The following is a 288,358-nucleotide window of genomic DNA, read 5'->3' on the forward strand; positions in this document are numbered from 1 at the left end:
AAGAATGCTTTCTTTAGTATTCCTGTACACAAGGACAGTAGATACTTGTTCGCGTTCACCTTAGGGGGCCGCTCCTTCACATTTACCCGTGCACCGCAGGGTTACACGGAAGGTCCTAGCATCTACAGTAGGGCTTTGAAAGAACAACTCGATAACCCTGAGTTGCCCTCTACTTGTACACTGCTTCAATATGTTGATGACTTGCTTTTAGCTGCTGACTCAGAGAGCGCTTGTAAGGAGGGCACTGTGTTGGTGCTTATTCACCTGGCTAAACATGGACACAAAGCTTTGCTTAAGAAATGTCAATATTGTTGTCAGGAGGAAGAAGGAGGGAAGAAGGTTGACGCCTGAACGGATAAAACTCATTTCTATCATGTCTGTCCCAAATACACAGAAAGAAGTTAGAGCCTTGATAAGAATGGCTTCTTACTGTAGGCAGTGGAGCCCCAACTTTTCAATAGCGATTAAGCCAATGTTGGCTCTGACGAAGAAGGGCATTTCTTCGCCATTGCCGTGGAACATGGAGCACCAGCGTGCATTTGATTTGCTCAAGACTGCTTTGTGCTCGGCACCGGTTTTGGGCACACCAAATTATGAAAAGGCCTTTGTGTTGTTTGTGCATGAATGTGATGGATGTCCTTTGGCTGTATTAACGCAGCAGCATGGAGGGAGGAATAGGCTGTGCGGTTACTTTTCTTCCGCCCTTGATCCTGTAGCATGCGCTTTGCCAAGATGTTTGCGAGCTGTCGCTGCTGCTTCTGTAAAACAGAGTGAGGGAATGGTCCTAGGCCATGCTTTAACCCTGATGGTGTCTCACTCTGTAGATGTTCTATTGAACAGAACTCAAACACAACACCTCACTTCTGCATGGTTGACGAGATATGAATTGATCTTGTTTGCACCACACATACAAATTAAGAGGTGTTGTGTTCTTAATCCAGCTGGACTCTTACCTTTTCCGCAAGGTACTGTTTGCAGTGACGAAGAGTCACATGATTGCCTTTACACTACCGAACAAGAGACAAAGGGTAGAATCGATCTGAAAGATACTCCTTTGAACAATCCACAAGGGGAGCTGTTTTGTGATGGTTCCTGTTTCAAATTTCCGGATGGTACATCCACAGCTGCTTATGCAATCACTACATTGAGCACGGTCGTGGAAACCAGGAGAATCATGCATAACTCTGCGCAGGTCGCAGAGATTATAGCATTGACCCAAGCTTGTGAACTTTCTGAAGGGCTTACCGTGAATATATACACTGACAGTCAGTATGCTTTTGGGCTGGTTCACAACTTTGGGAGACTTTAGTCAGAAAGAGGGTTCTTGACTTCACATGGTACAAAAATCCAGCATGGCTCCTTGATAGTACGGCTACTCTCAGCACTTGCACTCCCTACTCAGCTGGCTATCGTAAATGTAGGAAAAGAGAACGCTTTTGCTGATCAGATAGCCAAACGGACTGCCACTGATCTCTCTTCAGATATGTACACTTCAAGGGAGTCCACAAATGCCTGTACTATGGATGAGGGTATTGATTCCGTAAGGGATGTCCAAGCCTGTGCCTCGTTAGAAGAGTCCAAGAAATGGGCTGAGGGCCTGGGGGGACTTGATGATGATGGGTGTTGGGTGGACAGAGTTGAAGGGAAATGGTTACTGCCTGATGCATACATTATGATGATGGTTGTTATGGCTCATGGTCCCACACATATATGTGCTCGTAAAATCACAAAAATGTTGGAAAAAGTATGGGTAAATGACAAAAACTCTAAGGTAGCTGAACGCTTTGCTCAGGAATGTATGATCTGTTTAAGCATAATGTGGGAAAGGGCACTTCAACTCCTAGGGGAAGTTTTGGTCCACCTGATAGCTATCTGTTGCTTTGTCCTTTGAAACTGTTGAGTTGTAGAATAAGATCTGCGTATCTTGTGAACCCGAGTTTGGTGTATTTCCTTTTGGGGTACTCAGCCTCGATATCTTCTTTTTGCTTTCACACCCCTTCAAAAGATGGACCAGGGGTCTTGTGACCTCTGCGTAATCCTCAGTGAACTTTCTACTGTAGTTAGTCAGGCCAAAGAGGCTTCTTAGCTCACATAGAGTTGTGGGGTCTTTCATTTTTAGTAGTGCTTCCACTTTCTTCGCCTGGCGACAGAGACCCTTAGGGGTGATTTCATGTCCCAAGAAGTTGACACGGATCCTGCACCACTGTGCCTTCTGGAAGGACAGTTTTGCTCCGGCAAACCCTCAACTGGGTCAGAGCATAGCGGATTTCCGCTATGTGTACGTCCACAGTTGAGCTTTTAATCAAGACCTCATCCACATAGGCCAGGTTACTCCTTTCACCCAAGTCAGGCATGGCCTTGTGTAGGAAGATGTTGAATTTGTTGCCAGAGTTTATGTATCCAAAGGGTGCCCGGGTCCATGTGTACGGGCACGGTCGAGTATCCATTGGTCAGGTCAGTGGTGGTGTACACCTTTGACCCCTGGATCTTGGACAGCACCTGGTCAATGTAGGGAAGAGGCCATCGGGACATGTGGACCCATTTGTTCAGCTCCCTAAGGTCTGCGCAAAGTCTCCATTGGTCATTTGGTTTTAAAATCCTTAGAACCAGATTATTAAAGGTGCTGTGGACTGGAACAATTATCCCACGGGACTCTAGGTTTTTCATCATTTCTGTCAAGGACTCCATAGATGCGAGAGGCAAGCGAAATTGGTTCACAAACACAGGAGTCATTCCAGGGTCAGTGGGAATTGAGGTAGTATGTATCTCTGTTAGGTGGAATCCTGTGCAGTGCCCTTAGGGACCACTACACACAATTAAGACTACAGGTGGTGATACAAGTTTTTCCTTTGGTACAAGCCTGTACTACTATGTCAGAGTGGTATCAGTGGCGGAGCAGCCAGGCTTATCTCAAGAGTATATGAGCAGTAGCAGAGATTACACAAAGGGACCACAATTACTGTGACTCAAGCAAACACTGACTCAAGGTTTCAGGTTATAAACACAACACTTCTATTAAACTTCAATAAATACCACATGTTAAATATACTACAACTAACCAATTCACTTTGTACAGTAAGTCTCAAGGTAAGTACCCTGTGTTGGAATGAACCAGTGTTAGGCACAAAAACACGTTACCGCGGATACATTTGCGATCACTTTTTGACAGTTTGTTCTACTAAACAAATGCGAATCCGTGACATGAAATGCTACCGGGGCAAAAACACACTTAGCACCTGAGATACCCAGAGGGAGTTGGAGGCCAAAATCACAGGCAATATTTTGGTTAGGCAGGCAGAATCAAGAAACACTCAGAGACAGGAGTTCAAAAGTCAAAGGGCCAGAGCCAGGGTCGAAAGACACCGGGGCCAGTTGCCGAAGATCACACAGTCCGACAGTTCACGATTCAACGAAGCCAAAAGTAGTTTGATATTGTCAATGTTCGGAAGAAAAAGTTATAAGAGGGAGGGAAGACAAGGGCAAGCCTTGGAAATGAAGAAGAATGGGATTTACCCAGTTTCCTCAACAGAACACAGTACCTTGTTCCAGTGGTGCATCTGGTGCCCTGGCAGTTGTTCGTGTTGGTTTCCCGGAGACCCACGATTCCTGGAGCTTCATCGAGAAGGACGATGTCTGAAGGGGGTCTGCACCACACAGGGATGAGGCGGGCAGCAGCGACACAGAATAAAAGGTGCGCTCCTTCAAAACAGGAGAGGCTCTTTAGGTGGCTATCCGGACCACTACAGCAGTGTGCAGCGATTTCGACCATGGAAGTGGATCCTCTGGCTGTAGAAGATGAGCTGGTTATCCCCACTAAGCTCAAGGAAAGAAGACTCCGGACTGGATCTTCTCTGAGTCATTGAAGGGCAGATAGCTCAGGACTGCAGCAGGGCTTCACCGGGACGGGGTAGTTGCAGCAGCCATCATTCTCTCTGCTTCTCTTCGGTTCCTTGTAGTTCCAGTGGCAACTCTCTGACTTCTAGCCCAAGAGACCTGCCTTTTATGCGAAAAACCCCCATTCATGCAGCCTGGCTGTCAATCACCCAGCATGGGGGGTTGTCCAGCCCGGACAGCTACCCTGGCCAATCATGAAAAAGTGCGACTTGGGTTTCCTAGGATACCCTGTGCAGGGGGTGACTATACCACTCCCTCACATTCAGCCCACCTAGACACCCAGGCGCCTTGAGGGGGGCTTCTGGGCAGAAGCCTGTCAAAAGACAATGAACAAAGAAGGCGAACCTAGTTTGTCGCGCAAAGTAAAACACAAGAAGGACTTTAACAAAAGGAAATGGCGAATAAACCCAACTGGAGCCAAGAGAAAGACGATTTGGTCAAGCAGGTTTATGTTTGAGGCTAATATAATAGCCAAGAACAGTACCACGTTTATCTAATTTAATCGCGGTAGAAAGGTTAGGGTAGATACCACTGCCACCAGCCAAGTCTAAATGTTAAAAGAGTGAAACAATGCTCTAGGAGCAACAGATAAAAAGGGATACGAGTTAACCCTTTCCAGTACTCCATGGAAGATGGCGTGTACTGGATCTGTGGTAGATTGACTAAGTAAAGTTAATGGTAACTTTACCCTTTTCTGGGGGACAGTAGTCACCTAGAAATGGAGTCCAGGGAAGTCTCAAAGACAACCCTGTGCCACGGCACTGAAGGTGCTGTGTGACACACAAAAAGAAGGGGGCTACTGAAGTGGTGTACTTCAGAGTACACAATCACAAAAACAGGTAGAAATACATAGCCAATCCCAGGTAAGAGTGGGGGAAAATCTCTCACTCTTACCAAGTGGAAAAAAAATAAACTCCAGAAGTCCAGCAAAGCTGCTGGGGGACTCACTAGGTGAGGGAAATTAGCCATAAATGAGAATTCTCTCTAACAATCTCGGTGAGCCCACAGTCGTATGAGTCCACAGCAAAGATATCTTGGAAATCTAAAAACACCTGACTTCGGGTTTAGCAACCTCAGCGGCCTCCTCTAGTTGTGTGGAGAGGACTCTGGGTAAAGTATTGACCTGGACAGAGGGTTTCAGGTAGGAGAGGCAGGAGAGGCAGTCATTGTGGACCTAGAAAATCACCTCATCCTCCCTGATGTCACAGGTCACCTCTTCCTTCCTGTAAGGGCAGGAAGAGTACACCAGGAAATTCCCCCCTTGCTGGGTGAAGATCCTATCTGGTGGTAGGTCATTGTCATTGTCATAGCAGTCACAGGGGATTGGACCTATCAGTTCATTTCCTAGTTCCATGGAAAAATGTTGGTCATCCACCACCATTCCAATAATGGTGCCTTCGCCCAGAGTGATACTCCTAAGGTCGCTGTTATCCATCACTATTGGAATGGTGTTGGGTTCCACATTGATTAATGGTATTGGGTTTAACCCCAACGCCTGCTGTTGAAGATGGGCATTGAGGTGTACATATGCGTCTGGATTTTGTAGTTTCTGTCCTCTTTAAATTTTTAGGTCAAGTGGAAATTGTCGGGTACGTCCTGGGATGGTGACCTCCTCTCCAATTTGAACTCGAACTGCATATGGCAGCAACTGAGCTGACCGAAATGCCGGTTCAGACTTATCAAAGCCCATGCGATTGCCCCCCAGTCGGGACCAGGCCTTGTAATTTATAAGGTCCAAATTAAATGCAAACCGATTGAGAATGTCACTGCCTAAAATGAATGCAGAAGGGACATCTTGCACGACCCAACAATTATGCACTATGCTTTTATCACCTATGGACATTTTGAGCATACACCTGCTAGGCAGGAGATGTTTGGAATTGGGAGTTTCCAGGTTCGTTTCCCACTTATCAATCAATTTATGTGTGGGAATGGTTAGATCTTTTGGGAGTTTCCAGAACATGACTTTGCTGATGAAGCTCTTTCCGTTGTGCAAGCACACTCTGGCGAGAATGGGCTCCTTCCCCTCATTTAAATGAATAGGGAAGAACAGCTGTTCTCTTATTTTCTGAATGTCCGCTAAACTTTGAGATGGTTTTTCATCACTTTTGACTATAGAATTTGGATTTTCAGATTGTGAATTGGTATAAAATTTCAAAGAAGGTTGATTTTCAGGAATGGAGAGGAGTTCCCATCACCAGTTTGGTGTCCTACAGCAATTACTGTAATGTCAGGAATTTCATTATTTTGGAAATGAAACTCAATTTGATTAGATTTTTGTTCAACCATGTGGCATGTGCCATTTAAACTAACATAGCTGACACTTTGTTTCAATTCTATTGACCGGTTAGTCTGAGTCGAGAGGACCTTATTTATACAATCTATCAGGGGAGACAACCTGCACAAGATGCCATTCCCTAATAGACATGGGGTCCCTCTGGACTCACGACTATGACCGGGTGTGTCACCTTATGTCGCCCAATTTTAATTTCCAGGTCCACAGTCCCCTCGATGGCAATGAAGTTCTGGAGTCATCCAGGAAGAGGGGTGAGAGGGATCTGGCGTCTCTCCCCCCTTCGTGAATTTAGCTGCTGAAATCACCTTTTTGACAGAAGAGTGGCTTGGGATCCAGTGTCCGCCAGTGCTAAAAATGCACATTGCCCTTGCACTCGGACGGAGGCATAGAATCTACCTTCTTTCTCCTCCGAGGGGCAAAGGTAATGGGCATTTTGGGCAAGCTGGTTGGTCAATTTCTTTATTTTGGACTCTGACACAGTGAGGTTTTGGACAGTTTTCTGTGCCGTAGTACAGGAATCAGTAACAAATATTTGGCATCCTGAAATAGGTGGGATTTTGGAATCCCCTTTTTCCCTTAGCTCTGCGCTACCCCCACTTACCTGGTGGCAGTCACTAGAGACAGTTTGTGGGGAGGATCCTTCCATCAATATTTTGTTTTCTGGATGACAATTCTGGGGTTCGGGGATGGGCGATTCTGCATCAGTCTCCACACCTACCCAGTCTAAATTCTTGTATTTTTGGGACCCATTTTTCTTTGGGAGGAATTTCCCCGTCCCTGAAGGAGAAGATTTTCTTCCCAGAATCCTCCAAGGATTCTTACCCTTCAAACTGGAGGACAATGATTTCCACCACAAAATGTGTCTTTTTGATTTCTTTGTTTTCCTACCCACCCTCTGTTCCCTGGGTTGCAGATTTTCGGGGGCAAGAGATTTTAGTTCCAGTTCCAGGGTGTCCAGGGGCTTTTCACGGGTGAGGAAGGATGCTTCCTCAAGGATTTTGCACAACCCTTCCTATCGTGCCTTCTCCTCTGGAACCTGTGGGTTGTCGGGGTTCTCCCCGCATCATTGTTCCGGGGTGCCAGACCCTTGATTTGAGGGGTTCTGAGCGTCATGTTCTCTGAGTGTTCTGCTGAGCCCTCAACATGCGATTCAGATCCTGAGTTAGGTTCTGGACTTGGTGTTTCAGTTGGGACACCCACTCAGGCTGGTACAGGGGTTTTTGCTCAAACCTTGGTTGTTCTTGGGAAGGGTAACTATCGCTTCTCCCAGAGTACCCTGGGTACTTGGGATTACCTTGAAAACCCTACACCCTTGGCCTCCCCTTTCCCCGATTCATGGCCTGGAATCCTGAAAGCGTGGAGAGAAAGGAAGGTTGTCCTGTAGGTTGGAGTTTGGAAGGTACCGGGGGAAGATACTTAACCCAGGATTTGGGGGATTACCGCCCTCCTGAGGGAATTTAAGAGGGAAGTTTCCTGGGGCAGTACTCACCTGGTTGGACCACCCACCCCCCTTGGGCTGGGGGCATCCAGATGTACCCCAAGATAGGTTGATTGCCTTTATAACTGGGACTGATATAATTTGCATAGCAAGAGGTCACATTAGTGGGATTACCTACATGACTACCACCGGCTGCGGATCGATCAGAAGGCCTTCTTTGCCGCTAATTTGGCTGGTTTTGGGCAGGTGCCTTTTTAGGCCCCCCCATTTCTAGGTCTAAAATGGGGGCAACCTTCACCTCCGCCACCTTAGAAGCAGCCGGAGTATTGGTCGGTTTGGGGTTTTTTGTTTGATTTTTGCTTTCTGCAGGTTTTTGGACCTCATAGATCTGGGTAGCCTGCTCTATTACCCAGTCCAAGGTCCTGTTGTCGTGAAAATCCCTTACCAGCTGTGTCATTATATATTTCGGCAGTGCATGAAAATATGTGGTTATAAATTCTCTACTATTTGTGTGCACCTTCCTGGTAGTTTGCACAAAGGCGCGTTTGAGCTCCTGCACAAATTTTCTTGGGGCCTAATCCTCTCTGCACTGCAGATTGTCGGCCACTTTATGAGCCTCCTGGGGGTTTCTGTGGGCGGAAAAGTGCTTCAAGATGGCCGCCTTATAGGTGGACCTCCTTGAATGGTTTTGGTCTTCCAGTCCAGCAAAGAAGCTGGAATACTCATGAGAGAACGTCCATTTGGCATAGTCTGTGCAATTCGGGCTATTTTTTATGTTAAAAGAGTCCATCATTTGTTCATATAGCACCAGATGCTCCCAGACATTTCCAGATATTTTGCATTTTTGTGATATAGGGTCATGAAAATCCGAAAGCCTTAATCTGCCTAATGGGGTCTGTCACCAGAACTCTCTTTTGTTGATTGGCCTTCTTTTTCCGCTTCTCCTGAGTCCATTCACCCTCAGGCTCAGAGCTGCTACTGCTTGAGGTCCCCTCATTATCTTCTAGGTGCTCCCTGATTCTTTGAGCTCGTGAGTGGCTCGCAGAATGGTGGGGCCTAGTTTCTTCTCCCCTATTGTCTTTCTTCTCCCCTATTGTCTATTGTACATTGGGGTCTCTGGGTCCCTCCCCTTGGACTCCCTCTTTTGCACGGGAGAGTGGTGTTATGACTCCTCTCTGCTTCCCTGGTTAGTGGAGAATCCCCACCACTTCCCTGATTGGATTGAGGTTTTTAGAATGCTCTTTTAGGGCCTCAATTCACGCTCGTTTTGTTCTGCAAAGCAAACCAAATGGTCCCTTTGTAGATGATGCTTCTGCAGGTCTAGCTCCCTGAGTTTCTCCTCATAGGAGTCTTCCTGATCAGATGTATCAGCCAAAATATTTTTGAATCTGTACAGGGATGCCTGTCCATCAATCTCTGATGGGCAGTGGCCTGACTGTTCAATCATGCTGGACCTACTACAGTCTGGCTGCCCCATGATTCCCGGTTCGAGCGATCCGGTGAACATGATGTTAGCAGTACCTGTTGTATGCAAGGCAGTAAATGGCTTGGAGGCCCCTAGTACAGAGGGCATCCAACTGTGATCAGGGGTAGCCCTGTCCCTCTGTACTTATTCAGGGTCCCTCAAGTTATGATTTTGCCTAGCACAATTTTTTTTTCTAACAGCTATAGTTTTTCCCTTTCAGCCCCTATTTCCTGATGTTAGGCTAAGGCCTGAGCCTTTTGCTCTGCTATCAGGGCTTGACTTACCTCTATGACTTTCTCTTGGGCTGTTACCTGGCTCTGGAGTCCCCTGTTCTCATCAAAGAGGGCCTCATTGTCTTTTTGTGCTGCCTGTATGTCCTGGGAACATTGAGACAGTTTTTGTTGCAGGAGATCCATCTCCTGATTTTGCACGTTTTTAGCTTGGGTGTTCTCTTCTAGAGCACCTTCTAATTGTCGGGTGTGCCCCAATACATTTTCATATTCTATTTTTAGTTCATTTCATTTCTGGAGGTCTAACTCTCTTTTCTGTAGGTCTGTTTTTATGTTGCACACTTCCTGACATAGGGCATCCTTTTCTTGATACAGGGTGCCCCTCTGTTCAGCCAGGTCATCCCACTGTTGTTTGATGGTATTTAATGTCTGGCGTTCCTGGGAAGTGGAGTTCTTCTATGATTAATTTATTATTCTCCTCTTCCAACTTTTAGATCTGATTTTGTATTATAGTTATTTGTTCTGAGCAGGTTCTCTTATATTTTAGTTGTTGATTCAGTTTCTGGAACCTTTTCCTGACACTCCATTTTTAATGCATCTAATTGGGCCTCTTGATCTGAATTATTTTGTTGTTATAGAGCCAAGTCCTCTTTTACAATTCTACCTCAGAATCTTTGCTCTTTTGCAATTTCTCTCCTACTAGTAGTAGTTCAGTCTGGATTTGGGTTAAGAGCTCAGACTGGTTTTGCGCAAGGGTTCTATTTTCTTCATATTTTTCCTCCATAACTCCCATGTGGAAATATATGTAGGCTGTGATTCTGACCATTTTAATCTGCTCCTCTTTAATTTTCGTAGTCATAAACAACTCGCTCAAGGCTTGATGTAATAGGCTTGCCACACATCCATGTTCATGGCGGTGACCTGTTGCATCATTTCTCCTAGCCAGGCCTCCTCATCTTGCTGTGCCCATTCCCCTCTGACAAATAATGTGTGCAGAAGATGCTGCCTAGCCATGTTTATCTCTACTGTGGTCATTATTGAAAAGTGTTCTTCCTTTATTAAATTATTTATATAAGGGTAAACCAGAATTCTGTTGCTTTTTGTCTAGTTCAAGGTTGATTTTACTTTTTTTCTTACACACAGACCTGCTACTTAGGGTCTACGTTTTGGGATGGCGCTTCAACAGTGTAACACAGCTTTCAAACACAAAAAAGTATTACTACCTTTACAGTTAGCCTGCTGTGTTAAGCTGTCATGGGTGGAAACACTATCTCAGTCCCGGCAAACAAGCCCCCACTGTGTTCAGGATTTTAAAGAGGCGTCACACAGACGTTGCGCACAATAAAAATGCTTTAAAATGTATGAATTTGGATTCAGCTTTGAGAAGGCAGCCAACACCCCCCTTAACATACACCCCGTGGCGCAATGGACCATGAACCGGACCGTTGTGTAATAATAGAATATTTATTTATTTTTAATTATGAATAAAATCAAACACATTCAATATAGGGCAGCAATCACCAGTGTGGTGATAATGACACAATAAAATGATAGGATATGCTTAGTTTAACCTTCTAACATAAGAGACACCATGTGCAATTGAAAGAAAGCAAGATTCCATTTGGGTAGTGCTTTTAAATGGCACCACAGTTAAACATTCCCCCTGCAACACCCCCTCAAACCCCTGTTAACAAAAATGTTTGTGGGTGAAGAGGAGGAGCAAGGAGTCAGGTATACTGTCTATACTATCGGACTGAAAAGCCAACCTACCACCCCTTAATGGGAGGCAAAAATCGGGTTGAGCTCCCTTGAAAAATTGGCAAAATGGCACTCAGAATTACTGAATGGTGATTTTCATGTGCGGTTGAATGAATAAGGCAAGAATGTGTATGGATATATCAAATAAGCATGAAAACTGACAAGCTACAAGGCAATGTACTAAACAATGGGCATACAGTCTAGAAAATGGACTTTGGAAGGAAAAACAGTGCAGCAAAATCACACGTAGCTGGACTGCAATTTCTTAACTTTTACGGGTTTAAAATAGCAAAACGACTTGGAAAATGAACTAAACAGACAAAATCGGAATGCGGTTTTAATGCTAAGGTACAAAGGCACATAAAAGGTATGATATGAAAGTGAAAGGGTGACTTTTGGATGGGTTACAGTATGGGATTCTTTAAAGGAAAGGAAAACTCGGATTTCCTAAGGAAAGCAGATACACAGGCAGAATCGGTCCTAAGAGGAAAATTACAAGTTTTACTGAGACTATATTTTAGTGGCTAGAAAAGAGGAATGCTGCCTGCGAAAAAGGTTAATTTGCAATTTTAACCCCTTCTCACCGTGTGTCTCTTTATATGGGAATTGATCAATTTATTCCGAATAGTACTAAGGACTTATAGAATGGACTGAACTGATTTGGAAAGAATGGTGCTAACACATGGAGATTAGTACAGATTTTCCTAAGGGCAGGATACACAGAGGATTTTAACAATTTTTAAGAAGTTACTAGGACACGTATAGGATTACTTATAGGGTTGGACAAATGGCAAGGTAACAGAGTAAAGGATGAAGGATTTTGATATTGGGGAGGGGTAATGCTTACAAAAAGCACTTGAATGGGGCAGTTTGGACAACCAGCCAGGCCTCAGGACACAGTACAAAATTCTGGTCACTTGGGCAACAGATGGGCTCTCCTCTATGGACACGGCGGTGCAACCGGGGTCTGGTCACAGTATACAGTGGGGTGCACCAGCTGGGCTGTCCCTGCCTTATTGGGATTTTTGTAGGATTTACATTCTGGATCCGTGGTTCTGCCTGGGTAAGAGGTTCTGCCTGGATTTGCTATCAGCTACCCCTGGCCTGGCACTGGAATCAGGAATCTTGCAGGGTGAATGTGGAATGTCTGGATCTCTGGATGTTGATTTATAAATGCTGGATTTTCTTGAATCCTGGATGTTTTTGAATGTCTTGACTGTCTGTATGTCTCCACCTTATATAGACTTGATTACTATGTGGGCAGAACTAAGTTAGACATACCTCTAAATCAGATAGGTCAGCCTGTAACTGTTGCCGCCTCTCTGTAAGCAGATTGGACTGAAGGAATTTACTCATTTTAGTGTGTATGTTTTTATGAGGTGCATTGTTATGCCATAGTTACTTTTACCAAAATCAGTTATGGCACAAAACCCCTATATTTACAATTGTTATCCTCCTGAAAATTAGATAGGCAGACTCCATATTTTACAAGGAATATGTTCCAAATCCCAAGTCGGTGCAGAGCTCTTTAGTCATTCTAGCAATCTTTCGCCATGTCCATGGAAAACATTTCACCTAAAATTCTACAATTGTCTACATATGTACATATTATCACTTGGCATATTCTCATGAAGTTTCAAAACTGTACCATGTACGCTTTCCACAGAAATGTCATTTTACTGGCGTTTGCCTCCACCACATGTCAGAAACCTCTACAATGTCTTATTTTAATGGTGCAAAAATGACATTTAAAGCGGTCATAATTTCACATTGCTGTTTCTTTAGATTACTGAAATAAATGTCCTGATCTGAATAGTCTTTGAAATCAAATCTGCTTGCTTTGTTTCCAAATGTAGGCAGTCCTTTCCAACCCCCAGCCACATGTCATGCTCTGGTCAGGTCTGCCCTGGGTTGCTATGGATTCGCCTTTAGTCCTAGGCAGCTGACGCTGAGGAGAGGTGTCAGAGGAATTCACACTTCAGTTGCAGGGCTGTCCATTACCCTATGCTAGGGGAAATGCCATTCCATCTGATGAGGTTGCGAATTCTCACACCTTGGTCCTTTCATTAGGAAAGGGGCTTCCTTTGAAGTGTTCTCCTTTTGCCAAACTGGTTCTGCTGGTCTCAAACAGCTTTCAAACATTGTTTTTTGTCTTTCTTTCACAAAAGCCAGTCTTTTTGTAAATAAATATATTATAAATTTAAACCAAACCCCATCCCCACCTAAAATACTATATCTGTGCGAGTATTTGGGATGATTTCACATTTTAACTTTCAAAGTGTTATTTCACTGCTGTTGCAAAAACAAATTTACCCGTGTTTATTTTACATGGGGATTTCACCAGATGCAATTTCTTTAACATACATTTTCAGAACAGCCTCAACAGATCAGATCAGTTTCATGGCAGGAAAAGGTGCTAGAAATAGTTTTCTTTTGTAATTGATGCATAGCCGGGGAGAAAATCTTTATTTTTGAAGTCCTCTGCACGGGTTAATTTGTTGCAAAAGTAAACGCAGGTCATACGGTCCAAAACAAATTTCTCTGCTCTTCCTAGATTTTGCTTGACACACAATGCCTTTCAGGGAGGAATGCCCTCCTTTGCTGGTGTACAACCTGAAGATAGATGGGCATGAATGTGTCTTATCAGCAACCAAACCTTGTACTGTTGAAAAGATGGAAATAGCATCAGTGCGCAGTCATTTTAAACACAGAACATTTTCTCTTTCAGTTAGAAATCTTAAGCTATCAGCAATTCTTCTTTTTGGTGCACATGAAGAAAATAACTGCAGCAATTCTCGGGGTTTTCTAGGTTTCATCTCACCCCATATGTGCTCAACAGAGGCAGCACAGCCATTATTTTTGGTAACTGCTAAAAGTGCAGTTTTGATGCAAGGGAATAAGTGCTCAGCAGAGCCTGCGCAGCCATTTTTCTTGTAACTACTGAAAATGCAGTTTGGTGGTGCAGGGGAATTCTGCTGGGCTGGTAAATGTATCCAACAATGTAGAAACTGCCAAAGCCTCACATACAGTGTTGCAGCTGTCCAAACTGTTATATATGTCCTGCAATTTACAGTCATCTCTTTATTAGGGTGAACATTGTGACCAATCAAAACATAAGAGTACATTTTTCGCTTAAAAGGGGTTCTTACTGAATCACTATAAGACATGTTTAACATTTAAAATGATGGACATTATGTTGTTCCCATAATGCTCTTTGCTTTTATACAAAGCACCAGTATTGAATTCTATGAAGAGATACTGTGATGCGCAACCTCGCTGGAGGCCACGCCCCTTGATAATGCCCCCTCCTTCCCACAGTCCCGCCGCTCCAAAGAGGTGACTGTTCCCCCAGTACATTTTTTCCCTTTCCAGCACTGAATGAAATGTCATGTAATGTAATTTGCCATGTGTAAAGCACCTATTCCCATTGGTATGGCCTCATAGCACTGTAAATGAATGCCCCGGGGTGGACCGAAGTACACGGAATGGGAGATTTGTCCATGGAGTATAGAATGTGTGTGTGCATTTTATATGATACAAATGTAGGTAGGAGTGGCCAAGTCCTTGCTGGCAACCCACATTGAGCTGGCTTGTGGACGGGTGCTGTGAGGTTATAGGGAGAGAATGCGAGTGCAGGAGACTGATTATATGTCTAGCAAGACTGCATTTTGTTGTGGGTTTTAGCTACATTTTAATAGCAGAGGTGGTGTGCGATGTGTCTTCAAGTGGCATGTGATTGCAGATGAGAGATGAGTGCGGGTGGGTGGCTGTGCCTGCGAATATCTTCCATTCACATGGAGCGTGATATGTAGCTGGGTTTCCTTGTTGGTTTCTCATTTTGTTTGTTCCTGTCCTGAAGGTCTGCTGGTGTCCTTTATCAGTACTTTATATGAAGGTCTCATTACTGCTCCAGCCTATTTGAAATGGGGTTAAATTAGCATTTGAGGCAGAATGAGTTTGTCAGGTCGCTGGAGGAAATAGCCAGATATTGAGGGCCTTCCGGAAGACAGGGTGGTCCTCTAAGCGGTAGATACTGAGGGGAATTGCGTTACATGTTGCCGAAGCCTGGATGGAAAAGGGAGACCCCCCCCTATTCTGGTGCATTTGAAGGGGGTGACAAGGAGGAGTGTGGTGCCTGATAACTAGTGCGGTGGCTGTCATAACTATACATGACTTCTATTTTTAGATATTACTCTGCCACCAGGTGGCTGGAGTACACAGTTTTGATGTTTTGAACCAGAGTTGCAGATGCGCCAACTCTGCCTGTTGCAACTTTGTGCTCTGCCATCGTGTTCATGAATGCACAAGTGGCCTTTAAAGGTGCTCTGGTGCGGGTGCAGCGGAGCTGCTGGGGACGCCACGGGACGGATGCAGCAAGGTACATGTGTGCTTTATGCTTTTGGAATGGGGCATTATGAAAACGGGGTCTGATCAGCAGGTCCCATTTTCGGAAACAGAATTACCTGCATTCTTTTATTGTTGCATTTTGTTTAAGCTTAAGCTATCCTACCCTCACCTGAGGGCAAGTTGTCACAGCCCATCATCAGCAAGCCAGCATTGCTGGCTCTTTTAAATGCATTTGGTGGTATTTGTTATGGGCAGTACCATTGTGGCAGTAACTAGTCATTGCCTATCCCATACCGGCACAAAAGTAAAAACGGTTGACTTTGCCAATGCTTGTTTTCCCTCATATATTTCAGTACTCGGATAAAGATAAAGAAACGATTTCTGGAGAATGGGGACAGATGCTGGGATTGGTGGAAATATGGATCTAAAAGGTCACACAAACACATACACACACAGACCCAGACCCACGCGGAGCATTGGCACGAATGTGGGCAAAGAGAACGGGGAGGAGGGCGGTAGTGGGGCAGGGAGTGGAGTGGGGAGGGGGGGGGTGATGATGAAAAAGACTCCTCCATCCCTGCTCCTTAATTAAATGCATGGAAAGAGCCGAGGAGAGCACATCTGGTTTCAATCCCCAACCCCTTTGATGGCATCAAATGTTCTTTTCCCAGATCAGGGGCTGGAAGCTCTGGGCTGTCTATGGCAGCCTGGAGCCGAGACTCGAGACCTGTGCTCGCGTCACAGGAGCCGTGGGGAGGGGCAGGGGGGTCTACCCCCACCCCCCGTCGAGACTTCTGAGCCCCCCCTCCCCCTCGTGTTATAAAGTTTCCTTCAATCATAGTTTGTGGGAGCATACACCAGCAACAAACAAAAATAACACTTCAAAAAGTCATCCCCTTCGGTCATAAAACAACAATCAGCCCAGGGGGGGCGTTTGATCCTTTTTAAAACTTGCATTAACGTGTTTTTTTTCAAGTTGAGGCCGCAAAAGTTGGTTTCTTGCAGAGAGATGATTTCACTTGGGTGATAAACTCAACCTTTACTCTCCCCTTTACGGGAAGCGCTGAGGTTCATTCTAGTCCAGCGAGCGCTCTTTGCCTAGGCCCCGCCCAGGCAGGACAACAGTAGAGACCGTGTATAAGGCGCTCTGCAGCGCGTCGCGATTTGCATTATGTGTCTGTTTAAAAGTCAATTTAGGGGCCGACGCGATGGAACTCATTTTATCACCACTGACGGATGAGATGTAGAGTCACAAAAGAGAACATCAGGTCCCTGTCCCGCTAAACTACTAACGGACGTTAATGTGAGTCTGGGGGCCTTGGTGAATCAGACCCGGTGTCAATTGCACCCCCTCCGCCCTCAACGAGAAATAGCAAACAAACTGCAGATACTTGTACATTTTGGGCCCGATTCAAGGAATTTTTTTGGCAAGGTTCAAAATTACTTTGCACTGCTGACACAAGCCCTGATTCATGGAAATTGTGCAAAGTGAATTTTTCCAGTGCAAAGTCCGTGCAAAGTCATGTTGTACTGCTAAAATGACTATGCACTGACTTTGCACTGCAACAATACCCTTAGCACAGTTCCATGAATCAGGGTTTTTGTCGGTAGCGCGAAGTCACTTTGAACCGTGCAAACAATCCCGTGAATCCGTACCTAAATACACAACTCCTTCATGGTATAAGTGCGCGGATTAAACGTTGCTGCGTCTTAAATAAAGTGCATGAAACGGATCTTGTGCGTACTCCGCTCTCATCGCCTGGAGCCAAACTTGCTGGGACAGCAGGAAATTCGCGCGAAAGATGGATAGAACAGTAGAACGTTTTTTTTTCTCCACAGAAAGAGTTTTTTCTGCAGGTCTTGTCAAAACAGGCAAATGCGATATCGGTGCGGGGTGTGGGGGCGTTAAGTGGGCATCGGCCTGCGCAGGGTGGCCGGGACACCTCGCGGACGCGCGTGTCTTCGGGCGCGGTAATTAGCGCCACTTAGGAAAGCGCGGCCCGGCCAGATCAGATATTGGCGGCGGGTTTCTTAATCAGAGCGCCTTGTGATGGCGGTGCTGTGGGGAGAAGAGGGGCGGGGGGAGGGGGAAGGGGGTCTGCGAAACGTCAGGAACAGCACAAAGGCTTTGCCACGTAATTACAGGCTCCTATTAAGTCGACCCGGCCTCCCAGGGGTCTGCAGTTTTCATTTCTTCCTGAGAGCAGGCTCCCCCCTCCACGCCCCCCCTCCTCCTCCCGCCACCCCATGCCAGGCTGCGCAGCCGTTTGAAGTGCCAGAGAGCTCCACCGTCCAACTGCGAGAGGGAGCAGTCGCTGGAGGAAAAAAGTCTGCCCTCCTTAAAACGGGCTTTCCCTTCCCCAGCCTGAGCGAGGCGAGAATGCTGCCCGGGCGGACATCTGCAAGCCATCAGCCTCTGTGAAACCCTAGTCCCCCTCGAGCAGCCGCGCAGGATGTTCTGAGAAAGCGCCTTTCTGTCCCTGCTGCCGAGCGAGATTTGCCCGCCCGCCCGGGGATGACGTTTCGGGGAGAAGCTGGCATTTTCCACAGCTCTGTGCTTCCATTGACGGGCAGATGCACTCTCCAGTGAGCAGCGCTGTGCATCAGTGCCTGGGTCCATTTTGCCAGTGAATTTGCCAGCGAGCAGCAGTACTTTCGCGTGGACTTTGTGGTGCTTGCCCTGACGACCCAACAGACTCCAGTATTCTGCGGTGACTGACCGGCCGTGTTTTGCAGTGCGCAGTTGCATTCTCCATCTGAAAGTCGCACTCTGCGGTGGGCAGCTGTTTTCCAAATTGGACACCCGCCTCCTCCAGTGGCCGGTGGCACTCTCCAGTGGGCCGAGGCTCTGCAGTGGGTAGCTGTATTCTCCAGTGGATAGACAGATTGCTTTCTTAAGTGGACCCGCGCATCCTTCGGTGGACATCTGTACTCGGCAGTGGGCAGCGGCGCTCTGCAGTGCGCATTTGTATCTCTCCAGTGGTTTGACAGGTTCCACGGGGGCGCCTGTGCGGACACCCGTATCCTCTCCAGTGGGCACTTGCAGGACCCGGATTGTTCCAGAACGCGTCAGCGCGTGCCTGGAGGGAGACCAGGTCGGTCCTTTGGGAGCACCCCTGCGCACACAGGTGTGCCTCCACCCCCTCCTCGAAGCTGGAGCTCTGGACCATGAATTCCAGCTACCCGCAGGTCCTGGACCGGCCGGCCCCGCTCTCCGGGCGCCTGGAGGGCCCCATGACGGGCAGCCTGCAGGACACCCTGCAGGCCAAGAAGAACTTCTCGGTCAGTCACCTGCTGGACCTCGAGGATAGCGGGGACCTGGCCGGCGTGCAGGCGGACGAGGCGTCGGTGGAGGCCAGCCGGGGCCTGCTGGAGTCCTCGGGCCTGACCAGCGGCAGCGACACCCCGCAGCAGGACAGTAAGTGCGGGGCGAGAGGGGCGAGCACTCGTGGCTCGGCTCATGCCACTGGCCTGGTAAACTATGAGACGCAACAAGGGGGTGTTATCTGTTTGGGGTTCAGAGGCGCACACACACCTGCAGACCTTGGTAGGAAAAGACATGTGGAAGGTTTGATTACATAAATACACGATCTGAAATCTGCCCCTGGTGTCCCGCCCGCTACAAACAGGCTGCTACCCTACCCAGCCACCGTAGTTGCCCACTCGGGTTCAGCCCATATCCCGGGAGTCAAGGGTCCTGCGGGCAGGTGACCCAGAGGCGTCTCTGGCAGTCTCCAGGGCAACTCCGAGTCCGGTTTCCCGGCATGAATGTATGCTATGGAGATTAAGGGGGACAGCAGTGGCAAACGAAAGCAGGAAGAGGGGCCGGGCCGGGGTAGCTCAGCTGCTCGCACACCTGCAGTGTGAGCCGGGGTGCTGGGCGTGGCTGCTGCAGCCTCCCATGGAACTGACAGGATTAGACGCCAATTGACGCCTACCAAAGGGCCCTTGGCAGGAGGCGGCGCGCGTCCGGCTGCTGCCACCCCTGCCCACCACCACCCAACACACATCACGGATTACACTTGTCACCTCATTGCCAGGAAAGGGCTTTCCCCGCGAGCACCTCCCATCTTTCGGTGCCTTTCCTGCACCGTGGAACTGTTTTTGTTTTGTTACCATGTATAAGAGTTTGGAATCGATTCGATATACTTATTCAGCTTCTGCCACTAAAACATTAACTAACAGCATTATATAAAATATTTAACAGCCTGGGGTATTCACTAGACATAACATAGATAACGTAACGCATCAGATAACCAGGCTCGGACTGGCCTCTAGGGCAGCAGGGCAATGCCCAAACCACAAACACAAAAGGCTTCTGTGAGCCAGTCTTCTGGGTGAAAGTGGGCCACTTTTTTGGGTAATGTGGGCCAGTTTGATAAGTTACCTCGCCATGCGGCTAGTAGTTTAGACCAGTGTCAATACATATTTCTTTAAATACACAATTTGCCTCGCATGTGATCCCGAACCTCCCCCTTGGGTACTATTCAAACAGTCTGTCACAAAAGGAATGGTCTCCCATTTGCAACTTTTTAATTGCTGCCAGATGCAATTAATGTTACGCCGGGCTGGTTACGGCACAGAAACATGGCTTCCCGTGCAACACAGGACACATGCACACCGACCGTTACATGTAGCGCTGGCGGTCCGGCTGTGCGGTCGTTGCATCGCCCGCCCCGCACCACAGCCTGACGCTGTCTGCTCTCCCCGGACCCCAGGCTGCTCTGCGGGGAGGGCAGAGCGAGGTCCCCCTTCCTGCCCACACTGTCACCTGTGTTACACGGCACGCCGCCTAGAAGCAAGCCACGGGAGCGCGGGGAACGGATGGAAAGCGCCACTGTTTAGATGCCGCGGCCCGACTGACAGAGTGCGATGGCGCAGCTGTAAAGCGCTGCCATCAGCCAGGCCCAGGGTGCTAGCTCAGCCTTTCCCAAAGGTCCATAAAAAGGGCCCCATAGGTCAACTAGTCACCCCGACATTTTCCGTCACCTTGACACCATGGACATTGCTCATCTGCCCTGATTTGCAAGATGGCGTTTCAATTGGGAAACCCCATTGAAAAGCGCTTGTAAATCAGGGTCCGCGAGTTCTCGCGCGCAAGGACTTCCTGGCGCTTGGACCCCGCGTTACATGTGCCCCAGAGTTACTGCGATTCCCAACAGGGGTACCTGGCGGCCGAAGCCCGTTAGTGGGCTTCCTTTCCAGGGAACACATAATGCGGAATACACCCCAGTGCGCGCGGCCCTTCTCTGGCTCCATGGGGGTTATGGGGGTGCAGCGCCCCATCCGTGGTCACACTGACAGCCGCTGTCCCCGGGGCGCTAAACAGCCACCCCCAACTGTGGCGGATACACGGGCCCACTGCTCCGCAAGGGGCCCCTCGCAGTCCCACACGCTGACATCTTACAGCACCTTCTAGAAAAAGAGCATGCTTACACATAATAATAATACTACTAACTACTACTAATAATAATACCAGACGAAGAAGAGGAAGAAGGGGAAGAAGAAGCAGAAGAAGTGGAAATAGAAGAAGAGGAGGAAACGAAAAAGATGAAGAAGGAAAGGAAGAAAAGAAGAAGACGAGTGATATAGAAGAGGATGAGGACAAGAAGCAGAGGAATAAGAAAAAGAAGAAGAGGACGAAGAAGAAGCAGAAGAAGAAGAATAGGACGAAGAGGAAGAAGAAGCGGAAATAGAAGAAGAGAAGGAAAATAAGAAGAAGAGGAAGAAGGAAAGGAGAGAAAGAAGACGAGGAATAAGAAGATGATGAGGAGAAGAAGCAGATGAATAAGAACAAGAAGAAGAGGACGAAGAAGAAGCAGAAGAAGAAGGGGAAGAAGAAGAATAGGACGAAGAGGAAGAAGAAGCGGAAATAGAAGAAGAGAAGGAAAATAAGAAGAAGAGGAAGAAGGAAAGGAGAGAAAGAAGAAGACGAGGAATAAGAAGATGATGAGGAGAAGAAGCAGAGGAATAAGAGCAAGAGGAAGAGGACGAAGAAGAAGCAGAAGAAGAAGGGGAAGAAGAAGAATAGGACGAAGGGGAAGCGGAAATAGAAGAAGAGAAGGAAAATAATAAGAAGAGGAAGAAGGAAAGGAGAGAAAGAAGAAGACGAGGAATAAGAAGATGATGAGGAGAAGAAGCAGAGGAATAAGAGCAAGAAGAAGAGGATGAAGAAGAAGCAGAAAAAGGAAAAAGAAGAAGAATAAGAAGAGGAAGACAGACCAGGCGCCTGCGCAGGCAGGTATTTGGTGTTTCCGCATGAGTTCGCAGGAGCAAACATTTTCCAGCCAGGATAAAAAAAAAACACGGGTGAAGTTTTATCTTTATTTTATTTATTTGAATTTGTAAAGTGCGCTACAGCCCAAGGGCATTGGAGCGCTGAATTTTAACAATGTTAAAGGGGTAATAACAGTCTTCGGGTGAAACAGTTAAGCAACGGCTTCAGAATGCCTCCACCACGCAAATAAAAGAGGCTTCAGAAATGAATTGCCGGCAAACTGGGTTGGGCTACCCCAAATTTAAAATAACCAATGAAATAATACAATCAATCATGGCCCCATTGCCCTCATTAAAAGGTGGAAAGGTGCAGCCTATCCTCTGGATGGGACGTGCGCGTCCGCCTGATGAGCGCACTGTAAAGAGGCGAGGCGCCTCCACTGCGCGGCAGCCCCTGCCGAAGAGGTCGAGGGGTGCCCTTACATTGCATTCGTGCGTATGGAGCTGCACTCCGGCCAGGCTCGTGGAGAGCGCGCCCGTGTGTCTTACCCGGGGTGCAAACAGCCTAGGGTGACAGCACTGGGGGCCGCAGTGTCAAGTCTCACTCAAAGCGCGGCGGGGGGGGGGGGGGTAGCCCCCCACCGTGAAAAAAGGTTTAGCGCCAAAAGGGGTGTAGTATTGATCAATGCCGCTATACTTGCCGTAAATTCCCCCAGAATAAGCGAAGTGTGCGACATAAAACGTAAGCTTAAAAACAATACAGTTCGGTTCCTGTCCAGGTGGGCCTCTGATAAACAGGAAACGCCTCTGGGCCTGATTCACAGGCGGCATTGCAATGGCGCAATCCCATTGGGAAACGCTCTGTGCATCAGGCCCTTTGCATTTTGCGGAGGTGTGCAATAAATACACATTACAAATATTGCAAATGTACAGTAATGTATTCCGACAAACACCATGGCTCGTTCATTATAAATGTGGGTACCCGGAAAACAAGTGACGTTCTTTCCATGTAGTGGTGCGGTACTTTCATAAGCATTGTGGCTCGCTCTGGAGGCCGCTGCCCTATTGCATAGCAGAGGTCAGCATTTGAAGGTCTCTAGGTGGAGCGAGCGGGCCCTATATAGGGCACCTTACTCAGAGGGGGCAGCCGGGTCATATATAGGGTACCTTACTTATCAGGGGCAGCCGGGTCATATATAGGGTACCTTACCCTGAGGGGGCAGCCGGGTCATATATAGGGTACCTTACTTACCAGGGGCAGCCGGGTCATATATAGGGTACCTTACCCTGAGGGGGCAGCTGGGTCATATATAGGGTACCTTACTTACCGGGGGCAGCTGGGTCATATATAGGGTACCTTATTTACCGGGGGCAGCCGGGTCATATATAGGGCACCTTACTCAGAGGGGGCAGCCAGGTCACATATAGGGCACCTTACTCAGAGGGGGCAGCCAGGTCACATATAGGGCACCTTACTCAGAGGGGGCAGCCGGGTCACATATAGGGCACCTTACTCAGAGGGGGCAGCCGGCTCACATATAGGGTACCTTACTTACCGGGGGCAGCCGGGTCACATATAGGGCACCTTACTCACAGGGGGCAGCCGGGTCACATATAGGGTACATTACTTACTTGGGGCAGCTAGGTCACATATAGGGCACCTTACTCAGCGGGGGCAGCCGGGTCACATATAGGGTACCTTACCCTGAGATGGGAAAGGCTGATAAGCTTTGCTTCCTGCCGGACTGGGACGCAAGTCCTCTGGGCTCTTTGAGTATCAGAGTTCAGGTGATTCAGTTTTATAAGAGGGGGCGGCGGTAAGTGCACAATCTGGAGTTGGGCATGTGAGGTCAAAGGGCCAGGTGGTGCCACTATCAGTCTAAAGTTGTACCCATGCTCGTCCCCATTTTTTGAAGACACCCCCTTTCCTTGTTTTTGAACCTTAATGTTATTCCCCGCCCCCTTATTTCTGAAAACAAGGAGCCGGTAACGTCCCTTACACCACCCCACCACCCTTACGCGTAACGTCCCTTACGCCACCCTTACGCGTAAAAACGCTTGGCAAGTTGTGTCAGAGTGGATGCTCACGTGTCCTCCTCGCTGCAGGGATTGGAACATAGCATGCTGCATTATTTTAAGTGATCGGATCGGAACATAGTTGATAACAAGAGGCAGACTCAGAGCCCGAGCAGAGCGCTATCCAAAATCACAGCTTATCTATTTCTGTTTCTCAGAAAATGTGCCCGGACTTCTTTTCATCAGCCAGCCAGGTGGGAACCCCCCACCACAGGTTCGGGGCCGTGCACGTCTCTATTCCACACTTTTAAGAGTGAGGTTGCTGAAATGAAAGGACATGTGAACCGCAAATCACAAGGCCCAATCCCAATCTTTTTAGGCAAATGATTGCTTTAAACCTACTTGGCTACATGTTCCTCAGCTTGACCGTGTGTGCCCACATCCTTGCACCTGTGTACTTCTCTATAACTGCAGCGCCTCGGGGGCCCTGCTCTTATAGCGGGGGAGGAGGAGGGGGCTCTCGTGTACTGGCTGGAAGAGGTTACCTTTTTAGCTCTTTTGCAAGACTGTGTTGGATTTCATTCTCGTTGATCGTCTTCAGGACTAGAAGGATGACTGATTGCACCCCCCACACATCAGCACCAAAAACCCAGAGCGGGAGAAAAAAACTGCCCCCATTCCCTTGAAAACCGAGGAAGCACATCTCCTCGATTTCAAGTGGAAAAAGCACCACTTTCCTGCTTTTTTGGGGACGAGCATGCATACCATAAACGTTCGTGATTGTCACCGCAGGCCTGGGCTAGCATGCCTTTTCCTATGGGATTGCTCCATTATAAAACGCTTCTGTGGATCAGGGCCACTGTGTCCGAGCTTGCCCCACCACGTGCCGTGCGGCAGCAAGCGCTAGAAAAGAATAGGCGCTGCATGGACGGGACCCAAGCCCCATTCTACATAGTTGTTGGAATTCTTCAGACAGTGACAACAAACCCGGGCGCCAACTGTGCCACAGGACGGGCACAGCAGGGGACTGGGAAAAATTGGTCCAACTAGGGGATTTTAAAGCACACTTGTGCATACACGGGGATTACAAATTCAACATAACCATTTATCAGCCATAAACCACGTTTTTCCGAGTGGGGAACACCGTACTGGAAACTTTAGAACACATTATTTGCTTCAAAGGGTGTGGGGGATGAGGAGAGGTGCAAGGATGGGGATTGGGAAAGAGGTGCTTAAAGCCCTGGACCCACAGACCACCACTGGAAGACCCCCCCACTTCCCCCACCTGGGCCCATGCCCGCTGATCCGGCCCGAATTCATCTTCTTTTCTAACCTGAAAGGGGGGCGCGTGTTACCTATATATTGGCTGGGCTGCCACGGACTCTGCCGGCCCCGTGCGCCCCCTGGCCCCTGTCACAGCGGCCCAGGCCTCGCGTCACCCACCACACGGGGGTTCCCCCCCTTAGACCCGCCATAAATCATCATTTGGACACAATGCAAGGCGAGCCGCACTTCACGAACATCTCCATTCTGACCCCGTTCCCTGTTCGCGTTTATTTCATTAGAGTTATGCCCCCAAAAGTCTACTGGAATGTCAGCAGGTGACCCGAAGCGACCAGTCCTCCAATTAGGGGCTGACGTCGGCACTGGGAAGCCACATTCCGAGGCCTGTGGCTGCACTCGATGCGCCTCGCTTTACAGATGCGCCGAAGCAGCGGAACTCCGGGGGATGCTACGCGGACCCTGCGCGGGCGCACAGGAGGCCACGTTTCTTCCGGACTTTAGTTGCCGACATGGGGGTGGACCGCGACGGGAGAGACGCTGCCTGACCAAGCACTTTCTATAATATATCCCCGCGTTCAGAACGAGTACGTTCTCGTTGCACAGAAAAGGCGATTCCCGCCCTCGAAGCCACAAATGCGGCATTTGATAGGAATTCTAGAGCACTTGTAATGCGCATGTGGTTGGTTGTCCCGTGTGTACCGCGTGCAGCAGAATTCACATGTCACCCTAGGGCCTATGGTCACATTACGTTGCAATCACACATCCCTTCCCCGCCGAGGACCGGGGGATGCACCCGGGCCTGGTTGGTAGCGCGTTTTTCGATGGGAATTTACCATTGAAAAACACGTTGGTAAATCAGGCCCACTTGTGTTCATACCATCAAACTACCTCATATTGCAGTTTGCACACATTACGCGGACCCCACTCCCTTAACTTGTAAGCACGGTGGTAACACAAATGCAGGTTTGCCAGCACCCATTTGGTTCTTGCGCATTTATCGCTTTATATGGACGAAGAGCTGAGTCGGCTCTTCTGGGGTTTCCACCTTTCAGGGGAGCTTCCCCAGATTTCGAAACATTGTTTAACTACCCGAGCCACCCACCGAAGGTGTGGCGTATACGTTGTTGTTTGCTAGCTTTGCCCCCTTATTACGAATGCATTCAGCGCTATGAGGAGGCGCAGCAACGAGGAACCCGGCACGTGCCTCTTAGGAGAACTAATACGCGAAATCTTCCGTCGGGTTATTACGCGTTCATGTCCTTTAAACATTGACCGAATGAAACGGCGATTTCAGGCAAACCCGCGCCACGTTCTCTGCTACGGGCTTGAAGGCGCGTTGCTCCTTTAGTTCAATTGTCCGCAGTGGAACCAGACCGCATTAATTGCACGAATTGCATTCCCGGCGTCCTGCCATCACTGCACCCCGTAATGGAAAACTGTACATATTTGTAAAGCGGACCATGGCATTACGACATTATATATTTTTTCTTAGATATGTGAATGTTTTGACAGATTGTGGTGATACGTATTAACTGATACTATTCCAGAGCAGGGCATTGTTGGGAATTAAAACTGTACATATATGTAAAGCGGACACTGGCATTCCCAGAGCTACAGGATGTGTGAGTGGCTTTAATTGAACGCGGTGAATCCAGGCCCCGCGGCCTGGCCCCTGGACACACAGCCTTGCGCCGGAATGATTGACACGTGTCAGTCAGCGGCCAAGAACGGCGTGCAGCCGGTCCTTCACACCCCATCATTCTATATTAGTGGCAGCGAGCGGCGCTAATGAGCCCTGGGCGGGGAGCACGTGTGGCCATAAAGCGGAGCCGGCAGCCCCCTTCATTACGCGCTCCTGGGGCTGCGGTTTGGGGCGCCCCGTAGGGCGCCTCTCCTGTTATCCGGAACAAATGCGACCAGTGTTCGAGAAATCGATTAGTCAGGATCCGGCGCACGAAAGGTCGCGGTCGGATCCATCATTTCCTCCGAGAGGGGGGGGCGGCTGTGGGTGGGGGTAGCAGGCAGGTCCGCCTTCTACTCTGAACAGCCAACACCCACCAAGTGTATGTTTTTGGACTGGATAAAAGTGTTCGCTCCCGTCTGGCTAAAACGAGTAATTCGTTCGAATAACGGCATTTGTGGGAATAATGGCAGACACGTCACAGGTATCCCAGCATTCTCTTGCGTTTTGGATGTGAAACGCATGTCTGTAGTTGCAGTAGCACGCGATCTACGCGCAGAACACAAAAACGAAACAAATATTTGTGTTCATTAAACAAAAAAAAGCAGTAGAATATTCAATGTGTACAGCACAGTCTAACAATGAAGGAACCTCCAGGCGTACCTGCCCACTGTCCACTTTTATGGGGGGTTGGTGCACAACTCTAGCCCACTGTCTATTTTTACTGGGGGTTGGCGCACTACTCTAGTCCATCATACTCCTAACACCGCGCGCCAATCTGAACCTATTGCTCCTTTCAGTCTGCCTCACTCACAGTTTTACGTATTGTGTTTTGGTTTGTCACAAACCTTTCACACATGCAAGAAAAAAATTATAACAGAATTTTTTCAAATATTTTGAGATCAAACTGTTCATCATTTCTTAACATGATTAAACACATCAGTTAAAAATGCACACGATGCTGACATTAGTGACGCTTTTCTACCATTCATTAGTTTCTCCCAGTATCTGTCTGCGTTCAACATCCTTACATTCTGCACAAGAGGAGCAAAGCGCGGCAGTCTTAACCCTCTGAGGCCTTCGCACGAGGCATAAAGATGCTTCAAGGTGTCGTCAATGTTACTCTCTCTACAAACTCCACAGGCCCTAAGGAACCTCTCTACACCGGTGGGATTCAAACCTTTTTTATACTGAGCCCCTCCTTGAGTAAAAATATTGTTTAGCCCCCCCCCTATAAACTATCACTTATTATAACTTCTATTAAAAACAGTTGTCACAATCCCTTTTTTCTCGCGCCCGACCCCCCGAACATCCTTCGGGCCCCTCTCGGGGCAGGGAGGGGGGCAACCCCACAGTTTGAAGACCCTGTCACACTCTTAGTAACTCGCTGGAAGGAAGCCGGCTAAAACGCAATTGGACACAGACTGTAAAGTAGTGTCTACTTAGTAGTCTTTTTCAATGCTCTGACACCCCAAGCGGGGCGGTGAAAGAGCTCCCACATTCCTGTGGAGTGCACTCGCCCCTTAGATATGTGTCATGACTGTTTCAGTCAAAACGCGAGGCTTCATTGTCAACATGTCAGAAATCAAGATCGTTTAACCTTAAGAGGTCAGTGCCGAATCGGTGTGTTCCATTATTACAGGCTTCCGTAAAGTGAAGCAAAGAGGAACGTTTGCCCATGTACATATATTCATACGGCATCTCTTGGACATGGTTCAGGTGCCGTAAGTCCACTGTGGTGGTCATGGATACAGTAGAAACATTCTAGGACATGCATGAAAGATCTCCGAACTGGTTCAATAGGCTGTGCCGGTAACATGCGCACTCACAGAGCCACGTGAGTGCCTGGAGACCATGCTAATGGTAACGGTGCGCGGTATAAGTCAACTTAACATAACATACCATTCTAGCCTTCTTAAAACAGCTAAGATGCATAATGATGGTAAAACATGTTTGGCCTAATCACCTGCACTGGCAAGCGTTTTGGAAGGATGGAAAGATAGGCCAAATGAACCCTTCGCATGTATCTAAGGTCTTCCTGCATGAGTACAGGTCACTACCATGAAGAAGTTTTGGTGGGACCGTCGGAAACTTTTGAAAGTATCACTGAACCCATGGAGCTGTTGCAAGGCCCCCTCCGCTCTTATCTAGGCTTGTCTGCAGTCCAATCACAGAGGATCCGTTTGAGTCCTTACGCACTGAACAATGCCTTCCTCTCTCAACCGTATGTACGGTTGACTTGGTAGATCCACTTGCCCCTACGCTATCACAACACATCCCCCTCTCGCCCTTTCTGCCCCTTCCTGCCTCTGTGTCTGCGGCATCTGCACCCTCCTTCTCCATAGTCCTTGGCCTTCCCAGACTTTACCGTCTGGATATCTCAGGCGGGGCAGAATATGCCGACTTCCGGACTTGGCGCAGTAACGTAACTTAGCCAGCACAGCACCATCTTTTCCTAGCTAGACTAACTCCCGTAACAGCACGGCTTAATTTAAACTCACTTTGTCATTTTACCAAAAGTCAATCTCCTCTCTTTAATTAAAACTTAGTATTCCTACGAACTTCATTGCTGATTGCAGATTTAGCAGTGTGTGAGTGATCGGCAGTCTGTTTCATGGGATCACTCTGTTGTTTTTCAGACCCTTCAATGTATCATTTTGTTGCCTCAGCTCATATTTTGGACTCATATTTTGAAGATTATTGCTTTTATGGTCTTCTGCTTCGCTACTATTCTACTGTTCCTTCCCATTTTTAAATCTCAGTAAAGATTATCAAACAGAGGGGAAAAAACATAGTATTCCAAGAAAGCATTTATTGAGGGTCCAATTCATGGAATTTTTTGCACGGTTCAAATTGACTGGGCACCGCTGAAAAGTGACTTTGCACTGCCGACACATACCCTAATTCATGGAACTGGGCAAAGTATATTTTTGCAGTGCAAAGTCAGTATGCAGCCATTTTTGGAGTACACAATGAATCTGCACGGACTTTGCATTGCAAAAATAAACTCGGTGCAGTTCCATGAATCAGGGTTTGTGTCGGCAGTGCAAAGTCACTTTTCAGCATGCAAAGTCACTTTGAACCGTGCAAGAAATTCCATGAATTGGGCCCTTAGAGTTTTGTAACACAGTGAGGACGATAGGACAAGTGGCACACATTAGCCGGTGGGTAACTTTCAGAGCAGGCAGTGGAGTTGCATTGCAGTCTGTTAAACCCAATCAATATTTCTTATGGGGGTCAGCATCCAAACCGGTAGGGGGGACCCATACACACAAGCAAACACACATACACACACACATAGCATGCTCACATGTGCGCACGCACACGCGCAAACACATGTTGGGCCAGATTCATGAAACCTTTAGCACGGTGGTGCAAAGTGTCTTTGCACTGCAAACAAACACCCTGATTCACAGAGCAGTGCAAAGTGTATTTTTGCAGTGTAAAGTCACTTTGCACGGACTTTGCACTGGAACAAAGTCACTTTGCACTGTAAAAGTACACCTTGCGACGCTCTGTGAATCAGAGTGTTTGTTGGCTAGAGATCCATGAATCGGGCCCTTCGTATCTTTAACTAAGTCCTCACTTCTCAGTGTAGCAATGGGCTAAATCACCCACTGGCGCCATCGGTTACGTCGAACATACAGACCTGTCTAACCAAGTGACTGCCACTTTCCCAGTGAGTAATAATGCAAAAAGCTTCTGCGGGAAAGTAAAAGGAGGGAACGCACGCTTTTGCAATGTAAAGAAGCGCTCGGTCTTCTCTGGGAATGTAACCCTTGTTTGTTTCAAGCCCTAGAACACAGGACCAAGGGGCGGATTTACACAAGTAAAGGCGCAATCCCATTGAAAAACGATTGGTAAATCAGGCCCCAAAGAGTAGAGTGGCTTACGCCTCATCGAAAACTTGGGAGAGCAGTGCAACCTCGGATGGTATGGCATACACAAATATATTTAACCAGTTCACTTTTCGACATCCAATCTAAGTGCACGCCGTGAAAATCCCCAAAATGAAAGAACACATAAAAAAGGAAACTATGTCCTCTGTGTATGAAAGCGAACACAATAGTTATATAACACGATGGGCCTGATTCACAAAGCGCTTTTCAATGGCGTTTTCTCATTGGAAAACAAGCTTTTGTATATCGGGCCCTGTGCCTCAAGCCCACATTTAAAAGGAGGGGATTGTGGGGTAGACCGCCTGCTACTCCGCATGGTGGACTAGGGCACCCACTCATCCTAAAATTGATCGCCGCACTTTCCCGGCCTGCATACACTCAAGCCACGCTCACCAGAGCCACAGGCAGCCAGCCGAGATCAACACACAACTCTCCCGGCCAATGCAGTGTGCCCAGCAACTCACGGCACGCCTCACACACAGCTCTGAAGACAGAACATACTGCTCATACGTGCACATATGCTGCGCACCCATGCCCGTCTCCCACTCCAAAGAACCTAACAATTTGCGGCCCCCAGCCATGGGAAGACACCAAAACCACCGCGCCGTTTAATGTCCTAGGACCTAGTGCCAAGGTGCTCCTCCGGTGTGTGTGTGCTCTATCCTTATTTTTAACAAAACAACTGTCAACAGCAACCCGCGTGACGTGCAGAAGCGACGCTCCTCTTACGCTGAGTACAACAGCATAACATGGCTGAAGCGATCATGCAAATACAGTGCCACTCCCCAAATGCGTACTTTCAGGGGCAGTAGAGAAACCTTTATATTTACATGTTTTAAGATGCATGCATGTAGTATTATTCAAAACGAACTATGATAAACACCTGTATTGCAAGAGATGCACGGTCGCACGTGTTGTTGCTATGGTCCTGATTCATGCAATTATTAGCGTGTAAAACGGGGATTTGCCTGCCATTCTGCCCGCAAATCTCTGTCTGACGAATGAGGATTTGCGGGCAGAATGGCACGCAAATACCTCTTTTACACGCAAATAATGCCATGAATCAGGGCCTAAAGGTAGACGCGCAAAATTTGGAAAACTATATAATGTCAAGTACCTTCAAATAAAAGGACTATTTTGTTTTGCTGCTGATTTTGAAGATGTTGGGAGTTTTTTAAAAACATATTTTAATGCAGGCCTCTTCTACAAAAATAATAATGATAATAATATTTTGAATATTAATGCAAATAATCATAAGAAGAAGAATAATGACGATGATGATACAAATAATAATACTACCTATAGTATTAATGTTTATTTTAAATAGGATTCTTCCTCACCAAAGCAGTATTATGATAGCTGCCATTATTAGCCAATGTGATGGGCTTGCATTCACTGACCTTGCAAGGATGAAGGGCTGAGTCCCATGTTCAGATATCTGTGGACACTGTTGCCAGTCAGTATCTGTGGACACTGTTGCCAGTCCGTATCTGTGGACACTTTTGCCAGTCAAAATCTGTGAACACTGTTGCCAGTCAATATCTGTGGACACTGTTGCTAGTCAGTATCTGTGGACACTGTTGCCAGTCAGTATCTGTGGACACTTTTGCCAGTCAAAATCTGTGAACACTGTTGCCAGTCAATATCTGTGGACACTGTTGCTAGTCAGTATCTGTGGACACTGTTGCCAGTCAGTATCTGTGCACACTGCTGCCAGTCAATATCGGTGGACACTATTGCCAGTCAGTATCTGTGGACACTGTTGCTAGTCAGTATCTGTGGACAATGTTGCCAGCCAGTATCTGTAGACACTGTTGCTAGTCAGTATCTGTGGACAATGTTGCCAGCCAGTATCTGTGCACACTGTTGCCAGTCAATATCGGTGGACACTATTGCCAGTCAGTATCTGTGGACATTGTTTCCAATCAGTATCTGTGGACACTGTTGCTAGTCAGTATCTGTGGACACTGTTGCCAGTCAGTATCTGTGGACATTGTTGACAGTCAGTATCTGAGGACAATGTTGCTAGTCAGTATCTGTGGACACTGTTGCCAGTCAGTAACTGTTTCTGTGCTCACAGATCCTTTAGTGCAGGACGGCTGAGCACCATGATCAGTTGGTAGGAAGGGGGCACCAGTGGGAGGCAGTATGGCCTCTAGCAGTTACCATGGCTGCAGTAGGTGAAGCACCACAGACTCGATTGACAGGGGCCTATGCCAACCACGATGGCATGGGCACATAGTGCATTGCGTACTCTGGCCCTGGTAGGCCAATGACGTCAGCAATAGCTGGTAATAAGAGCGCAGATGGAGCTGCATCAACAAACTGCACAATGCCTGGTCTGGCGGCTAAACAGCTAGCCCTGAGACTCGAGTGGTGACTTCCAATCCCACCTTCAGCTCCCATCTAGACTTCTTTGAAAGCCTACGTGTACGGTAAAGATCACGCTTGGGAGGATAGCTCCGAGGCAACGTGCTCGCCTTGGAAGCAAGAAGACACGGAGCAATACAGGTTCTCTGGGTATTAAGCGCGTTATGAATAACCTATCATGTCATATCAGGCGTACAGAGGTCAGGCTAGTATGGATATCTTAAATTCCGTGTCCCATCTTGGGTCGTGTAATCGGGCCTCGTCAAGACTGTGGACGCGCCACCCTTTCTATGTGCACCAACCCCAAGTTTGGGATGCTTCTGCTGCAAGGGACGTACCCTCCACAATGCTCCGTGGAAGCGCGGAGCGAGGCCTCCACTATCTATTCTACCTAAACGTCTCCCGCAACACGGCTTTGTCTCCTAGAAAGATCAACTGAGGCCTTATAAACCTGCCAATTATTTAGGGAAATGCAAGTGAATATAAAATAAAATCTCGAATAGTATTGACATTAGTACTAAATAGGAACATTTCACAACACGCAAAAGATTAAAAGCCTGATTAGTGGAAGTGTTTTATATAATGGCGCAATCCCATAGGAAACGTTCTGTGAAAAAGGCCCTAAGTCTTGCGGAACTTGATTGGCGGGCTCTATTATCACAGCGATCAGACCCCCTGCAATATGTTAAATGAAAAAGAACAAGAAAAGGATACAAAAAAGCAACACTTTGCAAAGAAAAGGGCAACAAAAAAAATACTGAATTCACTTGCTTTATGTCAAAGTGAGTTGTATGATAACAGCGCACTTAAAAAAGAGCCGGAGGCCAATGCGCCGCTGCCTTCTTCCCCTATAAATTCCAGCCTGGAAATAAACACCGCCTCAGCTGAGCGCTTGAGAACAGTAAACACCGTTGATTTGTGTTTGGGAAGTCAGAGCTTGTCAAGCCAAAAGGCCCCATTCAGGAAAGTATTCTCGTTGTACTCGGAGAATACACACTCACTTCCAAACAGCACGCCCCGACACAAACGCATGCAGCCGTGTGTGGAACGCAACCCCGTCAGTCAGCGCCTTGAGTCTACTCTGAAGTTCTCGAAGGAGGAGCTGCAGAGGGGTAGCCTGGTGTGGGGGAATGCACATTTCAGTGGGGGTTACCCCCTCCCCTTTTATGGACCCACATATTCATACCACAGAACTACCGGAGGGATTTCACAGAACTAAATGGGCCCAGCCTGGGTCGACTGAGCGTTGGCCCTGCGTCCAGTACATTGTTATCTGTAGCACAACCTATGCTGTTTATCACAATGTGGGCATATTTCCACTTCCCTGACACCGTCCAAATAAGGTTTAGAAATAAGGTTCGTAAACCCAGTAAACACATAGGTTTTTGGTGCATTTGATTGTTGACCATGAGAAAACGGCCCCTGAAACCTTGGGATTGGACCCAGAGACTCAGGATACGTTCTGAGAGTTCCCAGTCATGAGCCTGTCACTGTGCTGTGTGCTCTTGTGCATTTTGTATCTTGTGCCGTATATTGCACTTAAAGCTTAACGCTTTCCCACCCCCATAGCCTGCTTAATCACAATCCCCTAGCCACAGCTGGGTGGTGCCGTAGGGATGCGCCTTGCGGTCCTGAGGTTACAGGATCCCATATGTTCCAGCCCATAGCCCCTGTGTGTTGTTGAAATTGTTGCATAAGCTTTGCCTGCTCAATCTCACCTTCACGACAAAAGGAGAGCCAGAGCAGGCTGCAGAGTTGTTGCAACAATGCAAAGCAACAGCAGCGGGTTGCACGTGGCCACACACACATGTACAGAAAGGTGCACCCCCCCCTCTGCAGCACCACGTTCCAAAGAAAATAACACCAGAGAGTTGCAAATAACACCAGAGAGTTGCACGCGGCCACACATGTACAAAAAGGTGCACCCCTCTGCAGGACCACGTTCCAAAGACAATAACACCAGAGAGTTGCACGTCGCCACACATGTACAGAAAGGTGCACCCCTCTGCAGGACCACGTTCCAAAGACAATAACACCAGAGAGTTGCACGTCGCCACACATGTACAGAAAGGTGCACCCCTCTGCAGGACCACGTTCCAAAGACAATAACACCAGAGAGTTGCACGCGGCCACACATGTACAGAAAGGTGAACCCCTCTGCAGGACCACGTTCCAAAGACAATAACACCAGAGAGTTGCACGCGGCCACACATGTACAGAAAGGTGAACCCCTCTGCAGGACCACGTTCCAAAGACAATAACACCAGAGAGTTGCACGTCGCCACACAAGTGCAGAAAGGTGCACCCCTCTCAGAAAGGTGCACCCCTCTGCAGGACCACGTTCCAAAGACAATAACACCAGAGAGTTGCACGCGGCCACACATGTACAGAAAGGTGCACCCCGCTGCAGGCCCACATTCCAAAGAAAGTAGTTCAGAGTGTACATTCTCCCGCTGAGTACACAACAGGTGTGCTTTCTGGGGAAGTTACACACAACTCCTTCATGGTGTATTAAAACAAACACCCTGCTTTCCAAAACATGTTGTGGAATATTTCTTTAAAAAGTGATTTTCATGATGACACCACAGATGAAAAAACAACCTAGCGGGAAAGGGCCCCCCACAGTCTTGGTGGCTCTTCTTCAGGCATGGCCACTGTTGCAACTTGGAATATCGTTCTTTTCGGGGGAGCAAAGTTAAAATAGCTCTGCAAAATGAAGACCATGAAAACATGTGGACAAGCGACCTCGCTTTAATAGTGAATACAGAGCATCAAGCAGATCGGAGCAGAAAGAAAGCACTTCTGGCGCAGAGCGCGAGCGGGCAGCAGAGGAGGGCTGAGGGGCAGGTGGGATGCAGGGGTTACCTGCTGCCCTATAATACACCTTCATGCACGGAAACAGCTGAATGCAAATGAAGGGGTGCGCATGCAAGCGCGGATTCCCCTCGTACTATCCAACCATTAAGAAAGCAAAAACACACAATGTTAAACATGGACATATGTTTCGAGGGAATGCATTTCCTCTGTTTTTCAGGAAGGAAACAAGTGACCTTATTCATGTATTTTTACTTTCTTCATTTACATTCTCTTTGTTTTTACTGTTAACGTAATATTATATGTAAATTAGCAATTGCTATCTCTCAATTTGTACTGATTCGTTTTCATGGTTATTGTTCCTGGGATACTATAACACAGAAATCCCCCCCCCCCCACCCCCCCTATAGGAAGCCCGCTCTCCTCCACCGCCCCAGGGCTCGTGCCCTCCGCAGAGCGTATGCCACGGCCACTCGGTGTGACGTGCAAAGATGCTGCAGAAAGCATCTTATCAGGCCACACACACTCAGCCTCTCTCTCAAATACTGGCTTTCCGTACACAAACTCATCAGTCTCTTGGGCAGCAGTGCATAGAACACCACCGCGCTCTGCCCGAGAGGCCCAAGCACGACAGTGGCCTTCCCGGGATGCTCACAATATAGACCTGCACCCATTTCTACACATTCTAATGGCACTTGGACATTCTGAAATATATTTTCGGTTGGGTAGACCATTGGAGGGAAATAGGAGGCGTATGCACATTTTCGATCACCAGACAGAGGGTGAAGTGCGTGCCCCCATGCACATTTGGGGTGATGTTGTAGATTGCATCCAAGTGAAGTCTGACATACATAGAGCAAGATTCACTACCAAATAGATCACTTGAAAAGTCAACCACAGGCCCATGTTCTCTATTAAATCCTCATACATCACATTAGAAAGGCTCTAAGGATTGCACTCATTTTCTGGCCATCACCTCAGTATTTGCATGTGTTCTGGTCGATCAAAAAGACAGAGAGCGCGCAGTGCAGTCTTGCGCAATACGCGTGCTTTTCCGTTCTTGCCTAGATATATAGCGTTCTGCTGGAGCATATGTTATGCTACGCCACGTTGGTTTATACCGTGCACCGCTACAACCCAAGGGCAGTCTCCAGGCGCTCAACATGTGTTTGAATGCAGGGATGTTCAAATATATCAATAGTGTTAGGGCAAGGCTGGTCAAATTGACAACCTTCTTAGTTGTGTTTTTTCTTAGAAAATATTCATACAATTGACATGTACAAAATAGTTGACATAATTTGAGTGGTATGCAGATTTTCCATCTAAAAATGTTCCATCGAGGGGTTTTCCATCGAATTTTTTCCAATGAAAAAATGTGCATCAAATGCATATTTTTGCATATTTTTGTGGGGTAAAGGGTTCCTTTTGTTTGGGGTGTGTTTTAAGGGTTATAACAGGGGTTTCGGGGGCACCCCCCCAAAAGAAAAAAAAATGCATTTGATGCACATTTTTTCGTTGGAAAAAATGAGATGGTACTTACCTTCGATGGAAAAAACTCGATGGAAAAAATTAGATGGAAAGATATGTAACCAATTTGAGTATGTGTTAAAAATATTTCTTTTTGTGTTCATGACTTTTGTTTAGTTTGTTTTTTAAATTGAATTCTGCGAGCAGGAACAGGTCAGTCGTTTTTGACAGCTGGAGTCCACTTTCCACATGAAACTGTCCAACTATGTTATTGAAATGTTATTGAAGATCCATCATCATAAAATACCTACAACGGTTTCCTTCCCGCCCTCTCACACTGAAGACACACCAGGAAAGTGCATCAAACCACCTGGGCGTTATTGGTCTCACATGCGGAGGTAGTGCTTGCATAGAGGGGGCGGTGTAGGCATTTACAAAAGCTTGGATAAAGCACCGGCCGCGTCAAGCAGGAGCCCCTTACTCCTTCACCGCCGGTATGCACTGTGCAGCTTTCCATCCTTACACATCTTGAAACTGAAAATGAGAAATTTCAAATTTCAATTTGCACAATTCGTGTGTACACTCCATATAGAGAGTAGCAGCCAAAGCATGTTTACAAGGTTGCGCACTGCCTTCGCACCGCTTCTTTATTAGTGGGGCGAGTGATTCTGAGGGAGGTGTACATAACACAATTGTAGATGGCCTCCTAAAGTTGGGTTCAGGTCACCACATGATTCCAGGTGAGATCGTGCATACACAGGTGTCAATGAAAAGTCGTTCTGAACCCCAGAGGGGAATATATTCCCATTGTCGATTGGGTCCTATCTCCATTGCTTTAAACAGTGTGCGTGTTCAGTTGCTCCTTAACCTCTGCTTGATTTACAATACCACTGGAAACATCTGTGGAGACAATGGGGCTCATTTTTTAAACCCCCTAAATTCCTAAAGGGGATTACCTACATTTGTACTCACACACAAAATGGTCCTCTCTATGCAATTGTTATTTGAGCTGCAAAGTGCAAACTAAAGGAGAACATGCCAGTGCAATCGCAAGTATGTCCTTGTTTTTGGATTTAGCAGTGCAATTAAAGGAAATACCGCCTGCAATGTACGATGACCGACAGCATTCACAATGGATTCCTATGGAATCTGCCTGCTTTTTGCTGGTGTAAAAGGACTGGGGGGGATGTAGGGGTCTTGATAGGAATCCACAGCAATGACACCATAATGAGTATGTGATGCTGGCGTAAAGGCTGTCACATGTATATGGCGGAGGCTATGTGGGAGGTGGAAATGGCTGTTCTGTTCATGCCCACTCTCCACCATAAAAATAGAGGACAATGTGGAATAGCGGGAAATCCACGCGCAAAAGGTTTACACATGAATCCCTGCAGCACCTCAAGAACAACAGAATCAAGTCCCCCCTGCCCACAGGCACAACATAAATAGACATTGCTCTTAAATGCGAAAAGTATATGGTTATTAGTTTCATTTCATTGTCCTAATGAAGTCCTGTACGACACAAATGCAGAGTGAAACGTGATATGACTTCCCTATGTTGAAACACAGTTGTTTGGACAGGTTTCTAAGCTCCTTTGAGTGATGGTCACTCATTGCATGTGCTGGACAGAGAATGGGACAGCCATCTAGGCACTGTTAGATAATATCATTTGGCCAAACGTCACCAATTTGGTCAAGTGGGGAAGTGGAAACTACAATTAGATTCATTTGAAAAAACTGTCACCCAGTAGGCAGGTGCTACCACTGGGGACCCAGGAGATATTACACAGAGCACCACAATTCTAACTTCCACATGACTGGCCCCTTGAATCTTTTACCCATTATGTTTAACTTTGTACTAGATGTGTCCTGACCCTTCTTTATTAACATTATCAAGTACACAAAGTTAATGTCACATATTTATGTTTGTACGGCACCAGTTGGCCTGGGGAGCCAAAAGTAGCTCCTGGTAGATGTTGGTTTCAAGCTAACCAGTCTCTCCCAGGCTAGACGCAGGTGTTAAATCACTCCCCGCTCAGAGCCATTTCGAACCCTTTGTCTGCCAGTGATCCGATTTAAGATGTTAATTCAATAAAACATTTGAAAAAAGGACCATAGTACTGTTACGCGGGTGACATGAGTCACTAAATCACAAAACTCCTACGCCATGCGAAGCAGCAGCACTGTGCAGAGGTGTTTAGTACACGAGTGGCACGAAGGATATTTATCTGACCGTTTGCCTCGTTTTTTTATTGCTGTGTAGAAATGAGGAATATGCATTAAGCTCACACAGGGAGGGGGGTGAATCACCAACTCTGAAAAAGAAATGTGCTACAATGACACCATTTTTAAATTCGGCAATTGCATATTGTTATTCTTAGGAAACAAACAAAATGAAAATGTGCTGCATTGAACTCAAAATGGACGACAGTCACGTGAGCATTTTTCAGATTCTTCCACATGTATTACGAGTACGAAAACGCTGATTGGATTTGCTTAAAATATTAAAATAAAACTGAATATGAAGTGATATTCCAGAGAGATAACAGTTTCTACTTTAAGTTGGTGCTGTTTTTTGAAACAGAGAAATCAATGACTGGACACATGTCCCACAAACTAGAGGTTCAGTGAGGGATTATCATTGACAACATGGCGATTTCAGTAGAAGTATATTGGTTCTTGAAGGGATAATTCGATTTTTTATTTCCTGAAAGCCCCTCCCATATGGCAACTTCCTGCACTACATAATTAGCTAGCACGCAGGAGCATATCCTTCCTGAACCTTTTCACTCTTAACCCCCCTATACATTGAAGTCCTTTACCCCTTTGATTTAGAGCTTCTTCCCCTCTCTCTTTGTACCGCTCACGTCTTAAAACCTTCTTTCTTTCCTCTTCACTGTAGTTTAATTTATGTCACACAATTATTATTGTTTATGTTTTTTGTACCGCCAGATAAGTGTCAACACTTGGGTGGAAGCTCTTTATTAATCAATAAATACAAATACAGATACAAAAAAACGGTACGACGTCCTTTCATCGCCTGCATTTTCATCCCATTACATTTTAACGTGCATATTACAACAAATATGCTCATTGAAATTTTTAGGGGGGGTGGGAAAGGGCAGATAAGGGTTTGGGCAGGTAGGCAATAGCCAAAAATAAGTGTGGGAGGGGGTCTTGGGGTGGGGAACCCAACACCCCCCCCCCAACAAAACAAAAAAACAATGAGCATTTTCATTGGAATTTACATCTTAAAATGACAGGGGATGAAATTGTAGGCGACGAAATGACATGGAACCCAAAAAACAAATAAATATAGTAGATGAAGCAGTGCTCGTCGGTGACCAAGCATCACTCCTCAGGGGCTACAAGTAATTTGACTAATAACTCAAGATTTGCCCCTTAATTACTGATGCTCACTGACGATGCACAAACCAACTCATAGTAGCTCGGCATTGAAGCAATGTGAAAGCATAACCCGAAAACAGCTGGACCAGCTGTGGCAATCTCCAAGGAAACGAGAAATCACAAAATCCTTGAGGCCATTCACAGAAGTTTCAGCATGTAGTTGAAGCCCTTAAGGGCCCGATTTATGGAATGTTTTGCACGGTTCAAAGTGACTTTGCACTGCTGAAAAGTGCCTTTGCACTGCCGACACAAACCCTGATTTGATATGCTTCTAAGAAAACATACCTCAAGCGATTCTTTTATTTGCTTGGAAATGCCTTTGTTTGTATTCACAGATTTTACTGAGATATATGATCAAAGGTATTTTTATGTACTTTTATGTAAGCATTTTAAGGACTAAGCATATCTGCAAAACGTTGCTTAGCAAGAAAGTTTTTTGTGCAAGCCAGTTAGTACAATCTCAATTTTGCACCATGCCCCCGCATTTGCATTTTGTTGCAATGCAAATCCTCGTGATACGTTCATGAGATAAATACATGCATGGTGCCACAAGCATATTTTTGCATTTCATTACTGAAATATCTGTTTTAGGTATAAACAATTTTCATAAAAAGGGAGGGGGTAATTAGATTTGAAAGCAACTTATCTATGGCACCCGAAAATCTAAAAGCAAAGGGCGTGCAGGGTTAAATTCCACAAAGAGGCCACAAGCACTCACTTTAAGACCCCTTCTTCAAATGAGTCATAAACATGCAAGGGATGGGCAAGATGATTTAGGATGAAGGTATCAGAGGATTAGAACTTAATTCAGCATGCATTGGCAGATTTGATGCTGCATGGGGAAAACACATTTACCACAGATTTGATTTTGTTTATAGTTTTTCCATTGAGGAGCTCCTTTTCCACCGGGGTGTAACGTAAATGGAAGGTGTAAAAGCCTTGCATAACGCTTTTATGCTTTCCATGCACATTCCTGCCCCATGGAACTTAATGCCTGCACAAATGCTGTGGATTCGTATGGAGTCCACCTGCTTTTTCACTGTGGCAGGCAGAGTTTACTTCATTTGCACGTCAGAGTGCAAAGGGTGGCATCAAGTGTGTGCGCTGCCCTTTTCCAAACCCCTTTGGCAATCTGCCCTGTAAATGGGGAACATTTTGTGGTGGGGACCTGTCTTGGCTAAAGTGTAAGCGAAACAGGTCCCTGCAGCTGAATTATGGGAAGCTCAAAAATGATCCACTAGGTCACCTTGCTGCTCATTGTCTAATGAGCGGAGAGCAAAAATGAAAAGTGCAAAAGCTCTTTTTGCTGCCATACTGGTGCGCTGGAGGGCAGCAAAGCGGAGACAGTGGGCCTGATTCACGGTCTTTTTTGCACGCTGCAAAGTGACTCCTCGCTGTTGCAAAGTGACGTTGCAATGCCGATACAAAGCCTGATTCATGGAACTGTGCTAAGTGTATTTTTGCAGGGCAAAGTTCATTTTGTACTGCAAAAATGATTTTGCACTGACTTTGCCCTGAAAAAATACACTTTGCACAGTTCCATGAATCAGGGATTGTGTCGGCAGTGCAAAGTCACTTTGAACCGTGCAAACAATTCCATGAATCGGGACCTGCATGTCCACTTTGCTTTCCTCCTCTGTCTCAGGGGAGCAGTTTATTTTGCGCCTGCATGCTATTTTCAGGCAGATTCAAAACTAAGGGATTCCAATGGAATACGCCTCTCATTAGCTCCTACTAATGAAGCGGCAGTTTCCGATGGAATCCACTGTAAAACGCTGCCTGGAAGGTGTGTTTGCGGGCAGTGGTTTAGGTCCCGCAGTGTAAAACGGCACATTCACCTTAATTTACTCCTTCCAATTACCATCCGCTCTGGGAGTGTTTACAATTCCATGCTGGGGAGCAGCAAAAGGTAAGTGTAAGCGTTGCTGGGGGGCGGCATGGAATGACCCTTTAATTTAACATGACCTCCCTTTTTACCAGTCTATCATTTACCTGGCTCTCTGCCTACGTTATAGGGTTGCTCTCGTCCGCCCCGCCATATAGAAAAATCTGGCATCCCCCAAAAGACGAATAAAGAAACATCGAGGACGAAAATGGTCGAATTGTTTGATTTTATTGCTCCTTTTCAAACAATCAATAGATGGGGGTTGGGTTATGGTATAAAAAAAGGTGGGGGATTATGAAGGGTGCGGGTCCCCCCCCCCCCCCCGCCTAAAAAAATACTTTTTTTTTTTTTTTCGAAATTCAACCTAGAAAAAGTCGCTCTTTTTGTGCTCATTTTATTTTCGGTATTTTAATGTAAATCCGACCAATTTTTTAGAATAACTAATAAAAATATGAAAATAATCTCCTTTGAATATTAAAATGTGTCTAATACATGTTGATGGCTTAATTGGAAGCATTGCTGGGTTGTACTATCTGGAGGCTTGGCAAGCCCAGTTCGACCACACACCCACGCTCCGAGGCTTAAGCACTCTATTGGGTGGGTCTTGGGCGCCCCATTATAGCTTTTCAGTCAATCACGAGAGCCTTTTTCTAATGACCCCCATCTGAGCCAATTTATTTCCTGTTTAACACGTTGACGTGAAAAGGTAATGAAGGATTACGGTATTCTTTTGAACGTGGTATTATTATTTAAAATCCCTTCTTCCGGTCCTAACAATGCGATAGAACGACCCATGTTCACGAGGCATCATTTTTGGGAAATGGGAAGTTGGTATGCACGAATTGATGCTTCTGTGAGGCGGCGGCCATTCTGCGCAAGCCAATGGGGTGACTCTGGAGCGGGGTCACCAAGGGCTGCCCCCCGGAGCTGCGTGACGCACGGGCTTGCGCGCTCATGCAGAGATTTCTGTTGCCACGTGCTCAGCACATCGTCGCGAAGAAACAATGGAAACACACATGGACTCATTGAAGGCCCTTTTTTTCTCATACGCTGCACCTTTTTCCCGCCTAAATTCAATGATATGGCAAGGACATATACTGGGGCCACGTATGCTGCTATATAAATCACGAGAGAAACGTCACATCTAGTAATTTGCATGAATAATACTGGCCTCGCAAACGCGTATTCAAGGATCTCGCCGCAGACATATGGAACAAGGAGACGCTGTCAGTGTGCACTTTTGGCTCTTTTGCCAATATGTTGTGGATTTGAGGGCAAGAAAGTTGAAGCCAGCTCTTAAGGAACGTGCCATAAGGGGCTTGGAGTCCGCTGATTTATTGGGCAGGGAATCTCTGAAGCCACGTGTATTATTCGCGCCTGTGCAATATTTGGGCAGAATGCGGTGATAAAGGAGTAAAGCTTTTCAAACCCCGATGGCCAGTCCGCAAGCAGGACTTTTCCCGGCAATAGTGGAACTTTTAGTACGGTGCACAATACACTTTGCGTTGCAAAAATGGTCTTTGCACCAGTCTGTGAATCGGAGTGTTTGTTGCAAGTGAAAAGTCACTTTGCACCAGTGTTCCATGAGTTAGGCCCAGTCAGTGCCCAGATTGTCTGTTGCACCCTGCGCTATTGCGTGGCATAGGGTTTCATTATCCTTGGTGACAAGGTCGTTTTCATTGTTCTTTATGTCTAAGTGAGTCGAGTTTTAAGTTTTTATTTGTAAATTATAATATTGATTATGAACGATCGTCTGAAATATTGTTAATTATTTTAAGTGCATGATTTTATTTGTTGTGAGTAGTGATGTATATTGGGTTGGTGGTTGCTTTGGAAATCAATACATGTGCTGTCTTGGTATCACTTTTATGTATAAGAAAAATGTCATAATGAAAGAAAAACAGTGTCACTGGAATTCTGACCTTTAAAGTCACAGGCAGGTATCTCTCAAAGATGTTCTACAATCACAGCAGCACTTGATATTTTCAGTGTTGTGTGGGCTGTTCCCTTTGTGTGTGGTGGAGCTCTAAGAAGGCTTCTAATACATGTAATGCTGCGTGCGATGAACAAATGGGTACAATAGGCCACCGGCCCAATCAATAGGAACCTATTACCCAGAAGAAAATGCACCCACCCCCTGCAGGCATCTACCAATAGACTCCACCACAGACCATGGAAGTGTGCATGGCAGTTACATTGTCTGTCGTGGGATGGCACAAATATGCCTAAAGCAACTCTGCCTTTGATTTTCTGAAGTTGTACACTTCGTCTGTGGCAAAGTAGGTCAGTTCAGTGTGCCTAAGAGATTTGACGCACACGTACAGGTGCTGGAGTTGTTCTGCTTGACAACACTTATGCCACGGGCCCCTCAGGGGTCTGCAACCTTTGGCTCCCCACAGGTTTGGGACAATGACGCGAATGAACCCGGGCCATTGACTGATGCGGCTAGGGCTGATGGTTGTAGGCGAAAACATCTGGAGTGCCAGGGGTTGCACCCCCTTCCCACCGCCTTAGGTGAATGTTGAATAAAATTATGTCGGGCACCAATGAAAAAAAGTGGCTCACAGTTGCACTTGGCAAATCAGACTGTTTGAGTGGGTCCCAAGGGGGAGGTTGTTGATAAAATATGATGCAAACTTGCAGAACAAATAATATCCGAGTCCCAAATCTGGCCAGATCTCAATAAATATGGATTTCTAAATATTCCGAAATGTGCATTCCTAAAAATGACTGCCAAAATCATAAGTGCCCAGGAAAAAGGACACATCTCCATTTTAGGCAACATGTTAATGAACAATAACCACGCTGCGCTACATGTATTTTAAAAATGTGTACAACAATCTAAAAATCGGGGTTAAATAGTGTAAGTCCACCCATGAGTTTCACTAAAAATCGAGGATTGTTGTTGCACCCTGTTCTGATTTGATAATGAAAAGTTGCTTACTTTCATTTGGCACCCAAATTAACCAATCTATTTTTGTAATTAATTGTTTTATTTTGATCAGAAAGGGCCTTTAAGTTGCCCGGAAAATGATATACGTTTTATACTCCATTGCAACCCCCTTCCTGCACCTCCAACTCTGACAACAACCTTGGCTGCACAATGAGCTCTGACCTAACTCTGTCACAGCACATTAACCATGTATCCAAATCCTGCCACTTCTTCTAGGGCTTCTGAAACACATCCCAAATAGACTGGCAGCAATTATGTCCATTGTCATGTCCAGACTTGACTATGCAAACTCCTTATACCTGGGTGCACCGGCCTACCAACTAAACAGACTCCAAAGAGGGCAGAATTCTGCAGCCAGCCTCCTCCTTGCCCTTGGACAAAGGGATCACATCTCACCTGCTCTCTGCACCCTACACTGGCTCCGGATTGGGGGCGACAGACCTCTTTCAAAATCCTGTGCATTACTCACTGAGCTCTGCACGAAGCCGGCCCAAACACTTACAAGAAAAGATAACACCGTGCCTCCCAGCCCGCACTCTAAGGTCAAGCACTGTCCTCCCTGCCTCCAAATCAACAAGGATCGAAAGGTCCGCCTACTCAACCCTTGCACCAACAATCTGGAACTCACTCCCCCCTCTCATTCGACACATCCAAGACTTCATGGCACTCCAGAAAGCACTCACATTAGATAAAACAAGTTGGTACATATTGTATGGAATAAAATACCCTCTATTGCACGTAAATAGGATATTGCAGGCCACTTCGGAGTTGTGTGGTAGAACTCAGCCTTTGGCCTTGCTCCTCTGGTTTGCCACATATCTCCTCAGTTTTGACATCAACAGATCAGACAATAACATGACTGCTGAACTGCAGTAACTTATTGGAGTGGAGTTCTGCATTCATGCATGCAACCACAGCATGCTCATTTGGCCTAATTTTGAGTATGATAGTGTGGTAAAAAAAGGGATGCTAAAATAATTATTGCCATGTTTACTTTTCAAGGTGATAGAGAGTGAAATCTATCAGCACTTAGCTGGAGGTTTGTCCACCACACTGCGCGAGCATGCATGCAGAAGTTTTTCATGTGCTCTCTGCATATTCATTGAATTATTCTTGTAAAGTAACCATATACCCAAGTCTTGGACAAAACGCCCCAGATATGCCGCCACGCAAATCAAAAACAGCCTGAAACAGCCACCTTTGCGTGCTCTCTCGGCGCAAATACATGAACCCACAAAACTGTGCGTGGGGTCCCCCGCAAGCAGGGGTCTCCGTAACTGTTACCGGAACCCCGACAACCACCTTAAACCGTTCCTGCACCAGCTACACTGCATACAAGTACCCCTAAATCAGACCAGAACGCCAGCTGCATGCACGCACCCCTAAATCTGACACCTGATCTTACCTCAGTGCAAAAACTTCTATGCGCAAGTATCTGTAGGCCTGCCTTCGGGTGGCAGATAGTATGAGAGCTTTGCATGGCCATTTCCCTACCAGGAGGTTGCACAATAAGGTCCCTGAATACGTACTGTTCTGCGCAATAGTGGGTATGCGATGGGCTGCCTGCGGACTGTCCATCGTAACGCCCACTTTGTCGCAAGTTCTTCCTCATTTTTGGTGTTCTCCCCCCTTCTCCGCCCTCTGCGCAAGCCACGCCCACACTCTGAGTGGTGCATCGCACAAGGTACTTGGCCGCTAACAGGGGCATGCCGGGCCGAAGCAAAATCCATGCAAGACAAAGGAAAATCCCGCACATTCGATTCCATGGATCGACGAACGGGATTACACACGCAGTCTGGAGTCCGGTGCAGAGACCAGTCTGCCTCCAGTCTTTGCTGTGTTGTGTACGATATCGAGGAGCTGCACGACGTGTTCAAGTCCTCTTTCTTTTTCCTACTGGGCTGGGCTAACTGCTTAAAAACCTCTCCAGCGCGCGGAGCGCGGCGCGGAGTCCGGTGCAGAGTCCAGTCTGCCTCCAGTCTTTGCTGTGTTGTGTACGATATCGAGGAGCTGCACGACGTGTTCAAGTCCTCTTTCTTTTTCCTACTGGGCTGGGCTAACTGCTTAAAAACCTCTCCAGCGCGCGGAGCGCGGCGCGGAGTCCAGTCTGCCTCCAGTCCGCTTACATCGCTCACATCGCTGAAGACGCTCTGAGCTGCAATTTTAAGATTGCCAATCCACCGGTAAGAAACACCATGGTAATTGACATCCGTCCGCAGACGCGGCAAGTAACTTTGAATGCACGAAATCGTGGAGAGTTTTTTTATTCAACTGAACCCGTGCTGCCAGCTGTCGGTGCAAATGTGACCGTTCCTTCTCCTTCTTTACCCACCCCGTCCTCTCCCCTCCCCCCACTCCCTTCCATGATAACCCGCGCTTCCCTTCCACTCCCCCCCTTTCCCCTTACCCAGATCAAGCTGTGGTCGAAAGTCTTCCGCACAGTTTCACAAAATCTTACATTGACAGCTCTAGCGATCGCGCAGCTAATCCTGTAACAAGAACATCTCCTGTCTCTGTCAAGCAAACTGTAGTGTCTGCGGTCGACGTGAAAGTCATACAGACTTATATAGTCGATTCTCAGTCTACCCTCACGTCTCATGACGAGACCTCAGTTCTTGATAGTGCCACCGCAAAAACGCAGATTGAAAATACTGCGGCACCTGTTGTCGTTTCCGACTTTGAAACTCATCTGCCGCCTGCTACATACGGTGATGAAATGAATAAAATCAAACAAGTTGTGCTGGCTGACAATCCGACACATGCACTTCACTCCAACGAGTTAATGAACGTGTGCCATAACTCCTTGCTACCGCACACAGTTCTGGTCGAATCCGACCTACTCGCGGAATCTAATATGGAAATTGTGCATCATCCTCCTGAGTCAAATGGTATGATTGAAATTGATACTGTTTCCTTGCCTTCGCCGTTCGATGTAACGGATTCCGAATTATTGGCCTTGAAGATCTCAAATGGGCATGAAACTTCAACAGACTTTTCCTTCATTCCGCCCTCAAATAATGATACCTTATGTGACTCAGTAGTCAGTCGAACTTTCACTGCGTCCACGGCTCCTGTACTCACATTGGACCTACAAGGACGCGAAACCACAGTACCTCAACCCCTTTTACCTCCCCTGCTTATGTCTACTCACAAAAAAAGTCACGAAGTGGACTTAGCGGGACGAGAAGCGCGGTTGACGGAGCGCCTGACGGCGGACTATCAAGCCGTCAAAAATAAATTAATCCATAGCGTTTCGATGGCTCCACAAACTAGATCAACATCTAAAGTAAAGCCGCCAAATAACAATGAGAAAGACGCAAAGAGCGCGCAAAAGTCAAATTTCATGCTCAAATCTTTCACAAGTACACCTCAGCAAAAAGATGCACTAAGCAGCCATAACATAGGCATCCCTATGACAAAAAAATCACAACCATGTTCCTTAAAGGACCCGATGGAAAATCTGCGTTTTCACCATAGTTCCAAAGCAGCCTCTCATTCTCCAAGAAATGAACGGAGCTCTAGTAAAAACGATGAACCATCAACTTCTGAATCTGAGTCAATTCCCTGCAATAAAGAAAATCTATCGGTTGCAGCTGGGATCCAGATACATAATAATGTTCTGGCGGCTTCATCTCTAGCCTTGATTCCATTTATCAAACTTTTTGAAACATTAAACGAGTCTGTAAAAGACCAAAACGCCTTATTGCATAACCTACTAGACAAAGTCTCATCATTGGAAGAAAATAACATTCATTTAATGTCCAGAGTGGAACGTGAAGCGGAAATTTCGTTTCAATGGCAAAACCGACTAGGAGATCTCGCTATGAAGGACCACACAGATAAAAATATCCAAATGGATGCGATGCTCGAAATAATGAAGTGGTGTCGGCACTCTCGCCCCCTGAACAACATGGAACCTGAAGGTCCATTAAAAGCGAGACTTCTTCATCCTGTAGAGAGACCAAACACTAACTTAAAAAAGAATGAAAAAAAGAAAAACGAAAAACAAGGCGGTCCAACTAATATTCCTAACTCCAGTACCGCCCTAGTCAAGAGTCCTGGCACTTCACAATATAACAACGCGAATACTGACATTGTCGTGTCATTGGATTCACAAGTGGCACCTCTCTTGGCTAATCAGCCTGACTGTATTAACTTGAATAAAGTACAATCAAGTACAAATGCATTAATACCAAACTCCAACTTGTCTGTGGATGTTGTGGAAGAAGTTCAAACTATACAAAATCCTCCTGCGCCACCCCCAAAAGGACCTGTAAACACTTTTGACATCTTTACTGGAGCAGCTAAAATCATTGTTCCTTCAATACCACCTAAATTTTGTGTAAATTCCACAAAAACTGCTGCTAATAAACTAACAGTAAATAAGCGGCAAACTAAAACGAGCAATGGGCGAACTAAGACAAAACAGTTTGTGAGAAATCTGTCGACACCACAAAAGTTGGGACTCTTCTCTCGCAACTCTTCAAATGCTCAGCAAGGTGAGCGAGATGGTGTTCTTTCAAGAAATCTTGTGTCGAAAGAAATCTCTAAAATAAATGAAGTTGGATCACTGAATCCAAATAAAAGACGACGATGTGAATCTGACTCTGGTTCAAAGAAGTCTGATCTAAGTGTCACTGATCTATGTGATCTTTCGATCTATTCAGACGAATCTGCCGAATCGATGCAACCAGAACAGGCAGTTGAAATTTCTCGCCCAGCACTAATTTCTTCTCAAGGTTCGAGAAAAATTCCTCAAGCGCCGAAACCTAAAAATGGTGAAATAAGGCAGACCTCTACGCGTGCAATTGCCAACATCTCTGGTGCAGCCTTACAATTTCAAAATCAAGAACACGAAAAGGTTGTTGCACAACATCAAAAACAATTATCTACTACAAAGCTAAATCCCAGGATGACAACTGCACAATGGGAAAAGCAAAAGCAACTTCATCCAATAGTAACTGCATCTATGAAACCTGTACAGGATCAAAATCTCTGGAGACTAAGATTGGAGAATATTTTCTCAGACTCAAATGAGGTCAATTTAAACCGTAGTAATGTGATGCGACTACTACATAATTTTCCATCTTTAAGAACGATAACGTCCAATGATATAACCATTGTGGAATACATCAATGACGACTCGCTGGATATGGTCTACCTACATATCACTTCTCAGGCAGTTGAAAACGCCTTGCTTGCAGCTAAAGACGAGCTACTGTCGTATGGCTTTGATTTGACATTGGAAGCCAACTCACAAAGAAAAAGAAGAGGCAATGATGTGCCTCACGATCAAGAGCAAACTCACGAACAACGCCGTGAAGTTCTACGACAACAATTCAATGTCACACGGAGATCAGTCGGACATCAAAATGTCTCCCTCAATTGTGCCTCACAGAATCATTTGAACAGGACTTAGCTATTGCCGGACATCAAGGACGATGTGAATGTCCTTCTATCATGGAACACCAGAGGCTTTCGGCATTTGTTTGAAAACTTTGAACCATCCTTGGAAAAATGTTTTGCTATATGCCTCCAGGAAACATGGTTGAGGGAGTTGCCGCACAGAGATGGATATTCCATTGTTCTAAACCCAGCTGGGAAAAACCAGTTTGGTCGCCCATTCTCTGGGCTCCTGACCATGATAAATAACGCTTCTGGATGGGAGATCTTGCATTCCTTTTCTCCAAATCTGTTCGTCCAGGGAACAATTCTCCAAAACAGCTGTAGATCAAGCACAACATCTAAGCATCTTTTGCTCATTAACATCTATTGGAATACAGCAATGATCTCCTCACGTCATTTTATTCATACAATAACAAAACTGATTGATGATTCTATGGTATCACTGTCTGATCTACAAGTCCTAATATGTGGTGACCTGAACTTTTCGTGGTTTGATGATGCATTGAAAATGATCAAATTTAAGCAGCAATTGCAAACCTCATGTAGAGGTCATCAATTTCAGTCAGCATTGAATGCTAGGAATTGCTAGATGCTTAATGGTCGTACAAAAGGAGACTGTCCCCCAAACATTACATGGCAGCGTGATGGAAATGGAACCATCATTGACTACGTTTGGGCATCAAACACCTTGTCTCATGACATCGTCCAGTTGAAGGTCTTGAAATCACAATCGAGCGATCACTATCCGCTCGAATTAACTCTAAAGGCGTTTTCACCACGCAATGAAAAGTTTTTCACTCAGCAAATTGAGGTAAATCAAAAAGGAAATCGACTAAAAATAAACACCAAGCAATTGAAAAATTTAAATGATATCATGTCTTCTGATGAAACAGCTTTACATGACAAATTAAATTACACTGCCTTGTTGATAGACTATCGAATAAAATCTAATCATTCAAATAGATGTTCATATTCAAAAAAATATGAATTTAGTCCATTGGTATCTTTAAAAAAAAAACAGCTACAGCGTGATATGAGGAAATTAAAGAAAAACTTAGATCCCAATACTATGGTGCAAATGAAACATCTAAAGGCGAAGTACCGTAACTGGTTGAAATGTTTCAAAACAATGAGAGATCAAGAACGAGGAGAACGAATTCTAAAGATCATCATTTGTCATCAGACAAAAGACCTATGGAACATCATAAACCACAAAGCAATATTCCACCAAGCAAAGATGCATCATGGTATTTCCAAGGCTAGTTGGGAAACATATTTTGCAAAGGTCTTCGGATCTGTGGTAAATCAGCCAATAGATGAAATGTGTGACGTGGTCCAGCGCTGGAATGTAATTGAAACAAAAGAAGACATATCATCTGCTATCAGAAGATTGAAAAACTCTCGAGCGGCTGGCCCGGATGGTCTTTCTAATGTCACTCTAAAAGCCAACAATGAGCATTGGACAACCTTTATTTACCATCTATTCCAGGCGATAGCTATTACAAAGCAAATCCCTGAAACTTGGAACTCGGCCATCATAGTTCCTATTTTTAAAAAGGGTTGTCGAGAAGATCCGGCGAACTATCGCCCAATTGCTCTCTTAGACATCTTGGGTAAGATTTTCGCGTCTTTCTTACAACAGAAACTGGCAAAGTGGGCTATCAGCTCAGGACACTCTGACATAAGACAGTCAGGTTTTACAAAAGGCGTGGGAACTGAGGTAAATCTAACCATACTGAACCTATTGAAATTAAAAGCACTTCAAGAAGGTAAAAACCTGTATATTGCATTCATTGACATGAAACAAGCGTTTGATTCTCTTGACCGCACGAAATTGTGGAAAAAACTGATCTCCTGGTCATGTCCGCTTGATTTATTGTACCCCATTATGGCACTCCATAATGAAACCTCAATTCGAGTGCGAATCAACGAGGCTGGTGAACTCACTGAGAGAATAAGTACGAATAAGGGAGTAAAACAGGGGTGCCCCCTAGCTGCCTTATTATTCAAACTATTTATAGCCGATATATCTGAAGCGTTCTCTCAGTTACGATGCTTCCCCCCAAATATCGACAGTAACAGTATCAGTTGGACAATTTACGCCGATGATATTGTCCTAATGGACGCAACCCCAATTGGTCTTCAGAGACTCCTATCAGCCCTAGAACAATACTTGAGTGACAACTCGCTACAAATTAATGTGGAGAAAACCAAGATCATGGCGATTGGAAATTCATCCAAAAGACTAATTAAGAACTTTAGATGGAAACTTGACGCAGTACAACTACAACTCGTACCATCTGTTCGTTATCTGGGCATCCTTTTTAACACCTCAATCAGAGAACATGATTGGATGTCTGATCTCAAACAACGTATGTTGACTTTTGCATTACAAGGGGCCAAGCTCCATGCTGAATATGGGAAATTTACTTTAAAACCAGTACTAACCTTCTATACTCAAAAGGTGATCCCTTCAATCACTTTTGGAGCTGAGGCCAGCTGGAATCTTGACTATCATCTGTGGCCGACTCTGGAAGGTCTATTTTGGAGACGCATTCTTAAGCTTCCAAAAAGTACCTCAATGATTTCCATAAGACATGAACTTGGAATAGAATCAATGTACAACATAGTTGTCTGGAAATCGTTGGCCTTGTTACGGAAAATGACAATGACAGATCAAGCTCCGGCTTATCAAATCTTTGCAAATGTAACCAAACAAAAATCTTGCAGTATTATGGTATCGTGGTACAGTGTTCTAAAAACGATTTTGGACTCTGCGGATATAAAATGGGAAACATTAATAGCAACTCCCCAACTCGCGAAACAGAAACTAAGAAAGTGGAATTGGATCCAAAACTTAGAACATAGAAATCTTATGTCTTCATCGATTGACCTAGGACCATCAACAAACCGTCTAGATCAATTACCCAAATATCTCCAAAAATTCCCTGCAAGAAAACATCGTAATCAATTTATGAGATTACGGTTGAATGTGATTGCAACCAAGGAGATCCTATGGCGCCGAAGAGGTACTACTAGTACTACTACTACTAACATCAAGAATAACCTCTGTAGGTTCTGTGGAAAATCAGTTGAATCTGTAAAACATCTGATCATTGAGTGTTCCAATTTATCACAGCAACGAACTCGCTATCTTGGGTCTTTCGCTCCAGCCGATGAAGATATGGATAGATGGTGGTTTTGGATCCTATCTGGATCAAATGTTTCGCTGACATGTGCAGTGTGTGAGTTTGTGGAAAATATTTTGACTGAGGATTCGCTTTAATCGGAAACATGTTGGGAACACGTAGAAGTATTCATTTATTTATTTATTAAGTATTCATTTGTTCATCTACTTTATAGTCCTGCGAATTCATAGAATGTGCTGTTTCGTCTTGGTTGGTTGGTTGCCTGATTCTCTTGTCTTGTTGTATCTTTATGTGAAAATTGGATTCTTATTGTAATTGAAGTTTATTTATAAACTAATTGTTACAATTAAAATAAAAAAAAAAAAAAAAAAAATTACACACGCAGTTTGGCGTGCAAGTTCCCTATTTTGCACGCAAATATTTCCATGAATCAGGCCCTAAGGATTTACTGCAGATAGATTTACCACCTTCAGTAAATGCTCCAGATCGCTAATGGAGTCTTATGAGATTCACTGGATGGGGATTACCACAAACACAATGCTACTCATAATCTGGTAGGTTTTTCCAACAAAATGAATGGCAGTAATGGTATTGGAGTTTGGCAGTATTTCCTTCAGAAATATCAAAATCACCTAAATTGTATTTAGGCTTATTCTGTGAAAGGCAGCCCCTTAAGCAATGAAATCATTGCCTAACTTTCCAGACTTTCTTGTGAGCTTTCTTTCTCTGACAAGTTCTTCATTAGTATTTCGTGAACTGCTGAACTGTAGTAAAGAGAGCAGGAATCGATCAGCACGATACAACTTATTTCATGAGCTTTAAAGTGATTTTTGGTAAACTGATCCAAATATGTAGTTGGAACACATTATAGGATCGCAATTTGTTTTTTACAAATGTTCTATATTTATTCTACACATCAAAAACAGCGGTTTGATCTCTTGCATTAGAACAATCACGACACCAGGTTTTAAAAGAGATGATGGTGTGACCATGTATCTATGCCAAATAAATATCCCCTATCCTATGAAAAAAAGATACTAGAAGTCACCAGAGAGTTTGTGAAAAAAAAATCAAAATATCGAGGCTGTGTACCCCAAAAGGTAATACACCGAACACGGCTTACAAAGGAACATACAAAGTACTTTATTTTATACTGAATCCAGTTACAAAAACAGAGCAAAATCAATAGCTATCGGCCCTCAGTACAACACAACAAACTCCATCGTGGTTCAGTGTGTTCGGTGAGAGACGTTGTACATTAGAATGCATTCGCTTTTTATACACTTGGTGAGCACGATGTCCAGCCCCACTTCAGGTTAATATTCCATTTAATACATCACCGATCTAGGGTTCGTGCCAAGTCTCGAACAACCGCATATAACTGGTTTACCTTTAATACATGTATCAACAAGCCTTTGCAATAACTGTGTATTCTAGATTTTCCATGCAGGCCTTCTCAAACATTAAAACAATGTAGTTAAACAGATGTTCTATGTTCAGTATTTGAATACATTGTTTCAACATATGCTCGTGGATTAGTTTCATTGCACGAGTAATCCTTTTAGATACAGGTCAACGAAGGACAAGGTCTCAGTTCACGACCTCAACAAGTGGCCTGCAGGCAAGTTACATATTAGCTATGTATAGAGGTCAATACGGCAATGTTGTATTCTGGAATGACATTGTTCACCATTTTAACTCACAGGGTGACTTTTACAAAGCGAATCCTAAAATGGTGGATTGACCTAAAATGGCGGCTTACATTGTTTTAAGGTCAGGACCTTGCGACACGGATTCTTTTGCAAGCGTCTTTCGAGCAGCTTGGCGTAGGCCAATATTAATATATTTATTGCAAACAGGAGGCACAATATAATTTCACTTTTGACAAGTTCTGTGGCCTTATCAAAGAATTCTACCTTCAACCTCATTTCTCTTGTTGTAAACTCCTCTGTGAATTGCAATGTCCCTTTAATGTTCAGTAGTGGGTACTTTACTCCAAATCAATCATAATGGCTGCTAGCAATGTTGCAACTGGAGGATTATAAAGCTCATATGTTCTCAGACCAGCACCTTTCATGCATGCGCCAGAAATTATCTAGGACTCATGTCCACACTTTTGTAGCTTTGCCTATTGGATTAGTCACGGCTGCAAACCTATAAATCATGTTATGTTTTCAACAGGCTGGTTTACAAAGAGTTGAGAAAGTTAAGACGCTAGACAGTGCTTTAAAAATAAAGATGGCCGCCACTCTCCTCTCTGCTGTGGCTATCTAAATAGTTCCAAGTCAAATGTAGGGAAGACACATTTTAATTAATTCTGGACTGTGAATGATTGGAGGAATACTAAAATCAAAAATATTTTGTGCTGTGATGAGTCAGTTTTCATTGAGATAAACCAAGTTAAATCCTGTCTGCCGTGCATTACTCATGGGGACCGAGCTAGTGTATTAGGAGCCCTGATTATTTTCAGTCCGGACTGTTGTAATGATCTATATGATGGGGATCCGGCCGTACTCATATCCCACCCACAAGTGGCAGAGAATTCTATCAGAAGGCTAATATTCAGGCCCTGGAAGAGAGACCATATCGCCGACCTCTGGGCAGTACTGAACTGGCTCAAAATATGCTGCCTGGTCCATAAATCCAACAATTGGCCAGTATCTTGCCTTACAAAATAAAATGATGTCCGTCATGCTTGCACGTACCTCAGATAACATGCTGTCTGTCTTGATTGCCCGTTCCTCAGATAACGTGCTGTCCGTCATGCTTGCTCGTTCCTCAGATAACATGCTGTCTGTCATGCTCGCTCGTTCCTCATGGTTGCTCGTTCCTAAGATAACAAGTCCGTCATGATCGCTCGTTCCTCAGATAACGTGCCTCAGATAACGTGCTGTCCATCATGTTCACTCGTTCCTCAGATAACATGCTGTCCATCATGTTCACTCGTTCCTCAGATAACATGCTGTCCGTCATGCTTGCTCGTTCCTCAGATAACATGCTGTCCATCATTCTCACTCATTCCTCAGATAACATGCTGTCCGTCATGATCGCTCGTTCCTCAGATAACGTGCATCAGATAACGTGCTGCCTGTCATGCTCGATCGTTCCTCAGATAACATGCTGTCTGTCATGCTTGCTATAAAATGCTGTCCGTCATGCTCGCTCATTCCTCAGATAACATGCTGTCCGTCATGCTTGCTCGTTCCTCAGATAGCATGCTGTCCGTCATTCTCAATCGTTCCTCAGATAACATGCTGTCCATCATGCTTGCCCGTTCATTCTTCAGATAACACACTGTGATTGTTCCCAGAACCAACAAAGCCAGGCTGGGAGGAAACTCATTTTGTATTATTATCCTGATGATCTAGAACCAACGTACCACCACTCTCTGGCTGACAGCCTCCTTACTACCTTTATAAGAGAGTGAAGGGAGCTGAAATGCTGTTTTTCAATTCAATTTAGGAGTATTCCCCAACCGTCCTACTGTAAGGTAATGGGATAAATGAACCCTCACGACAACTCACCCTGGAAGGGTGTGCCATATGAATGCCCTTACTTATTGTTACACTTGGTATCGCACAGTAAGCAATTACCACAGGTTTATGTACTTTGTTCGTGTCACTTTACCAACTCTGTTTATGCTCATAAGTAGACTTAGTTTTAAGCAATTGTGGATGCATGAATACGAAATGGGAAATGTGCATGGCCAGGCCATCTCCTTATGTCTTTTTAGGTCTGCCTAGAGGGAGATTTGTCTTGCTCTTGCAGTAGTGCTAAGATGGGACCTGGTGTAATCAGCTGCTCTGTGATCTGAAAGAGTGCATTGTGTGAACGCTCTGCTGTAGCATTGGCATTTTGAAGACACTAGTGAAACTGTGCAAGTGTGACGAGTACTGCTTTTTAGGAGTTACTTTGGTAGCATGCTGCTTGGTACATAGACAGTTTTTACACATATGTGCTGCATGGCAACGGGGGGAAATAATATAATAACACGACCCCCAATTCATGGCAATCAAGTGCTAGGCGATGCGGAAAGTGCCTCTCATTGGCCATGCCAGTAATTTCGGAGGCAGAACCTTAAAATGTTGGGACACTATAGACAATGCTATTACTTACTTGTGTGTGTTAATGTTTCTATTTTGTGTGCATTATCTTTATGTGTGACAATTTGGAGCTGTGGCATGTAATATACGTTAGGGAAGCCTTCACAGAGTTATCTTTTTAGGGAACATTTTCACGTACATATTCGTTTTTCTGCAATGTAGTGCAAATATTTACATTACGTTTTACGCAGCTGCTGGGGGTAGTGTGGAGTGCTGTGGGGTGAATTACTTGTGATAAATCAACTTTTGATATTTCTTGTCATTTTATTGTACTAAACAATTAAAAGAGGAACGAAAGGGTGAATGTAGCACTATTTGTGAAAAATATGAACGTTTGGGGGACCGTGTTAATTTCTACACCATTGACCAGAAACTCAACATTATCCACTAAACACTTTGTTAACTATCCCCTGGAAAAACATAACATGATTTGGAGAGGAAACCTAGCAGGGCTTAAACCAAATTCAAGGCGCCATGGATATGATCATGAGTCACAGCTGACTTAAGGAGCATGTATGGGTGATGAAATGACTACGAAATGAATACTGCTCCACATGAGTACAGGAATGATTAGTGGATACAACTTCTCCTCAGCCGCACTCTACTACTCATGGTAGACAAAAGTGATGGGTATCCCCTGAACCATGGACCGGGGGAACAATATACATAAACAAGCGAGGGCAGCGGTCACATGGATGAATACAAAAACTATTCAAGTATTAATTGGGGATCATTACGACCTGGGTGCAAAGGGATACCGGGCTATAGCGGTAAGGCAACAATTGCGCCAGTATCGCTACCAGTACTGTTGCTACCGTACCGCCGTACTAGGACTTCTGCTCGCGGGTGCCCTTGCAGCCACCTGGTCTGACCAGGTGGCCTTTCCGGCACCCGCGAGCAGAACATGATGGTAGCAACGGTACCTTTATAAATTGTACCGCTGCTACCATCCTCCCCATTCCCATTGAGCCCTATGGGGGCGTGCCGGCTTCGGCACCCGCGCAAGGGGAATTACCGGGTCCGCCGACGTCGGAATGGACCAGTGATTCCCCTTTCGCGGGTGCCGGAGCGGATGCAAGTTTGGGGGTAGCCCTGCCGGTAAAACCGGCAAGGCTACCTCCAACTTTGTAATGAGGCCTGAAAGAGGCATCTCTTTTAACTCGAAAGTAAGAGGCACAGATACAAAGCTTGAGAGAAGACCCATCGCAAAATGGCAGCTTGGGCCTCCCTTCTGAAGCCTATGTGTGTTTGCGCGCGTGATTGATGTGGGAGCAAGGCGTGCTTCTCTCAACAGCTAGGAGTCCACGAGTTCATCCCCCGGGGATCCGCAATCTGGAAAGAGCATTAGTCTTGAAGTTGCACAGGACAGTCATAATAAGGCGGACACTTTGATTGCACTGTCCATCATTATTAAAAGCGGGAAGTACTTACAAGATTTATTTATAGAGACTTATAACTGGGCTTTATATTATCCTCTTGCGGAGCGTTCAAATGCGTGGACAATAAAAAGAAACTGTCGACAATAGCTTATTTTGTGGTTGTGGAGCGTATACTATTATTAAAACCAAGGAACGCGCTCCGTTCCGATCCGAGGATATGTTTTTATAAAGTAGCATCTTAAATATTAAACCATGTCATCTCTGTTTGATGTGTTCCCACTGCTTCTTCAATAAACTTGAAATTGACGATCTCGGAATTGAAATGATTGAACTTGTGCGCAAAGGTGCCACGGTTCAGCGTCTAGCTGATAAAAGCAGCATAGGGGTTCATAAGTGGGGGGCATGCAGGGAGGAAAGCAGAATCACAGCCTTGATGTATTTAAGGGAGTTTGTCATAAGAAGTGGACGAAGGGATGCTCGGGGAACGTGCGGCTGCACATGCGCTGCAAAGCAGCCAATCAAGGACTGATAGCTGAGTGTCAACTTCCAAAACACGTGGGTATCTGGTGGACTGGGAAGGATGTAAGTAGATATGCAGGCAGTGGAACCACATGGATTAAGCAATACAAGAAACCATTTTCAAATTTTAGTTGACTAGACACACGGCCGCTAATGAATGAGGGACAGCCATGAGGTAAGTGGCCCTTGTGCCCACAATTGTTCAAATTCTTGAATGTTATCCAGTAGAGCGTGCGCGTCCATTAGCACGGTCCAGAAGTCCTCAAACACGTGGCTTAATCAACAATGATACTAACATTGTTAAGTAAAAACATACACTAAGATATCAATCAGATTGGGTCTGTTTTCACCTTCACGTGAATGCAGTTCTTAGTACGGCAGGATGTAGAACGGCACTCTCCTTGAGATCTGTAGGTCTTTCTTCGCTGTTTATGTTTGTAAAAAGATTCCCAAAGATAAGAGTGGTGCTTTCATGCTAGTAGGCCGTTGAGCAAGGCATCTTGTGCACCTGCGCAAGTAGATTTTCTTTGGCCATTCCTGCAGAGATCTCAAAATCCCCTGTCTTCCCCTCACCATGGCCCTCATTACGACCCTGGTGGAAAGGGGTTTACGCCGGCGTAAACCATGGCGTACCTTACCGCCTGAGTACGAGTTCCCTTAGCGCCATGGTGATTTTAACGCCTGCTTTTAGCAGGCGTTAAAATCCATGGCGCTAAGGGACCTTGTTGTTAATTACGCCACCGTAATTTACGGTGGCGTAATTAACGCCTTCCCCACTCCCATTATGCCCTATGGGGCCAGGAATGGGAATGGGGAAGGGTAAATGGGGATTGGGGACTTACCGCCCCGCCAACCTCGGAATGGGGCGGTAAGTCCGCCAACCCCCATGGCGGAGTTGGCAGCTTAGCGCCATGGACCATGGTGCAAATTGCACCATGGTCCTCCGCCAAGGTCGTAATGAGGGCCCATGTCTTCAAATGTCATGCAAAGCCGACCTCACCCAAGCTAGCGATACTTCTTATGTTCTGCCGATGGGCTAGGAGTGGGCTATTTGGACCAGAATCAGAGGTAAAGGGATTGGCATTTTGTATTCTCTCTTTAGTTAGATGATCCCATCCAAATGTATGAGGCACTCAAGGGGACTCATTAAAGAAACTGTGCAGCAATGCAAGTGCAATTTTACGCAGTATTAGCACTACATCAAAAAATATTAGTTTAATCCATATTTACACCAGGGCAATGTTTGCTCAACTGCTTACACAGAACAGTACCAGCAATAGGCAAACATTGCCTTGCTCTAATAGTGCATTGTCAGAAGATGGTGATTGCACTAGGGCAGCGGTCTGCAACCTGAGGGTCTCCAGATGCTGTGGACTATGATAACCATGATCACACATCCATGACCATAGAGACAGGGAGTGATGGGAATTGTAGTCTTAAAATCTGGAAAGCCAAAGGTTGCAGACTCTTGTATCAGGCGGGCAATGAATGCCCTAATGCTAATCCGGTTCACAATTGCACTTGCTCCCAGGCAAAGTTTCTGTAATGTGGGTCGAGGGGGCCAGAATGTGAAAGTAGCATTTCACAAGCAAATACGTTTGGGGATGGGATTCATCCATAACCTGGATAGTTGGAGTCACATCTTCCTTGGTGTCACAAATCGCTCCGTTTGCTCCCATTCCGCCACTTGGGGCCCTGAATTGGGGTTTATTCCCTACTGGGCGTTTCTTCAGACCTCATGAGAAAGTGCTGTGGGGGAATTGAGAGTGCTAAATCCTTATTTTCCATGTTACTTCCCTTCTGGATCAATTCCAGGTTTTTGGCAGCCAGTATGCTGCATTAATGAAAAGACTATGCTTCACAGAATGCCTGGCCCACTGCTTCATCTCCACCCTTTCAGGACAGGGTTGGGTGGAGGATAAGCAGCACCTGTGGCAGGCATGTGGCAAGCAGCACACCTGAGGCGTGTGCTTGTTAGCCAGTTATAAAAGCCTCAATTTGCTTCAGTCCAGCATTGGTCATTGATGCAGTGTTCCTGTATGTGACTGGTCCCTTGTTTCTGGTTCTTAGCTTAGTCTCTAATTCCTAGTTTCTATTTTCTTGTTCCCTTGTTCCTGGATTTCGAATGTAGTGTGCTTATTAGTAATTTCTGCTTCCTGGATTCCCTTGTGTTGTTCTCTGTTTTGCAGTCAGCACAGTGCTTTCCCTTTTCTGTGCAGCCCAGTTTGGGTTATTTATTCCTTTGACTTTGCCCTATTCCGCAGTGAAACCTTGATCCTTTAGTCACTCCTCATTTATAGATTTAGTATGTTGTCCCAGTTTGCCTTTCCTTCCCTGGTTGGGGAGGAGGGAGGTTTTGCCCTTGTAATTTCGTTTTCCTTGCTCCTTCTCCTTTACTTTCTCTTGGAGTCTGTTGCAGGTTTTCCCTTGCATTTCTCCATTTTGTTCCCTATTGATTGTTCGGTGTGGTGTGCTCTTGTAGACAGCTCCTGCATGAATGCCTATGTTTTCCTCACTATTCTGCAAACACCATTCCTACTTGTCCCTTGTCAGGAGTCTGATGTATTAAGTAATACTCTCTTTGCTGTTGTAGCCTTTCTTGGCCCATTTTTGATCAACAGAGTTCGTGGGCTTTGCTGACATTTCAGGTGGTATTTGTTGTCCTTGTGAGTATTGTCTTTAAGTTACCCTATACAATACCATCAAGGGTGTTAGCTCACAGATCCTGTTGTTGCCTGCCCTGTATGTGGGCTTCTCGCTGACAGTACTTGCAACAGCAATTGTGTGTAAGGGGCTTGCCAACTTTCTTTGTAATCATAAGGCGCTTCTAAGTGCTTTCCCCACATCCCTTCTCATATATTTGTATTCTTAACACACTCTTCTTGCACATCCTGGGTTTTAGTGTACATGTGCCTTGGCTCTTGAGTGCATGTTGTTTGACTCAAAGCTATTCACTGTGTGATCTTGTGCACATTTTCCTTGCCATATTCACTGCCTTTGTCCTCTCCTGACACGTGTCCACATGAATCTTTGTGGCAGGAAGATACTAGCCATGCATCTGAGTCTACAGAGGCCATACATGGGCAATGGAGGCCAAAGGAGGGCATACCAGTATAGCAAGAATACATAAAAGAAGCAAAAAAGAGAAAAGCGACACTAACCACATATTGCTTCAGAGTGATCACATACCAGTGTGACTAGGAATGGATATTCTATTTTATGATCTAAAAGAGATGGCAGTGGAACAAAACATGATATTATAAATTAATATATTCCAAATCTATCAGGCTGCACCAGAAAGGCATAGATGAATCCTATCAGTCTGGTGGAATCAGAAAATGTGCATAATTGTAAATGGTGAAGGGAAGAGACTTAAATAATCATGCCTCTGAATTTTGGCGATATGATACAATGAGCCTCATTACGGGTTTGCTGGTATCCCGGCAGTACAGCAAACAGTAATACTGTTACTGGCATTTGTCTGCTGGTAATACTGGCAGATTACAAGGGACAGTATTCACGCTAAGTCCCCATTTCCATGGAATCCTGGGGATGTTGCCACAACTACCGGCAATGTTATTACTGTGCCGGTAATACAGGCGTTTTGTTACCGGGATGGGTCAGATTTTCCTCCAGCTCTCAGCTGGAGGTAAATCTGTCACCCCTACTGGAAAAGATGTAGTTGGTCCATCCGGTAAAAGTGCTGGTAAACGTTATTACAGGCATATTTACCGTGTACTGCACAACTGTTAATGAGGGCGTATATGTTGACACCAGAAGGGGCTCATCTGAGGGCTAGCATTTCTTAGCACATCTGGTGCACAGGTAGCCAAAGCCAACCAGAAGTAAAACAACTGGTAAAGCACATCATTTAATAATAATTCATATAGCGCTACGAACCCTCAGGTATCTGAGCGCTGCTTATTATTACCCACCATGCCCACAACACCAGCCCTGATTGGCGCTCTCTTTAACACAGCTGGGCCCACTGACTCATGCTGCTGGCGCTTCCCCCACTTCCAGCCTGCATGCCTGGTGAATATCGTAGTGTTTAATTACGTTAAAGTGTTCCAGGCTCTGTGTGCCTACATACTTTGCGGCATCCCCTCCCTAGTTTCCCCCGCCTCCCACCCCGCCCACTGCATCTGATTGGTTGTTTATCCTGGTCTTAACTGACCTCCCAGGGCAGCCCTCTGCCCGGCAGCCCCTGCAGCTAAGGACACTCTGGTGGTGATAGTGCGTGGTACAAATATCCTTTAACATTAACATTAACTGTGGTCGTTTTAATGCTGCACAGAACATAATTGAAAAGTGGAGATGGAGGCAGTGAATGGCGATCCATGTGATGTTCGTGCATTTTGCGCATGGGGCAGGTTGGTGGAGCCCTAATATCTCCTTTCACATAAGGTTTCAATGTGGCATGATGCAATGTGTCAGTGGGACCACATGTGTGTTGTCGTGACTCATCACTAGCAAGCATGCAGCAACATTGGAACCAAATGTTGAAGGGAATTAATCTTGCTGCATGTTTCAACATCAACTGTTTCCTCCATTAACTTTATTGAGTGTCCATATGTCAGATTTTATTTCAAGGTGTCATCAAATACCAAAATAAGCCTTTTCCTTTTTCCTCCCTTTGAGAGATTCTGATAGCCTGTACAATATGGGTTTTCTTTTTTTATTAAAGCAAAAAAACAGCACAGGTTCTTACAGACAGAGTACCTTTACTAGGCTAACTCCATATTTTTGCCGCTAGCTTTCAAGATCACAGGGGCAGAGGCAGAAAGCAAGTAGGTTGCACAGCATGCAATACCCAACAGATGCTATAGTATTACAGTATGAACCTGTTTAACTTTTCATAAGTGAAGCTCATATGATTTCCTTGATTTGTAATGTTGAATGCGCTCAAGCCCAGGTAGATGGAGCTCTATGTTTATGTTTATTGAATTTATATAGCGCTTTAAGCCAAATCACTTTACAGTATAACAGATACAAAGTGAGAGAGCATATTTACAAACATGAACAGGTCATAGAACAATAAATAGAACTATTTACAAGGTGGGTGAGGGGGGATAGGGTAGATGAGGGGGTAGGTGAAGGAGTGACGGTGTAGGATTTGAGGTAGAGGGGGGATGGAGGTGGGGAGGGGAAAGGAAGGGGGAGTGATCAGGTGTCCTTGTTGCCTTTAAGTAGTATTTGTTACTAATTTAAGGTTTGAGGGGAAGGAGAGAGGATGGCGGGAGAGGAGGAGGGCAAGGTTAGGAGAGGAGGGGTAGGGAAGAGAAGTCAGGGGGGAGTGTAGAAGATGAGCTTTCAGGGAGTGGCGGAAGGATGAGTAGGTAGGGGTGGAGTGGATGGAGAGGGGAGGGAGTTCCAGTGTAGGGGGGCCAAGAGTTGGAAGGAGCGGAAACGTGAGGAGGCACATGGGGCTGGGGGTACAGTGAGGAGGTAGCGTTTTGCTGAGCGGAGAGAGCGGGGGGGGGAGTAAAATGAGAGGAGGGAGGAAAGGTAGGGGGGCGCCAGGTCATGGAGAGATTTACCAACTCTACTCTACCAACCAGGACGGCCCACCCAGTGCTATGTTATGTTATTAGAATTTGTGCTGTGCACCACTGCCATTTGCATGGTCCCCAGCCACTCTGGCAGATCTGAAAGAAAGTGGGTGGGTTTGGTTAGCCGGGAGGAGAGGGAAAGGCAAGTTTGCATTGCTTTGTGTGAGGTTTCAGATCGGAGGTACACTGAGCTCTGCATGCTTGTAAGCTTTATAGTGAGAAGTGTAGGAGGCATTGAAGGATGTATCTAGAGCGGCAGTCTCATGCTTATACGGTTGGCTTGCGTTGATTAGGGGCTTAGCATATTGGCAGTAGATAGAGGGTGTATGTTTGGGGAGAGGTTTTTTTTAAATAAAAATCTGTGTGCAAGTGGCTGGCTTGCAGGTTATACAAAAGGTAGCGAGTATTCTTGGGGTTTTCATAGTGCTTTGAAATGATTGGTCTTGCTGTGGGTTGCGTTATGGTGAGAGATGTTTGGCTTTAGTGGTTGATGCATGAAGATGTCCTTTGATGAGGTTGAGATATTCGGGGATACAGGGAAGGCGTTCACTTCTGGATTTGGTGGTGCCTTGGTTTGATGTGTTCTAGCTGTTAGAGGTTCCTGAGTGTCTAGGTGGACAGTTGGGAGGAGTTATAGTGTTCACTTCAGTTGTGTCTGCACCTGAAAGGCGAACTGTTGAGGAGTGTCGTTGCCACGGATTGATGGGTAATGGTTGAACCCTGTCTGTTAAGCAAGAGCCATGTTTTTAGACTTTTCCTGAGTTGTCAGGTGGTCCTGTACGGTGTAGATTCCCCTCGATAGCGCATTCCAATGAGACAAGAAGGTACTTCTTTGAAATCAGCACTAGTAAATACATGCTGGTTGCTTGATTCAATGTTGTCCTGTCACAAATACTTTATTATTAAATATTTGTTTTAATAGTTCTTACATTCTGCATGATTTTCTTTCTCTAATTGGAACACTTTTTCCTTTATTGTATCTCATTCCCTGGGTTCGCCATTGAGCTACGGAAATACCCCTTGAGTATTTCCTTTAGGATATTCTATTGCTATCACCATATGGAGGGTGATAGGTTGGCCTATCATGAACTAGTCCATGTTTCACAAAATGAACTTATTCAAACATAAATTCTCCAGGGAAGTGTTGATAATATAGCAATCTAAAAATATATTACTGTTGATAACATAGCAATTTAAAAATATATTACTGTAGTGAATGGCTGCAGCATGGACCATAGTAGTCGAATATTCTTTATCTGGTAGGTTTGGTCAGTTGCATTATAAGAATAAGTCTTTAAGGACCTTGAGTCATTTTAAACTTGGAGCCAAGGGTTAAGTATACACGAATCACTAGACACGTGTGTGAATAAGCACAGACAGGTATCCTCTCGAAAGTGGGAAACAAATACTATGGCCACAGAATGAATATAAAATTAGAGTCAGTCATCATAGATATAAAGGATAAAAACATTATTATCTGTCTGGGACTGGTTTATTGTTCCATGTATGTGCACTACGAGCTCAGGCCAAATACAAAGGAAACTAACATAAGAACATTCTGCGATATGAAGGACTACATATATAGCACCTTCAAAATATGATTGTCAACTTATCAGTGGAGTACCTCCAGGTCAAGTCCTCTGCTTAAACGGCTTACTGTCATTAAACAAAAGGTACTTCCCAGGATATGTGATGTGATCAGCAAAGTTATCGATGATGCCATTTGTGGTGTCATCTTTGATGCCCTTGGTTTTAGTCTGAGCAGTGCATGGTGGGGGGGAGGTATGGTTGCATAGTTTACCATAACTGGTGAATTTCTTATTTTTTTGGGATTTTGTGTTTTAAGCTTAGCTCCCCTTCAACTGCGTTTTTATTAGAGTAAATGACCCATAATGTTCCTTTAACAATGTTTTTTCTCTGAATTTCAAAGGTTTTTATTAGAGCAACCTAGTCATAATGTCCCTTTTATGTTGAATAATGCATTGGTCCTACTCAGCCCCTGGATACTATTAAACAGGAAGTGATCTCAGCCATAAAGAAGAAACTGGCACAACATGAAGGGTACACCTCCTACGACGCTTCAAGTTAGCGTGGGCCGAGGACAGGCTATACTCTTCAGAAGGTGTGTGAGCCAGCAAGGAAGCATCTAAAACAATAGAACGATAGGTATGTCCAATCAAGGTTCTACAAAGGTACAAGACTTTAATCAAACTGACAAGACTGGCAAACTAATAACAATGCTGGCACACCCCAGTACATAAATAGCGAGAATCTGCAGACCTTTGGTTGAAAGGGGAACTCTGGAGATGAAGACAGGAGTATTCAGGTAATTGTATTTCAAGTCCAGGTCAATCTTTGGTATATGTCTTTTACAATGCTAAAGAGTAGGGTCTACATTGTCAGTAGGACCCATATAAAAAGGCCACGGGAGCAGAACCATTGTAGACACCTTAATATCCTATTTCTGTGGCACAACAGTGTTGAGCTGAGCTTCTGTGAGCTTTCTAGTGTATCAATTCAGGTTTGAGTAATCCAGCGATGGATTCAGCAACATGGTGCAATTCAACAAGAAGCAATGGCACTTGGACTAGTAGAAGCTTGGGACATATAGGGGATAGTCAGGTCGGCATAGCTCACAGGTGCTCAAAGCAGTTAAAATTTGCAGAGAAATCCAATTGCAGTTTAATTTGTTCCTGTGGTGCTTTGAGCCACTGCCCAGAATCTCTAAGGAAATTTTATTCATTATTCTGCCCTTCTGGTCAGGGGCATTGTTAGGGACACTTGCAGGGTTTGCCACTTCAGCAGGCAGAGTCTTGAGTACCAAAGTCGAAGCAGCAGGCAGATTTCTAAATGCTGGTTCTTGATATGATGTGAGACCCGCATTGGGTCTCTGAGGAAAGCTCAGTTCAGCTTCTGCCCTTTTCAGCTAGGAAGGTTGCCAGGGACATGCATAGAGTTTTCCATTTTAGCAGGCCGGCAGTGTCAAGGGCCACTGTCCAAGCAGCAGGCAGGCAGGCATTTTCCAATAACCGATCACTTCACATGCTCCCTTGACATTGGAAAGGGGAGGGCGTTCGGCTTCTTTGAAAATCTTTATCTTCATATCAATGGCTGGGGACTTTGTTTAGATTTTACCCCTACAAAGTCCAAGCGCATCACTATTCCAGGGTAGGGGAGTCCACCCCATTATATAATATATTTCCACAGAATATAAGTCCATTCCAAGCTTTCTGTAATGGGACAATACTTGATGCTCTAACTGGAGATTGGCTTTTGATGTCAGCTCCCAGTGTCCCATCTTTGCAGGAAGTTGGGAAGGTTCACAGGAAGGAGCAGGGACTAAATATTTCCAAGATGGCAGGAACATTCCACTGGGGAAAGAGCCTCTTCTAAACTTCAATATTCTTCTTATGTTGCCTGATCAAACAGGATCCATCAATTAACCCCCAGCCCCCCAGTGTTACTTCCCCATTGTCCAGCAAAAGCCTCAATTGAATCACTGGTATGCAGCTTAACTCCTGGGGTTATGTCCTGGTCTTCTGGGAAGGCGGCGAGAGCCTCCATTGAATCACTGATTTGCAGCTTAACTCCTGGGGTTATGTCCTTGTCTTCTGGGAAGGTGTCAAGCCTTTCCAGCAGAAAATAAAATTAAGGCTCCGGGGATGGGACCAAACAGTTTTATGCAAGTGAAGCCATCTCTCACCAGACAGTAATACTCAAAAGTTCTGACCATGATTCACTGCAAACCTTAATTAAGATTACAGCAGGATCCAGATTACAAAAACATTGCACTGGTAGAAGTGCAAAATTCCATGGTGTTAGCAATAGGGCAACATTTGCCCAACTTTTTAAAAAAAGGGACGTATTCGAAAACCATTGCACCATGACAAGTGCAGTTTGGTATGTTGTAAGAACAAGGGCAAACATTGCCTTAGTGCAGAAAAAGACTTAGTGCAAACTTTGGTTCGGTTTTGGACTACAGCTCCCAGAAGCATCAAGCAGGATGGTGAATGGTGAGGGGTTATGGTAGTTGTAATCAAAATCATCTGGTGAGCCAAAGGTGCAGACCCCTGCAATAGGTGAACGAGAATGATTACCTTGGCTTCACCAAGGTTTAGGGAACCACCCATACTCACAGACTCAGTGTCTGCTGGTGTGATGCCTGATTGAAAGTGCCTGTTCTTTGTCAACATCATAATCCCTCAGGGTACGATCCCCTATGTATATAGTTGGGCAATATGGGATGTCAGGGTGATTGGATCTTCAAGTAGGTGGAGGGTGCATTAGACCCACAGATCAAGAAGGGAAAGAGATGATGAGACATGCATGTAGCAGGAAAGGAGGATAGAACTTTGAAAGAGTTGGAAGAACCGCTTGTGAAATTTTATTGGCATAGCCACCTGTCTAATGTTATGGGCCGCGTTCATAGAATCTTTTGCATGGTTCAAAATGACTTTGCACTGCTGGAAAGTGTCTTTGCTCTGCCATCACAAAGCTTGATTCATGCAACTGTGCAAAGTGTATTTTTGCAGTGCACTTTTTGTGCATTTATGTCTGAAGTGCTGCAAGCGGGAAATCCCAGATAACAAATAATAAAGTTTATTGAATCATCTTAATAAAATACTTTTAAAAGTTAGACAGCAGCATGGCTTATGACCAATGTTTCACCACTCCTGTAGCTTAATCATGTATTAAAGGTAGACCTAAGTCCATGAATATTTACAAAATGTATAAAGTTCAAACAGCCCATTCAACAAGAACTACATTTCCCATTGCACATGACAACATTCTGTAGTCCCGAGCACAATCCAGAAAGCGACTCAATTAGTATACATTTTAAACTTAAAAACACCTAATCTATCTCTAGTATGTGTCAACATTTATATAAGTCACAGTTCATTTTTTTTTTTTAAACTTCTTTTTATTATTCAGCGTGGCAGCAAAACACAGGCGAACAGCACTAGGCATTTACAATGTGAATACAGTGTACACAATATAGGCATTCAAAGGTTGCTTCACACCGTAACACAATGAATGGGCACATTTATGGAATAGGAGGAGTGGGGGAGAGCTATGCAAGGGGTGAGGACCCGAGCTGGTAGGGGGAAGCTGGCAGGGGTGAAGCGTCTAGTGTCGTGTTGAGATCAGACATATATGAACGGAACCTGAGCCAGATGTTCCTAGGCCTGGAGTGAGTAGGTTGCATGTGGGCCCAGGTTTCCTCGGTGTCCGAGGCCCACGTGACTGCTCTTAGCCATTGGGTGTGAGTGGGAGGTGAGGGGCGAAGCCAACAGAGCAGGATTGATCGTACCGCGAGAAGCATGCAGAGGCCAGCTAGTTTTTTGGAGTTACGGGAAAGGCCAGGGAGGTCATGAAAGAGGCATAGCGCCGTAGAAGGATCAATGGGATGATCGAGCATGGCAGACGCCGTCAAGCAAACTGCCGCCCAAAACTGTGAAAGGCGGGGGCAGGACCAAATCATGTGGATGTAGTCGGCATCGTCTTGACCGCATCTAGGGCAGCTAGAGGGATGATCACTGGACATGCGGTGCAGTCTGATCGGGGTGTAGTGGAACCTATGTAATACTTTGAACTGGATAGGTTTAAAGCGGAAGTTGAGGGACACTCGGTGTGTGCTCGCATAAGTGTGACCAGCGCTCATCCGACATTTCAACACCCAGGTCCACCTCCCAAGCACGCTTTAGTTTAGAAAATTCTGGGACAGATCTGGACTGCAGCATCGTGTATAGCCTGGAGAGTTTACCTCTCATGGGCGAGGGGGAGGTGAGTTCCTCGATGGCAGGGTCATCCGGTGGCAATGCGGGGAACATTTGGTAGTTGCGCTTAAGGGTCCTGCAGAGAGACGAATATTGGAGCCATACACTCTGACCGCTCTTCAAGGGCAGTGGGAGATCAGACCATTCGACAAATATACCCTGATCAAACACGTCCCGCAGCAGCTCATAGCCCGCTTCAGCCCAGCGGCGGACCGTAAGTGACGACACCCATGGGACCCCCGGGAGGAAGTTCCAAAGAGGGAGGTTACCATGGAAGGCGTAAGCAGTCCCGGACAGTCTCCAAGTTCTCGCCAGTGCAAGGGATGTGCAGGCGACCGGGCTCTGTGAGTCCAGTGCCAGGGGAGCGGGTTGTATCACCAAAGAACGGATGTCGCGGTCACAGACTGCCAGTTTCTCGAGTCGGACATGCGGAGGGGGGTCCGTCGTGTTGAACCAGTAGGACGTATATTGTATCTGGGATACCAGCCAGTATTTAAGGAAGTCCGGGGCACCAAAGCCCCCGTTGGTCATAGGGGTAGACAAGGTCTCGATTTTGAGACGGACCGCCCCCGAGTGCCAAAGAAAGGAGTTAACTGTGCGTGTCAAATCACGAAAGAAGCTCCGACCTGGCCACAAGGGTACATTGGTAAACCTGTAAAGTAACTGAGGCAACACCACCATCTTCAGTAGCCCTATTCTGCCCGCGAGGGATATCGGGAGCTTGTCCCAGACTAGAACTCTGGCCGTAAGATGTGTGAGATACTTTTGATAGTTCTCCTTGAAGGTCAGTGACTGCTGGCGTGTTACCGCTATCCCCAGGTAGGTAAACGTGGATTGAGCCCATGTGAATCCCAGTGTGTCAGGAGGGGGGAGGGTGCATTCCGTGAGTGGGAAGAGAATGGATTTCGAGCAATTCACCTTAAGGCCCGAGATCCGACCAAACTGAATGATGTCGTCCAGTATCGGGGGTAGGTTGGTGGAGGGGGAGCGTATGAACAGTAATGCGTCATCCGCATATAGGGACACTATGTCCGCCTGGCCCGCAGTGCGGAGGCCTCTGTGAGTGTGAAATTGGCGGAGCATATCAGCGAACGGCTCTATCGCTATCGCAAAGATCAGAGGAGAGAAGGGGCACCCCTGTCTAGTCCCCCTGGCGATCTCAAAGAGAGGGGAGCAACGGTCATCGGTGCGGACCCTGGCCACAGGGGTTGAGTAAAGCAATCTAACCCAGGAGAGAAAGGAGGGACCAAATTTGCAGCTCTCGAGAACCCGCCACAGATACCGCCATGAAACTGAGTCAAATGCTTTTTGCATGTCGAGTGTGGCCGCCAATGCGCGTGTCTCGGGGCTGATTCTGTTAATTATGTTGAATAGACGCCTCAGGTTCCGGGAAGTAGAGCGACCTGTGATGAAGCCCGCTTGATCAGTATGGATGATGGATGGTAAAAGGGCAGCTAGACGGAGCGCCAGAGCCTTTGCGTATATTTTGACATCACAATTTATAAGTGATAGCGGGCGATATGAGCCACATTGCGAGGGGGGTTTGCCGGATTTAAGTAATACGGTAATTGTGGCCTCACGGAGTGAAGGGGGAAATACACCAGCCTCCACCGACTCCTCCCATAGAGCCAGCAAATGGGGGAGCAGCAGTGACTTGTAACGCTTATAAAATTCGACTGGGATACCGTCCGAGCCAGGGGCTCTCCCCGAGGATAAGGAGTCGATAGCCTCTGAGAGCTCCTCTAGCGTGAGTGGGGAATCAAGGGAACCAGCGGTCTCCGGAGATAGAATCGACAAAGGAAGGGCATCGAGAAAGGAGTCGATCTCCGCCATCGAGACCTCATCTGAGTTAGAATATAGGGGTTCATAAAAAGTGAAAAATTCCGCATTGATATCCTGTGAGGAGACAGCCATGGAGCCATCAGGTCTCTCGATCCCCAGTATGTGTGGGGACCCCGTCTCGTGACGGATCAGTCTCGCCAGGAATCGGCTAGGGCGTTCACCCTCCCCGTATCTCCTCACAATACCGGGATTGTCCAAAAACCTTTGTTCGGGTTCCGCGAGGGATCGAAACGTATCAAGCTCCACCCCGATGTCCGCTAGGTTACCCCGGGTAGAGTGAAGTGAGCATGTAGCTTCCAGGGTCGATAGTTTGGATTCGCTCGCGGCAAGATCTCTCCGGATCGACTTAAGGACCCCATTCTCCTTGGACAGCGCAACCCCTCTAATATATGCCTTGAAGGACTCCCATAGAGTGGCCTGAGATGTTACCGAGCCCGTGTTAAACCCGAAGAACTCTTCGATAGACTCCTCGAGCTCAGAGCAGAACTCCGGGTCCAGTAGGGAAAGGGGCTTCATCCTCCAGCAGCGAGCCCAGCCGGGGTCCGGGCCCCAACCTACAGTAATCGTAACTGGAGAATGGTCAGACAGGGTTCTGGGGAGAATCATTAATTGTATAACGTTCTTAACCAATTCGTTGGAGATCACCCACCTATCAATTCGGGAATAGGAGTCATGGACTGAGGAGTAGAAAGAGTAAATGCGGGAATCCGGGTAAAAGAACCTCCATGCATCTACCATGGCCAGGCGTGGTAAGGATGATAGGGCCGCATAAGCTGCCCTGGAGAGATGACGGGGCTTGGTGCCAGATCTATCGAGGGCTACATCGAAGATTGTGTTGAAATCACCACCCCAGAGGATGGGGACAAGGGGGAAGCCATCGAGGAGGGACGTGATCTGTACATAAAACTCCGGGTCATCTACATTAGGGCCGTAAATATTCAGCAGAACCACTTCCTTGTTCTGGAGTGTGGCATGAAGCAGAACATACCTGCCTTGGTGGTCAATCTGTGAGGGAATAAGAGTGAACTTGAGACTCTTGTGAATAAGGGTCATAACCCCGCGGCTTTGAGTAGAGAAATCGGTGAAAAATCTGTGGGGGCCCCAGGTTTTGGCAAATCGCATGCACTGTTCCGTGCGGGCATGTGTCTCTTGAAGAAAGAGAATCTTGGACCCATGGCGCTCGGCCTGCAACTGGAGCTGTCTCATCTTTTTATAATTGCCCAACCCCCGTACGTTCCAGCTCATGAAAATCAAGTCACTCTCGGTCACAGATGCAGTGGCGTTTGAATAAGAGAAAATGGCAATAACCAGTGGGTTAGTTCCGCAGTCCTGCGGCAACCATACCTGAGTGCCGCTTCGCGGTCCGCCCTTGCTGCCGGCGCTAACTTTTTAATAACATAACCCCAAACATGTCCCACCCCACCCACATCCCTCCCCCAAACAGAGGGATGACAATCCCAACCCCCCTCAACCAAAACCAAACCAGAGGCATCAGCGCCTGGGGGCCTGTGGGCCGGACTGGCCGCGTCGCTCCGGGCTACGGCAGGTCCAGTAGAACAAGAGGTGCCCACAATAGAATTACCAGTAACTTGGGCAAAGTTTTTGCACATGGTGGTATGGCACATATTTGTAAAATGAGCAGAACAAACAGATTACGGAATAAAGGATCAGTGTGGTCCCGATGCAGGGGGGGGCCGGGCCTGGCCTCTCCCGTCGGGCACAAAAGGGTAACTGTAGAGCCGTGGTCGGAGGAGGGGGATCAGCCAGGGAAATGAAAGTCAATGAATTTGGAGGCCTCCTCTGGGATCGTGAAGAAAAACACCTGGTTAGCATGTTCTATGCGAAGTTTGGCGGGGTAGAGCATAGCGTATTTGATTGAGTGGTCTCGCAATCTTCGCTTCACCGCTTGGAAAGTCTTGCGTTCACGTTGGACGGCTGTTGAAAAGTCCGGGTAAAGATGAATTCTTGCGCCACCCAGTGATAGCTCACCCTTGAGCCTTGCGGCCCTGAGGAGGGCGTCACGGTCACGGTAGTTCAACACTAGGCTATGATGGGCCGAGGTGGAGCCCCGGGCTTAGGTTTAGCCGTCAGGGCACGGTGTGCCCGCTCAATAGCAAAGTGAGGGGAAAGCTTGGGTGAATACAGGAGCGACAGCAATGTATGCTCAACAAAATCCTCCATCGGCTCATGGATTTCGTTCTCGGGAACCCCAATAATGCGGAGGTTGTTACGCCTTGAGCGGGATTCCAAATCTTCATTCTTCTTTTCCACCTCAAGGACTCGGCCGGAGAGAGCGGCAACCTCAGAGCGCAGGGCACCCAGTGCGTCCTCAGCGGAGCCGACCCGTGTCTCGACCTCCGACACTCGGCTATCCGTTCTCTCGATGTGGGCTTTAATAGAGGATATAGTGCCGTCATGTCATCTAATTTTGAGTGGAGTGCGGTGAAGCCCTCCCGGATAAAGTCCATCATGTTTTGGGAGTCTGGGGTTATATCAGATGAAGCGGCAGGGGCCTGCCCAGCGGTCTCCTCCAGCGAACTCACCGCCACCTCGCAAACATGTTGATGGTACTCTGTTTCCTCGCGCCCCCTTGGTCATCCTGGCAGTGTTGAAGGTCGGGCAGGGTGAGGGGGGATCCAACAGCCCAAGGAGAATGGCGGGGGGAACGCGGACCAGGCACCACGGGGCACAGTATACAGAAGTGTGGTATGGAACCGGGGGTAGCCCGAAGGAGCCAGAGGCTATGGATCAATAAATGGAAATGTTGCGGCTGCCAGTACAGATTGTAGAAGCTTAGAAGCTTAGCTAGCCCAGGAGGGTCTGGGGGGCGATGCCAGGGGAGCACAAGAGCAGGAGACCCCAGGAGTGGGGACGATGCTGCCCGGCCGTCGCCGTGGATGTAGGGGTTCAGGTATGCTTGACCCAGCAGGGGCGGGCCGGCCACAGCCCCGGGAGCAGCGATATGGGGTGAGGCAGGTCCTAGGTGAGAGGCAGAACCTATGTAGAGTGGTAGCTCCGAGAACGCCACGGCCCACCCAGGGGATAGGAGACCCCCAAGAGTGGGGGTATGGATGACCAGCAAGGCCCAGGGGTGCCCCCAGTAGAACAAATGAGTGGAGGGAGAACCACCAAGCAGGGGGGCACACCGAAGAGTTGGTGCTAATGGGAGTACATGCACAGCGGGCACGGGGGAAGATCAGTGTTCGAGGTTTGCCCCAGGATCACGAAACCAGACAGGGGGGGCGCGCAGCAGCACCCCCCCTTGACGTACCTTAGTCCCCCCTGCGAGTCTGCACCTGGAGTCCTAGGGCGCGCTGGTTGGCAGGTCCCATGTGATACAGCAGACCTGAGACTGCTCAGGAGACGGCGATCCAGAGGCAAGTGAGGTCCAGGGCGCCCCCAACGAGGCGAGCAGGTGATGGCAGAGGGGCACTCCAGGGGGGGGGGGTTCAAGTGTGCCAAGTGCCAGTCCAGCACGCGAGATCACAGAGTCCAGCGGGGAGGGGGTGGGGGGGAGGAGAGGGGCACCCCACCACCATGTTCCCCGTCAACACCGGGTGTACACCGGCAGGGCCGACCGGGGGGCACGGCGTCCGGTGTCCTGTGGCGCGCCTCAGCCCCACGCAGCCTCAGGAGGGCCCACCGGCACGACCAGGACACGGCGACTCTGTAGGAATCCTTTGATGTGGTGGCGAGTCTCAGAGCAGCAGCGGCCGCAGTCGCGACACCCCCGCAGCAGCGGGGGACGGTCGAGGAGCAGGCACGGGGCCGCGTCTCCCAGGGGCCCGTCCCCACGGGACACGGGACAGCAAAAGCAGGAGAGGGGGGCCGGGTCCACAAAGCCTCCGGCAGGCCCTCCCCCACGCGAACAGCAGGTTCCAGGAGGTCGCACAGCTGCGGCGGACGCAGCCGCGGCACCCCACAGCAGCCGGGGGTGGTCCAGTAGCAGGTACGGGGCCGCGTCTCCGACGGGCCCGCCCCCGCAGGATATGCACCAGCAGATGCGGGCGAGAAAGGCCTGGCCAGTCTCCCCCCGTCAGGCTCGATGTTGGCGCAAAGCCGCAGCGCCGATGGGGGAGGGGAGAGAGACGTTCAGATCTTGGGGCACCCGGCTCCGATTTCGATCGGGATCGGGGCGGATGGTGCCCAATATCTTCAATAAGCAGAGTTGTGCCCTCCAGGGCAGAGTACCAGGCAGGAATGTGTCAAACGAAGGATCATAAGATCTGCCTGCCACGGAGAGGAACGCTCAGGCGGCCATCTTGTTCAGCGCTCAACAGCGCCCCCCAGTCACAGTTCATTTTTAACAATAAAAACATGTTTTACACCTTATCAGAATAGTTTAATTCAAAATGTGTCGTTTTGAAAAGATATAACGTTCACGAAGCAAACATTGGTAATTATGAATACTTCATTTTGTAAACATTATATTTACACAGCCATATTAATTATTCATTCATGTCTTTAGGGAAACTGCTCATAGTGTTCTTGTCAATATTTCCTTTGTTTTATTTTATTGTCGAACGTGCAGACCTAGCTCATGAGCAGTGCACCGCTGAACAGGGTATGGGTAGCCAGTGTTTGTGCTTGTGTCTTTTAACTGCAGCTCAGTACTGTGATTTGTAGTATGTGCATTCATTGGGATTAGTCTTTGCTCAGGTATTATTGAAAAAGCCACGTTTTGAGAGATTTGCTAAATTGGAGAATTGTTGGGCCAATCCGAGCTAATACACGGATTGCGCTCCATGGGGGTGGGTGCATGGCAAATGAAGGATTGTGTGTGGGTCCTCTCTTTGTTGACGAGTTGTGATTTTAGCTGGTTGGTCAATTTACTGAGAAAGGAGCGTGTCCCACCAAATATGTGTAGCGTAGCTGGAACGTAAGAAGATGTGCTTCTCGTGACTGCATTGTAGATGATGGATGCAGTCTTGAACAGTATCGTGTTTTGGAGAGGAAGCCAATGTAGTTCGCATAGAAAGGGGGAGATTTAGTCACATTTCTGTGCACCTGTAACAAGCCATGCTGTGGTGTGGTGGACTGCCTTTAGGGGAGCCAAGTCAGAGGCTGGGAGCCCCATCAGAAGAGTACAATGATCTGCACAATGATCTGGAAGTCCTGCAGTGGGGTGAAGGGATTTTTTCGAAGGGTATGGATTTGGAGCAAGGTAGTTTGGAACTTTATGGTTATGTGTTTCCAGAAGGACTGACTGCTGTTGATGGTGAAGTCGAAGGATTGTGCTTAATAGGAGAGATGTGGATCAAATCCTTCTAGGCGTGTATCACTGAGCCATTGTTGGATGAGTTGTTGTTAGGCTGGGGGACCGATAAAGATGAGTTCAGTCTTGGAGGGGTTAAGTTTGATGTAGGCAGTCGACAGGACTGGATGATGACTAGGTTATCATGGAGATGACTTATGGTCTTTGGGATTTGTACTATCATGTACCACTGAGTATCATCAGTGTATTGGTGGATGGTTATATCAGGATCTTTTTGGAGGGTTGCCTGAGGAGCCATATAAAGGTTAGTGAGGAGTGGTGACAGGATGGGAGCCTTGGGGGCTCAGCAGGAAACTGGGAGCTGGCATGAGCAGAATGGATTCATCTGTATGGTCTGGTGTCTGCCAGAGAGGTCAGAGAGGTCAGAGGTTTCATGACAGTGCCAGCGAATCCCATTCTGTCGGAGAGGAGGATACAATGTCAAATGCAGTAACGAGGTCAAGGAGGACGTGGAGGCTTGAGTTGTTCTTAAACATGATTTGGAGGGCATCATCCACCATTTAGATGTTGGCTATCTTGATGCTACACTTGGGGAGGAACCAATGACTGAGAGTCATTTAGGAGTTGTAGTTGCCGGATGATGGAGATTTGTTCTGTAGCTTCTACTTTTTCCAAGATTTTGCTGAAAAACAGGGGGTTCGTAAGGGGCCAGTATTTGGGTAGGTCTTCTAGGTCTAGGGTTGTTTTTTTCAAAAGAGTTTGTATGAGGCTAGTCTTGAGAGTTTTCAGGAATGGCCCTTCAGTGAGGGATGCATTAATGATGCTGAGGAGTGTGTAGCATGCTTGGCTTGTCAATTGTTTAAAAAGGGAGGGTGGGATGATATTGTCAATGTAGGAGGTAGATTTTAGGAGGTAGGTTTGAGGGAGGCAAGCCTCTTCAGGAGATACGAGGCAGACACATAAGTAAAAGCAAAGGCCACATAAACAATGAGTGGGGTTAGTCATAAATTATGTATCATGAAGTGGAGAAAAAAGAGAGAAGAGTGTAGCCACATGCTACTACTCTCCACAAAGAGAACTGCAGAACAGGTACTGCAAACAGTGCAATACTGGTTCCAAAAGTGACTGAGCAACACATAGGAATAAAAGTGAACCATATATTAAAATACAATGAGAATATAGAGTTACTGTGAAGGTTTTAACTTGGGGTTACACAAACTGATTGATTATCATAACACATGTTAGCCTACATTGGTACAGTAGTGCTATGATTGGTTACTGTGCCGCCCAATTCATTTCCATCATGTAAATGAGGGTGGAATGGTGAAAGATATTCTCAAATACCCACCCAACCAGTGGTATTTTCAGGATCAGTTGGGTTTACCACATTATGACATGCAGTAAAAGTAATTACTATATGCGGTAATCCTCCACAAATTCCACTGCCTTTTTAGCGAGAGCTTTCAAAGTGCAATATTTAAACATTCATCATAAACTCAACCAATATCTCTCAGAGCAGTAGGTAACAGCAGTAGAAATTGGTAGTTAGCCTTAGGTAATTGTTTTGCCTACAGGGTTTTGCAGTGTGCTAAGATATCCAGTAGTGGCAATTATGGGATATTTTGCCACTAACACCAAACTCTTAATCAGGCCATATGTCTCATTGGAAAATATTAAGATTGCCCAAAATATCTCTGGAATGGGAAGATCTACTCCAAAACCTGTTAAATTACATATATACAAATTTAGGGATATGCTTCAGTTACAAATCCATTATGAAAATTGGGTCATTACCTTCTCTCTCATTGGTCTCACAGATACTAATACTCCGAACGTGGATAAAAGCAGTCCCTTAAGCCTCTTTGGAATAGATGGATAGGGATGTGCAATGTGTGAGAGGGCCATTCTGTCCCTTCTTGCATATACTTCAGTAAAAACACTGGTGGTATCAGTCACTTCTGTTCATCTTCCATTCCTATCCCTCAAACAGGGATAGAAACACCCTTTTTATGTTACGCCTTACAATAACAGGAACTTTGAGGAACACAACACTGTCAAATCTTCACCCTGCACCCACATGGGTCCTGAGTGCATTGTTAGGAGCAAGCACCCAATGCTAATGTATGAAAGGGGTCTGGCCAGCAAATCATTTGCAAATTTAGTGACCTGTACATTTCCAACAATTTGCCATCTAAAAAATTTGCATCTGCGTTTCTATTTTCAGATGCTCACTTTTTCAAGATTTGAACCCTACATGTCCCACTTCAATGAGTCTTTTAATGAATCTACTTTACTCCCCTCATCTCATCTGTACTAGTTTCTTAATCCATCCAGGTCACAAATAACCAAAAACATTCATTCATCGATAGATTCATTTAAAACTCCCCATCCTAAAGGAAACCCTTATCCCTTCCTCCCTTCCTGGCAAACCACTCCAATAATGCACCTTTACCAGTATCTCCCTAGTGACAATGACATTGGAAAGATGTGCCTACACAGTGGCCTGGTGTGAATGATGCGTCATCACACTAGCTTGAAGCCTTCACCTTGGGCATAGCTACATGTGTTATATAATGTGATGTGGTGAAGAGCAGACTGTAAACCTAAGGTTTGAATTGAGTGTGGCCATCAAAGACAATGAGCAATATGACCTGCTTGCCACTTCTTCAGAGGTCTAGGTGAGAAGTCAATCTTAAAACAAACCACTCCTGTGCAACGGTGGTGGCTACTGATATTAAAATTCAGGCCACTCACTTGGTTTTCATTTAAAGATGTCCAATATGGTCTATTTACAATTGTGGTCCAATTCTTTTACAATATTGGACTGCACTGATGGCCGTTGTGCACCTTGCTCCCAGAAGGTGGAGGTCCTACTGCCTCAATAGTCCTGTGAGAAGGGTGCTCTTGGTGGCCCATTCCAGCTTATTGGTTATGCTTCATATCTCTTACCCATGAATTGCAGGCTATTGTTGCGGTATCATAATACATTGTTTCCTGTGATAAAAGACTTCATAAGATTTCAGAACTGTTTTAATTAGTTGTTAATAATAGTATGAGCATGTGGTACATAAGTTGCCTGTTTCGATATATGCTTTTAGTGGTGGTATCAATTAACTCTAAAAGACTCGTGAACACAAATAGCACCTTGAAATGTCAGTACTAGGTTGAAATATTATGTCACTCATTTCCAGATTTTCAGGATATATTTGTATTTATCAAAAAAGGGATCTCATGAAAGAAGGCAACATCATAGCCATAAGTATTACTATTACGTTAGTGTTGAGCCACTCTTAAAGGCTGTCCACAAAACATTAAACTCCTCAGGACTTTATATTCCTGAATGTTTCTTGTTCCAAAGGCAAAATCTCCAAAAATCAATTACTAAGCCAGCTGGAAAGCCTCTGATTTTCTAAGGTTTATAGGGGATCAGGTGACTCTTTAAATTATCACTATGTCCATGATGTTTCAGTCATGGAATAGTTGCCCTTCGCAAACCTTTGTAATCTGGCAATTTGTTCAGATTCACTGAAGTGATATGAAATAAACCTTCGACGCTCATGATGTGTTAGAAGGTTTTGTAAAAGCCCAACAGTTTATTCTTGTGTAATTGGTAACATGTAGTCATCTGGCAACTGTAAGGATTTCTGGAAAGAAAATGACAGAACCATCCGCTATAATTTAACACTGCTTTTAGTAGTCATAACTGAAGGCTTGCGGATCCAGCAGAGAGAAATATATCAGATCAAGAGCCCCAAAGAGTATACTGAGGCGCATATATTATTCTATGAGTTATTATGAAGGGCAATGTCCAACATCTGTCTGGCTTCATGGTGCAGACGGATGTCTGGTAAAATAAGATAACCATATGGCAGAAGGGGGATTCCATCAGGGACTGATTCCCTGATGGGGGCCGGGTTTTGCAACCTTTTGACACCTTAAGTGGGAACTAGCAGGGTGGTAGAGGGTCAGATATTGCAACCTCCACAAGTTCTCAGCATGGGCAAGAATCTAGAGGAGAGTGTGTGATAATTGAAGCCAATTTTGAGCCATGATAAATGCACATTCATTCTGTGTTCGTTTGCCTCAGGGTTCTGTGGTGGACGACTTGGATGATTAAGGATCATATTCAAAGTCCAAAATAACGTTCTTCAGTCTGAATCCTATACAACTAAATGGCCATACCACTTTAGAAAAAACCTAATTAAAAAGGAAAAGGGGAGGATTTGAACAGGAGCCTCAGCAGAGCTTCTGCCTGGCCCAACTTATACCTGAGTTGTTCTCAGTCTTCAAAGTACCATTTTCACAGCAGGATATTCTTCCCAGTCTTTATATCAAGTTATGGGTTTCACTCTCTCCTTTTCACAAAGAAAATTGTCTCTTAGTGTGAGCATTTCTATCCCTCCAGGGCTTCTTGAAAATGAAAACACTCCCACCTCTGAGGCGTTGGGACTCTCCCAAAGTCCTTTACCCCTCAGACAGGTTGTTTTTATTTCAACCAAGTTATTTCACATAATGCGACTGTCCACCCTGGATTGTGAGACTTTTGTAACTTCTGTGGCTTTCTCAGCCCTAATTCAAAAGTTTCATGTCTCTTTCTTTTCCCTTACATAGGGTATTTGTATACTCGGGTTCGTCAGGCTCCTATAACCTTTATGGCTTTCACAGCCGTTATTCACAATATTCACACCTTGTAGCTCTATTTTCTCTGTCGTCGATCTTCGTAGCCTTCGCTTAACGTGTTTGTATCTCTCAGCGGTATGCTCTCTGTTGGCTTTCTCAGGCTCCTGCAACCTCATTGGCTTTCCTCGTGGCTACTTGTCTTGGTAGCTGTGGTCTGACTTGTTTGGAGCTTGGGGACCTGGCCTCCCTCATACAATGGGATCTCATTGTTCGCTACCTGCATACCACCCCAACACAGCTCCTTTGTGTCGTGCCACCAGATGGGAAGGACGTGTTTCCGCCTTCACCTCTTCTCTGACCTCAACACCTCTGTTGTGTAGAACACCAAACTTTAGGCGTTTGGCTAGCATTTCACTCGCCCTACTCACTGCCACTGACTCCGTGGCCCAGCATGGCTCTGCCAAACCTGGACGTTGATCCTGTGGAGGCTTGCCTATGCCTAGCCATTCTCTTACCCCATAGGAGTCTATCTTCCCTTTAGAATCTGTTCTCCTCTTGTACACATCACAGGAATAAATATAACAGTGTCCTTGTTCGTTGACTATGGCATTCAAGCTGTGTTCAACATTAGCTGTAGCCAATAGAGGTATAGAAGGTTCTTTCCCAGACCCCTAGAGAGGGTCTTGCACCCTGGGTTCACGTATCTAGACTCAAAGCCCTGTCTTGCTGAAACTAGTTCACTATAAGGAAGACATTTTGTCTAAATCTCGAAACACACCTCTCAAACACTAAATGAACACAACCACACCTCTTAAATGGCAGCAACCAGCACGCACTTCACCACACCCCAATAACAAACACACCACACAGAGCCTTACACAACAGCACACGACGGACTCCGTCGGGATACCGCACCAAAAAGCTCAGCGAACGCTGTTAACCGAATTGAAGCTGCAAACAGCACATCACAGCTCCCTTGCTCTGTCTCCAAACTTTGTCCTTTGCCGTAACCTACCCCCCTTTCTTTCAGATCCACTAGAGCGCCAGGGGACAACTACGGTGGTGATAGTGCGTGGTATAAATATCCTTCAACATTAACATTAACATTAACAAAGGGGATAGCTGCCCTCTACGGAGGAGGGACGGATTGTCCAGACTCGTCACAGTACCCAATGGCATTACCTGAGTCCTTTCTAATTGACACAACGGATATGCAATTCCTTCAATTAATGATGGTGAATCTTGATAATTTGGAAGCTTCTTGGGAGTAGGTTCTTCAATTTCGGTGCTTCAAACTCAGATACCACAATTTTAAATCATTAGTAGTGTCATACCTTACAGCACAGTATGACATTTAGTGCCAGGCTTTCAACATTTAGTTTATCAAACAATGAAATAACGGATCTGTTAGCATTTCAGCATTAAAGCTGCACAACCTACATAGATCTATTTTTATTTAAGCATTGGAGGTGTAGGGAGTTTTGGCTGCAGTAATGCCAGCCATTAAGTGCAGGGAAGCCTGAGAGGAACATTAATGTGGGCTCAGAGTACCGTCTGGCCAATATCGTGCCTCGCTCAGGGCTGTAATGATTTTGGTACCAAGTTGGGGGCAGGATGCACAAAACCCAAACAAGAGATATCTCGAACTGTGGAGCCACCAGGAGTTGGCGGCACCTGTTTTGGGACTACCTGCAGCTACTTTGCCATTGTAATTTGTTCTAAAGTTAGAACAACACACAGGAAGCAGCACACTGAGGATCCATTGACCGGTGGGGCTGATGTCCAGTGCAAAGGCCAGAGGTGGCAAACCCAGGGAAATATGAGGAGAGGAGAGTGAGTGCACGATTAGAAGGTGGGGCAGGGGAGAATTGGGATGATGTTCAGTCTGGCCCAGAGCTTTGAAAGGATACATTCTGGAGATACTAATGGAAAAATGAGCTAGTGGGAAATTAATTCATGCAGTTCATTATCTAATGTCAACTGGTGGTTAAAGTGAAAAATGTGTCTTTTACCATTTAAAATATATGACCCAATAATAGGTAACCTCTCCCAGTTTGTCCTTTACAATTTTAGCTCTCTTGGACATTAAACCGCTTCTTGAAATCAAATAGTTTCATCTTACTTTTTTGTTATTGTTTAGTGGAGAAACTTCAAGATGGTTCATGATAGGCATGAACAATTCACCCAATCCTTGTACTTTTTAGGCTTAGCTTCCTATTGTGATTCTTAAAACGCCATTTAGAGTGACGTAAATCACTGATGTATAAAATTGTTATTTTGTATGCCTCTCTTGACAGATCAGATGCTCGGAATTAGTTTTGACAGGGAACAGAGTACTCCTCAATATCATCGTCAACGACTCCCTCGCATACGGCCGCAACATTCCTCGATCGGACGTGACGTTGGCTGTTGTCTAAAATGATGTACTATGCCCCCACACCTGAGTTCTACACCTTTTCCCTCTGAACTCAGCCTGCATGAGAAAACATGCAGTAATGGGGAAAGGCATATAAATAAAAAACGCAACAACAGCAAACAACAGTTATTTGTTTATCTTATTTTTCCATATTTCAACCTTGGAGATTAAACCAGAAGAAATAGGGCAGTCTTGCAGCCAGCAGCTGCTGCCCAAAACCTAGCACTCTGCTCCTCTGGATGTCAGTGAGGTCATACTGTGACACAGGCTTCGACAGAGTGTTGAGCCCCAAGGCCACGATGACCTTCACGACGTTCGTCTTGCGGTAATGTGTGTTTGGGTGCATATATGGATTCACTGGCTGGAATTCCACATCCAGGGATGTGCCCAGACCACTGGCACCATGGAGGCACTTCGCCAGTAGAAGCAACCAGGCTTGATCTGCCATAAAATCCAGCAACAGATCCAAGTCTGTACCTCCATCGGCTCGAACCCAAAAGTTATGGGGTTGCCCTCTTCATTGAAAATCGACTGCAGTGAGTTCAAGTACACATATCGAGTGTCTGGCGCAAAACCTCGATCTTGCAGGAGCAGTCGAGGGTCTTCCTGGCCCAAGGGGGCAGCAGAAGGTTTCATCGCATGAGGATGTTTCTCTATAGGGGTTTTGCTCGAGGGCATTCTACCCACATTGGCGTTCATTGTGCCGGAGGACCACGCGTTGTTGGACCTGTATTGACCTGCAATGTCGAGACGGAAGATTTACCAGCCAAGGCCTTCTCAAAAACCATGAGCATTTCGGTTTTAAAATCCTCCCACGTCTCCCTGGATTCACCTTTCACAGGGTACGACTTACCCATTTCGTCTGACGAGTCGGAGTTGCAGCTGCATCAAGTTTCTTTTGTGCAATGACGACGATGAGGAGTGGTGACATTTGCTACGGGTGTGCAAGAAATTCATTTATTTCTTATGGTGACACCCTTCACAATGTTTCTCAGAGTTAGCCCCTCAGCATCATGCTTCGATGATCATGGAAGCGGTTTAGCTTGTGACTCAGATGGCAGTTTGTTGAGCGACAGTTTGACCGAGCGTTTCTTCACTGCCTTCGGGTTCATAGCCAAGAAAGAGCCACATTGCTCCGTGTCATGCCCAACACCAAGACACCACACACAGATAGTGTATGGGTCTGTGTGGGATATTTTGGAGTTACAGGCCTTGTATTGTTTGAGCTCGGATGGCTTAGGCCCTTACATACTGATGCAGTATTGAATACTAGAATGAAGCACGTTCTGAATAGCATGCTGAGTGTGCGGAACCAAGGTGTGGGGGCATAGTACATAGTTTTATACGACTCCCGATGTCACGTCTGATCGAGGAATTGCATGGCCATATATGAGCGAGTTGTCAAAGACGATATCGAATGGTACTACACCCCCCTGTCGAGCAAAATGTTCCGAGCAGCCGATGCTGGATACCTATATGTCAAGATGAGGAATATGTGGGAGAAGAATCCAAAGAAAGACCATTATTGGTAAGCAATTTGTCCTTTGTGTGCCACTCTAATACATGACACACCCATGTCTCTGTGTGTCCCAAACACTAGAATGCTAATCAGTGTTTGTGTTTCATTGCATTGACATAGGCATATAGCCTGTCTTTTCTTTCCTTGAAGTCCCAGAAAGAGAGCACAGCATTAAGCCTCTCATTGCAAGCTACTCCTGTGGTACAAAGTACTAACTCCTGCTGCCCGCATCATAACAAGACATAATAAGCAGGAGAAAGAAGAGTCTTTTAGATCAACTACCCCACAGTGGAATTAGGCATACGGATTCTGTTTCCTGTACTTTAGTCTGTTTGGTCTAGCAACACCTCATGCTTTGCTTGCACAGGGTAAGGAAACAGCAAGGATGCCAAATGTCTTTCCCACTGCCATGTGTGTGCTCGCCTCCTGTGCATGCCTCCCTGCTCCAGATGCCACTAATGGCACAGAGGGGAACTAAAGTAGGAAGGTACAGAGAAAGCATGCTGCAGTGCTGCGTTACTGCCTGAACCACACCAGCATCCCTGTTCCATAAGAGAACCAGGCAGGGCCATGAGAGTGCAGCAATGGGGCACACCTCTCTGTGCCTGGCTCCTATACAGTGCTAGTGTATGGGAGTAGATTGCAAGATTAATACATTATCATACCATGCACCAGCTGTTTTGAGGATCCAGGCCCGGGGGCCATTGAAGGGAGGTAGGTAATCATGTAGTATGTGGGAAGTTCAATACAATGATCGGTGATGGGGCATGGACCTGAGAATTTTAATGCAGTCTTCGGAAAAAAGCTAAGTCCCTGGGCATTTCCTAGGGTTTGTGCGGGTGGGCTTTCAATCAACTTAACCCAAACAACCCCAACCACTTAAAAAGTGAGTACACAGTTGTACATAAGGCAGGTTTATTGTATAGTTATCCGGGGGGCAGTTAGATAATGTTGCAGGACCAAACTAACCCAAGTCGCAACAAACTACATCAGTTCAAATCTTATATACATTTTTGCAACAGTTAAAATACTCCCAGATACTTTATTACAATACACCGCCCACAAATGATTGGACAAAAGCCACTTCAAAGAAGCCCCATCTTTTCCCAATTCCTACATTTTCATTGGTCAGTTTTATCTTAATTGTCATCTTCAGATCATATATAGAACACGCCTCTTCTTAGGATTCATCCGTGGTAGGTCATGATGTCAGCACATGGTTAAACATTGGCATTGAAACATAATTTATTACTAGCATTAACTGGCCTAAGCTCTTTAGCATTAACATTTAATTTACACATGGTTCACATAAATATTTCAAGCGAGATGAGCAAGGCTAGGTAAATAATTTCTCTTTGAGTTAGCAATACTATCTCATTCCCCAGGTCACTGTCCATTGAAACTTTCCTATATACATAACTGCCACTTTATCGCACAATTGAAACTCCTGGGTAGAATTGGGCATTGGCTCACCCCATGTTTTACTGTTAGCAAAAACAAAAAGTGAAACACCTCTGTCACGCTCCCATTAACCGAGAGACTACCTGTGCCATCTGCAATGTTTATCAGATCATAACACGCATGGCTAGTTTCTGCAGCTGTGCTGACCGTGACGGTCATGAAGTTGCTTATTCACCCATCCACTGGCTTCTAAAACCTCACAGAACCAGTTTCAAAGTTAAGTTTGTAAAACAGCCTGTCTACCATGTTTTGATTCATTTGTTAAAAAAAGGCCACTATATCTATTTTATTTTTACTTTTTTTTATAGTGCTCATACAGGCCATGGGCATCGAGGTGATGTTACAGAACGTATTCTTTTTTTTGTGTGTCTTAGTTGCATATTTATAATGTGCTTAAACACCCAGAGGTTTCTAAGCCCGGACCCGGGAATCAAACCTGTGTTGCTTCGTGTCATATTGCTTCCAAGGCATGCACGTTGCCGCTGAGCTATCCTTCTGATTGAGATTCATGAATGCCCCATGTATTTGTATTAATGTGCATGTATGTTTTTGCATTTGGTGGGTGTGACATTTTATCTTTGTATGCACGTGCAAACTAATATGTATCGATTCTAGACAACAGCAACACTAAAGTAACATATCCCATCCATAATTAACACACTTTGATACATATGAAATAGCATCATAGCGCCCAGTTTGCCTCCACCCCAAGTTATTAATACGGCACGTGCAAATGAACCCCTCATAATCCTGGGGATATTTCCTGACCACCCCAACAGGTTACTTGGCAATGGGGCAAGTGTCTGGATAGTTAATACCAATTGTTGGTAGTGGGGCATGTAACTGGGTAGTTGATGATAATCAAAGGCACTTAGGCAATTTTTAAGCAATTGGTGTCAACATTTGACAAATGGGCACATTCCTGGGAATTTGATCTCAGTCGATGGTAATTAGGATGGTTCTCAGGCATTTTATAATGGTCCTTGATAATGGGGCAAGCATCTTGCAGTTACTGCAAATTATTGGTAGTGTGGCAAGTGCCTGGGCAGTTGTTGCCAATCTTACAGAATGGCCAAATTACTGGGCATTTAATCCTTGGCAAGGAGGAAAGGACCTGGGTATTCGCTGACAATTCTTAGATATGGGCCAATGCCCTATGGAGTTTGTGACACTGCCTGGCAATTGGCTGCAACTCCGGGAGTAAAAGTGAAATGTCGGTTACGCCATGTGAATGTTTAATTACTACTATGACTCTCCTATGCCAGTTTGTAAAAAAGAAGAAACATGTATTTTATCCTGATATGTTTTGCATTGAACCTCCCACTTTCACTTTGGGCCCAACCAGTGAAAGCTAATTTTTAATGATCCTCAAGAGTTATTGATAACAAGAAGAACAACGACAATGTTTGTGGTCTTCTGTAGCATTCAATACTGAAATTTCAGTTTCAGCGTGCTCGGAAACAGGTGTTATGCATTACCATCAGATGGCTCCGTTCTTTTGAACTCTCTGAATAGATTTAAAATGAAAGTGAACATGTTCTTGACTCGGCATTGATTAATTTGTTTCAAACAAGAAAGGATGAGGAACCTTTTCACAGTGGACACATTTTAGAAGTAGACCTCAAAGCCCTAATGCTTTTTGAAAAAAGTAAAGGTTGTCGCATGAGCTCGGTAACAGTGCTGTGGTTCATCAACTCCCTTTTAGTAAAAATGTTGTAAACTTGTTGTTACCCTTTTTTGCATTCATGCGCCAAGTATTTAAACAAAAACTCCACACAATAAAGTTGTAGTTATATAGCGGTGTAGTAGGTGAATGGTTGCCCTATGATGATGACACGTGTTTCAAAAGGACCCAGCCGTCCTTTTCAAATCAGGGCTAAATTGTATTACAAAATTAAATTTGTACATTGACATACATCAAAAATGAAACAACATTCAAGTAAATAAGTTACATGTGAACACCGACATTAGGGAGGGGGTAGGGGAGGATTGTTTAGGGTGGAGAAAACATATATCGTTGCATATATAGACACAACACGGGGGGAAATGGGAAAAAAGAAGAAGAAAAGAGAGAATACAGTAAGTACATCGATCTAATAAGTCACGCTTTTCATAGCAAAGAAAGGTATATCTGATGGTCTGGAGAGTAGAAAGGAAATGTTCTTATCCAATAGTATTCAATTATAATTTGGAACACAGTTTATCAGCAAAGCAACACATGTAAGTCATGGGTTCAATCCCAACCTGCCAAGTAAACTTGTAATAGTTAATCCTGTGTTGAGTTAAAAAGTAAATCCTGTTGAAGAACCTTTCTCCAAGGGACACTTATCAAAATGGACCTCAGCGCCCTTAGATCTATTGCAGCGATATTTCGTGTCGCATGAGTTGCGCAACAGCGGAGAAAAAGTGGTTCCTCCACTCCGCTTTATAAATCAAAGAAGAAAAATGTCGTTGCACTCTCTTTTTCATGCGTCACTTAAACAAAGAGAACTCCACTCAATTGGAATATAGAGATACATTTCTTATTGGTGCGGGTAAGGGCCCTTTGTGATGACACGTGTTTCAACGGACCACGCCATCTTTTTCAAATCAGGGCTAATTAATTAAAAAATGATACAATACAAATAAAAACAAAAATAAAAAGTTAAAGTTAAAAAAAAAACATTCAATGTGTCAAGTGTAGCACAGACAGAGAGGGTGGGAAATGGGAAGGATTAATTGGGATGAACAGTGTGACATTAAGCATCAAAACAGAAATAGATTCATTGTGTGATGCCATGCAATAAATTGGAGACAAAAAACGGGATAGGAATGGGAAAGGGTTTGGTTGGAGAGAAAAAAAAACAAATAAAATGCCATGAGTTCATTTGTCTCTGAAAACATGAATATGCAAATAGAATATAAAATCGTTTTTGAAATAAATGAATCTTACCCAATATTATAAGTTGCTTAATTTGGAACGTTGCTTTTCAGCTTAACAAAAAAATTCACGGATCAATCCAAGCCTGCCAAACAATATTCGGGTTATTAGATTCTGCATTGGCATATCTGTTAGCTCATGGCTGTCTAGTTAGTGTTTTAAGAGGTATGATTACGTTCATAAAGAGTGTAATTGATTAAATAAATCCTGTTTATCTTTTAATATGATCAGGTATCTCCGTTCAATTATGTCTTCTTGTGAATACAGAAACAAAGCACATCTCTCATGCTCATAACAAACAAAAGAGTAAAAGAATTTCCGGGTGTCTGATACAGTAGTTGTACCATTCAATCTAACATTGCACTGCTTAGAGAGTGCGCTTCTATATCTCCTTGTGCTACATGTGCTCATTAGATCGGTCTTCTCCCATGCCGTGCGGGCTTGGGCAGCAAAATAATCTCTTAAGCGTGTCTTACCTCTGCAGTACCGCATTAACACCTACGTACGATTCTGTTCACGTTCGCGGAAGAATCCAAAATGGCGGCTTTATAAAGTTGTTGGTGTGGTTGTCACAGCAACCTCAATAGTCCTTTGTTAGTTACTGATATGAGCGCCATCTTTTAGTGTTGTGTAAACGTACCGCCTATTATCCATGGTTACGTATGATCTTGCTTTAAAAATAATAAAGATTACATAACGTGTATTAAAGATATTTGTGAAGTAAAGATAAGAAATGTCACCAAAATACAAAGCAAAACTGATTCAGATTGAGAACAATTATCCCGGATGTTAATGTTCTGGATGGATACAATAAGATTGAAAATAAGAGCACTCATATAAAACATGTTAAATTAAATTCATTGCTTACAAAGTATATCTTTGGGAAGTGTTATTAAGTCAGATTAAGATAGGCTAAATAGAAAAATAGAAGAATGTAAGGTAGTTAAGTATTACAGAACACAGAGAGGGTGAACCAATGTTAAGAAATATACCTTCCTGTCCATGTACGCAATTGTCTAATGAGTTTCAAATACGAACATTCTGAGCTGTTAATTGCAATGCAGGGTAAGCTTGTTATGCATTGACTTTGAGATAGGTATCTAGCAGAAAATACATAGTTTATACAAAATTCAAATGTCTCATAAGAAGGAGGACATCTCATTGTCTGAGTTCAGACCTCTATCTACTGTCCGAAATCTACATATTAATTTCGCCTCCTCTTGTCTCAGTTTCTTCTCTTGATCACCTCCTCTCGGTCCAAGTGTTACTTTTTTGAGACCCAACTATGTAATGTCTTGTTTGTTGCTTAATTGATGTTTTCTTTGCCAGTGAGCTGCCAGTGGTAAATTGGTATTTTGACTGCCAATAATGGACATATGTTCACGGATTCTGATTCTCATTTCTCTAATAATGCTCCCAATGTACATCTTTTTTACATTGACAAATGATTGCGTACACCACAAATTTAGTTTTGCAATTAATAAAGTCAGTGATTTTGTACTTAGTGTCATAGGAATATTCAAAAATGTCATTATTACACATTGCATATTGGCACATGGAGCATGAACTGCATTTCAGAAAACCCGCAGGTAATTGTGGTAACCAGGAAGTTGACTCTACATGTTTTTCTTCAGGTAAAAATGAAGGACTGAGGATATTTCTCAAAGTTCTTGCTCTTTTAAATGTTACAGAAGGATTTTCATCAACAGAATTTTGGATATGTGGATCCAATTTTAAGAGTTCCCAATTCTTTTTGAGGATCTTCCTTATTACAGAGTTGTTATCACAATAGGTTGTAATGAATCTGATCCGTTCTTGATTGTTTTGATTTAGTATAATAGAGATAAGTGCATTCTCTCTGTTAAGTCCCCTTGCTTGTACGCGTGCTTTAGCAATGTTTTTTGTGGCATATCTCTGGCTAGAAAACGGGTTGTAAGTAGTTTACACTCCTGATCAAAGGCTGCTTTTGCCGAACAGTTCCTTCGAGCTTGTATGAATTCCTCCTTAGGGATGTTTTTAATTACGGGATTGTGATGACAACTTGTCGCAAATAAAGTTGAGTTTGCCTCTGTTGGTTTCCTGTATGTTTTGGTCATAATCTCGTTTTCTTCTATGTAAATTGTTAAGTCTAGGAAATTGACTTCTAATATGCTGGATGTTCACGAAACTGTATTCCTAAAGTGTTTTGATTTGCTCGTAGTTTAAATTCTTGCAGCTGGTCGTCATTGCCCTTCCAGATGAAAAAAACGTCATCTATATATCGGTTCCATAAAACAACATTTTCTTCATAATTAGGATCCGAATAAATATGTTGATCCTCGTACATTGCCACTACAAGGTTAGCAAGTGCTGGAGCATACTTTACTCCCATAGCTACACCACATATCTGTCTATAATATTCCTTGTTAAAAAGAAAAATGTTATTTTTGAAAGTCAAGAGCAGCATTTCTTTAAGCATCTGTATTGATTGGTAACTTGACACTGTATCTTGAGAGAAAGCGTAGTATATAGCATCCAAAGCTGCGTTGCTTGGTCACGTGCTTTTGTAATGTTTTTTCCGTATACGAACGCGGACAGAATTGCACGGAGCTGGATACTGTATGACAGAGGTAAGCCAAGAATAAGCTGATGACTGCACGCGCGAAGCCTTCACGGCACGCTTAGCCCCCCATAGCCTCTTAGAAGATCATAGATTATAACGAATCAAACAATACAATAATAATGTACGAACTCGGTTTAAGCTTAGACATGTGCAACCCTCGCTCCTTTTTGAAAATGAATAATTTACACAAGATCTTCTTACTTTACTAGCACTTCCAAACTAAAATATACACAAAGTATTTTTACCATCAGGAGACTAATTCCAAAGAGAATTTTTTTTCTGTTCATCTATTTTTCATGTTTGAACTGAAATTCTCATATGAGATATATGATACACAAAGAATAATAATCGCATTTGGGGACAGCAGAATTCTGCATAACATATTCCAAAAGTAGTACCCCAGTAATACAACTATGAGGTGTCATTTAACTCAACACAGGATTAACTATTACAAGTTTACTTGGCAGGTTGGGATGGAACCCATGACTTATACGTGTTGCTTTACTGATAAGCTGTGTTCCAAATTATAATTCAATACTATTGGGTGGGAACATTTCCTTTCTACTCTCCAGACCATCAGATATACCTTTCTTTGCTATGAAAAGTGTGACTTATTAGATAGATGTACTTACTGTATTCTCTCTTTTCTTCTTCTTTTTTTCCCATTCCCCCCACCGTGTTATGTCTATATATGCAACGATATATGTTTTCTCCACCCTAAACAATCCTCCCCTACCCACTTACTGATGTCGGTGTTCACAGGTAACTTATTTACTTGAATGCTGTTTCATTTTGATGTATGTCAATGTAGAAATTTAATTTTGTAATACAATTTAGCCCTGATTTGAAAAGGACGGCTGGGTCTGTCGAAACATGTGTCATCACTATAGGGCAACAGTTCACCTAATACACCGCTATATAACTACAACTTTATTGTGTGGAGTTTTTGTTTAAATACTTGGCGCGTGAATGCAAAAAGGGTCACAACAAGTTTAAACAATTTTGATTAATTTGTTCTTGTATTCCTTGCCGGATCGCTAGCTCAGTGAATTAAGTGCTTTAATCTCTGTCCAACCAGCAGATCACAGGTTCAAATCTAGACAGGCCTCATTGGGGCCCCATCTTTCCGGGACAGAAGGTTGATTTTCATTACATTGATATTGTTGCACTTGATGTTTACATTGCTAAGTAATAGCAACACTGTGGTGACAAGGGCTGCATTAAAAAGGCAGTGTGTAGTATTAACCTAGCTCCCCTCTTTGAACCAGGTTCTAGTGTAGGCCGACACACTCAAAGGAATTGACCGCATTGTACACGGCACATAAATGTTCCACTATTAACTGCTGCTTTAAAAGCGATGACATTTTTTTGTTTGTTCTGTTTTGGCATTTATACAATTACATTTTCATCATGATACTTATGATCAATTGTTTTTGCTGCCCGGTTTCATTATAGCGAGCCATTGATTTACTTTGGCAATCGGTACCGCTTTCATAATTCCTTTCAGATGGCGACTCATTTGATGCAGTCCACCTGGATACAGTTTATTTTTTCCTATTAAACCTCTAATGAAGTGCGAAGAGATGTAAGCCCGGGCAGTGTGTCTGACTGTTGAGCCTTATCCCCCTAACTCTGAGTAATTGTGGATAATCCCATCTGATAGCTCCATTCTTGTGGAGGCAGACGCAATACACAATGCTGCCAAGTGGCTCCGTGGCACGTGCCCCACCAGCTAGCCATACCTCTCTCTTTAGCCAACAGCACTTTGGCTTCTGGGGCCTGAAGTTTTGCATTTTCCACACTACAGTCCCTCAAGTCCCAGTGCATGAAGAGATGTTGCTTACGGTGGAAGGACTGATGAAGGTGTAACACTTGGCATTGAGCCACATGGCAGCTTGGGTGTTTTAGCCAATGGGGCTCATTACGCACTGCCATGCTACGAGTATGGCCCTGCAGTGGGGGATGTACCTCCAGCATCATGCTGGAGGTAAATCCTCCCACTGTCCGCTGAAAAATCGAAAGATCGGTAGAATTACTGCAGTGGTAATTCTGCAGAAAAAGCCCCGTAGAGTCCCATGGACTCTGAAAAAACAGGGATTTAGTCCACCACCGCCACTTGTAATCTGGTGTTAATTCCGCCGGACCAGGTGGCAGTAACAGTAATTCAGTTGTAGGGTACTCTAGTGGATTTACCCTCAGAATACTGCCAAACTTGTAATGAGGCATAATGTCAGTGGGACCCGGCAAACCCACCTCACAATCATAACCTCAGACTTTTCATGTTTTGAATTCTTTAGGAAGGGGCTGTCTCATTTCTTTTCAGCTTGATATGGTTATTGCCCTTTATTACCCAGCCAATATCTGCACTATATCATAGCTCTCTTAAATTATGAAGATGTAAGAATCGTTTTCAGAAAGGTGAAATAATTGGTTGATTAATGGTGATATTAATGATGCCACAGAAATTCCGACATTCCGTTTGGTTGTACTGCACTAGTTCAATGTGGAAATACTTTGCCAGAGTGGACACATTTATTATTATTTTTATTTTTATCATTATTATTATTAATATTGTTATTATTATTTACTGCTTTTAAAATGTGCAACACGCCTGAAGGAGTCACTGCACACACTGGAGACAAACAAGCAGAAGAGAAGAGCAAAAGTCAAAGTCCAAGGAAATCATATAGCATAGGGAAATATATTAATCCTTGGAGTTAAAAGGGTGGGTTTTTATATCCTTCTTAAAGCTAAAGGAGCATGAAATTGCGGAGTGAACAGTTAATATAAGTTGTCACTGGTAGTTTGATAGCTTTCCTTTGTAATGCCCTCCACCTAAAATTGGAGCCCACCCATCTTCTCCTTCTGTTTAGCATTTTGAAATAACAGGATTGTGGTCGTGTTGTTTTTCTTGTCACCAAATCCCCTACATTTCAATATGGATTGTGATGCGTCTTTAATTCAATGTGCATCCTCTGAGTATTTAACTGTTAAACTTCTGGAGTGCAGTTCTTGTCAATATACCACGCCCCCCAGTTGCAGATGATGGGTCATGTCCATCACACACCTTACATTTTGGAATGCATCTCTCCCTGGGTCAAGGCATTCCCAAAGAGTGAAAGGTTCTTATGGCTTGGGAGTTCTGACCAGAGACCATCCTCCAATGAAATAATGATGTCATAGAAAACATTGCCTCACTGGAAGCAGACACTAAGTCAAGGGACCAGTCGGTTGGGTTGGGAATGACTTTTCTTTGATCTCTGATCTCCCCTTTCTGCACCCCCCTAGGTAAGTTATCACTTGCAATGGGAGAACCTCCCGATTCCAGGAAATCCTTATATCCTCATCCCACCATACCAGCTTGAAGATCACGGCAGGCTCATGATCCACGGCAGGTAGCCCAGCAGCCTACCAACCTTGAAGTTCCCTCCATTGGGATCTTCATTGCTCCAAGCGAAATCTATAGCTCCTCGGCTATATTCAGACTCTATAATGGTATTTTTCTACTCTGCGTGTGACTCAAATGGAGGCACTCTTTCAGTGAAATGGCAAATCTTACCTGCCTAACTGTGGGTTGGTCTTTGTGTAGTTATATTTGAGCAGGCTCATCTTCCAACCATTTATGGAGTCCCTGCAATGTTGCGCACCATGTATTAATGGAATATCGTAGGTAAATCATAGCTTTGGCGATACCTTTGATGTGCCAAGTTCTTCCTCACTCTTCCCATCTCTTTGGTACTACCACAATATCCACTAAAATACATGGATAAGAGTTGGCCCTGCTGGGACTCAAACTTGTGAAGTGCAGGATGGAGTGTTGGCTGTGGAAAGTGCTTAACTCATTAGGTATCGTTACAAGACAGAATGTTTGATTCATTTACGAAAAGAAATATCAATGCGAGAATATGCGATCCATATTCTGATTTTCTCTAATGTGAACATGTCAGAAGTGATCCATGCACATTGGACTGAAGCTGTGTGTCCATGAAGATCCTCCTGGGGGGTCTCATCCTACCCCTTTCTCAATGCCTGAGCTGTCTACTCTTTCTAGTCCCAGCCACAGTTGCTCAATGGAAGACTACGGTCTTTCTGCACAAGGTCAGTGTTTCGATCGATCTGAATAACACAAGTTTGTGCTTCCTTAGGGCAAGGCGGTGCTCCACGATACTTAAGCCTTTGTGTATGTGCCAACACTCTTGGCCTAATTTGTTAAAAGCTGTTTTCCTACGGTGCATAAATATGTATAAAAAAAGAGAAATGGTGGACTTAGCACTATTGCAAGGAAAAATATTCCATTCATATAATATGGCTATTCATTAAAAGCAACTTTGCGCAAGAGCTACGGTTTATGTGTGACACAGTGTAAAGCACACCATGCCAGCAGAGCTTGAATGCCCATTCGTTCAGCGTAGGCAGAGGCATTAACCTTTTTCCTCCTGAAGAGCAACCAGCCCTACACATAAGTGGTATCAGTTAATAATGTCCTCATATACAATGTCGCCGGGAAAAGCAATAGCGACACTATATGTGGTGACATTATGTATGGGGATGGGTTGCAGGGATGTCCCCGGCTCCCATTTTGAAAAAAAACGTGGGTTGCGTGGGTGTCCCCCACATGTTCAATGTGATAATGTCTGCGCAAAAACTGCAATTTATTTTGTCAGGGGACTTTTTTGCCGGGACATTTTTACATGGAACCAGATAAGTGGTGTACCATCCACTTTCACTTGATAAAAACAGCCAAATACTCTTGATGAAACTTAAATACGGAGTAAAAATACTCCCAACAAATAATAGTAAACAACAGATGTCTACCACCTGCTTTGACCGCACAGATATATTGAGATGAGTGATACTAGCAGATCCGTGCTGCGGGAAGTGGCTCTGCTAATAGTATTGGCTGATTTGGAGAGGATCTGTAGGGTAACAGTTTTAATTCGCATGAATTACTAGTAGTAAAGAGATATAGATTAAAATACGATATCAGTTTTGCAACCGCAAGAGAGTTTTACTCACCTAAACATAAACAAATAACCCTATGGGCAATGGGATTTTTCCCTCAAAAGTAACTTTACTCTCACTTTAGAACGTAATAGGGAGTCAAATATGCCCATCTCCAAATATTAACTGGAGCCCTGGGAATAACCACCTAATTCATCAAACTCCCAAGCCAGACAGTAAGGGATGTATAGTTAGACGCATTTAAATAGAGTGACCAATATTTTTTTTATTGGTTTGACTATCAAAATTACCGAAGAGAGAGCTGCAGTGGGGAAAAAACATATGGCGCACATTTTTTAGGCCTTTCATTAATGTTCGATATTTGAAGCTAATATATATCTGTATCGATTATGGGGCGTTGGTCACTGCCCGGCCGCTGCAGTGAAACCTGTTTAAATAGACTTTTCCCAAAATATTTTTGCCCATAACATTTAACTCGGTTGAGAATATGGATGACATTTCCCCTCCCAAAATATGTGCCCCGCCCCACCCAAATGGCAATGTTAGAGAATATTTGTGAAAAGGTGGAAAGGTTATTAATAAAACAAAAATCACTGTTTTCGGCCTAGTCCCATCCATTTTTCCATAGAGTAAAAAGAGCACGGATCGAACACCCGTAGTGCGAAAACACTCTTGCTCTAATTTATTAAAAGCTGCTTTTCCAGCTGTGCATATTAAAAACACATTTTAGAAAGTGAACGCTTAGCCTCTGTTGCAAGGAAAGATATCCCATTCATACAACATGGCTGTTCATAAAAAGTAACTGTGCAAGATAAAAGGAGGATGCCATCCAAGACGGACTAAAGACAGCAACGGGTAAAAAGATGCTGCCACTTACTAACGCCCTCCACCCCCCCTTGTTTTTCTTACCCTGTGGCTTAATAGGGGCGTGCAGAATACGCAAAGTTCGGTGTGAACCTGGGTGAACATGTGCGATTTGCTGGGGCTTGGTAACGATGGAATACTACTTTGACATACATTGCGACCCAGATATTCTTGATAGTGTGAATGTTTTACAATCAGATGCACAAAGATTTGGGTAATCGTCTAGCTAATGTATGAGTAGTACCTCAAGCTTCACTACGAGCCTGGTGATAACTAAGGCCGGCCTTAGCGGCCGCAGCACCATGGGCGGAAAAACAAAAATGTGGCAGCCACCCCACCTCAAGTGCGCCCCTGGTCATGCCGGGGACGACGACACATTTTTCAGTGGGCGCTGATCAGCTCCCTATTGTAATTAAATGCGCTCAGGTCCCGAGAGCGGAGCACATTTAAATTCAATAGGGCGCATGCCACGCCTTCTACCACCACACCAGCTTGGGGGAGACCTCGAAAGACTCCCCCAAAATTGGGTGCTGGGGGGCAAATTGCATGGCGCCCCGGGCAGTCGCTTGACCTGCCCGCCCCTAAGGCCAGCTCTGGTGGTAACAGTAAAGGAATGTGATATCCTTAAAACCGCTTGTTTTTAAAATACCACGTAATTATGAGTTGGCTTTGCCTGGGATATTTATGCGTGGCCTGCATCTTACATGCACACGGTAACATTCATACTATTATTTTTAGGCCACTAAAACACTGTACTGCATGGATTACATTGGTAAATCCCTCTTCAAAATAAGAAACCCCTGGCCAGAAACTGATACGATTAAACGAAACAAGCACAGAGCTCATCTGGGAACGCTGAATGCAACATCTGAGTCAAAGAAAACATTGCTTTCTTGCAAAGGGAGGAGGTGTCCAACCATGAAAGGGGGCGCAGTCTACGCAGGCAGGAACCTGACTGAGAGGCCTAATGTGCTCGCAATCAAACCCAAGTGGAAAGCACTAGAAAGATCAAGTGATGTGACATGGAAAAACAATCAGCGGGTAAATCTGCCCGACTCACTCAGCGCGCGCAATAAATTCACGGATTGTTGATTCTACTGGAATCTGGAGGGAGCTGAGGCTGGGGCAGCTCGCGGGTGTCACGTGGGTGCAGTATGGCGGCCAGGACCGCCAAGTGGAGCGCAGTGTGTGTATTCCGTATGCTATCATGGGAAGGCTCTTCGGGCGGGGGCCTGGCCGAGGATCTTTTGAAGCATTGCAATCTCACACATGGATACCAAACTTGCGAGAAAAAGTACATTACAAAGCAGTTGGCGAACATTTTTCAGACGCCACACATGGAATCAGTTAAACCCGCTTCTGGCACTTCGTGGCAGGGCTTTAAGCAGTTGATAGACTTAAATTAATGCATAGGAAAAAATGCACATGCAGGCCTTTCCAACTGCCAGACCTCTGAAGGCTACAGCAAAGGCATGCAAGGAAAAAAATGTAAAACCTCAACTGGGATTTCATGAAGCCTCTATGGAATACATATTTGGTACGCTTGATTTTTCATCTGAGCTTCGTTCTGACCTACGATTGTAATTTATTAAAACAAATACAATGATTTAGTATATGTTTAAACCAGCACAGGCTGGAAGATGTCTGTCATGTATGGACCGCTCAAGGCTTCTAATGTCAGTTTTAGTTTCAATGAATGTGGTTATTATTTTAATTACTGTGAATTATATGTACACGCCATGCATTGTACACAGTTGAATACAAGGACCATCTTTTTAAAAAAAATAATTGTTCCACATTTTTTTCAAGGTAGGAGAACTGAGGCATTTGTCAATAAAAGTATCTGCTTAGGATAGCACAATTCTGATGAAAGCCAAACAGTGTTTTATTAAATAATTTGAGTCAAGAATTACATGCATTTGGCTTTATTTACTCCTCACAGCCGAAAATCTATCTGCCCCTGCACCTACTCTCCCCACAGCGATTTAATTTTAGAATGAATTCTCCCCCGAATACTTTATTCTGAAATAGAATCTCTGGGGGCGGAGGAGGGAATTTGTTGGCACACACTGTGAAATTAATTCATAAATTCTCTTGGGGAGACTTGGTTACGTGGGGGGGCGGGGGGGAGGGTTTATTTCGTGACACAAGCAGTAAACAGCCGTGAACAATTAGAGACAAAAGAATCATTTTTTTTCTTGCAGTAAATGAACACATTCCGCAGTGTCCTGCCTCTTCTTTATCACTGAATTTCCAATACAGGTAACAACACACATTTCAAAACTAACCCAGACCACAATGCTAAACTACCCTGAAAGCACCATTCCCCAAACATCAATCTACCGTCAACATTGGAGCCCTACTCCCTGCCCAATCAAACCGCAATCCAGCATCTCTTACCAAAACAGCACCATGTCTTTGAATGCCTGCCAGCTAGCAAACAACATTACACCAAAAACATGGACGTATTCTCAACTACAGACAGTCATCGTGTTCACCAGCATGAGAATTACATGCATCTAATTGAGTGTTGAATAAGACGTTTTACGGCATTACATATCTCATGGTAGAGGGTCTCCTGAAACCTTTTAAGCACCAAACCCATCTGAGGATCAGGGCTCATCAAAGAGCATAAGATGAGCTATTGTCTCACTCGAGTAGCCAACATATTGGTAATACGGTTTCTATAGCATCGATGATCTTGAAACAGTGACAAAAGAACACTCACTGGGCCTCATTACGAGTATGGAGGTAGCCATGCCCGTAATAAGGGCATGGCTTCCTCCATACCGGGTTCCAGTACCGGGTTCGGTGAATGAGGAATTACCGGGTCATTCCAACCTTGGAGGACCCGGTAATTTCTCATTCACAAAACCAATCCCCATTCCCATTTGAGCCCCCATAGGGCTCAATGGGAATGGGGATGGAGCTAATAACGGGCCCGTTAACAACGGGCCCGTTATTAACTCCTTGGTCACCTTGTGGGATCCGGAAAGGATGTCTGGTTTTACCAGATGTCTGTTCCGGATCCCGCTAGGGAACCTATTAATCAGGCATCCCGTAATGAACAGTGCCGGTCCCGTACCGGCACCCTTCATTACGGGAGCGCAAGCCTCGTAATGAGGCCCACTAACTTAAAAATAGCTATTTAACTGGGATACAGGTGTTTCCCAATTCAGCAATGAACCCGGGTGATTAATGCAAATCTACACTCCTTCTTATTTGGAGGAGATCATCACTCTGGGAAAAGGTGGGCTGATCAATCCAAAAGACCATGGAGATATAGGATCCTGCCAAATCTCTCCCATTTCAGACGAGGTCAGGGCAAGAAGTAAAGAGCTTTGGGGAATCTCCCTGGAATATTAGAATCTCAACCAATCAGGACTGCTGGACTCAGCTCGAAGTGCACTGTGGGAGCTGCCCACCTCCTGCCCTGCAGCATCTCTGTGGGGATCCGGCAAATGATGAGGAAGGCATAGCACTGAAGTTCCTTCCATTAACACAGGGATGTATTCATGGCCACCAAAGCTAGCACATAGGCAACAGTGCCGTTGAGGATAACACACAAAGGGAATCCAAATGAATTGAAGCCCACGCCCACTGAAACAGCTAAAGATTAGTGAATCATACAGTTGGTGCAATCTCTGGGAAACATAATGCCTAAATCGTCTACCAATGCTGAAATATGTGTACATTTCCCCCACTAGGAGCGCTAATTTCAAGAATCTCATCATCTGAGCTCATCCTTTAGACAATCATTATGTGTATGTCAATATTCTATGCTAGCACAACTACAGTTTTCACATTGAACATATACATACAATGCCTTGAAGTAGCACTTTTTTTTGCTTTTGCATTACAATGTCGTACTCAACTACAGTGGGTAGCAGTAAATTACAGGATCCTACATGCATAGAACTTCACAGCAGATGAGGACAGACAAGGGAAGCCAGCTGCACATCTCTACTGCAAGAGCATGTGCGCCCTTTGAGGATGAAAGAGGAGACATGGAGGCAGCAGGAAATAATGAAGGTGTGGTTAGGCGAGGTTGCATGACTAACATGGACAGGTAAAGGAAGGACTACTCTAGGTCCCCAGATTATGGAACCTCCACCCGGTCAACATCAGATTTGCCCTCCTTGCTTCTACATTTCAGGAAGTTGCTCAAAACCCTCCTCTTCAAGCAATAGCTCATCCCTATCAGCTGGGTCCACAGACCCTCCACTCCCAACCCTCCCTGAGACTGGTTGATCTGCTCCCCCCATGTTTCCTCCTCTAGTTGCATGTAGATCCCTTGTTGTGATATGATACGTTATTTATAACACGCTTAATACCCGGAGGTTTCTAACCGCGGACCTGGGTATCGAACCTGTGTTGCTCGGTGTCGTCTTGCTTTCATCGCGAGCACGTTGCCCCTGAGTTATCCTCCCAAGACAAATGTTGCCAAATGTCATGCTTTCCCCACCCCCCGCTGTTAGCTGCCCCCTCTCTTATATCTCTGTTTCCCTCACCGTGTCCATCTCCCTATAATCTGTAAGTGCTCCATTGCTTCACGAAGCTAGGTCTGCACTTAATAATAATAATTATAATAATAATATTATACTTGGAATTCGATACATTTTTCAAGTGATTGTTTATGCCTGTAATCTGTCCAGTTATAGATATCAAATATTCTGGAGGATAACATTTTGACTTACTGAAAAAGAAAATGGCTGCCCCCAAACCTTAACATTGATGTGGCTCCAGACTACAGTATGGTTGTTGCGGTTTGGTGGTCAATCAGCGACTACTAAACAGTATATTGAGGTCTTTACTTTGAAGTTTTCATTATTTTACACAAAGAACTGTTATTATTAATTATGGGCAGAGTTGCACAAAATCAAAGGAGAAGCACGTTGGTTGTCTTGAGAGGACAGAACTTTGAAAGGCTGGGGAATAGTTGGAAGGGGTGAAGTGTTTACATGTGGCATGGCTACAGTGTCTGACATGCCCAGTGGCCCACAAGCACTGGTCTCCTGGGACAGAGTGACGAGTGTAGGCTGATGATGACATTCTATGGTCTTAAACATGCCTCTAGACTACCAAAACCCTGCTCTTAATCTGGGCATCAGGTTTTAAGTACCCACTGTACAGAAAGTCTTGTAGTGGAGCCATTATTTTACATCTTTTTAAATAGCTTAACTAGAAGAAAAATAAGACGGCAATTGAGCATATTCGTGAGAAGCCTTGACTCGGCACTGATGGATTCCCACTTTCCTGAGCAGTTTTCTAACTTCTAGTACCCCCGTGCCCAGATAATAAAGTACACCGTGGGCCTGGGTGCATGACTGCAGCTGCCATCTGCCACGTATGGCTGATCCTTGGTTGTGGACTGGCGGGTTTCTCCTCTGACCACCTTCATGCTCCAGGATCCAGGCACGGCTTGTGCTTTCTAGCATCTCCTCCGGCCACCTGGGCCGGAGCGCTGTGATTCCAGGCAGTACCCCGGTTCCGATAGGGCTATGGATTGTCATGAGCGGAGGGCTGGAATGGGCCTGAACGGAAGCAAAACATCTCTGGTAGCCAGGACAGGTATGTGGCAGGTACTGGGGCTCGAGCAGATTGCAAATTGATTTGATACTTTCATGTCTCGGACATATGTTATTCAATGGGATTTATTTGTGCATTTTCACTTTGGGGTGCAGACGCATCACATACTGTCTGACTGTCTGATGCATCAGCTCATGCATTTTAATTTTGGGAATGTCTTTAAGGCACTTTTTATCAGAGGCACATACCTATGTTTTGTGAGCGTACACGTTTGACAGCACTACGCTTTGTTCTCAAGTTTATTTAGACAACCACAGGGCCACACAAGCATTCACGAGTAATTGATTTGACAGCAAACCTGTGTTTTTTTGGTAGCATGATTATGTATGTTCAACTTTGAATACTGCATGTGGCCCATTATATGTGCAACTCGAGAAGTGCAAAAACATTAGTCTGTCTAGGGCACAGTAAACGAAAGACTAAATGTCACCCGAACATATACATGGCTAGTAATTTGACAATATATATTGTTTCCAAAACTACAATATGACAATATGATAAATACACCTTTTAATGTTATATAATATTGAATGCTAAATTAGTTACATTATATGTCAAAGAAAGGATCCAGTAAGGATATGGAATATGTGCATTAGGCTTATTATAATGACTACATGATGGCACATTGGATTTTGGAAATGAAGGTAAATCCAGTCTAAGATGGCCGACACTAATGTTAGTCAATACAAAGAACAGTCCTCGTTCTATCTTTAACTGCATGTCACATAGGGTATTTTAACTTGCACCTGTGTGAGGGCCATTTGTTGTGATCAAGCGGTAAGAATACCGCAAAACGCGTAAACGCTGCGGAGTTCGGGCCATACACTATAGGAGAGCCACATTCTGTTTGGCTTTTACTGCCTGCTGTGATGTTGCACGTTATTATTTAAATAAAGAGAATGCTGCACTAACGGTTTCAGAGGATTTGTTTCCGTGTTGGGAAGTGCTCTTCATTGACTGTGTAAGAATCCGTCCGGCAAAAAAAATAATATATATATATATATATATATATATATATATATATATATATATATATATATATATATATATATATGTAGCTGACATTGACCTTTCAGATACATGAAGAGACCTCACTGACATGCGGACTATAACCCTACAAAACTGCAGGAGAACCCTCCCTTATTATAAGTCTTAAACTTTGCCAGTGATGCTTTTCCTTAGACCCTGTGTGGGCCCTGTTTTTGCTATGTACAATGTTGCTTGCTCCCTCCAAGTCCAATTACACCGTCATTGATCAGCGTGGCACATGCACATAACTCCTAGCAAGTTTGCGATACAAGAGCAGCAATACAGAGTCGTATTCCATAGACAGGGATACAAGTACCTCTCTCAGCTTCCTGCCCTCCTGTGCTGCGGCCTTGACTCACAAAGGGGTCCCACGTGTAGGCAGATTTGCTGTCTCATTCCTTCAGTCTCTGTTAGCTGCATACTTGTAGGGCCAAGCAAGCAAACCAGACGGTGCCCAACGTGCTGCTCTCACCTTAATCCTGCTATCTCTTCTCTCTTTGCGCTGTACCCCATGAAAAAATCGGTCCAATTTTACACATTGGGCCTCATTGCAAGTTTGGCGGTGTGGGAAAAAAGTGGTGGTAATTCCGATACCAAAAGGTACTGATGGTCTGTGCTCAAACACACCAAAAATCACTTGGATAGTGTTAGAAGGGCTGGGGAGATAGGGTTCATTAAAACAAAGGAGAATCCCCTCTATTGACGGAGGACAACCATTTTATGTATAATTTCTAAATAACAACTGTTAATGTATTAATCAAGAGTGTCTAGTGCATGTTCCTTATTTATTTAAATTTTGCATTCTGTGAATATCATGAAACATATTACAAAGTGAATAACAATTTGTATATGTATATTTAGCACTGTACGGGGGAGCCAACCAATCAGCAGGCTGGAACATGGGCTGAATCTGCCGATCTAGCCTGTGTTCCAAGCTGCCTGAAGGCTGGTTCCCCATCCAGCCATCTTCCCCCACTATCTGGCCCCCTTTTTTAACAAACCCACCTCCCCACTTACCTCAATGCAGCAGCAAAGGCGGATTGCCGATCTCAGCTTATCCTTCCGCACTGCTCTGTGACACCATCATGGAAATGGAAGAGGGGCTCCGTGCTGAGCCACCCACTTCCCAATCAAAGGTGGCCATCGTGGAACAGTATTTTTTTTCCGTGAACTGGATGCCATAAGGCGTCCCATTCATTGAAAGAAAATACTTCAAATTAGCCCCATTCCAGCCTGTGGAATGGGTGCTGATAGCGTTCAGTACCCGTTACAAGGGCTATACCATGGGGAAATGTTCCGGTGCCTGAGTTAAAGGCCCATGCCAAGGAAAGGCCTTTAATTCGTGCCCTGGGATGTTACCCCCGGAATAGCCCCTGGAACGGGTATTTAACGCCATAGTATAAACATTATTTTAAATATTATATTTGTTAGGCAGAATCCTGTGCAGTTCCCTTAGGGAGCACTACAGAAGATTAGGACTACAGGTGGGAGCAATAAATCCCCTTTGGTATCAGTCCGTACCACAAAGATTTAGTTGGTAGCTGTGGGTGAGCAGTCAGACTTATCTCAAGAGGGAGATGAGCAGTATTCAGGGTTTACACAATATGCCTTCAGATCTATGGAACAAGGAAACACTGACCAAAGCTTTGGAGTAAAATAATATATATATTTATTGTATACACTTCTAGTTAAACACATCTATTACAGTTCTTAAAGCAAGTTAAATTCGGTCAGAGAAAGTATACACAACTCCCTAGTTAAATTGTAGACAGGTTTGAGCAAGAGTGACAACTGAGCAAAACAGCACAGTGCAAACCAAACACAAATGGCACTCTAGCAATTTCTCACAAGGGAGGGAATGCACAAGTTATACAGAAAAACCTTCTTACACACCCTTGCCCAGGAGCAAAATGTTCTTGTAGCTGCAGTCAAGTCTTTGGTTAACGATTTTGAAAATTTGGATGCAGAAGTTGAAAGACAATGTTTAAGAGAGAGGGCGGCCAACCCAACAGGTAGGTAAAGGATTTAAAACACCTTTAGCACTACCACGCAAAAAGGGCAGCCTGGTGGAAAAATGTACCTTATAAATGAAGAAGTGGCTCCTGCGGTGGCGGTTGTTCCTGGTAGTTCCTGCAATTCGGGGGATCCAGCAGAGAAAGAGAGGCTCTCATCATGGAGGAAGGTTCGAGTAACTGCACTACCCAGGGATAAAACCAGCCGCAGTGCTGCCCGACGAATAAAAGGTGCGCTCCTTTAAATTGCGGTCCGGGTGGACTGGTGCCTGGCTATCCGGTCTCCGAGTACAGGGTACTGGCGATTCGACCAAGGCAGGTCCGGGAAGGCAATTGGCAAACTGGTTGGCCCCACCAGCTCAAGGGAAGAAGGCTCTTGCAGATGAAGATCTTCTCTCGTCGTGTGGAGAAAAGTGGTGAGACGCTGCAGCAGGGCTTCACCGGGGGTTCAGTCGTTGCAGATGCCTTTGGCTTCTCTCCTCTTCAGCATCTTATTTCCAGTGGTGACATCTTGCTCTTCCAGTCCTCAGGACCCTGTTTTTATGCAAAAAGATCCCCATTCATACAGCCTAGCTGTCACTCACACAGTGGAGTGGTCATCTTGGTAGGAGACCCTCAAGCCTATTAGGATAGAGTGTGACATGGGTTGCTGAGGCAACCCTGTCCAGGGGTCCTACTCCCACTCCCACACAATGGACCCACCCCAGACTCAGTGGTGCCAAAAGGACGGCTTCTCGGTAGAAACCCGCCAAAAGGATGAACAAAGGATCCCCGACCTGGGTTAGGAGTTTAGAGAAAGACTCGAGAAAGAAGTTATATTAAAGTTCTGGCAAATAAATCCTACCGAAGTAAAGTTAATCTTAAAATACACCGGCGGTATGTTAGAGGCTGTCAGAAAATGTGGTAGCCTCGAACAATGGGAAAATCCCATAGGAAAATATTTGCAGTCGAATATTTACAGTAGTAACCACTGCCACCAGCCAGAAACTTTTGAGAGAGGGACTGTACGGTACCCTCTCGAAAATGAACATAAGGGAAAAACTATTAACCCTTCCCAGTACCTCCATAGTCCGATGGGTTGTACTGGTTTAGTTCACAAAAATTGACTAGTAAAGTCAATGGGGACTTTACATGCCCTGGGAGACAGTAGTCAGTCCCAGGGTATGGAGTCTATGTTTGGGGGTCGCTACGACAACCCTGTGTCACTGCACGGAGGGTGCTGTGCAATACTTGTGAGTAAAGATGGTTCCTATGGAGGTGAGAGAAACCCCATAGACATTAAACACAAAAATAGCGTAGAACACACATAGCAAAAATGCCTAAGAGTGGGAAAAAGAGTCTCACTCTTAGCAGGAGAAAAAAAAAAACCCTTCGAATCCAGCAAAGCTGCTGGGGGACTCTATAGCCATAAGATGAGAATTCTCCCTAACACTATTTTACTATTCAAAGGCAGACATAGAGGATTCACCAATTTTAGCTGTACTGTTTGCACAGAGTGGATTTATCCAATGGCGGCTTGCCGCTTTCTCCAAGGAGAAATATTTCAGCAGTTTGTACAAATAATGGCTAGTTCGTTGGCATCAGGCATGAGGAGGAGTCACCATGCAGGGTTCACTCAAAGGTGTGGAAAGTTTTTGATGCAGGCATTTCAGGTGAAGGGGTTCTGTGCTTCTGGAATGTCATGTAGTGATGACCACAAGGGGCAGCAGCAGCACCAGCTTCACGGCACGAGCATGCGACATTGGAAGTCAATTTCAGTTTTCATTGGACTCTCAGGGCCTGATTCCCCGTGCCAGTTTTCAGCGCTTGCTCAGATGTTTTCTGTTCTCTTAAATGGGTGGGATCCATGGAATGATTGAGCCGCCTAGAATTGACGAGTAGTTTCCTGGGGTCAAGAGAGGCCAACAAAACGAATCGACTGACTGAGTGTTCACAGGTGCATTACACTATTTTTGCACAATAAAAATCCATGCAAACCCCACTTTCCTGTTGACTAGTAACAACATATTAGCTTGACACGTACAACAAAGTTTCCACTTTGCTGCAAAATCAAATCCATGGCGAGCAGAGAGAGCAATGTTTCCCTATTTGAATGTGGGGTGTAAAGGCAGAAAGAAACCAGAGGTTTCGGCTCAGAGTATGACTACAAGCTACAGGATTTAAGAATACAAACTATACAATATATTCCCTGCTCTTTACTAGGTTTAAGAGTTTTCCTGCTTGGTTTTAATTTTTTACAGTTAGATTAAAAAAGGCGTCTTTCCCAAGTATTCACATTCGTCCACGATAAGTTTTCATTTCTATGTTTTCGTGTGACTTGAACAATTAACAGAAAAGTTCACTTGCTATTATTTTCTAAAAACTGTTTTGATGTATTCATGCTTAATTCCTCTTAGACCTTCACACATACATTCCATTCAGCATTAAATAGTGTTAAGCTTGTTTTCAAAAGATCCAACAGCCTACAATATGTCAGGGCGTGGAAAGAAATGCAGTGGGCGCATCCATCAATGTTCTTTCTTTGGCTATTGGAAGAGAGAAAAGGGCCTCCTGCCAAAAGCAAGAGCCAGGCCGGGACTGGCCTATCGGGAAGTCGAGAGATTTCCTGCTAGGCCTCTACTCCCTTGGCCTCGTTTGTGTGGTAACCTATGTCATTTCCACATTTTCTTAGAAGAAAGGGGTTGGACTTGCTGAAAATGTGTAATATGGGGCCACGTTGAACATTATTTCCATGGTGTCTTTTGGTTTCCAGTCCACAGGGGCAAAACCTACATAAGATCGGCAAAAGTAGCCGGTGCGCTTTTAACTTCTGCTGTTTGACTCAGCGACCTGTTAGTCACACTACTTACAATAGTCTGGTTGTCACGCTATTGGAGAAAGGCGGTAAAAAAAACAAAAACCGCTTGTAGTAGAAATGATCACAAAACTCCATTAAAGACAAGCGCCAAATGGATGTGTCGAACCTTAATACTTATTTCATAGTATGGGATATTTTAAATCATAGTGCAGTGCCCTTTGGATGACACGTGTTTCGGCCACTGGCCTTTCTCAAATCAGACCACAAAAGTGATTGGTGGAAGGTTTCGAATTAATCTAAACCACTGGCAATTGCTCTGGGCCAACCTTCCACACCACCGTTTTTTAGCCCGTCTGCGCCATTGCAAAAGGGGACCAGCCATGTGCAAATCAGTCAGCAGCTGCCGCCACCGAAGGTAGCAGCCCAGCCCGAACTGCTAGGCCAGGTTCCCTCTGCACAGAAAACCAAGCAACCCCAGACATGTTTCGGCCTTGTTGGACCTCCTCAGTGAGGTGCAGCCTGGTTCCCTGTGGCGCAGCGAGCAAGGGACCCACGTCTGGGCATACCCTCTCTCACAAGGAGAAACAAACTGACCACAAAAGTGATGGGTGGAAGGTTTCGAATTAATCTAAACCACTGGCAATTGCTCTGGGCCAACCTTCCACACCACCGTTTTTTAGCCCGTCTGCGCCATTGCAAAAGGGGACCAGCCATGTGCAAATCAGTCAGCAGCTGCCGCCACCGAAGGTAGCAGCCCAGCCCGAACTGCTAGGCCAGGTTCCCTCTTTTCTCAAATCAGGACATAATTGTTAATTTCTATACTTAGCATATTGTCTTCATACATGTTGTATTTGTCCTTAATACTTCCAGTTCAGTACTGGAACTGGAAGTATTAAGGACGAATGCAACATGTATGAAGACTACATAAGATTGGGCCTGTTATTGAAAAACAACCATAGGGGCTAGATCTATGTATCCTATTGGGAGTATGAAGCCATGAACAGGCACAATGCCCACTGCAACCTGCGCCCAGGAAGCTCTACTCTATGATCCCCTGGCTCACATAGAGGGGGCGTTCTGAAGTGGGGGTGGGCGGGAGTTCCCTAGAGAGAGTTGGTCACAGATTGCCCTCCCTGCATCCCTAAGTGTCATAGCTTCAAGGTAGCTGAATGGCATGGGCAGTCTGCCAATGTAAACAGACTCCCAGTCCTCTGCTCACAGATGGGAGCTTGGTGCATATTCCAGGTCATGGGCCTTCAAGGGCCTCCAAGGGCCCTTCATCTGCAATGATTCTTTTGCATTTCTACTCGTGATTACGTTTTTTGCTGAGCCTAAATGGGTTAGGCCCTTGGCTGAGAAAGCACCTTATAAGTGTACACCTATTTGTTTCCCCTATTAGAAAATTAGAATCTTTCAGTGGTGGCTGCTGATTTCTTTTATTGGGGGGGGGGGGCGTAAATGTTTCCCACAAAAATGAGTGAGTGACTGAGCGTGAATCAACCAAGAAGGTTTGTGAATGTTTTTAAAATATTAGATTAAAATGTAGCATTTTACAGGACGTTTTTTTAAAAGAAAATTGCGTAAAAATAGTTTGCAACTGTTTTTGTAAGGTAACTCTTGAAAAAAATCATCTAATTGATGCAAGTCACCAACAGTGTACAGGAGCATTTTCCAACATATTTACATGCTGCCTTTTCCCACAATATACGTCAGTAGAAAAACATTTTCATGAGTGTTGTGCCCGGGCATTTCCATGCTGACTGCACCAATACCTGTCAGCACTCCCAGAACACACTCAGGTTTGCTTTGTGTATAATTCCAGTGATGATAATATAAGAAAAGGTGTCCATGCTGGCGTTACCAACTTATACCAGTATTCCCATGTAAGAATATACTCCTGCTGGCTTTGCCATTAAAAATGACGTGCCGCAATAAGAAAACATGTCAAGTTTGGCAGCACCAATAGAATCCAGCACTGATCATGCTGGCTTTACACTTAGGGGCTGATTCATGGAATTTATGCTCCGAAAAATGGGGATTTGTGCGCCATTCTTGCCAAAAATCCCCATTTGTTAAAGGGGGATTTGCTGGCAGAATGGCGCACAAATCTCTGTTTTCCAGCGCAAATAATTCCATGAATCAGCCCCAAAATGCCAATAAAAAATGCAATCCCATGCCAGAAAATACATCCAGACTGGTTGAACCAAAATAGGCCAGTCAAGCCATGTAATAACACTTATCATTTTTGCTTAACTTACTTTACTCTTGATGCCCATTAAAACATGCCATGCCACAGTAAGAACCCCATCGACATAGGCAAGCTTGCCTTAATACCATGTACCATTTTCCTTTGCCCTTGGTTTCCAGTAACAAATATCATGCTTCTGTAAGAATATTTGGTCTGACTGGGGTTGCCAAAGTAGGCCAGTCTGGCCACATAATAACACTTATCATGTTTATTCCCAATAGAGCATGCCATGTTACAATAAGAAAATATATCCAAAATGGCCCACCAATGTTGGTCAGTACTGCCACATAATAACACTTATCGTGTTTGTTTTACTCTAGATGCCCATTCAAAAATTCCTTGCCACAGTAAGAAAATATATCCATACTGGCCCACCAACCTAGGTCAGTCTGGCCACTTAATAATTACACTTATCATGTTTGTTTTACCTTCGATTGCCAGTATAAAATGGCAATTCCTGGCTGCTCAAATGCCCTCCCTCTTCCCCCACGCCCAATCAGAGGCCAGCTCCCCAGCACACAAATGCATTCATGCACATTCATTCACTGAATTCTCTCATTCAAACATGCATTCATAAGTTTCTAGCATTCATTCATGCACACATACAAAAGACCCTCTCTCATTCACTCGCGCACACATACACAAGACCCTCTCTCATTCACTCGTGCACAGATATAGCTATAAACACTTCCTAGCATGCCTACAATCATACATACATACATACATACAAATTTAAATTCATACATAAAATAAAACATTTATTTCCTTACCTGCAGCCCCAGAACAGATGCCGCTTGCTACAATGTCCTTATGGCTCTCGCTCAGCATGCACAGGGACCAAGGAGCAGAACCACCTTTTCAGTTCCGGAGCACAATTGTGGTGTAGATAGAGGCCTACATTTTCAGGAAGGTGCTGGAGCGACCCCTTAGTAACATTTAGGTCTACAGTTCCCCAGCCCGCATTCCCAATGTGCCGTGCAAGGGTAGGGAAGCAAAATGCCCTAGCTTGCTTGGCTCTTTCTGCATGCACGCTGGGGGAACACAGAGTGTAGAACTTTAGCACACCAGGAGTACTGTTTTGATGTTATGAAGGAACACTGCATTTCCTTCATCGGTTAGGTGTACTCTGACATGCCTATAGAAACTGGCCATGTAGAACTGAATGTTGTTGTTCAAAATCCATAATTGATTGGGGTCTATCATGAATGCTTTTGAGTGAGATTGGAAAAGATAGTTCCATTTGTTTTCCCATGTCTTGTTTCATCATTAAAGTAAGGGACACCCCTCGTGCATTCCCCAAATGATTGCCTCCACAATGAATTAGTATGACGTCTGGGTGACCTGTACTTCTCAGACTTAAGAACTGTGGAAAAACGTGGAACAAACAGCCAACTATCTCCAATCAGCCACACAGTTTTGAAAGCAGCCATGATATCTGCAGTATTTGTTTCCAGGAAAATTATCCCTTCTTTGAATTTCTAGAAGTTTGTATGTGTAGGGTATGTATGATGTGTGTGTGTTGTACTTTCTAATTGGTGGATGGTGCTATTGTTAGTATTCGCGGCTAATGAACAGCCGCCCAGCGTGCAGCATTGCTATATGTGGGTAGACACCTCCCGCAGTGCAGCCGCAGCTATATTAGAGCAGATGACATGTTGTGTTTTTGTGGCTGTGTGGTAGCCGCGGCTATCTGAAATTTTGGGTGGGGAGCCATGTTATATGTAATGAGTGTTTTGGGGGATTATAAGAGTCTAGGGGAGTGGAGGAGGATTATGAGGAGTGGAGGGGGGCTGGTAGGCATGTTGGGGACAGTTTTGGGTGTTTGGTGTAGTGGAAATGCAATTTTGAATTCAAACTTTTTCTGGATAGCCACGGCTATCAACAGAGGTTAAGAGGGGCTCTTGTGCTGTGTCTATAAAAAAGCATGTACGTAGGTGCATCGATTCTACTCTGCATTTCATTCATTGTGGCTGGAGCCGCGGGTATATTTAAAGCCTGGTCTATAAATTTGCATTTTCTGTGCAATAATCATACTTTTATGTGGATGATACAGTACATATTTTTGGTATTTGCGTATGTTATTTCATGTACTTGGTTGTTCACTTATTTGATTTAAATATTTCAAGGCCAATTTAGTTTGTTTTGAGGCTTGCAGAAAAATGTATGTGTACCCGTGGCTACAAGTGAGCTTTGTAGCCTTGTTCAATATCTGCAGCAACGTTTGACGCTGAGCAGGGTTTGTATATGTTTTGGTGTTTCTAATTGGGTAGTGTTAAATTTGTAAATGTGTACTTCATTGTGATAGGTTGCAGTGAACATGTCGTCCATTTGATTAGTTTTCTTATAGCATAGTCCTCTTATTGTAGTTTTGATTTTGGAAAGTACGAAGCTTGCCTTTTTGTCTACTTTTCTCATTTTCACTGCAGAACTCACACTGTGCAGTTCATGTTACCCATGATAAAATATGATTGGCATTAATCAGTTGTTGGTGATTGATGTGTTGAAAGTTTGATTTGTCCCGGATCGGGAGCGGACACGCTGGGGCCAGAAGTGTTCCCAGCGTGTCCGCTCCCGAAATGGAGCAAAAAGAAGGTAAGTGGGGTTGGGAGGGTGAGGAGGGGATTGTTTGGATTGGGCGTGCGGGGGGAGGGAAAACACTTACCTGAACCACCGGCGGGAGAAGATGGCAGCCTCCTGCCGTGTGGTGGATCAGAGCGGGGATTACCCCGTTCTGAGCCTCCTCATTGGCTGAGGGGCTGCCACTAGCCCCCACCCCGCTGGGGACAAAGCAAAGGATCGTCGGTAGAGGGATTCCCGGTCGGGTAAAGCCCCAGCGAGGGCCAATCAGTTTCATTGTTCCATTCTGATTGACCCTCACTGGATACTAATAGGAAAGAAATTCAAATTTAGTGAGGTGCATGATATTAAATCATGAAGTATGCTTGTTGTTTTCAAAATAAAAGATTTATCACAGAGCAGTAGAAATGTGATTTTATCTACAATGTTCTTTCAATCACTTATGCTGTGTGTTAAAGTCATTTTGATATAAAATGACTTTGTTTTTAAAAATATTTTTTTCTTTTGCTGGTATGGTGTGATAGTTAGTGTGCCCCATAGTTAAAGGTTCTGACTACTGTGAGGGCTTCAATAAAGACTTTGAGGCAGTATCAGACGCAGGAATGTCCCCTTGGCTTTGGGCTTAATGCTATGCAAACTCCTATTATGTGAAACACAGTATGTGTTAGGAAATGCTATTTTAGAACAGAAATTAGAGGTTGTAAAATGTTGGGATGGTTTGTTTGAAGTTTACATGTGCAACAGTTTTAAATAGGAAACACTGCTTTGTTTTAATGTTCTTGTTGCTATGCTGTTATTTGCTACATAAATACTGGCAGCTGTCAATGTCATTTTACTGGGCACACAGTCCCGGACAGTCCTGTGATGTCCACGAACATCTTAGATGTTCGGGGGCATTTGTGCTTATTTGTGTATTACAGGGTTGGTGAAAAGCAGTTTTTGCATGGCTTGCAACTTTGGTGCCACTCAATGAAACTGCATGACATTCAGGAATGTAATTCTAGACCTGATTCTGAATGGTTTGCAAAGTGTGGTGCTGTTTTGTCAAGAGGGAACAAAATTAGAGGGGGGTCCCAAAATATTGTAAAGGCTGATAAATGTGGTGCGATTTGACGATTCTGCAGAAAAGGTTGCAAAAATATTTTAGATCTAGATATAAATGTTTTTCCAACGTTTGGTGGGATTTTGTGAAGAGCGGGCAAAATTAGAGGGGGGGGTCTCAACATTTGTGAATGGTTTATAACTTTTTTGCCGTTTGATGAATGTGGACAAACGTTTTCATAAAGATTATAGACCCAACCTTGAATGTTTGTGCAAAGTCTGAATGGTTTTTGTGAAGTGGGGCTAAGTCATATGACTATTGTATGGACTTAGATTTTGACCGTTTTGAAAAAATAAAACATGGGTGGATTTCTAGCATAGCCGTGCAAGCAGCATTGGCAAGACCTGAAAACATGATTATTTTTCTGACAAGTGTCATCATGGAGGCACAGAAAATGGTGATATATCTGTGGTTATTGAGGTATATCGCCTGTGGCCATGGGCAGTGGCCACATTGTCTGGGTCGTGGCATAAGATCATGACCTGGACAATCTGAATAATGTCCAGGACCACATAAAGTGGCCATGTGCAAAAAGGACCGGGTATGTGTTAAGGTTCTTTAAAATTGGGATAGGTTTGAAAGCGAAAAACAAATGTGCTCATGGGTGCAGGTTGAAGTGCTGGATGGGATTGCAGCAAAAGAAATGGAAAGCATGGTTTTGCAAATATGTCCTGTGTTTTAAAAAAAAGTATAAATAGTAAGTACAGAACACAGTGATATAACTCTGGTGAATGGGCAATGGGTGTGGGTTCTAGCTAGGAAAATATGTACTGTAATTTGCTTATTGGGGCATGCGGCATGGCCGAAGCAGTAGGCTTGAATGGGAAAACATATTTAGCTTGTGGTTACAGCCTAAATTGGTGGACTAGATTACAACAAACTTGTGCGACGAGCCTTAGCAAGGACCTGCAGGCATGTTTTTGGAAATAGGTGTTGTGTTTTATTTTTCCAAAGTGTAAGAATGTATGTAAAACTAGTGATATTATTTGGTGTCTAGGAAGTGGGCCTGACCCTCAGCAAATGCAAATGTGTACTCTGATATGCTTATTGGGGAATGCAGCATGGCTGGTGCCTATGCTCCATGGATTTGGAGACTTTTGCCATGGTTGCAAGCAATGAGCAGTGGTCATTGGTTACATTAGTATGGTATAGTGGACACTGAAATAGGATGCAGGGTAGGTGCATTGAATAATAGGGCTTAGGCATGGTTGGGGTCAGGGTGCAGTTGTATGGCATAGGCAATTGAATGATGATTTCCTTCCCTGGCATGCACTGCTGATAACAACTGACATAAGCATGTGTTGCAAAAAATATGTTTCTTAAAGGAGTTTTATAGTTCTTTCATGTATGTGAAGAGTGTCCCGTCTAATGTTGCGTTTTAAAGTGTGAGAACATTAATTATGATCAATTATGTGGTGCAAGTTTCCTGAAATGATGTGGATGATGCATATTGGAAATTGCATGAGCACTACAAAAATGAAAATGCTTGGGGCTCATGTGTTATGTGTATGGAAATTGGCTACACGCCGAGATGCCACCAATACTTAATGAACCGTTGATTTTGACAATAGTGTCTACTTTACATATTCCAGTTCTTCTGCCTGGTAATGTCTACGTGTTCTGAACAATAAAAACCCTCTCTTTCAAAAATGGGCTGCATGTTTGAAATATCAAATCCAAGAATAAATGTACACTAAAAATAGCACAATCTCCTAAAACTACACATCCTTCTTATGTATATGTAAAATGAGACTAACAGTAATATTTTTAAGAAAGAAATATTAGTCACCAAACACATATAGACTATCTGTATACTATAAATTATTTATACAACAACACAATTATTTTAAAGTGTATTATATCTTCAATTGTTTCAAAATATTTGAAATATTTTCAAACAGGTGAAGAAGTTATTGTAGTAAGACAAAGAATCAAAGAAGAAGCACTACAACAACTACTCACAAAACAGATCCTGGATTATTTAAAACAATCAAAATGACAATTAATCTTGGGAAATAAGAACAATCAATTAAAAAGGATATTGAAACTTTGAGAGAAATTATGGACAGTAAAAATCACATTGGGTTAGAAAACATGAAGATGTGGCTTGTTTAATGTTCCGTCTCAAAAATTGAAAACATTAATTATGATGAATTATCTAGTGCCCTGGGTTGATGTGGATGATGTGTATTGGAAATTGGATGAGATGATCTAGCCCATACTGAGCTGCATCTTTTTTTACTTATATGTGGTCTTATATTTTTACTGGAGCTGTGAGCGGTGGTTGTGCATAATCAACCTCCACCTATTAAAGGTGCTGCTAGCAACAGCTAGAATTTTCAAACATCTGCAGCATTGGCACACTCTATTTTAAGAGTTATTAGAAATTCTAGCGAGGTGTCTTCAGTTTTTGCGGCATTGTCTTTTTAGCTTTTTAGAGTTGCCATTTTTGTTATTTTATATTTTTGTCACCAGTTGGACATTTGAACATGTGTAACATTGCGCATGAAAGCGGTAAAGTGTGGCCCTTCTAATGGTTTGTCCGAAAGCTTGGGAAAAACAATCATAATAAATCATGTGGGGAGTCTCCTGGGATGATGTGTATTGGAAATTGCATGAGATGTTGTAGCCCATACAGGAGGGCAGTCTTTTTTTTGCTTATATGTGGTGTTATATCTTTACTTTAGCTTTGAGCAGTGGTTGTGCAGAATCCACCTCCCCAATAAAAGGTGCTGCCAGCAACAGGCAGAGTCTTCAAACACTGGCAGCACTGGAACACTCTATTTCAAGAGTTATTAGAAATGCTACAGAGGTTCAGAGAGAAGACTTTTTGCATGAAGTGTTTATAGATGTGGTGCTCCTATCTCCAGCAGTAGCACGTGGATGAGCAAGAGGCCTTCCTAGGATCTTTTCTTCTTGATGCAATGCATCTGTCAGAAGTTTTCATCCACTTCATCCCAGGGTACTAATAGTGTATTTATTTGCTTCAAGACACACCAGCATTTCAGTACTGATAAAGGAAAGAAAAAGATGTGGGATGAAGCTTGAGAACATCAATTATGATAAAGCATTTGGTGCAAGTCTCTTGGGATGATGTGTATTAGAAATTGCATGAGATGGTCTGGATCATACTGGACTGCAGACTGTGTTGGCTTATATGTGGTTTGATATGTTTATTGTAGCTGTGAGTAGTTGTACAAAATAAACCTCCACCCATTGAAGGTGCTGTTAGCAACAGCCAGAGTATTCAAACACTGTTGGCACTGGAGCACTCTATTTGAAGAGTTATTAGAAATGGTAGAGATTTTCAGAGAGGAGGCTTTTCATGAAGTGCCTGCAGATGTGCTGCATGTCCATCAGTACCATTTGGATGAGCGAGAGGCCTTTGCAGGATCTTTTCTTTCTTATGCAATGTATCTGCCAGAAGTCTTCATCCACTTGATCCCGGGGTACTAATAATGTTTTTATTCGGTTGAAGACTCTGCAGCATTTCAGAACTGAAAAATGAGGAAATAATGTGGGATATGAAGCTTGGGAACATCAATTATGATAAATTATTTGGTGCAAATCTTCTGAAATGACTGGGTGATATGTATTGGAAATTGCATGAGATGGTCTGGACCATACTGGGCTGCAGTCTTTTTTGGCTTATATGTGGTTTTATATCTTTACTGTAGCTGTGAGCAGTGGTTGTGCTTAATCAACCTCCAACCATTAAAGGTGTTTCTAGCAACAGCCAGAGTTTCTAAACAATGGTAGCACTGGAGCAGTGTATATGAAGAGTTATTAGAAATTGTAGAGAGGTTCACAGAGGTGGCTTAATTTTTTGTGGTATTGTCTAGCTGTGTCTATGGACAGCGCTATTGCACGTTTGGATCTATTGATGCGGCCGTATCATGACATCTGTGCATACGAAACCATCCAATCTGCAGGCGCCAAAGTCTGTAGGTGCGAATAATCATCACAACCACAAAAAAAGTTTACATTTATCATTGCTTTCTGTACTTACTAATGAAAGTGTTTTTCAGTAACTGCAAGCACTTTTGGCACTATACCCCTAAAATTATGTATTGTTTTGACTCACTTTTCCCCTAATGCTATTTTTCTTTGTTTTGTGATCTGGAGCACTCTCTTTGGAGAGTTATTAGAAATGGTAGAGAGGTTCAGAGAGGTGGCTTCATATTTTGTGACATTAGGCCTCATTAAAAGTTTGCTGGTCCAGTATCAAGGGTGCTGGTAAACCACTGGCACCGTTGCTACCGGACCAGCAAACTACAAGTTGTGCTTGCGGGTGCCGCTCTGTAGGCAGGTCTGACCTGGCGGGCAGACCGACACCTGCAAGCTGAGCATGTCAGATGCACTGACACCATTCTGAATGGTGCCGGTGCATCTGACCTCCCCATTCCCATTGAGCCCTGTGGCGCATGGGGAGCATTTTTTTCCGGTGCCCGCAAATGGGCAATTACCGGGTCCAGCAAGGCCATAATGACATAATTCATGGGCATCAGAAAAAAATGATGCTGGCGGTAGCCGTGCCGGTTTTGCTGGCACGGCTACCGCCAGTATCATAATGAGGCCCATTGTCTTTTTAGAGTTGTAATTTTTGCTATTTTATATTTTCGTCACCAGTTGGACATTTGAATATTTCTAATATTGTGCAAAAAAACAGTAATACGTAGCCCTTCTAATATTCCCTTTTTTATGTTTCGAAGCATGCTGGCTCATTATGGGTCCAGCGGTAACCCTGCCAGTGCTACCGGCGGGTTACCGCTGGACCCGTAAAAATGTACCAGCGCCTGAATTCCTGGTGCCACCAGCTCATTACATGTTGTCTGGCGGCCAGGAAGTCAGGCGCCATTAAATTTGTTAATCCTGATTCCCATAGAGTCCCATAGGACTATATGGAAGTGGGGACATAGAAGCACCGGCACTGTTGCTAACATTTCTGGTGCTTCCATTATGGGTCTTTCTACCGTGGCCACTGTTCCCTGCAGGGTCAGACCTTTCTGGCACAGCAGCTCCAGCAGGCAGACCTGTAATATGCCGGTCTGGAAACAAAGGTGCCTGTGAGTTTACCGGTACCCTTGTTTTCAGACCGGCAGGGTCCTAATGAGGCCCATTGTCTTTTTCATATTGTCATTTTTATTGTTTTACATATTCCTTCCCGGTTGGACATTCCAACATGTCCGATCATGAGAGTACCAGCAATGATGATGTTATCATTTGGTTTATGAATTCATTGGCACTGAGGAACAAGGCAACTCACATGAATAGCACTGCTGAGAGTTGGCGTTTCTTTAAAGTTTACAAATACTGTTCCATGAAAGAGACAGAGGAGGTATTTTGCACATTCTGCAACAAAGCTCTACCCTGTGGGACTTCAAATGTTCTGTCTCAAATCTTGGGGACATTAATCATGATAAGTCATTTGATGCGATTCTTCTTGAATGATTTGGATTATGCATATTGGAAATTGGACAAGATGATCTTGCCCATACTGGGCTTCAGTCTTTTTTGACTTATATGGGGCCTTATATCTTTACTGTAGCTGTGAGTTGTGGATATGCATAATCAATTTCAGCAGTGGTGTCAACTGCACAGACTCCTGTTTTACCACCCCCCGATCATTCCATGATGCAAATCATGTATGGATGATGTCTTGAACGGGTAGTGAAGGGAGGTGCTACATTTGAGGAATGGTAGAAGTTAATCGCTGAATACCTGATTACCGGTAATTCTTAATTCTTGTTTTATGTGGCAGTTTCCCCCCTTTTTTCTAAAAAAAATAATAAAATTATATATATATATATATATATATATATATATATATATATATATATATGTTGCTTTTTATTTTAATTCCCTTTGTTAGATGTCTCATTCTTACGTGTTTTCCTCCTCTATTCCATCGGCCTCTTTCCGTCCCTTGAAATGGCCCTTGTAAGGGTTGCCTTTTAAGTTACAAAAATGGATCAAATTGAACACAGACTGCAATATCGTAATTTATTCTATGCAGTTTCAGTAATTGAAATCTCCCAATTGTTTGTTTACGTGATTACACTGTTAACAGGGTTAGTAGTTTAGCTTCGAATAAAAGCACTCCAGTCGTTGCTCGTGTTAGCTTTACATGTAAAATCCTGTATTTCATTGGCTGATGCTGTAGCTGCGGCTACAAATTATAATATTTTTTCAAAATATGAAACTTTGTGTATGGAATAACAAAACCCTTGAAATTCCTGGAAGAAACTTAAGTCGAAGGTGAGCAATATCTTGTAAGAAAACCCTTGAAATTTAAGAAAACAAACATTAGTTGCAGGGCTGTTAATGTGATAACGTAATGTAACAAAACCCTGGAAATTCAGTTAAAGCTACTTTAACTTCATGCCCCCTGTTGCACAGACAATGACCACAATGATGACATCACAGATCACATCACTGATGATATCACTAATTATATGTTGTATGAGAACAATAATGACATTATATATCACATCACTGGTGACAACACTGATTGCATTGTAAATAATTGATTTGTAAGCGACTTCAATTCAACACTACAGCTAAGTCAATGCCTAGTCTGGGATGCTGATGGAAGCCCTTATTGATGTATTTTTATGTCCAGTTCGTTTACTCTGGATGACAACCCTTATATAACACCCCTCTCTCAGAATCCCCCTGACCCCGCTGAGCCAAGAAGTAGGTTTGTTTTGCAAATTTAAAAGGTTTATTTGAAAATTAAACAATATATATATATCACACTTTTATAATAATTTAATATTTGATATCACACTTGAGAATATTATATTGATCAACAATGGATAATGTTATAGTGGTACACTCTTTTTAATGGCTTAGAAGTTGATATAGAGAGGATAAAGTAGCTGAGAATGCTCATATGGCTTCAAAGACAATGCAATGATGAATGAAATGCAGTACAGAAAATAAACTTGATATGATTTCAACCAAAACAATGTAATCACTTTTCCCCCTGGTAACAATTCAACCCCCCCCTTTATGCAATGTAAAGAGATGGAAGGAAAGCACATAGTTCTCAGGAATGCAATCAAATACAATTCAGTTCCCCCCCTAGCAAGCTTAGAGGAAAACAGGTAGAAGTTTTAAACACAGGCCCAAAATGCTTTGAATGTGATGACAATGAAGTGAGAAATGTGCTAAAATTGCTTTTTATTCCCTATAGGAGGTTCAGGGTAGGTGATTGATACTTGGAATGAGTTCAGGTCCGTGCTACAATGATTAATGAGGGATTATTAGGTTGGAAACAGATTTCAGGGACGCAAGAAAAGAAAAATATTTTTACACGTGGCTAAAATGAAGCAAAATGTCAAATCGCGGCAAATTTTCTGAGTGCATCGGGCGCGATTACGGAGGCACTATAAGGATTAGGCTTGTTGGAAAGCTTAGAATCTTAGCTTTAAGATGACAGTTAAAACTCGATCCTAGCACAAACGGTTCCGGAGATACGGAGGATTTTGTGAAGGTAGATTTTCGGAAATTAAATCACAGTTTCAGAATGACAGATTACAGTTTTGCAGCTTTAAAGTCACAGAAGGAACACACAATTTCTAGGATGCAGTTCTCAATAGGTTAAAATAGTTTGAATTAGATTATTTTAAACTAAGAGATTGGGTTTTGCACAGTTCTGGCGGTACTCACACTATATTCTGGATAGGAATGCGACTTCGCCATGGATCGGGTCGGGATTGGCTGCGGTTCTCTGATACTGGTTCCGCGCACAGCGATCTGGGTCAGCTCTCAGCACTGCACAGCGATCTGGTCTGGGTCTGGTCTCTCCGGATAATTCTGCCTTCTGGGTCTCTGGTTCTGGCAAAAGTTCTTGGCAAAAATTCAAACAGCTCGCCCGGCTGTTGAATAGTTTGCCAATGATTTGGAGGCCTGCTGAAAAAGGATTCAGCTTGTGGATTCAGGCCTCTCTGCTACAAATTCTGGAGTTAATTTCTGGTCTCTGGAGATTGATGGATTTGAAGTCTGGATGTGGAGTTGTCGGTCAAAATGCTCGGCAGAAAGTGAAAAAGAAAACTCCTATCTGGCTTCCAGTGGCTCTTTTTATGTGTTTAGAAAGTGGGTGGGTCGGCTAATTCTGCATGCCCAACCCTCTCAAGATTTGATAGGCCAAAGGATTATTTGGTCCCTGATTTGAGAAAGGATAGTGTGTCAGAGTGATGCCAGCCATTTACGATCTATTGAAGAAACGCCTCTTTGCTTTTACCTTAGAAAATCATTTTTCATAACTACACATACTTCCCAGATACACCGTTGTTTGACATTACATGTACATATTACAGATTACTTAAGGTACATTCTGGCCCAACTCTGATCTTCCTGGGGGCTTGCATTCAAAAATGACAACTTATTTTCGTTTTTAGTTGATTTACCAATATCGGACGTTTACCAAAAATGGCACACATGTACACTGCCTTTCTACCCATATTCCATTAATTTAATAGGTCTCTAGCATAAACCCAGTGTCTGTAATATCAATAAATAGCGGGCTTTTGCCTCAGAACATGGTACAAAGTTGAATCAAGTCTTGAATTGTGGGTACATTTCTTAGATTAAGGTTCTCCAAATTTCACATTTTTGTGAGCTTAATACAATATTTTAGAAGCATTTAACTTAAACATATATATGCTGCAATATGATTCCACAAAAGTGTATGAGTCCACCCCCAGAAACTTGGGAGTACCACATGTCTCTCCTCTCCCAGGCAGGGCTCTGTTTACAGTCCACACTGAAAATCAACATACCCCATTCAAGGGAAAGAGTCTATTGTGTTGTGTCCAGCAGGCTGAGGTCAACAGACCAGGGGGGCCACTCTGCATTTGATTAACAGAAACCTGTGATTTCCTGGGCTGTTGTGTGGGTCTCTGAGGTGAGAAGGTTTCCCAGCCTCTTGGCCTGTTAATGCAATCAGATTGTCTCTGGGAACAGCAGGTGGTTAAGAGTTTTAATTAACCAGCGGGCCTTTAAAGTTTCCAGCTGCCTCAGGAGGCTGACTAGCTTCTGAAGTAGCAGTTCTCCTGTCAGAGTTTAGACCGCTAGTGCCGGTTTGTGGACAAAGCTGGTACTGCACCCATTTTTGGGATCTGTCTTGAATTAATGCATTTCAATAGAGTGGTCTTGTGCCCATGATTTTAGCAAATTTTTGACATCAAGAAAATGAATTCCCAACAGCTCTGGGTTGCTTTTTGCAATCAGCCTTGCTATTCCCAATGGTTTCAGGATACTGTGTGTGTAGCCCAATGGTGGTTTTAGGCAGTGCCCTCCTGTGCTCACAACATAGGCAAAAATGGGTGGCAGCCTATTCTTCATGTTTTCCCTGTGCATTCTCTGGGGAGTTCTGGCCATCATGATGTTTTCAATGCCAGTAATGCACCGATTTTGTGGTAAGGCTCGGTTGCATGGGTAAAACATCCCACAGATTACATCAATAATGGAATTAGACATAACATCATTTAGGAGTTAGCTCATGAAAACTTTAATTACCTTAATAAAAATGTTGGCCGTAGACTTGGCCATGACAAAGCCTGGGGTCAGAGGCCAGCACCAAAGACCATAGCTAGTGGTTGGTTAGTGTTCAAAAATACCAATGTGCATGCTTAAAAGCCATGCCTAGTAGCCCATCACTGTTTTAAAATATACAGTAGGCAACGTTCAAAGCTGTAGTCAGTGGCCATGGCTAAAAGCCATAGCTAGTGTCCTTTAATATGTCCGAACATACAGTCGGCACAGCCAAAGGCCATTGCCACTGGCTAGTATTGTGTTGAAGACCACGGCTAGTTGCTGGTTAGTGTATATAATCTACAGTGAGCACAGTCGAAGGCCACAGCTAGCGTCTGGTTAGTGTTGTGTAATACACAATGGGCACGCGCAAAGGCCATCACTTATTGCATTTTTTTTATTTTAAAATGTACACTGGACATGGCCAAAAGATGTACAGACTGCTGAATGTCAAAGGCCATGGCAAGTGACCCATTTATATGTTAGAATATATAGTGCGCACAGTCAAAGATTGTGACCACTGGCCAATATTGCGCTAAGATCCATGGCTGGTGCCTGTTCAATGTCTATAATATACAGTGGGCCCCTCCAAGGAAGGGTGAGCTGACGTGGGATACTAAAACGTTTAAAGGATAAATGCATTTTTTATAAATAAAGAGGGTCACCTTTCAGATCCCCATAAAATCCACTCTGGTGTCTGTGTCCCCCCTCAGTGATCTAAGAACTTAAGTTGTAGCCCATCTCCTGTTAACAGTATTTTATTAAGCAGATGCAGTGCCCCTGCCTACCCAACGGGCTGGGGAATTGGGGTAGTGGTTCCATGGGAACTGTCCCCGAGCTAGGTCAGGAATGGATCCTCCCTGGCTTGGGTTAGAGCCAGGAAAAGGGAACTACATTTGGCTAAAACACATGCTTGCATCTTTCACCTGGTGCAGTGCGTGGCATGCCCTTGCCACAGTATGACCATCATGTGCATTGTGTCTGCCCGATGGTCCAGGCCAGCCCAGAATTGGGTGTGACTAAATCTTTGTTCCCAAACTTTGTGGGGAAGGTTCATGGGTTTCAAGGGAGCAATTATCATTTTGGGATGGGAGGTCATGGCTTCCCAAGTGTGCTTGTTGCATGCAGGCAATGTCCTCAGAATTCTCAGATTGGGGTGTGAAGGGTATGGGCAAAACACCACAGCCTTTCATACCTCAACAATCCTGAAAAGTCACAAACCACAATAAAGAAAAAACACCCATGCATAACCCATGTCCAGCATTGATTAAAGGGAATCAAGAGCGGATTGCCACATTGCTGTACGTATTTATACATAAAACAATTGACATGGTGGAAGTGCGTGAGGGGGGCAATATGTCTGCTGTGACTGAAGTCTGTTGTGGAGTTGTGGAGTAAATGTCTAAATGCAAATACAATCTCATGGCTGCTTCTTTACTTCAAAAGAGCAGGCTTGTTCCTGGGATTCCGTAAGGATGTCGGACAGCCAGACACATGGAACGAGAGAATCCAAAATGTTAGCAATGAAAACCAAATAAAGAGTTATCATTCTAAAAACAATGATAATGTTACTACTGGTGGAAGGCAAATACTGCTGGTGGTCGAGTAACTCCAATTCCGTGATGCCTAAATACAGTTACACTGGAGAAACCACCAACTCAAGCAGAAATACTGCCAGTGGCAAGATAATAGCTAAAGGTATAACCCACATTAATCCCCATCACAACATGTTTTTTAGTTTTGGCTATTACCTGGTACTTCTTCTTCAACTATAAGCCAAAACTATTTGCAATGAAATATAGAGAGGAGGCAGATGGGATGTGAGGAGGGGCACACAGCTTTTGGATGTTTGACCACCCCTGGCAATGCTAACTGATCCCGATCTCCATGTTATCTCCCCACGTATCCCCTGTCCAACACCCCATACCAGGATTTCTATGAGCCACTTCTATCATGCAGTAACATTAAACCAAAGTGTGTGCTGCATAGGGCCTGCCAATGCTATTTTTACTTGCTCTTCTGAGAGTTTCAGGTGTCAATGCAGCTGTAAATGAGCTTCAGGTGTAGTAAAAATATATTAACCAAGTGTGCCTTCAGACATTTGATTTTTATGAAATGTGTGTGTCCTCGCATCTGTTGCTTGCACCAAAGTCCTGTTAAAAAAGCAGAGGCAAAGCCAACAGTTATGCCTTGTTTTGATAGGTATTTGATAAGTATCACATCATATGCCTAAGTACTCAGACGGTTTTCTTATTGCCATCACAAAAGACAAAAAAGTTGGCTTTGATAATGCTTCTTTTTCCTGCAGGATCTCTACTCCAAACCCAGAAATTCACTTTGCTGCTGGTATTTTAGTTCTACCCACGGAATTTTTAACACGGGTGATAGTTACCATCTGTACGGATCTGTAATATTTGATATTGCCGTAGTGCACTGCAATAGCAATTTTAAAACTCGTCTTCGATGGAGCATTGTGGGGGTTAAATCGAACCACTTAATACACTGAACTACAATACATTTCAAAGCGAGATTGCATTCTACATCTAGATTAGAAGTGTTTTGTTTGTTTTATAAAGGCATGATAGTACAATTCATTATGCCAATATTACAAAGTAGTCGATGTTACATGTCTCCCTTGTTGGGAGGCATGGTATCGCCCAAGCGTGTTGCAGTGGTCACGTGGGGAACCACGTGACCAAGTTAATAAAGTAAACGAGCCGCTTCCGGCTCGTCAGTCGAGACCCAACTGACTCCGCGTGTGTGTGTGTCTTTGGGGGCACCATGCGGGTGCCCCACCACGTGTGCTGGGCCCAAGGATGGGGCCCAGCTCCAGGATGGTGCCCCTGCCGGGCAACGCCGTCCGGATGGTGCCCCTGCCGGGCAACGCCATCCCTGTGTGTTGCCCTGGCCGTGTGAGTCGGGCCAGGATGGCGACCCCGGCCCGGGTGCCCCCAGAGCCGGGGCCGCGGTAAGCCGGTTGCCATCCGGCCCATGTGTGGAGCTCCGGTGTCCCCGGAGCCGGTGGGATGAACCCCCACCCCTTGTACCTACAGCGTGAGCGCTGTCCATGTGCGCCTGGTCGGCTGCCCCCCGACCATAACATGGGGCTTTCCGGTGGACCGGAGCAGCCCCCAACAGTCGATACAGTGTGTGAGTTATTCGCCGTTGATTACAAGGGAACTCGAATTTTCTAATCACGCAGAAAGAAACTAAGAGCCGGACTCCTCTTGTCTCAATTTCCCGACCACATCCTGCCCTGACTGATTCCTCGCGGAGAAGCGTCTGGGGAATGTCCTCAACGTGTCCAGGGTGAAATCATCTGGAGATGCACAAGACATTCTGAAGACGTGTTTAACCCCGCGGCCATTCTCGCGGGATCGGGCATGGTTTCCTGTCTCTTTCCACAGCGCAGGCTGCTTTTCCTGTATTTTTCCACGCTGTCTTCTAGAAGTACTGTGGCCATCGTTCTTTTCAGGACTTGACTATACCAAAGCATATGTCCTGTGTTATTTTTTACTTAAGTGGATGGTAATGGATTCAACAGCCAGCACAGTGCTGCAAGTGAGTAACCACTGCTAACCTTATCGGGTCAGTCATAAGTAAAGACATAAGCACATTTCTCTTTTTCACTAAGGTGTCTGACGTGAACATTGCTACCTTGGGACAGAGCCCTTTGAATGATTATCCTGCATTAATCAGGTGGTGCTGTGATTGCATGTTGCATAAAGCATATGTTCTGTAAAGAGACTCTGTGTCATTGAGAGACTGCAACAGTCTGAACTCTCCAGCCATTTATGTTGTGCTAATATTTGGAGAGTTATACAAGGCAGTAAATCCAGACACCTTGCAACAGGGCATTGTGCCATTACAGACACGTCCCTCAGACTGACCCCCGCACCCTCCCAGTTTAGGAGCCATATTAAATAATCCTTGCACCAGTGCAAGCACAACTGGTATTAGTGCAAAATTGCACTAGTGAGATAATGCATTGAGCCTGATTTACAACGCATTTTTCAATGGGTTTGCGCCATTGTCACTCACTTTTGTAAATCAGGCCCTATGCTTTGTGCACTTGGGCCATTTTTGTCTTCCTGCACCAGTGCAAAGTTTCTGTAATACTGCAGCCTGGGCCTGTTTTACAAAGTGCTTATCAGTGGGACTTTTCCATTGAAAAATGCTTTTGTAAACCAGGCCCCAGATGTTCTCTATGGATGATGAATATTTGCACTTTGACCCCCATTGGCAAGGTTTTTGCTAAAGTTGTTTTTGACTGAATATACTGTGTAGTCAGTTGCAGATTTCAAGCCACAACACAGGATTTGAGTCTAATGACACTTTATAATGCCGCCTTTCGGGGCTGGGTTACAGTGTGGTCAGGGGCATCACCATGGCAGAAACAGTGCACCTGTTTTTGACTTGGCCGTATGCGATTGGACACGCGCCAATGGCATTCGCGCATGTGCAACGAACCCTAATCATGGCAAAGGTTACCTAAAATAGGCAATGTTATAACATGCTATTTTACACTGATAATCATGTTTCTTAGAGTAACGGGGTACGTTTTGCTTATCTACACAAACAACTGCTTTCACCTTGCAATCACCTTTCAAGTTTCAAAGAGTCAGCGAGGCCTGGTTTTTAATGGTGAGGGCATGTGCAGGCAGCTTTTAAGAAAATGAGTGTAAACGTCTGAGTCCATATGTGTGCAATATAATGCTTTCGCAATGGATTTCGCCATGAAAGTTAAAAGCTATATCCCATTTGCGCCCACACAACAATAATTTGCCTTTACTATGTAACTGCATGCTAAGGTTAAACCAGCAGGCATGCCCTGTCAGAGAAAAATCCATTATGCAAGTATCTACCCTGGCAACAATCATCTCTCTGGTGCCACTGGGTGGCGCCAGCGTTGGGTCATTCTGATGAGAAGGCCAGCACACACTGATGGCAAGAGCCTGTCAAATTTCTCACCTCAGCGTATTTTAACAATCATTAACGTGACAGCCCAGCAGCAGCAGTGAACACAGTGGCAGCTGACAAAATCCTACCAACGCAATATCAATAGACTCCCAGTGGTGTTCAAAGTATGGCGCTCGCTCCCCTCGCAGGTGTTCTGGCACCTTCTCCAGGGGGCAGCAGGGATTGGAAGCACCACCTAAACCAATGAATGTAAGGATAGCACAGGGGAAACGCCCTGGTCTTGGGAGCAAGAGCAACAGAGGTTCGAATCCCAGATTCGCGCTTAGAACCTGAACTCGGGTATGGTATTAGGCGCCTTTTAAAAAACTATTAAATTAATAAATGTAGGCTTATCTGCATTTCAAATGAGACTCTTTGCGAATTGCCACAATATTGGAAATAAGCACAGCCTGAAAGAAAGTTTCAGGCTGTGTTCATTTCTCGGTTACTGAAGTCGACAGCAGAGTCTGAGACAACTGTGGCTGTCACACAGAGAACAAAAAAACGGAAGGGAGATAAAACAAAAACTGGGAAGGGGTGGGAGGAGGTGAAAGAGCAGAGTAGGATAAAAGTAAAGGGACACAGGCAACATATATGAATCAGTAGCATATACACAGCTGAAGGCAGAAACAGAACCAGAAGGGTGAAGCGCGACAGCCACATATAAATGTAACGGGTGAATAACAGGGATGAGAAAGATTGTGACAGGGGGAAAGAGAGAAAGGATGAGAGGTCAAGGAGTACAGAGAGCCATACTAAGACAGGAATGACAGAGGCATAGAGAGACAGAGGAAACTGAAAAGGAGGGAAATTACGAATGATAGAGGAGATATAATGACTAAGTGCGAGCACAAGGCAAGAGCATGTGAGTGTGAGGGAAGCAAGAGATTGAATAAGTGTAGGGAAGGGAGAGGCGGAGATAGAGGGGAAGTGAGAGAGAGAAGGAGGTAAATAGCAGGACAGCTAGCTAGAGAGGGAGGGAGTGAGAATGAGGGGTGAGAGAGACAGACACAGAACTAAAGGATTTGCCCATATGGTATATAACTGAGTCGTCCGGTCCAGGCTTTATTCTTTGCATACTGGGACTTTTAGTATTGCTGGGAAGGAAACACCAGGACTGGGTGACCTACTGGTGGGTGGCATGCTGCAACTTCAGTGCTCTGGAGAAGGGGAGTAAGAGAGAAAAAGTACAACATTGGAAGTAAAAATAGATCAGACCAAAAGCAGAAGAAAGGAGAGACAAAATGAGAGGGAGAGAAAATCAAGATTAAAAGGGAGTGAAAGTGAAAGAACATGATGGAGGGTAAGAAAGAGAATGTAAGGGAGGACAATCCAAGTGACTCAACCAAAGAAAGAGTGAGTGAAGAGACAGAATTGAAGTGAGGGATGATCAGGAGATTGCCTGAGAGGGAGAGTACAGAGAATAGTAGGCATCAAGGGAAGAAACTAAACAAAATGTAGTCAGGATGGGGGAAAAAGAAGTGATACAAAAGGAACAGGAAGGAGCAACAAAGGCTATCTGCACTAATTAGTAGCGGTGTAAAATAGAGCAGTGATCAAGAATCCAAGAGGGAATATGAGAAGACAAGAAGGACTGTGAAAGAGTGCGTAAGAGTACAAACAGGATGTCCGAAAGGAGGGATAGAGGGAAGGATGACAGAACACGGCAGGGAAAGAAAGAACAGAGGAGGGAGTGTGAAGAATGTAGAGATAGTGGGGAAAGAGTGGGGAAGGCGAGAGAGAACAAAAGAAGGCAATTCAAATTGAGAAAATGAAAAGACATATGTTATGACATTAGTGGAGGCAGAATTTGGTGCCGTGGGGGTAGGGGGCAGATAATAGGGCACCAGTGGGAAGCTGGGAGGTGCCCCAGGCCACCCGGACGGATCTAGGAGGGGTGGTCTGCCACTGTGTTTGGAGTGAGCCTGTTCCATGCTGTGTAAATTCCATCCTCAGTGATCAAGAGTTGGATCTTTCCAATTTGAAACATATGCTCCCTCCCATCCACCTGCAGTGAAGCAATCTGAGACAAGTGGTTGGATGCGCTGGCTTCAGCCCCTCTCCAATCCTCCTGCCGCAGAATCACACTATTCAATTCTCGTGGTGTTGTCCTCCTTGGTACGCATTTTCACCCTCCTAGCAAACCAAATGCCATCTTGACCTTAATAGGATAACTCTCAAAAGCATCCAAGGGGGACTTCCACTAAAAGGCTAACAATGTTTACTAGCATGCATTACAGTGGGTGAAGGTGGCATCTTGGCATGCTCTCACCCACAGCCAACCTCAGGGTAAGTGGTTGCTCGACATACCACATGCCCCTCTGTCTGCATGCCAGTGAACCCCAAGACCAGGCATCGGCGGAGAGAGCACCTTTGGTGGAAGTTGGCATACACAAGTTTGAAGGCTACTGCCCTATGGTGAATCTGAAGGCTAACTGCTGGGCTCAGCTTTTAGATGGCCCACACCTCCAATGATTAGCCTCTCTGTTAAACTAAACAGCCTTTGAATTGTGGTGAAAGATGTGTCTGATGGGCAAAGGAAGTTAAAATGGCTACTTAGCCTTCTGGGCTCAAAGGTAAGGGTCAGGGGTCAAGAGAGCAATGGATTGTATGACCCCACTCTCTACCAGCTTTCAAAACTGCCATCCACCCCCCTCCTCCCCCCCCCCCCCCAAATGTTTAGTCTGGCTCTGCCTGTGCTAGTTCCACTTCACAATGCTAACTGTATTCGCACACATCTAAAATATAGTGCATCCACAACTGGGGAAAAAGTGATATGTGTCTCCATATTTCTACTTGAATTTCTTATGTACGCTTTGTTTGATCAGTTTGCAAATGCGTAAATATGCAAACAAGTTTAAAGATGAGGGATGGACAGGTATGGAACACAGATTACATCAACATTTCATAGGTAAACACGGAGTGGTGGAAAGCGCGGCAAAGGAATTGTAATGCAAATAATGTACACTGCTAGACGGAAAACTGAATACACACATTGTGAGGTGATCCAGAAAACAGTAAACCATTAGTCACTGTTATTTTCCTGCCATAACTCGCCCCTACCAGCTCAAGTTGCACCTAACTGATGACGCCCAATGCAGCTGAACCATGGCTTGGGTTGCTTGTGCTACCCTACAGAAGGGACTAGCCGTTTTTTGAGTGGGAACATGACCGATTTGCATATATTTTTCCCCCTTTTGTAAAGGCGCAGCTGGCTGAAAACGACGCCTGAGGAAGCTGCCAAGAGCTACCACCAGTAATTATAATTAAAGCACCCAACAATGATCCGCGATGGCTATCTGTCATAAGTCAGGCGTGAAAGTGCACAGCACACACTTCTTCAATTGCCGAAAACAATTTTGTAATTTCCACATGGCATTTGCTCATAAGGAAGCTTCTTGATGAGTACTGAAGTTTGGGGCAAAATGTGCTCCTTCCTCTGATGACTAGTACATCTGTGCGCACGCCTTGCAAGAAGAGCTTGATCTCTTTGCAAACAGTCACATTTCACGGTCGATGACAGGTTAATTTTGTGAATTCCTAATCTGTTACTGTTTTACTTTTGTTTTGTGAATTGGGCCCCCTTTGTTTGACCATAGAAAAATAACTTTGCACATTATTTGGTGGATATATGTGTAACCCTTTCGAATTTATAATCCTATTCAGTTTAGTTTAGTTTAGTTTAGTTTAGTTTGTTTCTTTGTAGAGCACTCCAAGCCCGGAGGCATCTGGGCGCTTCTCTTGCATGTTACAAAGGAGAACACTTACTTATCTTGCAGTTTGCAGAAATGTACAGTGACAGTTTAGTTATAAACAGCAGCATAGAGATATTTCACTTACATGGTAACACATGTACATACATGCAGAGGCCAGTGGCGTCGCCAGGAATCACATTTAGGATGGGCACAGAGGGGGCCAAAGACAAAAGTAGGGGGGCACAGACAAAAGTAGGGGGCGAACAGGGTCACTGCTCGTTTTAGGTAGGGGGGCACAAGGGGGGCACAGGGTTTCACAGGGGGGCCCTGGCCCTCCCAGACCCCCCCCCCCCCCCCCAGTGACGCCACTGGTAGAGGCATAGAGATATTTAACATACATGCTAACCTATTTACAATGTTCCGTTAAGTGCGGAGCTGTGAATAAGGTAGATCTGGTGAAGTGTGAGGTAGTCCAGGTTGTCAATATCACAGGGGCCTACTGCTATCATGCGCAAGAAGCCACAGCGTTATCTTCTTTCTGAGCAGATGGTAGGACGCTTCGGATCTTAGTGAGAAAGGCAGTGCGCTCCCATTCTTGGCAGCTAATACCGGGAAGCTAATCCCTCCTGCTCTATTCAGTGGATTCTTGCGCGTTGCACACATAGGAATCAAGCGGTAGTACTGTGTAATAGCATTTTGTGTTATTTTTCAATAAGCATGTTTGATGTCTTAGAGCCGGAATTAACGAGCGTATTTTAAAAGGCATGCTACAAATACTGGGGCTCAACTTCAAAACTCACGTACATTGAATTGAGGGCACCCAACAGACCTCCTCCGTGCAGGTTTTGTCATTTGCACTGTGTAGTGCAAAACAAAGGTGTAAATGCAAGTGCTATAACCTGCAGGCCTTCGTTTTTGCACTTCGCAATGAAAAGAGAATAAACGATGCTCGCCACTTGCACATGGCAGGCAGCGTTTGCAATTGAATCCTCCTCCTTTTTGCTGGTGTATCAAGCAGGCGGTTTCCATAGGAATCCACAGCATTTACACAAGCAGGAAAATGTCATGTTGGCGTAAATGCTGTCAGAGGATGGGGGAGGCGGAAACTTAGATTCCGTTCCATGCCCACTCTCTGCAATACAAATGAATGAAAATATAGCATGCGATCCATGTGTAACATGTTTACAAACACATTTTACACTTTCATTTTACTTTACCCTATTAAGAACATCCTGCTTCCTCCCACTAACTCAACCTCCCCTCCTCTTTCAGAGCCACCAGAGCGCCAGGGGACCACTCCGGTGGTGATAGTGCGCGGTACAAATGTCCTTTAACATTAACATAACATGCTCCCCTTTATTCGCACATCCAGTTACATCCGATTCATAAATTACATTTTTTGAGAATGTGCAGTTTTCAGAGTAAGCTGGACAAAGTCTAGCTAACAGATACATAACTAACTACTAGAATGTCAAGTGGGCTTTCAAAAGGGTAGGACAAAAGCAATTCTTGTAAAGCTTTGCAAGTCACAACTTCCATGGGAATTGAAAATATTTGACATTACATTTCTAATGGTTATGGTGGATAATGGCCCAGAAGCAGTTACACATGAATGTGCTCGGATTATTGATTGTGGATTTTTGCACTAATGTCTTTTCTGTCAAAAATTGCAAGCACACATATGCTTGTTAGAACAGACAGCACTACAGCGATGCCGTGTATTGCCAAACAAGGGAGAACACACTTATCTCATCTCTGTAATAGCAGAATATGTTCCCGGAAAAGGCACACCTCAGTATGAAACGGAAATATTGTAATCAATATAATTCTTAATTTTTAAAATGTTTTCTGTTTGAAGTGCAGACCTAGCTTTAGAACTGTACGGAGTGTGGGTAGCCTGCATTCGGCTGCTATCTTTTAACAATAGTACAGTACAGTGAGGTCTGTGCATCGGTATGTGCATCCACTGGAATTAGTCCTTGGTCAGGTGTTGTTGAAAGAGCCATGTTTTGAGGTATTTGCCAATTTGGAGCATTATGGGGGCATTCCAAGCCAACACTGGGATCGAGTTCCAGAGGGTGGGTGCATGACAAGAGAAGATTTGTTTGCAAGTCCCCTCTTTGCTGACAAGTTGTGATTCAAGCTGATTGGTCGATTTGCTGCGTGAGGAGCGTGTGCCACCAGATTTGTGGAGCTTAGCCTCCAGGTACGCTTGTGTACTTCTCGTGACTGCTTTGTAGATGATGCACACAGTCTTGAACAGTATCCTGCTTTGGAGTGGAAGCCAATGCAGTTCGCGTAGGATGGGGCTAATTCAGTCAAATGTCCATACTCCTGTAATAAGACATGCTGCAGGGTGGTGGACTGCTTTTAGGGAATCCAAGCGAGCAGCTGGGAGCCCTGTCAGGAAAGCATTTCTCTCATCTATGTGCAAGACCACAAGGGCCTGCACTGCGGTCCGGACATCCTGTGGTGGGATGAAGAATTTGATTTTTTGTAGGGTAAAGATTGTGGCCAGGCTTTTTGGGTCTTCTTGGCTATGTGTTTCTGGAAGGGCAGGCTGCTGTCGATGGTGAAGCCTAAGGATTTTGCTGAGTCTGAGAGTTGTGGATCAAATTGTTCTGGGCGCATATCATTGAGCCAATGTTTGACAAATTGTTTTTTAGTTGGCGGACCAATGAGGATGAATTCAGTCTTGGATGGGTTTAGTTTGAGGTAGGCAGTAGACATCCAGGACTGGATGATGGCTAGGTAACTGCAGAGATGAATGATGTACTGCATGCAATTTACTCTCATGTACAACTGAGTATCGTCCGCGTATTGGTGGATGGCTATATTGGGATCTTTGAGGAGGGTGCCCAAAGACTCTATGTAAAGGTAAAAAAAGGATTGGTGAGAGGACTCTAGGGGATCTGCAGTAGACCTGGAGTCGGTTAGATCGCAATAAGTTAATTTGCGCAGCCTGGTGTCTGCCTGAGAGGTAGGAGGTAAACCAATTCAGGACAGCGCCAGAGAATCCCATCCTGTCAGCAAGGAGGGAGAAAAGGCTGCAGTGGTCGACGGTGTCAAATGCAGCAGAGAGGTCAAGGAGGATGAGGATGTATAAGTCACCCTTATCGATTATTTGGAGAGCATCATCCACATCCTGGATGGTGGCTGTCTCGATGCTACACTTGGGGTGGAACCCTGACTGATAATCCTTTAGGAGGTGGGGTAGTTGCATAGCAACTACCCTTTCCACGATTTTGCCAATAAACAGGAGGTTCGTAATGGGCCGTTAGTTGGCTAGGTCATCTGGATCTAGTGTTGTTTTTTTTTCAAAAGAGGTCGTATGAGACCAGTTTTGAGGGTGTCTGGGAATTATCCATCTGCGAGGGTGACATTGATGATGCAGGAGCGCATCGATCACTGGGCCCGTCTATTGTTTAATGATGGAGGCCAGAATTATATCGTCAGAGTAAGAAGTAGGTTTGAGGGAGGAAATCATTTTTAGGAAATCCAGGGGAAATAGAGGAGAGAATTTTCTGCAGAGGGGCAGTGTGCTTACCAGGGTGCAGGGGATGCTAATGCTGTGAGAGGTTTATTCGATGATCTCTCTGATTTTGTCTATTTTTTCAATGAAAAATGTGTTGATTCCATCACATTTTCCCTGAGTTTCTGGTGCCTTTGGGTTAGCTGAGTGGTTGGTACAATGCTTTACTACTTCAAAGAGGGCTTTGCTCTGTTGGAGGCTGCCGCAATGGTGGTGGAGTACTAAGCAGCTTTGTCCACAATAATCAGAATCCTATGGTTTGCGCAGGGAGATGTGAGGTTGGTGAGGTCTCCTGAGTTATGTTTTTTTTTGCTGCCACCATTTCTCTAGGGCTGATTGAGCATTTGTTGGAGGCTAGTTCAGGGGGGTACCATGGGACGGATGGGTTGGTCTTTGGCTGGCTGCATTTTAAGAGGGCATGAGTGTCCACCAGTTTCATAGAAAGTAATTCCAGGTGGCACAAGGCATTCCTCTGCGACTCAGGGATGTGGAAATCACCCAAAAAGACATTACGAGAATGTGCTAATTTGGCAGAAGGGAGTAAGTTGGAGATGTCTGCAATGAAAGAGTAACTTCTGTAGGGTCTGTAGATGAGGTGGAAGGTGATGAATTCCTTGTGTGATAGAGGCAACCGGCAGGCGAGTGATTCAAATAAGCTTGGTCTGGGAGAGGGGATGATCGAGCATGGCCAATCACTCTTGTGGATGATTGCCACTCCTCCTCCTGCCCTTCCTGGCCAGTTGGCATGTCGAATGCATTAGCCTTAAGGTAGGAGGATGTCAAAAACATGTGGGGAGGATGGGGTAAACCATGTTTTAGTTATAAATGGGCCATGAAATTTGTTGTACGAAATGAGGTCAGCGATCTCTTCAGCGTGAGCAACTGCTGAGTGAGCACTGATCAACTTGAGAGGGCGTGTGCATGTGGTCCGTGGGTGTTGGATGGGGGCAAGGGCAATATTGATGAGGTTCACTAGGGTAGCTTGCAGGGGCTGCCCAGGGCACTTGGCCATTCGAACCCTAGTGAGAGTGGGTATTGGCTGTGGGGGGAGGAGACACATTGTGATGTCTTTTGGGGAGTAGCAGTAGTAGCGATTAGTTTGTAGTGAAATGCAGTTTAGCGGGCCAGGTCCTTGGCCCTATCAGGACCAAATAAGCACAAACACGTGAGGTCCTTATCTTTGCCAGTCTTTTGCTAAGGACGCCGGCGATGAGGAAGCCTAAGGAGGACTGATTAAATGGGTGGTGGGCGGACAAACTGAGTGGCAGGTCCTGGTCATGTTACCAGCAGCCTACTCAAATCTGTCTGCCTGGAGTTGGCTCAGAGTCCTTAAGTAGAGACTTGGAAGGCACAAAAACTAGAGGTGGGCGGAGCAACTGGGTGGCAGGGCCTGGTCATGTGACCAGCAACCTACTGAAATCTGGCTGCTTGGAGTTGGGCTTGAGTCCTTAAGTAGAGGCTTGGAGGATGTGAAAACTTGAGGTAGGCGGAGCAACTGAGTGGCAGGGCCTGGTCACCAGCAGCCTACTCAAATATGTCTCCCTGGAGTTGGCCTAGAGTCCTTAAGTAGAGGCTTGGAAGGCACGTAAACCGCAGGTGGACGGAGAAACTGAATGGCAGGGCCTGGTCACGTGACCAGCAGCCTACTCAAAGCTGTCTGCCTGGAACTGGCATAGAGTCCTTAAGTAGAGGCTTGGAAGACATGAAAACCGGAGGTGGGTGGAGTAACTGAGTGGCAGGGCCTGGTCACGTGACCAGCAGCCTACACAAAGCTGTCTGCCTAGAACTGGCCTAGAGTCCTTAACTAGAGGTTTGGAAGACACGAAAACTAGAGGTGGGTGGAGCAACTGAGTGGCAGGGCCTGGTCACAATATTCAAGCGCTGGGGCAAACCAGAAGCAGATCTATTTGCAACAAAGTAGAATGCATAATGGCAAAACCTCAACACTTTGCCCTCACAAAGGATCTCATTGGTCAATGGATTCAGAATCAATTGTTATGTGATATTTGCTCATGAATATCCTCATCACTCCCAAAATAGCGTGACTGGTCTTGCACCCCCCCCATATAAGGGAGATGGTGATAGAATCATACATAACGTGCAAAACAAGACCAAACACATTAACATGCTGTAAATTAAGATGACTCTTTCCAACCTATATACAGCAAATTGGCTCCTTAATTCATAGATTGTGGACACAGTCTATAATTGCATGAATGTCCTCACTGAAACTTATAGACCTAATACACATTTCCGTTGTGTGAATAACAGGAACATTTGTTATTTGGAGTAAGAGCAGGTCCATCAATTCACTAAAATGGCATGAAAAATGTAATTTAACATGTCAATTAGATCAGGGTCTGGCTGCAATTCCCTTAAGGCACATATAATGACATTGGCAGAATAATCCACAGCATAGCACCTGCTGTCATTTTGGTAAACACCAGTAGTCAAGGCTTATATGGAAAGGGTTACAATAATTACTCCACCCATGGCAAGACTGGCAATAACATGGAAGCTTAATGTGGTTTGAAACCAATTTGTGTTCTCGTTTGAACCAGTGTTTAAATTCAACTTAAGTCATGCATCTAAATTGGTAGCTTTTCTAATACTGATCAACTCAACAAAACGGGTGAGAGAACTGCAGGCACTGTTCCTGGATGAACCTTTTATGAAGACACATAATGATCAGGTGACACTTAGGACACCGCCACCGTTTAGCTTAAAGTTAATTTGCACATTTTGCACAAATCAAAGTATTGGCCTACCTGTATCCTTCACAAATCGACAATCTGAGATATAAAAAAAAGACTGTAAGAAATTGATGTGAGAAAACATAAAGCAAAGAAAGTAGTGAAAACATGTCAACTCTATCTAGCCTATAAGAAAGGGTACATTAGTGAAGAAGATAGTCCTTTGTATACAACATTGTTATGAACTAAGATCAAGGCACTCTAACAGAAGCCTACAAGGGCACCATGAGCTGCAATCATATCACTTTTCCATAAAACTCTATTAAATATGTAAAAAGCAGTCATATGTTGTCCCACTCACACTTTCACAAAACATTTATGTGTTGATTTACAAACTAGCACAAGATGTTTGTTTGGGCAGGTGGTGTTAAAACAATTAGTTCAACCTGTGCCACTAAGACATATCCACTTATATCTAACTTCTTGCTTTTCTATGATATCTAAAATAGATTCACACTTCAAAAGGGAAATGTTACTTAGCTGTAACAGTATTTGGACAGCTGTATCTGATTTAGATTAATATGCGCCCGATCCCACCGTCCCAAGAAGTTGGCACATTTTTAAAAGTGCAATTTAGGACAGTGACAATTACTTATATATATTTTAATTTGTGTTTTTATGGATATTTCCTTTATCTGAAATAAACATACACTGATGATATGTAAATATAATAGGGAGATGCTTGTCTCCCTATAGTTAAGCTGAAACTATCATCCATGGAAAATGTTAACATTCTATGTCTAATATATTTTTTGAGCCATAGCATGGATCAACACAAAATTCTCCACACAAGATGTCTGGCCTTGGCCACCCACAACTGGAAAATTTAGTGCAAATCAGGTTATGGTTCAATTGATTTAAAGAGTCAAAAGGGGAATGTTTACCACTTTTTGCATTGATTTCCAATAGGGAAAATGTCAAATGTGTGCTCACACGCACAGTCGAAATGCTGAATGGACTTTCGGCAAATAAGAGATATGTTGGACAAAAAGCACTCATAGAAAATCCTTTGTTGGTTTGGCAAAAATATGTTCAGTCATTTTTTTTTTATTCTGCAAATAGCATGGTGCCATGTACCCCAAAAGCAAAACGTTATTTATATCTCCCATGATGCATTGCTGGATCCAAGACTTTTCATTTCTGAAAAACTGCCATTGTGAACATCGACTTTCAGATCAAGATTGATTTTCGAGTGCCAAAAGTAAAGAGTATTTACTTTACAAGTATAATATATTGAGCTGTGTCCATCACAGAATATGTTAGGGGAAAAGTAGTATTTTAAGTTAATTTAGGGGGCAACCCCTGTTTTAATTATAAAAATATATATCAATACCTATATCAAGCTGAAGTGAGTGAGAGGGGGTGTTAGGGGGCTTATATTGTTTGGGAGTGTTGGATTTGCTTTTAAAGCTTTCAATTGGTTCATGACGTTATATAAAAAGTGCACAACAGGAGATCAAGTGCTGCTGAGGCAGGTTTTTAATAGTGTTTCTTTTGAATGGACAAGCTTTTCACAAAACTTAACAGTGAAGGCACGTCAGCAGTGAAAATCTCTCCTTTACTATGCATCCTTCTTCCTCATCCAAGTATCCCCAAAAGTAATCCATGTTGTATCCCCCACATCCCTCTTTTTCCTCACTTTCCCACAGTACCCCACCACAATCTTCCTCATCAAAGCCTGACACTACGTGCATCTGACTCTTCCTCATCACAGTCCACCACTACCTCTGCCTCACTCTTGCTAATCGCAACCCCACTACCCACACCTCACTTTTCTTCACCACAGTCCTCCAATACCCGAAACTCACTCTTCCTTGTCACAGTCCCTGACTACCCAACCTTATTCTTCCTCATCACAATCCAATGCTACCCATACCTCACTCTTACTTATCACTGTCCATGACTATCCCACTACACTCTTCCTTGTCATATTCTCCCTCTACAGGCACCTCACTCTTCCTCACCACAGTCCCCCACTTCCACCAACTCACTCTTCTTCATCAGAGTCCCATGCTACCCACAACTCACTGTTCCCTGCCATAGTTCCCTGCTACCCCAATGGTAATATATGTCATTACCCCCACATCCCTCTTCATCGTCCTTGTCATTACCCCACATCCTTCTTCCTCATCGCAGTACCCCAATAGTAATCAATGTCATTACCCCCTCATTCCTCTGACTCATCCCAGTACCCAAATATTAATCCGTGTCATTACCCCACATCTCTGGTCCTTGTCCCAGTGCACAATAGTAATCCATGTCAATAGCCCCACATCCCTCTTCCTCGTTCCCGTACCCAATAGTAATCCATGTCATTGCCCCCAAATCCTGCTTTTTCATCCCAGTACCCAATAGTAATCCTCATTACCCACATATCCCTTTTCCTCATCCCAGTATCCAAATAGTAATCCTCATCATTACCACCACATCCCTCTTCCATGGCCCAGTATCGCAATATTAATATGTCATTACCCTCACAAACCCCTTCTTCATCCCACTACCCCATAGTAATCCATGTCAATATACCCACATCCCTCTTCCTCGTCCCGGTCCCCAATAGCAATTAATGAAACACAATTTCTTGATTTATAAGCAATGTACAAATGCCCAATAAAATAAATAAAATGAAATAAATAAATGTCATTACACCCACATCCACATTCCTCTTCCTCGTCCCCATAATCCAATAATAATCCGAGTCATTGCCCCATATCCCTCTTCCTCATCCCAGTACCCCATAAGTAGTCAGTAAAATTACTCCCACAACCCTCTTGCTCATCCCAGTACCCGAATAGTAATCCATGTCATTACTCCTATATTCCTCTTCCTCATCCCAATACTCCAATAGTAATCCATGTAATTGCCCGCACATCCCACTTCCTCATCCCAGTACTCCAATAGTAATCCATGTCACTACCCCAACATCCCTCTTCCTCGTCCCAGTACCCCAACAATATTCTGTTGCATTACCCCACCTCTGTTTTCCTCACCCCAGCACTCCATTAATAATCCATTACATGAATGCCACCTCCCTCTTTCCTGTCCCAGAATCCTATTAGTAAGCCAATACATTGACCCATACTCCCTCTTTCTTGTCCCAGCATATCACTTCCCACTTCTCTCTTTCTCGTCTCACTTCTCTTTTAACACCTCCCTCACCTTTTCTCATCCCAACACTCATTACATTAGTAATCAATTGCTTTTCCCCACCTCCCTTTCCCTCATCCCAGTACGCCATTAATAATCCAATCTTATCTAATGTACGGTAAAAAGATGAAATACTTGATATACCCCATGTTGCATAGATGAAGAACACATATTGACATATTTGACAGATTTGACATCACTTATCCTATCGGAAGAAAAAAAGGCAGAATTACAGGTGGTGGGAGATAAAGTATAAAAATAACCTTGAAATTCTGTGAAAAACCTTAGGGAGGGATAGTTAAAGTGAATAAGTTCAGTGGAACAAAATCTTTAAAATTCATCTTGAAAAACTGTAGTTGAAGTGATGTTAAGCTGCCCATTTAATGCAACAAAACCCCTGCAATCCAGCAGTTGTTGGAAGCTATGCCACCTTAACTATGAGATCCCCATTGCAGAGCCCGTAAGCACACTGATGACATCACAATAACATTGGATGGTAAATCCTCAAAATAAACTGCCTTTTTAACAATGGAGTGACCAAGGCTTTGTTCAAACGAGGTGGCACTACTACACTACATATAATACAGAGATTGTAATAAGCTGTAGAAAATGGTCCACCAACACTCTGATGTGTATTCATTCCTTAAATAGTGTTTCCAGACAAACGACAAAGGGGGAGGCAGAGATGGGTCGATCTAAGATGGAAGGCAGTTGAAAATTATTCAGCCACTCACATTCGTACTTTAGAATTTAGTTCAGTCTGCAGACTATCCATGGGCACAACAGACAGTTTTGGCTTTTTAGCCCACTTTATACAAAATTACTAAACTAATTGAAAATAGTCAGTTGGCCCAGAAAGCAACCACTACCCCGGGTTTGGTGTAAATTCATCTAATGGTTTGCCCTATAAATGAGATTGAACTAGGTTTTCATTGAATTTTTTTGTTCAATGGCGCCAACGTTGTTAGAATATCAACATTCCTCTCAGATCCAAAATAACCATAACTACAAAAATGTTCTTAATGATTCTGCAAAGTTGAGCTACACAGTCTACATCTATGGACCTTGAGGGAGGCCAAATAGTGAGTTTATGGCTTCATTCTGCAGGACAAGGGATAGAAGCTAACCCTTCCTCAAGGTCCATTGATGTAGACTAGTTTACATGATTGCAGTCCGTATTTCAGGTATGAAATCCCTTACGTTATCAATCAAGAAAAAATGACATTTGTTTCTTGTTTGATATTTAGCAGCCGATGAATTCAAAGTTAATAAGTATAGGGCTTTCCTACACTGCAGACTACATTGTGATGATCCCCATTATAATGCCCTATGGCTTATCCCTCCCTCAAAGTTCTTCTCTGACCCAACATCCATCCCTTCTTGGTGCAAATCCCTCTCCTAATTCTTATTCCTGCTCAGATGCTCACCTCTCCTCTGAAGCCCTTCCATGTTGTAAGCGCCATTCCATGCTCTGAGTCTCATTACTGCCCTGAACCCCTGCCCGATGGTTCATCCCATATCCGTACCCAAGCCTATCCCTGCCTTAACGCTCACCCATAACCTGAGTCCTGTTCCTGCGTTACGTTCTACCTAATTCCAGCTCCAAGAACTATCCATTTTCATTCAGTTTGATATTAATTGGATTCATATCACTTACAGTCGGTTTTTTTCTATTTTAATTTGCAAGCTTTAGTAAAAGCTAGGGAAAAGGATATCCACCGAAAGTTAAGACCCCTCTGGAACTGAGTTCTCCTGCTTGCAAGCAGCCAGGCCTATGCTTTACCCCTGCATGGACACTAGTTTTCATTGGACAGCTTACCTTTAAATGAATAGGGATGGCATGATTCCCCTGATAGTCAACAACAGATTATATTCCTTTCCTTGACTTATTCGAGTTGAGTTATTTTTAGTTGTATGTCTGCTGCCAATTGCAGTCGACTTCGCTGACAGTAACCCATGTGGTGAGGCCTCAGCACTGCAGCGTCACCCGCTGTGCTTTCTAGCTCACATGAGCTGCTTTCATCTCACAAAATCGAGGTGTCCTTTCCTCATGGGTTGCAAACCCATCTCAGTCCTCAATGAAGCTTGCCATTTCGTCCTTTTTGGTTGTCCGTATAGCTGAAGATACCACACATAGCATACAAATAGCGTGCTTTTGTATGAGTTTTGTGTGTAGGGATTTTGTTTTGTATTTGTTTGGACAGCAACAATAATTTTTGCTTTTTGCCTTTGTCGTATCTTTGTCTACAATGTTGGAAAAACTGTACAACCACCCCTGCCTCCATTGCGATGTTATGTTATGTCAGCCAATATCTATACTGTGCCCAACCCCAACACTGTGGCCTTATTTGAGAATGTCACATTTTGTGACTGTGCCAGGGTGTCGATAGACCTTAGACTGAGGGGTGTTCATGGGAAGTGGTGCAAGTAGAGCTCCGATTCACCCCCCTGATCCTGTTTAAAATAGAGGACCAGGCAGAAAATCCATGTTTTGCGTATATGGAATGCCTTTTCAGTCTTTTCAATCAGTTCCACGACCCCCTTTGTAAGTCGTTGACAGATGAAAGTATGACCATAGAAAATGGTGCTTATCAGTATCTCCCAACATTGTCTTTGCAAGTCTTCCACCAAGTGCCAGAATCAGTGCAATGCAAGTACTTTTTCTTATTTTCCCCAGCCAACCATATGTGCACCATTTCCACGGGTTGAAGACAAGAGCCACCGCTTTCAATCACGCCATGGATAGTGCTGTCCAGTACACTATGCAGGAGCAAAAACAGGCAAACAGCCTAGAAACCGTGTAACCCCATTTAAAACATCCTTTTCTTTAACTGTGCTTACTCTTGTATAGAGGGGGAGGAAGATTTGAATTTCTAAATTATCATCCCAAGGAGATTGTGTTGGTCTATGCACTGCATCTGTAGGTTTCTCAAATTCAGAAAATTGTGACTTTGAGATATTTAACTTTTATATTAGTGTCAATTGTTTTAGAAATAAGGAAATCATATTTTATTATGTTATTTTCATTCTATGATGCAGTGTAGGGCATATTTGTTCCAATTCTTATTTTGGAGTTTCTGCACAAAGATGTTCTTTTTAACATTTGGATTTTGTTTAGCTGGTTCGTTTGACTGGCTTAAGGAATAGGATCCCTGCACGTTTTTGAAAGTGATCAATGTTGCACATTCCTCTCGGATCTGTAGAGTTACCTTCTTTTTTGTTTATGTTCTTCTGCTGCAGGGATGCTCTGAGGATTGCATAGGGACAACCAGCACCAGCTTCTTAAGACAAAGAGAAGCAGAGCTGTTTTATACTTATGTGTGTTTAAGGCACAACATTCTTTTCAGTTTAAGTCTAGTAAGGCCAAGACTAGTTTTATTAAGCACCCAGTGACACCTAATGTCATGTTGTGTCAACGTTTCTGAAAAGGTATTTTGCCAGGTGGATAGACACATTGATTATCTGTCTTTAATTCTGATATGTGTGCTAACTATGGCCTTCCATACATGTGCGGAAATTGGGAAACCGACTTAGAACCCGGTCTTTGATTCTCTCAATCACGCATCTAGTGTTTCCCCCTCTCACATTTCCCATACTTGAGAGAAAGAACAACACTATGTATTTCAAATGTGTCATAAAAAAGTTGTCTTTTTGTAGGAATATCATATTACTAAGGTGCACTTCAGGATTCGCTGTGTGTAAGGTGTAGCTCAAGAGAGCGATTTATGTTTGGATACTCAGCAGGGATTGGTGTTTCCGGTGAAGACATTGCTAACAATAGATCGTTTTCATAAATGGCCATCTTCTTTTTATGTTCATTCTTTTGCAACCAATTGATTTCTGATATTTGATTAATTATGCATGCAAGAGTGAGGATTAAACAAATATGGAAAGAGAGCATCCGCAACCTGTGACTAGTGCAAGAGTACAGTGTTCGGATGCTACGCCGGGCACTGGCAGGACAGCTCTTGCTGTTTGCTAAGAAGCGTCTTAGAAATCCAATACAACATTCCGAACAGCTTTCGAGAAATGTCATAGCACCCTATCAAAGGACTTTCGAGCATTAAAGACAACTGATGAAGTAAGAGTCTCAAAGGTTCGAACAGTTTCCTCGCGGGCTAAAATGGTGTTCTTTTATTTGCCACAAACCTACCTTCCAAAAAACAAATTTGTGATGAATGGTGGAATGAATATTGTAAATAATATATTGACATACAAATATCAGTATTAAGGAAAGGCAGAATTAATAAGATTTAAGGAATGAAAATGTGTAGCTAAAGGGAAGATGTCAAAGTAAAGGAATGGACTATGTACTGAGGAAGTTGACAAGGAAGGTAAGACGTAATTTCGCAATTAAAATATATGAAGGCGAAAGGAGCGATGGAATTTTCACGTGGAAAAAGGAAGCAGGAACAAATAAAGAATGGTGCATTAGAATGGGAAACGAGGGTATTATAAAAGAGAATACGAAGGAAGGTAGAAATAGAAAGTGGATATCTCCCCTCTTCCATCTCTCTCATCCGCCATGTTGATACGTAGTGCTGTTCTCTCTGATGCCTCTAAATATGTGACCAAGGATGCCATGTCCTGTTACCCCAAATGATGAGCGTTCTGAGTTGCATTAGTGTGCCACTGCAACCTAGAACCTAAACTCATTTAAGCCTTACCAATATCTCAACAAAATGAAAGTAATTATTTTTAAATGCCATTTTTAATATTTCAAAGAATCCCATGTTTCAGAAGTGAGAAAACCTTTAGATCAATATTTGTAGAGGGAGGTGTAACCCGTGTTATAGCCATTGCAAGGGCCATTGTGCGCACTGATTGCACAATATCTGGCGGATTGTCCAGAATGATACTGGCAGCAACACAGAGCGTACCCACATCCAATTCATCACAAACCTCCCAGGTGGATTTATAAGCTATGAATAGGTCCATGCAGACATGCTCATTTTAGTAACAGGGGTGGGCTATAATAGCTTTATAGATCAAACACACAGTGCCCAGTGGGTGTTATGGTCCCTCACACCTCGTTAAAGGCCATCCCTGCAGTTTGGCCTTTAACTTGGTCTTTGGGGTCCATAACCGCTGGTATGGTGTTATGGTCTCTCACACCTTGTTAAAGGCCCTTCCTGCAGTTTGGCCTTTAACTTGGTCTTTGGGGTCCATAACCCCTGGTATGGTGTTATGGTCTCTCACACCTCGTTAAAGGCCCTCCCTGTACTCTGCCCTTTAACTTGGTCTTTGAGGTCCATAACCCCTGGTATGGTGTTATGGTCTCTCACACCTTGTTAAAGGCCCTTCCTGCAGTTTGGCCTTTAACTTGGTCTTTGGGGTCCATAACCCCTGGTATGGTGTGATGGTCTCTCACACCTCGTAAAAGGCCCTCCCTTTACTCTGGCCTTTAACTTGGTCTTTGGAGTCCATAACGCCTGGAATGGTGTTATGGTCTCTCACACCTTGTTAAAGGCCCTTCCTGCAGTTTGGCCTTTAACTTGGTCTTTGGGGTCCGTAACCCCTGGTATGGTGTTATGGTCTCTCACACCTCGTTAAAGGCCCTCCCTGTACTCTGGCCTTTAACTTGGTCTTTGGGGTCTGTAACCCCTGTTATGGTGTTATGGTCTCTCACACCTCGTTAAAGGCCCTCCCTGTACTCTGGCCTTTAACTTGGTCTTTGGGGTCCGTAACCTCTGGTATGGTGTTATGGTCTCTCACACCTCGTTAAAGGCCCTCCCTGTACTCTGGCCTTTAACTTGGTCTTTGGGGTCCGTAACCTCTGGTATGGTGTTATGGTCTCTCACACCTCGTTAAAGGCCCTTCCTGCAGTTTGGCCTTTAACTTGGTCTTTGGGGTCCATAACCCCTGGTATGGTGTTATGGTCTCTCACACCTCGTTAAAGGCCCTCCCTGTACTCTGGCCTTTAACTTGGTCTTTGGGGTCAATAACGCCTGGTATTGTGTTATGGTCTCTCACACCTCGTTAAAGGCCCTTCCTGCAGTTTGGCCTTTAACTTGGTCTTTGGGGTCCATAACCCCTGGTATGGTGTTATGGTCTCTCACACCTCGTTAAAGGCCCTCCCTGTACTCTGGCCTTTAACTTGGTCTTTGGGGTCAATAACGCCTGGTATTGTGTTATGGTCTCTCACACCTCGTTAAAGGCCCTCCCTGTACTCTGGCCTTTAACTTGGTCTTTGGGGTCCATAACCCCTGGTATGGTGTTATGGTCTCTCACACCTCGTTAAAGGCCCTCCCTGTACTCTGGCCTTTAACTTGGTCTTTGGGGTCCATAACCCCTGGTATGGTGTTATGGTCTCTCACACCTCGTTAAAGGCCCTCCCTGTACTCTGGCCTTTAACTTGGTCTTTGGGGTCCATAACCCCTGGTATGGTGTTATGGTCTCTCACACCTCGTTAAAGGCCCTCCCTGCACTCTGGCCTTTAACTTGGTCTTTGGGTTCCATAACGCCTGCTACGGTCCTCGCTGATGATCTATGAAGCTACAATAGCATATCAACAGCGCTGCCTTCATTGGATTTCCTTGCTTTTTTAAACAAAGATATACCCCCTGATTCACTGTATTTGCAAATAGGTGCCAGTTTGTTTTACTTAAAAGCGAACAAATTAACGTGTCTTTCCGCTCCAGAATTTGAATACATTGTTCTCTTTGGTTAACATTAATTAACTCAGTTCCTATCCAAAGAACACATCGACTTTTCAGATTTTCACTAACTGTGTTTGAGGTCATTTAAGCAGCATGCTCATACACTCCCAGTTTCTTCAGTCCAAATGTGTAGTTTGGCAAGAGTGAAATTGTTACATGGATGGCACAGGATGAGCAAACTGGCAAACCATGACAGGGGCACATGAAGCATTTCACGTTTGAATACCCTTAGGATGCCTTCCATGCGTGTTTAGATGTCCTTCCCTTCTTTAATTCGTAGACTGTGATACATTAGGAATTATGAAATGCTGTTAGGTGTAATTTGTCTCATCATGATTTAACTTAAATATGTGTCTGCAAATTAATTTGGCCTATCATTGTATATAAAATACAGAAGAGGGCATTGCAATCCATATCGGCATATGTTGTATTTATTTGGGTTCTAAAACATTACTATTTTTACTCCAGACAGTTTTTCATGTTATAATGAAGATTTTATAGTGTGGATTTTTACATTATGGTAATTACATTATTTGTATAGTTCTTAAAGTGACAGTCAGCCACAGTGATTTGACTTCCTGTTATTGATAAACCATTATCTATGAATCACGCCTTTGAACTGGTTCTCTCCAAAAGGCAAGGCTATTAAACTTTTGGTGAGAAAATGCATAGCAGACTTGATGCTGTCTGTTCAATCTAATTGGGCAAACATGTGACCCACTTCACATGCAATAGCCGCCTTACAGGTACATGGGGACATTGTGTGTTATTTACCAATACCGTACTTTCTATAGAACTCACTGGATGGGGACATTATGTGTTATTTACCCATGTAGAACTTTCTATAGAACTCACTGGATGGGGATATTATGCGTTATTTACCCATGCAGTACTTTCTATAGAACTCACTGGATAGGGACATTGAGCGTTATTTACCCATGCAGTACTTTCAATAGAACTCACTGGATGGGGACATTATGCGTTATTTGCCCATGCAGTACTTTCTATAGAACTCACTGGATGGGGACATTGTGTGTTATTTACCCATGCAGTACTTTCTATAGAACTCACTGGATGGGGACATTATGTGTTATTTACCCATGCAGTACTTTCTATAGAACTCACTAGATGGGGACATTAAGCATTATTTACCAATACAGTATTTCCTACAGAACTCACTGGATTTAGACATTGTGCATTATTTACCGATGTAGTACTTTCTATAGAACTCACTGGATGGGGACGTTATGCGTTATTTACCCATGCAGTCCTTTCTATAGAACACACTGGGTGGGGACATTATGCAGTATTTACCCATGCAGTACTTTCCTTTCTATATAACTCACTGGATGGGGACGTTATGCGTTATTTACCCATACAGTCCTTTCTATAGAACACACTGGGTGGGGACATTATGCAGTATTTACCCATGCAGTACTTTCCTTTCTATAGAACTCACTGGATGGGAACATTATGCGTTATTTACCCATGCAGTACTTCCTATAGGATGCGCTGGATGGGGACAATGTGCGTTACGCCCCCATGAAATACCAACCTGTAATTAGGTGACATTTTAAAAATAGGAGGATTCTAAAATGCCACTTATTCTTACTATTGTGTAATCGGAGCCTCATCTGTGCAGTCACTAGTGACTTAAGCAACTAGCACTACCTAACGGTATTCCCAGTGAGCGCCATAAGGGGGTTAGTTAATATGAATGTGTTATGTGTTCAGTGTAAACACAGATTCCTAGCTTTTCTCTGTTTTTGTTTCCATTAGAAAGTTACCATTTGCCTTCCCACTTAAGACCAGTGAACCCTCTAGTTAAATACATCCTTCTGTTACAGTTCAGTCTGGCAATGAAACATCAAAGTTTGGACAAGCCCCCATGTGAATATTAGCATTAGCTCTCCTAATCGCCAGAGGCTTGCCCTAGGATTAGGACTAATTTGTTAACTTGACATGTGATATTGATTTAGGAATGCTGTTTGTATTCATTACTGCGGCATATATCCAGGAATTCCATGTTTCATTAGTGTGGTGGCCTGTGACCTGCATATTATCAAGGGTACCAGGAACTCGCGCAAATAGCAGCAATAGCTTTCGGCTGATGGCCCAGGCCTACTTTCTCTGTATCGGGCCAACCATCTAGACTCACTGCAGGCCACTGACTGGAAATGGAGTCTAACATAAACCAATCTCCCGTAATGTTTTCAGATTGTACATTACAGACTGATTCATGGAATTATGTGCGTGAAAAACGCTGATTTGCGCGCCTTTCTGCAAGAAAATACCTGTTTGAAGTATCTGGATTTTCGGGCATAACGGCGCGCAAATCTGCGTTTTTCACGCAAATAATTCCATGAATCAGGCTATAAGTGTCATCTGTTTGTATTTTGGGTCAGCAATATGAACTCATCATACGAACTGCGCATTATTCATGACATCCCCCCTTGCCCTCCTGCCAGGCAGCAGGGATTCTTACCGCAAGTGAAGTGCTCTCCCTTTCAGTTCAATAGCTGAGGTAGGCAGGCAAGCAGGGAAATGCTCCATCCGCACGTGGGTGGCTAATAGCAAAGCCCAGCTATCCCACAGACCCACATGCAATGCATTCCAAAGGTTTTAACCCTTAAGGATGGCCACGCAAAAGGCATGTGTACAAATGCTGGATTTATTCTCGCGGCTGCCTTCAGACAGAACTCTGTCCCCTCCCCCATACCCCCCATGAACTTCAACCAGCTTGGCTTCAGGCATCCTGGGAAGCTCAAAGACACACGGGGCCTGATTTACAAAGCTTTTTCCACTGCTATTGCACCGCGTGTAAAATGCTTTTGGAAATCAGGCCCCTGCTGTTTAAATACAACTTTGACATGCTTAGTTAACCCCCCAAAAAAGTAATCATCTGTAGAGGCTCCAGGTGCGCAGAAAGGAGTGTACATATAGGGGGCCTGAGGAAGATACCAGTGGATCTAACGCTTCTAAATAACTACCAGAAGAAGGTTTCAGGCACACATCATAGTGCATTAATCACCTTGCTTGTGCCATTTGGGGGATTTGCCAACAGGGACACCAATTCACCAAAATGCCAAGGTAGTGGAAGGGACACCTCATACCTGATGACATCACAGGAAGTGACACCACATGACATTTGACCATGACAACATCAAAGTAATTGATGACATATCAGCTTTTTTTTATAAATGAATAAAATAGTAAACAAAACTAAAGCAGACAAAAGGCTATTTTAGTTTTCAACCATGTATGAACTACTTAGGCCTCCCCGTATGTAATGGGTGCAGTTACGATATGCTGGGGTAGACTCAGCAGAACCACTGTAGGCCAGGAGCACTGCTTTCCTATGCCAGTACTTCCTTGTGTCGCCAGTCACTGGCATATTTGTTAACTCCCCACCTGGCAGCTATAGACATAATATGCTAAATAGTGCATTAAATGCCAAGCACTGCTATAAAATACTAAGTGCAACCACCTATACACTTTAGTGCCATCTTATGCCAAGTTAAGCCTTAAGAGCCAAGAACATGAAAGCTGAAGACTCACAAGCCCAGGTGCTGTGATCTTTGTGTTAGGCAGAATCCCGTGCAGTTCCCTTAGGGACCACTACACACGATTAAGACTACAGGTGGCAATACAAGTTTTTACCTTTGGTACAAGCCTGTACTACTAAGTTATAGTGGTAGCAGTAGCAGAGCAGCCAGCCTTATCTCAAGAGTACATGAGCAGTAGCAGAGATTACACCAAGGGACCACAATTACTGTGACTCAAGCAAACACTGACTCAAGGTTTCAGGTAAAAAATATAAGTACATTTATTTTTAAACCATTCGTTATAAACACAACACTTCTAATATACTTAAATAAAAACCACACGTTAAATATACTACAACTAACCAATTCACTTTGAACAGTAAGTCTCAAGGTAAGTACCCTGTGTTGAATGCACCGGTGTTACGAACAAAACACGTTATCGCGAATACAATTGCGATCACTTTTTGACACTTCTGTCTACTAACTAAATACGTATCCGTGACATGAAATGCTACCGGGGTAAAAACACACTTAGCACTTGAGATACCCAGAGGGAGTTGGAGGCAAAAATCACAGGCAATATTTTGGTTAGGCAGACAGAATCAAGAAACATTCAAAGACAGGAGTTCAAAAAGTCAAAGGGCCGGAGCCAGGGTTGAGAGACACAGGGGCCTGTTGCCGAAGATCACACGGTCAGATAGTTCAAGATTGAACGTAGCCAAAAGTACTTCGATATTGTCAATGTTCGGAAGCAAAAGTAATAAGAAGGAGGGAAGACAAGGGCAAGCCTTGGAAATGAAGAAAAGGGATTCACCCAGTTTCCTCAAGCAGAACACAGTACCTTGTTCCAATGGTGCAGCTGGTGCCCTGGAAGTTGTTCCTAGTGGTTTCCCGCAGACCCACAATTCCTGGAGCTTTGTTGTGAAGGAACGTCGGAAGGGGGTCTGCACCACACAGGGATGAGGCCGGCAGCAGTGACACAGAATAAAAGGTGCGCTTGTAAGAGGATTCAATTCAACACTACAGCTAAGTCAACGCCTAGTCTATAATACTGAATGAAAACCCTTATTGATATATCTTTATGTCCAGTTCATGCGTTCTGGATGACTACCCCTATATAACACCCCTCTCTTGGAATCCCCCTGACCCCACTGAGCCAAGAAGTAGTTCTGTTTTGCAAGTTTAAAAGGTTTATTTGATAATTTAAAATATATATATCACACTTTATAATAAATTAATAATTGAATAGCACACTTAATCTGATATGATAAAGATCAACAACGGAGAATCTGGCACTAGCACACTTCTTATAATCACTAATGAGTTGACATGAAATGGATAAGGTAGCACACTGGTAAATAGGAACAAAAGTATAATGTGGTAGAGGATGCTTTATGTAAGCTCAGGTGGATGCAATATTCAATGAATGCAGTACAGAAAATACTCAATATGATTTCAACAAAACAATGAAATCACTTTTCTCTGGCAATCCCCTCCCCCCCTTGATGCAAGGCAAGGAAATGGAAGGAAAACACACAGTTCTCAGAAATGCAATCAAATGTGATTCAGTTCACCCCAGCAAGCTTAGACTACAGAAGTTTGAAAACACAGGCAAAATTGCTTTGATATGTGCTGGCAATGAATTAAAAAAATATGCTAAAATGCTTTTAATTCCCTTTCAGAGGTTCAGGGTGAATGGTATCTAGTTAATATTAGCTCAGGCTCACTCTTGCAATGATTCAGGAATGATTAGCAGGTTAAACGAATTTCTGGCAGATGGAAGGCAAGCAGCAGCTGTTTTTACATGTGAAGAAATTTGCAAATCGCGGTAAAATTCGCGAATGCGTGTTCCGCGATTGCGGTAAAACTATAAGGGGTAGGAATGCGGTTCTAGGTTCATAGGAAAGCCACGATTCTAAGCTTTCAGATAAAAGTTACTGCAAGTCTCTAGCCCAAACGGTTACAGAGTTATGACCGATTTAATAGAGGTCGTTTTTGGTTTTGCAAATTTTAAAAGCTCAAAATGACAAGTGGCAGATTTTGCAGCTAGAATGACAGGTGACAGATTTGGATCTATCAGGCAGTTCTACTTAGGTTAAATAGATTGAATTAGATGAATTTAAACTAAGAGATTGGTTCTACACAGTTCTGCTGGGTACTCACACTATATTCTTGAATTAAATGGGCCTCGTCACGGATCTGGTCAGGGTTTTAAAATGGACTCTGGTCTGGTCTGGTCTGGCCTCTGCACTTCACAGTGATCTGGGTCAGCTCTCTCTGCTGGTCTGGGTCTCTCTGGGTACAGCACTGCTTTCTCTCTGGTCTGGTCTCTTAGTTCTGGATAGATTGAAGTCTCTAGTTTGGCTTTCTGGAGGTTGATGGAGGTAAGTATGGATTTTTCCGGCAGAGCTTCCAGCTGCAGATGGAATTGAAGGTCTCTATCTGTCCTGTCTGTCTGCTTTTATGTGTTTAGAATGTGGGTGTGTTCTAGCATCACTGACCCTACCTCTCTCTCAGCTTCTAATTGGTCAAACTTCCATTTATCATTTGATTGGGGAATGAACTGTGAGTCAGAGGGATGTCATTTTACAGCCTGCAGAAAGTCCACTCCTCCTGTCAACTTACACACAAATCTAGATTTGAAACAAATACATATTTGCAGAGGTACATATTGTTTTAAAATCATATGCACCCATCATGCATTACAGGAGGTATCCCCTGTTCAAACTCTGCTCTTCCTGGGAGCTTGCATTCAGAAATGGCACATATTTTACTTTTTAATTGATTTTTCAATTTCTGACATTGACCCAACTTTACATACATGTGCGCAGGGAGTATGGACATTAACTGATGAAGTTTCAGATTTTTAACATGCATACATTTAGAGTTATATCCACTTTTCCGCTGACACCCCCCTGAACATACCACCGGTTCTAAAAACCTCTTAAACTGTGGGCAGAAAAATCACAAGAATTATGGTATCATTTATAAAATTTTCACATGTCCGCTCTATGAGTTATCCATCTTTTTAAAGTTATGTTCTGGCTCCAAAGGGGTGTGGTTTCCTCTCAGCACAAGGTAGAAATACTGGTTTATCCAGTTCTGCCAAGCCAGCTTGCTCTCACAGGCAGTGCTCCTCCCCTTTCCTCAGGAGGAAGCCACTTTTTACGACCATTTACGACTCCTGCCAATAAAACCTTTGCCTGAGCCAGGACAGGGCTTTGTTCACTTTCCTGCAGAGCACAGGTAATTCAATTATCAGATAGATGGCATATCCTTAGTGTGAGCAGCAAAAGGGCAGCTAGGCCTGGGAACACAGCTGTGACTCAAGTTTCACTCCTGATGGGGGTAGTTGCCAGGCAGAATTCAGTTCCTTAAGCCAGACTTTCAGCTAACTGTCATGTTTTTTTTGTTGCTTTTTAAATTAACTTGCAATTTTACACATGCAGCTAGAATGCTGATTCTAAGTTTAAACTATAACATTTAAACAATTGCAAAGGCATGTGACACCAAACATAGGTCACTCATTTAATCTAAACATTTTCGATTTTAGTGTCTTTAAATCCAGTGCAACTTAAACTGCTGACTCCATAGCAGTTTTGTTATAAGCACTGTTTTGGGCTCTTCATTTCCCAGATTTTGTAAGCACACAAAACCTCATTCTGCCAAATGTCTGCTGGTGTTCAGTGAATATTTTGCACATGTTGCAATGTTTAAAATAGACACTTTGGCTTGCCTTCAGAGGAACACAGGGTGGTTTTAAAACGCCGGCTTTTGGATAGTGGTGAGTACTGGTACTGCACCCATTTTTGGGATTGAAGAATGAATTCCCCACAATTCTAGGTTGCATTTGGCAATCAGCATTGCCATTCCCAATGGTTTCAGACTACTGTGCGGGTAGTCCAATGGTGGTTTTAGGCAGTGTCCTTCTGTGCCCATAACATCGGCAAAAATGGGTGGCAGCCTATTCTTCCTGCATTTCCCTGTGCATTTTCTGGGAAGCTCTGGCCATCATGATGTTTTCATGTCAGTACTGCACAGTTTTGAGGTAGGGCTCGGATGCATGGGTAAATACATCCCACACGCTCCTTAAAAACAGGAGAGGCTGTTCAGGTGGCTATCCGGACCACTACAGCTATGTGCAGCGATTTCGACCAAGGAAGAGGATCCTCTGGCTGTGGAAGATGAGCTGGTTATCCCCACCAAGCTCAAGGGAAGAAGACTCCGGACTGGATCTTCTCTGAATCGTTGAAGGTAGATAGCTCAGGACTGCAGCAGGGCTTCACCGGGACGGGGTAGTTGCAGCAGCCGTCATTCTCTCCACTTCTCATCGGTTCCTTGTAGTTCCAGTGGCGACTCTCTGACTTCTAGCCAAAGAGACCTGCCTTTTATGTGCGAAACCCCCATTTACAAAGCCTGCTGTCAATCACTCAGCAGGGGGGTTGTCCAGCCAGGACAACCACCTCGACCAATCGTGACAAAGTGCAACTTGGGTTTCCTAGGATACCCTGTGCAGGGGTGACTACACCCGTGTTAGGGAGAATTCTCCTTCTAGGGCTAATTTCCCTCACCTAGTGAGTACCCCAGCAGCTTTGCTGGATTTCTGGGGTTTATTTATTCCACCTGGTAAGAGTACATCTTTTTCCACTCTTACATGTGTTTTGGCCTATGTGTTTTTACCCATTGTGTGATCTTGGACACTGGAGCACACCACTCCAGGTGCCCCGGTTCTTGTAGAGGTTACACCGCACCTCAGTGTGGTAACCCAGGGTTGTCCTTTGGACTTCTCTCTGACTCAATTTCGCTGGGCCTGACTACTGTCCCCCAGAGAAAGGTAAAGTTGCCATTTATTTTACATAGTCGTTTTTACCACAGACCCAGTACACCCCATCTTACATGGAGTACTGGAAATGGCTAATCGGTACCCCTTTTCTGTCTGTACCTCTCTGAGCATTGTTTTGCTCTTTTAACATTTAGACTTGGCTGGTGGTAGTGGTATCCACCCTAACCTTTCTACCACGATTATATTAGATAAACGAGCTACTGTTCTTGGCTATTATATTCGCCTCGAACATAAACCTGCTTGACCAAATCGTCTTTCTTTTGGCTCCGGTTGGGTTTATTCGCCATTTCTTTTTGTTAAAGTCCTTCTTGTGTTTTACTTTGCGTGGCAAACTATGTTCACCTTCTTTGTTCACTGTCTTTTTGGCGGGCTTCTGCAGAGAATCCCTCCTCAAGGCGCCTGGGTGTCTAGGTGGGCTGAATGTGAGGGAGGGGTGTAGTCACCCCCTGCACAGGGTATCCTAGGAAACCCAAGTTGCACTTTGCCATGATTGGCTGAGGTGGTACCCAGCTGGACAAACCCCCTGCTGCGTGATTGACAGCCAGGCTGTGTGAATGGGGGGGTTTGCGCATAAAAGGCAGGTCTCTTGGGCTAGAAGTCAGAGTTGCCTCTGGAACTACAAGGAACCGAAGAGAAGTGGAGAGAACGACGGCTGCTGCAACTACCCCGTCCCGGTGAAGCCCTGCTGCAGTCCTGAGCTATCTACCCTTCGATGACTAAGAGAAGATCCAGTCCGGAGTCTTCTTCCCTTGAACCTGGTGGGGATAACCAGCTCATCTTCTTCAGCCAGAGATCTCCACCGTAGTTGAAATCGCTGTACACTGCAGTAGTGGTCTGGATAGCCACCTGCTGAGCCTCTCCTGTTTTTAAGGAGCACACCTTTTCGTTGTCGCTTTTCGTTCATCCCTGTGTGGTGCAGACCCCCTTTAGACGTTGTCCTTCACAACGAAGCTCCAGGAATCGTGGGACTGCGGGAAAGCAACAGGAACAACTGCCAGGGCTCCAGCTGCATTGTGGAAATAATGTACTGTGTTCTACTCGAGGAAACTGGGTGAACCCCTTTTCTTCATCTCCAAGGCTCGTCCTGGTCTTCCCTCCTTCTTATAACTTTTGCTTCCGAACATTGACAATATTCAAGTACTCTTGGGCTATACGGAATCGTGAACTGTTTAACGGTGTGATCTTCGGCACAGGCCTCCGGTGTCATCTAAACCTGGCTCCGACCCTTTGACTTTTGAACTCCTGTTTCGGAGCGTTTCTCGATACTGTCTGCCTAACCTAAATATTGCCTATGATTTTTGCCTCCAACTCCCTCTGGGTATCTCAGGTGCTACGTGTGTTTTTGCCCCGGTAGCATTTAATGTCACGGATACATGTTTATTTAGTAGACCGAACTGTCAAAAAGTGATCGCAACCGTATCCGCAATATCGTTTGTTGTTCATAAAACTGGTTCATTCAAACACAGGGTACTTACCTTGAGACTTACTGTACAAAGTGAATTGGTTAGTTGTATATTTAACGTGTGGTTTTGTTTAAAGTTTAATAGAGGTGTTGTGTTTATAACTGATGGTTTAAGAATAAATGTACTTATATTTTTTACCTGAAACCTTGAGTCAGTGTTTGCTTGAGTCACAGTAATTGTGGTCCCTTTGTGTAATCTCTGCTACTGCTCATAAACTCTTGAGATAAGGCTGGCTGCTCTGCTACTGCTACCACTATAACTTAGTAGTACGGGCTTGTACCAAAGGTAAAACTTGTATTGTCACCTGTTGTCTTAATTGTGTGTAGTGGTCCCTAAGGGCACTGCACAGGATTCTGCCTAACACACCCCTCCCTCACATTCAGCCCACCTAGACACCCAGGCGCCTTGAGGAGGGCTTCTAGGTAGAAGCCCACCAAAAGACAGCGAACAAAGAAGGCAAACCTGGTTTGGCGCACAAAGCAAAACACAAGAAGGAGTTTAACAAAAAGAAATGGCGAATAAACCGCACCGGAGGCAAAAGAAAAAGGATTTGGTCAAGCGGGTTTAAGGTTCTAGGCTAACACAATAGCCTACAATAGTACCACGGTTATATAAGATAACCGCGGTAGAAAGTTAGGGTAGATACCACTGCCACTAGCCATGTCTAAATGTTAAAAGAGCGAAACAGTGCTCTAGGAGGTACAGATAAAAAGGGATACAAATTAACCCTTTCCAGTACCCCATGGAAGATGGGTGTACTGGACCTGTGGTAGATTGACTATGTACAGTTAATGGTAACTTTACCCTTTTCTGGGGGACAGTAGTCGCCTCAGAAATTGAGTCGGTGGGAGTCTGAATGACAACCCTGTGCCACTGCACAGAAGGTGCTGTGTGACACACACAGATAAAGGGGCTACTGAAATGGTGTACTTCAGAGCCCACAATCACAAAAACAGGTGAAAACACATAGCAAAACACATGCAAGAGTGGGGGAAAAGCTCTCACTCTTACCAAGTGGAAAAAAATAAACTCCAGAAGTCCAGCAAAGCTGCTGGGGGACTCACTAGGTGAGGGAAATTAGCCATAGATGAGAATTCTCTCTAACACTTTGCCAAGTGCAGACTCCATCGCGCACATACTGCACATACTGTAATCTCATGCCAAATAAAGTCTGAAATTCCAGATGAGGGATTCAGCATTTTTGTTTTTTATAGTGCCAACTTAACTAAACCACTTTTGGTGATCCCAGTTTGAAAAGTTAGGGGAAATTAGGCCCCTTGATGTGAAGTGATTTTGGCCAGGGTCACATATTAGTCAGGTGGAGAAGCAAAACTTGTGCCTATTTCATTGACTTTAAATTCCCCAATAGATCACAGCTGAGAAAATGTCCTCTTTAATTTTACACTTACATACTAATATTGTTCCTTTGTGTTCTTTCATGGGCAGATACATGTGTTTGTGTTTAATAAAGTGGATAGGTGAAGCGTCAAATCACATTCGTCTGTTTGTCGAAGCTTGCCACCTGTTGGGGGAAACAAGTATGATTTATTGCGATGCGGTGCAGGAGGAACACAAGACAATTCGTAATCACGTAATTCTCAGAACTATCCCCTCCATTTCCACAGACTGCACTCAAAGGTAACTTCATAAATGAACAGAGGTACATAGGAATAATTGCTTTGCACAGGTAACAAAGAAGTGTAACACATTAGGCATAAAACGTCCCAGTCAACCAAATTTCAAACAAACAGAGGGCACCCACAGACACTGCAGCTACCCACACAATAATAATTCTGAAGATAACATGGTAAGTGCTAGTGTGAAAAACATTTACTTTGTTTATGCAGTTGGACAAGGCTTATGATGATTCAGAAACAACTTTTGCAGTGGCCCCTAATGCACAACCAGTCATACTTTTTCGAAAAGGTGGATGGCGCTATACAGACTCAGAGTGCCAAAACCAATGTGATTTATTTCAGGCCAACAGTGTTTTTTCCCGATGCGATAAATCCCTCTTTGACATCTAAGGGTGATGGCCACTAGGCCAGGGGCGCCAAGGCGATTGCCAGGAGTAGCATCTGTTTCCCCTAGCTACTTCGGAATTACATGCATGTTGCCGAACATTACCCACTTACATCTAATTGTGAACATTAAGTAGATGTGAACTCTATTGTTTGCTGCCCATACCCCAGTGCTCCACTCACAAAGATGTCAGACGGTACTGATGACCGCCAATGCTGGTGAAATGCAGATGTGGGTGGTAAAATAGCGCTGTCCTATAAGCAAAAAACAATATTTGGGAGAGAAAAAAAGCATACTTTTCAGCTAACTTGCATACCCAATTTTCCACCTTAGTGCAAGAGTAGAATAGGCTATTTCAGTTAGCAAACCACACATGCCAAAGCGCCACCTAGTGGCCTTAACCTCCAGTGCAGCTCCCTTATGAAGGGCCACTAGGTGGTGTTATGATGGGTGGCTTGGTAACTGAAGCAAAATATTCTACCTACTCTTGCATTTTAGGTGGAAGGGTTTTTTCGTGACTTCTTTAACGTCGCCATAATGGGGGGTAGCCAATTCATCTCCAATATCCAATCAGCTGGTTTTCGTTGTGGCTCCTGTGGTACCATTAAGTGCACTGAGTGGCAAACCTCTATAGTGGTGTGCAAGCGGACTTGGTGTTAATGTCTGCAACCAGCACTAAAACGCAAGTAAATGGAGCAACCCTTGGATTTTCTCAGTTCTCGCTATGTTCCTTCGATGCCATGAAACCACTATCTGTTCTCCCTTGCACTGAATGCAATGAATTGGATGCCTGGCTCGCGGTAACTGGTATCGCGCCCACATAGAAAAAGTGTTCTAAAACTCTCCAGTTAATTGCATGAATGAAAACAAACCTTTCAGCAGAAATTGCCTAAAGAGTGATATGCAGAGGGTAAGTGCCCTTGCCACATCAGAAAATGCAAAGCCTTATTATACACTTACTCAGGATCACCTGGTGTTTATAGGCTTCTGGAATGACTTCCTCCTGACTTACTTTACTCTTTCCAGGAGTAAGTCTGGCGGAAGCCAGATTTACTCCTGGTAACACCTCTTAGTGTCTCTCCAAGGGTAATTTACAGTCACCACCACTACGCTCATCCACTGTGGATCTTCTTGTTGTCCCAAGATATCATTGTGCCAGGGTCGGAGGCAGGGCCTTCTCCATAGCCGCGGCCACCCTCTGGAACGGTCTCCCCTCCACAATGAGTAAAATCCCCAATCATCTTGCCTTCAGAAGAGCGCTTAAGACCACTCTTTTCTAGCATCTTACTTTATGTGTCTCTATTAATTGGTCAGCCCTCCCTCTCCAGCGCCATGATGCCGTCGGGCCATTGTGCACTTTACAAGTACAGATAGCATAACATAACATAATGACACTGAATCAGCCTGTAATGGTTTGTGAAGATCTGAATTCTTGAGACATGCCTCAACCAACATTCAATGTATTGCTTATCCTGTGGCTGTCCAATCCACTCCTCCAAAATGGCTCATTAAAAGGCTGTTACAGTAGTCAAGTCTAGAGAGAACCAGGGCTTGAGTCACATTGAGCCTCTGAGGGAAAGTGAGAAAAGGTCAAATTCCTTTGAGAAGTGAAGACTAGCGTCCCCAACCAGCACGATCCTCCCCGCAATGAGAGACAATGAAGGACTCTCCCAGAATGGGAATAAGGCCAAGACAGAGTGCGGGTGAGCGTAAATGGGAGTTTATCAATCAGAATAGGGCATGCAAAGAACTCTGCAAACTCCGAGAGCGCTCTGTCTGACAATAGCAAAGACAGACGTATATATTTACAAAACACGTCATCAGAACCTACATACTATAAAGGGCACAAGTTCAATGGGATTTGGTGGCGATGACTAGCTATAGGCGCTGCTGCGATGTGGTTGGCCTTGGCTGGTGGATGTCACTGGTCAGCCTCGTGGGTTGGGCTGGGCCTGGCAGGTCAGCTGAGTTCATCCGGGCGGTGTTGTTGTGCCATTGTGGCCAGTGTCAGAGATGAATGTCTTTTCCTGACTTATTTGCCCTAGGCCATGCACACCGCAGTCATTCAGTTATTGCAATATTATCTTCTTTAGTAAATCTTTCAATAGGTTATTCTACAGGTTAATGCAACACAGGAGGAATGCACCTTGTGAGGGGTTTGATGGTGATTCATCAGTGCGTGGTTACCAGTGTCCTGTTGACCGGTACCATAGGTCGAGGGGCTAAGTCTCAGGGCATGGGACGGGCGGTACATGTCTTTCTGTCTTGTTAGAAGTCATTATGAATGGGCTGCTGTATGTTGCCACAGTATTGGGTGTCCTAATTGCACAGGGCCATAAGTTTAAGGTGATCCGGTGGGTTGTGGGGTTTAAGAGGGGGCGCCTTTGGATTTGTGTATTCAGGCGGAGGTTTACTGCTGTGCTGTAAATAATGCAGGTGGCAGGCAGTGGCCTTGTGTGCTGCAGAGGGGACTACAAATCTTTGAAGCGGCTCCAGCCTAGTTGGGGGAGGTGGAGCAGCGCGGCGCGGGCCTCTGCTCTCTTGTTTGGCAGTCTTCGCAGGGTGGGAGGGGAAATGGTCTTGCACATATTCACAAAGGTATCTTCCTCGTGTGTTGCCGACTTTAGGTGAAAACATCATAAACATTTGAACACTCTATAATACTCATTTGGATCACTCCAAAACATACATTTTAACTTTGCTAAATGTCTCTCAAATATAGCCAGTCTGAGCACATTATTTGTACACTATGTTTTAACAATTACAACATTTAGTTATATGCATACACATTTGCAGTAAGTGAGGTAGTAGTGAGGTTGGTGAAGCACATAGAAAATGACTCGCCACCGTACGTGACGGTAGTGGCACATAAGGGGCTTAGACATACACGCATGACAGGTGCATTTGCGCGCGTCCTTCACATGAGCCCTCTGTATGGTTGCATTCGTCTTCCCTTGCACTCTAGCAGCATTAGTTCAGTTATGGCGCGGGACCGTAGGGTGTACGCTTTTCAATGATACACATAATGAATAGTCCCCCGGAACGCTTTTTATTATTTGCACACAACTGCAGTGGTGTGGGTTGTTCATTGCTAATGTAATGTGAGCATGCATTCTATCATGTTTATACATTTTACAGGTTTCCTTAATAGAAGAAGTTTTGTGGAGAGAATGCATGCTTTGCAAGTAGTCTTGGCATTAATATTTGGGAACTTTTGCTTTTATCTGAGGATCATTTTACAGTTCTCCTTTTCACCCAGGCCTCGCGGGTCAGGTCATGCTGGGAGCAGTGATACACTCCGGAAGGTGAAATGTTACAGTGTTAGTATCTTACACTAGCTCATGTCCGTCTTGTTCGTGGGAACGGGCTCACAGCGGATTTGCCAGGGAGCTGCGGCCACAGGGATAATTGAAACTCTCCGAGGGTGGGGGCCGCGCTACAGTGCGCTGAGCTCACACCATCTTTATTAGACAAAATGGTTTCTGAGGCCTAGCTAAATTCAATACGTGTGGGCAATGTCTTCAGCAGGTGAGCCCTCCACACCTGGGCCCTGGTGGTATGAGGGGACGCCCGATGAGCCATGGCCCTCACCTGGGGAAGGGATGTAGGCAAGGGGGGGTCTTTTGGACCAATCCTCCCCTACATTTCCCCCCTTTCGTTACTTAAGTAACAAATTCTTTAACTCTTCCAATCTCCTAAACTCCTCTTCGTCAATGATTGCGTCATCCCATGCTGGTGTGCCTTTTATGGGCATCCACGCTCTGCACACCCCCCTTAAGCTCTCACCCCTCCTAGCATATTCATCTGGGGTACAGGTCAGGTATATACATCCGCTCTCTCCTTCCAAGTCTACCCACACCTCCTGGTACCATTCTAGTATACAGGGCTCTCTGATGGTGGTATGCCACAATTTGTCTACGATATCCTTGTCGTGATACCTGGGCACTAGCTGATACCTGGGTGTGTCATCAGTTCCTGTTTGTACCTGCACTTCCTGCATAGTTGTATTGTACCACGGGTGTTGCCCATTGTCAGCATCATCATTGCACCATCAGGTACTGCGTTAGCACAACATCGAAGACCCACCTGGCACAGGCAAAAAATAAAGAGGAGGAACACCACAGCTGGCATCAAAAATTTCACAGTCATTCCCAGCCATGAGGGAACCCAGGAGAAGATATTGTCGAACCATGTGCTTTCTTCTGCTCCACCTTCCATTTTCATCCTCTCTCCTAGGTTGTGTACTGCTTCGATCACATGGGACAGGGAGCCGTTTTATGCGTCTTCAGAAGGTACGAAAGTGCAGCAGGCACTTCCGATTTTTCGGCAAACACCTCCATCCATCGCCGTCAACAGGTCCAAGACATACCTGTTTTGCATGGTCATCAGCCGTAAAGCTCTTAGTTCCACTTTTATTACGTTGAACCCTTCTTCAGTGTCATTTGTCAGCTGGATCAGCTCCCAACGTGTTATCTGGAGCCATTTTGCGTTTGCTCTGGCCTGGATACTTGGGATGAGTGAGGCAAAGAATGTTTCTGCCGAGCTGAATAATCAATATCTGTCTGGGATCTGTGCCAGCAACTCCGAGGATGCCTTTGATATGTAGTTTGATGCTCGTCTGTTTCGGGACAGCACCTCTTCCTTGTTCCCGGAAGACAGGACATAGATTTGCGACTCTGCAGTCGGCTGGGCCGCACTCTGTTGGGTGTTTTCTCGTGTTCTTTTGCTCCCATCAATGTGGCTTTCTGGGATTTCCATTAGGGCTGAGTGCAGAGTGGCCATTGAGCAGCTGCCACTCCAAGATTGGGGGAGGTGCAGGTATGCCTGGTTGCCGCATACCCAATACGTGTCCATCAGGGCCACTGTCCCTTTTCTCAGATCTGGGATGGTAAGGGTCTTGTTACAGTTCATGTTTGTCCCCATATAGGTTTTCCCCTCTCCTTTAAAACATAGTTCATAGTCTATTTCGTTCTGCAGCTTGAAGGGTTTTTCAATGGCTGTTACCCAAGTTAGTTTTGAAATGTGTTCCTTCTATACTGGTGTGCACGTTTCTTCTATTCATTGCAATTTCTCTGGTGCCACACCCTTCAGCGCTTCAGCTTTACACATTACTTCTTCATCCTTCCATTTGTTGTCCGAAAAAAGTGTCCCTTGTGTCACAAAAAATGGTTCTTCCAGACATACCACTCCTACCGTCTTTGGGTAGCAAGTTTTCTCGTTCTGCAGCATTCTAAAAGTAACTTCATGTGCCTGGAAGGTGTTCTTAATCCTGCATAACGTGAGATGAAGGAGACATTGGGCATCTACAATAGGCAACTCTTTGGGTAACAATACCTTGGGTGTGCCTGAAGCATGGGGAATGAGGGAGCAGACATAGCAGCTCTCATTTGTTGTTTGTTTAGCTGTTGCACTCATATCCGCATACCATTTATTCGTCTGGTGGGGGTGTCGTGGGTCTTCCATTTTATCTAGTCCTAACCCATAGTACTCATCATACTTCCTCCTCCCTGCTTCCCTTTTTCGTCTGTTATTTTTGTTCCTCATGTACTTCCCAGCCTCATGGGCGATGGACAAAATGGGCCCCCCTTTCTCATTCCCGCCCCCCTTTGCCCAGTAATCATATAATATTTTGTGTGTTGCTCTCATCCTTTCCTTTTCTTCCTTGACGTTATCTGTCAGTGTGTTTTTTACTATGGGGGCAGGCTGGCTGGTGGGGGTGTTATACAACCACAATATAGCGGGCGGGTTTCGGTCATTTAAACCGCGAGCATTGTAATTAGATATCTTTGGCGGAGACACTGTGTTATTTTGCATTTCACCCTGTAGACCTTCATTTTTTGAGATGACAGCATTGGATGGTGTGGTATAATAACCCCATACAAGTTTAGTTCCGTCCCATACCAAAAAGTCACCTTCTTTAGTATTGACACTCGTGGTTGTATTGATCACAGTAGTGCTGTTAATCCCTCCCCCCCTCGTTCATCTCGATAGAGATGAACGCTATGAACCAATATGTAACCAGGCCAAACATTATTGTAAAAAACAATGTAATACACACAGATAATCCACACTCATACGAATATCTGCATCTCTCAGTTAACCACTCTCTAAGTCTAGTAAATCTATCCGTTGCAGGCTGCCCGTTAGATGCCATGGTAGCTCCTGTTTGAGATATAAAAGTGCATTAAGTGCATGAATGTAAACATTTTGTTGGCACTACCAGTGCCAGTATATATTGAAAGGGAATGGAAGCGGGTAGGGTTGTTGGGATGGGGATGCACAGATAAGGGTGTAAACACTTCATAATTTTATCATATCATTAATTACATATACGTTCACAAGTGGAAAACATGTTTTTTTTTTTTGTAATATAAAAAATACAAGTATACTTGTCAGCCATTTTTTCATTCATCTGTATTACTGTCACAAACACAAGTTCATATTCAGCTATTCTGCTCATTAGCATTGTTTGCTGTTGTCAGTGCCTCCTCATCCACCTCTTCCTGCACATTGTTATATGCTTTTCGTATGTCTGTTAAATGCACCCAGTACTTCAGGCCCTTCACTTTAACTGCCGTGGGCGTGCAAAACACTACTTCGTATGGGCCATGGAACCGTGGTGCATTCCACCGACGCACAAAACTCCTGACATAAATGAATTCATCTGGCATCAGCTGTAGCTGTTGTTCAGGCTCCGTAACAGACCCTGTTGTGTTTCCTTCCTCTCGCGTGAAGGGTGGAGAGAGCTGCTTTGATATTGCGCGCGCTGCCCTTGTCAATTTCTTCAAATAGTCTGTGAACTCGTCTCCCAATATCGCTGCGCTTCTGTGTGCATCTGAGTGTTCGCGCGGTGGGGAGTGTGGTGTGTGCATTCGTCTACCAGTCACGATCTCGTGCGGGGACAAATGGTGGTCCTTGCTTGGCTGATTTCTCAGCTCAAATACTGCAAGGGGCAAACAGTAAATCCAGTTCTTTTTTAATGAAAAGCATAGTTTTGATAACCTCCCTTTTAACAGTCCGTTCATCTTTTCCACTACGCCATTACTTTGAGGATGATAAATCGAGCACAATTTATGCTTTATTCCCAACAATGTAGTTACTTCCTTGAAGAGCTCGTTTACAAAGTGAGTGCCGTTGTCCGAGCGAATCACGTCACAAATTCCCCAGCGTGGGAACACTTCCCTCACTAGGAACTTTGCAGCGCTTTTAGCATCAGGTCGTGCACATGGGCCTACTTCTATCCACCTTGAGAATGGGCATACAACCACAATCATGTAACGTGCCCCATTACACCTTTCTCCCATGTCCGCGTAGTCGATATGTAGCTCTCTGAATGGCCCAATTGGTTTTGGAATTGTTCCCCGGAGCGTACGTAATGTCATTCCTGAATTGTATATCTGACATGTTGTGCATTCCAGTGTTAATCGAGATATGTGCTCCTGGAGACAGGGCACGAACCATTCTTCCTGTATCTCTGCTGCAATGTGTTGTTTCGTATTGTGTGCTGGGAAGTGTAGTTGTTGAAACGCAATTTCCAATAACTTTACTGGCATTACCACTTTTCCTGAGTTATTTTGTCGCCACAGTAAGTCTGTCGCCGATTTGCTGCACCCTCGTTTTGCCCACATCAATTTTTCATCTGCACTAGCTCCTTCCTGTAATTCTAGTATTTGTGATATAGGCATCATATTGTAGCCTTCTGGGAGCTCTTCGTTTATCTTGTGCTGCAGCATGTACTCACCTGCTTCATATTTCTGAAAGTAGGAAGCTTCCTTGGCGGCAGCGTCCGCTGCCGCGTTTCCCAAAGACACAACATCTGTGTTGGATGTATGTGCTTGGCACTTCACTATTGCTACCGCTGTGGGATCTTGTAGGGCCTCAATCAACTCCTTCAGCAATTCTGCATGCTGTACTGGAGTTCCATCTGCTCGTCGAAACCCCCTCCGCCCCCATCTTGCTAGACCCCCATGTACTGTTGTCGTCATGTAAGCTGAGTCTGTGTATATTGTCACTGCACAACCTTTAGCTGCATGTAGTGCTTCTATGAGTGCAATCAGTTCTGCTGCTTGTGCGGAGTAATGTGATGGGAGGCGGTATTGCACTAGTGTCTCATACTCACCGTCTTCTAATCTCACCACTGCCATACCCACATGTTTCTCTCCCGTGTCCATGTCAATTGATGCTGACCCGTCTACGAAGTACACTTCCCCCTCGCTCAGAGCATTCTCACACACCACTGTGTCCTCCCCTCTTTCTCCTGTGTAAGTTGCACAATCGTGTTCCTGCATGTCCTCTAGTGTGCATGCTTCTGTAATGAATGTTGCTGGATTCACTGTCTTGCATCGCACCACATGAATGTTGGCGCTGGACCATATTATCTCATAGGCGGTTGCCCGTTGTGTTGTCAGTGTGCTTTTTGACCTTTCAAGTATTGCAAATAATGAATGTTCCACAAACAATGTCACAGGGCATCCCATTACTATTGTGGCACTTTTCTCAATTGCAAACGCGGCTGCAGCTAGTGATTGCTCGCACGCGAAATGTCCTTGCATCACAGCATCTAAAGTGCCACTATAGTAAGCCAAAGGTTTGTGTCCTAGGGACGTCTTCTGTGTCAGTACAGCTGTCATGAGCGTTCCCTTGCAGTGTGAGAACAGGTAAAACTCACGTCCATAATCAGGATTTGCGAGCACTGGAGCACTTGAAATTAACTCTTTTAATGATTTAAAGGAGGCGCTCATTTCTTCTGACCATTCTATTTTTTTGTTCTCCTGCTGTGCCTCCTTGAGCACTTGTAGTAAGGGTCTGGTGTATGCTGCATAATCTAATATCCATGCTCGGCAATAGTTGCACATTCCCAGGAATTTCTGCATGTCTTTCACTGTTGTGGGTTCTCCTACTGATCTTATTGCTTCTACCCTGTCGGGGATTATTCTTTTTCCATCTTTTGATATTAGCTGTCCCAGGTATAGAACTTCTGTCAGACACTACTGTAGCTTTCCCTTGTCTACTTTGTACCCCTTATTGGCCAATAGAGTCAGGAGTGTTATTGAATCTTTTCTGCATGTTTCTTCGTCTTGTGCACAGACGAGTAAATCGTCTACGTACTGAATGATTGTACTCTCAACTGATAGGTTTCCCAAGTCTTCATGTAATATGCGGTTGAATATGCTTGGGCTCTCACAGTATCCCTGCAGTAATCTGCAATGTTCATATCTCTTTCCCCCTAGTGCAAATGCTGTCAGGTATCTACTCTCTTCAGCCAGGGGGATGGAGAAAAATGCGTTTTTCAAGTCGACCACTGTGAAATGTGATGCCATTTTTGGGATGCTGCATAGTATTGATGCAGGGTTCGGGACCAAAGGGAACTCTTTCTGAATTACATTATTTAGGGGGTGTAAATCCTGTATCATTCTCCAAGACCCTCCCTTCGCTTTTTTGATTGGGTAAATGCATGTGTTACATGGGGAGTTTGAGGGCACTATTATCCCTTGTGCTAGTAGTGCATTTATTGTCTCTTTTATCCCTTCTTCAGCTTCACGGGACAATGGATACTGTTTCACTCGGGGTAGAATTGCTCCTTGCTTTAATTTTATTATCACAGGTTGTACTCCATGCAACAACCCTACATCATGGGGGCCTGTTGTCCACAAATTATTTGGTACGAGCCTCATGTCATCATCGAAGAATGACGGCGGTGCTCTTACCACTGCCATCAGCTGAACAGGGATTTCCCTGGCTTGAATCAAAATGTCACAGGGCATCGTTATTTCCATTACTATTTCGCCATCCCCCTCTGAATCTGAGAAGAGATCCTCATCAGTTAAGTCTCTTAGGGCGATATTGGCATTTGTACACAGTACTGTACGCCACTCACATCCTTCTATATCTATTCCAATCACAGAAATCCTTTTCGCAGATACCTGTACAGCGTGAAAATCTAATGATACCACTGATCCTGGTGCTGTGTCAGGGCACACTATTGGGCGGAAGAGGAACTCCGCTGGAATCCTCCAATCCATTCTTCTCAGCTCTGGAATTATGAGGGCCAGTGTCTTTAGTCCTTCAATAAACATTTCCTCGTTTTCTGGCAAACCTCGTATTTCTTGTGTGGTTGTGTGAGCCTGTACTACCAACATTACACGTAATGGGCATATTCCGGGTGTTGAACAAACTATACCTCTCTCAGTGAAGGATATGGTCATGTTGAGTTTACTCAGGAGATCCCTCCCTAATAAATTTATTGGTGAGTGTTCATAATACAGTAAGGGTGTCTTTACAGTTTTGCCCCCCACTGTTACATCCAATGCTTCTGTGTAAGGAACTTCAATTACAGCCCCAGAGAACCCTTGCGTCTCTAACTTCCGGTTAGATAACGGGAACCGGCCCTCCCTAATATATGATTTCTCCGCTCCCGAATCCACCATGAATATGAACTGCTTGTCTCCTATCTGCGCCCCTACCAATGGTTCCTCTGCTGCATCGTAGGTTGTAGATAGAACTGGACACGCAAGTGTTCTCTGTGGGCTGTTCTATGCGGGGTGTCTCATTGCCCCCCTGATTGAAGACGCTCCCTGAAACCACTGACACGCCACTATAGGGGGCTGGTGCGGAGGCCCCATTTGCTGTTGTCGCAAAAGGGTTGCCTGGGGTGTACTGCATATTGTCATTGTTCTGTGGGTGATTCTGTGTTCTATACTGATGCCCCTGTTGTTGCTCATTGTGCCCCTGGCCTGGGTTTCTTTGTTGTTGTTGTCCCATTGGGAGACCATATGGGCTCCCCGGATGGGGATGGCCATAATGTTCTGCCTCTTGGAACCCGTTGTTGGGTCTGCTTCTGCACTCCCTAGAGTAATGTCCCCATCTTCCGCAGTTCCAACAACTCCCTTGCGCTCCTCTAGGACCCTGCCATCCATTTCCTCCCATTCCCCCGTACCGCGGTCCACCTCCTCTTCGGCCCCTGTACCCACCTCGTCCCCCTCGAGGGGCCCACTCTTGCCACTGCGACCTCCGCCTTGCTCCTGCTCGTTCCACTGCCGCTGTCCTGCTCCAGCCCAATTAGTTGCCATCCTTCCTTGTATTGCTACAAGCCCCTTCTCCTCCTCATCTCCCTCCCTGCTGTGTGGGAGCACGGCTACTGCTGCTGTGACCTTCACCAATTTTGTCTGCACTAGTTTCGCTTCGTCTGCCAATCTTTTCTGCGCCACCTCCTTCTCTCTTTCTTTTATTCTCTTACAGTGGTGCACTATTATGCTTTGAATCTCAGGCCATCCTTTCGCTTCAATACCTGCTATCTTGTCGAGCGCCTTTTGCACCTCTTTTGGGAGCCCTCTTTTTATAATGAAGTAAAATAACGATGTCGATTAATACCAGGGCGTGCCGTTTCTGCTCTCCACATCTCTTGGACCCGAAAAATGTAATCCATAGCATCTTCCCCGTCATTCATTGTACACTGCATTACTGACTGTAAGTCTGGCGTATCTGGAAACGTTTCCCGCAAGGCATCCCACACCCTCGCACGCACTGTGTTAAAGGAGGCCCCATCATGGCGGTCGCAGTCTAATGTTACTCCCGGGAAGCCAGCCTTTACCCATACTCTATCAGCCTGATCCCCCACTGCTGATACAAGTAAGCTCTTCATATCCCCTATTGCTAGGGGTACCCCGGCAGTGTGTTTCTCAAAGGCGTATATCCACTTGCTCGCCCCTCCCGATAACGGGGGCAATAACTTTAGTAAGTTGGCCTTGTCCATCTGAGCCCAGGGTATATAATTTGGCCTCCCCCTCCCCTATGTATTAGCGGGAGCTGCAACTTTCCTTTCATTGTGGTGTCTGCACCCGCCTTCACTCCGGATGTTCCCCATTTTCCCCACCCTGTTCCTTAATCGCCCCGTCCACTCATCATCCAGTGTTCTCATTGAACATGCACCATCCAACCCTTCGCTTCCCCCTCCCATTGCCATGCTCAACCTGTCGCTTTCCTCCAAATCATCTCTTATATCACATAGTAACTCCTCCCTGTCCCCTATAGGCCTTTCTTCATTGTCAGTACATCCCTCTCTGCCCCTAGTTCAATTATTCGCGTTGGTTCGTCTTGAATTCTGAACAGTATCTCACCTTTTTTCCACCCGTCTTCAAGTGTTCTACTCTCGCTCGGCACTCTAGACGTGTGCTCTGATCTCGCTGCATTAAGTGCTGTTCGCTCACATATGCTTTTTATCCTCGAGAGCTCATCTTTGGCTATTGAGAGTCTTGACTCCAGATCGTCTGTTAGCTTTTCTATGTCCACCCTTGGTGTACTTACCTGGGCTCGCTCCCTAGTACTCTCGTATGGCGGGGGTGCCGTTGGCCTTTGGGGTGTAGTAGTTGTCGGGGGAGGCACATAAGTGGGATCACTGTACCCCTCTGCGGGCACAGGCTTGTTTAGTATCAGGTACAAACTTATTACCTGTATTGGTGGCTCTGCATTTGGCAATTCTTTAGCATCTTTCTGTATCATTAGTGGATTGTCAGTAGTAGATGGTAGGTCGGGATTTAATTCTGGTGCTTTAGGCGGTGGTATCTCTTCAAACAGCCTCCAGAGATCTAATATTTCTCTCCTATTATGCAACTGCTTCCCCTTGTATTTCAAACGAATGCATGTGGCTACCATATCTAGGACACTTTTGTCAAATGACCCCCCCTCGGGCCATATCTGGGGCAACCACTCTCCCTTCAACTCTGTGATCCATTGATCATGATATTTCTTAATTCGCTCCGAGTACCCCGGTAGGTTCTCACAAATATGTAATAAGGGTGTTTCTGCCCCCATACTTTGTGCCCTCCTGGTACTTGTGTGTCTCTATGTATCTCAAAATTACAATGTAAACGTGTCACCATGTGAGTCCTCGTATTCTATGTCTTATTCAATAGTGGGTGCCTTTGTGTTCCTCCCCCTGCCTGCGCACCATAAAAATGGTTGTGCGCAGTCTCTATTCTGTTCTCTTTGGGGGGCACATACAAGAGCAAACCATCAGTGATTTCGACAACGTTAACCCAGAAATCAAAAAGGCACACACTCACTTCACCTTATTACTCTTGTCTTTGTAAAACTTTGTCCGGCCACACTTACCATGACCACTCAATGGCTATACATTTATGGCCATTTTTACACACCCATCACACCAAATTATCTTCGGACACATACGATGTGCACACACCTCTCTGTAACACTCTATTCACAGTTCAATTTGCCCTCCCTTTCCTCCCTGGCCGGCTGTCCCTGTCCGTCTTATTCAGATATATGTATGCATATATATATATATATATATAAGTTTGATCTTCACTCTTACAGTAGAACTCTCTGTCTCTTACTTTATTTCTATGGTTTTGTACTGATCTCACTTTTATTTTTTTTCCCCCCAACCCTAAAGAAAAGAATAGAAAGAATAGCAGAATAGCCCCTGTACCCACCTCGTCCCCCTCGAGGGGCCCACTCTTGCCACTGCGACCTCCGCCTTGCTCCTGCTCGTTCCACTGCCGCTGTCCTGCTCCAGCCCAATTAGTTGCCATCCTTCCTTGTATTGCTACAAGCCCCTTCTCCTCCTCATCTCCCTCCCTGCTGTGTGGGAGCACGGCTACTGCTGCTGTGACCTTCACCAATTTTGTCTGCACTAGTTTCGCTTCGTCTGCCAATCTTTTCTGCGCCACCTCCTTCTCTCTTTCTTTTATTCTCTTACAGTGGTGCACTATTATGCTTTGAATCTCAGGCCATCCTTTCGCTTCAATACCTGCTATCTTGTCGAGCGCCTTTTGCACCTCTTTTGGGAGCCCTCTTTTTATAATGAAGTAAAATAACGATGTCGATTAATACCAGGGCGTGCCGTTTCTGCTCTCCACATCTCTTGGACCCGAAAAATGTAATCCATAGCATCTTCCCCGTCATTCATTGTACACTGCATTACTGACTGTAAGTCTGGCGTATCTGGAAACGTTTCCCGCAAGGCATCCCACACCCTCGCACGCACTGTGTTAAAGGAGGCCCCATCATGGCGGTCGCAGTCTAATGTTACTCCCGGGAAGCCAGCCTTTACCCATACTCTATCAGCCTGATCCGCCACTGCTGATACAAGTAAGCTCTTCATATCCCCTATTGCTAGGGGTACCCCGGCAGTGTGTTTCTCAAAGGCGTATATCCACTTGCTCGCCCCTCCCGATAACGGGGGCAATAACTTTAGTAAGTTGGCCTTGTCCATCTGAGCCCAGGGTATATAATTTGGCCTCCCCCTCCCCTATGTATTAGCGGGAGCTGCAACTTTCCTTTCATTGTGGTGTCTGCACCCGCCTTCACTCCGGATGTTCCCCATTTTCCCCACCCTGTTCCTTAATCGCCCCGTCCACTCATCATCCAGTGTTCTCATTGAACATGCACCATCCAACCCTTCGCTTCCCCCTCCCATTGCCATGCTCAACCTGTCGCTTTCCTCCAAATCATCTCTTATATCACATAGTAACTCCTCCCTGTCCCCTATAGGCCTTTCTTCATTGTCAGTACATCCCTCTCTGCCCCTAGTTCAATTATTCGCGTTGGTTCTTCTTGAATTCTGAACAGTATCTCACCTTTTTTCCACCCGTCTTCAAGTGTTCTACTCTCGCTCGGCACTCTAGACGTGTGCTCTGATCTCGCTGCATTAAGTGCTGTTCGCTCACATATGCTTTTTATCCTCGAGAGCTCATCTTTGGCTATTGAGAGTCTTGACTCCAGATCGTCTGTTAGCTTTTCTATGTCCACCCTTGGTGTACTTACCTGGGCTCGCTCCCTAGTACTCTCGTATGGCGGGGGTGCCGTTGGCCTTTGGGGTGTAGTAGTTGTCGGGGGAGGCACATAAGTGGGATCACTGTACCCCTCTGCGGGCACAGGCTTGTTTAGTATCAGGTACAAACTTATTACCTCTATTGGTGGCTCTGCATTTGGCAATTCTTTAGCATCTTTCTGTATCATTAGTGGATTGTCAGTAGTAGATGGTAGGTCGGGATTTAATTCTGGTGCTTTAGGCGGTGGTATCTCTTCAAACAGCCTCCAGAGATCTAATATTTCTCTCCTATTATGCAACTGCTTCCCCTTGTATTTCAAACGAATGCATGTGGCTACCATATCTAGGACACTTTTGTCAAATGACCCCCCCTCGGGCCATATCTGGGGCAACCACTCTCCCTTCAACTCTGTGATCCATTGATCATGATATTTCTTAATTCGCTCCGAGTACCCCGGTAGGTTCTCACAAATATGTAATAAGGGTGTTTCTGCCCCCATACTTTGTGCCCTCCTGGTACTTGTGTGTCTCTATGTATCTCAAAATTACAATGTAAACGTGTCACCATGTGAGTCCTCGTATTCTATGTCTTATTCAATAGTGGGTGCCTTTGTGTTCCTCCCCCTGCCTGCGCACCATAAAAATGGTTGTGCGCAGTCTCTATTCTGTTCTCTTTGGGGGGCACATACAAGAGCAAACCATCAGTGATTTCGACAACGTTAACCCAGAAATCAAAAAGGCACACACTCACTTCACCTTATTACTCTTGTCTTTGTAAAACTTTGTCCGGCCACACTTACCATGACCACTCAATGGCTATACATTTATGGCCATTTTTACACACCCATCACACCAAATTATCTTCGGACACATACGATGTGCACACACCTCTCTGTAACACTCTATTCACAGTTCAATTTGCCCTCCCTTTCCTCCCTGGCCGGCTGTCCCTGTCCGTCTTATTCAGATATATGTATGCATATATATATATATATAAGTTTGATCTTCACTCTTACAGTAGAACTCTCTGTCTCTTACTTTATTTCTATGGTTTTGTACTGATCTCACTTTTATTTTTTTTCCCCCCAACCCTAAAGAAAAGAATAGAAAGAATAGCAGTCACTAATATATTCTCCGTGTCTCCCTTTGCCAGACACTTTTATCTTATTATCCACTTCTTCATATATTCCCAGTACTAGTCAAGATAGCACTATGCGGCGCCGCCTTCCACCCCCTCTCGGAGCTAGGTTCCGTCACTTTTGTCTCTTAATCCCTTCTTGATCCTAATGTCCATATGCAAAGAAAAAGCAAAGAAAGTTTAAGATGGTCCTTAGTAGACCCAATGAGCCCCTTTTTACCCCGCCTCGTTCCCTGTCCTAAATTTCCTCCTCTACTCCCTTTATGATCGCTCGCACTCAATACTCACGTGCCCATCTTGAACCGATAGTCTCCGAAACTGGGTCCGTCCAGGCAGTGCTGCCGTCCGCTCAACAGTCAGCCCCGGCTCCGGCGAGCGGTACTCAAAGGGGATTTTTCAACCGGGATCCCGTACCCTCTCTATGTTGAGTGCGCACTTCTGAGCGTACCGGTCGCCGTTGGCGGGCAGCCTCCCGGAGCCGGCGCACCATGTGTATCCCTTTTCGACCGGAGATTTTTGTGCCAAAAGGGGACGGTAGTGATAGGTTGGGAAAAAATAATGATAATCACGCTTTCGGGGTCACCACTGAAGGCAAGCGTCCCCAACCAGCACGATCCTCCCCGCAATGAGAGACAATGAAGGACTCTCCCAGAATGGGAATAAGGCCAAGACAGAGTGCGGGTGAGCGTAAATGGGAGTTTATCAATCAGAATAGGGCATGCAAAGAACTCTGCAAACTCCGAGAGCGCTCTGTCTGACAATAGCAAAGACAGGCGTATATATTTACAAAACACGTCATCAGAACCTACATACTATAAGGGGCACAAGTTCAATGGGATTGGGTGGCGATGACTAGCTATAGGCGCTGCTGCGATGTGGTTGGCCTTGGCTGGAGGACGTCACTGGTCAGCCTCGTGGGTTGGGCTGGGCCTGGCAGGTCAGCTGAGTTCATCCGGACGGTGTTGTTGTGCCATTGTGGCCAGTGTCAGAGATGAATGTCTTTTCCTGACTTATTTGCCCTAGGCCATGTACACCGCAGTCATTCAGTTATTGCAATATTATCTTCTTTAGTAAATCTTTCAATAGGTTATTCTACAGGTTAATGCAACACAGGAGGAATGCACCTTGTGAGGGGTTTGATGGTGATTCATCAGTGCGTGGTTACCAGTGTCCTGTTGACCGGTACCATAGGTCGAAGGGCTAAGTCTCAGGGCATGGGACAGGCGGTACATGTCTTTCTGTTTTGTTAGAAGTCATTATGAATGGGCTGCTGTATGTTGCCACAGTATTGGGTGTCCTAATTGCACAGGGCCATAAGTCTAAGGTGATCCGGTGGGTTGTGGGGTTTAAGAGGGGGCGCCTTTGGATTTGTGTATTCAGGCGGAGGTTTACTGCTGTGCTGTAAATAATGCAGGTGGCAGGCCGTGGCCTTGGGTGCTGCAGAGGGGACTACAAATCTTTGAAGTGGCTCCAGCCTAGTTGGGGGAGGTGGAGCAGCGCGGCGCGGGCCTCTGCTCTCTTGTTTGGCAGTCTTCGCAGGGTGGGAGGGGAAATGGCATTGCACATATTCACAAAGGTATCTTCTTCGTGTGTTGCCGACTTTAGGTGAAAACATCATAAACATTTGAACACTCTATAATACTCATTTGGATCACTCGAAAACATACATTTTAACTTTGCTAAATGTCTCTCAAATATAGCCAGTCTGAGCACATTATTTGTACACTATGTTTTAACAACTACAACATTTAGTTATATGCATACACATTTGCAGTAAGTGAGGTAGTAGTGAGGTTGGTGGAGCACATAGAAAATGACTCGCCACCGTACGTGACGGTAGTGGCACATAAGGGGCTTAGACATACAGCATGACAGGTGCATTTGCGCGCGTCCTTCACATGAGCCCTCTGTATGGTTGCATTCGTCTTCCCTTGCACTCTAGCAGCATTAGTTCAGTTATGGCGCGGGACCGTGGGGTGTACGCTTTTCAATGATACACATAATGAATAGTCCCCCGGAACGCTTTTTATTATTTGCACACAACTGCAGTGGTGTGGGTTGCTCATTGCTAATGTAATGTGAGCATGCATTCTATCATGTTTATACATTTTACAGGTTTCCTTAATAGAAGAAGTTTTGTGGAGAGAATGCATGCTTTGCAAGTAGTCTTGGCATTAATATTTGGGAACTTTTGCTTTTATCTGAGGATCATTTTACAGTTCTCCTTTTCACCCAGGCCTCGCGGGCCGGGTCATGCTGGGAGCAGTGATACACTGCAGAAGGTGAAATGTTACAGTGTTAGTATCTTACACTAGCTCATGTCCGTCTTGTTCGTGGGAACGGGCTCACAGCGGATCTGCCAGGGAGCTGCGGCCACAGGGATAATTGAAACTCTCCGAGGGTGGGGGCCGCGCTACAGTGCGCTGAGCTCACACCATCTTTATTAGACAAAATGGTTTCTGAGGCCTAGCTAAATTCAATACGTGTGGGCAATGTCTTCAGCAGGTGAGCCCTCCACCACCTGGGCCCTGGTGGTGTGAGGGGACGCCCGATGAGCCATGGCCCTCACCTGGGGAAGGGATATAGGCAAGGGGGGGTCTTTTGGACCAATCCTCCCCTACAGAAGGAAGAGCCGATAGTTGGACTTCTTGGCAATGTCTTAGTGTGAGGGAGGAAGGAGAGAGAGGAGGCGAAAATGACTCCAAGGTTTCTGGCTACAGCTGAAGGCGCAGGGGGGGAGAGCCCAAGGAGGAAGGCCAGAGTGAGGGGAAGAAGGAGGGAGCAGGGGTCCCAATGGGAACAATCACAGTTTTACAGGCGTTGAGGCAGAGATCATTGGAGGCGCACCAGGACTGTATTGCAGCTAGCTTAGGGGTATGTCCACGTCTTCTAGTTGCTTTTTTATTGATTATTGTTGAGTTCTGTTGTTCATAGAGCTCCTGAAAAAGGGATACCGTTTCCCCAAAACAAATGTGTGTTACACATGGGTGCTAATGTGGAATTACCTTGTATATTCATACATTCAGAATGGCGAAATGCTTACGAAAGTGACTGTGAGCCTACATTAATGCATATGGATTAAATACAATGGCCCTGATTCATGGAATTATTTGCATGTAAAACAGGAATTTGTGTGCCATTCTGTCACAAATCCCTGTTTGACGAATGGGGATTTGCGGGCAGAATGGCAGGCAAATCCCTGTTTTACACGCAAATAATTCCATGAATCAGGGACTATATGTTTTCCTGAAAGTGAATTAGGATATTTTTCTTTAATTATGTTAATATCAGAATTTCTTGAACATTTTGAAATCATGTGCAACTATTGGGTCCTTGACCTCTGGTAGTGAGTGGCGTTCTGGGCCCATTGCCTGGTACCCCAGGATTCGAGATGCCAAAGAAAGGCCAGGGATGTGCTCTGATCCTGCCAATGTATCATGTTGGGGCATGTTAAACCCATCTGTGTAGAGGGAGTGCGTGCGAGCTGGTACTTCAAGTCATGCAGGCTAGTCCATGTGAAAAGGTACATGATTGAAATGCTGTGTAGTTTGGGTATGTTTGAGGGGAATGGGAGGATTTGCCGCAGAAGATTTCGTCAAGTTTTTTTAATCAATTTTGCAGAAAATATATGTGGGGGTTGAGTTTAGGCTAATAATGAATGTAGGGGGGCTAAGGGTGGGCAATTGCGAGGCAAAATCAACTGTCCCAAAAAATATAAATGAATAATGAAAACGACAAACAACCTGTTTGATGTGGACAGTGCCAGTGGTTGTGCCTAAATGCCAGAAATGTGTTCAGATAGTGATACATCCATGTGTGTCAATGTAAATGATGTAAGAAGTGTGGCTGTAGGAAATGGCATTCCCAAATAATGTACATGACGAGGATTTTGGTGCAGGAAGAATATATTTTTCTGGCATTGCCCAGCATTTGCCGTGGTCCATTTCTCAGACTCCCGGGATGTCGTCCCCTGCAGATCCAAGTTTCCTAAGCATGGTCACCAAGGCATATGTCCAAGCAGAGCCTTACAACAACCACGGGGTATTGGGAGCCACAGCAGTGGGACCTCAGCCTGTCACCCACGTCAGTGCTGGCGGTACATTTTAGGTGGCAGGCCTTCGAAGCCCTTCGCCCAGAATGCTTGTTCCAGATTTCCACCCCTAATTCCCTTAATTAAAACGTGAACATATAAAACTAAACTCATGCAAGAGTGTTTCAACTTGCGGCAATGGAAGGCAGCCAGTGGCCTTAAGAAACCAGTGCATGGTTAGTGCATTGAGCAGGCAGCGTGTTTTTTGGGATAGGTTCATTAGCCCTGACCTTGAGGCGCTAACATGAAGGAGCAGAACAGCGAATTACTCCTTAGAGAGGACATCATTTCCTTCGGATAACTCTTTTATTTGTGTTTTGTGACATAGGAACTCACAATAGTGTTGTTTCAAAGTGCCAGGGTTGGGGTTATACATGGGATGGGAAGGGTTAGTGCAATTAAGCCTTCAATGCACAATATACTTTTCCTATTTGATGACAAAGCATACAAATACATTAAACATGTGCAGAATAGTCAGATAGACAGGACACATCTGGGTGCAGTAGGGTCTTAGCGCCCGTGTCGTGCCTTATGTATGTCGTCTAGAGGATGAGACCCAGCAATGAGAAAGCCAGTCCACCCTGAAGGTATCCCCCGGCCACTCTACTTGGTAAGTTATGCTGACTTGAAGAAGACTGGCGTTAGTGTGCTATTAAACACGTTGTAGTTGGGCTCCCTTCTAAGGGGTTGGGGGGTACTTTTCATATTTGTGTGGTGGAAACTGCAAAGCTTTTCCCCCATGCCCTATTATTTTAAATTTGGGGGGAGTCAAGAGATTCTCTCCCGAGGGCCCGAGCTTCCTATGCGAGAGTAGGGAGTCAGTAAGGCTCTGAGGTACTCGTGGCATCTGTTAGATATGTGTGTGTCAACCACAGGCATTTCAGAGAGATCTTGGCTTGAAATGGAATCTAATACATTGCCTTGAGTGCTGGTGTGATAGGTTCTCTATGGCAGTGGTGCAAGCCCTTTCTGCAAGTGTGGTTTTGCAGAGCTGTAGCTGTACTGTAGTGTGAGCTGTGAAGTGAGCTCTATGCAGCTGGAGCTACAATAGTCAAGGGGGGGACAGGAAACGTACACTGGTCAACTCTCTCTTCTGACCCTTCTCCAAACAGGAATTGGGATTCCGTAGCATGGGGAGCTTCAGGTGTGTTTTGTTGGAAATGACCCTAATTTGCAGGTGGCTAGACATCTCCTTGCCAGGGGTGACAGCTAGGGTTGGTTAGCTTCTAATCGCAGGCAAATGTTGCTGTTAAACAGGGATAGAGGACGAGGTCGAGAATAAGCAATATCAAATTCAGGCATCTCAAACCTGGAGGAGAGGCCCTTAGGGAACTCTCGAGATTTCCAGGTGGGCCTCTGCACCCTGGGCCTTATTTGTGTGGTATTTCCAAATGTTTCCATAGTTATAAAGGATTGGGCTGGCTGAAAATGTGTAACATTGGGCCACTCTGAACATTATTTCCAGGACCTCTTTTGGCTCCCAGTCCACCCCTGACAGGGTCCCCTCTGCTGTTACTCTCTTCCCCATCTCCTGCATTTGAGAAAGCACACATTCTGCGCTGTCCAGCCTTCGAATTGTGCCGTTGCTCAGCAGATGAATGGTTGGGCACTTCTTAGTGACCGATCTGGGCATCTTTGTTTAGGTTTGCCCTCGGCTGTGGCTGGGGATCAAGCCGGCGCGTAGCAGTTCACTGGTGGTTCCGCACTCACGCTGGTGTTCTAGGGGCGCCAGATGCGCCTCTGTAAGTTGACCATATTGTGGAAAAAGCTTTCCATCGAGATACACAAGGCAGACATACTAGGTACATGTAGAAAGGGACGTAATCCCTTCTCCCCTGTTAATTCCTCCCATCGTTGTACCATTTGATTCACCTTGGCTTACAACTGCGCCCAGATCCAGGTTTCCTGTCGGGTACCCAGGGATATGCACTATATAAATGCCTCAAGACATAAAGCAAAAGACACTGTAAAGAAGAAATGTCCTGTGCAGCACGGATACCTAATTCACGCACTCTTACATGAATGCGTGCTTGCTGCCTGAGTGGACCTTGTGTATTGAGCTTTGGAACCCCTTGTGCAACACTAATCCTTACTCTACCAAAGCTAAACACTGTGTTTGGAAGATGAGTCCCATCGCTAAGAAGGGGAGAAGTCAAGTCCAACTCCTTACTGTGTCCTAGGAACTGTACCAGATGTGGATAAACCCCCAGTAGTGATGGAGGCGCCACGTATAAGGCAACGGCGGCCAGCACCTAATATCCTGTGGACACAAGATGGAAATAGATGTATCAGAATCAACATTCGTACCTGCGTGGATACGGGAAGCCAAGAGAAACCAAGGTTCCAATTGGGGCTCTTCCCTCCGGAATGCCCCCGTGAGCCCCAAAGTAGACTTCCAGAGACCCATCTCCACTGGGCACTATATGACTCGGAAGCGCACACATGCCTTGCTTTTGTTCCGTTAGATGGAGCTGAGTCTGACTCAAATGGGAGGATGGTCTATATTGTTACAGCAGGTATTGTCATGCATGATCCGGAATAACTGTTTTTTTCCGTGGAGTGCTCTTTTTGAACATACATGAAATTAGCACCTGGGGGAAATGGCGCCCGTCAATCTGGGTCTCAGCGACACAGGCTGCATGTAATGGTATAAGCCTGTGCCGATCCCAAGACCAGCACTTTCCCCTGAGCCTGCCATGTTCTGCTGCCCCTAGATCCCTTCTTCCCTGCCACCTCCCCCACCTTCTCTGTCCCACACCCTCCCTTACCCTCGTTCCCTCGCTCTGCGAATCCTCACCTATTTACCTGCTCCTTGGTCCTCTGCTCCCAGTTCTTTTCTGACACTGCCTCCTAGGACACAGAAAGAGAAGACATGTTCTTCCTTGAGTGTGTCCTGCATTTCTGAAAGCGTCAACCGAGGTCAATTTGTTTTGTACAAAAAAGGGTATTAAAAGGGTATTAGCACTTCAGTGATCAGCCCTGGGGTGCTAATAGCGGTACTCCCTGCAGTGGTGGGCTGGGCGAGCTCATAACTGTACTGAGACCCGTCATTCCATTACGGGGCTGGCACCTTTCCTCAAAGTTTACTATGTTCTGCTGTTCCCAGTGCCCTTCCCCACTCGTCCCTGCCTGCTCCATTCCCCAACCCTTCCTTCCCTCCTTTCCTCCCTCTTTGAACCCTCACCCTGCCTTTGAACCCTCGCCCACTTATCTGTTCCTTGGTCTTCCGCACACCCTCCTCAGTCATTGAAATAGAAGATGGGCTCTGCCTTGTGCTTGTCTTCCATTTTTACAGCGACCAACCGAAATGCGCACAACGGGTCCTCTCTTATTTTACAAACGAGTATTAGCACCTCAGGGTCCGGGCTCAGCCCTGGGATGCCAATAGAAATAATGCAGCGGTGGTGAGTTGAATCGGTTGGTAACGGCTCATGGTCCTGGCGTTAATGCCCTCGCTTCACTCAGGCCTATAATTTGGGCCCCAGTTCATTACCAGCTAATCTTGCCTACCACCACGAGTTTTATTGCTCAAATACAAGCAGATGAAACTGACAAGCAGGATTATCAAGATCGTTTCACAATGAACACCTGTAGGACAAATACATGATTTGCCAAAGCAGATGTTCCTCTTATTCATGAGATCGCATGACTGTATCATTTTTAGAGTACAGCAATGCTGCCTTTATGCCAAAAATTAAAGCATGTTAATGGTATTCTTATAGTGACATGCTAATGACCTATGAACTCTTCTTTTTAAGATGAACAGCTGAATTCAGAGCAGAAGAAAAAAAGAAAGCAGCGGCGAAACAGGACCACCTTCAACAGCAGTCAACTCCAGGCGCTGGAAAGGGTTTTTGAGAGAACGCATTACCCAGACGCCTTTGTAAGAGAGGATCTTGCACGAAGAGTTAATCTCACAGAGGCTAGAGTTCAGGTAATTTCTAAAATCATCGAATTAACTGGGCTCAAACTTTCTTCGTTTGTGTTTGATTAAAGCATCCAGCCGGCCAACCGTTGAAACAGATGCTCTACACGAGTAGTCTTCAAACTACAGGGCTGGTCGGGGGCTCAAAGGATGACCGGGGACGCTAGGTAGAAGGTGGGAGGCTCTTTAAAAAGATAGGAAGGCGAGTGCTTTCAAAACAAAATATGAGGACCCACAAACAAAATCTTTACCCAAGATGGCGATCATCTAAAAAGTAAGGGTAGGAGTACTCACAAAGCTGCGTAGTTAATAACCTTGTCCCAGGTATGTAGTACAAAAGAATGAAGTCCATGAGACAGAAAATAATACACTCCCCTGTAAGGTTGCTGTGTACCAGTAAAATATGGTTTGAGAAATCAGAGTGAATATCATGGAACTTCGAGGTAATGCCAATGGAAGATAAGGTCCAAGCAAGTGACTGATAAAAATAACATCATTAGAAAGAATCTGACTTTTACAGTCCCTAACAAAAGGAGGCTGCATTTATTTCTATTAAATAGGATGATGTAATGTAATGTAAAGTGTTCTTGTATAGCACACTCCTGCCATTTTGTCAGTCTCGCTCTATGTGGCTCTGGAAGAAAAGAGCAAGAGGCAGTTCTGAGTCCTGCGGTGTTGTTGATTGCAAGCAAGACGTAGTCGAGCACTTTGTGCCGGTGTGATTGTAGGAGGTGCGACGAAGACACAGTGCCAACCATGAATGCTACCCACTGTCTGCCTGAAAGTAAAACTGACAGGAACCTGCACAAGCCCCAACATGACCAGTTAGGCATTCCAAGTCTTACCCGGTGCAAGGAGAAGAATTAATGCTAGAGAGAGGGTGTCTCTTCCATGGGACTGTGCCCAGAGACTCAAGTTGTTGAGAGAGGGGGAGAGAGAGAGAGGGAGAGAGAAAGAGAGAGAGAGAGAGAGAGAGAGAGAGAGAGAGAAGAGAGAGAGAGAGAGAGAGAGAGAGAGAGAGAGAGAGAGAGAGAGAGGCGGACGATCTAATGCCGAAAACGTGTGGGCTTAAGTAGGACATCCCCTTCCCCCCAAGAGCCAGACCATTGCGATGCCTGAAACTAAACTGGCATGCACAGAGACAACTGAGAAATAGGCCTGTTCTTGCTACACATCAGCCCACTGGAACACAATACCAGTCAATACCAGTCACTATCAGACCTGCTCAATGCTCCTTCAGTGCGGAAAGGAATTCAAGTTCCTAGTTTTCAGAGAATACCCCTGTAATATGGGCTATTCAAGCTACTATCACCTGCAACCTCCCATTGTACCAACCTCTTTTGATCCCAAAGTAATTGTAGAGCTTTCTAGCTAGGTTTACTATGTACAAACTCAAAGACAAACACAAATACAAGTGTTTAGTTATCGTCTCCTTTAGTGATGGCTCCTGCTATTCCAGTTTGGATTTAAGGATGCAGGAATACTGAATCAAATGTGTCTGATCCTCTGTACTTCTTGAATGGTGCCTGCAATGTTGTTCCATTGCATGTTCACAAGAATGTCTGTCCAGCCCAAACCAATAAATCCTGAGTTCCCATAGTCATAAGATGATGAGTTGTGTGTGGGCAAGTGGCATATTGGTGTAACTTTGTGTTTAATAGGATCTGTCTAATCAATGTTAACGCCAGTGGCTGTCTATCAGATGAGGATTTTGTGATATTCTTGTTCTGATATTATTTGAATAGCCAGGTGTTTAGGGATTTTCCGAGGTCATGTGGTTTTCCTCTGTGAGCAGATGTTTGGGTATCAAATTCCTGAGTTCAGTCGAAAGGAAGGAGAAGACACATCGTCCATGGCATTTCTGGTTGAACCTTGGCACAGTTATTTGGGCAGCCATTTTGGATTGACGTGTTCTCGATGGCTTGTAATGAATGAATTTCCTTTTGGTATATTCTGCGTCCCTGCTGTGGAAGGTGCAATTGGCAATACACAAAGTTTTGAAGTGAACCCTCCATTTGATCTCAAGGCAGTGGAGTGTTCAGGGGGCTTGGTTTGATGTGTTTGTGTCTTTGAAGTATCTGAAGAAGTCTATCTGCCATGTTGGATTCTTTGTAGCCTGACCTGTAGGTGATTCAGGAGCCCTAGATAGAGGCTGTAGGTAGTGGCATAGTATAGTCTTGAGAGAAGTACTAACTGCCACAGTTCTATGCATGGATGGCAGGTGATTTGTGAAGTGTCAGATCTTTCAGATGTTCAAAGAGGCAGCTACTTACAATGTGATTATCTGTGGTCTGAATGTGAGGTCACGGTCCATCAGATTCTAGATTCAATTTCTTGAGGCCAGAAATTCACGTGGGGTTCAGTGATGTGGTTCCACAAACGATGACCTCAGTTTTGGTTGGGTTAAGTTTCAGCCTATATGTCATCATGAAGGAGTCAATATATGACAAGCAAGTGGTAAGAACTGGTGCATTTGATGACGGATTCTTTGTGCTCGTGTGGATGATTCCGGGTATCGTTTGTGTAGATAAAGCATGTGAGGCCTGAGTTATTGATACGTTTCAGAAGTGATGTCATGTACATGCTAAAACGGAGAGGCAACAGACTGGGTCATAAGAGGAGCTCCACACATGCGTATGTGTATACATGACCTGAAGAGGGCCATGTATGTGGTTTCATCCCGGTCAGTAAGGAATATAGTGATCCAGGGTAATTCAGTTCATTTTAATCTGATGACCTGTAATTTATCTAGCATGATATAATGGGTAAAAATATCACACATTCCAGAGATGTAGAGTAGGAAGAGTGCACTAGACAAGTTGGCATCCACATAGTTTTTTAGAGTATTCCATACATAACATAGTGTGGATTGTGTTCCCATATTTGGTCTGAATCCATGTCATGATTGTTGGGCGTGGGAAGGGGCTGTTTCTTTTGCCGTGTTTCCATAGGTGCTGGTAAGTATGCTTTGAGAATTTTGGAGATTGATTAGTGGTTTCTTGGGTTGCTGGAATCCATCATTGGATGTTTAAAGAGAGGCTTACCGTAGGCTAATTTGAAAGCATGAGGCATGATGCCTTGTTTGATGGGAGGGCTTGGAAGGGGAGACCTAATCTGGGTTGCTGCTTCACCGTTGCTTTGTACATTCTGGTGTGCATGGGTCTTCCGCTCTCTGACAGTGGTTAGAAGGTCTTGCGCCAGGAAGGGATGCAAGGCTGTCAGTTCTGGAATAGGAGGCCTCCTTAGTGCTGGTTACATCGCTAGGATTGGTTACGCCGGTGCTTTCTTACCTACTTGGTCCTGGATTTGTCAAATTGTGTCACTGAAGTTTGCTGCAATTGCATCGCATAGCTCTTGATATGGTATGGCTATAGGGTTTTTGCTGCCCATGTTGGGCCAGCTCTATTTTGTATGTGCAAAGAGTCTTTTTAATTTTTACCGTTTTGGCTCTGTTGACACAGAGCTGTCAGTGGTAGGCCACTTTGGTGTTGGTAGGCCATTTTCTCTTTACTTTTTCTCAAGCATACATTTTTCATTTTTGCAGAGATTACATTTTGGGTTGAACCACTTGGTGACTTGTTTCTTGCGTGCATATTTGCAAGGTATTTTGGGGTGATAGTGTGGAGGGTGTTTGATATCCAGGTATGAATGTCATTCAGTAATTCGTCTGGAGTTCCCGTCTCGTTTCCACCCACGGCCTGCATTTGGAAGCCTGAGGTTTATCAAATACCATGTCTAGCTTGATTTCCTTCAATGAATAGGTTGGGGGGGCTTTGGTAGTGGTGGTGATCGGGTGAAGATGCTTGAAGGGATGGAGTGGTGGTCTCACCTTGGCATAAATAGTAGGGAAGTGGTGAAATCGCATCCGTGGATACTCTAACTAGTTTCTTCAGGTGTAAGATTCCAAGGTGTGCAATTACTTTGCAGCTGTGCTGTCTTCCTTTCCCATGCATGGCCACTCTTCCGAATGGTCAACAACTGCATCCGTCGGGTAATCAGTGAAAGGTGGCTTTATATGAGGGTGGTCTGTAATCCAGAACTAAATCAGATGTTGAGATTTGAATATTAATAGCATCTTTGTGTACAAATGCAATTCCATCTCCTCTCATGCTCATTGTGTTGGTGAGTTTAATCTTATTGCCAATGGGCAGTGCTTTGTGTACAACCGCTGTGTAGCCCGCTGTGAGCCAGGTCTCTGTGATGACGCATAGGTCTATTTTCTCCTCAAAAGGAAGGACATCGATTTCTGAGGAATATTTAGCTATAGAGCTGGCGGTGATGAGAAGGCCTCTAGCTCTGATACTTTCCTTGCAGCTTCACGTGTTGCCAGGTTTGCCCAGGTATGTTTTCTTGGTTCCAGTGATTGTTTGTGGTGAGGTGATGTTTTGTGATAACACGTGTAATCCGTGACGATTCTTGGAGCAATGTGTTTCTGGTTATTTGTCAGATTGCTGCTAAGAGTCTGAAAGTCACTGCTGTAGCGCCTCGAGGGTGCGTGCATGTTCTCTTGATTTGGTGAGGTCCTCTGTGCATTGTGTTGATGGCTTGGGGTGAGTGGGCGGTATCTGTTCCGGATGCAGGTAGGTGTCCGATGAGGGATGCTGAGGTGGATGACATCAGAGGTCAGATGAGAGGCATGGACCTCTAATTGCATCAGAGAATGTACTCAGGTGCACTCAGTGAGAGATACAGTCATAGAGCCTATGCCAGACATAACTCCACCTGCGAAAGGCAAAATATTGCTTAGCATGAAGGTTTACGCAATGACACATTCGGTACTCAAGTCGAGGGTACACGCCGGTGGACACAGTCCACCCACTTTTTTCAGAGGGTGTACTCAGTCCCCCCAGCTAAAATGAGAAACATTGAAAGTCTTGTTTGAATTTATGAATTAAAGCGACCTCAGGGATCGCAGTCAGGTTTGCAGGCCGTACACTTCACCACTGCACTATATAACTTGATGAATAATAAAGGTGAAATGTCCCATTTCCGTAATGCATGTTCCAGAAAAAACTTTTGTATTGGTTCTTGGAGTTTAACACATGCACACCTTTTAACGATTTCAAAAAAACTATTGGAAGAAAATATCCTCTCTTGGTTTTGTGTGTGTGTTGATTTTATCAAAGGAAAATGCCATTTGTCCTGTGCAAATTGGGTGGTTATGCAAAGCCCATTTAATGAGATGTGCATATTTCTCCTTGATATGCTAATTTCTGGCGACAACGCCTCTCATTGCATTTGTTGATGAGTCCCCCCACCCAAATGTTTAGGACTCGACCCCTGGACACATTCCAGCAAGTGTAATCAGGGGATAAATAAAGAGCAGAACACTGCTCTGCTCCTAGGGGGGCACAACACACCAAAAATCCTGCATATCGCACCACTGATTCCACTGCACCTTCTCTTAAGCTTTTCATGTGCATTTGCTGTAAATGCTGTAAGTCAATGGTTTTACAGCACCATAGGCTGACTATCCATTGGATTCTTCGGGGGACGTGTTGGAATGTGTTGGAAGAGGACAGGTGCTTTTTGAGGAGACAAATAGTGTTAAATAAGTCTCCTTACAAATGCTAGAGTCATTAAGCAATCTGTCGCCAGAATGTCACTCAAGCTGGTAATCATTTGTCTGCAACCCTTGGTAGTGATTCGAAAATAGGTTCCAGATTGTGATGGTGACATGGGAACGAGACGTATGCAGCCACAGCCGGAGCGTGCCATGTACGACAGATACGCGAGTGATTCCCCACCCTGAATTCCGGGCCCTGCACTGTAGACCAGGCCATCTTTGTTTTCTGAGCCTGGTGAGGACCAGGGTGTGTCATTTCTTTTATATGATAATGATGTGTTATTTATATAGCGCCTTGATCCAAAGCGCTTTACAGAGCACATATTTACATACAATATCACCCAACCGAAATTGGTACTCATTTATTGACCTCGGAAGGATGAAAGGCTGAGTTGGCCTTGCCAGGATTTGAACCTGCAGATCACGCTCAGATCGTAGCAGCGAGCGCTCAACCCGCTGCGCTATCTTACTGGCTTTGGGGCTAAATGCGCTGTGGGCTGTGTGTGCCTGAGCCAGCACAGGCTGAACTTCCGTGGCTGAGTCACGCGGGGCAGGCCTGCTTGATTATCATCATTTTTAAGTTCACCCTGCTGCCATTATCGCCCCTGGGCCCCCTGCGTTGACCACTGGTTGAGGCGCTCTCCACCAACTGCAAGTGAAGCCCCGTGGAGAAATCAGACCAAAGAGTGGCCTGCATCATCACTCCAATGAAGAGGTAAAAAGAAGTGTTTGTGTGTGAGGTGTGGATGTTGAGGGTGAACATCTTTTGTGTGCAAACCTGTGGAGATCCAGTCTGATGAGAGGCCGGGCCGTCGGCTCTCGCGAGATCATGGAGCTCATGTGCACGCAGTCACGGCTTTCAGAGAGCGGGCAGTGCGAGAATCACACGCACCCCGGTGCTCCTCTTAAGGAACTGAGACACTGGACTAATCTCCCTGTAAATAGTTATATGCTCTCTGCAGAGCCTTATTTCCCATATACTTTGTAATTGCTGTCAGAGTGAAGCAACTGTGGTCAGCCTCCCTGTTGTCCCAATGAGGTTAATAAAGATGTAACCCTCACTAAGACCCAGTGTCATCTTTACGGCCACAACAAAACCTTTCAATGTGTGTGCCTGTGCGTGGTGTAAATGGTACAGCTGTGTGTATGCTATGTTATGGTATGTTACTTGATGTTATGACATTGTTATGTTAGGGAATATTACCTAACGTTATTTTATGATATGTTATGGTAAAGTCTGTTCCTTAATGTTAAGCTCTGTTATGATGGGAACAAGCGAAGAAATGACAAACTGAACTGGTGGGGGAATTGTAACAGGGAAATGAATGCTGAGCCTGGATAGATGAAGGCAGAACTAGGAAGGGATGAAGTAACCCTTGAGAGGAGGAGGGCACATCATAGAAGGAATTGAGGGGAAAAGGAGTGAACGAGGGAACAGGAAAGAAAGGTATTTTAATGTTAAATCATGTTGGTGGCCTATAATGGCTGAACCATCTTTTTTATTATTGCACAGGGTGGTGACATACAGCCATTATATAATCACACAGGTGCCATTCATTCATTCGGCGCCTGAATGAAAGTGCATAAACATGCTCAGACCATTAGCCAAACGGTAGTAAGATGCACATGAGAAACGGCTCAGCACCCGGTTCCAGGACAAGGCATATATGCCTGGAACACTGCAAGGAATGTATTTAATGGCCGTCAGGGCTCCAGTTAAAATGGTATGTGCCATATTTAACTTCCTGTTTTATTAAAGTGCGGTTAATATGACTTTTCAGGGAGTTCGAATTTAATTCCTAGTCACAATGGGGTATTTTTAGACAAGTGGAAATATATTTAAACCCTAAAACAGATATCGTTTTGTTATTCATACTACTTTTCACCTATACATACATTTATATCACCAATTTTTTGTTAAAGTTCCTCCACGGATCAACATTAGTAATAGTATAATGCCTTCCTGTGCCTTTGATCTCCTGGTTGCCTGGTACCACTCATTTCAACATAGCAGTGGAGATGTTCGAGTGGAAGCTGGTGGCAGGCTCCACTGGGTCTGTTGTTTCCTGCTTTGTTCTGTGAGTATTTCTACTCATTATTTATATATAGGGAGTCTATGCCTGCTTTTAGTGAGTACATTTCACCGGTACACTGCTTACCTGTAGGCCTGGTGACTACATTTCATCATTCTTTACATAGTCAATTCCCCAAAATAGATTGACATACAAGTGTTGTTGTTGTTATTGTGATTTCTCTAAGGGATGCAATTACTGATATTCCTTAGATATTGTATATTTGGCCCTATGCTTATTATTTTGATGCCCCAATGCATTCAGGAAGATACCTCAAGCATGGCATGCTCACCATAGGATGAGGACAACATTTTATGTGTCATGGGTTCGATACCACAACTGAGTTGACACAGCCCTCTATGCTCCCGAGGTCAGATCAGGAGTGTTGTCGAAACATGGAGGTTATCACCAAAACTTGTATCTTGTTTTTTGTTACATGCTCACCATGCGATGTGTGCCCCAGAGGTAGGTGTCTGCGTCAGCAGAGGCTGATAAAATGAGCCTCCCAATACCCTTGACTAAAGCACAGCCTGCCAAATCAGTATCCCCTTTCAGTCAGTGCCCTCTCACCACTCACCTGCCCGGGGTCTGGCCCTATGTTGTGCAGCCTCCACCGCCCTCAAGTATAGCCTGGAGCAGAGTGTAACCGAACGGAGAGGGGTCACTGACATCAGCTCATGGAAAGTTAACTTAAAAAAAATATTGGGTTCAATGGTGCGTGTTGTGAATGAAATGCGTTTGTGAGTAGATGAGTCTGCATGCAAGCTTGAGTGTGTGTGAGTCTGCATGCACGCACATGGGTTTGCATGTTTGTTTGTATGATATAGCAATCCTACCGTTTCTCAATCCCATTTTATCATAGGTAGCCAAAATACACCTACAGACTGGCCTGTTGAAAGACAATGGATTTTAGCAATAGGAATACATAAAACCTGATTCACAGAAGTGTTTTATAATGGCGCAATCCCATAGGAAAACGTTCCATGAATCAGGCCCATAATTTCTACATCCTATATTTTATTTCTGATCAATTAATATGCACAATTATTCAAGCATCTGTCTGTGAAAAATTGGGCTCCTGTGGTGCCGTTTACATTGGACTGCAGAAACCCTTCAGCATACGCAATATAATACATATTTCTACAGCCAGATTATGAATGGGCAAAAGCCAATTCACTTGTACAGCCACAATATTAACTATGATTTTTTGGCTTATTTAACTTACTCTTTCTGATCCTTCAAACCCTTCAGCTAACGTTTCCTCATCAGATGAAAAAAGACTTTCCTTCACACACTCATATTTCTACTATGGCTGTCGGTTTAAATGTATGTACATCCAAAAGGAGACATGGGCCCCTGTCCTGAATTTAAAGGACAGCCAGTCATGGTAAAGATCACTGTTAACCCTGCTTACCCCCCCATGTGTATGTTACATCGCCTAGGGCCTAAGAGGTTTGAGACGATCACAGCATCAGCTGATAACTAAGTAATAATTAAAGAGGGCATGGAGAGATGCTTCCTGAAAATATAGCCAATGGGTATTGAGTTTTGCCACTTTGGCAGTGGGGTTTACTCACCCGCCTTTACACATGGTGCAATGAAACTTGAAAGGTCTTCCACCAGACTTGCACAAGTTACTTCAAACAAGCTACCGGCTTTCCTCATGGCATTGCAGCACACCGCTAAAAGCAGAAATACAGTTTCAATATCCCTCTCTCTCCCTGCTGTACATCAGGGTCGGTTAGTGAGTTCTTGCTACTGATGAAGGCATAGAGCAGATGCAGTGTGATGGCACGCCCCTAAACACTCACACAACTTGCTAGAGAAAAAGGCCCAAGACACTCTTGCAAGGATAACAAGCTTTATTTCTACAAAAAGAAGTGTGTCAGCAAAGAACTCTGCTGCCATGGAACGTTCTGGCAAAAAGGGTACAGGCAGAAGCTTACGAAGCGATACAGCGTCATAGATTTTGTCATTACATATAGTGAAAACCTGCATGGCTGGTTGGTGCGACCGTATACATGTCCTGCCGGCTCTATAAGGGATGCCATACCATTGGTCCCAGCCCAGTTCGTCCGTCTTCCATCAGGTGGGGTCTGCTGGGCTCATCGTCTCCAGGGAACCAAGGCCAAAGGAGCAATTAGCTACATTTGTAAATAGTGCTATTCTATCATTATATAGTGCACCGCACCTGGCATGCTCAAAGACTAGCACAGGGGGAGTCTCGATGGTCACACTAACCCACACACACTTCACTCATCCCCATCATGTATTTTGGCTTCCAAGGCTTCTGAATTTGCTTTTGAACTATAATGTATCCCTCCCTGTACCTCACATTACAAATCATGTCATTATGAATTAAAGGTGGGACGATCATGCTCTTAGATCTTTTATGGTGGATTGGTTTATGGTTGGTGGTCTGGCGTCAACTGCTTTCTTGGAATTCAGGGGTCTTGGGACTGGGGCAGATGTAGGGGCTCTAACTCGTGGTTGGCTGGGTGGGGGTTGGAGGTCTGCTTTGGTCTGTGTCCGATAACATGTACACCATGGCGCCCAGCATTGTCTCATGGTTTTACAGGGCGCATTCTTTCTTAGAACAAACACATTGGCAGCAATTGTAAAATAAAGAAGGGTTTATGTGGAAGTTAGCAGCATGGGCCTCTCTCATCAGTGCTTGTGCCTATTCAGAGTTCTCCTTTAGGCTTGCAGCCTGTGCCTAACACACTAAATACTGCATGGCCGTGCAGGCCCTATGCTTCGACTATAACTGCTTAATACCTGCAATATGCGTCTGCTTATATACACGCACTATGATATGATATGATAAGTGATTGATAACGCGCCTGTATACAAGTGGTTCTAGGCGCGATGTCTAAATGTCTAAATTGCGTACAATATTATGATTGTGTGAGGACTTTTAAAACGACACCCTCCCACCTGGACTATTATAGTTCTTCCAATGGGACTCACCTCACCATAAAGCACCTCCAAGGGTGGGATGGGTTTGCTCCCTCCCAACAAGTGGCTGCAGGTCAGACATCTTACAAATATTTGTGGTTGTCTCTCTGGCTGCCACAAGGTGTGCATCTTTATAACAGGATAACAGGTGCACTTACAAAGAATCTTACCACCTAAATACAAAACACCAAAATTGTGTCGTGTTCTAAAACCGTATTGACATCAAGTCCAAGCACACATTTATTAAAACTATTAACCATCTAACACACAACCATGTTTGAGGCACCCTATAATTTATCAAGGACAGATTTTACTAAACCATGTTATACATCTGTGCTTTCTGATATCGCTTTTTTCAATTTCTACTCAGTGGAGGGAGCCTACTCACAAAGTCCCCCAGTCACCAGAAAGCGACTCTCCAAAGAATTCCAGAAAAACACCCATTAGCCTGTAGAAGCAACTCAAGAATCACTGGTCCCCCTAATATCACAATATGTAAACAAACTCAGGAAACCTCCACTCACAAAGATTAATTTTAGCAGGGCATTAATAATACACAAAAACCCCACAGAATGTGTATTCCCTTTTCACAGAATAATTAAAAGTGCAATGAGGTTTTATTGACTGGTGTGGCAGATTGTGCATCACAGTCAACACATAGAGCTGCTGGTTATGGCATTTTAGTTCTGGTCATCTCTGCCAAACGTTTTTAGCTGAATGATGTTGTAAATGTTTTGTGATGTAGAGTCCTTCTGTGGCGCAATGTGCTTTTTTAATGTATATTTGTACTGGGGTCTTCAGGGCTCCTTGATGCCCTGGGGCGCGTCAGAGCGTTAGCTATGGTGGTTGGGTCTGGTACAAGAGTCACATAAGATGTTATGTAACAAATGTCTTACATTCTTTCCTACAATTATACGACCATTTTTGGGTCTTCCAAGTATGCCTGCAAGTAATTTACCATTCTTACACATAATGTTGACCAAAGCATATGTAGGGTTTGCCAAATGTTCAGGTAATATGCGTTTAAACAATTGCAAAGACGTCAACTGCAGTCAGTTGCTTAAGAGACAGACAGCTGTGTCTTTTTACATTAATCACTCCAATGTTCTGTGCAGTGTCCCATACTAGTTGGTCCCAGAATAACCTTTTTATAATAGTCTTGACATATATTGTGGACACAATCACAAAGGTTAACAGTGACACATCTAGCATACATTGAAGGGTCAGGCATCATAAAAATAATGTAGAATGCTCCTCTGTATTGTTGGTCAACATGGCACCCATCTATTGGATATTTTCTACTGTTATTCTACGAAACAGATTGTAAATCAGACTTTTACGCTGTTTTTCTCAAAAATGGTGCTATAAAAATGCACCATTTTAACCCATTGCTTAAAATAAAAATCCCAGGGGACTTTGCCTCGCAACTCTGTCGCAAACCTTAATTAGGGCACAATATGAACACACCTCTTATGAAAAAACTCCCCCCGCAATGCTGCCTGAGAATAATTTATAATGAAGGTGCCCCCTCGGAATTCCCCACCCCCTCTAGCACCAAAAGCTCACAGTTACCGTAGTAATGTAATTGTCTTATTACAGGGGAGGAGTAATGTTACTAGTAACTATAATTTATGTGACAATTACCCCTACCATATACGATAATGACATTTCAAGTCACTGAGGAATTTGTGAGCAAATAGAGCAAGAGCCAAAGGTCAAGTTCCTTTATATGGTCACGGGAACCCTGACTTGCAATAGCCATTTTACATATTGTAGAGGGTATTGTATTCCTTATGATACATGGCCACACACTGTCACCCCCCTTAATACCTGGCTTTGTGCTTGATCAAACGCAAGAGGTCTTCCAGTTGCTGATACATCTAATCAATGTAGAATCGGCTTGGATTAAGAAATAATATCCAGCTTCTAATGTGTTGCAAAAAATGTTTATGCAATTTTTAAAAAATGCATCTAAACCGTTTTGTGCTTTAAAATAACTAATATCATTCAGTTGGATGTTTGGCCTCATGTGTTAAATTCTATCAGTGCACATAATAAACATACTACCATAAACAGCTCCTTATCAATGAATGGCTGCAAAGTGTCACAGAAATCTATTATACAGGTATTGCAGACTGCCATGCATAATAAGGACATTATTGACAGGCTTTTCTAAGGAAATTGCATAATCCCACATGTTGTCTATCAATGTTTTTACTCTTCTTTTAAATTGGCACTATCTTGTGAGAATGATCAAAGTCATAACAAGTCTGTGGAACAATGGACACTTCATTTTCAAATGTCCTTGAACTGTCACACCTGCTGACCATCACTTACAAGTTTAGCACTGTGGAGTCCACACATGGGCGCGGGACATGATCACTATGCGTTACTTCAATTTCAGGTGTGAGGTTGAAGGAGTGCCAAGAGTGGGGCACAAATGGGCCTCCCTCGATGTTCGCTGTTGCAACATCCTTTGTACACTCAAGGGAAAAGTTAACTCTCAACACCAGAATGGAGGCTATAAAGATTCAATGTACTTACACATTTGCACCAGTATCATCCAGGAACATCATTTCACCAAAATGCCAGGGGTAGCAGAAGTGATATCACATGACCCATGGCCTCTGATGACATCACAGGAAGTGATGTCGTTTGACCCCACCCTGAAGTGACATCACGGGAAGCGATGGAATGCGACCTTTCACCCCTTGACAAAACAGGAAGTGGCATCACATAGCATTGTTCCTAAGTACACTACAAAAAATATGGTTATGATATCACTATAATGGGATATACATTTCATTCAAGAATGGATCACCATATGTATCATTAATATCAGTGTGCATAAGCCCATATTGCCAAATTACTGTGAATCCAAGCAGACGTCCAAGGTCATATGTGTTATATGCACTTAAGCTTAAGTGCTTTATATAGAACAAATATACATACAATATCACCCAACCTGTGTTGGTACTCATTTAGCGACCTCAGAAGAATGAAAGGCTGAGTTGAGGTGTTTAAGAACAGACTAAGGGCCTGATTCATGGAAGTGTTTTATAATGGCGCAATCCCATAGGAAAATGTTCCATGAATCAGGCCCTAAATCAGTGAATCACCTGCAGAAGTGTGCCTGAACAAACCTTTAATGAGTAAGCAATTATTGTATAGAATTCCAGAAACACACATGATTTGTTATTCCTATTTTTTTATATTTAGGGTCACGGCTCAAAGTGTTACACTTTTGGAACCCCATGTTATTGAAGAGGCCCGAGCAAGAAAGCCAGCCACTCCAGAAACAAAGAGCCACAAGGCACCCGCCACAGTACAGGAGTTTACAATTAATAAAAAACTTTTTTTTAGGGCTAGCATGGGAGACCTTAGGGGTTGCAGTTGCGATCCCTCATAACCCCCAAATGTGTCCCTGATATCATCTTTATATACTTTAGATCTTTTCTGAATGTTGCTTCCAAATCAATTGCAAGTCTGGATTGTGCATGTATATTTATTGATTGAACAAGCGGTTTGTACCAGACACAATTACATCAGAGAAACAATAATATACAAGGCAATCCTCTACCAGGTGCCTTACATCAGAGTAAATAACGCTAACAGGTGACTGACCAGTTGACATTAGACAACACTGTGTACATAATCCAGGGACAGTGCAAGAGCAGGACAGACAGAGGTTTGAGAGGACTGGTTGTGTAAAAGGTCATAGTAGCAGGTGAGCCAGGGACAGGGTCTTAATGGTGGGGAATGGTCAGCCAGGGAGTAACAAGGATGCATTTCAGGCTGTGAAGGCGTGTAGGTGAACATTTATAGGAGTGGGTGATAGCGGTGTACTGGGTGTGGGGTGAATTGAATTGAATTGATAGTTTATTTATATCACGCTCGTACACAAGTGTTTCAGAGGTAGAATGTTCTATTGAAGTAAAGAGGGAGAAGGTGCAATCCTTTGGTTTTGAACATTTAATAGCACTGTTTGTTCTTGCACCCTCGGGTTCCCACTTAAACGTGCATTAATTGCCGCTCACGTGCGGCAGATGTGATTATTCTACCTACAGCAATTACGCAGGAAGTGAAGAGCAAATGCTCAGATTTAAAGAGCTGAAATGACATTGCTTCTTTGGGGGAATTGATCTGGGGTCAGTGAACCCACCCTAATGTTGCAACATGATTTTAGTCCTTAATACTGCACACATCAGTATGTATTCCTTATTCCTCGGTTTGAGGGCACCAAGGGCCGTCTGCATGGAGGTGAAGGTTGACCCCCCCACCCCTACAGTGCCAGCCAAAACGTGTCTGTTGGGTGAAAAGGGAACGGGGTAAAAAAGAGCAATGAAAGGCAAGAATGGAAAACGAAAGGGTTACAAGAACATACAGGCTTTTTCACAACATGTAGGGAAATTTAAAGAAACGAGGGTGAATGATAGTGAAAGTTAGGATGAATGTATAATTTATATTGTTTGAATCAGAAGAAAATCTAATCAAAAAAAGGGACACGAGCCTCCTTTCCTGGCCAGCAGAACTTTCCTGGAGGCGGTCGTGGTATTTTTTTAAGTCCTGCTGTGGGTGCCTGGCAGACTTCAGATGGGGTCAAGGGTTCCTGGGGGTTGTGGAAGCCACTAACCAGATGCTCCTATAAGACGGTATCCTCTTTCCACTCACCTGAAGTTAGGCGGTTCCCCTACAGATAGGTTCACCTGTAACTGATTAAACATTTCCAGGAAAATGAAATACAACCTTTTTGACAAATCAGATGGATGTAATAGAATAGAGCAGTCAGTAGGATTATTTCAGAAAAGAAACTGTAAAAGGAACCTCAGTAAACCCAATGCTACAATATAAAACATAATCATTTTAGATGAAAAGTGCAAACGTTCACCACAAAAGCAGATTTTGCACGCAGGTACGGCACTATGGAAGTCGAGGTATTGTATCTCGTGGTGTGTTCAGTGCAATGCTGTGTCTCTTTGCTGGTTGGGATATCAGAGCAAAGTTCAACAGCACGCCAGCCAGAAAGCTGAGCTCTCCTGCAGGAGGAATGCAGAGATTTCCAATTTCCTGTCTGCTAGTCACAAGTCATAATAAAACTCGACTTTATGTGGCCGGATTTCCTGTCCAGATGAAAGGGCTGAGCATGACTGGCTCCCCACTAAGCATGTTCCCGTAATGCTGCTGTCTGCTGATCTTCCACTTCAGGACCTCCTTGGGGTTCAGGGTGGCAGCTGGACTGGATGAGTCAGGTACGGACGATGCCGCCTGAGAAGAAGGACCCTTGCCCTCTTCACAGCCACATCTACTCGAAACAACATGGTCGCGAAGTGAGTATAAAATCATATCCTCATGCTTTCACCAAAGTAGGGAAGAATGTTTCGTAGACGCGGGCAGCGTGTCAAGGTTACCACAGAATACATGTGCTCCCAGCAGCACCCACATATTTGCCAAATACTCTGAGTATCAAGACCTTGAAGCTAGATGTACACCTCTGTTTTACTGGAACTAAAATAAAAACAATAAACCTTATTGACATTAAAAAAAATATATTTCTATGTTTTGGACTTTTGTATTACATACAGACTGTAAAAGTTCAAAGGTCCTTGACTGCTGTTGGCAGCTGGTGCTTGAGTTAACCTTAAAAGGTTTACTAAGAGCGAAGTCAAACTCAATAATAAGGTCTTTTGAATCAGGCAAAAAGTCCCAATGGAGTTGAAGGGTCAGATTGACAGAAAAGACAAAGTTGGGTCAGAGTGCCCCCAGCTTTCTGCTCTCATCTTCTGCACACCCGTCCCATGATTCATAGGAGGGGCATGCGCTCAGGGGGAGGAGCTGACTGCGGGCCCTTCATGCAAATGTGAGTGCTGAGTGTGCGCCCCTCCATCATCCACGTGGGGGAAGCACTGGGATAAGCCTGTTATCCACATAGGAGCCAGGTGCACATTTGCAATGATGGACCTCAAAGGACATGCCACTTTTCTTGTAGTAAAATCTTTGTATTACAGCTCTGCATATTATATATCAAACATTCCAACAAAAGTGTGACTTAATGGCATTTCTACATTTCCACCACTGTGTTGTGTCGTGGAAAGGTAAATAAAGAGAAGTTCTCATGAAATGCATGAGCGTTTCTCTTTGGGGGACAGAAAATGCAGGTGGGGGTATGTAAAGGTCACTTCCTCTATTGTGCCTTTCCGTGCACATGGCATATGAGAGGGCATGTGCGCCACGGGGCAATGGTGCCACAGAGGAAGTGTCCCAGAACAAATGTCCTTTGTGCATCAGTGATGCTCACGAGAAAGCACCTTCCACGATGCTGGCGCTCAGCCTGACCACACACTTTGTAGGTTACTGGAATGTTCTTGCTCAGTTATTAACGCGGGAAGATTCAGAGCTGTGAAAACTGTCACCTGCAGAATACAGCTTTTCCCTCGCTAGTGTGTTTCCACTTGGTGCAAATGAGGAAACATGTGGAGTAACTTTGCTGAAAATGTTGGGGGCGACATGACATCTGGAGAAAAGGTGCCCCAGTCAAATGAATGGGGACAAAATGGTGTGCCGTGAAAGTTGGGGCACACACACACACCCCTGTCCCCCCTAAAATTACGCCCTTGAATTGTGAATCTGGTCCACGTGGGCAGGTTTCTCCAAAGACCCGGTATAATAATCGAGATGGCATAAGTTCCCAAGGGATCTGATGCAGTTTGATACCGTGTGTACTGGAGCATACAATTAGTTCGTGCACCGCTACAAAAGTGGTGCATACTCGCAAATGGCAAACAGGCCCTTTTGTGACAAACTGTTTGAGAAGTACCCAGGTTTTTTGGTAAAATGTGTTGCAAATTGTTCATTTTACGGAATATGTGTTCCGTGACAGTGGACAAAACTGCAAGCTGCACAGCGAAGTTAGTCATCAAACTGCCACACTTTGTTCAAAAGACTGTTCCACTTCGAAAATACAACGGGCCCACACTAGCATGCAAGGCCTGTACTTCGGGCATTGCCTTAATGCCCTCTAGGCTAGTCCGAGGCTGGATATTATAATTAGAAGCCACAAGCAATTACTGCTGTTGTTTTTTCGCTAGTAGCATATGTGTTCCCAACATTACTACACCTGCACGGCCATTTTCGAATTGTCGTGTGATGGTCCAATTTAAATTAAATTGTAATCACTTTGGAACTGCTATTCAACACAAGCTTCCATTTGCAAATGTCCGCTTGCCGCCTTGTACACGAGTGAACGGGGTGAAGTGTGAAGAGCATGAACGTGTAGCACTCTACGCATTTACATGAAGCACGGGGGGTGGGGTCTGGGGGGGTCATATGTCAACTCCAGTTCACAAATCTGTGAAGAGTAGTGTGGCTAGCCGGCAGTGCTTGTTTGGATTGGCATCGTCTGTATTATCCCAATTATATGCACTGCGAGTGGAACAACATTTCATGCAATATGTCTAATATGTGGCCTTTGTCGTTTTGTCGCGCTCAGGTGTGGTTCCAGAACCGAAGAGCAAAGTTTCGCCGGAATGAGAGAGCCATGCTGGCCAATAAAAACGCCTCTCTGCTGAAATCCTATTCTGGGGACATGACAGCTGTGGAACAACCAATAGTACCTCGACCCGCCCCGCGGCCCAACGAGTACCTATCCTGGGGCACGGCCTCTCCATACAGGTGACTGCATTGGTGGACATAGTAAACATCTTTTATCTGTTCATAGCGCCAAGATACCGCTGGTGGTGGCGGCGTGTGCTCTACCAGCATGTCTGCTATGTCATGTTATGCTATGTTATGTTACTATATGTCTCCAATAGTTATCAGGCACGCCTATTGTTCTTGCCAATGAGATTCATTGTATTGTGGGCATGTCAGGTGATGAAATGTTGTCAGTGCATGTTCAACATACGGTGCCAAACGCCGATTTGCTAAAATCGTCATTTCATAAGGTGACCAAAAATGTTTAAAAAAAAATATGTGGGTGCCAAACGCGATTTGCTAAGATCGTCATATCATAAGGTGGCCAAAATTATTTTTTAAAAAAATGTGTATAATAGCAATATGGGAATAGCAACAGCATTTCATCGTTGAATTTAGGAATGCCTAAAAAAAAAAGGAATGCAAGCCATTACAGGAACAGAAACAGTGACGGTATACCAATTTCCCCAGCATGTCCAGCTATCTTGGCTACATACTTTAGCAGCAAAATGAAACATGCATATTTCAACTCAAACACGCATTGGCAAAGACAACAGTTTGGGCTTTTGTGTAAGCATGGGGTAGGCACTTGACAGGCCCTGCCATAATTGTACTACCTGGCCATATGATAGTAATAGCTGAAAAATGTTGTGAGTACCTGGTTGTACGATGTCAGTGCCACGAAAATGCATCTCTCATTCGTATACAGGAGCCAAAATAGTTGGCTTTTAATGCTTGCTTTTAACAGGACTTCACGTCAAGCAATTGATTGGAAAACATAATTCTTGGTTAAGACACTTTATTGCCTCAGGAGCTGAGCTTATTTACAGTTGCAAGTAAACCATTAGCTCCCAGAAAACGGTTTAGAAGTTCCATTGCAGGTCCCAGGCAACTCACAGTCCGACATTACGGTCAGTGTTTTGTTTAGGGAAGGAGGCAGTGGGTGGGAATGGCATTAGGGATTATCAAGGCCATGGACGGTCAATGGGAAAAGTAAAAAGCCACCAACACCCATAAGCTCTCTGTTGCCCGTCACCTCTCCCACCCATCCTATATGTACTCAAATACAATAGATTCTGCTTGTTGGAAGAGCTGAAGCACAACAGTCTTTCTTAAATAAATGGTATAAATGTTGCAATTTGGCTCCCTCATCCTTTTGAAAAATAAAACTTAATGGTAATTAAAGATAACACCCCCATAAGGGGTCAGGCGGCCTCTGAGCCAATAATGAAGCTTGGCACAGGGTCTTTCCCTTAGGGAAAATCCCCCGTTCTGAGCTTCCTCAAAGTGGCGTGCTGCCATCTTCCCTGCAGGGATGAAGGTAAGTGGTCTCCTGCACCACCGTTCTAATCCACCACCTTCAATTTCCATGTCCCTCGACCCCTCCTTCCTAACTTCCCTCCCACCCCACATACCTTCCGCTTCCTCGTCCCTCAGCGGCAGAGCGATCGCTGAGTTCCCAGCGCTTCCCTAATCACATCAATGGCCACAATGGAAAGTGAGAAGGGACTACATATAGTTCCTTTCTCCCTTTTCCAGGGTGGCCATCTTGTTTTGTAGTTTTATTTAGAGTTGACCTGGTGATACCCCCACCCGTTGGGATTTATTGCTTAAATATGTAATTCATACTGTATGGACATACTACTCACTGTAAAACTATCCTCTGAAACTAGAATAATAAAATAATGGAGTGCTGAAGAATGCAATGGTAACTCTATATAATTGGTGCAGGTTCTAAGCATTTCAGAGCTGTGGTAAGACAAATATTCCTGAGTGATACAATAAATTCAATTTTTATAAAAGATAGTACAGTTAGAATGCCTAGTGGAATGGCAGGTCTGCGGTCAGGAAAAACATTGTTGTATAAATATGAAAAAAATGTGTACAATGGTATCAGAACTGAAAACGTGGCTCTTTCAGCAATACCTGCTGGACAAATAAAAATCACTCCCTCCCTCCACCACCAGTACTGCGTTACTGTATCAATCCTGATGTAAGGTACTTCGCTGCTCTTGAGCCAGGTCCGTGCTATAAGCAATAAAATACAATAACAAATATGATGAATGGAGAATCCTGGTACGGCAATGCCGGCGGAGAGCATCTGCCACGCCTTTATCTCCAGATGCAGGTGTAGAGCCATGGGATCTGGGGATAAGGCTCACCCAACACCCAGTGGCAGGTTGCTTCTGCGACCTTTTTATTATTTATTTTTAAGCGAATTTCTGTTATGAGGGGTAAAGATTTTGATGCAAAAAGTTAGACAACAAGAATATGATGTTTGATTGGTTGAGCGATAAGATCAATCACTCCGAACAGGGCCTATTAGGAAGCTATGCTCACTGGAGGAGGGGTAGCGCTCCTCCAGCAATGCTCTTAGGAGCAATTCCGAGTCCCCAAGGAAATATGGGCTATTAGGGCTTGTAAGGCAAAACAAAAGTGTCTTAAAAGAATGTTTTGAAAGGAGCACAACAGAAATACATCCTAGAGATACATACACATGGAGTAACTGGTGCTCGTTAAACGTGCACTTTTCTTTGAATATAATCTCCGTGTTTTTGGTTCAGAATATGTGTGTAATAAAACGTGTTAGAGTTCTTTCGAAACAATGTACACCGGCCACATTTACAGAACATCAGTAGTTGAAGTCTTTTAGTTTGCATGATAGCAGAAATTGTGATCATAACAGTAGCGATGATGATTGCAAAAAAATAAAAGTTCATAACATGACCAACGGTGTTGGTACTACTGCATTTCACAAACAATAATATTAGCAGTCTATAACAGCAGTAATATCAACCACAACATTATAGTCCGTTGATTAATACATGAAAATAATAATTACAATAATATTAATAATAAAGAGAATAAGGTTTTTTGTGAAAACATATATTCACTTTACTTTTTAATGTACAGTATATATATAAATATATATATACTGTACATTATATAATAGGTATATAATACACTACAAACATCGATTTAATTAGTAGCAAACCTAACATCACAGTTTGGAACCACTGATTTAAAGATTACAGAGCAATACAACCTTTCAGTTCCTAAGATGTATGTATGAAGAAACATCTCCCTGATGGCCCAATGGGTGGTGGGTATTCAGTACCATTCCTTCTAGACTGTCCATGCTTATTTATCCTTCCTTAATGGGAGCATGCAAAAGCACAAAAGCACAAAAGCACTCTGTTAAAGGGGAATGCCGCATCCATATGTATAAAGGCCCACTTTCAATTCTGTGAGTGGCTTTGCCTATTTATTTATTTCATTTATTTCTATAGTTGTATGTTAGTTCATAGACCTTTAACAACTGTATCAACAAACAACTTATTCTCACAGCAACAACAATACATAATAATCATACATTCATCATATACATTCCTATACAAAGAGAAATGCATTAATATAGATCCAGTTCATTTTGTTAAATTCCTATGTGTACATCTCATGGAGCATACATAGTATAGTTAAGTATGTCGCAGAAACATCATAATCTTCATTCCTAGCTATAAAGTGCATAATTTAAATTAATAATAATAGTACCCTCAGGTAATATTTAGAGAGCAGTTATCATCCACATAAGCTTATATTTAGACAGAGGAAGACGAATTTTGCTTTATGATGTTCCACTTCAATTCAGCTACAGTCCAAACCCTATAAAGTGCAATGTGCAAAGAATTCATTGAAGAATTTAAACAAAATTGCCAAAAATGGATAGAGGCTATAGTGGAGTGACAATATACATATTGATTATATAAGTTATGGTACCAACTCTCAAGCTTGGGACATTATGTTGGGATATGTCTCACGGTTTCAAGAGATTCTAGATTGTTACATATCTTGCAAAATCTCTGGTTAGTATCAAGTTTCCTTTGGGAGGCATATGAGGCTCTCACAGGTAGTTGGTTGGTTCGCATTAGAAGTCTAAACTGATGAACTGCGGGGCTAGGGCATCTGATTAAGTATATTTGAGGTTTTAAATATGAATATACAATTCATTTGCCTATATGAATTGAACATAAAGCACATCATCCATGTAGCTCTGGCCTGCTCAGTAATACCAAAATGAACCAGACGTGCTAACATATACATAAATACTCTTGTGCTTACAGTGTATTTTATGTAATACATCAACCGTTATCCTTAGCAATTAAACTATTATCTGTGTTTTAAAGCAAGTGATTTATTGGAATAGAGTAAGATAAAATATGAAGAAAATAAATCAGAAGCATTGGCAACACCTCAATGCCTGGACCTTAATCTGTGCCTGCAGCCTTCCTTGAGGTTCATCTCAGTATTCCAGAAGCATTGGCACCAGCCCAATGCCTGGACCTTAATCTGTGCCTGCAGCTCTCTTTGAGGTCCATCTCAGTATTCCAGAAGCATTGGCAACAGCCCGACGCCTGGACCTTAATCTGTGCCTGCAGCTCTCCTTGAGGTTCATCTCAGTATTCCAGAAGCATTGGCAACAGCCCAACGCCTGGACCTTAATCTGTGCCTGCAGCTCTCCTTGAGGTTCATCTCAGTATTCCAGAAGCATTGGCAACAGCCCAATGCCTGGACCTTAATCTGTGCCTGCAGTTTGCCTTGAGGTTCATCTCAGTATTCCGCTGTATGGAAGACAAGTTACAGAGAGATCCATATCCCCGTATGGGGATTTACTCACTAAATGGACAATTGAAAATGACCCGAACACTGTTGTGTTTTCTTATTAGACCCCTTTCAATAAAATGGGCAAATGATTTTCTACAGCTGGACAGAAAAGATGAACACGTTTAACAATGACTAACCATTTCCAAATGTATAGCAGTATAAAAATAATGCTGTGGCTCAAAGGTTGCAGAATAGCCCATATACATGATCAAGATAGAAGCCCCCTCCTACATACACATATATAAATGAATTACTTTCCCAGGACAGGCCATTCCTCGATATTCACCAGCCAGAACAAACACAAGTTGGGTGAAATGTTGCTGATAAAAGAGCTTAGTAGACTAATGGATGCTCTCCAAAGACCTGCATGTAACCTGTAGCTAACTGGTTTACATCTCAATGGATCCAGTAAGATGACTGCATTGACAAGTCATAACCAATGAAAATAGTGCTTCAACTTCTAAAGATAGCCTTGGCGAAATTGTATAGATCATTCTAACACCTGCTACATATGGACATGCACATGCCTTTGAAATACAGTGCTTCCACCCCATGTAAGCATGAATAATCCTGCCAGATTGTGAGAACCTCAAACCACATGGCAGGGCATGGCAAGGCATAGAGAACATTGGGTGGATGTGATTACAATCAAATATGGTCACTTGAGGACCATATCCCTAATTTATTTTTCAGGAGGTGTCCACATGGACCTATCATTTACAGTGACAAAAATAATTTGACTCTGAAACTGTCAGTCTACAGAGACACCATTTAAAAAGTGGATGGAATAGGATAAACCTCATCAATATTTTATGATGGCATGACCAAATTTAAGATTTGCACACACATACATGCACACATGAACGCGCACATTGACACACACACACACGCACACATGGTTCCTTTATTGCTTATGACCTAGCAGCAGAAATGTTCAGCCAAAATATTTCTTCTGAAATCAGTGTGTGAGAGTCTTTCCTGTTCTACGGCAGGTAAGTTGGTACGGAAAAGATTTGGCTCTATTCATTAGCAGATGATATACATGTGCTTGTTATAACCAGTGTATAAGCCAGACTTTGCCCTTTCTGCTGTCAAGAAACCAGAATCGTGCACAATTGTCGTGTGTTACAGGCCTGAACTCCTTAAGGTCTTATTGATGTGCTCCCCAACAAATCCAAAACATAGACTTAGAAAGACAATCATTCACTGTTCTTCTTCCCTTGCACCAACACCGTCTAAATCAGATGGATCCCTCTCTATTCCACCTGCATTGCAGTGCAGTTGATTGCCAAGTAGAATCACATGACTAATTGTAGGAGGCCCGTGAAACACTTCACGAGCAAAGGGATTGCATAATCTCAAGGGTAAGACAGTTTCGATAGAGAATCTAGTGTACGAATATTTAATTGCTATATCTATCACTAAAGAAATCCCTTTCTTGCACACAAACTCACTAGCAGCATTTGAAAATTTCCCATCTCACCTGAACCTCCATTAGTGATGTAATGTGATCCAGCTTCTTTCTGAGGTACATTGAATACTAACAATGTTCATATCTATCATTGAACTCAACCATGACTTTGTCTAGTGAGTCATGCATCACCAACACACCCAGATTCCTAGGAATGAGTCGATCCACTGATGGTTTTCTTATTAGTCTTTCTTTCAAATAAATCTGCACAAGAACACATCTTAGAAAGTGAAGACTGAAATGTCAGCTATATTTTGTTTTGTACTTTAATTGTTTTTTCGATTATTGATGACTTAAATATCTTATGCGGTGCAGAACTACTCACTGCTTCTCATGTCACCACTGATGTGTCGTCGTCTAGAGATACAACCTCTTGTGTAGTACTGTCTTTCACACTAGGATCTAAATTAGGAGATTACATAAACTACACGTTACCAAACAATGGCATGGTTTTATTCAGGATTAAGAACATTGTAAGAAATTAAAATTGTGTACATTGTCAGTCTTTCACCAATTAGAATGACTTTTTAGAGATCCTCTATGAGGTAGTGCCTTGCCTTGTGCTTTTTCTCAACATAAGCACTTAGGTCTTAGCTTCGGCTAACAGTAAAATGATCCTCACTGAGGTTAGCAGAGATCTGGCTCATATACTGGTTATTGACTGCACATCATTTTTTGCCTCCTGCTTCTAGTGGGTGGAGCCAAACCCCCAAGGTGAGAACATACCTGTTCCAGGATTGGTGAAGAGAGGAACTGTAAACAAATATGATCACTGGTGAGTAGCCAAACATCTTCATTGCTAGTATCAGGTAGTGTGTGGTAATCCAAATGCTTCATTCAGTATCAATGCCTGCTAGTGTATCATTCAACAGACTATGCAGCATCTGCTTCCTTCATTTTATGAGCATTTTACAGGCGCCTTTCTTTGATTAACTACATGTATTATCACTTAAATTAAATCTTGATATTCATCATGTTTCCCAGGATCTGCCTACTTACTTTTCTTTTGTTTTGATTTTTTTTTTTAGTTTATTCAAACTTTTTATTACAAAACTTTTTATTACAAAACACAAAATGCAAGCCAGAACACAGCAATAAGATCCGCAAAAAAAAAATAAAGAAACCACGGCAGAAGCCTAACCAGCCGCATTTCCTTCCAATTTCGGCGACTTTTCACATCGTTTCATCATTGGGAAGAATTTTATCCAGAAAATTAATCACCACACACGTTAGCTGGACATTATTGCTTGATAGCATCTCCAATCACCATTCCACAGAGTTACCGTTCAGAGGAGCATATTTGCCTAAAAGCAAAGATCTCTCACTTACTTTTATAAATGTTCATGCAAGGAAAGCAGAACGATTAGGGATGAGATTGAGTCGCTTTTGCAGCTGAGTTGTGTCCGTATAGCCTATTAGTACCCGGCGGAGGAAGGTGTATAGGGTGGTGGTGTGGCAGCCTCTCAGCCAATGAGGAGGCTCGGAACAGGGGCATTACCAGCGGTAACCCCCCTGCTTTTAAAAAAAATGTTCCATTCCGAAACGCCGGAGGGTTTCAGAACAGAAAAAAATACTTTTAGTACCCCGGTCTTATGGTCCTACTAATAGCAATAGGCCCCTTGCAGGGGGGGGTATTACCACTTCAGGTAATGCCCTCGGGCATTAACTGAAGTGGTAATACCCCCCCTGCCCAGGGCCTATTGCTTAAACATAACCTTCCTCCTAGATAGCGCATGAACGTTCTCACATCCTAGCAACTGGACATTTATGAGGTGCACCTTTCAAAATCTGTTCAGTCTGCAAAGATAAATACACTTTAGAGAATGAAGCCTTCTTAAAAGGTACTTCACAACTTCCTCTCCATGCACCTTGGATGAATTCTATTGTCCTGAAGTTGTAGCGAGCAGTACGAATGCATCTTATTCACTCAGTGTACAGATTTCAACAATGATCTAAAATGGTGGGTCATGCATGGTCCTATGGAGACCGCTGTGGCTCATTAGAACTCCAGGATCTCCTTGATATGCAAGCTTTCCAAATACCATCTGTTTGCTATTTGCCTGCACTACATAATCTCGTGCGTGAAGCACTAGGTGGATAGAAATGCTGAAGTGGACTGAAAGCTAGAGGCACTCTATGAACCCTCTAATGAGGCAATCCTTTCTACTTATACATGTTGACTACATGACATTACTTATAGCAGCCGGTCATTCAGGCACAGTATTCAGGAAGCTATCACCTGGGCTTAGGCACTGTGATGTTTACAGCCTGCCACTATGCCAAAGGGTGCAGAGCATTTGAAGACAAAAAGAGAACAATTAAAAGTCACTAATGTCCACACAATACATTACCAAGACTCAAATAGCAAGACCACAAGATGATTAATTACACACAGCCACATTCAGTGGAAATTCTCTAAAGATCCCATCATGAAAAACATCAGCTTCAGAGTTGTGACAATAGCCCTTTTATCTGCGATGACGTGAAATCCAGTACTTCAAAGTTACTTACTAAAGCTTCACCTCCTAACCTCAAGCAAATAGTCAAGTATTGAGGGAGCACTCCATGAACAGTCAATCACCCTAAATCTGTGGAAGCCAAACTTACTTTCATTGCAGTGGATCTCTTATATACCAGCTGTACTTGTATCATATACTAAACTAGCGATCACTTTCTCCAGCCCTTTTCACTTGTTGTCTATCTCTCTTTTTCTGTTCCAACCTCTCTCAGCTGCTCTCTCGTTAACTTTGTCTCTATCTCTGTGGGCGAGGGTTGCAGTGTCTGGTGCGCCCTCTCTGTCTTCTATCTCTCTGCAGTCTGGCGTGCTCTCACTGTCTTGTCTCGCTCCCTGAGTGTGGCACCAACCCATCCGTGGCCAGCATGTCGAGTTAATCATTGCCTTGGTGCTCACAGAAGAAACAGATCCCTGGTTTTAATGCAACACTTTCCAGAAAGGGAGGGCACATGTCAGTGGGCCTGATTTAACAAAAATGTTTTCAATGGGACATTTTTGTAACTCAGGTCCTCTGTGTTCTCTGCAAAGGAAGATAATAAAAAGAAAGGAAATAGCTTAATTGTACAAACATGGTAAACTATCCCAATACAAATGACACAATAATAATGTCTATTGATCACTTCCAGCGCCTAGTCTAGTCATAATAAGAATGGTATACATGTCTTACTGAGGCAAGGCACATTATCAAAATCTAGAATAACTATGTGCATATTTCTCATTGAACTCTTTCAAAAAATATACCTGGAAGAAAGGCAAGGGAACAATTGGTACCGGTAAAAGTTATTGGCTGCTTTGCATAAAATCAAAGAACATTTTTGAAATATTAAAATGATCACAGCTTCCTATAATGAACCATCAGGCCTGTGATAATGGGGCTGTGTGCCTGAGTCACTAGGTACATGGTGCACGTAGGTTTGCTACTCAATCCATCTTTCTCCACATTGACCCTGATATTAAAGTGCTTGTAACTGTGAACCGTGTATATTCATTTGGACAGATCCAGCCTAAGTTTGCAAGAGGAACCCCTGTTAGGGGCAGCCTAATCTTAGGGTAAAGACGTCTGTGTGCATGTTCCGTTCCCATTAGAGGCAGGATCTTACAATCTTAAACATTCAAAATGAGGTCAAGATAATGCTGCTAAGAGACTAAACAATGTGTTTTCCGTTGGTTTCTTACCAAAGGAACCGCATGCACTCCATGCTCATTCTGGATCTCACGTGGATGGCTCTTGCACTGTAGAATAAAGACAAGAACATAAACATGACCCAGCACATTTATACTAAAAGGAAAGACGGGAAGTTTAAAGGACCTCTGTTCTGCATACATTACACTCTTTCAAGAAAAGCAGACTGAATTAATGCCGCCTGTAGTAGGTACGATCATGTTTTAGTTGCTCGCTCTTTGATGTAGTAATGCTCCAAAGCTGTTCAAAAGTTTCTGTCAATAGCTGTAAAACTCCTTTCAGAGTCAAGCCTTTGGAGAGCTGAACACCATGCAAATATGGCTCATCATTTATTACTCTTAAGTTGCGGAGAAAAGTCACAATGGATCCTTTTTCAAATGTCCTTATCTAAATGGAAGGAAATATTCCATATGCCATCCCCCTGTTGGACAAGTTATCTCCATTTGTCCGGACAATCCTTGTCCTTCAGCATCTAGATCGGATGGGTATTGCACAGATGATTCTAACAGTAAGACTGTTGTAGAGGTTTCTGAAGTGACATTGGTCTCCGAGGGCTGAGATACTCTCCACATGCACGGCAACCTTTTCACCGCTGGCGCTCTTCCTGAACTGATGGTGGAATTGCATCCATTTGCAGGTACACTAGTAATATACATGTAATTATGAGTTCTTAGTGATATAATGCTTCTGTTCTTGATTGAGCAGTTCATCCGAACCTATCGTATGACCCTTGGCAATTTGTTGGGGTCTCACCAATCTGCTTTCTGCACCAGGTTCAGCACCATCAGTACCAAGACTCTGGTACCCTTACAGTGTTTGATGACTCTCATTGGATACCAGTTGCAGGGTAATCATTCGTTTTTGGTACTGTTTGAGATCTTCAATACAGTGGATCAATGGATCCTTTTGAGGAAACCAGCAGCCCAAATATAATCTGCGGGCCTGATTATTAGGTGGTTTGTATCCGTGCTTTAAGATGAATATAAATACTGGGGGTTGACGGCAAAACGTCTGCAACCATCCTCATTCCCTGTGTTGTCCTACAGGGGTGTATTTGGCACCTGTAGTGCTGAGGTTGCATGCTGAGAAACCTCTTATCACCTTGGGCACTGATGCCAAAGGGTATGCATGTCTCAGAGCGCCACAGAGCTGGGATAGCTGGCATCTGCCTTGATGCCGTACGCAAATAGATGGTCATCCACCACCTCATGTTGAATGCCAGAAAAACAATAGGCCTACTGTTCTCATCCTCCCCTTCCTCAGCAGTGGTGCAGTAGTGTTGGGTTGGTTCTACAGCTGCTAGGATTACTCTTGTACTGGTCGAGCATATGAAGACTTTGGGATTCACAGTAGACGTTCGCTTAACATGCAGGGTCATATGATCAATGATCCTGCAATCCTGCAGAAAAAGTTCAAATATGACATATTTAGTGAGGATCTGTGAACAGCTATCATGACCTCAGTGATCTTTTGTCTTTGCAGTTGGAACTCGAGCTGGCACTTATCCCTCAGTCCTCAATGGCTCCTTTGAAGAATCTATGTGATCGCTGCACTGCCCGTAACTGTGGCGATGAAAATGTCGACGCCAATAACGGCTTGGCACAGTGATCAAATAGATCACTTTACTGACGGTCCCCCACACTGCATAACCCTACTCGACCCCCCCATACCACTTACCTTTACGGCGGCACACTGCTGTGTGCGCCGCCGACTCCTCGCTATCCCTGCAGCGTCGGTTTCTCCCACTTGCGTGGGTCGGAGCGGATGCCACAGGATGTTTTAAAAAAAAACATTCTTTTCCCCCGCAACCCTGCTCTGCTTGGGCACAGTAATGGGAGTTGGTATTTTGTGTGCCCCCAAAGTCGCAGTGACTGGGGGGCGCACAAATGAGGGTGACATTTTTGTATATTTCCCCTTTGAAAGTCTGGTCGGTTGATGGGTGCTGGCAAGTCTGACATTATAACTGATGCTTTAATCACTCTCTTGTGCCTCTCCATCTATGTGAGGCCACTGTTCCAAAACAGCACTGCACGATATCCTCCCTCTGAAGATGCTAGTTCCTTTATCAATTACATTGTCTTCATTGTTCTCTTTTTCTCTCAGAAAATGAGTATTTTATAACTTGTTGTGTGGTGTAATGTATTGTTTCCTTTCTTTCATCATTTATTGTATTGTGCTATTTAGTCGCAACTTGGCTTGTCTACACAATTCCCTCTCCCGAATGGCCTGGCTTATTCAATAACATGGAGAATACCATGGGGCCACAGAATTCCTGGGGGCCCCTGCTAGATTGTGCCCTGCATGGCTGTCAGAGCAACAACAGCACCTCTAGTACTGACAATACATTTTTGGGATTATTGTAGTTTCCTGTGCTGGGCTAGGAGTCATTTGTTATCAACAAAAATATCTTAATTAGTGGCTATGGTTCCTTAAAATTTAGAATCTATTAATGCTGACATTTTAGTTTTGTGTTGATGTAATCAGGGAGTTTTCAGGGCCTTCCATTACTCAGACTTGTGGCTTCAAATTGAACATATTTTCTATATGCTGCCAAGACAAGTATTTGGGCTCTTGCACACAGAGAATTGCATTAATTTATTTCTGTATTAATCGTTTCTGGACTGACATGCATATTTTAACAGAAAAAGTGCTTTCTCCCACTGTGGAAACACATTGGTAAAGCTACCCTCTGTTCCTTACATGTAAACTCTTAAAGATTTAAAAATATGTCCCCTCACTCATATATTGCAGCTTCTACACATTGTCAGATTCTAAATTCCCTTCTAGGGGTACCTAGGAACAGGGTCGAGCTGGGGCATAAAATTGTCTCGGACACCAACGAAAAAGTGGCCCACAGTTGCAAATGGGAATTCATTCCTTTTGTGACAGGCTGTTTGAGTAGTACCCAAGGGCGAGACTTTCTGATAAAATGTGATGCAAATTGTGCAATTTAAAGAATATTTACTCAGCACCAATGTTCAAAACTACAGGCCGCATGGTGAAGTAGCTCATCAAACTGGCCCACATTGGCCACAAAATGAGCCCACTTTGACCGAAAAAACAAGCCCACACTAGCATTTTGGGTTTTTGGTTCGGCATTGCCCTATTGCCCTATAGGCCAATCCGAGCCTGCATAGGAAGAGCCATGTGAACAATATAAGTCCTCTTAAAGTGACCTTTCCGGTGCATTTTGATGTGAATTTTGGTTTAGACTAGCTATTCCCACTATATGATATGCTAATATAATGCTTCACCTTTCCTCTCCCTCCCTCTCTCTCTCTCTCTTCATCTCTCTTTCCATTCTCTCTAGCTGAAATGGCCTACTCTACTCGCACTCGCATTTTAGGAAGGCTTTTTCATGCTTTTTTACACCCAGCATGGCATTGATGGCGTTTGCCCAATACAAATAGGAATTCGTTCCTAATAGTAAATAGTAACACATTAGGATCAGGAGAGAAAGATCAGAAAAGACGTACACATAAACACGCATTGGCAAAGCTAACAGTTTGGGCTTTTTTTTGTATACATGCAAAAAAACATTTGCTACATACTGCCATAATGGTGCTACTTGGTCAGAGGTTGGCAACAGCCTGGAAATGGTGTGAGTTCTCCAGGCAGTGCTTAGCAAATGCATTAAACTCGTACGTAAGCCAAAACTCTTGGCTTTGCCCAACTTTATTTTCAACAGGGTTTCAGTTCAAGGAACAGATGTTGCTTATAAACAAGTGGTTGAATGCACACTTGGTGAAACATGTTTTATTATAGTAGGAGATCATTTGCAGAATTAAGCGATTAACTCTCAGAAAAAATATTCAAGTTAACATTTGCAGGCCCTATACAGAACAGCGTTTGATGGTGCTGCATGATAGAGCTAGTTCAAAGAGATCACAGTAGCAGTGGCTTTTGGGAAGAAAGGGTTAGAATGAGTGTGGAAGGGGCTATATGGATTAATATGGGCATTAACACTCAGTGTGTGGGTAAATAACTGAAGAACACCCATAGGCTGGGTTTCGCTCCCCACATCCCAGCGCCTCTACGCCAATGTAATACTTTCAGCTTATAAGTGGCGTAAAGTGGCACCTAAAAGTCAAAATCAGAAAGGAGAAGAAAAAGGTTTGCCCTGAGGCCAGGATCTGTTTGGTGCAGACTGAGCAATGTAAGAACATGCATTTTGGTAAGCTTGCTGCTTAAAGCTATATGCCCTTATCTGCCCTCGTGAGTAGTGTATGCAAGTTAAGCCGCAGGTATTTTTATAGGCCCTCCTTTATGGAGTCCTTGAAAGTGAATGGTTTTCAGATCCCTGCCAAGTGAATTGGCACAATGGGCTGGCCTTGCCATTTGTATAATGAGGAGAAGTGCCGGTTTAATTGACTTACTTGAGTTACAAGATCAAAGCAGCTCTCTGAAAAGGAGACATTTCTGAAAAGTGGTGATGGTAGATGCCAATTTGTTTCAAGTTGCCCACTCAGAAGCACGTTCGCCCCATCTCTGACTAACATGGTCTTGGGTACCTGAAGCACGGTGGCAGTTTTATTGAGCACATGTCCTTCAAAAGCATGTTAAGGGTATGCTGGCACATTGCTATGTAGACCTTTATACAACCACTTCGAGCGGGAGTGGGGAATAACAAGAACCCCTTTCCTCTTGGCCACTTTGCCAAACATGCTCTCACATTTCTGGACCTTCTTAGTCAACTCTTTTGGGGAGGGATACAGTCAGGTGTGTTGCTAGGTCTGGAAAAGATCTGGGGCTACGCTAATGTCGGGACTCGGGGATTGCAAGCCTTTTCATTGTAGCTCCTGAGTTTCTATCCGGGGCTACAACTGAAAGACCCTGGGATACAGCCCCCTCAGCTCCCCCACCTCCTAATGACACCTCTGGGGAATGATATTTACAGTACTCTTGCACTCCCTGTACATATGCAGAGCAGCGAGCGTAAATACAAGGGAATCAACCAGACATGTATGCTGACTCTTCTTCTTGTGTGAAATACAGTCTTTCACATTACTGATCAGTGGTCAGCATTGCCCTGTGTGGATGGAGGCAATGCTGGTCTTGCTGGCTCACCCAAGCGCGCCCTGCAACCATTCAGCCACATGATTGCTGTCAGAGCCAGGAAGTGTAATCAGATCCCGCCTATTTTGTCAACATTGTTTTGGCTGCCATTGATCAACGACATTCTGTTCAATGCTGGCTGTAGTGCCCACATTCACTGCTCAGCTGGCATCAAACCTCGGTGGGACAGGTGGAATTTGGTAGAGATTCAGCAAAACGTTGCTGCACTTAGATGCTATTTAAGCAAAAATGCCTCACACTAATCCCCTGGCATTCTCGTCATCAATTCCGAAGTGTTGTACTCCGGCTCTAGCCTATTTGGGCAGGCTCTGTGGTTAAGTATCCATCTATAGGGCTTCCATTGATACATTTGTGCAACCTGCAACTATTGCATTCATTGATTGAACACCTCGATAACCCTGTAAGCAGTTAACTCTCTATACTGTGTCACTGTCAAGAACTGTTGTACTTTTCTGTGTCAAGAACACTTCTTGAACTTGTAACTCTGTAACATTTGATCATCGCGCCTAGACGCCTCTGGGTTGGGTGCACTATACAAATTGCAAAATAAATAAATAAACACATATAAACTGCCTTTTGATTGTGACAGGTTTGGAAGTGGTGCTTTATCGTTCAAGTATAGTAGTATGACAATTTGTGCATATCATAGTAGTACATATTTTAATTTAGTTCATGCCCACAATGCTAGTTCTCCAAAAGAAGGTTTACGAAGTTCAAAGTGTACATGTTGTCATCCAGCAGTGACGTTGGGATATGATAGCAATGATACAATCATTTAACCAAGTGAACATCTGAAGGCTTAAAATGTGCTCATCTTTTCTTTGTTCTGTCCTTTCACAGTGCCATGGCTACTTATTCTCCTCCTTGTGCCAACGCTGGCCCCGAACAGGGTATGAACATGGCCAACAGCATTGCAAACCTGCGACTGAAGGCAAAAGAATATAGTTTACAAAGGAACCAAGTGCCAACGGTCAACTAAGAATAAGTTCAAAAAAAGAAAAAAAACACTTGTGCACTTCCTGCATTACGAAAATAGCAGAAAGTGGACTAAGGAACAAAATGGAGAAACGCAGGGTGAATCCAATCACGGAAACACAGTTCATCTTCCTCTGGGACAATGCCACCACCTTCCCCCATTGTTCTCTTCATGCTTTGCTAGATACGCTCAGACCCTCGCCGGGTTATAAAACCTCTAAGTGCCCTTTTTACAAGAACCAAAAATCACAAGAAATTCTTTTGGTTAATTACCAACACCAAGTGCCTAGACAGACAATTCCGCTTTCCAGCGTCTTTCGCAAGCAAAAGCAATACATGTCAAGGGCTTGTCCATGCCAGAGAGACCTCCACGCCCTTCTCTGTAGTTTTTAAAATGTTGTCAGGTATCATAAAAGCACATGTTGTGATTGTATGTGTGAGTGCGGCGCTTCCTTGCCAAAGATATACACTTTTCTCTAACTACAGACAAGCAGCCACCTATGCCAATAAAGAGTAATGGTGCTCGCAGCAGCGGACTATGAGACCACAATTCGAAGTGTATCTTCAAGTTGCAAGGAGGCTGGTGTGATCTTCGGTTCAAAGTGCCCTGGTCTGCAGTAAGGGAACTGTATGTGCAAAATAAGGGCAATTCCCTCCAGAATGACAGATGCACAAGGTTTATCCATAGTTGTGATTCATAATTGTTTAAGAGAGAACCCCTGACTGTCACATTGCCTTCCAAGCTGGCCGGTCCCTCATTGCCCTGCCTTTTAATGTTGGTTTGCGTGGGATACAGAAAAACTATCCGAAAATTGCTTTCTTCTATTTATGTAAAGCTAGAGCTTACAGACACTTCAAAGTGAGGCAAGCATCCGGTGAAAGGAAGGATCATAGAGACAATAAGACATGGAGGTGTATTTCTTCCACGGTATATGTATTTTTTTCTTTTTGTGCCAAAAATCACAAGTGTGCATAGAAAATACTTGTTTGGAGAAGTCCAATGTTTTTGGCAGTACAGGAGCTGCTGTTTTTGAAAGTGTGCTAAAACTCAGAGGTTCATATCCAAACAGAGCATCTCTACGCACATATTAATGAACTACACTCACCAGGACAGGTAGCAAGGCTGCGATTACAGTCCTGATCTCGTTTCCAGATCCCATGTCAGCAGCCAAAACAGCCGTAAACTGCTCAGGTTGCCCAGGGTTTTCCAGGAAGGCTGCACCTCCCATTGCACCTGCAGCAGGACCGGCTTATCATGACAAGGGATAGCAGACCACCTTAGCAATATGACAGTCTTATCAGAATCATGAACAATGCAAGTCAATCCAAGAAGACACCTTTCAAACTTCTCCTATTAAAAAGAAGTTGCCAATACAATGGGATATAGATTGTCCTGGTGAACACTTAATAATGCAATATGATACGTGTTACCCGTGGATATGTTACGATGCCATTATTATCCGTGAAAATGCACGTTTCATTGTTGCTGGATGAGTGCTTCATAAAAAATGTGACCATGTTCTTTAGCAATCTAATTGAAAAGGTAGAGAAAGTCACTAAAAAAAATAATTATAAGTGCCTATAAAGAGGGTGCTTAAACTACAAAACATGAAATGGCGGACCCATGATAGCTCTGTCCCGGCAGACTGACAAGCATTGTTTGCGACCCCTCAATGATATTTCATTTTTGGTATTTATTGAGCACAGTCAATATGTAGCGGCACGCTGCAGTGGTGCGCTGCACAACAATGGGTTAACAGGAATACTTGATGTTCAGTGTTGAGGAAATCCTTAAATGAACACATTTAAATCCACAGTTGCCAATACAATATTGATATCACCGTCTAAAAGCGATACCCTTTTAAATGAAAAGACATCATTGCCCAATCATGAGGTTCAGAAATTGGGGTGTCACTTTTCAAGAAGGGATTGGCTTGCCTGCACTAAAAGTCGATGCATTCGCAGCGTGCTCCTTCTAATGAACATTTTCGACGTCAATCACTTGTATAGTCATGTATTCATTCATCCTCCCAGGGGTCGTAGAATGAGTACAAGTCAGAGCAGGACAATCAAAAAAAGAGCACACTTTTCTATTTGAAAGCATCCCCGCTCGCAGGAGCAAGCAGGGGTCCTCTGCTTATGCCTGCAAAACCTTCCGAGTGTAAGGAACCTTTCTGAAGTTGTTGTTACCCTCGTTCTCAAGTATTAGGCTATTTGGGGTGACTGTGAACGTCGAGTTGACTTTGTCCATGTCTTCCTACCGAAGGTCGAAAGAAAGTTGCGATGAGTCTATTTCATTAACTGGCATTTCCTTGTGACCCGTGTTCAACCACCAATTGCGGAGATGCCAGGGTTTCTTCCCCTTACTGCATGGGCATCTGTGAGGGACCAAATACGCTTTGAAAAACCCACCTGCATTCGGGAGCTCTCTCAATGCTCTCAAATACGCCTTCCATAACTCACCTGCATCAGGGAGCTCTCTCGATGCTCCCAAATACGCCTCCAATAACCCACCTGCATCCGGGAGCTCTCTCGATGTTCTCAAATATGCCTTCCATAACCCACCTGCATCAGGGAGCTCTCTCGATGCTCCCAAATATGCCTTCAATAACCCACCTGCATCTGGGAGCTCTCTCGATGCTCCCAAATACGCCTTCAATAACCCACCTGCATCAGGGAGCTCTCTCGATGCTCCCAAATGCGCCTTCAATAGCCCACCTGCATCAGGGAGCTCTGTCGATGCTCCCAAATACGCCTTCAATAGCCCACCTGCATCAGGGAGCTCTGTCGATGTTCTCAAATACGCCTTCCATAACCCACCTGCATAAGGGAGCTCTCTCGATGCTCCCAAATACGCCTTCAATAACCCACCTGCATCAGGGAGCTCTCTCGATGCTCCAAAATACGCCTTCGATAACCCACCTGCATCCGGGAGCTCTCTCGATGCTCCCAAATACGCCTTCGATAACCCACCTGCATCAGGGAGCTCTCTCGATGATCCCAAATGCGCCTTCGATAGCCCACCTGCATCAGGGAGCTCTGTCGATGCTCCCAAATACGCCTTCGATAGCCCACCTGCATCAGGGAGCTCTCTCGATGCTCCCAAATACGCCTTCGATAACCCACCTGCATCTGAGAGCTCTCGCGATGCTCCCAAATATTCCTTCGATAACCCACCTGCATCCGGGAGCTCTCTCGATGCTCCCAAATACGCCTTTGATAACCCACCTGCATCCAGGGAGCTCTCTCGGTGCTCCCTAATGCGCCTTCAATAACCCACCTGCATCCGGGAGCTCTCTCGACGCTCCCAAATACGCCTTCAATAACCCACCTGCATCAGGGAGCTCTATCAATGCTCCCAAATACACCTTCAATAACCCACCTGCACCAGGGAGCTCTCTCAATGCTCCCAAGTACGCCTTCAATAACCCAATGAGCTCCGAGCTTAATGTCCAACACATACCATACGTGTTACAGGATTCATTCAAATATTGTGTGATGGAAGAGAGCAAGAGCACACTCCAGCCCCACCCCCCGTTCATAAAAATCAGTAGTTTGTGAATAGTCTGTCAAACAAAAAGGACATCTTAATGAAATGTACTACGAAATTAGTTTGTTGAATGCTGAAGCCTGTGGTTTGAGCAGGACACCTTGATGAATGTATGTTTAAATGCTTATGACTTGGGATATTTTATAATGTACAGAATTCTTCATAAAAGACCAACACTTCTTTTTAAGCACATCTTTGCCATGCTATGCCTGCACCAGGAGATTACATGTAAGCTCCACATGCATACATTTCCTGGAATTGCAAGAGAATCTCCTCTAGGGAAATCAGAAACTCATTGTAACAATGCCAAAAGGGGTGGGGCGGGGGTGGGGGTGGGTAGGGACTCTGCCATTCTTTCACTTGGCTTCGTCTGGCAATCTGAGACAATACGCGCAACCCGCAAGATTAACGCTGCCCAAGGTATCATGCATGGAGACACCCTGCCATAGCATAAGCAACTTATCACATGGCATACAGAGGCACAGATGAAGTGGCGATGTCCTAAAGAGTGTTGTGATCTGCCTGGGCAAGTTGGTACAGAAAATATGTGCCCTCTTGCGAAACTAAGAAGGTTTCCAATATGCTAAGGCATGCCTGTGCCACCTGCCCACTCTGTGTGCTGCCTTTGAGATCATGGTGAAGATGGGCAAGAACCCAACTTGTGTATAAGCACGGTGGCAGTGTTGGTGCAGGGAGATTAAGAAATGCAGGTCTTTGGGATGGCACGCCACTTCACCTGGCCCCGCATGCTTAGTTGGCGGAAAAGGGACCATGTTGGTGCAGCTAGCCCCGGCTGCATTTTGGCAGAAAATAAAACCATGCAAACATTCTGGAAGATAGTTTCCTGGTGGCGGTCTAAATGTATGCACACAGCTTTCTGCATGGACCCCAAACTGAGCGTGTGGATGATGGTCGCACCTTCTTATGGTAGACGCGTGTCCTCTCCTAATGCAGGTGACCTGGGGCAAAGAGTGCCTCGTGCAGTGCCTCACATGTGCCCGAGTGCATGCTTTCTCAACGTGCATGCACCTCTCAGAATTCCCAAGCAAATGTGCCCATTTTTGTCCTGGTCCAAATATCTACTCTAGATAGGATTTCATATTTTTGAGGCTGACCTAAAAGGGCTCCTGTGCAAATAATGTTATCACTCATAAATTATATCCTGCTTGATGCCATGAAATGTACAATATTTGTAATAAAACTTTTCTTTGTATTAAAAATATATACCTTATTCTTGTGCTTATTCACTTGTTTGGACTGCTCCATCAGTATGACGCGATGATGAAGATACTCTGCAGGCTTTCACAACTCTTTGGACATGTTCACAGTCTAATCTGTTTGTTGTTGTATAGGAGAATGTGAAAATGCTAAGGAGTACAGTAGGATATGGCATTATGGCCCATAACCCACATTTGAACCACATCATTGAATTTGGTGAACTCGTGAAGACCCAAGACGACTGTATGGAAACCTACGACCCCACTGCACAATGCAGTCATGTTTTTGCATAATTAATATGCAATCTTATTATTTTGATTTCAGAATCTCCTATCTATTTTTACTAATTTAAAGTGGCATCACATGTTTTAAAACATATATATTAAGTCATGACCACATAGGACAGAAACAGATTTGAATAAGGATTGGCAAAGCCAAGAGCTAGGGCTTTGTAAAGGAAGAGTGCATGATTCTGAATGGCACTAGGGAAGCCACTCATATCATGGAGAGAATGGAAAGCCTACTAGGGAAACTACATAAACACGTTGGATTCGCATGGTCTCAACTCAGCCAAGAAGTCGTCTATATTACGGCATTCCCTAAGCCGTGAAGGACAGAGAACTCCCACCAGTGACAGGTGATGCAACGGAGCAAACGAAGTTAACATGACACTATCACAAATGAGACGAATACTGGGCTCCAAAAACACGTTTCCCGATTAATAGGCATGATTTATACCCCAGAAATCAGATGGGAAGGGGAGGGCACCTTCTTTCAGTGTCATGCCAATTTGGGAATGGTGTGCCTCCCAGGGCACTCAGCAGAGATCAGCTCATTTTGCATATTAATAATCCAACCACGCAAGAATGCTTTGGATGTGTGGAAACCCATCACTGCAGGACACAATAGCTATTGTGAATAAAGGGGAGATCGCCATGCTATGGCCAAGGGCAATAAAGGACAAGAGGATGGATGGACTTGAGCTGGGACCAATAGCTATTGTAAATTCTGTAAGGGCAAGGAAAGGGGGCAGGAGATAAGGATGCTCAATATAGGGTGCAGTACAGAAGGGCTCATCCATCCGCTGTCGAGGAGGGCAAAGAGGAAGCCCAAAGGCTTGTCAGTGGATACGGGCAGAACAAGGTACTTCAGGTATGGATGAGTGGAGCACTTTGCCAATTCTAGGTTGCCTGGCTATAGTGAAAAAGTGTTCATAATACAGTATCAAGTTTTGCTTTTCATTGTAAAGAGGCGTGACCCAAAACATGTACGATAAAAAATTATCCAAAAGGGCCCAATAACCACTGCAAGGGAAAACAAGTTGTATCACCTGTGAAAAGGTCTCAGAACGTCCCGTAGAACCGAACTGACACAGATCTCGTCACGCCCCAAGAAATTACAGGTTATGTATCAGAAAAACGTTTATTAGCATACATAGGTTACAAAGTCATCCCACCACCCTCATTGGCTGCCCCTATATAACATGCTATTACCACCTATAGTCCGTGGACCGATTAGCCATACCTTATCTAAGCCCATTACCCCATGCACGTGGTACACTACATCGTCAGTATTGAATCCTAATCAATGATTGGCTAACAGTTGTATTGATACACAAATCAATCTTGACCATCACGTGATGTGCACCCCTCCGACCCAGGCACAGTGAGATTGGCGAGGCCAAAACTGCTCCGATAAGACAATAGGCCTTCTTATTAAACCAGATGCCGCAGTGCACACAAGCTGTACCCCTGAACCTTGAATTAATTTACTGGCATCTCCTCTGCTCCTTCTATCCTAAATCACAGAACGTTCAAAACACAGCTCCTCCCTTATCTCCTTAAACCTCAGGTGCCCAATAATGAGGTGACCAGGGCACCACTCTTAGGCTATAATTTCAGGGATTTATTTGCTTTGATTTTGCGCCTGCTTGTAATTCAAATGGAATGACTGCTTCTTGGGTGAGGGCAGTAGTGCTCTAAATCTTCACCTGGCCTATTGGCATCACAAAACCCTTTTCTCATTCATTTGTCCTTCAAAGGATGCATCCCTACCTATCCTCCCTACAGCTAATATTCCATTCCCTTCTCCTTCGGGTTCCGCAGCTGGATACAATGAGCTTTTATCTGCTCAACACTGGTGCCTATGACCTCGGGTTCTCTCTTGGGGAATGAAAAGGGATTTTTCTTGGGATTGAGCTAAACAGGGACGCAGCTCCACATCAGGGCCTTCATTCTGTTGATCGTGTATTAGGTCTTAAAGTCCAGTAAGATGGCACACTTACCATATCTATCCACTGACATCGCTTTTACCACAATACCTTTCTGACTCAGTCTTCCACCTACTTCAGCTCCCTTCTCGCACTCGAAACATAACTTTGTGTACTATTTCGAAACCCAGGGCCTATACTACACTGCCCTATCTATAACTTCTGCAACTGCAAGATTAATACATTTGTTCCTTATTCTGTGTTCCTATATGATGTATCTATTATGTGTCAAAACTAACTGCAAGTGATACGTGTGCCTTCTACCACCATAACTCAACCTGTTCACACTGTGACACGTGCTAATAGGTTTTTCTCAGCCTAAACCTTTTTGCCTGGCTTGGACGCTGTACGTGCATTCCAACATGCATCCCAACAGCATCTACATGAAAAAGGAAGTACAGAATACATTACATACAAAACCTGAGGTCATGAATGTCATCAGCGGAAATCAGGAATAACCGAGTTGCTGAGTATTCATAGAAGAGATCGAAGTGAACCTGTACACAGACTTGTACTCCCACATATCCCTCATAACATCACAGACATTGTGGGATTCATTGACGGTTCAAGGCATGAGATGTGCTCTACCAAAATTGGACCTGTGAGGGTTTGAGGGTTGAAGGATAATACTACTGGGACTGGCACGGGTCCTGATGGAGTTGAAAGACTCATGGCCACAGTCAAGATGTACATAGCATAGCAAAAAAAGGAACGACTTTATAATGTTGGACTCAAACCACACAGAACAAATACTGCCCTTAAGAGAAAGCACATTGTGTAGCAGAGGATGATTTTGCTGATGTGTGCACATGAAAAAGTGAGTGCTTGAAAGGATGTCCACACAGCATAAGGCCGTTGTTACTGTAGATGCTTGCATCAAAGGTCTCAGGGCAGTGCTGCACGAAAGGATGGTAAAGAAAAAACATACCCTAAACTTCAAGGGTGAAACAGAGGCAAAGTAATCAGTCATAGAAAAATAGTTACTAGCCGGCTGTTGGGAGTCTGAGCACTTCCACAGACACATAATGGGTCAAAGACTTGCTATTCGTAAGGATTAGAAGCCATTAGTGAAAGTGTTATCAGTAAAGGGCATGACAAGAGCCACACCAAGGATAGTGAGATTAAGCATGAGGCTTCAAGAGTATGACTACATTATTGAGCATGTTCCAGGAAGACAAAACTGCATGGCACACTGCCTCTCGAAGTTGCCTCTTGCACTGGACAAGAAGTCAATTGAGCCTGAGGAAGCAGTCATAATAGCCGGGGTGGTGATACAGCAAAAGGGGTACTATCTCCAAAGAGGAAGGCAAAAGAGAAACAGGTTCAGGACCCCATACTAGGAGCAGTCAAGGGATGAACCAGAGAGGGATGGCCAGAGAGGAGACATCTGCCACAGGAATTGTGGGGGTTCTGGGAGAAGTGAAGTGAAATATCAGAGAAATGGGCAATACTGTCCATGTTCTGAAGTTAATCCAGCCTCAAGCATCAGGGATATAACAATGAAAAAGGGGCCTCTTGGGCTTCCGGGCATTGGTGCTACCAAACATAAGTTCAGTTCAAGCTGCTTGTGGCCGGCAATGGATGTACAAATAAAAAGACAGTAAGGAACTGGTGGACATGTCTCAATGCGGACACGAATATACTCATAATAAGAAATAAGCATCCCCTCAATACCACCTCTCTGCCAAAGGGGCCCTGGGAAAGGGTAGGTACTGATAAGGTGGGTCCCTATGAGGGTACAGGGAAACAAAAGAAATGTATACCCACAATGATAGACCACTTTTCTAAATGGCTGAAAGTGGTCGTAGCGGAAAAGATCAGAGGGGCTCTGTGGTGGAATTTCTGAGAAGCTATTCACAGAAATCATCAGAATGGATCTACTAAAAGCTCTACTGGTGGACAGGAAAGGGTAGCATCCTCATATTCGCTAGTGTTTGGGTGGGGGGGTAGCACTGTCTCCTAGGTAATGTGAACCCTGGAAATACACCACACAACATCTATTAGGGTGACAGTCACAAATATGCTCACATTGTGAGGAAGCTGATACTCTGAGATGCGCTTCAGGGAGGGGTTGCTGAATTAAAGGCGAGTAGAAGTAATAGAGTGTATAACCACTTGTATGAAATCATGCAATGATCTAATAGAAAAATAAATGTGTTATATTACTAGAATAGAAATGACTGGAGCGGTAGGACTAAGCCATCGAAAAAATAGATCAGGAGCAATGCCTGGATTAAGTGCATCATTGAATTCTGATACTCGAGAATGGGTTCATGCATTAACTGGACCAGTGAGTCAAAAATGTATGCAAGAGCAGGGTCGTGATCAAATAAACCATTATGAAGGCACCAAGATAAACGTCGTCCATATTCACTGATTGCGACTTTTGCAACAAACTATTTTAGAAGTACCTGGGGTGTGATAAACAGTGCTATTAGCTGCACCATGCACTAAGTCATCAAATCCAGCCTATATTGGCCCAGGAAACTTCCCAAGCTGACCTGTGCCTATCCCTTCAGGCTGGTTCGGGCTGGGCATCAAATCATCTTGTGCATCAATGAAACAGTGGCCCACAGTTGCAAAAGGCAATTCATTCCTTTTGTGACAGACGGTTTGAATAATACCCAAGGAGGAGTTTTTTGATAAACTGTGATGTGTTAAGGATTCCAATCGGGCATCACACACCAGTCCAGGACTCTTGCCCTTAGCCTAGGAGGTAGTGCACAATTAAAATACGTTTTCTTTATTTCCTAGAATTTGGATTGAGCTGGCACCCAAGCCGTCTCACACCCCCTTTTACAAATACCCCGGGTCACAATGGACCATGAACCAGGCCGGTGGGTGGGAATACAATATTTATTTATTTTAAATTCAAAGAAATCACACAAATTTAATATTGGGCAGCAATCACAATGGGGTGATAATTACAAGGTAAAATGATAAAATACACTTAGTTGACCTTCTACTATCACATATCCAAAGTACAGATGAATGGGAGCAATTTTACTGTTTGGGTAGATAGCACCTGAGTTAGGATTTCCCCCTGCAATTCTCCCTCAAACCCTGAATTTTGAGTGGATAGAAAAGAGCAGCAAGGAGTCAGGAATACTAGGCAGCAAACAGAAATAAAATCTGACCTTCACTCACGAAATCGGAGGCAAACATTTCAAAAACCTTTGCAATTGCATAAATATCGGAATTGGTAAATAACTAATTTACATGTGCGGTTGAATAAATGGGGTAAATATGAGTTATAACAGTATCAGAGATTTAAGAACACTAGCAAACTACAAGGCAAGATACTAACAACGGGCATACAGTTCAGAAATCAACTTGGAAGTAAGAATACAGTGCAGCCAAATCACACATTGGAAAATTGCATTTTCTTCTTTTTACAGGTTTAAATGTCAAAACGGTTTGAAAAACGGGTGAAATAGACACAATCGGAATGCGGTTTATAGGCTGGGTGATAGATGCACATCACAGGGATAACATGAAAGTGAAAGAGTGACTCTAGCTGAATAACTGGATGAGAGTTTCAATGTGAAAGGAAATTCAGTTTTAAATATAAAAGCAGTTAACAGAGAAAATCGGTTTAAAAAGGAAAGGACAAGTGTTACAGAAACTATATTTAATGGCTAGAAAAGAGAGATGCCACCTGTGACACAGGTTACTATGCAAGTGTAACCCCTTCGCGCCGTGTGGCTCTTTATGTGGGAATTAATTTGTTTAATAAAAAAGAGGACTAAGGACTTACACAAGACAGAAATGAGTGGAAGAATTGTGCTAACACTAGAAAATCAAGGAACAGAATACACAGAGGATTCAAGCTATCTTAAATAAGTTATCAGGGTATGGATGGGATTACTTAGAGGGTGGAACCAAGACAAGGTATCAAATTGGGGTATACTATGTGTTTCTATGGGATGGGGTGATACTCACAATCAGCGCTGGAGTTTGGGATTTAGGACAGCCAACCAGGTTTCTGGATTCAAAGGATCTGGTCACAGCACCATGGCGGGGCTCTCCTAGCAGAAAATAGCTGGGCCTGGTCATGGGACAGCGGCATGCAGGTAGTGGGGCAAAAAATCTGGTCTGGTCACAGGATACTCTCAAAAGGGGTACCTCAGCTTTTCCCCCTTTCTCCCTGAGTTAGTGGGATTTTGTTATGGGGTTTAGTTCTGAAGGCTGGTTCTGTCTGGATTTGGTCAGCTATGCTCTGGCCTGGCAGTGGATCTGGAATCTTGCAGGATGAATATGAAATTTCTGGATACGCAGGAGCTGGAAAATTCAGAAGAGTGTGTGTCCCCTGTCTCTGTGAGCTTCCCCCTTTTATAAAGCGGGTGACATCACAGGATTTACCATGGGGACAGGCTTTGGCTGGACATGCCTCTAAACAACTGTATTGGTCAGGGTTTATTGTTACTGCCTTCCTGTCAGCCGGTTGGACTTTAGAGACATGACATCAGTTTTATGGTGTGGGTTTACTATGCCCAGGCCCTGCCACTATTAAGTTTACCAAAGATCAGTTATGACATAAATTGCACCTTTTTACAGTTGTAGTGCTTTCGCTAATCATATAGGCAAATCACATATTCCACGCAGAGCATAATATTCCCATAATATTCCCACTCCCAAGCTTCTAGGACTTTGTTTCGTCCTTTTAATAATCTTTCACCATTTTCAGTGGGAAACATTTTACCTAAAATTCTATAATTTTATATATGTATACCTAGTATCACTAAGTGTGTTAGTATTTAATTCCAAAGTGGCACCATATACACTTTCCTCAGAATATACAATTTTCTGCCATTTCCGTCCCCAACATGCTAGTGAAAGCTACCACGTCTTAATTTAATGCCACGAAAATTGCATTTAAACTTAAAACGTTCACATTACTGCGTTGTCCGTTCGCAGAAATAACAGTCTTATTAATTAAGTTTATTTAGTTTATTATTAGTCTTTTGAGCCAGATGGGCTGGCCTTTGTCTTCCAAATATGGTCATGGTCTGCTTTGGAGTTTGTCTTTGAAGCTCTCCAGTTTAATTTGAGGGGAGGTGCTTTCTTGAAATTTCACACCTAAATGTCCCAGAAATCTATTGTACCAGGCTAGAGCCCATCCACAAAGTCTGATGAGCGGGTGAGATCTTCCACTTGTTCCATTCATAGTTTCCAAGGGGCTGGCCCTTTGGGGGAAGGCAAATCCTGTTCCCAGAAATCAAATGTCCTTTGAAGCTAGGCCAGGAAACTTTGTTCTGTGGCTTCAGCACAGTAAATGCATTTATTTACTTATTTATTTTTTTCAGAATCAGAAGCAAGTCTGTTTAAATGAAACATCCCATATATGTTTTCAAACAAACCCCCCCTCACATTTCCATGCAAGGACAGGGTCTAATTCACCATTTCACTTTTAAACAGATATTTTTCTTGTCTGCAAAAAGCAACCCTTTTTACATGTGGTGAATTTTCCTTTTGTTGTCACTTCCAATGCGGTTTTCTCTTCCATCTAGATTCTGAACATTATTTGCAGCCCTAGTCAATTTCTCTTACACAGCAATCTGTTCAAGGCAAAGGTCCACTGACACTAACATAAGCATAGAGAAATAGGGCTTCTTATTGAAGAGTTCAGCTGTGATATTTTGTTGCAAAGTAGAGCATTTTTCTGTATGGCTGGGAGTAAAGTTCTTGGTGATTTCACAGATCTTGCCTGGCAAAGCCTGTCATTCAATGACAAATGCCCCTTTTTGTTGGAGCACAACCTGAAAATGGCTGGGCATAGCTGGGTCTCCCTCGATCAGCACTGTGTATTGTTGAGCAGATGAAAAGATGAAAAAGAGCATCAGTGCGCCATCATTTTAAATTTAAAATATTTCCTTTTTTTCTTTTCAAGGGGAAATTTTTAGCTAGCAACAAAACAGCACTGCTTTTCAATTCTGTTCTTTGGTGAACATAAGGAAACATACTGGCAGCCTTTCTCTGTGTTTTCCCTGTTCCATCTTGCCCAATAGGTGCTTGGCAAAGACAGCTCAGCCATTATTTTTGTAGCTGCAAAACGCACGGTTTGATGCATGGAATGATGCTCTGCTGAGCCAGAGCAGCCGTTCTGCTGGTAACTGCTGAAGTGCAGATTGGTGATGGAGAGGAATTCTGCTGGGTTGGTAAATGTACCCCACAGATGCAAATTGTGCATTTTAAAGAATATGTAGTCAGCAACACTGGTCAAACCTACTAGCCACATGGTGAAGTAACACATCAACCTGGCCCATATTTGCCACAAAAGTGGGCCACTTTAACCAAAAAAACTGGCCCACACTAGCATTTCGCATTTTTGGTTTGGGCATTGCCCTATTGCCCTATACACCAGTCCGAGCATGCCTTCAGGAATTGAATTAATACTGGCCAGTTTTAGCCTGGTTCAGAGTGAAACAGATTTGAATGAAAATAGGTTTTCTCCTCTAAGCCTATTTTAATTAAATGTTTCACATACACTTGCCCACATAATAGTACAAGATACGTGTTTTCAAGATTCTCTTTTATATACATACAAATAAGAGAACAAAATATGTGTTTGCGGTTTCAAAGGACCAATGGTTTGGTGTGAGAACTTATAGAGCACAGACTATCACCTTGAAATGGCATCTAGGCTTTAAACAAGATCTGAAAGATAATTGAAAGTGTAGATAGGTTGCATCCAATCCTGTGCTGTCCTTTTGCTTATTTCTTTTTAGATAATGAATATATATATATATATATCACAAAGAAGCTACCCAGTCTCAAACAATATCACACCTATTAATGATGACTTAAACATGCAACAAAAACATTTGTTTTTATATATTTTAAGTCTACTTCTCTAACACATGTTTTCATAAAAAAATACACAATTGCATATTTGATTGTTTATCTTTCAATAAATGACTCTTAATATTGACCATTTGCCAAATTTACATGAGCAATAGCTACTTGCATTGAACCAAAACATCTAAACAATAAGTATTAACATTGGACATTTGCTAAATCCTCAAACAATATCTGTTGACTTTCACTAATTATCTAAACAATAGTTCTTAACATTCTAGTCCTTTTGACTTTGACTTAGTTACTCACCTGTATGGCCTCTAACAGTGACAGCTTTCTGGATGTTCAAATTATGATTTGGCGGGGTTAATCATCAGATACCTGCTTGCTTCAGAAATCTGAGTGTAAAGTGAAGTCATGGGTCTGATTCCAGTAAACGCTAATCCAGTGCTTCAGCGTTCCGCGATCAATCAACTAAACAATCTTTGGTAAAACACTTATTTACAGCACTTAGAAGCAGGAGTAATCCAGCACGAAGCAATATAAAAATGTGCAGCATTAATATTATTCTAAGCATTCTGATGAACCACACATGTATTGAAGTGGTACACATTTAAGAATAAACATCACCCACTAAGAATATCAAAAGGATGCACATCTAACAAACTGACAACAAGCATTTTTTGTGAGCTTAGGAGTAGAGTTGAACAGCTAGAACTTCCTTTATGCTACAAAACAAGCATTTACAACGCCAACAGCTTTGGCATTTGTGTAGGCATGGGATAGGCATTGGCCAGGCACTGTCATAATAGTACTACTAAATGGCCATTAATGGTAGCAGCAGTAAAATGGTGTGAGTACCTGACCATATGATAGCAGTGCCTGGCAAATGCCTATCTAATACATACTCAGGCCAAAACTGTTGGCTTTGAATGCTTGTTTTTAACAGAATTTAGGTGCATGGGGCACACATAATTAATTCATCTTTTATTATGTGCTTAATACCAGACCAGTTTCTAAGCATGGAGGTCTCAAACCTGTGTGGCTCTGTGTTGTCTTGCTTCCAAGACAAACAATTTTCCCCTGAGCTATCCCCCCAGACACATACTGATAATAAATCAAGCAGCTAAGGCTGCACTTGGTTAAGACATGACAGTACCCCTCTGGTCTCTACAAAAGTGCAAACGTAATGAGTAGACCAGATCACTACATGAGATGAAAGGATGTGCCTACTTTACCTTCACTCTATTTTTATAAACCAAACTGCCAAGGGCTTGGTGGCCATATTTTACAAAATGCACCAAGTTGCAAGGTGTTCAGCAGAGGTAAGAGCGTGAAGCCATCCAGCAAAGGTATGGCCTGCTGCTAGCAGTGCAGGTTGCAAAGACAATACTGCCACTGTGCCAGAAGCACAAACAGCAGTTCCCCTTTGTAGTTTGAGACAAAGAACAGTGGTAGATGGGAGTATGCACTCTCCTGTCCAGGAGCTCAGCATTCAGCCACCCACTGTTCTCTGTGGCTAGCTACAGCACACACTCTTTAGCGCACATTTTGCGGCCTGCTCAGTAAATTAAATGAGATTACACATATGATTCATCTAATTTTCCTGTGAAATTACGCACTATCCTTTCCTTGACAGAGCCAATTAAGAAATATTGTGGGGTAAAATAACCCCAGATGCCATAAATAAAGAGGGCAGAGTCAGTTATGAGGACTCACCCATATAAAAGGCCAGCGCAGAAATGATATCAGACATCAGGACATCAGGCCTAGTGAACCCAAATAAAAAGGAAAGAAAGTGGGCCTCAAGTTCTAGAGGTTAACATGTGTGCTAGACTTTTCATGAAGGAAAAGAAAGACACATGGAAATGATGTTTGGACAAATCTATGGAAAGCTGCACCCACACATATGGAAACTGCAGTGCACAGTATCATCAATGCGATGCCAGAATTGTGTTTTTAAGCAGCCACAGTGAAAGAAAGCATTGTACATGTCAAATAAATAGAAGCATGTCATTTCGTTTTCCCTCATCTAGACTAATAATAAGCAAAATGTTTGCCAGTATTTCATAATGTGAACTTGGTTTCTGCCTATCACAAGCTCATCCACATGGACACTTTTAAAGCAACTCGCACAGATTTTTGGAAACTGTGTGCCTTATGAGAGGTCATTTAATATGCATGGATGTATGAGTTTATAGGCTTTTTGCTGCAAGGGACAGGGACGGTCATTTCTTCAGATATGTAACAGAACTCCAGGGCCCCTTTGTTGCCCTGGAGATTCAGGTCTGGCTACCTTCATCTAGCAGAACTATTCCCTAAAAACACAAGAAAATAATTACCTCTTAGATCAGAAATTGCGGGAAAACCAGATAAGGTTAGGTCTGTTCTACAGCACTTGGGACCTCCTTGTCACAAGTCCCATAAAAAGTGCATTAGTATGACCCTAGTGCCATTAAAAGTTGCAGGGGTAGGCTAATATAAACACAGATCCCTCTGCTGACGTCATGTGCCCAACAGGAGAGAAGTGAAACTTTAAAAAATGTGGGAGTCTCTCAATTGAGGAGTGAAACTGCAAATTGCTTTTAAATTAATGGGAGAATCTCATTGTATTGCATAAAATGGACAATGTACGTCACACAACAATAATTTTAGGCTTTTATTAAAGGTGACAGTTAACCCTGTCTAACAATGCTAAAATGATTTTGGTGGGATAAACACAACTAAAGTTATTAATGAAAATGTGATTGTGGCCTTCTCGTGATTACCAGATTTGTGAAAATTTGATAAAGCATGCCAATTATAATTCATATTATGTCCGTACAACGGCATATTTTTCACTGATTTGGTTCCTGAGTAAATGAAGCAAAACAGTATCTCTGCACAGAAAGGACGTGCAGAGTCCATTTTAGTCTCATCTGATTCTCCTTAAAATATAGTTGTCAAAAATGTATTTATACATGTAAAGTTTGGGAAATTAAGGGTACTTGCCATGTGGAAATATTTTAAGTGCAAAAACATGACCAAGCCCATCTGTTAAAAAGGGATGATGAAGTTCTCTCCTCCCACTGCTAGCCCAAAACACTCCCCATCCCCTTGTCCTATCAGCACCCAGGTGGGAGGGGGTATGGATAATCAACCAATCCCTTTCGCGAGATTCATGACACATTGGTGATGTCATTTGCCCTATATCTAAGTCAGGTTACTTGAGAGCTAGGGTTGTTCCACTAATTCTAAGAGGTGACCTGCTGCCAAAATCTGCCGAGAAACATCCCAGCAGAGAGAGGCCTAATCTTCCAGTGGAGACAGGAGCCAGCAGGCATAGAAACTGCTTGGGACCCCTTGGAAGGAAAGAGAGGAGATCCTTGAATGACCCCCTTGCTGTCCCAGTGGTGTGTTCCGAAGCTCCCTGATGCCCATTCCAGACCTCTCCTTTAAGTAGAAATAACCCCAAAAGCCCTAGATTAGATATACACTATATTTTACAGCAGCGCTTCAGTTATTTTTCCATTGAAAAATCCCCTCTTTGCATGTGTAGATCCTTAGCATATTTATCAAAGTAAGTCAATTACTTCCCCTATTTAATTCACGTGATCTCTATTGTTGGAATTGGAAACCAACAATCTTTTCCCAGTGTGCTGTGAGCCGGTATAGTCATAAACATTTGCTAGAAAAATCAACCCCCAAACCTGCTTCCACGTGCATGCGCAGGGTATAAAAACAAAATTCCCCATTGATCCCCTTCATGTTAAATCTGAAGTGGGAAGCCCAGTAGTACCTGTGCATATGCAAGTTGCAAAACAAAATTGTCCTTGTGTTCCCTTGTGCTCTGCAAAACTAATTTCATATTTGCATTTTCTTTCTCACATTGCAATTGTGCTAAACATCCCAAAATCGATTTTCCCATTGTGCTCTGAAAATGATTTGTTCCCTTACCTTTCTGTTTCCCATATTGTTTCTGTGAGCTAGACCACAAATCCGATTTTCCCATTGTGTTCCCACTCCCTGCCACTGACTTCCATTCAAAAGAGTCAAGCCTAATTAATGTTTGGGGTGAGGGTTGCTGGGAGAAAAGCATAACCCTGTTTGCTATCACTGTGTGTGAATTGTTCTTCTTCGGTTCTGGTGTGTGACTTAAAAGGAATTAATTGTGACAGTATATCTCTATGTTGTCGCCATTGTGTTTTTGGGTTGCCACAACATTGGTGGCTGATTTGATCTATTTGTGATATTTGGCAAAATTAATAAATATCTTCTTAATACACACCGGCCTGGTTCCTAGTACATTGTGGCACCGAGTATTTGTTGGGGTTGTGTGCGAGATGGTTGGAGGCCTTACCACCGTGAACCAAATAAAAACTCAGAGTGATTTGTTGTGCACCACATCCATTAGGGGAAAGTCACTCCCTGAGTTGACTGTGATCGTATAATAAACCGCGACAAAACTGGGAGCTTGTGCCATGATTGGTAGAGAGTTTTCACTCATGACAGTGCAGAATTTGATCTAGAGCAGGCAACCAAGGTCAAACATGCAAAAAGTGAGTTGATTGATCTCCTGCGAAAGAAGCGGTCTGAGTATGCCCAGATAATACAAGCCTCACAGAAGGAACAGGAGTTCCTTTGTGAGGAGAACAAGGGACTCAGTGACCAAGTAATGGCACAAAACAAAGCAATATAAACTACTTAAGCGCTGCTAGCAGAGCTCAGAACTCAGGCTTCTATATATCACCAAGAGATAGGGGCTGAGAAAGACAAATCTGAGGGATTGGAGAAGGAAATGGCTAGATACAAACAGGCCTTGAGGCACCCCGAACAGTTTGAGTATGGAAGAGCACCCTCCGACCACGGTGTGATGACCCCCTTACCAGAGACCTCAAGCCAATTCCCCACATTATATGGACAGGCTGCTGCTAACTTCATACCTGCCAGTTTGAAAGAACAGGTAAACATGAGGCAGCTGGACTCAATCAGGCCTAATATCACTGAGCCGGATGGCCAGTCCCTATTGGAAATGTATGCATATTCATCTTTATCTAGACTTAAACATAACTTAACAGATACATCTGACCTGGAGGGCTCCTATGATGAGAATATCAGGGAGTTAGACTGGCAGAAACACAAGTTACAAAGGAACCATCTGGTCCGCTTTGCAGACAGAGAACAATCAGAGTCCAGGCCTCAAAAGAGGATTTTGAAAACCTTCACACATTCAGGGAGGTGTGGGGAATTCTCCACCACACCCAGAAGAAGGGAAGAGGAAGATGGGTACTTCCCTGAGCGAAAAGGAGAGCCCAAGGCAAGTGGCACAGATAGCTCCCGGTACCACGGGGAGAGGAGACCAGACCACATCAGTCTGGCAAGGATTCCCAGTATCATGGAGGCAGGGAGACCTAGAGGACAGGGAGTGGGCCACCAATAGTAGCAGCTCTGAGTCAGAGGGTGAGTGGACTCGGAAAAGGAAGGCTGCCAAACAGAAAAGAGGTCTTGTGAAAGACACAATTCGGCAAATAAAAGTCATCAGAAGCTTTAAATGCCAAATACTCAGCATGGGAGCATTTAGAATTGTATGAGCAGATGATGATGTCATTTGGCATAAAAAATTATCACAATTCCAGGGAGTCTGGCAAATGGACATTCTCCCCAGAATACTGCAGCTTCATTGCTGGGCAGGAGGACCAAGATCACCAAAGATGGTCCACCTATAAGGCAGCCTTCTTAAAGCATTTCACTGTGCACAGGAACCCTCAGTAGGCGCGCAGAGTGGCCTACACCCTGCAGTGTGGAGAAGACCAGGCACCTAGAGATTTTGTGCAAGAACTGAAGCAGGCCTTCGCCCAGACCTCTAGACGGGTGTGCACAAATAGCTGGGAGTTCATTAATTTATTATTTATTTATTTTATTTTATTTTTTACAATTGTAGAGCACACTGAGGCCATAGACATCGAGGCGCTGTTACAGGAAGGTGTATGCAAGCAAGATTATGTAAACATAGAAAGCATAGGTACTTAGTTACAGAGATAGAAAGCGGAGGGTGGTTACATATGACATTCGTGTGTCTTAATACGCCTAAAAGCCTAAAAGCCATCGGAGAACAAAAATAACCCCAACAATTCCAAACCATCGAACACACCCTCCGCTGCATAGGTGGAGGAGATGAAAAATACCCCCATTTTGGATGTGGAAATGGGGGGGCCTAAAATACTGCTCCCTCTAATAAGCAGAATGAGAGGCAGAGGAGACCATCTGATCCATCACAATCGGATGGTAGGCAGGCAGAGTACCCAACAAAAGCTCCATCTGACCCTGCCACCTATATCAGCCCGAGATACAAGGGCAACAGACCCATCTTGGGATATGTATGGACTCCCCCGGCACAAAGGGGGGGGTCCAATCAGGTAAGTACTGCCCTAGGATACCTCCCTCAAAGCTTCCCTCAAAACGTCCATCAAAACTTCCCTCAGGAGGGAAGAAATATTCCACCCTCCAATTTAAGCTTCTTTCCCAGATACCCTCCAAACCCCAATTTCCAGAACAATCCTCTTCTTTCTCCTGGCTTTTAGGACAATAGATCCCCAAATCAGGGAGAAGGGAAACCAACAATCGAGGGTTATCAGGGAAAACCTCAATTCCCATGCTACTCTGGGAGAAGGGGCAGCTACCCTTCCTAAGAGCAGCAAAGGTACGACTCCAGACCCCATACCAACCAGAGAGGATGTCTCAACTGGAGCGCCAGGTCCAAAGTTTGGCACAAGACTTGGGTCGCATGTTGAGGGCTCAGCAGATCCCTCAAATTGGCATGAGTGCCCAGAACAGCTCAACACCCGGGTCTGGTGCCCTGGAGCAATGACGGGGAGAAAACCCTGACAACCAATAGGATCCAGAGGAGGAGGTTTAAGGCAGGAAGGGTCTCCTAGGCCCCCCTTCATTCCTAACCACACACATGATATACTCATTCCATGGTTGGCAGCGCACCTCTGACCAAGGTGTGGGGCCACCCTTGAATGACCCATAACTGTGCATGGCATATGGGCCACGAGACTCTATTTTGTCAGCTACCAACTCCATTTTCTAGTAGGCCACACGAAACATTGAATACAGCCCTGCACCTCGCATTCTCTGTGCACAGCCAGCATGCCAACCCCCCACCTCCTCCCCTCTGCAGTCTCTGCAGCTGTCCTGTTCTCACAGAAGCATGGGCATAAAAAGTAACAGCCAAACACCGTATCTCTCTTCTTCCTTTTACATCACTGCCCTGTGTGTGACTGAGCTGGAGCCTGGTCCTGGAAAAACCATCCGTATCCACAAATCTGCCTCCGCACCAGCAGACACCTTCCAAACAAATATAGACCACAAGCCCCTTAACCTGACCCCTCTTTTGATCTAACAGTTGTATGCCCCTCACCTGTGTGCCACTCCAGTTCCCTTATCACTAATCCCATGTGTGGCCATATATTCTCCTTGTACTAACAAACAGTAAGAACACCCATAATACATCTAAGGAAACACTTGATAAATGTGATACTAAAATACTGTGTCAGATACAACACCTTGACCCATGGACCCTTACTTTTATTGTTCAGGGCAAACATTTAATCATCTAAATATATTGCATGTGGGGATTTATGGATGGTATTAAAATGTGTGTGGCCGCAAGGACAAATGTTAGATAGCGCAATTCACAGCAACCTGGACATCGCCTGACCCTGCACCCCTCCCAGATGAGCCCAGCTTACCCACGTGCTCTACGAAGTTGCCAGTTCAGCACCAACCTATCCGGGAGCATCAACCCTACAGCATCGAACTGTCCTGTCCCCTTTGTCCAACAACCAGAACTTAATGTATCCCCTATAGTACACGTCATAGATGATGCGTATTTGTAATATAACATGTATTTTCTGTGATTTGGACAGAGCGCTCTCCGAGTAGCAGAGTCCTCTGCATTCCTCATGTTAACTTTATATAAAGTCTTTTCTTTTACCTCACTTGTACTTGGTTCTGGTCTCATTCCCTACTGGGGTGTGCCCATTAGTGTCTATTATTTGGTTATTTTACTGAAATTGTGGGAATTGCCAGCTTTCTTTTGGTGACCCCGACGCGATAGCGTCCTTCCGTTTGTTTTGGCATGAGACGTCCCTCGGCCACAGCGGCAAGATCCAGGGTGCGCTCCATCAAGGCTGTCCACCTACGGCAACTGGTACCATTAGACGTGCACACAATTAGGACAGAAGGTTCCACGGGTCCTGGCTTTGCAAATACGCAGCCGTACCATTCGCCGGAGCAGGGTGTGGCCGTTGAGTGTGGGGTGGCATCTTGACAGACCGGTTCCGGAGGCACTCGAATCAAGACGGACACATGAGTATCAAGTGCGGGAGACCCTAAAAGAAGGTGGAGGGGGGAAACGGGAAAGGAGTGAGATAGAGGTGTGTTGAGTATATATTATGGGGTAGAAACAAGGGGACCTTTCTTTACTGCTTTTTTCCTTTTGCATATGGCCATTAGGAGTTCATAAAGAGGTTAAGAGGTGAACAGAGGTACAGGAACCTAGCTCTGCGAGGGGCTAGAAAGCAGCGCCGCATAGTACTATCTCGAGTAGTACAGAGATTCAAAGGTGACAAAATGGACAAAGTAGGAGTCTTGTGTAAAGAGAAGACTCAGAGAAGTTTTTTAGAAACGCTTTTTCTTTTTCCTTCTTCCTTTCATGTTCATTGGAAGGTAGTTTAGAAGGGGCCAGGATAGAGGGGAGATTATGGGCGAAATGAGGGCAGGGAGAAAATAGCGGACAGCAGGCAGGCAGAGTCCATGTTTTTAATGTCTGTGTATAATGCTTCGTTTATTGCTGCATGATGTATGTTGTGTCTGCCTAATTGAATGTTATATGTCATGTGGCCAATGTCCTGTTTAATTTTGGTTTAGTGACGACAAAATGTGGTAATTGAAAAGCGTAGAAAAAGTATTTCCATAAGCACATTTCAGCATTTTCAGTAAAAAAGAAAGGATTTTGTTTTCAAAGGGTCGGTTCAAATTGATATTAGAGTGTCCACACTTGCACGCACACACACCACAGGACATAAGTAAAGCGCGATAGGGGCAGAAACACAACTTATGCATATATGTCAAAGTTCAGCAGGGTATAGCGAAAAAATTAAGAAGTATCACGAACATTGGCGCACAGAAAATAAAGGGGAAGGTATGCCCCAGGTATGGCCTGAAGGTGGGTCATTTGATAAGTCCATACTAGACATGGTAGCAACATATCTGTTCATTAAGTACAAGGGCACACTGCTCCAAAACAGAAGAGAAGTGTTGGACTTGTGGAGGTTGTTTGAAGACATACCCCTAAGTAAGAGTAAGGGCCAAGGTACATCTCCCCAGGCAACGAATAACAGTGAGGGGGAGGGGACAAGTACGGAAAAGCCAAACGAAGCTGTTAGACTGTACCCAATGTTAACAAAACCTGCAGAGGGATATAGTGACCCAATGTATGTATCAAAACCAAATACACCCCGTGTCACAAGCAGCAGCCCCAACCCCACCCTCATATGATCCAAAAGGTTTGTTCGGACAGCCATGCACCCCTCTGCTGAATATAGAGCCGCTAACACAGGACTTAGAAGCACGGTTAACAATGACACAAGCTGAACTAGCATGGGTCAGAGGGATATGTGAGCAAAGCACACCCGCAAATAGGGGCAAGCAGATGTCGTCACCCCAGAAGCCTGGTACCCCAGTGAACGTAGTGAGTGATGACTGGAAAAAGGGGGAGATTTTATTTTGATTTAATGACGCTCCCACCAGGATAATACAAATAGGGCAAGGAGAGGAGCAGGCGGGTACGGCGCAGGAGAGTGTGTCATCTGAAAGGGAGGAAGAATATTGGAGCGACCTAGATGAAGAGGAGGGGGGAATGGAGAAGGTGAGATGACGGTGGAGGGTCAGGTGGAGCATCTCTCCTTATGGGCTCATCACCGGGCACAAAAGGAGAAGAGGAGGGATGGCAAGGGAGATTGAGGAATAGAACGGGGAAGGTAACAGTAGTAGGCAAAACGGGAGGAAAGGTGAGTATGGGACGAGGGAAGAGCAAGTTACAGATGCCACTAATTCACAAGGGGGCGGGGAGGCTGCGTTATGTCACGTGGGCACAAATGGACAAAGAAAATCTATTAAAGACATTGCCTCTACTTTCAGGGGAGGCTAGTAAGTGGATATACGTATTTGAGAAAAACACTGCCGGGGTCCCACTAGCAATTGGTGATGTTAAGAGTTTATTGGTTTCGGCAGTAGGTGATCAGGTTAACAAGGTATGGGCGAAGGCAGGGTTCCCTGGGTTAACGCTGGATTGCGACCGCCATGATGGGGCATCTTTTAACACTGTGAGGGCCTGGGTGTGGGACACACTGAGGGGTACATTTCCAGACACTCCTGACTTGCAGTCAGTGATGCAGTGCACTATGGGGGAGGACGAAGATGCTTCAGCTTACATTCTTCGGGTGCAGGATATGTGGAGAGCAGAGACAGGCACGGCTTGGGATCAATCTACCTCCCTTTTTTATTTCATAATCAAGAGAGGCCTCCCAAAGGAATACAGAATGCACTCGACAAAATTGCTGGGATAGACGCCAAAGGCTGGGCAGAAATACAGAGCATCATAGTACACCACTGTAGGAGGATCAAAGCGAGGGAAAAGGAGATAGTGCAGAAAAGGTTGGCGGATGAAGCCAAATGAGTGCAGACGAAATTGGTGAAGGTCGCAGCAGTAGCTGCCGCTCTCCCTGCAGAATGGCTGGGAGACGGGGAGGAGGAGCCCATAGCAATAAAGGCAAGGATGGCAGCAAATGGACATGCACAATGGGCCAATGAAGAGCAGTATGGAGGGCCACAATAGCAAGGAAGTGCCGGAAGAGGAGGAAGAGGTGGGTACAGAGGGTCAAGAGGGCAGTATGGAGGTCAGGGGCCCAGAGGAGGGGGGCAAGGAGTGTGTTGGAACTGTGGAAGATGGGGCAATTTTTCAAGGGAGAGTCACAGCCGCCCCATGGCACCTTATCAACATAAGCAACAGTATGGCAACCCCCACCCAGGTTGCCCCTATGGGTTGCCTATGGGAGGATATAGATGTGAAGAACAAGCAGATCCCCAGTATGCATATGGACACAGAGCACCCCTGCACGGCACAGAGCAACACCCACCACCACAAAGTCACATGAGACCTACACGCGACAACCCATTCGCCATAACAGCAAATGGCGCACAGGCACCATTTAGAGGGACAGCAGTGGTAGGGGATAATGTCTTTCACAATCATGACATAATGAGACACTAAGCATAGGACAGTCCACAGAAAGCACTTGTGTGTCCAGTACTATCAACGACCCTCCACGCAGACGTGGAACCACTGGTGGGGGCAGAGATAGGAAATAAACAATTTCTCTTTATGGGGGATTCGGGCGGCAGAAAAATAGTGTCTAAAAGAAGGCTGGTTTTCGCTTTTGAATAGAAAAATGGAGATGCAGGGATTTTCTGGGGCGGTGGTCGAGGTTCCATACACTGAAGATTTGGATATAACAGTGGGGGGGGGGAACAGTGCGGGCACCCCTATGGTGTTATGAAGATTTGCCCATAAATTTGCTGGGGAGGGACCTCCTCAGCAAGCTCAATATGACTATCTCCTTCACAGAAAGAGGCATAGTGTGTTCACCACCGGGGATATGTGCCATGAGGGCCATGTTACTTATACGCACACAGGCCAGTGAACTAACAGTCCGCGGGATACTCATTGACCCAGACATGTTTGTGCAACGGATACAAGTGTTGGCTAGAGTGGTGCCAGAAATAACATGCCAGGAATGGTGAGTACCATCAGAATTTTATATTTTGCCCTGTTGCAATACGATGGTGCCCGGGTCGATAATGGCCATATATCTGCACTGTGTGCTAAGATCCAAGCGAAGAATTGCAGTAATAGGTATGGACATGCATGGGTGTGAATGGAGGACAGTGCTGTGAATAGATCCCAGTATAGCGCTGCGTGATGTATCATATGAGGAGCTGTTCACTGACAATGACACTGATGGAGAAATAATAATGGAGATTTCCATCCCATGTGAAGTAATGATTCAACACAGGCAGGTGACGACACCCCTCATGGCCATTGTCAGTGCAACGCTGGCATTTCTCGATGAAAACATGCAACAGGTACTGTCCGTATTATGGACCACAGTGCCCCATGACGTGGCACTCCTACAAGAAGTAACCCCCATTAAGGTCAAGCTCAAGCCAGGTGCAATAATACGTCGTGTGAAACAGTACCCACTATCAAGGGAAGCAGAAGAGGGGATAAAAGAAACAATACATGTCCTGTTAGAGCAAGGGATTATCATGCCATCAAACTCGCCCTGTAATACTTGCATTTATCTGATCAAAAAGTGAAGGGCAGGGCTTGGAGGATGATACAGGACTTAAGGCCACTGAATGACGTCATACAAAAAGAATTTCCACTTGTTTCAAACCCTGTATCCATTCTGTACAGCATCCCAAAGTCAGCGACATGTTTCACGGTGGTAGACTTGAAAAATGCATTTTTCTCGATACAACTGGATGCAGGGTCACAATATTTAACAGCATTCACCCTGGGGGGAAAGAGGTACGAACACTACAGATTGCCCCAGGGATACTGTGAGAGTCCAAGCATGTTTAACAGGATACTACATGAAGACCTTGGGAACATTGACACAAAGAGCACAATTATTCAGTACGTGGACGATCTGCTAATTTGCGGAGAGAATGAGAAAGAGTGTAGACAAGACTCAATAATTCTGCTCATGTTGCTAGCTCGCAAGGGGTACAAAGTAGACAAGGAAAAATTGCAGTATTGCCTAACTGAAGTATTATATTTGGGTCAGATCATCTGAAAAGATGGCAAGGGAATAATAACAGACAGAGCAGCAGAAGTGCGTGTGGTTAGCAAACCAAACACAGTTAAGGAAATGCAAACATTTTTGGGCATGTGCAATTACTGCCACGCCTGGATATTAGACTATGCAGCATACACAAAATGCCTGTTGTGCGCACTAAAAGAAGTGCAGAGAGAAAACACAGCATTAACATGGACCCCAGAAATGAGCACAGCTTTTGACACACTCAAAGAATTGATTTCAACAGCACCTGTTCTAGCGACCCCTGACTATGATCGTGAGTTCTACTTGTTCTCACACTGTGATGGAATGTTAATGACAGCAGTACTGACACAAAAAATGTCACTAGGACACAAACCTCTAGCATACTACAGCGGAAGACTTGACCCGCTAATGCAAGGACACTTTGCGTGCGAACAAGCTCTCGCAGCCGACGTGTTCAAGATTGAAAAAAGTGCCACAATCGTGATGGGATGCTCAGTAACTTTGTTTTTTGAGCATTCATTGTTTGCCATCCTTGAAAGATCAAAGTCCACACTGACAACACAGAGAGCTACAGCACATCAGTTTATTCTGTCAAGCCCAAACATACACATAGTGCGGTGCAAAAGAGTAAACCCAGCTACCTTCCTCACTGAGGCCTGTACAATAGAAGATATGCAAACACGACTGTGCCACATACAGAGGGTAGAATGATGACAGGCCCAAAGCAAACGAGAATGCCCTGGAAGGTGGAGAAGTATACTTTGTAGACGGATCAGCGTCAATAAATTCAGAGACAGGAGAAAAACATGTAGGGGCCGCAGTAGTACGATTGGAAGATGGGGAGTATGAGTCAATAGTACAAAAGAGGTTACCAGCACATTTTACAGCACAAGCAGCAGAATTGGTAGCGCTAATTGAGGCGCTACACTCAGCAAAAGGGTGTGCAGTAACTATTTACACAGATTCCGCTTACATGACGACGACAGTACACAGAGGGCTATCACGCTGGGGGAGGAGAGGGTTCAGGAGAGCAGATGGGTCCACGGTGCAACATGCCAAGCTTCTAAAAGAAGTCATAGAAGCCTTACAAGAGCCAACAATGGTGGCCTTGGTTAAATGCCAGGCCCACACTAACAACACTGACGTCGTCACCTTGGGAAACGCGGCAGCAGATGCTGCTGACAAAGAAACAGACTACTTAGGTAGAATAATAGAAGGAGAATTCATAATAAATGGACATGTGTAGGAAGAGAAAGGTGAAGGTTACAACTCAATGTCAATTTCCCAAATAATTGACCTGCAGAAAAAGGCGCCACCAGAAGAATAGGAGTTGTGGGTAAAAAGAGGGTGTACACAGTCATCCACTGACCTTCTCTGAAAGCAAAATTGTACAGGAAAAGTAGTAATGCCTGTGGAAGTATTAGAGATAGCATTCCAGCAGCTACACTTCCTAGCACACACTGCAAAACAACACATAGCCACAGATATTGAGGAGAATTGGTTCATGCCAGGATTGCAGGAGCACATGACAAAATTGGTGATAGAATGTACAACATGTAAAACATATAAGTCAGGAATTACTTTGAGAAAATTGAGAGGAACACTGCCCAGCCCTATTGGACCATTAATGCAAACTGCATATTGATTATGCAGACATGGGAGAAAGGTGTAATGGAGCACACAGTGTGGTGGTCTGCCCCTTTTCGCGGTGGGTAGAAGTGGGACGCTGCGACCACCCGGATGCAAAATGCGTGGTGAAATTCCTAGTGAGGGAAGTGTTTCCACAATGGGGAATATGTGATGTCATACAATCCGACAATGGAATGTATTTCGTCAATGACCTATTCAAAGCAGTGACTGCACTGCTAGTGATAAAACACAAACTGTGTTCGATTTATCACCCACAAGCTAATGGGGTTGTAGGTCTCGGGAGGATAGCTTAGGGGCAACACGCTCGCCTTGGAAGTAAGACGGCATGGAGCAAAACAAGTTCGATCCCTGGGTCCGCGCTTAGAAACCTCTGGGTATTAAACGCGTTATAAATAACCAATCATATAATCATATAAAAATGTCGAAATTATGTCACACTATAAAGAAAAACTAAGTGTACCGCTTGCCGTTGGCTATATTCGAATTGAAAAATCAGCCTAGCAAAGACCACCACTTGTTACCCTATTAAATAGTGACAGGGAGGCGCATGCACACCGCAATATCACCCTTAAGAAGGATGTCCGATGCACATAAAACAGCAACAGTACTGGGTGAGGAGTTCCAAGATTACATAAGGAAATTGAGCAGCAAGGATAATAGCAAAGCAAATAGCCCCACCCTTCACACGAGAAAATGAAAGTGACACAGTAACTCCGGCAGCAGATAGCCCAACTGTACAACTAATGCCTGGGGAGACGGTATATGTACGCTGCTTTGTGAGGCGATGGAATGCTCCAAGATTTCATGGCCCATATGAGGTAATTTACTGTGCACTCACTGCAGTGAAACTGAAGGGGCCGAAATACTGGATACATCTATCAGATGTAAGAAAAGCATGTGACAGCATTGTAGTGGAGGAAGAAAGAAATGTTGAAGTATGAACAACCCAAACATAAGTTGATAATGATGTTGAGAAATAATACAGAGCCATAAGAAAAAGAAAATTAAACTGAAAAAACAAACTACCTTAAATAAGAGTTAAAGGTGTACATAGAAAAGTGTAGTGTGTGTAGAAGTTAGTGGTACTGACAAAAAGTACAACAATGCACATGTTGGAAATTGCAAGAATGAACTCCCCACACTCTCTCACTCCTTTTGTTCTTCTCTCTTTCTCACACAAATTATTTTTCATATCCACACTTTCACTCGCATGGCATGCTAAAAAATAAGAGCAATGAAATGAAAATGATTGCACAAAATATACTGCGATGAAAACTAAAAATTCAACAAAGAAGTTCAATGTGTAGTGTGCATTTAACCCAATTATTTCTCACTCTGTAGGTTTACAAGTGGCAGAAACGAGGGCCCTCAATGCCAGCCACACTACAGTAGATAGTGATAGGAGAAATGTTAATGGTACTAGGTTGCACTCCTTTGAGTGTGGCATATGTATTTCTGCAATTGTGTTTTTTACGCTATTGTTTGGCTTAGCATTATATTGGGCAATATGTTTCATATATATTGATATGAAAGAGGGGGGAGGAGGGGTAAAACTAATACAAGAAGGATCCCACTTAGTATGGGATGGCTTTAAGTTAATATGGTCCCACAATGTTCCCACAAACCTCACCACCCTGTATAAAAATAAAACTGTTAGAGCCCCACTTATGAACTATTCCATAGCTGATTATTATGATCTTGAATTTAACGTGTACGAAATGAATGACCCCAACCGTTATGTATACACGTTGCCATATGACGACCTCTATACAACCACACAAACTACCTCAAGCAACGACTATGTAAATAATGAAAACCAGACACCCGCCCTGGAAGAAAGTGAAGAAAGGGGGGGCGGAGGTAATGGCTGGAATATTCCCAATCCTATACCAAGAACTGATAGAAATACAAAATGGTCCATGGGGGAACAGGAGGCAAAAAAGGGGGGCGGGACGGAAACGGTATGATGAATATCACGGCCTGGGTCTAGATACAGTAGAAGATCTGCGTCACCCGCACCAGTCCAACAAATGGTATGCAGACATGAGCACAATGGCAAAGCAAGCTACCAATGAAAGCTGCTATGTTTGCTCCTTGATTCGCCATGCCTCGGGGACACCTAAGGTGTTGTTGGCACAAGAGGTGCCTATTGCGGATGCCCAGTGTCTAATTCATCTTGCACTGTGTAGAATTAAAAGCACCTATAAGGCACACACTGTCACTTTACAAATGCTGAAAAACGAAAAAACATTCTACAACAAGCCGCAAGGAGTAATCTGCATCAAGGGGCCCTTTTTGTAATGGAAGGGAAAATGTTTTCTGACAATAAATGGCTTTAAGAGCACGTAATGTGCAAGGCAGAGGCGTTTCGAGGACTGTCGGACGAGAAGCTACAATCGATTAAAAGCACATACGCTCCAATCTGGTCCCAGCTTATCACATGTGTAACAGCTCTCGAGAAGCCTACCAAGGTGCAGCTTGAAATATCTTATGAACTACGCTTTCACGGAGAAGGGAAAGTGCCCTTAGGAATTAACAAGAACTGTAGCAAAACTCTCATCATTCGAGAATGAAAAAAGGAACAGCAGCATTAATGGACACTTACTGGGTTTGTGGCAAACAGGCGTACTTACACCTTCCACAGTCATGGACGGGCACCTGCGCTCTGGCAACGCTGCATTCAGCCCTGATGGTAATACCAGAAAGCCACATTCGAGGGGAGAGGGTGCCAGCAAAGATGTCCCAGGCACCCCCGTCAACAAACGAATAACCCCCTGCGTATGGCATTTTATCCGAAGAACAGCTGCAAAGCACAGTGTCCCAAAAGAAAAGATCATCAAACTACATCTCCGCAGAATCCTCTGAACTCTTGGTGCAAATCCTTGATAAATTAAACTTTTTACATCTGCAGACACATTCTTCGCATCCCTTGTTCCAAGCATCCAAGCTCGAGCGAATGCAAAATGGCTCCAGATCACGCGCTGGGAATTCATCCAGCTGGCCAACGACACAGAAGAAGGATTCCATGTCATTAAAGTGGAGCTCAGAGCCCTGTGGTTGATAAGCATGCAGAAGTGCTACATCTTCGACCTGCTAACTGCTATGGGCGGCAGTGTTTGCCAAAGAATTGGGAGCGCATGTTGCACATTCGTACCCTCTGCCGATGCGGATAATGGGGCACTACCTCATGTGATAGCAGCAGTGCATAATCTCGGTGAAAGGATGAAAGAAGAAGGAGGAGTACAGTCAAGCACATGGTTCGACAACCTGTTCGAGTGGGTCCCGTCATGGCTTGGAATGACTTTGAAGCTACTGAGAGCCATCATCCTTTTTTTCCTGCTGATGCGCCAATTGGGACTCAGGTGTTGTGCAAAGTCTATTCCTAAGAGTGCAATGATGATGGTGACAATGGGTAGCACAGCAGGAGTAGTACAGATAACACACAAGGCTGAGGTCCAAACGGGAGAAGATTCAGGAACAAAATATCGAATGACTGCTATTTATAACACCGGGTATATTGTAGATCCACTTTGGCACACAACAATTAAGGAGCCCCGGGAGTTGGAGTGGTATGATGAAGTGTGGGTAGATCTGGAGGGGGATGGAGGATGTATCTACATGACATGCACCCCTGATGAATATGCACTGGTGGGGGAGAGCATAAGGGTGGTATGTCGGGCCTGGATGCCAAGGAAGGGAACCCCATCTTGGAATGAAGCTGTAGCTGTAGAAGCTGAACGGAGATGTTTGGGGAGCTACAGTATTCGTTACTTAAGTAACGCAAGCGGGAAATGTGAGGGAGGAAGGGTCTGCTAGGCCCCCCTTCATTCCTAACCACGCACATAATATGCTCATTCCATGGTTGGCAGGACACCTCTGGCCAAGGTGTGGGCTACCCTTGAATGACCCATAACTGTGCATGGCCTATGAGCCACGAGACTCCATTTTGTCAGCTACCAACTCCATTTTCTAGTAGGCCGCACAAAAACATTGAATGCAGCCCTGCACCTCTCCCCTTCATTCTCCACGCACGGCCAGCATGCCAACACCCCACCTCCTCCCCTCTGCAGTCTCCGCAGCTGTCCTGTTCTCACGGAAGCATGGGCGCGAAAAGTAACAGCTAAACACTGTATCTCTCTTCTTGCTTTTACATCATTGTCCTGTGTGTGACCGAGCCGAAGCCTGGTCCTTGAACAAAACATCCGTCTCCACAAATCTGCCTCTGCACCAGAAGACCCCTACCAAAGAGAAATATAGACCACAAGCCCCCTAACCTTACCCCACTTTTGATGTAAAAGTTGCATGCCCCTCACCCGTGTGCCACTTCAGTTAACCCCTTATCACTAATCCCCTGTGTGGCCATATATTCTCCTTGTACTAACAAATAGTAAGAACACCCATAATACATCTAAGGAAACACTTGATAAATGTGATACTAAAATACTATGGCCCTCATTACAACCTTGGTGGAGGACCATGGTGCTATTAGCACCATGGTCCATGCCGCTAAGGTTACGATTCCGCCATGGTGGATGGCGGAATTACCGCCCCATTCCAAGGTGAGTGGGGCGGTAATTCCCCATTCACCATTTGCCCTTCCCCATTCCCATTTTTGCCCCCATAGGGCATAATGGGAATGGGGAAGGCGCTAATTACGGCACCGTAAATTACGGTGCCGTAATTAGCTCCAAAGTCCCTTTGCGGGTTGGATTTTCAACGCCTGCTAAAAGCAGGCGTTAAACACCAACCCGCAAAGGGACACTTGTAATCAGGCGTTAAGGGTTAACAGCGCTGATGGCGCCGTTAAACCCTTAACGCCTGAGTTGTAATGAGGGCCTATGTCAGATAAGACACCTTGACCCATGTACCCTTACTTTTATTGTTCAGGTCAAACACTTAATCATCTAAATGTATTGCATGTGGGGATTTATGGATGGTGTTAAAATGTGTGTGGCCGCAAGGGCAAATATTAGATAGCACGATTCACCCGCGTGCTCTACGAAGTTGCCAGCTCAGCACCAACCAATCCGGGAGCATCAACCCTACAGCATTGATACTGTCCTGTCCCCTTTGTCCAATAACCATGACCTAATGTATCCCCTATAGTACAAGTCTTTTCTTTTACCTCACTTGCACTTGGTCCTGGTCTCATTCCCTACTGGGCTGTGTCCATTAGTGTCTATTATTTGGTTATTCTACTGAAATTGTGGGGAATGCTAGCTTTCAGAGGCCCGAGGGAGAGGGATGCAAAGCCCTAGAGCAAAACTTATTTTCTCATCCGAGAACCCCCCCCCTACAAACCTCTGTACCTGAACACAAATCTCCTACCTAGGGAACAAAGAGTAATTAGGAGAAATCAATGGCAAAAAAAAACCCAGTCCGCGTCATCCCGTTTGAAGGGGAAGAATCCCTGGAGGATTCAGGGAAGAAAATATTCTCTTTCAAGGATTGGGGATCCCTCCCAAGGAAAAATGTGTCCCAAAAGAGCCTAACGTAGACTGGGCAAGTATGGAGACTGTCCCAGAACCACCAATTCCTGACCCCCAACAATGTCACCCAGATAACTATTAAAGCAAGGAGGGATCCTCCCACCAAACACCAAAGGAAAAGGGGACAGCAAAGAATCTGGGGAAAAGTGGATTTCCCTAGCCTGTTTATTGCTGGGTGCAACATTTTCTTTATATATAGATTCCTGGATTCCGACACAGAAAACTGTCTAAGATCACACAGTGTTGTACTTCAAAATAAAGAAATGAACTGCCAAGCTGGCACAAAATGCACATTTTCTCTGCCCCCTTGAAGAGAGGGAAGGGAGACGTTATGCCTCCATCAAGGTACAGTGTCAATGTGCAATCTCAGCGCTGGTGGATACTGGATCCCAAGCCACCCTCCTGTCCAAAAATACCTCTGACCAATTGAATTCAGGAAGGGGGAGAGTCACAAAATACCCCTCACACCTCTTTCTGGGCAACTCCAAAGTTTCGATGGAAATTATATTTCTGTCGAGGGGACTGCAGATCTGGAGTTCAACATTGGGCGACATAGGGGGAAACAGCCGGCGATAGTCGTCACTCCAGAGGGCACATCTTGTCTACTGGGGAATGACCTCCTCCGGAGGTTATCACCCCTGATTGATTGCGTGAACAAGGTCCTCTAACCGGCCAATCAAATTTAAAAAAGTACCAATTACATGACTTCAAATGGAAAATGTCACATGATTGAACAACGGTCTGACAAAATAGAATTTCACTTCAGGAACAATCAAGTCGCAAACATCACTGTCATCTCTGTAGGAGAGCAAACTGGTGATGGGAACCGTTCTCCATTTTTTAAAATTAACCTTCCTCCCAGTTTTAAGTGGCATTCCTCACTGGAAGGAAATGCTCTGAAATACTATGCTGATCCACAATCTGAAGAAAACCCAAATCCCATGATAAAGGTGATGAAAAACCAGCTCAAAGTTTGACCGACATCCAGAAAAAGGGGGAAGAGATGTTTTTCTCCATTCAGGTAAATAAGGGGGGCCTCTTCTCGCCAGAGTATGCCTGAATAAGGGAAGATGCTTCATCAACGAAGCAGTATTCAGGAAACTCCCAAACAATCAGACCATTCCCACATTTAAGTTAATTGATAAGGAAATAGGCCTGGAAACTCCAAATTCCAAACATCTCCTGCCTAGCAGGTGCATGCTAACAATTTCCATTGGCAACAAAAGCATAGAACAGAATTGTTGAGTTGTGAGAGATGTCCCCACTGCCTTTTACTTAGGCTGTGACATTCTCAATCGATTCGCAATTAATTTGGAGCTAATTAATTACAAAGCCTGGTCATGACTGGCGGGTAGCCCCATGGGCTTTGACAACTGGACAGCTCAATTGCTACTCTATGTGGTTGAAGTTCAAAAGGGAGAAGAGGTCACCATCCCGGGACAGGTACGACAATTCACAATTCCCCTAAAAATTAAGCGAGGACAGAACCTCAAAAACAAGGATGCTTATATACATTTGAATTATCACCTCCAACAGCAAGGTTTGTATTTAAATCGTGACACCACTAGATGACCTATAACACGACACCATTCGAATATTGGTGGATAACAGTGGCCCTGGAAGTATTGATTTGGGCACAGACACCTTTATTGGAATGGCGGTTGATGCCCAACATTATTCCATTGACTTAGGGAATGAGATCATGGGACCAATTCCAAATGGCAGTTACAATTGTGATGATTTCTTGGTGTACTCTTCCTGGCCTTATGGTGGGGAAGAGGTAACCTGTGACATCAGGAAAGATAAGGTGGTATTTTAAGCCAACAGTGACTACCTCACCTCCTTGAATGCTCATGTCCAGGTCAACACCATAACAAGAGATTTCTCCATTCAACTGGAGGATACCGCCGAAATTGCAAAACCTGAGGTATTTCCAGGCTTTAAGCAAATGATTGAGGTACAAATCAACCTCACTGATGCCTGTGAGACCGAGGAGCAAAAGCAGAAGCTGAAACAGGTGTTTTTGGATTTTAAGGAGATCGTACGACTCGTACGACTTTGGTCGCAAAGAGATACATTCATCCTTCATACCAATGGACCATGAGATGGCTCCCATATTTGTGAAGCAATACCGGTTGCCTCGCGCGTATATGGAGCCCCTCACAGAGATAATAAAAAATGTAGAATCCTGTGGGATAATTAGTCCAGTGGAGACTTTGCACAGAGCTTAGAGAGTTAAATAAACAGGTCCACATGTCAAGGTGGCCCTTTCCCTACATCGACCAGGGACTGGCCCAGATCCAGGGGTCAAAGGTATATACCACCATTGACCTGACTAATGGTTACTGGACAATACCTGTGAGTAGGGAAGAGCTGTGCAAGCTTGCCTTGACCTTTGGGGGGCAGCAATACACGTGGATCCAACCTCCCTTTGGATATATAAACTCTGGCAACGAATTTAACATCTTCCTGCATAAGGCCATGCCTGACTTGGGTGAAAGGGGAAACCTAGCCGGATCTATGTGATTATTGCCACCCAGTTTACTGCGCCAGATGTAAATGCTGACTTTTTTTCAACCCCCTTTGCACAGACTATCCCGCAAACCCTCACACTCTCCCCAACATTAATTATTTACTTTACCCCATCCCCCACATATATATTCTGAGAAAAGGGCTTAAAAAAATAATAAAGTCGGCATTTTCGGCCGGCGCAGTAAACCCGGTGTAGTAATTGAATGATTCCAACCTAGCCTATGTAGACGATGTTTTAATCAAGAGCTCAACTGTGGAGGAACACATAGCTGAAATACGTTATGTTCTGACCCAGTTGCAGAAAGGCAGAACCAAACTGTCCTTTCAGGAGGCACAGTGGTGTAATACCCTCCTGAACTTCTTGGGGCATGAAATCACCCCTGAGGTTCTCAGTCCCCAGACGGAAAAGGTAGAAGCCTTATTGAAATTAAAAGACCCTGTGACTCTGCGTGAACTAAGAAGCCTTCTTGGACTTACTAATTATAGTAGGAAGTTCATAGAGGACTACACAGAGGTCACGCAACCCTTGGTCCATTTACCAAAGGCTGGGGTCAAGTGGGAGTGGGGTCCAGAGCAAGCCGCGGCAGTAAAACAACTCAAGAGAAGCCTTTCCCAATCACCTTGTTTGGCTTACCCCATAAAAACAAGGATTTCTTCTTAGAGACAGGGTTCTCAAATACTTGCTTAACAGCAGTATTATACCAAAAGCATGACATGGTCAACAAATTCATCTCGTATGCGAGCACGACTTTGTCCTCTGTGTAGCAAAAATTCAACAATTGTGAAAAGGCAGTCCTGGCAACGGTGTGGGCTTTGAAGAATGACCGCCCGTTCATCATTGTCGAGGCTTCTCACCAGCCCTTGCCATATCTCCAAAGGACCGAATCCGAACATGGAACGTAAGTAATTCCAGAATTACTTCCTGGATTCTGTCCATGCAAGGCTTTACTGTGGAGGTCAGATATGGCCACAACAAGAAGAATCCCCTAGCGCAAGGGTTGACTGATTTGCATCACTGTGCTCGAGAGAACTGTCTTGAGTAAGAAAGTCTAAAGACCCAAGACAACATGGAGGTGTACCTTACTTCCCCGTACAAAGTCTATGAGGAAGATACATGGCAGGGGATACCCACAGTTTATGTGGATGTGTGCTCCTACCATTTTGATAATTATGGGGAAAAAGAACTAGCGGCTGGCTCTGGGAATGCCTGGTTGAACAATGCCACAGAACCGTATGCTGGGTACAAGATGGGTCCCCAAAGTAGCCAGGTGGCCGAGTTGATGGCAGTACATCAAGCCATCCTCACTGCCGTGCAACACCACTCCAAGAACTAGTCATAATCACGGATTCAGATTAGGTAAGGAATGGGTTTGTGTGCACCTGATTAATTGGAAAAATCGAGGCATGCTATGTGAGAATAACAAATCACTAAAGCATGGGAAATTCATCCAAGCCATTGATGATCTGGTCGTCTCCAATGAGATGACCATCTACTGGTAAAAGATCAAAGGTCACTCCAAAATAGAGGTACCAGACAAAACTGGAAATGACTTGGCTGACCACTTGGCCAAAACCACAGCCATCCACAGGGATATCATAGAAACCAAATCCCTTTTGGGGGAAATCCAGTTTGCTGCTGTCACCAGGTCCCAAAGACATGCCCAAAATAAACCCTCAACTGCCTAGTCGAGTAAAGAAACCCCAGATGCTGATTTGATTATGGCACAAAAAGGGGACCCAATTATTGGGAAATGTTCTCAACATATTGAAGACCCCACAAATTTTCCTCCGACCAAATCCGATCAGGAAATAGGAACTATGGGTGTTGATGAAGTTTTTGAAAATGTTCCGAATCCAAGAAGGTTTGTTGGTACAGATATCCATCTCTGGATGTGACCAGTGGGTGGTACCTACCTCATTCCGAAGCCTGATGTTAAGTCATGGCCATGACACGCCCACTGCCGGTCATAGGGGGTTTCATACAACATTGGAAATCTTGCGAGTGTTTGCATACTGGCCAAACATGGGTCAGGACCTCGATCCATACTTAAAGGAGTGTCTTGTGGGTACTCAGTTTCAGCCAAGTTCCCTCACACATAGAGCTCCCCTACAGAAAAGGGGAATGACACTGCCTTGGTCGGATTTGCAAGTAGATTTCACTGGGCCCGTGATTTGCTCCTCTAGAGGAAACAAGTACATGTTCACGGTGACATGCTTATTTACCAAGTGAGTGGAATGTCTTCCGGACCCAAATTGCAAGGCAGAAACAGCTGCTGCCCTGATGATCAATCACATATTCTTGCATTTCGGCCTTCCCGAAAGCATTGAGTCGGACTGAGGAATAATTTTACCAGCGAGGTGTTGACAAAGATGTGGGAGCTACTCGGGGTAAAGAGAAAACTCTGCATTGCCTACTGCTCAACCTCAAGTCGGGGAGTTGAGAGGTGAAATAAAACAATTGTGTGCATCTTGAAGAAGTTTGTGGTGGACTCTGGACCTAGTTGGGACATCCGATTACTGCTTGTCATGATGGCCCTCAGGTCTACACCATCTTCTGTGACAAAAATATCACCAATCGAGCTCATGCCTGGATAAAATATTGTGCTACCTCAGCATCTGCTCTACAGAGCTCAGGACCAAACCCTAATCAATGCATCCATGACCCATGAGTACCTTGAGAATTTACAAAACCACCTTCAGCGTGGTTTTCTTTGCGCTCAGCAAAATCTAGAAAAGTCATCAGAGGGGATGAAAACCCACTATGACTTAAAGACCACCAAGAAAGAGTACCAAGTAGGAGACACGGTCTACCTGTACAATTTCCAAAGGAACCAGACCAAAGAGTGGAAGTTCCTCCCTCCTGGCATGGAGCCTTCGAAATTGTAGATTAAATCTCACCTGTCACCTATAAGATCTGCATGCCTAAAGGATAAGAAACGGAAGAGAAATGGGTTCATATCAATCAGTTGAAAAGCTGTCCCCCTAGTCAGAACTTGCGACTGATTGAAGAACCCAGTGAGGGTAGAGCCCTGGAACCATCAGAAGAGTGAAAATAAAGAATTGGAACCCGGATGATGAAAATCACTCATTTACAAGGAGTAGAAAAACATATACTTATTTTGAAACCATTATGAATAATTGTCATCTAAAAAAATGTTTTTGACGTATGACCTGTGATGTGTCTCTTGTTGTTTCGTTGTCAATACCATGAAAATAGTGCTGTATGAAATACTTAACCTCTCCTTCATTCTTGGCAGATTAAATAACTCCTTGCCTCTACAGACCCGATGTGGAGCCGCTGGAAAGGGAGAGGTTCAGTATCAAAACATAAACATCCGAAAAGAGTGAAGTGCAGACCAGAGCGCCACTCCCTAAAGACCAGGAAAAGAGTAATTGTGGTCTAAATGGAGATCCCGGGAATGAACCCAGGCCACAAGGAAATAGACACCCTACTTTCTTTTTGCTCTTCTCTCTGTGAAATAAATCAAAGTACTAGAAGGGGGATCTGTGGGGTGAAATAGCCCCGGATGCCATAAATAAAGAGGCCAGAGTCAGTTTTAAGACGCACCAAAATAAAAGGCTAGCACAGAAATTATGTCAGACTTAAGGCCTAGTGAACCCAAATAAAAAGGAAAGAAAGTGGGCCTCAAGTTCTGGAGGCTAAAATGTGCGCAAGATTTTCATGAAGGAAAAGAAAGACACATGGAAATGATGTTTGGACAAATCTATGGAAAGCTGCACCCACACATATGAAAACCACAGTGCACAGTATCTTCAATGTGATGTCAGAATTGTGTTTTCAAGCAGCAGCAGTGAAACAAAGCATTTTACATGTCAAATAAATAAAAGCATGTAATTCCGTTTCCCCCATCTAGACTAATAATATGCTCAGCAAAATGATAGCCAGACTTTCATAATACAAACTTGGTTTCTGCCTGTCACAAGTTCATCCACACAGACAATTTTAAAGCAACTAGCACAGATTTTTGAAAACTGTGTGCCTTATGAGAGGTCATTTAATATACATCCTTGAAGGGGTAGGCTAATATCAACACACAATCCCTCTGCTGACGTAATGTGCCTAACTGGGGAGAGGTGAAACTTAAAAAAAAGTGAGGGTCTCTCAATTGAGGAGTGAAACTGCACATTGCTTTTAAATGGGAGAATCGCATTTCATAGCGTAAAATTGACAATGTACATCGCACAAGTCATTCTAGGCTTTTATTAAAGGTGACAGTTAAACCCTTCTAACCATGCTAAAACGGTTTTGGTGGGATAAACACAACAAAAGTTATTAATGAAAATGTGATTTGGGCCTTCTCGTGGTTACCAGAGATGTGAAAAGTTGATAAACATGGCAATTATAATTCATATGATGCCCGTAAAACGGCATATTTTTCACTGATATGGTTCCTGAGTAAATGAAGAAAAGCAGTATCTCTTAGTCCATCTTAGTTTCATCTGATTCACCTTAAAATATAGTTGTGAAAAATGTATTCATATATGTAAAGTTTTGGAAATTAAGGGTACTTGCCATGTGGAGATATTTTAAGTGCAAAAACATAACTGTGCCCATCTGTCAAAGTGAGATGATGAAGTTCTCTCCTCCCACTGCTAACCCAAAGCACTCCCCCATCCCCATGTCCTATTAGCACCCAGGTGGGAGGGGGGTATGATAATCAACCAATCCCTTTCGTGAGAATCATGACACAAATTGATGTCATTTGCCCTATAACTAAGTCAGTTTGCTTGAGAACTGGGGTTGTTCCACTAATTCCAAGAGGTGACCTGTTGCCGAAATCTGGCGAGAAACATCCCAGCAGAGAGAGGCCTAATCTTGTAGTGTAGATAGGAGCCAGGAGTCATGGAAACAGCTTAGGACCGCTTGGAAGGAAAGAGAGGAGATCCTTGTCTGACCCCCTTGCTGTCCCAGCAGTGTGTTCTGATGCTTCCAGATGCCCATTCCAGACCTCTCCTGTAAGTAGAATTTAACCCAAAAGCCCTAGATTGTGTAGACTCCATATTTTACAGCAGTGTTTCAGTTATTTCCCCATTGAAAAATCTCATGTTTGCCCGTGTAGATCCCAGCATATTTATCAAAGTAAATCAATGAATTTCCCTATTTAATTCACTGGGATCTGTATTGTTGGCATTTCGAAACCAACCATTTTTTCCCAGTGTGTTGTTAGCCGGTATAGTCATAAATATTTGGTAGAAGAATAAACCCCCCCATTCCTCCTGCTACTTTATCTATGTTATTCCTAGACTAAAAGGTCAGTCTGTGCCATGAATTGTGCTTCACTTTATAAGTCAAGATGCACATTCACAGTTAGCTCTGGAAAGGGTGAGAGTGCCCTAGCAGACAGGAAGGCACCTAATTTGTAGATTAGCTAGGTTAGTGCCAGTACTTCAAGGCTATTGGTTACAGAAAAACAATGTGCTCAGCAGTTTCAACATCCCTGTGCAGGGGCATGTTTAGAGACACTTCCGAAGTAAAGATTTTGTAGATCTTTACCGTGTTCAGAATGAAAACTCGGAAATGAGAGCAAAGTGACTAAGATGGTGTTTTCGGGCGATGGCACGCTTCAATGTGTGTGTGCTTAGACCAGCATCATAATGTGAAATGGATATGTTTTTACGAACATATTTGGCCTAAGCCAACACAATGCTGGTATCATGAGACCATGTATCATCGTCAACAGAATAACCAGAGTCATCACTGTCATCTATATTGATAGCCATAAACTGTTTGATAGCGACATCTTGCATGATCAAAGCATTGGTCATATTTACAGGAGGATGAGGACCAGGTTGTAGTCTCATTAGGGATCTAGAACAGCAGTCACCTAATGCAGAACCTAATATGGGCAAACACTGTATGCAGCAGCAGCAAAGCAGAACTATCCCAATGATAACAGCGAGGGCTGAGAAGATTTTCCAGCACCAAGTTCTAAGTAGGTTCCATGCCCATTTCTCAATGTCCCAATCCCCTTCAGGAACGTGAACTTCAGTACTCAGTATATGTAATCTTTTGATCACTTGAAACTCAGTAGGGGAGGAGTCAGGTAGGTACACGCAATACTCGGACCCCACATTTTGCATACACCACCACGTTCAGCTAACATGATGTCTAAAACTATCCTTTTCTGAAGACCTACTAATCTAATCGCTCTCTGTTCTAGTGTCATGTTGAATAGTAGGTCAGTAGTGTCTTTGATAGTGTTCTCTAATAATCTAGCCAATATTCTTACGTCCTGTGAATTAATAACTTGTCCACAAAAAGGAACCATTGCTTTGGCTACATCTCCCAATACCTGGAGAGGGGTATCATCATCTATTCCCCTCCTCGGGCGATGCTTCAGTATGTCTGCAGTGGATGTGACATACACTCCTGGCAGTAGTATCCCCAGATAGCAAATCCCCTTCCAATCTTTAGGCAACCATGGATAGGCTTCCTTCCCACAAACAAAGTAAATGGGTCCCCCAATGTATAAGGGCCTATTCTCATTTATCAGAACTGCAGTGTTTACACATTTATCAAATGTGCCCATATACCGAGAACCTTGTTTTCGCAAACAAAATGGTACTATTTCTGGATCATGATTAATGGTATAGGAAGGAGGATTCACTTCCCTGTTTCTTCCTTGTGACATCCTAAATGAGATCATGGATTTGTAGGGGCTAGCATGTTTATCAGTACTCTTAGTAGAGGCAGTATTGGTCGTACTTCTATTTGCAAAGACAGAAAAACCTAGAGGTAGCACTAGTCGATCAAATTCATTGATGTTTTTTCCATCAAAGTTACCAGTGGCACTATCGTTCCACTTCCCAAAGAATAGTGCTCTAAAGGATGCATATCAAGAAGTCGATAGTGGAAGTGGATAGATGTACCATCCCAGACCTTCCTCACCATGTGAGAACGCACCCAGCAGTTAGTTTTGTTCAGGATTGCATGTGTGGGGTTCATTATTTGTATGAGCGTATTATTATGATATCCTTCTCGGTGTTTCAGATCAAGTGGATGAAGAGTGTGAGAGTGAACATAGAGGGGAGACAAAGTAGTGCTGACAGTAGGCAGTAGTACACTAAGTAGATATGAACTCTCCAAGTACCATAGTACAGGTATTAATGCAATCATAATACATGCTACAATTGCGATTATTATAAACTTCTCTTTTGTGGACCATTGCCCTCTAGATAATGTGCTTTCCAGTAGCAATGCTTTGCATGTCCTTGATTCTACGTGGCCCAAATATAGGCATAGTTTCCAGTGTCCGTTAGGTAGCGTCACTGAAACAGGCTCTATAAATTCATCAGTAGGTGGCACTTGACCACATGGCCGATCTTGCTTGTAGTCTTCTTCTTTCCCTGCCCCTCTCTGGAGCTCCTTGAACCATCTTTAGGGGGATTGGAGAGAAGGATGTTGGTTTCTTGTGGGTGCAGTGTATAAACTACACTTTCCTAATTTATCAAAATGTCATTCCCTATCTATTTCCGTGGTCGAAGGTTCTACCTCGTGACTCCAGGTACAGTGTGGTCGATGAACAAAGGAACAGAATCTGAAGAAAGTGAAGGATCCTCAAGTTGGATGGGCTCAGAATTTTGCTCAGGATTAGGATGGGTGCCCTCGTGAAAAGGCACACTCTTGCCATCAGGATCATCAACCCCCTCCTTAACCCATTTGTCACAGGGTAAAGGCAAGGGCACTCGTTTCAGGTGCGCTGCATGAATCCAGTGGTGTTTGCCATCAACTATCACAGCCGTCTGAGAAGCCAGTAGTACCTGATATGGTCCTTTCCAACGAGCTGTAAGACAGGACTTCCTCTCAAAGTCCTTTATTAGGACAAAGCACCCAGGTCGAATGCAATGACCTGGTCCTTCGTATTTCTCAGGCAAAGCAGCTTGAACCTGTTGGTGAATCAAATGCAGGTTTTGGGTCAATTGGTAACAGTAGTCGGTTAATAACGGGTACTCTCTTTCACATAATTTCTTAGGTCTAGGTACATTCCATATGTTAGCAGTTCTCCCCATGATTATCTCGTTGGGATAAAGTCCCATACTAGACTGAGCCGTTGTCCTCATTGACTTCAGTTTACTATGTGCACATACCTTTGCTAGTTTATTCTTAAGGATACTGTATGACGTTCCACTAAACGGGCACTCTGTGGATGACTTGCTGAATGAAATCTCTTATCTATTTGTAACGCCTCGCATACCTTTAGTATGATAAGTGCTATAAAATGTGGTCCATTATCGGATCAAATTACTCTGGGTAATCCAAATCTAGGAAAATACTCTTTTAACATTACTTTTACAGTGGACATGGCAGTGTTATCTCTCAACTGGAAAGAGTCAACCCATTTACCAAATGCACATATAACTTCTAACACATACTTGTAGTTGAAGTCAAAGTGAATCACTTCAAATGGCATAGAGGGAGGTTCAAAACTACCTTTAGGTGCTGGTGTACCCTTACCAATGTTATGTTGTAGGCAAATCATACAGTTCTGAACTAATCGTTCTGCAATTTTGGGAATGTTATCATTATACCAGACTGTGGGCCTCATCACGAGTTGGGCGGTAACCCTTAAAATCGGCAGTAACGCTATCAGCGTCGATTTTAAGGGCCCGTCGAATCACACGTCCAAATACTAACGGCACCATTACAGCCGGCGCAAGTACAGCCGGCTGTACAAGCGTCGGCTGTAAAAGCGCCAGTAACCATTCGCACTAAAACATAGCAATCACGAGTCTGGCGTAGGCGCAATTAGTGCCAGAAAAGCGGCAGACAATCCGCCGAAAATACCCCCAGCAAAATGCTGGAGGTAAAAGAACACAGGCCACAGCAATAAGGGCCCAGGTGAAACCAATGCAAATCAGAGGCCCTCAAAGGACCCACCCATGCACAACACACCCTCCCCAACTCCATTCCACCAGCAGGCGCAGGGAGGATACAGCAATAAGGGCCCAGGTGAAACCAATGCTAATCAAAGGCCTACAAAGGACCCACCCATGCACAACACACCCTTCCCAACACCATTCCACCAGCAGGAGCAGGGAGGAGACACCAATAAGGGCCCAGGTGAAACTAATGCAAATCAGAGGCCCACAAAGGACCCACCCATGCACAACACACACTTCCAAACACCATGCTGCCATTTGGAGCCAGGAGCCTTGATGTGGACTTCTACCTGCTGTGCCTGGAGCTACAGAGGCCAGCCAACCAGGCCATGGCCCTGGGAGCGTAGGGGGTGGTGGGGATGAGGAGAAGGAGGAGGAGAGCAGCACCAGCAAGGCAGCCAACCATCCCCAGGGTCAGGCCAACACCCTGGGCCCTGACTGATGGCCAGTTGGTGACCGAATATCAGCTGGCAGGGCAACCATCACTCAGTTGCTGGACACAATCCAGGCTGACATCGGCTGACATCGGCAGCTGTATAGCCATCAGTACAGCAGTACCTCCACTTGTGAAGCTTGTGTCCATGCTACAATTCCTCAGGACTGGCAGCTACGAACACACTGTTGCCATTGCCCAAGTCCCGAATGTAATAGCAGCCTTGGACTGCACACATGTAGCACTCGTACCACCCTAGGCACATGAGGCAGCCTACCGAAACCAGAAAAATTACCATTCCATGAATGTGCAGATGACATGTGGCCCTGACCTCACTTTCAGCCACTGCTGTGCCCGCTACCCTGGATCCACCCACGACTCCATGGTCCTGCGCAACAGTACCCTGCCAGCGTACATGGAAAGGCACTGAGGGCAAAACACATGGCTGCTGGGTGAGTACAAATATATACCGTAATGCATGTTAATCCACATCTGATGGTGCTGGTCGCACACAATGAAATCCCTGAATTTTAATAGGCAGCACCATCAGTGCAGCATTTCCATTCAAGCACCTTGGATCAGAAACCTTGGACATGTCCAACACAGCAGAAGACACCCATTCAGGATGTAAAAGACATGTGACAGCACGGTGACATATGGAAGGCCTACCACCACAAAGCCTCCTGTGTGAGTAGCACTATGGCTTCCCCAATGACACAGTACAGACATGCCCACTCGACAGTCATGCAAATGTAACACAAAAGTCGGCACATCCACAAAAGCACCACACATAAGTAGTCTGATTAATGCCAATGTACATCCCACAAACACCGTCCTCTGAATGGCCAATGAAATGCCTGGAGAACAGTACACAATAGTGACAACCAGCAAAAGCAACAGCAGCAAAAGGGAATGGCAATGGCACACGAGGTAGCCACTTCTCGCATGCACAAGCAGATGGAAGGTTCCCCTTCCCCAGTGACAAGGGAATGAGTACTGTTACATTCTGAAACAGAGGCGTACCAAGTTGTGAGTGCCTCATTGAATCAATGCTGCTCGTAGCACAGCACACTCCACAATGTTAGTGACCAAATGACAAGTATGGTAAAATTACACTGATGACTGAGCCCTGTACACCCACTGAACTTACCTTGTCCCCAAACCTACTTTCTCTCCCCTGCAGGTGGTTCTGGATATCCCCAGTACACATGGCTCATGACCCCTGTGCGCCATCCACACACTGCAGCAAAGCGGGCATACAACATTGCCCTGGTCGTACACGGATCTGCGTGGAGAGGGCATTTGGACTGCTGAAAGCACGCTTCCGGTGCCTAGACCGTACGGGAGGGGCATTGATGTATGCACCTGAAAAAGTTGGAAAAATTGTACTGACATGTGCCATGCTGCACAACATCTGCTGTCGCAGGAATGTGCCACTGCCCCCTGAGGATGGGAGTGAAGGTGATGACGTGCCTGAAGGTGTTGCACGTGCACAAAGAGTTGGGCTGAGGGAGGGGAAGTTGGCCAGACAGGGCTTGATTGATGTTTTTTTTATACGGGTGACGGCTACATTTTGCACATGTCACGTCAACATTAAAGAGCACTTAATCACAATCACTACTGTCCATGCTTTGTGAATTTTGAAACGTGATTTATTCTCAGTTTAACAATCCCCTCCTCCCCCAGTGAACACCCAGCACACAATCCTCCAACCCCCAGTGAACACCCAGCACACAATTCCTCCTCCCCCAGTGAACACCCAGCATACAATCCCCCCTGCCCCCAGTGAACACCCAGCACACAAACCCCCTCCCCCCAGTGTACACCCCCTCCCCCCAGTGAACTCCCCACAACAGTGCAGGTAGGTGCATGTTTGTTTTCAGGGCACCCAAAAAGATTCCATGTCCAACTACGATGGGCGTGGGCGCTTTCCATGTCCAGGCCCCTCTGGTGTGTGTGACCTCAGGTGGCGCATTGAACGGCACCTAGGAGACGGCTCAAGGGATCCCTCCGTGGGTGTAGTGGAGGTCGATGGGACTGGACCGGTTGCTTGCATGTGCTGACGGAGAAGGTTGTTCCCCTCCCTTGTCTGCTCAGCAAGTGCTGATACTGCCTCGCACAACTCCCTCACCCTTTGTCCAAACCCTGTCAGGGCTGAGGTGCATTTCTCCACCACTCTGCGTGTGCGCACATTGTCTCGCGCAATGTACTTGCATCCATGGCGTATGGATGCACTGATAGCCTTGATGTGCCGGCTGTGCACTTTGACCATGGATTCAACTTTGGCCTGTTTGTCCTCAATCACGTCCAGTCGTCCCATCACTGCTGCCCCCGTGATAAAGGGTACCCCTGGTGTGGCAGGTACCGGCCTGCGACTTGTGCGCTGTTGGGGGTGTGGCTGCATGGGGACATGTTGCCGGCTGGGATTGGGCTGGTGGGCTCTGAGTGCTGGTCTTCAGGGCTGCCATATGATGGCGTGTCTTCGTCTAGCTGTGGTGTGCGCACACGACGCACATGCACAGGTGGGATTTGTGCTACCTGTGTGACTGGCCCTGGGGTCCCCTGTGGTGTGCCCATCCCTTCAGTGTCACTGCTTCCGGGTGAATGCAGACTACCTGCCTGATGCGCACATGGAGGTGTCACTCCCACGTCGAGCTCCGATCCACAGGCGACTCCCTCGGCATCGGGGTATGCCTGGTGGCTTGGGGCGTACTGGCCGCGCACTCCCTGCAGACATGTGGATGCTGCAGCAGTCTGGTTGGGCTGTGTTGTGGTGATGTGGGATGTGGCCTGCGTCGGTTCCCTTCCGTGCGGCCCCTTTGTGGGGTGGTGGTGCTGGTCGAGGCACGCTGCCTCGGGCGCCGTGATGGTGTGGCCTCCTCCCCATCATCTTCATCCCGTGAGGTTGGGTACATAGGGTGAGGATTGAGTTCAAGGCAACCTACATAAGTATCAAGCAGTTCATGCCATCAAGTGGGATTGTAGACAGTATCATTTATGCATTCAACTTGCATTTTGTTCAGTCACCATGTGGTGATTGGTGTGATGTGTGAGTGTGGAGGTACACTGCATGGGAATGTTTGTGTGACAATATCACATGTGGGGTTGCGGTGCACTGCGCTCAGGGTTCTGGGGGTGTATTCTTGCACACTCACACTCTACGTAGCTGTCCCATGGCTATGGATTTCTGTCCCCTGCCCTTTCTATTGATGCACTGCACGTGCAGGGTGGTCTAGGCAGCACTACGGTTCAATGGATCAAGGGGCCACTTATGGGTGTCTGCAGTGCCTCACACGCATTTCTTCACATTCATTCTCTCAGGGTCTGCATGTGTGATACTTGCAGTTGCATGCATTTAGGGTGGGACTCACCTGCAGTCGGATTTATGTCAGTGCCTGCCTCCGCTCCACCAATTCCCTTGATGGTGCCAATGTCAATCAGGGCACTCATCTTCTCCTCCCAGGGTGTGAGTTCGGGTGGGGGTGGTGGCCCTCCTCCAGTGTCCTTGCTTGCACTCCTGTGCTGTGACAGGATGCCGTGGACTCTCATACGCAAGTCGTTGAGGCGCTTGCGACAATCTTCGCCATCCAGGGGCACGCGCCCCACTGCAGTTACCCTTTGGCTAATGTTGCACCAAATCTGTGCTCGGCGCTGGCCACTGGTCTTGCACTGCTGCAACTCTTCATGGTGGTTCTCTGCCTCCTCCACCAGTACAGCCAGCTCCTGGTCGCTAAATTTGGGCCTCCTCACCATTTCCAGGGCAGACTTACCCCTAGTGCGCTCCTGTGACATGATTCTGTCTACCCAGGGGTGGATGGCTTCCAGGGGCTTTGATATCTGATGGATTGTGATTTCCAAGATGGCCGCCGCTTTGTTTCCCATTCCGGCAGTGCCGCGTTTCCCGCGCGCTAATAGCACGCGCTCATGGCGCGCGCTATTAGCGCAGTATGGCGGTAGCGCACGGTGCGCTGGATTTATGGGTTCTTGGCCCGTTTTCCCGTCGAGCACTCTTTGCGCTACCGCCATGCTCCTGTGCGCGTGCATGAAAACTTGTGATCTGGCAGACTATCCGCTGGGGGCTTGGCGTTAGCGCTATTTACGCTCGACGGGAAAACCGCAGCATTACCGCCAAACCTGTGATGAGGCCCTGTGTCTAAGTGTTTACAAATGGTCTTTGCACTAATGTGTGCTGGCCCATGTGCCATAGTAACTATCACTGTTACATATGTGCTGGGCTGCATCCATCTCTGTTCTTCCCAATCAACCCAAAATCCCTCCTTATCAACCCTGCAGGTCCCTAAGTCCAAGATTCAATCTGTTCCTTTGTGGCCTCAACCTGAATCTCTTTCACACTACTAATGCCCTCCTCCATCATTCCAGTTTCAGCAACCCACTTAGCAGAATCTAACACATACATATGTGAGTGTGGGTCGGGGGAAGTTTCTTTAGCTATTTTGTCTGCAAAGGCATTTACTTTTTCAATGTCGTCAGTCACCCTATGGTGTGCTGCACATTTCATTATAGCTAGTAGTTAGGCAAGGGCTAATGCCGATCACAATTGCACTATCAAGGGACCATGCTGATTTTGTGTACCATGAGATGTTAAACATCTGCTTTCAGTCCATAACCTACCGAAGTTGTGAGCGACTCCAAAGGCATACTGACTATCAGTATAAATATTAACACTAAGCCCTTGGGATATCTCACAAGCTCTAGTCAAGGCAATTATCTCCGCAGCCTGGGCAGAGTTGTGGTGAATTCTCTTGCTCTCGATAATGTTGTCTAATGTGGTGATTGCATAGGCAGCAGTGGAAGTGCCATCATGCAGTTTAAAACAAGAGCCATCACACAATAGCTCTCCATCTGGAGATGTCAATGGTGTATCATTCAAATCAATTCTGCCTTTTGTATCCTGTTCAGTAATGTACAGGCAGTCATGGGATGTATCATTAATGCAATCATTGTTCAGAAGAGGCAATAGTTTAGCTGGATTCAAAGAACAGCATCTCTTCATTTGTATGTGAGGAGCAAATAGAATCAACTCATACCTAGTGAGTCTGGCAGATGTGAGATGCTGAGTCTGTGTTCTAGTTAACAGAACATCCACTGAGTGGGGTACCATCACAGAAAAAGGAGTGACCCAAAACCATACACTCTCTTTGTTTTACTGAGGCGGCAGCAGCAGCTGCAGCCCTAAGACATTTCGGCAAAGCACATGCAACAGGGTCTAACGTGGAGGAAAAATAACTGCATGGTCTACTTCTTCTCCCATGTCCCTGTGTCAAAACAGCCAATGTACATCCATCCCGCTCATGTACAAACAACATAAACTCCTTATTCTAATTAGGTGTGTCCAAAACTGCCACAGAGCATAACACAGTTTTGAGAAGATCAAACGCTTCTTGACAATACGTATCCCAAGTAGTGGTAAGGCTATATCCTTCCTCGTCAATGCCAGCATTGGTTTCATTAAAAGTGAAACATTTGGAATCCATTCCCTACAATATGAAGTAATGCCCATAAAGGCTCTAACTTCTTTTTGCGTATTTGGAACAGTCATGCCAGAGATGCTTTGTATACATTCAGGTGCAAGCCATCTACCCTCCCTCGACAGGAGATAGCCTAAATAGGTGAACTCATGTCGACAATACTGGAACTTCTTCAAAGATGCTTTATGGCCACGCTCAGCTAAATGCTTTAATAATAAAACAGTTCCCTCCGTTAAGCGTTCTCGGAATCTGCAGCAATAAGTAAGTCATCAATGTACTGTATCAATGTGCAAGTAGAAGGCAATTCAAGCATATTGAGTTGCTCCTTAAAGGCTCTACTGTAAATACTGGGACTCTCAGTGTATCCATGTGGTATGCGTGTGAAAGTGAAAGAGCATCCTCCAAGGGAAAATTCAAACAGGTATTTACTATTCGGGTGTATGGGTATGCTAAAATGCATTCTTCAAGTCGACGGAAAAATGTGTAGCCATAGCAGGAATCATAGTCAGGATAGTGGTGATGTTGGGGACAATGGGAAACTGTGGTGCTACTAGCTTGTTAATTGCACGGAGATCAATTATGAAACGGTAGGGTAAAGCATTATCACCTTTCTTATAAACAGGCAAAACCAGGCTATTACATGTACTACCAGAAATCTCTTCAATAACACCTTGATGCATTAAATCAGAATCAATACTTTTAAGTGTTCACGTTCAACTAATATTTTATACTGCGGAATGCGTGGCAATGTAATACCAGATTTTAATACTATGCGTACAGGTTCAACATTCAGTATCCCTACTTCATTGTTGTTTACTGCCCATAAATGCGTAGGCACTTGTTGTAATTCATTTGGGAAATGCAAAGTCATAATTTGTGAAGTGGAATTCAGCTGGGCTGAAATGGTCAAATACAGTCCATCTGGCGAGCAGTAAATCACTGCATTCCATTTCTTTAACAGATTTAATCCCAGCAGATTCTCACCACAATTTGTAGTTATTAAAAATTGACATAAATCAGTGAATGAGCCCAAAGCTATTGGCACCGGTCGAGAAACCAGACTCAGTACTGGAGTACCAGAGAACCCTATGGAAACATTATTCTGCCCTGACAGAGGGATATCTGAAACCTGCAGATGATCAATGGAGCACTTTTGTGCTCCAGTGTCTACTAGAAAAACATTCACTCTATTCCCCACTTTCATTTCTACATAGGGTCCTTTCTGATCTACGGGAATAGGAATAGGTTCCAGACTCTGCTTGGGGCTGTCCTAGTGAAACAAAACGTCATTAAACGTGAAATCTTCTGTGAAATAGGAGTGCGAGTTAGTGTCAAAAGTGTTCGTATTGCCGGTATTCTGTTGCTGACTTCCCTGATTACCCACATTATTATCCTGTGGTTGATTCTGCTGATTCTCCGTGAACTGATTCCTATTTAGACTGGGCATGCCATTGCGTGCTCTTGATCTTCTACGGATCGTTCCATTCTCTGCTCTCTGCTGGAGGCTCGGACACTGTGCCCTCCAGTGACCCTCTTGCCTACAATAGGCACATTGATTCATATGTACGGACCCTATTTACGGTAAGAACTGGCCTCTTGGTTGTGTATTCCCAACTTGTGATCACCTTGCAATTTGTTGCAAAAGTACTCTAGTTTTTAAATCTCCTTTCTTCTTCTCTATTTTCTCTTTCTCATTGTTAACTCTATTTTCGTAATACTGAGCCATATGTAAGATTTCAGATTGCGACTTAGCCTGCCATGCACTTTCAGAAGCAGTGATCTGCGACTGAATGTCTGGCAATAATTCTCGCACAAACTTGTAAAAAAAAATCTCTTCCCAGGTTCTGTACTTAAATCTTGGCCTCTAAAATCAGAAAAATTCGGTTGCACCCTCTGTCTTTCCTTGCATGCACGCAATTAATTTATCCCAAATAATTATTTTCTCAGGCACTAAAGTTTTAAGTTTAGTTACTATATGGTTCGGTAACATTAGTATGTTTTGCAGCGGTTTTTCTCCAGCTTTCCTAGATCCATCAGCTAGTTCCAGTGCGACCCAAGTAAAGCCCATTGCCGGTTGATCGTCTATGGTCCTAATTTGCTTCCATAAGTCTGCAGGTAATATTACAGGGAATAGTAAGTCGATGCCACCTAAGTAAAAACTGAAAAATGCAGAACTGACTCTATTTCTTTGTAGAATCTGGTAGGCTTCTTTCTAATGTCTGGAATAGACTGTTTAAGAGTGTTTACCTCCTGTCGTGAGAACGGAACATGGACAAACTGTGCAATATAATAGGCTGGAATAGTTTTGGGAGGTACTCCATCTGAACCAGGTACCTCTACCTTCGGAACAAGAGTTGGAGGAACCTCTCTCATAGGCAATTGTACAGTGGGAAATTCTGAACGTTTATTAAGGAGTAAAGACAAATTGAGTGATAATGAAGTTAGCGTGGTGTCAGCAGAAAACGCGCGTTTGTAAATAACCATAATATCAGCAGGACAACACAATTTCTTCTTCAAACATTCATGCTGTAAATATTCTACCATAACTTGTAATACCTATCCCTGCATAGGCAGAGAATATAAATGTGTCATGAACTTCGATGGGCGAAATGGAGGCATCTGAGATCCACTTAAGAGTGTCTCTCGTACATATGCGCATCTCTTCACTAACTGTTTTTGGCGGAGGCAAAAATCTTTTCTGCACATATGATGGTTGTCGTGTACCTTTGTCTAATGATATTTGGTGTGATAATTTCGATACATGATCGTGCACTTTCAGTGTGGTATCTCGAGTATGAGACAAGAAATTGAAATCGTGCAATTCCTGTGGTACAGCTGAATCAGTTAAGTCACCCCAAACCTCGGCTAAGTATAAACCCATTTGTTCTATCATTATCTTTTGTTCAGAAATACCCCCATGGTCTGATAGAGAACGCAAAGTCGCTGCCTCGTCACACCCTTCTATATATTTCTCTGCCCAATCTAGTAACTCCCTCTTACATGCTGGTGGTATTGTGCTACGTGTTACAATTATCTGATCGCAAGCAGCATCGTCATGTGTCAACAGTGGAGTGCTAGAAGTAGCCGGTAATGAAAGTAGGAGTAAGTCACGTGCACTGGAAGGCAAAGGAAAATCATCAGAATGTGTAGCTGGGGTAGGCATTGGAGGCTGTGCTTGTGGAGCTTGTGGCTGTGGCGATACATATGGAGGCGGTGCAGTTGGAGACGTTCTCCTTTCATTTAACAGTTTATTTATCAATTTAACAGGTTCATGTAAATCGTTTGACGGGTATATTTTCTGTACTTCTAATAGGAACCCTCTATCCATATTCCTCATAGCCTCTTCTTCCTTTTGTTGATCTTGTGCTAAGGCTTTACCAGCCTGTATAAGGTGTGTAAGGTGTGGCACGAATGTTGAAGAGGACTTCACAGTCAACAGTATCAAAGGAGGCAATAAGGTTGAGTAGGAAGAGTATGCAGAGGTCCCTTTTCACAGGATGTGTTGATCATTATCAATACCTTAGAGTCAATTGAGCAGGATGGCATGGTTGACTGTGTCAAAAGCAGAGGATAGATTGAGGAGAATGAGGACAGAAGGGAGATTAGAGTCAAGATTGGAGAGCAAATCTTCATGGGTATTCAGGAGAGCAGTTTCTGTGCTTCTGGCATCTCTGAAGCCACACTAGTGGTCATGGAGGTAACCAACAGATTCAGTATGTAGATTAAGCTGAGAGATGGACAGCTTTTGCAAGAGTTTGCCCAGGAAAGGAGTGATAGAGCTCGGGTGATAGCCAGAGAGGAAGAATCGGCCGAGGGCTTTTTTAGAAGCGGTGCACAAGGGAGTGTGAACCCGGACAACAGGTCCTTTAAGACGAGGTAACAGTATCTGAGATGGATGGGGATGCAGATCTTACTCAAACATCAATAATCAGACCAACTCAAGAAGTTGGCAAAAGTCAAAGCTGTTTTAATAACAAGTCCTTAAAACAGGGAGTGCGACAGGCATCAACAGACTCTGCACATACTTATCTAGACATAATTCATAAAAAACATTGTCTTTATACTAATCCTGCTTTTTGAGTCAAGCAAATGATTCCAAAATTATAGCCAATAATGTTTTCATTACCTGGCACTTTAAATGCATTTTGTTGTTGCACGTTACTGTGCAATTTAACATCTTGAATTACATAGGGTCATGTAAGCAACAGAAACCATTTGTTGAAAAAGATTAAGTGGGAATCATTTTAAAAGGGTGCTTTTCAGGAAGCAGTCACATAATGGAACAGGCCTTACTGTCATGAATGATGTCATGATGTCAGGATACGTGGCAAAATAAGAAAGCCTACTCTGGCTTGTGGTTGGTCAACAGGGAACATCTACATATACTTTCTACGGGATACTAGGATGTGATTGGATCCCTGAGGTCAGGTGGGCAACTAAGCCCATAACAAGTGCAACTCATCTTCTGTGTCATGAAAATATACAACATACTATTGGCTTATCAAACTATAGGGCTCTTTGCTGCATGGCCCTCTGTAATTGGTTAGCACACTTGTAGTATGCTCCTAGAAGATTCCAACCCCCCCCCCCCCCCCAGCACCTGGAGTCCCAGCACGCAACTGGGACTCCAGGTGCTAGGGGGTTTGGTCTGGTCATGCCTCCCCACCCAATTAGCACAACATCCATCATCATTACTGTGTCTGCCATTCAATGAATACCTTTGAACTTGGCCTTGCAGAGGCTCACTGTGCCTGGGAATAAAAGGGAGTGAAGCATGGTCTTATCTTCTGCTCTCGGTGTAGCTTGACCCAAAGTCTATTCTCATCTGATCATGTGACTGCAGATGACATTTAAAAGCTCTACATTGTATTTTAATCCCATTAAATTAAGAAATCTTGGCACCCCAAGAATCCTCATTATACCTCAAACAGGAGCTGAGCTTGCTTCTCACGTTTTTGTATCTACTCGAGTACTTGGCAAGACTCTCGGTGGTGCTAACTCTTGACTCTGGGCCAGGCCAGCATTTCCCAAATCTTACTTTGCCATCAGCTATTATTCTGCTGCGCCACACTTCCAATTCTTCCATTCATGGGGTCCAAGTTTGCTAAAGGGCGTTTGTGGAACATCCAGATTCTATATATTCCTATGCATATACATTGGCTCATCGCCGCAATCTATTCACTACGTAGCCAGACTCATGATTATTTTGTCTACTTGCGTTACTATGTCTGTACAATTGAAATGGTTTAGCATTTTCTTTGATGCTTCTTCGCACATGCAATCTTCATTTCAAGGGCAAAATGTTACATTCTTCCTTAGTCCGCCATCAGGTTCTATAAGGTCTATGTTCTTACTTCATTTATAGCTCTTCTGTGTGCATCACCTCAACGTCATGTGACATCACCAGTTCTTTCTTCATTCATTTTCACACTTCTTCCGGAACTTCCTTCAGAAGATCATAATTTCTTTGTGGATACATATATGGTTTTCTCAATGGATAACTTGTTTCAAGGACTTTTCACAGTATTGACATTCCTCCTGGTATTGCACATGTCGCAATTTACAGTTGCCAACACATAGGCAGAATAGCGGCGGAAATTCCGGTAGAAGTACTTGGCTCCTCCTCTACACTCCCCCCTCTGGGCTATTCATCGACCACTATCCCATCAGTCTTCACATCTAGACATCCTCGTCTGAAGAAATGTTTCTTTGGAGTCCATATCTTTATTACTCCTTTCAGGCATCCTGCTGACATCACATGCTAATCAATATTCCAGGTCATAAGGCTGCACTGTCCATTGGGACTGCAGTCAAACCATCTACCCACATAATTCTTGTGGTTTCTTGGATACAGGAATTTTGTTCCCATGGGTGCGTGAATACTGGCCTTTACATAGTCTATGATTTCTTCATCTGTCAACTCTTTTGGTTAAAATCCCACTTCAACATCAATCATGATTTTCATTCCTGTAGCTTTCCTTGCAGTCTTTTGCACTGTGCAATTATAATCCAAACCACACAGAATCCAAACATGATCATCACTAACAGGGCTCCAAGGAACTTGAAAATGATCACCATCCATTGTGGAACCCATGAGAAGATTGACACAAACCAGTTGTCATCAGCAATATCTGCTAAAATATATATAAGGAGTGTCATGGGAAGCCACAGTACAAATGCACACTTGCATTTATTTATTCCATAATCTTTGCGTCCTTCTACCTCATCATCGACCGAGTCTGCACGTGCTGAACTGCTTCTTCTTGATCTGCTTCCGAATCGGGTGGGGGTGTTCCGGTCTCACCAGCATATGGCTTTACGTCATTAAGGTTTATCCAGGCATGCCTTCCTTGAACATTTACTGCAGATGGAGTAACGTTCTCCGCTATAAAAGGACCACTAAAACAGGGCTCATGCCACTTCCTTGTGAAATTGCAGATTAACACGAGATCTCCACTAAATAGTTTAGGAACAGGTAGTTCTTGGTATCTGGTTGTTGAATGGTCGTCATCTGTGTCCTGATACTGACACCCCTTATGCCTGAGTTGATCTGAAATGACAGAGATACTAGCGGTTATACATGTTAAATAAGCATGTAACTCATTTCCTAACAATTCTGCAGTTGTCTGGGCATCACTCTTAGTCCTCGATGGAGGAGTCTGAGGCGTCCTCATTTGCCTCCCTGTTACTAATTCATGTGGTGTGAGGTGGTGGTCCAACCCGGGCTGATTTCTCAATGAATATACTGTAAGAGGAAGACAATACAGCCACCCCTTCTTCATTGTTAATTTCAACTTGGCAATCCATTCTTTGAGAAGGCCATTGAGTCTCTCACATATTCCATTCACTTGCAGGTGGTAAGCAGAGGAAAACATGTGTTTAATAGTAAGCAATAAACTAATTTGCTCGAACACCTCATTAACAAAATGGGAAAATGGGGCCCATTGTCGGATCTTAGCACCTCACATACTCCCCATTTAGGAAATACTTCTCAGACTAAAAACTTTGAAGCACAAGTGGCATCAGGATGTGTGCATGGACCAGCTTCAATCCATCTCGAAAAGGGTCACACTACCACTACCATATACCAATATACCAATATCCACTACATACCTTCTGCATATCAGCATAGGCTATATGTAAATGCTGAAAAGGACCATTCCTGAATTTGTTCGCAATGTGTGCCCAGCAGTAAACCTTTGATATACGATGCAATTCACTACATAAAATGCAACATGTTTAACAGGCTCCGCACAAACCGGTTTTCTGCAATAGCTGCAGTGAGACTCTCCCTAGTTACATGCACTGGGTATTGCAGCTGTTCTAACGCTACACTTAATAAGGCTACAGGCATCACCGATTTACCAGTGCTGTCCTGTCACCACAATGCTTCAGAAGGGGATAAAGAACACCCCCTCTATGTCCACAGCTATTTTTCTTTCTGTGGAGCACTACCTTTAACTTCCACCAATTGCGTTCTTGACAGATGATTGAATCCTTCATATACAATCATAATTGTGATCATTTTTTTCTTTCACATGAGGAGTATCAAAACTAAAAATATCAGATGAATATGCGGTCTCTTCGTCTGCGGCTCGGTTTCCGTGTAAAATAAAATCATTTCTCTTAGTATGTGCTGCGCAGTTAACTATTGCAATGGCTGCTGAGAGTTGTAGTTCCTTAAGAAGCCTATGCAATAATGCAGTGTGTTGCACTGGAGTGCCATCCGCTCTGAGATAGCCCCTCCTTTTCCAATGTGCTAATCCTGCTTCTACAGTTGACGTCACATAGACGGAGTCACTATACACCATCACTTCTTGCCCAGCGGGATTCTGGAGCGCGACAATAAGCCCCACCAATTCGGCAGCCTGTGCTGAAAAATGAGACGTACTCTCTTACTTGCTACCACTTCAAATTCCCCATTAGTTCTGAGCCTTAGCACAGCTGAACATTGAATGCCTTTCTCCATCGGTTTGATACATTTTTGAAGACCCGTCAATAAAGAGAACCTCCCCCTGCTAGGCCATTCTCATTTACCCTCAGAATTTTGTCATAAAACTCCTCAGAATTTTGTCATAAAACTCCTCAGAATTCGAGCAATCATGCACCTGCTCATCCTCTGTCACAGGTTCGGCAACAAACGTGGCAGGGTTTGTATTTGTATTTGTATTTATTTGTATTTATTTATTTATGACGCGCACCATCAGGCCCGGGGGCATCAGGGCGCAAATTTGAATTTATTTACATACATAGTTAACATAGTTACATACATGTATTTACAATGGAAGTTAAAAAGATGAGAAATAAAGGCAGAAATATGTCAATATGAGCGTAGAGCATTAGGAACAAAGCATGACATAGAAAGAATGAAGCGGTCAACATGGTATTAACACAAGTTTGGCAGGCAGCATATGCCATAAATTAGAAGGGGTCAGAGGCAAAACAGGCGACTGCAAAACTATGACGCCTAGAGCAATAAGGAATGCCTCAGTTCTGATCAAAGAGCCATGTTTTCGTTTTCAACTTGAAGATGTTAAATGAGTCCTCAGAGCTGATGGTAGCAGGGAGAGTGTTCCACAACTTAGAGGCTAAAACAGGGAAGGTCGTGCCCCCAGCTTTTTGAAGCTGAACCTTGGAATCGATAGGCTGTGAGTCTGGGCAGTTCTTTGAGGTCGGATGGAGGTGTGGAGGGAGAGCCGATTGGAGAGGTGGGGGGGCTGGTTTGCCAGGCATTTGTGGGTAAGGGCAAGTGTTTTCAGTGAAATTCTCTGCTTGACAGGTGGCCAGTGTAGGTTAGTTCTGGACTCAGAAATGTGATGGTTTCTGGGAATGTTTAGAGCTGCCCTGATGGCATTGTTCTAGGTGATTTGTGGTTTATTCAGGTTCCCTTGGCTCTTCCCTAAGTAGAGAGCACTACAATAGTCAATTTTTTGACATGATGAGGGTTCTGGCTAGGGTGACGCTGTTCGATGTAGTCAGAAAAGGTCTGCAAGCTGCAATAAGTTTGCAGGTGTAAGCAGAGGCTGATCTAACTGCATTTGTTTATCGTGTCAGAGACAAAGTGGCGTCAATATAGAAGCCTAAGGTTTTTGTGTCTTTAGAGACCTTAATGATGTTTCCATCTATGATGAATGACTGATAGGAAGGAGCTAGTTTGTTGAGATGTTGCGAGGAGCCCAAGATATGGGCTCCGTCTTGTTGTCGTTGAGGCATAATTCGTGTTGGGCCATCCAGGCCTGGATGACCAGATAGACATCGTTCAAGGCCTTAGTGTCAGCTATATAGTCGCCAGTGATGGGAATGAGTATCTGGGTGTCGTCAGCATAGTTAGTGTAGGAGACACCCAGATAGTCAAGTACATCAAAGAGCGGTTTAGTGAAGACGTTGTAGAGTGTAGGTGACACACAAAATCCTTGAGGGACACCACATTGAATAGGAGCGGGGTCTGCTGCTGCAAATGGTGAGAATACCCTCATGGATCTGTTACTCAGAAAAGATTTGATCCACGCAGTAGCTCAGTCAGAGAAGTGGGCTGCAGAAAGAAGGTGCTGGCATTGGATTTGGTGATTGACCAGATCAAAGATTGCGGAAAGGTCTAGGAATAGTAGCAAGGCTGGTTTCCTGTTATCTTTCAAGACCTCAATTTGGGTTTTCAAATCTATCAAAGCCGTTTCGGTCCTTTGTCTGGGACTGAATCCAGATTGACGTAGGCCCAGGAGATTATTGGATTCCAAGTAGTCTTGGATCTGCAGGTAAGCCGCATGGTCCAAGATTTTAAGCAAGAACGGGACAGTGGTTATGGGTCTGAAATTGGTAGTTATGCTTGGGTCTAATGATGGTTTTTTAAGCAGTGGGTTCACCCATGCGTCCTTGAGGTTAGCAGGGACAATACCTGTTTTAAAAGAGGAGTTAATAAAGGCTGTGATGAATGGGGTCAGGTCGTGGGCAGAATCCTTAATGATAGGAGCAGGGCAAGGATCGCCTTGACAGTTGGACTGTTTGATTCTCTTGATGATGTCTTCCACCTCAGCAATAGTGAGTGGGGAGAAGGCAAAAGGTTTAATATTGGGAGAAGCTAGAGCGGCAACCCTTTGAGGTGGACGGTTGTCCAGCTTCAGGCTGTCTTGTTTGTCTTTCATTTTGGATTGTAGAGTGGAGATTTTATTCAGTAGAGCAGACTGAATGTTGGCACACCATTTACTACCTTTGGTACAGGTGTCAGGGGGGGTGGCTGGGGATTCAAGTTCCTTTAAGATCTTAAAAAGTTCTTTCGTGTTAGAGTCTGATTGCATGATGCGGTTATTGAGAGACTCGTTTTTAGCAAGGATAATTGCATCTTTGTAAGAGAGGGAGACAAGGATGAAGCCGTCCTTATGCTCATCAGAGGGTGACTTTTCCAGCGATTTTCAGCACAGCGTTTATTTTTGCAGAGCACTCTTAATTGAGGCTTAAACCAAGAGTTGAGATGTGCACGCGGTTTAGACTTCCTAAGTTTGATAGGGGCGATTGAGTTTATGGCTGTGAGCATGGTGCGATTGTAGGTGTCTGCTAAGGTTGTGGGGTCAGTGCAGGAGTAGGTGGCTGTATTGAGGGACGGGAGTAGCAGTAGGAGTAATTTTTCTTTGGTTATGTCCCTTTTATTTCTAGCTGGGAGGGCTGGTGCTATCATAGGAGGAGAACGTGGGGCTGCTTCAATATTAAAGGTGATGATGTGGTGGTCAGACCATTAACAAGGGGTGTTCACGAGGACATTAATATTACAGTTGGTGCCGGCTAACCAATCAAGGGTCCTCCCTTTGGTATGGGTGGGTTCTTGAATGTGCATGGTGAACCCGAAGTCAGTTAGTACATTCTCCAGGTCAGAAGCAGTAGAGTCTTTGGGGTCGCCAAGTCCCAGGTTAAGGTCACCTAAAATTATAATTTGTGAGTTAGTTTTAGTATTATCAAGAAGTAAGATAGACATTTCGCCAACAACGGAGTTTGCGAGACCAGGGGGTCTGTAGATAAGATGAAGGGTGGCAGTTTGGTTGGGCGAAAGTGGTCGTTTGACTGAGAGTAGTTCGGCCGACTCAAGTTTGGAATTGGTAGCCACTCTTAGCCCAAGTGATTTTTTATGAATGTAGGCAACTCCACCCCCTCTAGTTTGGGCAGTGTTGCAATCGCATCGAGTGATACCATAGTCTGGCGGTAATGCTAAGGACAGTGATGGTCCGGATGCGGCATGTAGCCATGTTTCGGATATTGCAATAAAGTCAAGTTCTTGGGACGTGATGAGGTCTGCGATGTCTAGTGCGTGGGCTGGAAGAGATCTGGCCTTGATAAGGGCACCCTTGATCTGTTGGGGTTTAGCTGCTGGAGTAGTGGTTTTAAGATTAATGATAGAAGAACGTGTGCAAGGTGATTTAGGAGTAGTGTGCTTGGAGTTGTTGTTGCAGGTGTGTAATTGACAGAATCTTGAGCCTAATCTCTTGTTTCGGAGCGAGAGGGAGCACGGTTGATTAGGTGTGGGTTTCCTTGCAAAGTGTTCCAGCCATAGAGCAGGGTTATTAAGGTACTGGTTGGTATAGTTGCTGCTGTGGTTGTGCTCAATGGTGGTAGTCACGGGGAAATCCATTGTAGGGTCGGGTCTGGACAATAGCTGGTGGTAGGGGATAGGTGCAGAAGCCCTATCAGAAGGCTGAAGGAGCAGTGGGGGGAAGTTTAGAGAGAGCGCATGTGGGGGATGTGTAGGTGTTACCACAATAAATAGCTGGACAAAGATGGCTAACGGTAAGGCCATGTAATAATATAGGCTATGGATGGTCCTAATGAGCATGATGGTGTTGTTAAAGCAGCTGGAATTTCAAATGGAAAATGCGCGGGAGCGCCAGATAAGCAACAGGTGAGGAAGCTCCTATGAATCAAATCAGAGGTAGGTAGGGAGCACACTAGCACATTAGCGCTACAAGTTAATTAGTAAGGATCTAGGCAAGTTTAGCTAAAGTAGCACAACACGACACAACTCAGCTGGCTCAGAGTACAGTGCTAAATGCAGCGTTGCTTACATAATGTAAATTAGTGCAAGCAATAGCGGTAGCATGACTTATACGGCATAACGATATTGTCAGGATAAACAGCGTGTACAGTAGGTCAACATCATAGGTTACTGCCATGAGGTGTCACTTAACTAAGAGAACATGACAGCGAACATATTGTGGTATATACAGACAAGCCACATGCTGTATATATGAAGGCAATAAGCTGGCATAACATTGAAAGGGTGTTAGGGAGAATTCTCTGTAAAGGCTAATTTCCCAAATCTAGTGAGTCCCCCAGCAGCTTTGCAGGATTTTTGGGGTTTATTTCTTTCTCCTGCTAAAAGTGAGACTCTTTTTCTCCCACTCTTAGGCATGATTTCAGAATGTCCTTTGACTATGTAATGTGTTTTATGGGCTATGGGGTCTTTTACTCCATAGGGCTTCATGTGTTTTTGGTAAGTGTGTTACACAGCACCCTCAGTGCAGTAACACAGGGGTGTCATAGTGACCCCCAAACATAGACTCCATACCATGGGACTGACTACTGTCTCCCAGGGCATGTAAAGTCACCATTGGCTTTACTAGTCTTAAATTGTGAACAGAACCAGTACAAACTATCATTTTGTGGAAGTACTGGTAGGGGTAATTCGATTGCCCCGGGGCCTGTTTTCCAAGTGGGCACTGTCCAGTCCCCCCTTGTCGAGTTTCTGGCTGGTGGCAGTGGATACCACGTGAAATATTCCACCAGAATATTTCCTATGGGATTTTCCCATTCATTTTAAACGCACCACTTTTTGGTGCAATGTTAAAGATACCGCCGGGTTATTTAATTTAATATTTATTCCCCGGTTGGGTCTTTTTGCCAGGACTCGGTTTTAAAATAGCGTTTGTGTTCGCCTCTGAAACCCTAACCCAAGTCGAGCCCTTTGTTCCACTTTTGGGGGGCTTTTGCACAGAAGCCTCCAAAAGTGGTGCCACTCTGTCTGGGTCTACAGGATGTGTGGGAGGGGGGAATAGGCACCCTGCACTGAGTTGCCTTGGCAACTCAAGTTGCACTCTTGTGTGATTGACCCAGTGGTCAGCTGCCCGGCTCACCACTTAGCATGTTTGATTGACAGCTAGGCTGATGAATGGGGGTTTTCTGCATAAAAGCAGTGCTTTGGGGACTGGAACTTGAGGAGTCGCCACAGGACCTAAAGAATCCAAAGAGGGGAGAAGCTGAGCCATCTACAACAACGACACCACCGGTGGAGCCCTGCTGTACGAACTCACCACTTTCCCGACGACAGAGAAGATCTTTTTCCAGGAGAGTCTTCTTCCCTTTGGGCTAGTGGGACCAACCAGTTCGCCTTTTTTCGCCTCCTGGATCGTCTCGTGGTCGAATCACCCGTGCCAAGCATCCCGGCGGCCGGATAGCCACGCTTCACCACTACCGCGAATAAAAGGGTAGTACCTTTTAACCAGGAAATTCCGCAGCTGGTTTCTTCCCTGGCAGTGCAGCGACCTCCAGCTTTCCTCCACGTCGAGATCTTCTCTTCCCCTGGATGAAGCCCTGACTTGCACCCGCTGCCAGGAACAACTGCCCCCGCTGGAGCTTTCTCACCATTTCAGGTACTGTGTCCCGCCTGGTCTCCCTTGCAACAGACTGTCCAAGGTGTCCCGTAAATCCTTGACTCTCTATCCTGGGGTGACCTCGGACCTGTTAACATTACCTTTCTAACTTGATCCAACCTCTTATTGACTTTCCTGCAAAGACTTTGAGTGCATTTCCACTGTGTGACCTTGGGCACATTCCGCCTTGCTCTCTCCAAGAGTGGTCCTGGCCTATGAACTTCTTGCTCTACAGTAGACCCTGCCTTTCTTGACTTGCTATGGTTCCTTAAAAGTGTTGGTAATGTGTGATTTTCCTATTCGGCCTTTTCTCTCCCTTTGTTAACAAATTATTGGAGTGCCATCTATGGTTACGCGCTCACCCCTGCTTTGCTAAATAAGTGGTGTCTTAACCTAGACTTGTCAAGTAATTAATTAGGGAGGTGTATATATTTCTAGTGACTGTGTTTGAACTTGCTTGACATATTTGTGTCAGTGTGTTTTAAAATAAATAATTATATACTTTTATACCAAAGCTCTGGTCAGTGTTTGCTTGTGCTGCTGTATTATTAGCCCTATTGTGTATACTCTATATACTGCCTAACTCTTCTTGAGAGAAATCTGACTGCTCAGCCACAGCTACCAGGTAAATCTGGGTGGTGCAGACTGCTACCAATTGGGTTTACTGCTAACACCTGTAGTCTTAAACGTTTTGCAGTGGTCCCTAAGGGAACTGCACAGGTGTCTGCCTAACAAAGGGTCAGTCAGGTGTAGCTTACCAAACAGCAACATAATATGCAGCCTGGCCGGGGTTGCAGAAGTGTCAAGAACGCGATATAGAGAGTTCCGTGCCCTGGCCTCTGTAGTCTCTGGACAGGCTCGGGACAGGAAGGATGCAAGCCTTTGAGTTGGTGTGCCTTCGCGTTGTGGGCCGGCTCAGAATCGCCTGCCGGCTCACGATAGGTGCAGAAAAGCACCAGGCAACCAATCAGGGGCACAAAGTAAATTCAGTAAAAAGAAAGGGAAGAGGGTGCACCTCGCATCATGCGGGCGGCCATCTCAGAGTTGCCAAAAGCTTGTGGTGAGTAATTGTGGCTAGAGTACTATGCAGATCAAAACGAAGGTAAACTTGGCACTTAAGGGCATGGCCAGTTAAAGCAGAAAGCAGTTGAAATGTATTGGAATTATACGGCATTCCGCCGCGGCTCGGGAGAAAGCTTCTGAAGATGCACTCATATGTGCAATGCAGCCCGGAGGCTTACCTTCCTAGTTGGATCCTCAGCACTGCCCCTGCAGTTTTGGGAGCTCCTGTTCCTCCAATGAGGGGGTGTGTAGGTTCACTATTTTACACCTGACTATTTTAATTTCTGGGTTTGATATGACTACCTCGTATACAGAAGCCCTCTGCGACGTTAGTATACCCTTAGGTTTCTTCAAAACAGCAAACAAAGCATGCTCAACAAATAGAGTCATGGAACACCCCATCATAATGCTTGCAGTATTCTCAATGGTGAATGTGGCTGCAGTCAGCAATTGTTCCCAAGGAAATTTTCCTCTCATGACTGGATCTAGAAACCCACTATAATATGCAAAGGGTTTATACCTAAACGTGGTTCTCTGTGTGAGTACTGCTGTCATACCTGTTCCGTTTGTGTGCGAGAACAAAAATAACTCGTCAGAATAATTGGAAATTCCTAAAATTGGAGCTGTACAAATTGCTTTCCTCAACTCCTCAAACCATTTCCTCCGTCCATTCTATTTTCTCATTGTTCGCTTGGGCTTTCTTTAACACTTGCAAATGTGGTCTCGTATATGAACTGTAATCAAATACCCATGCTCTAACATAGTTACATAATCTCAAATACTGCTGCATTTGCTTTGTGTTGTGTGGTTTTCAGCTCTTTCAGGTGTAACCTTTCTTCCTTCATGTGAAATCAACTGACCTATTTACAGCACCTCTTCCTCGCAATATTGTAGCTTTTCCTTATCTACCTTTTCCTTATCTACCTCATATCCTTTTCCTGCCAAAATAGTAATTAATCGGATTGAATCTTGCTTACAGTCATCTTCCGTCATTCTACAAACTAAAATATCATCTAGGTACTGCAGCACAACACTTGGGAAATCAATATTGCTTAGGTCCATCTGCAGGACTCTGATAAAGATCAATAGGGACTCG

At 44.5% G+C, this 288,358-nt stretch overlaps 1 protein-coding gene across 2 annotated transcripts; it reads left to right on the forward strand.

Annotated features, from left to right (window-relative positions):
* The first annotated feature begins 17,705 nt into the window (after positions 1-17,705).
* On the forward strand, positions 17,706-221,572 carry PRRX1 (paired related homeobox 1). Of its 2 annotated transcripts, XM_069641314.1 has the most exons (5): positions 17,706-18,846; positions 187,017-187,192; positions 205,266-205,447; positions 212,294-212,376; positions 221,216-221,362. In XM_069641314.1, the coding sequence occupies exons 1-4, from the start codon at positions 18,597-18,599 to the stop codon at positions 212,343-212,345; spliced, it is 660 nt and encodes a 219-aa protein (XP_069497415.1). In that variant the 5' UTR covers positions 17,706-18,596; the 3' UTR covers positions 212,346-212,376; positions 221,216-221,362. The 2 variants fall into 2 exon arrangements, with proteins under 2 accessions (XP_069497415.1, XP_069497414.1); XM_069641313.1 differs by lacking the exon at positions 212,294-212,376 and having other exon boundaries at positions 221,216-221,572.
* Positions 221,573-288,358: the final 66,786 nt, after the last annotated feature.

This window comes from Ambystoma mexicanum, chromosome 1q (assembly GCF_040938575.1).
Source record: "Ambystoma mexicanum isolate Mex_15411 chromosome 1q, UKY_AmexF1_1, whole genome shotgun sequence".
Taxonomy (NCBI): Eukaryota; Metazoa; Chordata; class Amphibia; order Caudata; family Ambystomatidae; genus Ambystoma; species Ambystoma mexicanum.

What these genes read in the sequence shown, in the direction of transcription:
- PRRX1 (XM_069641313.1), top strand. Translation starts at nt 18,597, where the DNA reads ATGAATTCCAGCTACCCGCAGGTCCTGGACCGGCCGGCCCCGCTCTCC. An exon ending in CGACACCCCGCAGCAGGACA is followed by an intron (nt 18,847 to 187,016) that starts GTAAGTGCGGGG and finishes CTTCTTTTTAAG; the next exon opens with ATGAACAGCTGAATTCAGAG. An exon ending in TCACAGAGGCTAGAGTTCAG is followed by an intron (nt 187,193 to 205,265) that starts GTAATTTCTAAA and finishes TGTCGCGCTCAG; the next exon opens with GTGTGGTTCCAGAACCGAAG.